This window comes from Onychostruthus taczanowskii, unplaced genomic scaffold (assembly GCF_017590055.1).
Source record: "Onychostruthus taczanowskii isolate IOZ18803 unplaced genomic scaffold, ASM1759005v1 scaffold46, whole genome shotgun sequence".
Lineage (NCBI taxonomy): Eukaryota > Metazoa > Chordata > Aves > Passeriformes > Passeridae > Onychostruthus > Onychostruthus taczanowskii.
The window spans coordinates 4,455,782-4,711,313 of record NW_024502125.1 but is presented as its reverse complement, the minus strand read 5'-3'; the positions used below and the strand labels follow the sequence as shown (position 1 = coordinate 4,711,313).

Sequence of the window (255,532 nt, the reverse complement as noted above, 5' to 3'; positions counted from 1 at the left end):
GTAGGATGCTGATTTTCCTCCTCAGCTTTTTCAAGCCATTTCCTAAGCACTTCACACATTGGTGCTGTGGCTGTCTTCCTGCCTGTCTTGGGCTGAAGGCACAAATGCCAGTGGTGCTGAACTCCAGTGAGTGCTGGGGGAAATTAATCTTAAAGCAGGCAGGCAATGTTTTCATGCTGTTCCTGCTCTGGAGATTTTTGCCTCAGGAGACTCTGTGGCCAGACTCATTTTTGAGCTCAGCTGAAGAGCAGTACTCTCTGAATTAAGATTGGTTTTAGGAGTGTAATAGAGTTTGCAGCTGAAAAGAGGAGTTAAATGAATTACCATGAAGCTTCTGCTTCTTATGCTCAGAGAAGGTGCCTGCTGTTGGTTTATTTATGATTTAACACCACCAAGGCATGTGTTTTCTGCTCCAGCCTGCTATATGCTTGTTGTCCCAGAAGAGCCACAATCAAGCCTGAGCTTGGTTAAGGCAACACACAGAGGATTCTGTGACCACTCATCTTGAGCTGGAGCTCTTTTTGGCATTTCAATAAAACGGTGGCAGTTCTGAGTCCCTGTCGGGGAGAGAGTGGAATAAAATAGTGGGATTGTGCCATGTTGGCTCAAGTGAGAGTTTTGTAGAGGTGTGGAGGATGGTGAGAAAAGGTCCAGGATTAACTGGGAAAGAAAGAGAGGGTATTGGGGGTAGCATTACTCTGAAGGCTGAAGCGGAGGAGGCGACAGAAGGTAGGCTGGAAACTCACACAAAGCAGATGGTGATAAACTAAGACGCAGGTCAGTAGTGTCAGCAGGGTGTGTTCCTCAGGCTCCTGCAGCCTGTGAGCTCACCAAAGGTTTGACTACCTCCAGATCTTAATCTGGTTCTTAGAAGTAAGCCTAAAATGTCCCAGTATTGGGCTGTTCTTACCTATGCCCTCCTCATCCTGATCACTGCCATTCCAAAAGTGGGATTGCTTCATGGACACCAATATGATATGTTGACAAGGAGAGAGACAGTGATAAAAGGAGAACAAAATGACAGGAAATTATCTGGAGGTTTTTTCCAATGAAGACAAGAAGCAATTGCCTTGTCAAAGGCAACTATGTATTAGTAGTGATTAGTGATTTTAAAATGAAAAATTAAAGCTTTGTCTATTGCCAGACATTATTACTCCGGTACTACCACACCACCTGAGCTTGGCAAAATGTTTTTATTGGAGGCATCTCATTTGTAGAAAGATTTGGTTAATTTAAAAAAATGGCCTATGTTCTTAATGAATTTTATATAAGGTCCACCTTTTATACTGAGCACTGTCCAAAAAATGTATTTACTGTTTATGTGAAAGCTGGGTAAGTTATTTTAAAAAGAAAGTGTCACTCAAAGAGCTTAAACAGTACTCATTTGAATGTCTAAATCTGGTCTGCTTTAAGCTATGCCAGATGAAGAAGTCCTGTTCAGAAAAATGGAACTAAGTATGCACTAAACAGGAAACTATATACAAGTTAAGATGCAGTATAAAGAAAACACTCATATTAGTGAAGAAAGCAGACCCTGAAAGCCACACCTAAACTGCTAGGACTTGCAGTATAGGGTGCAAACTGCTGCCCTTGGAAAGCTTAGAGGTACATCTGCTGTGATATTTTACTTTCCTGATGGGCATTAAGTTCAGAAACTTACTTTCCAGAAGGTGACTGTCCTTAAACACTTCAATGTGCAGTGCAGTGAGACTTTGACATTTGTTGCTCTCTTTTTCCTGACCATTGTAACTTGTATACTAGAAGAAAAATGCAGAAAACTTCCAGTCACTATATTTTTGTTGTGCTTGATGAATTTAGCATTTATAAATACCTCAAACCCAGCAAATAATGTCACTTAACTTGGCTGATAATCACTAAGACTTCATGAAAATATTGGGAGGGTTGTGTCATGTCTGTACACAGTCTAGTCATCATTCCATGCTTAGAACACTTTAAGAGTTACACAAACATCTTTAAAATAGTTCACCAGTAATTTGGGGTTTATTTTCATTCTGAAGTACAAAAGCTGATGCCTAACAACATAAGCATTGTTAATAAATAATTGGACTGACCTGAAACACATTTCATTAACAGGAACAATTTCCTCTCACTTCAGCACATTTTATATTAAGCTTGTAAATGCCTGTGCACTGAGATGAGAATATAGGCTTGACTGTAAAGACAGAATAATTTATTTCTACTGTCAAAATAAGGCTGAACAGAAATACTGCTACTATCAGTGGTATTGATCCACAAACCTCACTTAGGTCAGTCTGCCCCAGAGAGAATTTCATGCTTCCATGCAACGCCAGGCAGACGTTGGCAGTGCGTCTGCAAATCGCGGCACTTGTGCTGTTTCTCTGCTTGCAGAACACCTCTGCTCTTGAGCTAGCTGTTCTTTCACTATGACTGGTACTGAAAATGGTCAAGTAATGCCTTGTTTTACAAACAGGTGCATTAACCCCCTCCAGACCACTGTTGTTGAAAACTGTGTGCATATTTTCACTAAATCTGTTGTATGACAAATACTCCATAAGTTGTTGCTACGTCCACAATCCTGGATATACATGTGACATTTCTATTAGCATTTAATAGGTATGTAAAAACAGATTTAAGAGTAATGTGAAATTAGGATTTTTCAAACCATTCTCACTTCAGACTAACAAGTAGAACATGTAGCATGTTGAAGTTTAAGTTTGATTTGAAAAATCACATTCTGTGGTGTAATCACAATTGCATTACTATCATTTTGCATATGGATTTAACTAGCTATCGAGAATCCCAGTATGCTCTGACAGTCACAGAACCACCAAGGAAGAGAGAGCAACTTGTGCTGTGGAAGAGATAGTAAAGTCATTTTTCATGGCAAGTTTGTCCAGTCCTTATGGCACAATGAAAAGTAGTATTTGTTGACCAGAGATTACTCTGCAGAACAGTTCCTGCAGGATACAGGCTGGAAGGAAATGGAACACATTTCTACCCTGGACATTGAAGATCGTCTAGTTCCAACTGCCCTGCCATGGGCAGGGACACCTTTCACTAGACCACGCTGCTGAGAGCTCCAACGAGCTTGGTCTGGAGCACTTGCAGGGACACAGTATCCACTACTTCTCTACGTAACCTATTCCAGTGCTTTGCCCTCACATAAAGAATTTCTTCCTAATACCTAATCTAAACCTGCCTTTCTTCAGTTTAAAGCCCCTCCCCCTTGTCCTGTCACTGCCTGCCCTGTTTGAAAGTCCCTCTGCCAACTCTCTGGTAGGCTCCCTTCAGGTACTGGAAGGTGCTATAAGGTCTCCCCAGAGCCTTCTCTTCTCTAGGCTAAACAATCCCAACTCTCTCATCCTGTCCTCACAGCAGAGGTGCTCCATTCCTCTGATCAGCTCTGTGTCCCTCCTCTGAACTTGCTCCAGCTGTTCATTAGAATGGGCCCCAGAGATGATCACAGCACTCCAAGTAGAGTGGTCACAGCCTCATGAGAGTGGTGGAGCAGAATCACCTCCCAGGTGTGCTGCTGGCCATGCTGCTTTTGATGCAGCTCAGGATGTAGCAGTTTTTTCAGCTGCAAGTGCATGTTGTCAGGCCATGCTGAGCTTCTTGTCCATAAATGTCCTCAAGTCCTTCTTGTCAGGGCTGTTCCCTATCCATCCTCCATCCAGCCTCTACTTGCATTTGAGATTGCTCTGACCCAGGTGCAGGGCCTTGCACTTGGCTTTGTTGAATTTCATGAGTTTCATACAGCTGTCAAGCCTGTCCAGATTCCTCTGGATGGCATCCCCTCCCTCCCCAGAGAGGATGCTCCTCAACATCAAGCTATAGCTTGATGTTAGCAGCTTAATGTTAGCAAATTTTCAAGTGAATTTCCACTCTGGAATCCCCTCTGGAATCACCTTTGCAGAAACAATACTGTCCTTTTCAGGACTTGTTTTACAAGCACAGTCTATTTCTAACACGTAGTCTTCTGAACCCTGAGGAAGCAGTGGTGCAAGCAGGGGAGTCACTTAGAGCACTGTCAGTGCAGTGGTTAGCTGAACTTTGTCCTGCCAGGCTGTGACCACACCGCTGGGGAGTGAAGGATGGAGAGCTGGACCTGGTCACGACAGGCTCAGGAGAGAACTGGCTTCTGCTGAGCAGGCAACAAGCCAGAGTAGCTTTGAATATGGGACTGGCAAAAGGAGGCCTTTGAGCATGACTTCACACAGCCCAGCCTTCTGAGGATGCAAAAGTCTACCTGATGTCCTTTCATAAGCCCTGCTCAGAAGGCACAGTGCATATGTAGACCCATAATTCTTATTTTCATTTTCACTGTGGAGAGGAAAACTACATTTTGAAGTAAAATCAACAGAGATTATTTTACCTAATTATGTACTATGTTTTAGATTGAATACTTTATGATAAGAGAAGGGTGCTTTGCATCTATTCCAACAGCATCCACTCATCCCACACTGGCTACCAGTATCATTCTCATTTCCTGTGAAGGGTTTTATTCTGAAGCAAGTATTAATAAAGTTATTTTGAACAAGATGTGCAACTAGCAGTGTAAATGACTAATAAATGACTGCTAGTGCTTAGCAAATAATCTGTGTCACTATTTCCTGTATCAAGTGAGGGCTTCCTTTCAAACCAAAGAATGTGTGTTGAGATAAGTAAAGAGCTTTCTGTGCTTTGACCACAGCATAGCTACACAGAAACACATACTTACAGCCTGCCCAGGTACAGAAAGAGCATTACTTTCTAGATTATAAAAGCAGATTTTGGAAATTAAACTGGGGCATTTCACAAACAAACAAACAAATACATAAATAAGTAAATAGTGTCCCTAAGCCCCATGTGAAAATTTACATTTTTAACTCAGGGCCATATACATCTATAATATGCTTCTCTGGCATAAATTGGTGCTGTGTTCTGTGATTTCAATGCAGAAGACTCAGCCTTGATACCTGCACTGCAGTTATTTTTGCACACATTCAGAAACTTCAGCAGAACCTGAGTAGACTGGGCATGCTGATCATGTGGGGCTTGTTTGGGCAAGTAAAGAGCAATAAACCAAACAATTCCTCAAAGTGTAGACTTCTAAGACACCTGCATGGTGTAAAAATGCCATCAGCTTTACTTCTTCCACAGTTGTTCTTCCACAGTTGCTGTACCCTGGAAAACTGTTCAGAAGGAGCATAGCAGTTAGTATCCATTCATAGCAGGAGCAATATTCCTGCTGCATTCAGAAGACATTCAAGCTGGAGAAGCTCACTTTGCACTTTAAATCATGCCCAAAGTTAACAGTTCAGTTAAAAAGACAAAGGTGAGTAAGTCACACTGAATTTAACAGGCAAAAACCCTAAACCACTAAAAAGGTTGTCTTCCCCACCTACTCTAACAAGTACTTCATGGTTGTGGCCCACTGTAAGGAACCATTTGGTGTTCTGTTACTGAATACTGTCTTTCCAACCACTTTGTAGTGTATTTCTCATATTTAAAAAAGCAGGATCTCTGCTAAAAGCAAAATGAGTTACAAGAAATCCCAAGAATTTATACAGAGCTCTGTCTTTGGCATAATTTTTACACTGTTGTTGTTCAAGCAAAACTAGAAATAATTTAAGATCTTCACATTAGTGAAACTCTTCCTTCAACTAGTATAATTTTGATCTTGAATTAAGCACGCTAGCTTTAGCTTTCAAAGCTTAAAATAGTTGTCTGCCTTTTACAGTTTAGTTTCTGTGTTTTAAGGTGATACACGTGCTCTGTTCATATAGTAGCTACAAGGCAGCTCTATTATCGGCAGTGCAGTGGTTATGGAGGACATTAAAGTTTATGAAGTAATGGGTTAAAGGCTGCAACAATCAAGAAGAAAAAAAAAAAAAAAAAAAAAAGAAGAAAAATAAATCCATGACTGGCACCACATATGTGTAAATGTTTCAATATTCCATAGGGAAGCAAATGTTTGGAGATATTACTGAGAATTACAGATGTTACCCAAGGAAGATGTGAATTCTGACTTTTATTGCACAAAGAAAGGAGTGAATAGGAAAGAGAGATGGGCTTGATGTTTGGACCACGTCTTATTTTTGTCAACTTGTAAGACATGTAAGAGCACATTAATGACTGGATGTGGCATTCAGTGCCATGGTCGAGTTGACAAGGTGGTGATCAGTCAAAGGCTGGACTTGATAATATTAGAGGTCTTTTGCACCCTAAATAATTCTGTGATTCTGTGAACTCTTCTTTTCAGTGTACAGTTAATTATATTTGTTAATTGGAAACCAGCGGATCATATATGTGTGCATTGGAAAAGCAAACATTTTGTCAGACTTTTGGCACTGAAGTTAATCCAGAGCAACAGTTCCCACACTATGGCTTTACATAGTCTTGTTCCTTGGATACCCCACTCCAGCTGAGAACTATAGGACAGCCATTCTTGATTCACTGCCTGCTTCAGCTGAGATTTCCAGTCTGGTTTGTGGCCAAACTGCAGAAATGAAGCTAACACCAAGAAGAAAGACAAATGCTGCCAGCAAGGCCAGCTTCCTTGGGACTGCCACCAAAGGAACCACTGAAAAGGACAGTGATGCTGGAGTGCAGTTCCACCTCCTTAACCCTACAGACGTGCAGCAGGATAAGCTGTTAAATAACCCCTCTCATCCCTTGTATCCTATACTTATGGTAAACGAAAACTGGGAATGGCAGAATGGCAAGTTCCAAATCAGGTAGCAGAAAGACTACAGAATGTGCTGGCACATGGAACAGCTAGTCGCCGCCAAGCAACAGCTCCTAAACACAGCTGAAAATGGTAACTACATGTGATGTGTACTTGACTTACAGCAATTTCACAGCAACGTGTATGAGAGTGCAATTATTGCTTTTGATGTCTTACTGAAATTTGCACAGTCCAGCTGTGACAAGCAGGCTTTTTTTTTAATGAAAAAAAAAAAAAAGACTTTTAAGGACATTCTTGACTTGTGGTGTGCAACTAGCCTTCTATAATCCTTTCTATGAGCTTCCCTGTTCTCCCCCAGGTGGGGAGGGTGCTTGTACCACAAATCCAGGACAGCTCTGGTATGGTACCAGAGTATATGGTACAATATCCCCACTGCTTGTGACTATCAAAGACTGGTTGGTTGGTTTGCTGGTGTGGTAAATCAACCAGTAACTTGTTCAATCCCTTCTACCTTTCAAGGATTAACGTGTACATGCCTGCTTTTTGCTTTTAAATGTTTATACTCTGTTTACAATGTCCTTGTTCCCGCTAATATTAATATCTTGGAAGACTCCAAGGCAAACTGCTCTGGAGGTAAGGATTTGGCCAAAGGAGCAAGAGGAGCTTTCTTAAACTGGCAAGAGCTCCAAACAGAGCAGAGAGACGCATGCCAGCCCCCTCTGCCCTGAGCAATGGAAGAAGCAGTGGAGCCCTGAGTCACAGGCAGCTCTGACTCAGAGTGGGTGGCAGTAAGAGTGACAGTGGCCCCCACATGTACAAAAGCCACCCCCAGGGAGTGCAAGCAACCAGAGCATGGTGCGGCAGCTCACAAGGAAGGGTGCACAGGGTGCGTGCTGAGGACTGCCAGCTCAAACACTTAGCTCAGCTGGTGGTCATCATTCTCACTGAAGAAGCTTGGTTTCCACTCAGCCAAAAGACCTCTTCGTGCACCAAAAAGGACAGGGTGGTCCAGATGGAGCTCCCACAGAAACATGGAGCTGTCCAGGTCTCAAGCTGGAGGAAGTGCCAGAGCCTGACACTGCTGTTAGCGGGCAGCAGAGAAAACAGTTGTATGAGATGTGATCATGTAGACAATCTGTTCAGCCTGGTGGCAGAGCTGGAAAAATAAGAGGAAAGGCTGCCCCTCAGGCTGGGGGCTCTGAGAAGGAGATTGTCTGTTTGTCTTGGACAAACACATCTGCCATTCACATCACAAGAAGCAATGGATCCTCTATCCTCTCACTACCAGGCAGAAGGAGTGGACATCAGAGATGGAGGGGAATTGAAATGAGGTTCTGCTTGCAATGGCAGGCAAATCCTCTCCTGGCCTTCCTCACCTCGCCAGGTGCCCTTATACAATAGGTGTGGGACTCTGGAATGCCAGGACCAGGGAAAACAGAATGTGTGTATGAATGTCCATCCAGGTTGGAGGAGTTTCCTAGGGCAGGGCAACTAACCCCCTCCATCATGATCACATTAATTAAGGGGGGGGGTGAAAAAAAAAAAAAAAAGGGTAGTCACTGGTGCCTCCCTTTTGAGAGGAACAGAGGGCCTGTAGTGCTAACTGGACCCAAGCCATAGGGAAGTGTGCTGCCTCCCTGGGGCCACATCACCAAAAAACTCCCCAGTTTGGTACAGTCCACTGATTATTACCTTCTACTGGTTTTTCCAGGTGGGCAGCTGCAAAGTCACAACAAGAAGTTGGCAGACAATAGAACCATAGAAAGGTTTGAAAGGGACCTTAAAGATCATCTATTTCCAACAACCCTGCAATGGAATGCCATTCATTAGATCAGTCCCCCATCAAACCTGGCCTTGAACACTTTCAGAGGTGCGGCATCCACAGGTTTTCTGGGCAACTGAGAAATGCATCAGCAACAAAAGCAAACCCAAGGAAAATCTCCATCCTTAGTTGTTTGTGGGGGAAACAGTGAGAAAGGATAAGGAGAAGGATAAGGATGAGGTACTTAATGCCTTCTTTGCCTCAGTCTTTAATCACAAGACCAGTTGTCCTTAAGGTACCCAGATCCCTGAATCTGGAAGACAGAGACAGGAAGCAGAATAAATCCACATAATCCAGGAGGGAACTGTCAGTGACCTGTTATGCCACTAAAAGCTGCATAAATCCATGGGGCCAGATGGGATCCACCTGAGAAAGTTAGTGAAAGCTTAACCAAGCTAGTTTCTATCATTTACCAGGAATTCTAGTTAGCCAGGGAGGTCTCAGGTGACCAGAAGTTTGCAAATGTGACACCCATTTCCAAGGAGGTTTGGAAGAACACCAGACCAGAACCAGACCTCATTACCGGGGAAAGTCACAGAGCAGCTCATCCTGAGTGCCATGACAAGGTGTGTGCAGAACAGCCAGGGCTTGGCCCCAGCCAGCAGGGGTTTGTGAAAGGCTGGTCCTGACTGACCACCCTGATCTCCTTCTGTGACAGGGTGACCTGCTTTGTAGATTGGGGAGAGCCTGTGCATGTAGTCTGCGTGGACATTAGCAAAGCCATTTCCCACATCATTATCCTTGAGAAACTCGCAGCTGATGGCGTGGGCAGTTACACTGTTCACTGGGTAAAAAACTGCCTGGATGGCTGGGCCCAGAGAGTGGTGTGAGCAGAGTTACATCCAGCTGGTGGCCAGTGACCAGAGCTGCTCCCCAGAGCTCAGCACTGGGGCCAGTCCTGTTTAATATCTTCACTAATGATCTCATGGAGTGCACCCTCAGTCAGTCTGCAGGTGACACCAAGCTGGGTGGGAATGCTGATCTGCTGGAGGGAAGGAAGGCTCTGCAGAGGGATCTGGACAGGCTGGATCATGGCTGAGGCCAGTGGAGTGAGTCTGATGAGGAGCAGTTGAGGGAGCCGGAGGTGTTTAGCATGGGGAAAAGGAGGCTCAGGGGGAAACTCATTGCTCTCTATGACACTGTGAAAGGAGGCTATAGACAGGTGGGGGTTGGTCTCTTCTCCTAAGTAAACAGTGGTAGGACAAGAGAAAATGGCCCTAAGTTGTGCCAGGAGAAGTTTAGATAAGGTATTAGGGGAAAAAAAAATGGAAAGCATGGTAAAACATTGGAACAGGCTGCCAAGGAAAATAGAGAAGTTGCCATCCCTGGAAATGTTTAAAAAATATGTGGATGTGCCACATGGGGAAATGGTTTAGTGGTGAACATGATGGTGGTTCTGGGTTGATGTTTGAACTCGATCTTAGAGATCCTTTTCAACCTTAATGATTCTAATAATTCTATGACTCTATCTACAGCCAGCAGATACTACTACAAGTAAGGAAACTAGTAACCATAGCAAGTCTTAGATTTTTCTCTCATATTTCTCTCCTTCAGCTGTAGTGACAGCACTGATTTCTGTTTCTGCAAGTGTCTAACTCAGTGACTGCAGCAATGTGAGAAGCACTCTCACTTTCTTCTTTTTTAATCTACAGTCAAAGCTTGCATGTGTGGGAGTGTATCATGCAAGTATGGCTTCACAAGGACTGACAAATGCTTAAAACACTTTTCCTCTGATTGCATTCCTGGAACGACCCGGGTGCAAATGATGAATATTTGGACAATTTTATGCCAGCTCATTAGTTCTTGTAACTGAGGCTGAGGAAAGGGGAAGACCATTTAATTTTAAAAAAAGGCTTTGTGGAACTTTCAGGGAGACCAGGAGAAGACAGGGTAATGTTACTAAGCCATATAATTCTGAGTTGCTCAGTAACTTAAAAAAGATGGGTTGATATCTTTCATTCTGTATTCTGCTTTGGAATAGAGGGCCATATCCTATTGAATCCCAAAGACCTACCAATATAAAAGGTCCATCACCTGTATCATAGAATCACAGAATGGTTATTGAGGTTGTAAGGAACCTTTGTAGGGCCTCTTGTCCAACCTGCCTGACAATCAGGGACCCTGTTACTGGCTGCCCAGGATGATGTCCAGGTGGCTGTTGAAGATCTCCAAGGATGGTGACCCCACCAGCTCTCTGAGCAACATGTACCATTATTCTGTCACTCTCAAAGTAACAAAAATTTTCCTGATGTTTACTGCCTCCTAGCCCTGTGGAGCCCTCATGCAATGTTTGGAGCTGCAATAGCCAGGCTTCTGTTCTAGAGAAGTGTCTGGAAAAGGCTTGGAGGGATGTGGCTGGAGGATGACAGGAGCTATTTGTTTGCAAAGGTAACAGCAAAAGGGTCCAGCAAGGACAGGGCTGTCAGCATGGACTCTGTTCAGGGGACCCTGCTTCACCGGTCTTCAGGACAGGTGGCCCAGCAGATGCTTGAGATACTTTAGACAGCTCTGGCCTGCTGGCTGGGAGAGAGAGGGGAGGGAACTGGAAAGCATTCCCTGCAGTAGCTTGTGCTTTGGTTTTGAAACAAATGCTATTCAAAAGCTTCTGCATCTTTATTCAAATTCCTCTCACCACTGCAGATCGTAGCAGCTGTCAGGTTCATCTGCTGGGCTGGCTGCACTCTACCCTGTGGTCTGCTGGACAGACACACTGGGAGACTGTGGAGCTGCTTGGCACCTCCCTGAATGCCCCTTCTCCCAGTGGTGGGTTCACTGCAGGGCCAGGGCCTTTGGCACAGGGTGTAGTGCTGCTACAGGGTTCTGCTGCCCACCTGCTCCCTGGCCACAGCCTTTTTCCAGCAGGAGGCCAGGTTGACCACGGGCTCCATGAAGCTGCTGACTACCCTGACAGTGTCCAGGATGTGGCTGAAAGGCTGCCTGCAGGGCGGTCACAGCTGTCACAGCAGATCACTGCGGGAAGCAGTGGAAGCAGAAGGTGCAGAAGCATCCATCAACAAGGGCTGCCCTTCTGATGTCACTCAGGCAGCTGGAGCTCTGCTCCAGTGAGCTCTGCCCACTGCAGCTGCCTGGTGGTGGCTGCTACAGCAGAGGTGCTCAGCTCCTGGTTCTCAGCACACAAAGCCATGTCCTGCTAAGAGGGATGTTTAGAGATTTCTTGGCACTACAAATGGAAAAGCAAAGAAAGACCCAGAAAAAGGTGGGAGAAGAGAGGCAAAAGCTTCAGAAATAGCTTCCTTGAAGGATGAAAAGTGGCAGCAGAAGCAGCCCTGTGGGACAGCCAGCCCCAAGGACTGCCCTCACCCCTCCCTATCTTTCTCAGCTCCTTTACAGTTCATGACCCCTACCCACTCTGTTCCTCCCCCAAAAGCACCACAACTTAAACAAGCAAAGGGTACTGAAGGAGGCATCCAGGGAAGGCAGAGGAAGGCTGGAAGTCCCCAGTGGCACTCACTCCAGTGGCTTGGCACAGAGGTGGTGTTCCCAGTGGAGGTCCGCAGTCCTGAGAGACCACCAGGACCCACAGGTCCCTTCCTGTGTAGCTGCTTTCCAGTCAGCCAGTTCCCTGAACACACTGGTGCTTGCTCCTTCCCGAGGGCAGGACTTTGCAATTCCCCTCACTGAAGCTGATGTTTCTTTCACCCCAGTTCTCCAGATTGTCAAGGTCCCTCTGGCCAGCAGCTTTACTTCTAGGATATCAACCACTCCCCCCAGCTGTGTGTTAGTGGCAAACTTGCTGAAAGTACACTGTACCTCATCATCCTGTTAATAAAAATTAATAAAAATTAATTAATAAATTAATAAAAATGTTGAACAATGCTGGGCCCAGTACTGAATTCCTGGGGTGCACCAAGTGTGCACCAAGTACTGGCTTCCAACTGGACCTTATGCCATTGATCACCATGCTGAATCCACCTGCCCATGCTTGTAACAAAAGTATCCTTTGTAACCCCTTCAGAAAATTATTTTAAGCTGATGCAGTAAAATTAGCACTATATAATGGAAGCTTTGCATGTAATCACATCTCAGTGGGATGTTTGAGCTTCACCATGACATTCTGGTGAGGCAGATCCCCAAGATTTTGTGGAGGTCTGATGCCCACATAGATACTGCTTAGCAACCAAGAGCTTCTTTAGGAGAAAGCAAATCCTTTGCAGCCTGGGAGCTGGTTGCTCTGACTTCCATCCAGGAAGGAGGAGGAGAGCTGAAACTGTAGAGTGGCTCATGGCTCATTCATCTCCAAGAAGATACCAATGGGTTTGTACCTCACCCCATTATCTATGTTGCTATGTGAACCAAGCACAGCTCAGAGCCAGCCACTGCCTTGCAGACTTCCCTGGTGCTCTGAGGACATAAGGAAGGCTCACTTCTTTCCTTACAAAAATCTTTGTTTACAGGTCTGCAACCAGACTCCTGCTGTCAGAACCTAGACTGTTCTGAAAGTCTGTCCAAAATTTATTAATTTCCTCAGCTCAGGTAGCATTAGCCTAGCCTTGAGGAACACTGGCTATGAACCTAGCAGGGAGCTGGGGCCACCTGAGGCTCAGTACTTGCTTGTCACCATAAGGATCTGTCCCTTCACCTACAAAATCACCACAGGAGACCTGTTCCAAAGGGTGCAGTGTTTGCTGATTTTTCAGAGGTCTACAAATGTCTTTGCAAATGGACAGATGAAGGAAAGGAGAAATTGCTGAGCTAGTCCAGGAGTAACAGTTATTTTCTAGTGAGTGATGGACACATCCAGAGATGTCTGTCACAGTCCTGTCTAACACAGTCCATTCAGATTATGCTGCAGCTGCAGACCACTGCCAAAGGGATGCTTGTCCTGGGTTATTAACACTGCCTAAAGCTGGACTCCTGTTGGTACCCTGAACCTTTTCTGGAGGTTAGAAAACCCGTCCTCTTTGCCTCTCCCTGCTATTGTAGGTTTCTCAGCCATGGGAACAACACAAGGAGTACAAGGAGGAGACAAAATGGAAAAAATATGCAGTGTTTCAGATGTTCCCTGTGCTAAAAGCTGATTCTAAATCTCTGATAGCACCTCTGCTAACTTATCTCATGGTTCTTGTTTTTTCTGTCATTTTCATTGTCCTTTAATAAGTCCATTCTGATGTAGATTTACATTGCTCTGCATCTTCTTATGGTCATTTCTGTAAATATTACGAGGTTGCTTTGGAATTTCTTCTATAAATACTAAGGCAGTCTTAGCCAGCATCTTATATGATCTGTGGCAATATTTTGGAGCAATTTTTAGAGGCACAGTCTTTAAGGATGATATGTGGACATTACAGTCATTTTGCTCAGGGAAGTTCTCTTGTCCAATAAAATTTTAAATTCTATAAGCTCTCTGAAAAGCAATCTGGTACTTGATGTTCCTTGCAGCTCCAGATTTTTTCCTTGTGCCAAATGTAAATGTTCCTTGCTATGCTATAAGCAAGTGACATGCAGAAAGATCTATTTCTTTCCATTTTGTAGATACTTGTTTACATCGTTGTGTCTCTGTACAATATCATCTTTGCATAAATCTGATTTGTAATCTATTTTCTCACAAGTTATCTTTCCACACCTCTGAACAGCAACTTTTCATTTTCTGTCTGCTCCCCAGCTGCTGTACTCTTTTTGTAGTTTGGTTTTTTCCTGACATCTACTGACTAATACAAGAAATAGAGACCAACTAGTACTGAGTCAAGAAGAGTATTTGCCCAGAATTCTTACTAATGTTTATGTACTCCCATAAAATGAATTCCCTTTTGTATAACACAGCTTATGATACAGTGAAGCCAACAGACCCATTCCTGAACTACTGCTGCCATCTATTACTGTTCCCATCCTATGCATGTGCAGCTATATGTTCTTACCTAAGGGGTTTTTCTCTCTTTCTTCAGGCAGGGTAGGGTTATTCTGCGCTCTGTGTCTGTCTTCCAGCACTCTTACACCACCGTGACAGTCCCCGGGGTCAGCTGTAGGTTCCTGGAACAGCATACAAATCGCTGAAGTTATTCTGAAATAGCAGTGGAGTCACAATTCCTTCTTTCATCTGGGTACTTTGGAGATGAGAAACGTGTATTTTTGAATTAAAACATTTATAATTATAGATTTTTTTTCAAGAATAAACTTAGTTTCTGGTCACCTATTTTCTATAACAGGGCAATATGTGGCAAGAAGAAATGAACTGCACAGAGAGTTTTTGTCAGGACCCAAGAGTGGGTGCATTTTGGCCACCCAGTTTCTTCTGCTTTTCTTCATCAGGGAAGGAATTTGAAGGATCTCAACCTATGGTGTTATTGATGTCTCACAACTCTTGAGAAGCTAATTTTATTTCACACACTTATGGCCTTCAGTTGGGCAGTTGTGCTGCATTTGTCTTTAGAGAGAGAAAAAGTTATTTGTAAGAGAAAATGGCAACTTTTGTTTTTCTTTTTGATATGTTGTATGACGAACAGGATAGTAGTACAAATACATCGTTCAGCTGAAGCTATACAGTTTTGGAAAAATAGTTTTGCCAGAAGTGGATGAGATTACAAGAGGAATATCCTGTCAGTGGTATTGAAAGGGAAATCTGTGTCAGTTCACTGGCAGCTCATCCACCTTTATGCTTTCATAGCAGTGCTCCATATAGAAGGGGAAGAGGGAAAGATCATTTTCCAGCTCATATATGAGCTCATATAATAGCTTTGCTATTCCTAAACCAGCCTGATCCTTCACATCAAATTAAAAAAGCCTTATGGATGGAAGCCACTTATGCCTAACAGTTGGGATTAGCCAAAAAATGATGTTCCAGACATATCCTATTTCCTTTATCTGTGCCACAGATGGCACTGCCAATGAGGCCACTCTTTTGTATGTGGCACCCAGGGTGTCTGCCTGTGCTAGTCATGGCTGAATATTTTTGGTGGAGCAAAAGTGGTAGTGAGGTCCTCTGTGTGTCACAGTGATGGGCTCCTGCAGTTTACATCATTCTTTGACAGATAACAACAGTGATCATTACCTGTCCTGAAAAACATGTAGAAGAGGATATGTAAGAAAAGACAGTGTGGAATAGTTCCAGAAGGAAAAATATGCACAGGCAACCTTGGTAGTCTCATCTGCTTTTCTGTTAGTCATAGACTGAAAGATGTGAGGGGTAAATCTGTAACCAGATCCACTGAGCTGAGGACAGTAGTTATGAACTGAGGGCCAGGACTTGCACCTGTTAAGCAAGTCTCTAATAGGTTTTGGTTGGTTCCAGCTGCTGTCATCTGAAAGATATTCTGAGTAAATTGCACTATTTAAGTATTTTGGTGTATGGTAATATTTCTGAATGTGTTCCAGGAACAGTGGCAAAAGATATCTTTACTCTGCTAATGAGTAAAGTTGTTAGCTGCTACAGAGGCCAGCTTCCCAATATCACTGAAATGCCAGACAGTCTGAGTCAGTCTTGATCATCAATTTGGGGAAAAAAAATTCACTCCTTTTCTGAAAAATAGCATGAGAGAGGCATGACCTCCCAATTACTCTGCCATTCCTTGGAACTGGAGAACTTGGTGTGAAGCACAGCACAACTTCCTAAGGCTCAGGATGGGCCATGTGACAGACAGCTCTGTTATGACCCAAAGCTTCAGGTACAGAAAAAGACATTTTAGACTCCATGGTGCTAAATGTCCTTTCCCCTCTGCACAGCTAAAGACTTTTTTTGTTTTCTCTCCCTCTACCATTCCCAGGCATGGTAATCACCACCAGTGGAGCTCTGATTTACTTCTCCATTTGAGTCTTCTCTTATGCCACTTTTCATTAAATGCTTCAGAAAATCCAGGCCAGGCTCTGTGCTGACAGAAGTTGAGCCCTTATTAAGAGAAGGTGGATTCACATTTGTGCAGCCTAGTCTGGAACTTTAGCCCCAGTAACATGTAATGCAAAGTAGTTGCTTCTTCTTATTTGGCTTGTCCTATGGCTACACCCAAGTCCCTGCCTCCCACCAGGGTCTGGGACAGTGGGCCTCAGGAGACCTCTGTGTGAGATTTTGCAAAGCTTCCCCTCACACTGCCCCTGCTGTGGCTGCAGAGAACCAAAGCCAAACAACCACCGAAGGATTCGGGTCCAAAGGTGTATCCTTAAACTCTAAGTAGATCCAGTCTCCCTAACTGGCCACACAACTCCTTACTTCAACATACTCTCTGTCTTAATACCAAATATATCTCTAAAATTAGAACTAACAAGAATACTAAGGAAACAGAAGAGGGAGATAAAGTGATTTAAAATTCTAAGACTGAAAACATTTTTCTCTTATGAATTTGATATGAAGAACAGATGGTCCTCTTAAAAAACCCTTCAAAAACCCCAAACAAACACAAAAAAACCCCAAACCCAAAAACCAAACAAACAAAACCCCCAAATGAAACAAAAACAAAAACCAAACAAACAAACAAACAAACAAAACCCAAAACCAGTTCAGGCAGAAGAAAGGAGCCTAGAATGAGTCTCCCACTCCACTGGGACTATGACCAACCAAAAGGCTTATGCAATTGATTGTTCTGTAGAATGGAAATGCCCATCCTGTCTGCAGAAAGAAACAGCTCTGGGGCTTTTTAATTCGTAGTTGCTTCTTTTAATTTTGTTTCTCAGTAACCAGTGTATAACAGAATCAGATTATGTGATGCTGAAATATACTGTCAGTGGGAAGCCTTACCTGGTCCTCTTAGGATGCATTTCATTACTAATCTATATGTGCAAGAGCTAGACAATCTTGCTATAATGATGTTTGAAAAGGGGTTGTTGTTGTCATGAAGATGAAGAAGCAAATAGTAAGATCTCTCATTTTCTTCGTTCTAAAATACACTCTGTTTCCAGACATCAAGACATTTTCTTAGTAGGTCAGTGTGTGTCTAAGAAGTTGAATTTTTCTTCTCCAGAGATTGCTCTGAAAAGCTCAGTTGTTATTAACGGAAACCATTGCCCCCAAAATGTAAACCCTACTGAAACATGTTTTGCCTGTAAGAAATTATTTTTTTTGCTTCAAAAATCCTAGTATTTCTCTTTAATGACATCTAATGATGAAAAACTGGTAGCTGAAGCACCAGCTAAACTTTTCTTAAGTCAGTGCATTACTTGCCTTGGTGGCCACCACAAAATCTGTCACAAATCCAGACCATCTTGTCTTCTTTTCCTTCTGTAGTCACAGCTCTCTTAAGCTGCTTTCTATTCACATGGAAATCATTTTGAAAGTGGAAGTCAAGCAAGGGGTTCTCCTGTGGTACATTTTTATTTAAAATAGTTGTGTTATTAGCCATTTATGCTGACTTAGTCTCCCACCATTCTTCTGTGGCAGGCCTGTGACACATTTAAAAAGAGGTTTGCTTTGAAAACTAACAGAAAAGGTCAATTTCAAACTGGACCAGTTAAAAACTTATTGTTTGCCAGGTGCCAAAGGGAGAGTATTTTGAGGTAAACAAGCATTTGGAGTGTTCACCTTGCAAATCAAAGGATGCTTCCTCAAATCAAATGCTTTCTATTCCAGCTTTGTTATAATGTTTTGTATTCTTCCTTCAATTTGTTTAATTTGGCAGGACTGTAATTACAGGCCAGACATGGACAAGTGTTCATCTGAGGAAAAGAACAGTGAGTGAAGCAGAAGAGTCTAGTTGAATTTTCAAGAAGCATTTTTCAAGGATGAACATCCTGTTCTTTAAGCCTAAATACTCAGGGAAATGACAAGGCTCTTCTTTTTCTAATTGCTTCTGTTCTCCTTTAAAATTACTGCAATCAGTAATTTTAAAGGGGAACAAAACAGAACAAATTTATTCCAATCACATCACAAAAAAGGGTAAGACCTCACTAGAGGGGCATCAGGCAAATTCAGACTGCAGCTGTTACAGAGATAAACATTGAGAACCTTCTCCTCGTTTCTCCTCCGCAGAATCAATGTTCTTGTATCACCTTTATGCCATTGTAAGACTTTACTAGACTAACTTCATTCCCCTTGTCAACAGTGGAGGGTATATTCTCTCATGTTCATGCATCCAGTGTTGTGGGAACAGCAACCTGGCTGTACAATAAACTTAATCAACGGAAAAAAATTAAGAAGCATTCGACTAACAAGAGTGTTTCCCAGAGGCAGAAGAAACTGACTTTGCTGAAGAACAGCTTCTGCATATTCTGCAGTTTTCCTCCTTTGGCTGCTCCAAGTATGTGTCTGTAAAGGGTCTTTGTGCTTGAAATGAAGTACTATCACAAAAAGTTTCTGTAAGCTATAAAAGTTCCCACCCTGTATATGTACTTGTTGCTCTTACTGCTTTCTGATACTTCAGCATGAGGAAAGACCATTTTTGTAATTGGAGTTGAGTAAAAATAACACTTGAATCTGAAAGATATTTGCTGTGTTTTAGAACATTTTGATTTCTGGAAACAGACCACCTGCTGCGTAGGACCCATAAGTCTCCTAGCTAATAATCTTCTCTCCACTTGGACTAATTTTAGCTATTGCCACTTGAAACTTTTAATGGTTTCAGCCACCTACTGCCTTAACGTAACTTTTACAGCCCCTCTCTAGAGCTCTGCCTGTTCATATATCTGAAGATTATAAATAGTTTTATTTGGAAAATGGTCATTGGAGATGGAGGTGGAGAGACAGGAATCATCTGAGAGTAAATAGATTGTTAATTCCCTTCTGAGCACTGAGCTGCTGATTCATTCCCAATCAATTCCCACACAGCCTGGGCTGAGTCAGCCCAGAGGGTGTTGAATAGTCAAGAGCAAAGACAATTCAGAGGATAATGGTTCTGAAAAGTCCAAAACAGAAAAGTGATTCAGAAGGGGTAACTAAAAGAAGAAAAATACATAGTGGAGACAGGGAAAAAAAGAAAAAAAGGGGAAAAAGAAAGACAAGCAACCCCTATGCTGCCACCTCTGTGTGGGAAATGAAGGTGATCAGGGAGCTTAGAGAAGAAATAGGGAAAGGAATGGATGGAAGCGGTGAAAATACATTGAAAACAAAAAATAGTATTGGAATGAAATCATCAGAAAGAGCCAAAAAAGAAGATGGGTGAGGCGGGTGTAGGCAGAAAATGGACTTGAAGTAGGAACACACTTGCAGGTATGTTTCAGCCTAGGCACTGATTTCCCATCCATGTAAGTAGCCACATAAGAGCTTGCATCTATAAATGTCATACCATACACATCCATGGGGAGGAAATAGAAGAAGATTGACCCTACAGTCAAGGACTTTCTATTCTTTATAGATCAAAGAGCATGAGATGGAAAATTAATAAGATTCATATGAGAAATGGACACTTGAGAGATATATAAACATATTGGGAAGCACATTGATCCTGATTAAAGTCAGGCTTCTCCCTCGGAGTCTGCTGTCAATTAAGTCAAGAGGATGAAGCTGAACTGGATGCTCTGAGTCAACCTGTGAGACATTTCCACAGCCTTTGATTGCTCTAACATTTCAAAAAGTTTTCTAAGCCTTCTCAGTCCTCATACTGCAATTCTCTTAAATCTGAAGATCAGTACTGCAGCCTGCTTGGTCTCAGGAGAGAGACTTGGCACACTGCAGAGTGCCTTGTGCAGGAGCCTTCTCCCCCTGCACTTTGCTGACATGAAAGGCAAGCTGCTGCCATGGTGCTGTGCCTCCCACAGCAATAAGCTCCCTGCTTACATTCAGCACTGCTGAATATACGTTATGCCACAGTAATACAGGCTCTGATTTCCTTCCTCTTAAAGCTTCTTATTTTAAAATAGTGTGTATATATTTAACCTGAGCAAGTTTAAGGAGGCCAAAGGGAAGGCTTATCAACAAGACAGAAGATTGTTAGAAAGACAGAGTATTTCCTTGCATCTGCCAAATTAAAGCACAGTAATGGTTAAGATTTAGGCACAAATTACTGGTATTAATCCCAAAGCTTGAGGACAAACACTTTAAGTCATGTCCCTGGGTGCATCAGCACTGCTCTGTACAAAGCTATAGGGATGATGCAAGGCACACTTGAGTGAGATGCCTAAGTTAGGAGTGTGTTTGCCCAGTAAAAGGTGTGGTGTGAGTCAAGAGAGATGGCACCTGAGATGATGATTCAGCCAACTCGGCCCCTACAGGTTCAAAGAGCACTTGTATGGCCAGCATTATCAGTTCAGACAGTTAATTAAAGATAGAAAGGGATAAGACCAAGTCTACATCCCCAATTCAGGCACTAAGTTAGGTGTTCAAGTGAGGCTCTGCAAGTTCCTACAAGAGCATATTGATTATTTATATGCAGAAACAAGCCCCATGAACTGTGATGGGAATGTTTGTATGACAATTAATCCATCTCATTACTCTAGGGTGCTGAGATAGTCTTAGCATTGCATCTAAGCCTGCTGTGCACTGCTCTGACACCCAAAAAGTTACCAGAACAGATGAAAAATAAAATTAACAGTTCTGGTATATTGTTCATAAAGCCACACTCTTCTGCCACAGAGAGAGACTTGTATAATTGTGGTTTATGATCTGGTAAGCTCTTGGAGTTGTTGAGAGACATTTGTTTTGCTTTAGTTTGTTGTGTATTCACACAGAGAAGGAAAACTCTAGAAAGCACTCTTCACACCGAGCAAACACCACTGAGTTTTGAGATGCTTTCAGGCTCCTGGCATGGCTGAAGAGCAACTTCCACAGTCTCAGACCAGCTCCAAAGAAATTCATATCTCCATGAAATGGAGGTAGTTATTATATCTCTGAGGCACTGATAGGCTCCAAAGAGAGGCCTATCCGTGTCTGACTGCTACCTGACTATTCTGACTTCTGACTGGGAAAAATTACCATGTGATGGCTACAGAAGGCTGTGCTAGTGTGACAGACAGAAAACCTGTGAACAGTCATACTGCCTGTGTCAGGACTAACCAGGCTACAGACCCTGGGCTCCACTGGGCCAGCTGGAGAGCAGCTGGCTCAGCCTGGCATTGACCTGAGTCATGGCATCTCCACAGGCACTACTCAGCCATGCTTGTCTTCCTCGTGGGCTGGAGGCCGGAGACCTCAGTGAAAAACATCTGCTCACCTCCAATTCAGACACAGCTCTTTGTCAAGTGCTGTCTTCATGCATTACTGTGCTGCAGGCTCAAGGCATTCCTTGCTCAGCTCACCCTGACACGTGGATGGCTCAGAGCCACACAGTGGGGCACGGAGCTCCGAGCAGATGCGAGTCCTGGGCACTTCTCCCCCACCACTGCAAGGTGTACTTTTCTTTGCTTCCTAACTCCATGCTTTAGAGTTGCCACAGTTTTCTTTGCTGCTCTTCCCACAAGGTTGTTCTGGCTTGATCTACTATTACCTAACCACACAGCTGAGGGGACAGGAAAGGAAATGGAAGTATCTTCATGTTCTGAAAAGTTCCAACAGTAGGAAACATGTCAGCTTGAATTGTTCCTTGCTTCAGAGAGTCTTTGGTATTATAGCTGTTACACTGTAAACATAACATGCATTTTATAATTTACACGCTTGAACTTCAGAGGACTGTTTCCATAATTAAAGTTAAGTCTGTATATAAGTGTGTTGCTTAATCAGTGACCAAAGGCTAATGCAGAAACATTGATTCATTATATAAGAATAAGAATATAATAAGAATTAATAACACCTTAACACACTAATAAACTCCTAATTGGTTTCTGCCTATTTGCACTGATAGGATTTAAGAAAAAACAGTATACTTGCAAAACAATTTCGGATCCTTATTAAGCAGAAATGAATGGACTTGACTTACCTCATTATGTTTGACTGGAAAAATTATATTTGTTTTTACTGATGGTGTAATCAAGTGTGTCCAGGTTAGGTGAAAAGCTTTTTATATCAGCTAATACCTCAATGTACTAAGAAAATTTTGATAGCAAGTTTTTCAACAGCTCTCTGTTCAGTGGCATGATTCTGTGTGTATATACTTCACAGATGTGGATCTGGAATCTTATGAGGGTTTTCTTTTGGGGGAAAAAAAAAGTCTGAAATGATGATATTTAGATTTTTTTACATTCTGCCCAGAAAGAAAAAAAAATATTTATTTGCTGAAAGCTTTAATTTTTTATTCAAAATGGAACATCTCCATTTTGATGTTGGTGACTGGAGAGTTGGGAAAGCACAGCTAACAGAGAAAGAAGCACATCAAGAAAAAAGCAAGTAGAGACCTCAAAAAGACTGAGGCAAAAAAACCACTATTCAAGGAAAAAAATGCTTAAAATTACATAGGAAACTAAGGCACAATCAAGTAAACAAAGTAAGGTATTGAGATAATATCTTGTCTATTACCAGCCTTCATCTGAAAGAAACCAAGTCCAAACCTTTTGTCCACAAATATCTGGCTTGGGATATGTTTTAACTGTGTTCTGTGTTCAGCACCTTAGCAGGGAGTGTGTCTGATCACCTAACTTAATGTTTCATATTCTCTGGAAAACAGAGGGTTGGCTTCTAAGAATTTGAATCTACTATGTGCAGGATGTTTGATCATCTGGAAACTCAGCTGGAGAAAAAAGAAAGATCATAGGATCGTAGCATATGCTGAGTTGGAAAGGACTGAACAGGATCATCAAGTCCAACTCCTGGCCCCATGCAGGACACTGCAAGAATCACACCCTGTGCCTGAGAATATTGTCAAATGCTTCTTGAACTCAGATACTCCTACCGCAGAGTGCATCAGTATGCTGGATGGCTTAGGCTGGGTACTAGGTACTTTAGCCATCCAGTACCACACTGGAGTTTAGAAGTCAGCTAGAGTTTCATGAGAATACTTGAAAGAAAAATATTTTCCTTCCATTTATTCACTCAGCTCAAGTCTTAGGATATCAGGCAGTTCAGAAGAGCAAATAAACAAAAACACAGAGCTGAGCTATGCCTTCAAGTGATAAGAGTGGGTGCTCTGGGGATCAGATCCAGGCTTGAGCACCATGGCATTTGAAAAAGCTCAGCACAGCTTCACTGCCTTGGTTGCCTCCTAACAAAAACCTCAGACAGGGATTGCAATTGGAACTGGAGTGCATTATCTTTTGAATAACCTTACTTTTCCTAATGCTGAGTTTTCTCCAAACTGTTCTACTTAATGAATCATCTCATATAAATTACTGACAATTTCAACATGACACTGACTGAAATGGTAGTACAATGAAGGAGAAAACTGTTCCTCCCTTTGAGCTGGTGCAATATACAGCAGGCCCTTTATTAATAAGTCTCTTTCACAACACTCCTGTAAGGGAGAAACAGTTTGTGGGCTTCTTTTGTTGGTTGGTTGGGGTTTTGTTTGGGGTTGTTTGGTTTTTTGTTTTGGTGGCTTTTTTATTGCTGGTGGTGGTTTTGGTTTTTGGGGTTTTTTTGGGGGGAGCTGTTTCTTGAAAAAAATTAGTTAACTTTCTGGTGTACTATTTCTTTACTTGTTTTTCTCCATCATAAGTCACACCAACATCACATCTTTTTTACTTCAGTGTTGCACAGACTGGGCACTTTTTAATAGCCTGTTTTCCTCACTGAATTGGGAAAATTGAAATTTCTAACTGAAATATTTCCCAAAGGCAGATGCTTGAAATTGGTGCTATTTCTAGAAAAGGATATTGCTTAATGGGGCAGTGCTCAATGGGAACACCAGCAGCTGATGGCGTTGGTTACACTTGCATTCCTGATGGTGCTGCAGGTTCCTGGAGGCTCTGATCCCTTACATGCCAACTTTCCAGCTTTCCTCTAGCCCAAGACAGGCAGAAAAACTCCTCTCTTGTGCATTAAGCACTGGCTATGAGTGCAGAGCTACTAAAATCTGGATATCTTATACCTGTTACATATGATTATGGGAGAAAGTCCTCATCCTGTATCAGCCAAGACACACTCACAGTTTCATTTTTATGCCAGGCAGTGGTTACAGAAGCTGCTCCTCTGAGAAGATCCTGCTCCAGTTACAGTGGTTTTGAGCACCACCGTCTTTCTGTGCTGTTTTCCTTTCCAGTGGGAAGGAGGATGTTTGGAGCAGAAAGTGCTGTGAGGAATCTGCATGGGTTTAAAACAGTTTCTTCTTGCAGAGATTTAACACTGAGTTCCAGCTCTCCTGCCAAGATAAGCCAGCTACCCCATAGCAGCCTGGATCAGAGTCTAATCCTGCCACATCATCAGTTTAAACAGGGAGCAAACAGACTTTATTGAATTGGCTAAGCTTTCAATTAAAATAATTGGAATGCTAGAACATAACAAATGCTTAAGCAGTGAAGTGAGGACTATATAAAAATGGTTTTAGAAACCACCACTGAGAGAGAAAACAAAAAGAGCTCTTAAAGAAACCCAAGAGCATAATGCGTCATATCTACCAGGGAGGAAAATAAGCACTAGGAAAGAAAAACATATTATTACGATAATAAAAGGAACTATGTTGGAGTGATTGTCTGCAGACTCCAACATCAAAATTAGAAGAATTTCTTTTCCCAGAACTGCAAAAGAGCTGATTCTCCACATGAATAATATGTTTACCATGTATTTTCTTGTGCTCTTCATTACTGAGACATTGCAGAAAAGAACTCTTTATTTTTTTCTTGGAAGCCAGTAATTTCAACAGGAACAGCTGAGGATCCTATGACCCATCGTCTAGAGGTCTGTATATTAGTGGAGAAATCTGATGTTCATAATCTGATCATAATCCAGGGCTTGCAGAAAATGACAAAGTGTTTTTTTGTCCTACGTCATTGTTAAATGACCTTCATAATACATAGTACAGGTCACTAGGAAATCATGCTGGGAAGTGAAGGTCGAACCTTTGTAGCATCATGGGGATGTATCAGCCTGAAACGTCTGCCTCTTTATAGTTGCCAGGTTTGTAGCATTCATATGAAAAGCATTCATATGAAAACGTTTGAATAACTAGTTTGAGGGACCATGGAATATCTCCTTCCCAGCAGAGCAGTCTTCAAAGACTAAAGACGATGGTTAAATTGTACTGGATGATCTAAATAAACTACATGACTGGATAATTATTTGCATGCGCATGGCAGCACATTGTGTGGCTAGCTCTTGCTTTTGGAAACTAATGTGCATGTGTCAATGTCTCTGTTTCACCTGCCAAGCAGTGAATAGCTGAGCAAGGATGGAGGAACAAAGGTTCCTCTAAGTGTGGTCATCAGAGAAGACTCTGCAGGGAACAAAGGAGAAACTGCCTCATAAAGGATTAGTGAGAAAGCAGGAGTGTCACAGAAAACATGCTTAGCCCAAAATGGTTAGTCTGATCAGCTTGTGAGTACTCTGCTTTATCTAATTCTCATATTGCTGTTGTATTGGATTAGACCCTCCCACAATCCCTGCTAAGACCTGTAACTGCTCATCGTCTTGCCCCTGTCATCTGACAAACCATGACCCACAGGTCTCCTGTGGCTATGAGCCTCTCCTTGCACTTAGGAAGTGGAGGGTGCTTCCACAAGTGTTTTTTCCTACTTACGCAAAAAACCATCCCCTTCATGATCTTTTCTTTCTTGGCCAAGAAAGATGAGCTCCTGCTGCAAACCCCCTTCTACCTTGGATCCTGCAGTATGGCCTTACTCTGTCACATTCACTGAAACCAGGGAAAAGCAGGAAGAGAGAAATGGGATCATGTGGACTTTCTCTGCTAAGTAATTTTCTAGCTATTATCCATTTATTTTGTGATTTTAAACTCTGTTTCACCATACATGATAAGAAGATACTCTGGCCATAATTTGCAGTGAATAGGAAAGGAGAATTTTGGGTTCCCTTTCCAAAAGCAGAAATAAGCCTCGATCCAGGATTGCCTTGGCTACTGACACCAGTATATGTACAATATATGATATGTACAATAATGACCACCTCCTCACTTCATCACCTCTTATATCTCTGTGTCTTCTGGAAAGCTGTTTCCTGAGCACAGTCAGGGAAAACTTGGGCCTAAACACCAGAAGTTCCTCCTAACCTCTGTACCACAGAAAAGACACCAGACAAGACTAACTGTATCTAGTTGTGAATAGCACAGATCTAGTATTTGTATTAGAGTTGAGCATATTCTAGTAGTAGTATTCTAGAATTTTGTGTTTCTTTTGCATTTAGAATGGACATAGATATGTTTGGTGCCGTTTTTAGTCCACTTTGAGAACATTTTGACCAAGCCTTTCTCTTTAGGAATGCAACAACAAACTCAAGCCCTGTACCATCTCTTAGTTTGGTCCTTGTGTGAGTATTCCCTTCCCTGAACCACCAAACAGTTGCTGATTGGATTTCCTGCCTTTGCCCCTCACTTCTTACCATATTGGATCCCACCTGGTCATACACCTTAAAAATGTAATGTGGTGGTGTGCTAGATGTCTTTATACCACACAGAAGGTGTAAATATGGGAGAAATCAACTACCCTTATAAGCCATCAGAAAGAGAAGGTGAGAAAATATTAGAAAAAATATATGTTGGGGCAAATAGAGTAGGATGGACTTACTTTAGGCCTAAAAGACAAATGGAATTTGTCTTCAATAGCAAATTTTTCTTTGAGATAATTTGAACTTATTGTTAAAGATAAATGTAAGGACAGGTCATTTCTGCAATTGATATTTGTTAGACCTCCAGAGGTTCTTCCTGCATGGTTGAGGGGAGAACAGTGGATAGTGTCTACCTCAACTTCACCAAAGTTTTGATACTGTGTCTCACAACATCCTCATAAGCAAACTCAGGAAGGGTGGACAGAATGAGCAGAAAATGAGGTGAGTTGAGAAGTAGTTGAATGGCAGATTCCGGAGGGTCATGAATAGTGGCACAGTGTCTATTTGGAGGCCTGTCAGCGGTGGTGTCCCCAAAGGTTCAATGCTGTACTGTTTAACTTCTTCATCCATGACTTGGATGAAGGGGCAGATGCCTGCTCAGAAAATTCACTGAGAACATAAAGCTGGGAGGAATGGCCAAAACTCCATTTGTTGTGCTGTGCAGCCCTTCAGAAGGACCTCAGCAGATTGCAGAGATGGACAAAGAAGAACCATCTGAAATTCAGCAAGGGCAAATGAAGGATCCTGCACCTGGGGAGGAACAACCCCAGGCACCAGCACAGCCTGGGGAGCAGCCCTGTGGAGAAGGACCTGGGGGTCCTGGTGGACAACAAGCTGTCCATGAGCCAGCAGCGTGTCCTGGTAGCCAAGAATGCCAATGGCATCCTGGGTGCATTGGGAAGAGCACTGCCAGGAGGTGGAGGGAGGTGATCCTGCCCCTCTGCTCAGCCCTGGTGAGGCCTCACCTGGAGTGCTGTGTGCAGTTCTGGCTGGGCTCCTCAGGACAACACAGACATGGAGCTGCTGGGGTGGGTCCAGTGGAGGCTACAGAGACAATGAGGGGTCTGGAGCATCTCTCTTGTGAGGAAAGGCTGGGGGAGCTGGGGCTGTTCAGCTTTGAGAAGAGACAACTGAGAGGAGACCTCATCAATGTGTACAAGTACTTGAAGGAAAAATACCAAGAGGATGGATCCAGCCTGTTCTCAGTGGTTCTGAGCAACAGGAAAAGAGGCAATGGGCATATATTGATGCATAGGTAATTCCACCTGAGCATGAGGAAGAACTTCTTTACTGTGCATGTGACTGTTCACTGGAACTGGTGATCCAGAGATGTTGTGGAGTGTCCCTCACTGTAAGGGAGAACTGTCTGGACACAATCCTATGAAACAAGATTGCTCTGGGATGACCCTGCTGGAGCAGGGAAGTTGGACCACAGGACCCACTCTAGACCTTCCAACATTACCCATTCTGTGATATTGTCAGAAAAATAAGTGAGAAGGAACTTTTTTGTATTTATTGCATTCTATAAACAGGTTTTGTACTAGACAATGGTCTAGAATCTAGAGATTCCATAATAAAAAAGATTCAGAAATTCATCAGGAGATCAGGTTCTGCCATCCTCACATTTATATAGCTGAAAGTTCACTCTGGCAATATTGCAGCAAATAAAACACATACCACACAAGGCTCTGCAAGAAAGATCACCAGTGGGAATTCCAGATACTAGAAGATGCTAGACAAACATGTATCACCTTTCAGGCTTAAACCAATAGAATTTAAAATTTCATATCTGAATATCCTCTCAGATCCCTAGGCTTTTTTGATTGGCAAATAGTGGAACAACTCAGAGGTTACAAAGACTGTGCTTTGGAATTTCCTGAGGAGTTTAGCCATAGTATGTCCTGTTTTTTTGACAACGATTCCAGATGTCTGATATCCACAATGAGATTTTACTGCAATCCGTGGGTGCAGTTAATTCTGCTTTGATTTTTTCCAGTTGTCATGAGTCTTCACTTTGGGGATGTTAGAATATCTGTTACCTTTAAAAACCACCACTAGAAATCCAGTTCCTGTCATAGCACATAAATATTTTTGTCTTAAAACAATTTTAACCTGACGTCACAAAGATAAGAACTGACTCACTACAACCCAAAAAAAGATAATGATGATTTTGGACATGTAGTATTGGTACCTTATCTCTTAAGCAACATAGTTCCTGGACAGGTTACCTGAACACCATTTTGCAAGTTCCCTTGAGTCAGCATTCAGCTCTCAACAGACACCCCATTCAGCAGAACATGAACCTTGATAGAGGCTGTAGAAATGGACACAGCCTGTGGCCTTGTAAACAACAGAGAAAAAACCTTAATGGTTCTGCTGCAGAGAAAGGGTCTTGGTTAGATGAGGCATTGGTATCTGTGGGTTGCAGAACACTGCTGCAGGGTGAGGGTACAGAGACTGGAGACTGGCATCTGTGTCCACCTGTACAACATGTGCCCCAAACAGAGCCCTGCTCCGTGGGCAGTGCCCTCTGCCTTGCCTTCTTCACCCAGTCACTTGCTGAGACTTGTGAAGACAGTGTACAGTCCTTAATAGGAATGCTAGTTTAAAATACTGTTATGGCGCCCACAAGTCACCAACTTCACCCGTCGCTGAGATTTAATTATGTGGCACACAGAAGGATTTTCATCACTTTTTTTTTATCTATGAAATTCTGGGGGTGTCTCATTATTGTTTCTGAAAGCCTTCTCAGAATCTTCCCTGCACTAAGGTCATAATGCTGTTAATGAGTTATATTCAATTGTGTTTAGAACCATGCGAAGATTCACTCTGTTCCTATTAGACCCTTTACTTCTTGAAAGATACCAGAAATTTTAATCCTACAGAATTTTCTACATATTTCAGTGACAATGCTCTTCCATACAGGGGTGAGACTAAGATCTTCTGGCACGAAAATTTGATTGTCTTATCCACCCACAAATGACTGAGTCCAGGCATGTCTCTAAAATTCCAGTTCCTGGAACTCTGATACTTGATTATTGATGGAAGTCTGAACACCATTAAGAAAAGATAATTAGTAGGTTCCGAGAAGAGAACTGTTAGTGTTCTCAGAGCTCTCAGCAGGGCAAGGTGATGGACCAGATGAGCTCCAGACATTCTTTCCTGTTTGTACTTACTACTCAATGATGCTGCTGTTGCTAAGAACAGGCAGCTGAATTACCATCTTGAAATTCCTATGTAAAAGCTCAGACCATAAGGGCTACTCTGGGTTTTTACATAGGAATTTCAAGATGATAATTGAAGGGGGCAGGTTTTAGAGAAAGTATTTTTTCAGAAAATTCCTCCTCATCTCTCACATTGCATTCTCAGTATTTCACCTTGGCATGTCCCTTAGAGTCTGCTCTTAGTCTCTGTTGGCTGTACTTTATGATGATCCAGTTTTTCATCAGAATTTGTTTAAGTCTGGGTAGATCATACTCTGCTATCTGATAGTTAAAAGTTATCTTGACTAAATCTTTTTAGACGAGTGTCTTTCAGCCCACATGTTTTAAAGAGAGCTACCAATGGCAGGATGAGACTTACCCCTAAGACTGTGCAGTACATCAGCCTGATACTTTCAACATGTAGGTATTAACCTGGCCCTGTAATGCTGTCTGGTATAGAGGAATTGTTCTGGTAAACAAGATGGGGTTTCTGAATTGTTGGTTTCTTCTTTTAATATCGGCATGCTTTGCTCTCTCTGACAGCTCATTTGCTTGTAGATCAGAGGAAAACACTATGAGAGAAGCATAGCTCCTCTCTGTTCAGGCTGCAAGGTGCTTGTGACACATTGAGCCAATGAAGATGTTGATTGTTTGTTAAATGTTATTTGCCTAAGCTTTGGTGTCTGATAACCAGTTGAGCAATTCACTGCATGTTTCCACTCACGTCTGCATAACTTGCATTGCATTCACCGACACCAAAACTGCTGATGTCTGCAGCAGTGTCAGTGGGCTTGGAAATTATATCAAATACAGCTTGCAGTACATGGTCATGTTTTTAGGTCTTCCTTTAAGGAGCTGTGTGAGATCAAATTAGACCAAAAAGATCAAATAATATTCCTCCATAAGTGTATTGCATTGGGGAATGCACCTGTCCTTATACACTTTTAGCTAAGATATTTCTGGTTTGACCCTTTTTGGATGTGCCCTTTCCTTCATATATCAGTCATAGGTGCTAAGAATAGTAGCTGACTTTTCTGGATTACGTGCATTTTTCACGTAATTATTAGCTGCGTGTTAAGCTGTACTAGAATTATCATAGGTGTGATTTTTTTCCCTTACCTGAACATCATATGTACAGCAGTCCAGTACCTTCTTGGTGTTAGAGAATCACACTCTTTTGCAGAGTTTCTGAAGCCCCGTGACACTTTGATATTGTACACAAATAAGATTCCTGACAAAGGGGTGATACAGTACCTTTGTTCTGTTTCATTCATCCTTGTTAAATTTGTACAGACATCATACAAAACTAGCATGTGTCTTTGGCTTTGCAGCTTGTCAATAGTTTTGAATCATCTTAGGTGAAATATGTGCCCCTCCAGATACTGAGGAGAATGACTGAGCCATTCCAGTCATGGGCTGATATTCATCTTTGGGAAAGTTTCTGGTATAATACAGTGGACAGACTGTATTATACAGTGGACAGACAAACCCTCTTTGTTTTTTACAAGAAAAGGTATTGCTTACACCAGGCTATAGATGCTGCCTCTCCTGAGAAGTTCTGCAATACAGTAATGATTTCAGAAATAACATACTGATCAGCTTTGCTTGGGACCTATTTCCTCTGCTTTGATCTATTCTGTCTTCCAGTGGGGTTACTCCTGTTTTTTTGATTATCTGATAGACCTCATCTTTTGTAGCCTCTTATCACAGCTGCGTCTCTTCTGCTCCCACATTCCCACTTGCTCTCCATTTATTTCAGGGCTGGGAGAGTCAGATCCCAGGGGGAGCTCCCTACCACCCTTACTGCTGTTTTCTTACTTCAAACTACCTGCCTCATATAAGTAAAGACATTTCTGTTTATTTTTCTGAAGCATGGGCACTGTTGCCATTTCTTTATAAAAGTTTCCTCTGTGGGTTTTTTTGTTTTTTTGGTTTTTTTTTTTTTGGTTTTTTTTTTTTTTTTTTAACCTTCTGGCTCAGAATAAGGCATATAAAGCAGAAATTTTTATTTCTGGCATTTTATTTATTCTCACTTCATTCAGAAGCCATTTCCATTAACCACTGGAACAGAACTCTGTCGTGTTGAATTTTTGTTTGCTATTGCAGCAACCTATCACATTCTCTCTATGTTCTCTCTCCCACCCCTCCATGCTGGGGTGTTGACTTTTCCCCCTGGCCATTTGTGTTGGAACCTTTGGCAATAGCATTTCAGCCTCAGCCTTCTTTCCAGGTGGGGGACAGCAGGGAGTTTTCCTTCTGACTGCTTCTGATAATTTCCTACAAGGTGAAAAAAGAAGGAGTGTGTGCTCTGAGCTCCCAAATGGGCATTGGTTTACATGTTTGAAGTTACAGGTCTAGACAGCCATTTGACTAATGACATTTTGAAAGTGCAAATGTGCTTTTTTTTTTTTTTTAACCCACCTTCTGTCATCCTTCTCTAGAAACAGACAATCAAAATGTCTTGAGGTGAAGCTAGCTCCTATGGCCTCTGGGTATTATTGGTTGTCAGTTATTTCTTTTTGAGATCTAATGTTGACAAAGGCAAGTACCTCTCAATAAAGCTTCAGGAGTGGGCTCCTTTAGGTGAAGTTCCCAGTTGTAAATTAAAGTGTTATTTACTGTCTGTGTAGGAAATTAGTGTAGGAAGACTAAGCAAAAGACTGTGTGAAAGGAGAGTGGGATTTTATTTTGCAAATCTCTGTGTAAGTTGTTTCTACCCACTGACATTCTCACAAGCACATATTCCAAAGCAGGAAGACATATAGTCAAGTTTCCCCAACTGTTTTCTTTCCCAGTTTTGGGCATTTGTGCCACTATGGTGTGTTGTCCTGTTGGGAGAGCTGGAAGAAGCAGAGCCACATGCACCAGGCTGTACTTCTGTTACCACCCTCCTTGCGCCACAGCGTGGCTTCATCACAGGCTGTCTGACCTTTTTGTAAACATAATCTTCCTCTGTGTTGATCATTTTTATTGCTTCCACTCAGGTCATATAAGCGCAAGCCATTCTTACAAACCTTGCTTTTTTTTCCTTCCTCCCCTGCTTCCACATGCATATTTCCACTTTATATTAGAATTGTCATACTTCTGTTACAAATCTCTGCACCTGCCAGCAGATATTAAGATAGCTTGGGGGTGGAGATTTTCAAAGGATACCATATGGCAGGTTTTCTCACTAAATCTAGTCCCATGTCACACACTAATGCCAATACAACCGCACTCTGTGCATCTCACCGATATTTGTTTTTACAAAATACTGAGTAGCATTTTATATTCTTTAAGAAGCCATACATTCCTGATACTTGTGGAGGTATTAGGCCTGGAAGAGGATGGTCTCTTCAAAGAAAATCAACCTGAAATTAATTTGGAAGTGTACTAGTAGGAAGCCACAACTTCAGGTTGATTTATTTGCTGTGTACACACAAAGCTGGCTTCTCTGCTGAAGCTTCAGCCTTTAGAGTATGAAACCTCTGACTGCCTTTGAAGTAAGACCTGCCTGGGATGAGAGCATCGACACACATTCCGCATACATGGCCCAGCAGCCCCTTGAGGGAAGGCGCACTGTGCCATCTGCTGTCTCCAACACAGCAGAGGCATGCCGGTCATTTTCAGCAAGCAGAAATGTTGGCATGGAACACGGAGTGGTAATACTTTCAGTCTGTTAGCAGAGCTTTCTTCATTCTTTAAGAAAATCCATCATTTTGGTATCTTGCCTTAATCTTTTGGGAATCATAACTGGGCCTGTCTTTATTTAAAAACTCCTGTTTCTGCTGAAGAAGCATATTTCTTAAACACAGGGCTCAAAGGCTCTCATTGATAAGATGCTGAGCTTCCAAAAATTGTCATGGTGAAGTCCTTGTGAGACATACATTCCAAAGACCTTACATGAAAGATACCCATTTTCTTTTGCTATGAATAAAGGTTACAGAAAATGGCTCTAACACTGAGTAGAGCGCAAAAAATAAATTACATGCAAAAAATTCCTAGCAATATAGTTATTCTGTAGTTTTGTATAATAAATATTATCTTTATTAGCTGTAAAAGCAAAATTAGAATCATCTGCAGGATTTTTTAGTAATTCATTTAATTTCCTGTTTTCTGAGTTAGTTGACTTCAGAGCATGATTGTTAAGACAGGGGCTGAAAGCATCAATTGCTTTTCTTTGAAGATGATACAGGAAACTCAGGAAACTTAAGTTTCAAAAGATTAGCCAGTTCATAAGAGGAATATATTTTACCAAGTCTGTTTATATTCCAAATAGTGAACTGACTCTCAATTGAGCTGTGGTGACCATCAGCCTTCATCTGTTTTTAGAAAAGGAGAAATAATGTTTTTCCCATATGTCAAGGACCTGGGAAAAAAAGATATATGTAAGATGGTTGTGTAACAGTGACAGAGAATATGTGCCTGCCACCTTTAACGCATAAAAATAATTGAGGTTCTCTCTCCTCACTGCCTCCCAGTCCCACCTGCAGCCCAGTGTAAAGATCACACCTTCACTGATCTTCCCCATCAAAGCATTGCAAATGTTTTCCTTTCCACATCTCAAATCCAGATCCAGAAACTTCCCCTTCAGTTGTTGTTGGGGAGTAGTGAAGCTATCATTCCAGGTTTGCCCAAGAACCTGGTTAGGTTAGGGTTAGGGCTTTGTATCTCAGTATACAGATCTTTGGCAGCTCTGCCCTGTGGGATCCCGGGGCCTGTACAGCCTGTGGTCTCACTCCCATTAGTGATTCCCAGCTAATATGCCTTACTCTGGCCTCCAGAGATCCTCAAAAAACATATAATGAAAAAATGAATCCTGATGAAAGATGTGGAAACATTCATACGAATACCTCTTAAAGGTTAGATGCAGAAGAGATGAATGGTAGTGATCGTAATGCACATGCCTTTATTCTCATGCCACCTGCTCCCAGGGCCCCATGACACCACCCTGTGATCCCCCCAAGTGTCCAGGTTAGGATCAAGGGCATGAGTGCCATCTTACAGAGGCAATTCAAGCTCCCCTCTAGACACACAACAGGTTCAGCAGCCAACATCTCTAAGCAAAATGTTTCAGAGGCTATAATTCAGAAATTATCACTTGTTACCACCCCTGGATGTCAAGGGAATATGCTGGCTGCCCTATTCAAGAAATGCCAAACTCCTGCAAAGCCTGCTTCTTTGCTCCTAGAGAAGAAAAGCAGCCAAATAAGGGAAGGGAAAGGCTCCTCAGAGAAAATCTTTTATCTAACTTCAAAGGCAAGATCTTCAGAGAGCTGTAGAATAATGAGCTTATTAGCAAACGAGTTCCATGTTTCTACAGATAATAGCCATATCTGATTTCTGGCACTAAAACCTTTTGATTCTTCCCATATTTGCAGTCCAGATACTTTGAGCTCTCTACTTCCAGGACCAAGCCCCAGTCATATGGCTGAAATGTAGGCCTGATGCATGCAGATGAAGTGCAGCTCCATGAGAAATAGGCCAGGGAGGAAGCAAGTGTCTCAGAGCTCAAAACTCAGAAGAGATGCTGTGACCATCCAGTCTAAGCTTTTCTAAAACTTAGGCGAGAAATGCATCCTGAACTCATTTCAGCTTATGTTGGAGCAGACCAGTTGGAAAAGTAGCCCTCTCCATTTTAAAGTTTCCATGGAGGCGTAATTCCTGCAGTTCTTTACAAGAAGGCATTTTCTGATCTGTTAATCATTCCTAGTTCTGCCTGCCTCTAGTTCACCAGCACCCTTTTTCAACTGCAGGCACCAGAAACCATCTGAGCACTTGGAATTTGCACTGATGTCAGAGACAGACGTGGCAACTCCTTTGCAACAGGATGCAGGCCCATTTTCATGACATCCTTTAGCTGTTGTGGCCCCCATGTCCCATGGAGAGCTTACAGCTTGCTAACTATCTGCCATGAACCCTTATCCTCCTTCAAACTGCTGAGACAGTTTCCTTATTCTGCAAACATTCATGATGCTTTGTCGTCTTCGATGGATGATTTGCCATTTAGCTGTATTCAAATGTACTCTGTTTGCTTACCCCACACAGTCAGCTTGTCTAGGTTCCACATGGTTATATCTTTATTTTGCACTCCTTAGCATTCAGGGGTATTTTTTACCATCTGTGCTGCTAACAGGCAGTGTGATAGAAATAAAAAGAATATTAGTTATTCAGTCCAGGAACAGCAGGAAGGGTGACTACTCTTCAGCATCCTCCTTCCCTTTTCTCTCTCTTGTAGCTGCTGCCATTTTGGCTGAGCATAAGCACTGTTACAAAAGAGGACAGTGCATAGTAACGCAGACAGAGAAGGGGTGCTTTGGTTTACAGGGAATGTGGAATCTGCTGGAGAGCCTCGCTGCAGTGCTCACCCCCACACAGGCCATGGAAGGCAGGGCACGGATGCAGAGATGACCGCCTTACACAGCTGATACGCTCACACTGCTGGCAGCACGGGGGAACAAGCGCTGAGCTGGATATCTGGTTATCCCAGCAGCCAGCCCTGGGCCTGACACAGCCAGCTGACCCAGCCTCCTCCTTGGGCCCCAGTGTCATGACTGCTGTGCCAGTGGCAGCCAAGGCCACCTCTGCAACTGGCATGGCCTCTGCGGTGTGCTCTGTACTCAAAGGCCACTCTGGATTCAGTAATGCTTAACTTTTTTTAAGGCACTTTTTAAGATCACCTTCCAGAATTAGAGTTTGTAAAGTGTACCTCAATGTCTTTTCTCATTTGCCTTTTGATACCAAAGGGAATTAATTAGTATCAGCATGAGTGTAAGAACTGCAGGAAGCAGAAAAAGCTGTATGAACTTTCTTGAGTCTATTCAGCTCCCAGAGAGTTTTCATCAGACTTCATCCAAATGTCATCCTTGGTTTGCTTCTTTCAGAAACCTACTGTTCCTGTATGTTTAAAATGATCCTGTGGTTGTACTGTTCATCTGAGCTAATTAAAGCCTGTAGACTAACAGGCATATTTTGCTCCTTTTTCTATCTACAAATGCTGGAGATGCTGTATGTGCAAAAATGTATGGTATATTTTGCGGTTAAACTACGACAGCTTTATATACAATAAAAGGAGTGTATCTGAGCTGATACGGTTTACTGCAGAACTGATTTAAAATGTTCTTTTTTAATTTGATGTTTCAATAATAACCTTATAATTTTAATCCCAGGAAGGAGGAATATATAATATTCTCTTTTAAACATTATAACATTATCTTTTTAAATAGCTTCACTCTTATAGGAAAGTTAATATTAAATAAGTTAATGTTATCATTTGGTTTATTAACGCTTTCAAATATTTTTTGGCCAGCTCCTGATAAAACTTTTTAAATTAAAATCTTTTGTCATAATATTTGAAGAATGATGGTTAGGAATTTATTATATATCTCCTTTTTGAATGTATAGTGATTTGCTGACTAAATCTATGGCTTTGAAAATTTGCTTTTTAGTCTGTATAATGGGCTAGTAAGCAAACAAAACAATGGAGAAATCTAATCTGGAACATGTCACTGTACGATCTATTTCTCATTTTTTATTGTTGTTACTACAGTCGTAACATATTAAAAATTGCAATAATTTGGAAGGAAATACATGCAAAGCTATTTTAACAGGCAAACCTACAATGATGCACAGCCACATTTGTGTTGAGATCTTAAAACAGTGTTTTTTAATTTTTCTTGTGTTTTGGTATTAGTTCATCTGCGATCTTTTATTGTTGTCTATAATATGTTCTGTTAACTGGAACCCCTTTCAAAATCACAAGTGCTTTTCTCTGCTTGAATCAGCAAAGGCTGTTCCCATAGTGCAGGGTGCATTAGGACCCTGCTGGAATGAAATGTCTGCGTGGCAAACGAGATTTATAGACAGACGGATAAGACAGGCAAATAGATGAATTAGATAGAGATCCAGTCCCAGCTGACATTTGTTGAATCAATATTAAAATAGCTGTGTTAAACCACAAGGCTTTTACACTGGGTATATTGACAGCAGTTAATGAGTGGCGAACAAGAACAAGCTTCTTCCAAGGCAAGATAATGACACAACTGTTTCATTTATGATCTCAGTAAGCCAAGGGCACAATGCAAAGAAAAGCCCATTGCTCCTAACGTTAAGAGGAGCTCCTGTAACTAGCACATGCCATGCCCATCCCCTGGCTGGAAGGCAAGGGAGAAGTTGAAAGACTTATCTTGAGACCGGTTGAGCTGTTTAGCACTAGTTGTTGGAGGGGTACTCTTTGCCATGTAACGACCCTGACACTACTACTACCCCTCACATATTTTGGGCTGCGTGTCGCTTAATCAGAAACTGATGCCCCTACTGCAATGTTATTCATTGCATTAATGCCTTGAGTATCTGCATGGCTGTGGTCCTTCATAGCATTACAAAAAGCTGTAGCAAATTCTAATCCCTGGGGCTGATGGCTCAGTCTTGAGCCATTGCATTCAAGGGAAACTTGATTTCTGGTGCAAGTAGGAGCTGCAACATACCTTCAACCCTTGCATGTCCTTTGTAATATGCAACTCAGGTAGGAAAGCATTGCCTGAGATGTATCTCACTAAGGTAGGCAAAACCTGCCCAGAGAAATAATGGGATCAGGGGTCATGCTAAGATAAAACAACCAGCTAAAGGGACAGAGAAGAAGCCGTAGGCATCTGAACATGATTTTAAACCATGACCAGTACTTCTGCATTGACCATAAGCCTGTGAGGAGGTGTTCCATTAGCGAAGATTCAAACCTCACATATCACATTTTTCTAGGGTTAAAACAGGCAAACAAACAAAACAAAATTGTCACAGTTTCAGAGACAGACCAGTGACATGACACACTGAGCCCGTGCAGCAGCAGTTCACTTCATTCACATCTCGCTCCCTTAAAGGCCTTATGAGCCCAGGAGGTCAATCCTCATTGGCTGAGCCAGTTACTTCCTGCTCAGCCAGCCAATAGAAGCCTGAGTCTCCAGCGGCCTGGGCCTGCTCTTACTGGGCAAGTTATATAAGTAAGAGAATTATGTAACTGATCACATATTTCCCTTATAATTTTATAATGGAGCATATCCCATTATAATTTTATAATTACTTATACTTTGAGGCCTACAGGCCAGCTGTAAGCCACCACACAAAGCGAAACAAAACCCAAACTACTAAGAAGACATGGGTCTTAAGGACCAGTTTTCTGGATAGGAGGATTTACAAACAAAATTTGTCATCAATCATTTCTATCACACAAATCCAACAAAGGTCAAATGATTCCCTGCTTTCCTGTTCCTCATGAATGCAAACCAGATTTTAAGAAAGCAGAGGCACACTGCTATTTAGATACTTTGAAAACACCTGGTGGGGACCAGAAGCCTCTGTGTCAGTTAACCCGGCTTACAGCTGGATTAATCCTAAGAAAAAATATTATCTTCCATAGCTGTTGTTGAACCCCTGAGGAGCTGGGTAGAAGTGAGGAATATTATAATTAAATTGCCTCCTGTGTTGTCATCTGGCTGTGCCTTCCAAAAGGGACAGGCGTCCTGAGTCACCAGTTCTGGCTGAGCGATGAGGCTGAAAGTTTCTTGGTCTGGGCTTAAGCCTTCAGTGGTCTGGAAATCAGTCCTGCCATGTATTGTAGCATCAGTGTAGTCTTGAAATATCCACCCTTATGCAGAGCCAGGACATAGGTCTGGATCTGGAAAAGCAAAAGGCAGATCAGCTCACCCTGTGTACAACTATCACGCAGAAGAAGTGGGTCTCTGGGGCCAGACTGTTTTGAATAGTCAAGCCTGGAGTGGATGAGTATTAAGACCAAGCTATGAGCACTAACTATCAAGAGCTGCCAGGTTTGAGACTCCTCTGCATCACACACTTGGAGGTGGTTGGGTTGGGAGAGGCTGGGGTCTCCACATTCAGCTGTTCTCAATACTAACTGCTATTTCAGTGGTGTATGGATAGTGCTACAACAGGGGTTCATCACCAGCTTCTCATGCTTTGTGAAATGCTGGGATCCTACCAGACTGCTCAGATCTGGTTTCATTCTACCAGGGTAGAACTGATATAGGGAGACTCTTGAAAATCTTCACTTAGTTTATGAAGTCAGGCTTAGCCCTTGTATCGCCTCCAAGAAGAAGTTCAAGCTACTGCAAGTTGTGTAAACTCTGCATCTGACAGCAGATTAAATAGAAAGGTATTTTGACAAGATGGGAAAAAAACGTTGAAATGCTGTTGACTTTGTCCAAGTGGGACTTCACTTAGTCAAGAAAAATGCCAAGTGGAAATTCCAGAAGAAAGGGCATGAACTTCCTTTTTTGAGGCATCTTGAGTATGCAACAACTCTCTCATGCTTTTTTTGGCCTATCTAATTCTGAGGAATTCTAGAGACACAGTGCTGTCAAATGAAGTAGAGCACATAGAGCCTGTAAGAAATCCTAGTTCAACAGGGTAGCACACTGCCCAGTGTAGGCAACATTTTACAGGTGTGTGTACAGTTGTGTGTCTTTTTGCAGTCACAATTTATTAACTGTGGGGTCATGGAGCAGCCAGCTACCTCAGGAGGTGATAATGCTTAAATGCTGAGGTAGGTAGGAAATCTTGTCATGTAGTCGTGGTGACTGGGGAGCCTCTAAATCTAAAATCTCAGGTTTGTCACCATCTCTTCTAATTCGTCTTTCAATGGAGGGTTTTAACAACGTGAGAAGTAATTAGAAGTAAATACGGAGGTTTTCTCCATCTGCTTATATTTTGAATCCACAGTTGGTCAAGCCTAGCACCGTGAATTTGCAATTGGTTTTAGTCTCTGCTATGTACAGTACAAGACATTTAGACCCCTGGGGAGGTTTACAGGTGGAGGCAGTCAAATTGCCGTAGCACTGATCCCCAGATCCCACTGTGCCCCTGCAGGGCACCAACAGCAGGACAAATCCCAGAGCTTCCAGAGTGTTGTCTGGCAATGAAGACAGGGCATCTCTGCTGTAGGAGCAGATGGGAAGCCCTGGGTTGGGGAAGATGTCCAGGAAAGGGCTGCTGTGGGGCATAGCAATCCTAGCCGGGCAGGGCAGGAGATCTGCCACCCCATCTTTCTTTGCTGCTGAAGCACTCATTATCATCACCATTTATAAATTCTCTGCAGTTATACCCAAAGTAATCCTGACCTGGAAAAGAAGAATATTTTTCTTTCCTTAGTTGAATGTCCCATTAAATTAACCAGACTGGAAAGACAATCAGAATACTGGCCCATAGTTGTGTCAGAGAAACGATAAGGGTTTATGCAAAGGCGTATACTTAAGATCATCTCATGAAAACACTTAGATTGCGTTTTCAGCTAGTGTTAACCTTCCAAAATATAAAAAAACTGCTGATGTTTGAGAAATTTGGTGTTTTTCTGGCAGGGACACAGCTGAATGATTTTATTCAGAAGGAAGCAAAGTTTGTCAGAACACACTACATGTTTGTACAACAGTCAGGCCTGTTCAGATGACATCTGTTTTTTCAGACATCGGCAGAAATGCCATCATAGGAGCAGTATTTTGTTCCCAGAATCACTAGAATTAAAAGGAAAAAAAAACAAACAAAGCAAACCAAAAACCCAACTAAGCTAGTCACTGTCTCCACCTGGAGGCAAAAGGCTGTCTGAAATAACCAGTTTGTCCCATGAAGAAGAGACCACGTAGACAACATGTAATTCAAAATATTTGCCAAAAGCTTCTGAAAAGCCAGGTATTGTCAGCTTCAGGTGCAGTCTAGGGTTGTTTTTTTTTCTTGCCTGAAACATAAATGTAAGAAAAGCACTACTGCTATTTAAATAACAAGTGTTAACTTCTAATTGCTCTGAAATATCTCTGGTTTTCAAAGACTGTAGTAGGAATATAGTATCTGTATTCCTCAAGAAGTTGTTTTCCTTGTTGTTAACAACATCTTCCTCTATTTCTTTCCTCAACAGTTTCTTTTTCCTCTCTTTTTTAGTCCATGGGATCATGCAAGAGATGCTTATCACTTCACATCAGAGCACAGTTAGCCTGAAGTGAGTTTCAGGCTGGGCTGCCAGGAGCATCTGCCAAGTGACTGCTTACTGATTCTCTGGACCAAAAGTCCCCACCAAAAAAAAGAGCATCACTAAGCTCACAGATTAATGTTAAATGCTCATTTGAAACCAGATCATGTTTCTCTGTGGAAAAGGGTGACTGGGGTCCTGTTTGGTCTCTCAGAAGAGGTCCAATATGGGAAGAGAGATATGCCTGTTCAGTCATTCAGAATAGCAATTGCTGAAGAGAATCAGGTGAAATAAAATGTGCCTAAATTCCCAACCTGACAACCATGAAATACATCCTCCTGCAAGTCAAAGTGTGACCCAAGCCTCTCTAATACCGCTGGGCAGTCCAGATGGTGAGGCAGAGCCCTTCTATGAGCCATGAACATTCTGGGCACAGCCCGTAAATTCAGTAGAGAGTTAGATGAGTACTTGGGTGAACTGGAGCTTTTCTGGAAACAGCACAGAAAAAGATTAATCTGGTTCTCATCCAGGAAGACACACTGTCCCTGAGGAGATGTCACATGCTGCAGTGCTTTCTGTGCCCTCTCAGAGGCCTGGGGACCTAAGCAGCAGCAACAGGGAGGACAGTATTCTCAAATGTAATATGAAACTTGCCTTGGTTTATTTTTTATCCTTGTGCTATCTAGGAGGTGGTTTCTCTTTTCCATTTGCCTTGGCTGAACATTACAGGGAGGAAGCTGGGAAGACAATGGAGCACAATGGAGAAAGGAGTTACAATTTTTTATCTCTCAGGAGGAATTCTACTCTGCCAAAATGTCTGAAACTAGTGAATTTTAGCCAGCAGTTTCAGAGAGAAAAAAACCAGAATGACAGAGCTTGTCATACTGGTTTTGAAATGCTAAGAGTCAGGGAGGTCTGGTCATATCTCTGGAGGAACAGTTGTGCAAACAAGAGGCTTGGTCTCTTGGAGGTGCACTGGTGTGCATTGGCTGGGTAGCCTGGAACTGTAGCAGGAAGGACTCCAGTGTGTCACAGCCTGGGATGTAGCTCTGTGCACAGCCCCAGTCTATGGTCAAAAAAGTGAGCCTTGGTCATCCTCTACCTGCCAGTCACTTAACCATAGCTCAGATTCCCACTCTACATGCATGCATCTCATACATCTCGTCTCATGGCTTTCAGCCCTACTGAGAGGTTGGGATGGGGCTTCCAGAGCTGTCAGCAGTTGTTGTGCAAGCTTCCGTGGACGTCATCTGGATGTCTTCACTGTCAATTGGAGATGAAAATTAGAACAGAGGAGAGATGAAGCTGAGATAGTATCTCAAAAAATCCCTGCAACAGGAAGTAACTTGTCTGTATACTCAGCAACATCTCAGAGGGTTAGCAGGCTGGACATGGACATGCTGACACAGAAGTTTCACCATGTGGGTATTCCACTACTGTCACAAAGATAGTATCTGAGCCTACATTCAGCATTTCAGTGTGAGGAAAGCCCAGGTTCATTTTGGTCTTTGTGGTTCCCAGGGAGTAACGTGATGAGTGTTATGCCAAAGGATGCCCAATGTGATGAGTATTTGTATGAGAGTTACATAGTTGAAATGGTTCTGTGATGGGTTCACTCCCACCTGCAAGAATTGCTCCAGAAGAAGGAAAAGTTCAGTGTGTAGTAAATGTCAGAGCACAGCTGCCTAAGGAGCTCTGTGCTGCCTTTTGGACATCATGTTACATGTGTGTCCAGCTGTGGCTTCCACACACAGACACCCCCAACAGTGCTGCCCCAAGGTAGTGCCTATGCCTAGCCTCTGTCCACACCAGGAGCTACTGGAGCTTCAAACTGTTGCAAGTGGTCTATATCTGTGCAAGGTAGTAAAACTTATATTAGTGGCAAACACCCCATCACTTGTCATGTTTTGCAAATGAAGCAGGACAATATTTGGATGACAGTCCTTCAAGGGTGGACAGGTACATGCTGCAACTTGTGATGGCACTGACTGACTAAGCAAAGCTCGCTTTGAAAGAACATAGCTGGAGTGGGCTACAAGCAGTGCTGTTTTTGACATGAGGCATTAAAGAGAAGTCCTCACTGCTTACTGCTGTTCCCATTTCAGGAGTGCCTTTGTGTAGGAATGAGTGTCTAGTAAGTCTTTTGCATCAGGATGCTAGCTTGGATTTGCTGGATGGATTCCAATTCAGACAGTTACCATCCATCTCTGCAAATTTTCCATGCTCTCTCAGTTGGCTACAGAATGATTTTTCATTTCATGTTCAAATCTGACTTTAATAATTACTTCATATACTTGAACAATTCCTTTATTTCACACTCAGTCGTGGGTGGAAGGATGTTAAGTAGCATATACTTGGACCTACTTCAGTGGAAGCTATTACCATCACTACTAGGGTTGCAACGATGAGTAAATCCATGCGGAAGGGAGCAAACCAGCAAAACGGGAGAATATTTCATTGTAAAACCTATTGTGGGGCTCAGAGTACCCTACTCAATATACCAGCAGCTCATGACAAAAATCTGTAGTAACTCCAACAGCTTACTAAGTGTTTGGCTCTTGAAAAAGTTATTTGTGCTCATGTTAACTCTAGGAAATGATATCTCTCTTCACTGAAAACAAGCTCAGTCTCTGCAACAGTGGCCAAACTCCATCCTAGATGCCTGCAGTTTTACTGACACCCCAAGAGGATTGACTCCTTCTTGGCTACTCAAGTTCCCTCACTTCCCAAGTAAACTTTCTTCTTCTCCTATATTCCAGTTGTTAAAACCCTCTGCTCAAAACTGCATTTATTCTTTTCCTCCCACTTTTCACAACTCTCGGGATTATCAGCTCAGAAATGTGCAATGTAGATTCTTGGGATCTGATGTCATCTTGCATGGCATATGTTACACACTCAAATAAGCTGTTGTGATGAATAATGTACCATATGTATACCTCCCAGGTTCTCCCAGCATTGTGGAGACTTAGCAGTGCTCTAATTGTGTATCACTTAAAACCAGGATTTTGTTATGTAGGATTTCCAAGTCTGGTGTTACCAACGGAAATAAAATCCTCATCTCACCATCTCTTCTCTGCTCTGCATATCAGCCCCAAAAAAAGTTCTGGGAAAAGCCTCCTCTTTTGAAGACCTGATCTTTGGAAGATACTGTGGGGATGCTGTATGCCAGAGTCTGAGATGCTGCAGACCATGTCCTCAAGCCTGGGATAAAGAGAGTGATCCAGAATGTCCAGACCAGGCAGAGTGGTACCACAATGTTATTGCTGTAGCTGCAGGCCATGCCCAGGCCTTGGGTACTCTTTGAAAAGTAAAGTTCCCCAGCAGGGAACAAGGGAAACGTCATGGCACTGCTCATGCCAAGCCACACACACCCTGGAGCAGTGGACTCCTCTTCTGCCTTCTGAAAGAGCTGTATTACAGGCAGACCCAGGATGCTTTCAGGGGCAAGGGGCTGCAAGTGGTGCCACAATACACCAGGTTCATGCTCAGATTGTGCCTTCCATTTAACTGATGAGATCTCAAAAATATTCAATTTTCTGAGAAACTTCTATAATGTCCTTTCATGGAGGAACACAATAATTAGTCCACATAAAGCACAGCTGTGCAACTGGTGCACATGAACAGAAGCGTCAGCTCTAATGAACCATGTTATTTTTTCAGCTTTATTACTTTCTGCATGCATGTTACTGGCATCATGTTTTAAGTGATTCAAATTTAAAGACTTTCAAGCTATTAGAGGGAACTGGAGTCTGACCACCATTGTGATATCTGACTTAAAGTTAGCAATACATTCTGTATTCCTGGGTCCCATTTGCACCCTGGGAAAACACCAGGAACAGATGGTTTATTATCCAAATTTTACAAGCAGTTCAAAGAGGACTAGGCACCCTGCATGCTGCCAACATTTATAGCATAATCAGCTCCTGCTAGCCACAGCCAACTGTGTCAATTAAGTTTGCAGTAAGTATGGGGAGAAAAGCCTGAGGCAACACAGTTTTATGAACATACTACATTGTCTTGCACAGTATTTATATTACAGCTAAAGAGCTGACACAGATGGGAGTTCCATGTCTAGAGCAGAGACTTTAACATTCATGTTAGGTTATTCATCAGTACCAGTGGCTAGCAAAATAAATTTTTAGTTTGATTTTTCCTTGCAGGTGGGAAAAGCTCTTAAATTTTGGGTTTTTTTGGTGAGAAGTACTCTACCTGGAGCGCATTTTTTTTGTTGATGCTGATCCCTTAACATAGAGGCAAAAGCAATGGGAAGGTTGTACTTGATTAATGGTCTTTAGGCAATTGAAAAGGTATTCTTTTGAATAGGTGGTCTTGCTTTTGTCCAACAAGAGTTAAAAGTCATATATCTGCTTTTTCTTTCTTTGAGCAAGACAGTGTGAGAGAGATTCTGGTCAGGATTTACAAAGCTCAAATTGATACAGAAAATTAAAACCCCATCTTCTGGAACTAGATCTGAAGTGCAAATCAACACAAAGGTCTGTCTTTGTTTTATAATTTCTTTGTATGTTTGATTTCTAGCTGTATTTTTTAAATTCATCAAGAGCTGTATTTCAGCAGACATCAGCAATCAATAGAATATGCAGACTAATAGTTTTCTTCCTTGCTTATTTAAAGTAAAAAGTCTAATGAGTGCAGCACACTCTTCTTGCAGGTGAAATATTTCCATAACTTCCTCTTGATATCTGAAAAAATGAAAAGCTGTTACAATCAGCATAATGACTCATTTAATAGCTCAAACAGATCTGTTCAGAAAGCACTACAACTCATGAAGTATAAGGAATAAGTTCTGTCCCATTAGTCTGTAGGAACAGTGGCTTGGAGGAAAAGATTTCATGTCAAATAAATGCTATTAGCAAAGAGCATCCATGCTACAAATAAAGTTTTAAAATTGGAATTTGGAGACAAGTAATGTAATGTGCTCTACATTGCAAACAGGCTTTGTTACACAACCTTTACACTGCATTTTTAAACTAAGCCACAGGTATTAGTAGCTATAAAATGTCCTCAGGTTATCTATAGGGTTAGTGATTCAAGAGTAAAAGAGTCTTTTTTCAGAGTCAGTACTGAAACAGAGTGACACTCTGTTTTACTTTTAGGACACAAACCCCAAGACTTGATCAGTTGGCTGCATTTACATGTAGTACATCTTAGTTTAATATGTATTGAATTTTAATATGACAGAGAACTTGACTTCTGGAATCTGAAGAGAACTGAAATGCATTTGCTGCTTGTACTGTGACAGCCAGCATTTCATTTCCTGGAAGAATCTGCAATCACTCTGTTCAAGGGCTGCTGAGAATTGAGACTAGTTGTGGTGACAAGGCATTATCAAGTTTGGCACTTCCACAGCAACTAAAGTTCTGTTCTTTTACCCCGAGACCTAAAGACTTTAAAATACCTTTTGGAAAAGCCCACAGCTCTGTCTCATATATTTGACTCCTCAGGAAGATCATTTTCAGTGAAGAAAAAAGTTTGGGAAGGAAGGAAAACAAAATTCACTCATACCTTAACACAGCTAATGTTGTACAAAGAAATTCAAAGGGTGAGTATGAAATCATTAGGATGGAACAAGATAAAAAGCTTCTATCAAGAAATAATCAAGAAATAATTTGTTTTGTTTTTTTTTTTTTTTTTTATTGTATCATTTTGTCAAAGGCCCCAGGATAATCTCACTCTTAAATGTTCTGGGGCAAAAAAATTACTAGTTCTCAACAGAAAGAGAACACATAACTTAGAATATCAACCTGCTTGCTCTTTTGTATAATCAACCAAAATTTCACTCTCTTTTCTGGTACTCTTGAATACCTTTGTCTAGTATTGCAGTACGTGTAAAAGAATGGACTTTTAGCATGAGGTGCTATAGAACACCTTGGCAAAATCAGGCAGTGGCATGACAGACTGCTCTAAGTGAACATACTAACAGGTATGTTCACTTAGGATCCTTTCTTTATATTCCTGGATATGTTGCTTGCTGCTCTAAGTCTTTCTTTGGCTCCCAGCTCCTACAGTACCCTTCTTCAGCTCTTGTCTTGTGACTTCTGAGGAGTAATACCATGAGCTGTAAAAACTCCTTTGATTTCACTTTTGATAGATGGATAAGGTGACCCCATCAGCAGCTGGGGTCTCCAAGGGCACCTTGGGGGTCGGTCTCAATAGGTGATACAGCTGCACATCAGGCTGGGATATATCTGGGCACTAAAGACTCTTTGTCTTGCTTCAGTGTACAAGTGCATAAGTGAGAAAATATTAAAACACAGTAACAATTTAGGTAAGTCCTAAATGCATACTGTTTTTTTAAGAACAGTACTTCAAGCTTCAGGTCCCAAAGAATAATATTGTCCTTTTAAAAAAGCTTTCCTAAAGATTTGCCCCTGATCAGTAATTTTTTTTTTCTGTGAATTAAACAAGAGAAATGCATACATGTCTTTTCCAAAATACTTAGTTTATTATATCCTTATTCATATGGCGCAGGAGATCCTAGGATCCTTTGTCCCTGTTTTCCTTCCAAAAAGCAACATCCTTCCAACATCCACACCAAGCACTATGGATGTAACTGAAGTTACCAGAAATTTCTTGCAGAATTCAGCTAGCAAATAATTGGGAAGGTCCTGGAAAAAGATGAAGAGCAGAGGAGCACAAGCAATACAAGTGCTTGTGTCACATCAAGCCATCTCATCTGTTCAGTGTTGGTGTTTGACCTGTAAAAGCATTGAAAGCTTCTGCAAAAATGCATGAGAATAAACTGATTTTGAAAAAACATAGGAGAGGGAAAAGTGGGAGTACGTTAATAAATCTGCCATCAAATGTAGTCAGAAAAAATAAGTAGGCAATCTAAATTCACCCATATCAACTTAAAATTACTCGGTATTGGTCCTCTCCAGAGTGTGTGAGCTTCATATGAAGTATTTCCTAACTTTTTTGTAGTGATCATCTCAAATCAAGTTTCAGGAAGATATCCAGTAAAATCTACAACTAAAGGAAGTGTTACTAAAGCTGAAAACACACAGAACAGTTATTAAAACCTCAGGCCACACTAAACTGACTGAAAAATAATGAAAAGGATATCATTATTATTCAGAACTAGCAGCTAATTGCTTAATGAAAATTAGATGGTTTACATATTATAGCAGTTTCTGAGAGCATAGCCTATTTTATTTTGTTCAAATGGCCTTGGAAGAAGAGTGGTCTGGTTTTGTCCTGTACTGGCCCATTTATGGCAATATGCTATTTCAATAATAGCTCTAACAGATCAGCAGATGCAGTGAAGCAGTGCAGGCTCTAAGGCTGTTGAAAACCCTTCAAATAGCCTGTCAATTCAGGGAGCAGATGTCATTCTGGCACTTACTGTTTCTTACTCCAAGAATACAATTTGTGGTTCAAGAACTAAGATATTCCCTGTATGACAGTGGACAATTTTCATTAATGGTGAACAAAGAACCTCTCAAAACTGATTTTTCTTTATGTCAGACTTTGCCAGGCACAAAAAAAGAACAGAATACAAGAATTCTGTGCACCAGAAATGGGAATTTGAAACTCGAGAGTGTAAAATGCAGTGTTATGCAGATGAGGGCAGGACTCTTCTACCAACTTGTGCTCTTACTATGAAGGAGGTAAGGAAGTCTTCCTTTACTCTGCCAGAAAAAACAGCAACCTCATGCTCTGCAAAGATTTTCCAGACTACAAATCACTTTAGGAACTTGGTGACTACTTTAACCAGCTCTGAAAACCAGCCCCTTGTATTTGTCAGGAACACCCACCTCTCCTGCAACGAGATGAGTCAGACAGCATCCAGGAGCTTCATTCCAGGAATCTGGCCCACTCAGAAACCCAGAAAAGAAGCACAGAGAACTGACATTTTCTTGATAAAAGGGAAAGCAGTGAGCAAACACTCTGGACAAAGTCCACCCTGAACATTGAATAAAAGGCCCTAAAATTGCCATGGGCTCCTCTTCAACTGTTTTCCTTGACAAACTATATAGGTTAGTAAAAGAGACATCTGCCCCCACTTTTCTATCACTAATATCACAGCTTCCCTCATTTAAACTGTGCATCAGGCTTGTTTCAGAGTCAATCCTTGTCACAGCTATGGTTTAATTTCTGATATCCCAAGACAGGGCATCCATATTTATTTGTCTTGTCTCTTACTACCAACCAGTTATTAAATCCCAGGACAAAAGCTGTAAAAACATGAATGGTAACATCTGAACATGTGTTGGAACTTCCCAAACTAAACACAGTGAGCAATTATATGGACAGCTGGAAGCTTCAGGTTCAGTTTTCCTTCATCTGGTGGGACTGGAGGAGAGCAAACTGGAACAACGTCAGTGTCAAGATACACCAGCATAAGTCAGGAGCCTTCTACACCAAACCAACATAAGTGTACCTAAGTGTGACCTGAGACTGACCCAAGAGAAAGCTAAGCTGGCAGTTTGAGGACAAATATGGGTAGTGACCACTGTCTTTCACTGGGGGACTGTCATTTCAACTGTCCTAGTTCTCTTTGGAGTCTCTGGTGGAAATTGATGTCCACTGATCAGGGCGGCAAGCAGCACAGAGCCCTTGGGGATTTGCGTCATGACTGCCCATTGCTGGAGAAAGTATCTAGCAGAGAGTGTGCCTCCCACAAAACATTCTTCAGGGGAGAAAAAACCAACCAAACAAGTATTCTGCCTCCTTCAGTCCTTTTGAGCATGTCACTCTGTTGCTATGTTCTCTGCACTGGGTGCCACCGATTGCCAACACCATTTCAACACTTCGTCTTCCCTCTGTGAAGACAGCTACCTTGCTCAGCTAAAATAGGGACACCAGATAAACAGAATAATCCTTGTGTGCAAGCTAAGAAAGCAAACATAACAGGTGGGAAACTACTTTCTTACCCCATGGAAGCCAAGGGGATTTCTGAGTTTTTCATATCCTGCACCAAGGAAACAAAACCTTTCAGGGATTTTTGTGAGAAATAAGGTACTTCTGCCCACTGCAGAGAAGCTACTAATCCACTAGCTCAGACACTTGCCAAGAGCTGTGGAGCAGCCAAAATGAGTTATCACTTTCCTTAATTGAGAGCAGAGAGCTGAAATCCCTTTCCCACGTAATCACAGAGTATCAGCTATTCCAGGAGAATTTGTGCCTGTTCTGTGTCCATCAGTTCCCTTCCCTCCTCTCCAAATTTCTATCTGGGTATGAGCAATCCTTCCTGTCTAAATCACTGCATTTTTTTTGCAGAACATGTAGGTGTAAACAATTAGCTTTTTCCAACAGCAGTTTCAGCAGGACATGTCTCACTGGCCATGGAGGTGCTGTAGCTCTTCCTCTTACCGTGGCTGCTGCTGAGCAGTTGTGTGTTGGTTTTACATCTTTTGGTTTTTGGTGGAAAGTGATTTTCTGTCAAAAGCTTCTGGAAGCTTCCTCCATGGCTGGCAGAGCCAATCCTTGGCCTCCTCTGAGAACAGACATGCTGCTAAGCCAATTAGAGAAGTTGGTAACGCCTCTGTAAGGACATATCTAAGAAGGAAATCAAAACCATGTGCGGTTCTTCTGAGGGGTGGGGATGCGCAGCGGCTGGGGCCATCCTAGCACTGCAAGTGTCCCTGTGGCCGGTGTCACCATGTGGTGTGCCAGCGAGCCTTGCCTGTCTGGCCACCCTTAGCCAGATGCACTGCGGGTAGAAGGGCAGTGGCAGCAGCTTCTCTCTTTTCTGTGCCCTGCCTGGGGAGAGATGTAGAATGGTGCCTGCACTCTGACTGCTGGGGCCACATGGCCTGTGGCGGGAACATGGCAAGTTGTGAGATACAAAGTTGTGTTTCGTGTCAGGTACATACAGGTAGTGTGTGTACTTGTGATTGTGATTTGTATGGAAACTGATCACGGGACAATTAAAAGATGAATTCTAAAAAATAACTGAGGGAGTAAAGCATGGAAAAAGGCCTTGGAAATTATCCTGTGTTTGCAAATAGCATCTGAATTAAAGTTTTAAGAATGTTGCTGCTGGACAGGAACTTTCTGCACGTAGCTAAGCATTTAAACAGCTTTGCAATAATAACTTTTTTTTTAGAATATTGCTTGTAATAAGGAGCTTTAAAAATATAGGTTTAGAATGTATGTAAAGGAAATGTGCTTATCTCAACACCTTAGCAAAACAGTAAAAAGCAGCTTGAGAAAGGAAGTTGAACATCAGCTCAAGGATTGATAGCTTCAACCAAGGGAAGCTTGGACATCACATAGTCTTTGCAAGTAAAAGGTGGAGCCACATCTGGAGTCTGGACCTCACCAGCTGAAAGACTTCTTACTTCTTTGGGAAGTCGAACCCCACCATCTGGGGATACTCTTTCCTGGGATACATCCTGAGAAAAACTAACTCACAATAGTGTATAGAATTGTGACGTAAAAATTGGGAATAGAAACTGCCGGGAATCGAAACTGCTGAGAAAGCTGTGTGTACCCCATAAATACCTGTAAGCCTCAACCATCGGTGTGCAGTTGGAGGGAAAACTTCCCCCACTGTACCCAGGGCTGTTTTGCTCATACTTTACCATATTAATAAATTGATTGTTGCTTGAATATTGGCCTAGTCAAGCTTCTTATTTATAACAAAGTGACTCCTCAGCATGGACCCAGATGAGATCAACCTTTCAGCACTGTGAAACCCTACAAGGACTTTTCAATTGATAGAACTTGAGAATAGTACCTATGGACAACAATTTTCTTCCAAGTCAGAGAATAGGAAGAGGTGAAGACACATGAGGAGAACCAACATGGTGGCACTGAGGTCCATAAAGAAAGAGGGAGAAGTGCTCCAAGCGCCAAAGCTGACATTTTCTTTTGCAAATGGTGGTAAAAGACTATAGTTAAGTAAGCTGTCCCCCCACGCAGCTCATTGGGTCCACAAGAGACATGCAGAAGTCCACTTGAACAACAGAGTGAGTGGAAAAAAATGTGAGTGGAAATGCCAAAAGGAGTTATAAAAGCCTGCATTCACGTGGATGAGTGACTCAGGCAACAGTTTTGGGAAGCCTGTTTTGCCCGTGAAAAGGACTCATGTTTGCAGAAGATTGGGTGGGGCTGCTGCTCACGAGAAGAGAACCAAGTTGGAGACTTTCACAGAGAACTGTCTCCCATGGGGGGACCTCACAGTACAATAGAAGACCTCTTTTCCCTGAATGAACAGAAGAAAATTCAAAGTGATGAACTGACTAAAAACCCCATGTTTTGTCTCCCTGTGCTGTCAATGGGAAGGAGGGAGGTGCTGGGAAGAAAAAGTGTTCTAAAGGTTTATTTTAGTTCTCATTACCCTCTTAAATCTGTTAATAGTGAATTTTTCTTTATACCTTTTAAATATGAGCCTGTTTTGCCCTTAGTGGTTTTTTCCTGATCCTTATCTCAACCCATGAGCCCTTTAGGTTTTTTTCCCCTCCTCTGCTCAACTACAGCAGAGGAGAATGAATGAACAGTTTTTGTAGATGCCTTGTCTTTCAACCAGTGTCAAACCATGACAAATTGTAACATACTACTGAAGGGATTTTCAGAGTGGTCACTAGTGGTCAACTCAGAGCAAAACTCACTGTGAAATCCTGGCCTGAACATGCATAGCCCAGTATATGTTCAGTGTAAGTTTCTTTTCACCACAGCAAATGACAATAAAAGCAAAATGAACTCTACCTCCACCACTTGGAGGTTGCTTTGAGCAAGCCAGAGCTTTGCAGAGACTTACACTTTCTTGTTTGTGCTCTCTGTCTCTCACCTCTCTGTTCCTGAAAACAAAAACTGAGATGTCTGTGTGAGTTGGCGGGCTGCCTAGCTGCCCTTGTCAAAATGGCTTGGGAAATTTGACCAGAGTACTGAATGTTTACACAAGGATTGCTTCTACTTAATGAGCTGCTTGATACTCAAGGCATATCATTTCTGTGCACTGAGGGCTTAAATGAAGGACCACATTCTGAATTTTGATAACAGTAAATCACCAACAGAACCCACACGCAACATTTGAACATATATAAATTTGGAACATTGACATCCATGATGAATAAAACCCATGTGATTTTAAAGATAAATGAGGAAAAGGGAGGTGAACGGCACTGAGGAACATCTTTGTGCCATGGGCTGATTTACTGTAAGATCTTGCTTGCTGTGGAAGTACAGTGATCCCTGTTCTTAGCTTAGCTTTTAATGAAATACAGTAAACCTTGCTCACTTGGTCCTGCACCGACGCAGACTGGCCCAGCACATTACGAATATTTTTTTTTTATGAAACTTGCAGCAAGTCATTGGATTCCCCCATGTTTTGCCCACAAGAGCAGTATATTGTAACTCATGAAGCAGTCTTTCAGTCCCAAATGCCACGACATTCATAAAACTCTGACAAGAAGTCATTGAGGGTGAAAACAGATACCCCTGATGCCTCTCCCTTGATCACCTTTTCTTTCCTTCTGCTTCTTAGGTTCTCAATCCAACCTGATCTGGTATCTTTAGGGAGTTGGGATCCATTCCTGGGACCTTTGCTCCAGGCACAAACAGCAAACCAGCATGGCACAGGGAACCCTGGACTTAGTTTTTCCCTTCTTTGCTTTAACACATCCCTCAGACCGTGCAAAAAAACTCACTTGCCATTCTGGCAGCTACCTCTGATACAGAACTCAGTTCCAGAACAGGCTGCTCCTGGTGCTTACCTCTGCTGGGCAGGTCTCCATTGGGTGAGAAGGAGACCATAGAGTGGGGCTTGGCCCCTGCCCTGCTGCCCAGACCAGGACACAAGGCACTACAGGAGCATTAAACCCCACATCACCATTACCCTGGCACGGCTGGGTCTCACAGAGATGCAGGACAGCGGAGCTGCTGAAGGCCTCCAGGCCAGACATCACATACCATAAGCCTGGCAAGTGGGGAATAGCTTCTCATTAATAAACATGCCTATGGTCAACTGCTTAGGACGCCTTGTTGCCAACTGCACAGACCATCCAGATTTTTGAGCTACAGTATAGTTTGTCAAGCTAACATATAAAGCTACTCCGCCTTTCTGCATGGGGCGTGGCCAGGGGAGCGCACTATGAATGGTTCCTGCTGCAATGCCAATAATTATTCCAAGGAAAAGAAACATGCTCAAGGGAGTCTGCAAACCATTTCAACCAGGAATCAAATAGAGTGTTTTTTTCTTAATGGAGTGTTATGCTACATTAACGAAAGTGATGTGACATCATGAATGTGTAAGTGATGTAAGTGAAAAGCCCAATATAACAGTATTTTCAGAATGGGGGCGGGGAGGGGAGAGGAAAAGGGGAAGGAGCAGCAGACATTTTTGAAGCAGTCTTGGAAATATTAAAGAGAACATATTTGTAGCTATTAATTTGTAACCTTTTAATCTCATTTCTTCTGGAATATATATATTTCTACAACGAGGTGACACAGAAAAACACAAAATAGCCCTAAGGATATCTACATACAGCTTTCACCAGAAAATTGCCTGGGAGCAGGGGCATTAAATTTGCAACCTGCCAAAGTGGTCCACTCCACTTATGACTCGCAGCTAGACAAGTTCCTTTCAAGGTAGTATCTGTTCCTACCCACCACCTTTCTAGGATGAGGGCAAGGAGGATGAGGCTCATCAGCTGCCACGGTAGCAGCAAGACCCTGGAAAGCCAGTGCTATATCCCATGCTTGCACACTGTAGGTGTGTGCACCAGAAGCCAGAAGTGAACATGTGAACCTTCAGTACTTAAGAGACTGCAGAGCCACAGAAGCTACAGCAGCCAGTGCTCTGCACAGGAAGCAGGCTGCAAACAGTGGTTCCAAGGCCACACCACTGCTGCCAGGCAGAAGGCTGCCTGACTCCTTGCGTTTCAGACCACCCACCAGCTCAGGCAGTGGAGGAAAAGCCAATCACCACGGCAGGTTTTCCTCTTATGCTAGAGTTAGGCAGCCAGGGCTTCCTTTGCACACACCAGACACAGCACATGTCCAGGACTCAATTGTTAGGTATCTGCTCTAAGGAGACAAATCACACCTCGATGCTGTATTTCTCCCCCAGCCAGAGGAACAGCTTTGACTATTTCAGATGAAGCGAGTTACTCAATTTGACCCCACCCTGGAAAGCATTCACCTCCCAGCTTCAGAACTCAGGCACACAAAATATGCCAGTAAACTAATGGGCAAGCCTGAGTTACCAGGCCAGGGATGACATTGCCCACATAAAGGAGTCTGGGTTTGAATTCACCTTGGACAGAAAGTGAAATAAGGAAGTGTATGGCTCTGCAACATCACTGGTTGCCTGGGATGGTGTTTGCAGGCAATGTTTGCTGTGATCTCCAGCCCCGTTGTCCTCAAGTGAATGAAGTTCCTTAAGCAAACTTACCAAAATTTCAGGTCAGCCCAATCACACGGTCCAAAGCTCACATTTATAACATCAGCAAATGTGTGCCTCCTCACTGCCTTTCCCAAAAGCAGTTGTGTTTAAAGAAAGGAATGGTACTGAAGAGGTATGATAAAAATTTAAAATCTGATCTCATGAATATGCTAAGATGCTTCAATTTCTTGTCCTAGCAGTCAGCAGGTTTTTTTGAGGTTTTTTTAATGGACAAGATAAAACTTTTCTACAAGGAAATAACAAAAATATTCAAAAAAATCAATATATATACCACAAAAAACTCTACCAAAATTCCACTAAAAATCAGAATTTTAATCTTGGAATACCAACCCTTTTTACAAAGAGATTTTATAGGCTGAGTGTATGCATTCACAAAAGCGACAAACTAAGGCATATTGTCCATAGCCATGTTTGTAAAAGAAAAGCTCTGGAAAGCTATGTGACTTGATCTCATGTAAATCTTGTCAAGGTACAGGAAGTACGAGTTTTAAACATTTAAATTACTTTTGCATGTAATGGACTGTCAGTTTATACCATTATGAATATGAGCTAAATTAATTTCAAATCACTGCAACAAATACTCTAGTAAGAGCATGAAGCTTAAACAGTACTTTAAAGTGCTCATTAGAAACCCAACATTTCAATTAAGAAATGTTAAAGATATTACATTCCTTACATATCAAGTCCAAAGGTACAATAGGTACACAATCTACCATCTTGTCTTTACAAATAGGAAGTAATTTATCTGCATATCTCAAACGTGACTAGTAGCCAAAGTGAAGCTGAAAGACTATTTCAATTTGGTCAGAAAAACAACAAAACATTCCCCCCCAGAACAGTTATCCCACCCATACTGCTATGAGAATTCTGTATCTGAAGCACTGCCACTTTGGCCAATCTCCTTGTCTAATTCTCTTTACATCTACTCATGAAGCATCTGCCAGTACTTCACCAGTAAAAAATTACAGCATCTCTCTTGTAACAGAATTGCTTGGATCTCTAGAACTGGCAGGGCTTCTGTTAAAGACAAAATGTAACTGAACAGAAGAAATATGCCCTGCAATATACCACAGTTTGCACAGAGAAAAGAGCTCTTAACTAAACAGCCCATCATATAACAAAAATTTTGACAATTTTTAGTTAGTTTTTGAATGAACTCTAGTGCTTATTAAAAAATAAGATGAAACTGATTAAGAGGCATTTGTGACACATTTAAAACCCTACATCAAGCCTTCTTATAAAGCCCTAACCTGTCCCTTTCAATCCATAGATGCAGTACATTTGCTAGTCAAGTCTTGTCCTGACAGCAACTAATCAAACGCCTCCACTCACCACAAGTTTTCTGTGATTTTGACTTAACAGTTTTGCAGCATGTGGTATTACTCTGTGCACAGGTTAAGCCTGTTTCACAAAGGACTAATACGAGGTACTGTGAAATGTTAGCACTGTGCATCATTTTCATCCCCATAGCGCACATGCTTTTCAATAATCCCCTTCGAAGTACAACATGACAAATTTTCAAAGGTACAAACAACCATAAAACACAAATCCCAAGTTCACTAAAGCACAATAAAAATATTTACGTTCCTGTCATTGATTTCATGTCTCAGCTGCCATGAATGGCAACATTTTGTCTTTTCAGACTTTGCAACTGGACTTTGTCATTTTCAGACAAAGAGTATACCCACTCACATACAGTAACATGATTACAGTAAAATCAAAACCTACAAAATAAAATAACAGTGAACATTCCATAAGCAGATTTTTAACTTTAGGGAAACATTTCTGCTAGGCTAAAGGCAAAAATATGCTGTACAAAATCATGTTAACATCTGCAGTAATAAGCTTTGTTTAGCTTAGCTTAGCTTCAGCGTAGTGTGTGGCCAGCCTGATCTATGCAATTTCTTAAAAGAACAGGTAGATAGAAGATTGTAAAGCTCTACTGTTCTCTACTTGTACTCATTAGCAGATTCTTCCCTTGCAAAACATTCATGTGAAAAAATCTACTGTGGCACTCAGTTGAGTTACAAAACACACATTTATGGGCAACAGGAGATGTCAAGGTGATAACCGACTCATTGGACTGCTTTCTTCTCCTCCTGCAGCAAGCTTGAGCGTTGTGAGCTTACGAGGGGGATGGTGAGGGCTCTTACGAAGGTTGTCGTCCATCTGCAGAGAAACAATGAGAGCCGGATCTGGCAACAGCAGAATATAGATTATATGATTAGTCTTATTTGTCAGGGATGCCATCATTAATACTGGGTTGGTTCGTGCAGGTTTACTGCCAGGGCCAGCAACAACTGGTGCTTTGGTTTCTTTCCAGTCCCAAATATATGTTTGCGTTAGAGCTGCTAATCATTCCCTTACATATGATGCAAACCCAGGGCACCTGGACGTGCTTCTGCTCAAGTTATCTGGTCAAGATTACTGAAGGAAGCAACACCAATTCCAAGAGGTCAAATATTGTAAAATAACCAAATGTTGTGAGAAGGCAGATCAAGAGTCAAACTGCTAACAACAATGGATGCTTCTGTATATTCAGCAGCATGCAAGAATAAATCTTTTGAAATCAGAAATGTTTCAGAGATGCTGAATGAATTTGTATTAGTTACAAATTTCAAAAAGTATGTAATAAAGCGCTTGTGATTAAGACCTTTTCAAAGACAGATTAAAATTAATCTCTGTATATAAACAATTTACATTTTCATAGGAAATCACTCTAATGCCCTATGTGTAATGTGGTCTGAAAAGGTTTAGTTGGTAGAGAATAAAAGCACAGGGGAGATCTGCAGAGGCGGTCTAGTCTATTCCATTTCTTCAAGTCAGGATCAGATTATCCTCAGTCATACCTGACAAATGTCTCTGTAACCCATTATTTAAAACTTCCACAGCCACACCTCAATGCCAGAAAGAACATCAATAGCTAATGCTACAAAAGCTGATCATAGTTAATGATCTATTTCACACACTGATCTCTTTCAGGAAGAAATGCCTTCTACCCTTTCAGTTAGAGTGTTGTATCTGCATGAAAAGGCTAATCCTTCACAAGTATTTTTCAGTTAAGTTGTATAGCTTTTGATAGGTGCTGAGTGACAGCCTTAGAAACAGAGAACATAAGAAAAAACAGTAGAACAAGCAGGAGAAGAGTGACTGCCAGGTAGTTACTACAGCATGCAGATGGGAGCAAGGAAAGCTGGTGATCAGTCTTAATTTGCAGGACCATTTCTGAGTTTTGACCAATACATTTTCCACCTCCTTAGCTGAATGTACACTTGCAGAAAGATACCACTCCTCTGTTGGTGTGCACACCTGCAAGACAATGTTCTTTTGGTTGTATTAAAAATACTTTTTTAGTGCAAGGCTTCATTAATTCCTCCTTCCAAATGATGTAATATTCTTCCCACCTCTCTACACACTCACTAGAAAAGAAGTAATTAAATAAAGTCCACTGTACAGTTGCACTTGCCATGCAAAGATATCTGTGAACAAGTAACCACAACAAAGCAGTAAAATTAAAGATACTGAAGCAAAAGTAACCTTTTCAATCAAGTTGGATTCCTTATTTACAAGTTGTGTGAGTTTCTGCAGATTAGCATCTGCTGTATCCTGTCCAGCTGGAGAATGGCCTAGAGAGCGAAGGCAGAAAGATGAAGAGTGAAAAAGTATTTACAGAAGGTTTTAAATTCTTAAAAAATAAAGTCACATTGAAGAGAATTCATGCAATATTTTAACGCAAAGAAGAATTTAAGTGAAAAAGCCATTCCATGTGAGAAAATAAGGAGTACTAAGCATGAGCCGTAAGATTTTGCCAATGCTTGACAGAATCTAAAACTGAGTATTAACGCTTGCTTTTAATTTTGAATCCTTTCTGCCCAACTTTATAAGTTTCTTCATTTCCCCACAGAAAGTCTAGCATAAACTACACAAAATCTAATCTGCCTTGGTTCACAAATGGAATCCTGGGGTACTAATCCCAACATGGGTACAGATGACAAAAAGGAGAAAAGAAACACTACTTACCTGAGACAGTTAACCTGAAGTAGCATGTTAAAATATCATCACAAAATCGGCACAGGTTAGGAAGCTGTTTCAAATGCTCTTGCAAATGTACCCTCGGGAAGCACACTTTATAAATTGGTGCAAGGAAACCAAACACGAAGGCATCCAAGGTGGTAGGCCTAAAAAGAGTGACACAGGGAAACATTGAAGTGACTCAAGATAAGACTTTTACGACTTTTAAAACCTAGTTTTCCATGTATGTCAAATAGCACACAGGACAGAATATAGTCATCCCACCTTTGCCTATCAACCTGGTAAATGCTTTGTACCAACTATCTACTCCTTTCAGCATCTCTTAACTGGAGACAAGCTGAAACAGTAATGTCAGCATCACGACACAGTCATGCTGTCCCATCCATTGATAAGCAAGCCCCTCTAAAACACCTTTCTGGCACCATAAAAATTGTGCTGGGCATCAGGGGACCAGGATCCTCCCTCATGGAGTGGTCCAACTTCAACTGCTAAAGAAGAGGTCATGCTTTTCAGGACCTGTTGGCTCTATGTTGCTGGCCCTATCTGCTTTCTGCTCTGCATACATACCTGTATGCATATGCAACTCTGCCACATTCCTGTATGCATGCATACAAGAATAGTGTTCCTGGACCTACATCCTCCTCCCATGAGGGCAGTAGTAGCACCTCAGCCTAAAGCATTTTTTCTTACATACAAAGCCAGGAGGTGACATTCAGTGGCTAAGAAAGTTGTCTCCAGTGCACCTGACATTTTCTTAGCAACTGTGGGAAGCATTTTCCTCTCTGTGGAACACAGCAGGATAAGAGAGCCACCACACTGACTCAGGCTGACAATCTCATTTGTACCCTGTCTGCTCATTCAGATTTATCTGAAAGGCAGAGTGTGAAATATAAAACTACTGGAAAGCACTTTTAACATTCTGGCAGGGTGAAAAGAAGAGAGAAAGTTCAAGTGTTCATAGAGTGGTGTGGGACCGTTTCATTAGTCATTTACCAAAATAATTTTTAAAAAAATCACACTTACGTATCTCCAAAGAAAAACTGAGATGTTCCCAATCTCTTCGACAGGAGATTCAGGCACTCCTTGGCATCCCGATATATCTGATGAGACACAAGAGCCCTGGTGTAGCCAGGCTGGTATGCACTGCACCATTCATCGTTTGACAGTGTGCTAAACTGTTTAAGTTCTTGTCTTTGACAGAACCAACTTACGAATTCCTTACTGCACAACCCATACCTGTGCTTCCACTTCAGTGAGACTGTAGAGTGGAGGGCCTCCCTTGGTCAACAAGATCCTGTTCAGTGCTTCCCTAGACATCTTTCCAGGCAGATACAAATTCAGCGGGAAGGCAATCCTTGAGGCAAACCACGGCTTTGTCACACTGCAGTAATTTTCAGCCTCAATCCAGAAAGTGTGCAGCTGTATCAGCATGAGGAAAAATGTAACTGAAATTTGAATGACATGAGTAGACATCTCAAGACACTTGATATGAAAGACCTCTCTCAGGAAAGCTGAACTAGGAATTATTGTAATTTAAGGCTATCAAGCTCTGTAGAGGAATATACTAATCCTCTGAGTACAGGAGTACATGAGTAAGGAAATAGCTACATTCCAAATAAAGAAAAACACCAAAGATATTAAAGAGATCTATATGCATCTGCACAAAATTACATATACACTATGTATGTACAGATACGTACACACACATAGAGTATATTGAAAATACATTGCAAAAGAGTTGCAGACATACAGCAACAGGTTTGAACTTCCTGGAATTTTGTTTTGGAATTTTATATAAATCTTAAAATACAAGATAGTATGAAATTATGAATTTGAAAACAAGGTCAGCTGAAAAGGCTAGCTCATTACACCATCTGGTGAGAGTATTTTTCGCTGTACAAACTACGACGAAGTCATTCAAAAGACTCAGTATCTGTGGGTCTTATAGCTCTAATGTAATTACACTGAAATAGTGAGGGCAAACGGCCATGTCTTTAGACATTATATTTAGAACTGAAAAAATAAACTAGTTATGGGCATTTTGATTTATTAAAAGTTTTAACTCAACAGTTCAAAAGGCTTTAAGTTGTGTGTCTCACATCAGCATATCTTAATCAAAAGTTTTTCAGGAAATCAAATTAATCAAAAAATGGCCACAATAAAGTGTTTTCAGGATAGTGTTTCCCAAAGAAAAACAGAAAAAAAACCCTAAGTAAGTGTCCTTTTAAAATGTCTTTCATAAATCTACTGTTATTACTTGACACTCCACAAACACAGATTTATTTCCTTTCCAAAAGTTGCTAGGTAGTAATTCCAAAAAACAGACTAAAAAACAACTATGTTCCAGTCAGTGCTGGGGCTGAAAGACTTCAATGTCTCTCACATTGGGCACCTCTCACAGTATTCAATTCCAAGCATTTGGACCATTACAAAGTATTTATTAATATTTACCAGAGCAGGAAGCAATTTCTCTTCAAGTAATGCAATATATGCCAGTGTATCAGCTCCTTGTTTTGCAGACAAATCATAATCAGCATTGTATTTCTAAGAATTAAAAAAAAACAACAGACTTAGGATGAACTTTCAAAAAACATTATCAATGGAAAGCTACTTCAAACTTAACACCTATCAAGGCAGTAAATATATAAACAATTTTTGGAACAGAAAGCATGCACTCACTAGAATTTTCCTTCTTCAAGCCAACTCTGCCAAACCTTGTTGCACCTTGCTTTTCCATCTTTCCATTCCTAGAGCTTTGGGCCCTCCTATTTCCAAAATAATTCTTGTGTCTCCTTTCTATTGGTTTCCAAGCAAATGTCCAGTGATACAGAGGCAATTTTTCAATACTCAGGGATATAAGAAACCTCTGGTAAATCTCCACTGTTATTTTTCAAAGAGCATCTGACACTTCAGAAGGTGTAAGCATAAAAAAAAAAAGTGTGCATTCCCATATTTTTCTTTTAATGAACATTCTAGAAGAAATTGGATGGTAACAATGTAAGGGAGCAAATATACAGCAAAATTAATGCAGTTACTGACTGAACTTTTAATTCTAACAGTGGATTCTCCTACAATACATTATAAGGATTGAAAAATTGGGGGGAGGAGTGAGTAGATTTGTTTCATTAATTTATAAACAAAGGGCCAGTGCTGACACCTGAACATCTGAAAAGCAAGCATACAATTGTTATACTTTAACACAAACAAGGGTTTTTCCCCCCAACATTATGGAGCCTTTGGTATTCACATGAATACCAAATTCAATTCAAATTAATCTGAAACTTCAGAATTTCAAAACAACTGTCTAAAATTCCATCTCAGCTGCAGTTTTCTGTTTTTCTCCCCACGAAGACGTGAAGTTTCACTAACATGGCATTCATCAGATCATATGACTAGACAGGAACTGCATTTCTAATGTAAAAGCAGAATAGTGGGGTAGAGGACCATCTTAGGATTAAAAAGATGATGCCATGGTTTATTAGGTATTTTTATACTTTGTGAAAAGAAGAAATTGTGCAGCTTTATTTATTCTTTGTGTACAAAACATTAAGAGTCCTACAAAAGGCAAGCAAGAGGCCATAACCTGGTGTGCACCAAGAAATGCCTGCAGACCTTTCTATGTTGCAAGCTATAGACTAAAAACAATGCTGTAGGTATTATCTTTCAAAAAAAGAGCACTAGGAAATTACCCATTTAAACTGTTAACCTAAACTATGATATCCTAGGTCTGCAAAGGCATAATGACATTAAAAGTCTTATAATTACAAGCAGGGTGATCAGCAAGAAACTACTCAATTAGGGATAGTTTGTTGTCCTTTTCAATTATTTTTTATTCTTATTTTTAAATCTTTCACACAACTAATGATCAAACTTTTCAACAGCAATTTCTTGTCTACCATTTTGCAATTCTCATGCCTGTATGAGAAAAAGAAAAGCACTGGGTCTGAACTAAACTCCAGGTTTTTGGAAGCCTATATCAGTGTACAAAGGAGACATGCAAGAGTCACTGCAAGTCAAGGAAAATAAATCTTTTTGAAAGAGACCTACCTGCTTTCTTAAAAAGTTTAGTATTTTTGCTGGCTGAGAAATAACAATGTCTTCTGATGACAGGACTGGTAGATCTCCTAGAAGGCATAAATAATACAGTCAATTTGTATGGATGACTTCTAACTAGAAAGCAATCAATCAGGGTATGTACTTTTCCTTTTCTCAATAGCATGCTATCATTTTCCTAACATGTAAACTTAAAATTTTACAGCAGGAGAGTTCCACCAAGGTTACAAATACTTTACTAATAAAAAGTATTTAAAAGGGCAACATCAAATCAGACTGAAAACAATGTTTTTTGCTAGGCATCCAAAACTTTGAAAACCAGGCTACCTGTCTGGATTTCAGATGTTCATCTTAAAACAAAAATTCCTGCTCAGCCCAACTGCCCTCTCAGTTCATCTACCTCTGAGCCTCTTCAATTTTTCCTCTGTCCTTCCTCTCCAAATCCATTGTAACCATCTTTTTTGCTCTAGCCTTGCTACAAACAATGTCCAACCTACCACTGCATAACCATGAATTACTAAAAGAACCATGTACTTCCCTTCTGCCAGAAGTTGACTGGACAGCCTTTAGTCACAAGACTGCAGGATCAAAGCCTATAGAGTGCAAAGTCTCTGTAACAGGGGCTACCTTACAGCACATTCACAATAGGGCTGTCAGAATGAGCCCAACAGGACAGTCCTAAATTCTATTAAATTATCAATTATCACCAACAGTTACTATTTAAACTACTTTCTTAGCTGATTTTATGTATTTTTCTTATGAGGATAGCCCCCAAATTTCTACAAGTCCACCCAGCTACTTCTTGGTATTTTCCCCTAACAAGAAACAACACATTGAAAAGCAAGAACCAAAGGCTCAACTTCTGCATGAATACAGTACTGCCTGAACTGATAACGTGGTAAGTATAAGCGACAGAGGACTTTAACTCTGCAGTGATTTTACTTCTCTTAAACACACAAGACAATAACTGCTGAGCAAACAAATAAGTAATGAATAGAAACATCCAAAACAAAGAAGTCCTCTCTGACAGCTTACCTTCACCTTTTCTCAGCCAAACCCTCTAATTCAACACAATACCAAACATCCCAGCTAATGTACTTGCTGAGGCTCACATTCCACTTCCACCTCTACCAACTAATTAAGCTACAGGTAATTAAAGAGCTCTTCCATACACATGTCTAGTTACTACCTTCATAAATATGCAAAGTGTAAAAAGCTGACAAATTTGCTTTCACAACACCACCAACTCAGACTGAATTAACCAGTTATATACTTGGCATTACTGCTTTGTTAACTGTCTGTTGCCGCACCCATACACATTTTAATAAACTGTCCTCTGGAGCAGTTTATTTATGACTTCCATTATTTCATTCTCTCAAATTCATCACATTTGATCCTGTGAAGTCATTTAACTGGGGCAGACTGCACTCATGAACACAAACCCAATGCAAACACAGAAACTGGAACATACATTTATAACACAGCTGTGATTAGAGTAATAAAGGCTGCAAAGATGGTACCTTTCAGAGCTCTCCAGGACTTATTTATAGTAGTCACTGTCAGGGGAGCACCAGAAAATTTGGCGTAAGCCTGCAATAAAGATTGGAGGGCACGGAAGAAAAGCCTAAAACAGAGCTTCAGAAGTTGTGTTAAACACCTTCGTGCACTGGGGACCAAGCACCAGCAGGTGCGCGACGGGTTTCGGTTGGGCTTCATTGCCCTAAGGAGGCTCCAGGGAATGCTGGGCAGGGGCCCCGCAGCCCACGGGAAGGGCGGCAGCGCCGCCGGGAAGGGCTCGGCGCCGCCGGGAAGGGCGGCAGCGTTGCTCGCGTCTCCCGCGGGGAACGAGCCGGGCGCGCACCGCGGGCCCAACATCCCGCCTCCCACCCCCGGCCTCCCCCGAGGCAAGGAGCCCCGCGGACGTTCGTGCGAGCGGCAGGCAAGCCCCGGGGCCCTCCCTCCTGCGCCGGACGGTGGCCGCCGCCCGTTACCATGACGGTGAGAGACTGCGGGTGCAGGGACGGCAGCCCCCAGTCTCCTCCCCAGCAGCGCAGCTCCATGGGAGCCGCCATCTTGTCCGCCGCACCGCCCGGGCAGCCCGGCGCCGCTCCCCCGCCTGGCGGCGCCCGAGCGTTCGCGGCCGCGCGCGGGCCCGGGAGGGAGGAGGGCGGGGAGCGCCGCCCGCAGGGATCCGCCTGCTCCCGGGAACCGCCGGCCGCGCTCCGGGCGGCGAGTCACCGAGTCGGTCGGGTTGGATACGGCCTGTGAGATCACCGCGACCAACTTGTGGCTAAACACCGTATCAACCAGACCATGGCAGCAGGTGGCACATCCGGATTTTCCTTGAGCACCTTTAGGGATGATGACTCCACCACCTCCCTGGGCAGCCCATTCCAGTGTCTAATCACCCTTTCTGTGAGGAAATTCTTCGTAATGTCCAGCCCAAAGCTCCTCTGGCACAGCTTAAGACTATGTCCTCATACTACCCGCGTCCCTTTCCAAAAGGACACCCCTGCCCGGCTACAGCCTCCTTTCGGGGGAAAGGAGGTAATGAAAAAAGCGGTAAATATCTTCCCGAGGCGCCTCCTTTTAACCAGGCTGAACAAACTCGGCTCTCTCATCCCCTCCCCACAGGACTTGTGCTCCAGCTCTGTTGCCCTTCTGTGGACTTGCTCCAGCACCTCCATGTCCTTCTTGAATTGAGAACTACGTCCTCTTGTCCTATCACTAGCCTGGGAGACGAGACCAGGGAATAAGGTCATTTCAGGTTGTGTCCAGGTGGGGGTCAGCCTCTTGGGAAGGGACATGGGTGGCCAGTACTTGTGATCCTCTGGGGAAATGCTGCAGCCATAGTCCTCTTCAAATGCTTTTGGTACTATGTGGCTGAACCCTCACCCTCCAACCCTGACACTGCACACAGAGTTGTGACTTTTCATAGGAGCAAAAAAAAAGATTGTGGTTCTCAATCAACCATTATGAGCAGCCATCAGCAGTCTGAAACTAAAAACAAGGAGTTCTGATTGTATGTTACCAATTTTGACCAGGTTATAATGATAACCATTCAGTGTGGTTTTAACTACAGACCTTTAGAGGCATCAAGTTGTCAGCTGTTTATTCCAGAGCTTGTGCAGACGTGCCACAGCACATCTAAATGCTAAGTCAAGTTTCCATCCTTCCCACAAAATGAAAAAATACCACACACAATGACTAAAAAAAATCCCTGCACTGACCACCCTTATTTAGGACTTCTATGCATAAGGAGGAGATGAGAATAAAGCTTCATTTTTCCTTTCACCTTCCTCGATCCACAATTTCAGATTCACATGAAATTTGTGGAAGAAAGTGTCACAATAAAAATTTATGCCGCAGATCTGAGATCATTCTGCTCCGTTTATGAGGAACATGGGAGAAGAAATACATACCCACTTTTTTCCTCATAAAACCATACCACTGGCAATATTAACAGAAGCAATTTTTTTAATTGCTATATTACATTTTCCTTCTAAAGACTTATTTAAGATATGTATTCTAAGGATATTTTTATGTCTTTTCCTCCCTACAAGCACCAGCTAACTTCCCAGTCTGTCCAAGTACTTTGCTTTGGTCTTTTCACCATGTGAACTGAGATGCAAAGCTCTGAAAGGGAATTGTGGATGCTAGCAGCTGTGATCCCAAATATGTGTTTCTAGAAGGAGTATTTTATGAAGGGCTCAATACTTATATCAGCCCTGTTTAGTATCTTTCTTGATTTTGATGACCTAGACAAGGGGATCAAGTGCACTCACAGGCACTTCACAGATGTGATACCAAGCTGGGTAGGAGTGCTGATCTGCTGGAGGGCAGGAAGGCTCTGCAGAGGGATCTGGGCAGGCTGGATCACGGCTGAGGCCAATGGTGTGAGATCCAACAAGGCCCAGTGCTGGCTCCTGCCCTTGGGTCACAACAGCGCCAGGCAGTGCCACAGGCTGGGGCAGAGTGGCTGGAAAGGACCTGGAGGGGCTGCTGACAGTGGCTGAACATGAGCCAGGGAGTGCCCAGGTGGCCAAGAAGGCCAATGGCATCCTGGCCGGGAGCAGCAATGGTGGGGCAGCAGGGACAGGGCAGGGATTGTCCCCTGTACTGGGCCCTGGTGAGGCCACAGCTCCAGTGCTCTGTAGTGAAGAGTCTTGGGCTCTTCACTACAGGAAGGTCATTCTGGTGTTGGAGTGAGTCCAGAGAAGGGCAGAGGAGTTGTGAAGTGGCTGGAGGACAAGTCCTGTGAGGAGTGACCGAGGGAGCTGGGGGTGTTTAGCCTGGAGAAAAGGAGCCTTAGGGAGTACCTTATCAGCATACAAGTACTTGAATGGACACTATAGATGGGTGGGGTTCCGTTTTTTTCTCCCAAGTAAGAAATGTTAGAACAAGAGAAAATGGCCTCATGTTGCATGACACTAAGGAAGGTTTGTATTAGACATTATGAAAAATTTCTTCACTGAAAGGGTTGTCAAGCATTGAAAAAAGCTGCCCTGGAAAGTGCTTGAGGTCACCATTCCTGGAGATGTTGAGGACACATTTTAGTGGTGGATATGGTGGTGGTGCTGGGTTGATGAACTTACAGGTCTTATTTTAAGAAAAACCTAACCATTCTATGAGCTTTTCTGTCATATGGCTTTTCTTGAGGCAGGCTGCAAGAAGGCTTAGGAGGTAAATAGGCAAATAAGCTTTGCATTGCCTTCAGGCACAGTTTATCTCTGTGTTGTTGCATAGTCTGGAGCAAAGATTAAAAAGAAAAAGAGGCAATCTGTACCTTCCCTCCCCCATGTCAGGAACTTTTTCCTCTTGGTTGCCTAAGTGGAATTCCTATCAGTGTAAATGAAAAGTAAATAAGTGCATTGAAGATGGATATATGACTTGACTTGAAAAAGTGGAGCTTCAATTTGTGTTTTAGAAAAGCAAAAATTCTTTTGAAACCTGTCTTTGAAATTTGAAACCCTTGAAACCAACTTCTTTTTTTTTTTTAAATGAAGCAGGATCAAAACCAGGAGTGTTGACATAAATATGAAAGGATGTGTTTTAGAGCTGATACTTCACTTGCCTTAATATTTCTATATCTTAATTGCCCATGAATCCTGATTTTTAATAATCCATATAATTCCATGAAAACAGTGAGTCTCCTGATACATATTAGGAACAAAACATGTAAGGTGAATTAAGCAGCAGGGTTCTTTTCTATTTCCCTTACCCCGTTATTTGGAATTTGAACTAGTTACAGGCACTTCTGTAAAGCAAAATCTGTAATGTTTGCAGCTTCTCTGTATTCTGTATGCTTTAAATCTTATCAAATTACATAATCAGGTCAAACATTATAGTGATTGAGGTTTTCTTGCAGACTTTATATAAAAATTAGAGTCACGTACTTATGACTTCCTTACAAAATGTGACTGACATTACAAAAGTTTCTTGGAAACACAATTGATTAATCATGTTTTTATTCTTGCTTCTTATTTAACCTCCAGTAATTTAAGATGGAGTTTGTACTTCAGAGAATACAAAAGAGTGAAAAGGCAATTACTAGTATTCCATCATTTTTATTGAGAATGTTGATTAAAAGGTCAAATAGTCCCTTCCAGGCAGCAGAAAAACTTTCTACTTTGTGAAATCCCTTAAAGAAGGTTGTGCTTGAGCATAAGATCCCCTTTAATCTGTAACATATTCCAACATAAAACTCAGAATAGAAATGAAAACTGAAAAAATTACAGTGACCTTTAAATGTGCTAAGTTCATCTAAACATGGACCTAACCTTCTGTTTATATACATTGTGAACCAGTTCCCTTCTGTCATACTGGATTGTGCCTCATGGGCTGTTTGCCAAGCATTGCTTCTATGTACATTCTTTGTGAGCAAGCACAAAGAATAAGCAGATACAGTGCAAGAACAGAACATGGTCCTCACAAATCTAAGATTAATGAAGATATAATACTACAAACAAAATCTTCCTCCTGGAGGGCTGGTTAGCACCAGTATGAGAGACTCCTCTGTATTTAAATCAGAAGTAAAAAATGGTAAGTTATAATTACTTAAAATTTCTATCATGAAAACTTTTCATATTTCATATTTCAAGAAAACATTTCATATGCTTTAATAATCTCAAACTCAATAAACTCAAAGTACATGATAAATGGCTGCAAATTATTGATGGTGTTCCCCTTAGGTGAAAGCAAAATCTTACTATCCTTTTCTCCTTTTTTTTTTTTTTTTTTTGTCCAGAGCTATAAGGATTTTGCAGACCTTCATAGTCTTCTTCTGTCATGCACTTAAGTATGTGTTTGAAAAAAATGCTCTTTGTTGAGTCAAAGCTTTTCCTTAATAAAACAGTTGAACATCATCAATACTGCTCTAGATCCACGTATTATCCTTGCGGCACCTGTACTGTCTCACCATGCTTTAGGTTGGGGACAAATTCTGAACTAACACTTCTTTTTAAGAAGCTTATGACATTCAAAGTTCCTCCTTTTCTTTTTCCGTCTTCTTGCCTCTTTCTTACCCCATTTAGCCTCCGTTTCTTCCCTGCTCCACAGCACTCTGCACCTGATGATCTGTTTTTCTCACTTCCCTGTGCAGGTCTTGGCCAGCTCATGGACACTATCATGTCATCCTGTCACTTGCACTGCAGGAGCAAGGACGTGGGAGTGAAGCTGAGGTGTTTCTTCTTGTGTGGAGATGTATACAGAAGAGCAGTAGGGTGAGGAGGAGGAATAGCAGCATGCTGTCACACAGGGGCTAATGGCAGAGCACCTTCTGCCTGACAATGGGCAGAGGAAGAAATGGGCAACTTCAGGAGTGGGTCAACACTGCTAACAAGAACAAGCTAAGAAGTAAGGATGTGTTGTGGAATATATACCGTGTGGGGAGGGCAATTAGAGGACATGTGAATATAGGCCAGCTGAAGGTAATCTCACTGGGGTTGTGTTGGAGAGCAGCCCACAGCTCTCTGCGGTGTAGAGCTGCTTGGGCAGCCCCTTTGCAGCGCTCACAGCCCCTGCCCTGCAGCGTGCTGTGTTTTGCCTCCCACACAATGAGCCCCTCAAGGGCTGTTCCCTGTAGTGCTCCTTAGATGTATAAACCAAGCCTGATGAGACTGAACATTAATCAACACTACTTTGCTTACTTTAACATAAACTTTCCCTTCTATTGTTGCCCTACTTTTTATGATGTAAATAATATCAGACAGCTCCAACTTTTCCAGCTGAGTGTGGATAGCAAGCTGCGATGGGACCAAGCAGGGCTTCCTGGATTTCTGACAGGACAGAGATTCTTCAGCAGAGTTGATACATACAGAGAGGTACAGGACAAAGAGAGCTGTGCAGCAGGATAGGAAGCTCACGATGTGTTTGGGTTTCTCACTTGCTCCCTTTCTCCTGTACTTTCTTAACATCAGTAGTGCAGAGGCTAGAATTTTCTGAAGTAGACGACAAACAATGGGATAATGATATCCTAAGGGAACACACAGTGCTGAAAATTGCTGTATTTGAAAGAAGAAGGGGTTTTTTTTTAATTTACTTTGGCTAAGTTGTTGAGTTTGGGAGTTTGCTAAGACAAACAGCCTTCTTCCATAGTCTCCATCTAGTCAGTTTGAGCACTCCCAATGCTTCTGAGCTCTTTTAATGAAACAAAGGAACAGATGATACATTCCTCAGTTTGCCAGTCAGAGCCTTCTAGAAACCCAGTTTGCCCCAGTCTGCAATCTGCATGGCCCCTTTTAGTGATACTCTTCAGTTAGGAAAAGTGGAGTATTTAAATTCCTGCCAAGACCAAGTCTGCATATCAGAGCATCCCCATTTGTTTTGACTTCAGATATGCATGAGACAGAATCTGTTTTAATAGACGTTAAACCTTAAGAGTTGACACTAAGCACCTGACTGCAGAGCAGGCAGAGAAACTTGTGAGGGGGCTTTGCAAAGACGACAGCTGTATTGCTGTCAGAAGACACAAAGAAATACATGGTCACCACCTGCTGAACATAGACAGGGAGGCAAGAGAGGTTTTAAAGTAAAATAGTGCCAACCTCAAAGTTAAGCATCCTGCAGTCAGCAGGACTGGGTGAACAAGGCTCTATCATCTTCATGCCTCTGACTCTCTTCTACGTCCCTCACCAGGCTGGTGGTCCTCTGAACGGCTTCTTGAAACAGCACTGGACTTGCTGTCCTTCCTGAACTTACCGAACACTTACTCGGCTCTTAAAGCACACCCAATTCACTTTTGGGGCCATCTTCGTGTGACTGGTAGTAAGCATAGTGGCTTTATTAACCACTGAACTCCATGATCTTATAAGTATCTGTGACACTATGAATTTAAAGCCATTAAACACATTTCAATTTCCAGGGCTCCTCAAAGAGTAGACTCCAGACAGGGTCCCCAGAGTTGTTGATTTTGGGGGGCGTCGTCAGTTCTGTGCCGCAGGTGCCAATTCCTGGCTCGGGTTCCGACGGCACGCTCCCCCCTGGCCCACCCCAGGGCTCGGCCGTCCCCCTCCGCGGCCCCCGCCCGCCTGCCGGGGGGAGCCCCGGCCAATGGCCCGCCGTCTGCCGCCGGCCGTGCCCGGCCCCGGGGCCGCCCCCGTTAAACGGCGGGGCTCGGTGTGGAGCGGCGGCCGTCCCTCGCCGCGCGGCCCGGCCCGCGGCCGCCATGGGGTGCGAGCGCGGCGCCGCGCTGCTGCTGCTGCCGCTCGCCCTGCAGCTGTGCCCGGGCCGCGCCGCCGCGCCCGCCCCCCGAGGTAAGAGCCCCGCGCCCCCGACGGAGCGCGCTCTCCTTCTCCCTCTTCCATTGAGAAGGCTCTGGGCTTGCAGTGTCCCGACCTCTGCCCTCCGCCGGGAGCCCTGCCCGGCAGCGAAAGGGAGCACGTCTGCAGGTGCTAGGGCAGCCGGAGCCGTGGCGGGCAGCAGGAGCCGCCGCTGCCCGTCGGGGCGCAGAGCCCGCCCGCGGAGCCGCCCGCACTGGCGGTGGGGACCGGGGGAGGCGGCGGTGTCAGCCGCTCCTATGCAGCAAAGAGTGTTTTTGTAGGTGTGCTGGTGGGTGCGTGAGGCATCTGAATAGCCCTTTTCCAGCTGGAAGTTCTTCTAAATGAAAAGTGAATTTCTAAGCCGTGTAAACTCTTTGGGAAAATTCTACTACATAGTAGAGTCCATAGGAAAATTCATACTTTTAAACCCAGCATTGCCGTGGCAATATTATGCACGTAGTACGTCAGGAGCTGCTGTATTTTAGAGCCTGAGTGAAGTGGGTGGTATTGCTCTGCGGTAGCAGCTTGTGACTGGAGCCAGCTAGGCTGCCGAGTGCAGCAGTTAGTGCAACTTCGTGCTGCTCCAGGAGCCTTAAGCTGCTTGTGGTTTTCGCTACATTTTTAACCCCCTCCACTGCCTTACAGAATGATTTTTGACACGTCAGTTGGTTATTACTTAAGTAGATCTAAAAGACAGTCAATCACAACAACATAGCTGCATTTTCAGAAGCCTTTGGTGAAGACCTTTGCGATGTGAAGATATTTCAGAGTGTTTTTGTAATGACAAGTTGCGTATTACTGGATTTAAAAAAAAACACCAGCTTTCTAACTTGTCGGGGCAGTGGCCAATGAAAAACTCCACTCTCAACAAGGGATGCTTTCAGCTTATTGGGGTCAGTGGGAAATTGTTGTGGTAGGGGTTAGGATTTCACTCCAAGTGTCAAAGCCATTAATAATTACCTTGAAAAGTGCTGAACAGTAGTGGAACAGTATTTACATCTACAGCTATGATTAGGTGTGACCAGAAAACAGCCTTGGAAGGTCTTAAAAAGCTGGTGTGATATGGCAACAGAGTTAGAGGAAAGAAAGGGTATTTTAAGCTCCATGCTCTCCAGTGTCACTATTTTCACTCCTCCATGCCTCCTCATCCTAGCACTTTCTGTCATGTCTTCTAACTCTCATCTGAAAAGCTAGCCTTGATGGGTTTGGGCAGATTTCCAAAGTGTGGTTTGCCACTGTCTCACCATGTAGCTAATCCCTTGTTAGCATTTGGCTAGGAGGGTAAGCAGCTCTATTTTAAAAAACAGGGAAGGAAGGTACAGGAGAGAATTTCTGGTCTGTCTCACGAGCAGGCTTAGTTTAGCCCAGTGGGTATGCACACTTGTTCTTGAAGGCACAAAGGCATGTAGGAGTTTTCAATCCATTGCATGAATTAGAACCAGCTGCTAGTGCTTTTCAGCTTTGGCGGTAGTATTCTATACATTTGCTTTCAAGCCTGCCTTTCCACAGAGAGGAGCAAAGAGACAAGGTTCTTCAAAAAATGAGACATGAAATCTTTGTGATCTTTTTTTCTCTGTTTCTCCCAAACAAATAATTGTCTCTATAATGGCCAAGAGGTATCTCTCTCTGCCAACTCTGCTAAGGATGTAAAATGAATTTTCATACCCCCTTATTCTTCTGCTAGCTGCATTTGCTAGCACATGTGTAAGTTGTGCTTAAGGATGGATCTGATCATGTAGTGCATCCACATGCTAGTCAGTGAAGATATCCCAGGGAAGAGTTTGATAACATGGTGCTGAAGGATCTGGCTGAGGCACTATGCTTTGTGGAACACAACTGCCAAACCAATTCAAGTATTAATTTAAATATGCAAATAACAAAAATTTCAATAAATGTTTTCTATAACGTTAGACAGATGTTTCACAGTGTTTAGTCATTGCTTTTGTAATATTTTTAAGTGACTTAGCATAGATTATTGAGTATCACAGAGATTGATAGAAATTCAGCCAATAGACCTAGAACTGAACAAAATGTATAGCTATATTTCATGCTCTCAAAGTCTTTGGTATTGTATTGCATTGCTCTAGCTGAGGAAACACAGCTGTATTTTATGAATGTCTATTCCTTGTAAAATGCCGTTGTACAGAGTAGTGAGTTGCATTTCAATCTCTTACGTGGGCAGTTGCTCTGCTCTCTCTGCACCAAGTGTGATGAGGTACCCAGCTTTTTGCTTCTGCTTTCCATGTCACTGGTTTCAGTGGGAGCAGTGGTTGTCCTGGGATGCTGTAAATCTGAACTGAATGAAAGAGAAGTCTTTGACCAGGTCCACCTTACATGTATGCTTCTTAGTTGTTTGACAGCAGTATTACTAGTGCATGCAAATCAAGGGCCTGATATTTTTTGTAGTGTGTCCTGAAAATTCTCTGTAGAGTTGTGAGATCCTTAGACCCAATGCAAGTGTAGACTTCAGATGTTATTTCAATGACTTCATGAAATGAAGGGAGAAAGGTCTTCATTTTTTCTCTTTTTTGGCAATAACATTAGTGTCTAAATGAATGGATGCTTCAAAATGAGTGATGGGAGCAGCATGAACCCACACGCTAGTATAAGGGAACAGGGTTTTCTACATATCTGTGAGAAGGTCTGTGTGCCCATGTGGTTGTTTTTTGAGTGCTCTTCAATCTTTTTCTGTGTGTAGCGTATGGAAACACTGGAGTGGTAGGATGACTTCATCACCTTATATACAAAAACACCTTTGGGGTTGTGCTGTGTAGACAAGGCTCATCTGCAAAGGTCCACTGGTGATTTTTCAGCCTGGGAAATGAAACTTATTAGTACAAGCATGGGCTTGAATTAAGCTAAGGCACAATGTGCTGTCATGTGCTTTTGCCATCTGCCTGGTGTTACAGCTCTTCTCTAGTGAGAGCTCTACAGTATTGTTCCAGTGTGGGAGAAAAATATGGCCCAGCTATGGTAGGTCTATGGCGTGTCAGTGATGTACAGTGGATCAGTGTGCTCTTATTTTTAAACAACACTTGTGCAAAATCATTTATCAAACTTTACTGCCAGGGTATAATATATATACTGCTTTAATTGCAGCAGATTGGAGTAGGAGATAATCAAGAAACCTAACAGAAGCGTTCATTGAGTTCGGAGATGTCGTGGATTTAGGAGCATTGAGGAAAATTCCACTTTGTTGTTTCAGTGCCATAAAGGACATAGCTGACTTATATATGTGTAAAATCATAGACTCTTTGCTGATGCATTGTGGAAAAACTAAAATAAAAATTTGAAAGAGCTTTCACTATGCCTTCAGGGTTTGTGGGTTTTGTTTTGTTTTGTTTTGTCAGGCCTGTATTTCTTTGTTTTCTGGGCCAGAAGAGAAAGATGAGTCTTATTTGTATAATATATATTGTGAAAAGTCAATGAAGTGAGAAGGTTGTGAACATCATATTGCTTACCTGGCTTTTTTAATTTTAATTGGTGCCCTGCAAATGGTATCAAAGGATGAGCACTCTGGAAATCTGTCTCAAAATTTTTATGCTGAATCCTTATCTAATTGAAATGTGAACACAAACATCTGAATTTATGAAAGCAGAAGTCGGTTAAAAAGCTTTTTGTTGAGGTGAACCTCAGAAGAGAAGCACTGAGATCTACCTAAAAATATTGGAGTACCTCAGTTGAAGACTAGGTATTTATATGTTAGTAACTTATCAATAATCCCTTTGGAAAATAAAAGTTGTTAAAATAGTGTCAGTTGCAACAAATTGTAGATATTTTGATAGAGTAGTTGTAGCTGGCAGGCACCATCTAGTCCAAACTCCCTGCATCTATGGGGACATGTTTCACTAGACCAGATTGCTTAAGATATTCCTTCCAGTGCCAGGGATTTGAACTTCATGATATTTACAGATTCTCATCATAGTGATATTATTTTATTATTATTTTGGGTAGGAAGAGTGTACAGTCTCCAAAATGTGGCTTCAAATCTCATTCTTCTTTGGTCATTATTATATTTAATTTTTGTGTTGAAATTTGCTTTTTTTTCCCCCCCAGTTTTTGATCTTCTTCCTTATTCAAACAAGCGAGTGTTACTGAACTTCTTGCAACAAGCATTTGGGGATCCTATGCTGAATGAAGTGTACTTGCTCTCAACATTCAAATTACAGCCAAAGAGCACAGCCACTGTTTTCGGCCTATATTCATCAGCTGACAACAGCAAATATTTTGAATTTACAGTAATGGGACGGATGAGTAAAGGTGAGTTGCTTGGAATGTGTATGGTAGAACTGGTGTTGGATCCATAGTCTCTGGTGTGTGACAGATGAATGCTGACAACTGTGTGATTAACCTTTGTGCTGGAGTCATTCCTGTTGCATACTGTCACTTTTCACATCTCCTCTCACCCCTTCATCTCCTTGATGCTGCTCTCTCCTGGCCAGGGGAAACTGACCTGACAATCAGCTGGTATCTCCACTTGCCTGGCATGCTCACTCTGGGCAATGCTGAGAAAGGAGGAAAAAAACATGGAGTATGGAGCAAGAAGTCCATTTGGTTTCGTCTTTTTTTTTTTTCCCCTTTTTCCCCGAGGGACAATCGCTGGTTCTTATTACTCAGGAATTTGAGGGACACACGCACATGCTGCCTCATGCATATGAAAGGCAGGTTCTTGTTCCGATGACCCTGGAGGTTAGATGTGACTATGCAAGACAAATATTCCTGGCACTTAAAGAATCAGTTGGGTGAAATAAAGTGTTTGTTCTTTATTTACTGGAATTAGTTAGTCAGGAGTCAGAGTAGGAGCTGCAGCAGTTTTAGAAATAGTAATAATAGTTTTATTGATCTGTAAACCAGATCTAGGATATACTACAGTTTTAATGTTTAGTGAAAGATTGTTGATTTACTGATTTATTTATTGATTATTGTTGATTTATTTATTGATTTATCATCGATTGTTAATTTATGTACATTATTGTTGCTGCATTGACTTCACTGCTATAGTGATTTGCTACTGAGTAATTAGCTGAATTGAATATACTGTGAAATTCTACTGAGAAATTTCAGTTTCTACATAGGGAAGTTATGCAATATGCTGCAAAAGAAGAAAAGCATATCTTTTCATTAAATATTGTTGGGGAATGAGTTAGATAAAACATTGGTAGTTTTGTCAGGTCTCCCAAAATCCTTCCGAGGTAAGGGAATAAGAGCTATGTGTGTGTAGGGAGTAGGTAATACATGGTAACACAGCTTTATCAAAAGTGCTATACAATTCCTAACGATGACTTACTTAATTGCTAAATATATTATAAGTTACACATACTCACTCTCCCTCTCACACCTGCACAATTATGTGTGCAAATGTTGTACATATATATATAGGAACACATATCTATACACACAAATGTGTCTATATACATACAAGTTTGAACATATTGAACTGATTTTCAAAAATGTCTGCGTGTCTGATGGTTACTGCTGGTCTCTTAAGCCTGTTAGAGTGTTTCTGGTGGAAGGTTACATGGTTTCTTTTGGTTTTGTCCTCAGTAGGCTGGTGTTTGAGGAACATCTGTGTGACAGGACAAATGCAGTAGTGGTGTATGCATAGGCAGCATGAGGCAGCTTGTCTTGTCACTGACCAGCGTTGAGTAGATGGGGGACATCTGTAACCTATTTGATGTAAAGTATTGGCCAAAGAGGGAGGCTTTTTGCAGCAAGACTGTTCATTGGATCTCTTTGCCTCCTCATTACTTTAGAGCACCTTGTTTAAGGCACATGGCAGTGAGCAAGTGGTAGGCAGTGTTTTCACACGTGATTTCTCTGGAAGTGTTAGGGATCCCATGTGGCTACTTCATACAGTAAGTTAAACTGCATCCACAAGATTGTCATGTCAGCTGCAAGTATGGAGTGTGTGAGTTGTGTATGATCCTCTCAAGACTGAACAGCGTCACTTAAGTGGTGAACCAATGTTGGCATCTCAGCAAAATGCAGGGTCTTCATATCTGTGGTATTTCTCTGCATGTTACTTCTAGTTATGCGCCCAAATCTGCCTCAAGGCAGGCCTTAGTTATGCTTTAAAATGCCACATTTAAGAGCTTGGTTCCCAATGGTTGCCTCATATTCTTGTTTTATTGTGGTATAACTGATAGTAATGTGTTTATAACACCTAAATGTTTATAAAAGCACAGGTCTGAATTACTGACTTGGCAGCTAAACTTATAGTAGACAATTGTGCCTTTCAAAGACAGATAGCGTCCATGGATTTCTTGTCCTTCTTTAATTATTCTTTTATGGAACAAATAGCAGTTAGTGCACAGATGTGTTGCAGTTAAACAATTCTGTGAAGCAGCTCCTATTTTAATTGAAAATTTGTTTCTTAAGCAGTTTACATGACACTCTTATGAGTATGTGTAAAATATTCAAGCAGCAAACATACTGCAGGGGTTTGGATGAGTTAAATCTTGGAGGTGGAGGCTGTGATCCAAGAAAATATCTCTTCAAAAGCCTGCTCTAGTTTACCAGATGAATATTTGGCTTTGGCTGAGGAAAGAATACTTGATCTTCCTTCCAAGTCTGATTGCTCCTTGTCCTGAAACTATTCTGTTCTGGGCCCTGCCTCCATCTCCTCTTTCTTTCTCTGGCCTACTGTTGTGTTTGGTCACTCTGAATGCAGGGCCCAGATCCAATTTTATATGGCCAGGCGTGCATAATATTCACGTAAATAAAATGCCTGCAATGTACTCTGTCTTGCTGTATCTTTGAGCTTGCCAAGAAGTGCTACCTTTTAGCGAGTTACTGGTGACCTCATGCACCTCTGCAGAAATCTCTTCTCTGGCAGTGTTTTGACATAGACAGTAGTGAAAACATTCCTGATATTGATCACAGCTGCTGAGACTCTAGCACTAGTGTAGACTTCAAAGGTGGCAACATACCCTGCCCCATTCATGTTGGTATGAATCTGGGGATTTTTTCATCACTAGACTGAGGAATTAAATTTTAGGGAGCATGTGTGCAGTAAGTTGGGTGGTCACCAACTAACAGGTATCATAGCATCAAAGCGATTATATTAGTAGTGGAAAATGGGAAGCTAGTTTGTTAAATGAATAGAAATTTGATAGTTTCATTAGGTCCAAAAGCTCATACCAAAGCTGGTATGAGCTTTTACCTCCACTATATCCACAATTTGTGGTTGACTGATCTTGGTGTCAGATCATTTGTGAGCTCTCACTTGATACAACTGTAGCAGCCATCTGTGAATTTCAGATGTTAGCAAGAGCCAGCATGTAAATATTTAGATGCCTGATGTCCCTGCAGCTTGATTCCTCATGCACATAACTGTTACGATCAGGAAATAGGAGACTGTCAGCTGGTGATCAGTGTGATCTCTGAAGGGCTGTCTGATATTGCAGGGTAGTTATACACTGTCCAGATGCATTCACCTCATTGCTTCTGCAGATATGCAGTTGGAGAGCCAGGGAGAGATTTTGTGGAGAGAACTAGCTAGCCGATCTTAGAGATCTGGCTCCCAGATTCTAGCTTACTAATCCAATTTCCTTAGGAAAGAGACTTTCTTTTCAATATTACTCAGCAGGCATTTATTGTAAGAGTATTTGTTTGCTGTTGTGGCATTTTTTTGATGGTGCATTTTACTTAATGAAATGAGAATTTTTATCAGGTAGGTCAGTCACTAATGCTTTTAAAAAGAGCTGAGAAAAGGTTTAGTCATCCCTAGGAGTGGACTATGCCTTTTCTGCATTACACTTTGGTTTTACTGAATATTTGTTACAGAGGAGTGCTGGTAATTGGTTTGGAAACATGCTTCCTTTGCTTTTTAATTATGCATTTGGATACACTCTGAGACGGCTCCACTGTATGTGGTATGCATCATTGAAATTGATTTTCTAGTTGTACACTTCTGCTACAAAGTATCTCTGGGTCTGCCAGATATGTACATACCAAAGTGCTGACTGGAGGCTGCTGGCTATGCCCTGTAACTTTACCACTTGCCTTTTAGCTCATTATGACCTGTAAATTGACTTTGGTCAAGCCATTTAGAGAGGCCTGGACAAAGCAGAGGAAAACTCAGCACAGCAGCAGAGCTTCACAAATCTCATGCAAGCATCCTGCTAGTGCTGCTTTGAGAGTCGATGTCCCATTTATTATTACCATTGTGTCTGCATATGGGATGCATTTACAGAAGTAGACATGTGGAAAAATACCAGAGCAATTGCAGATTTCCAGAGGACGTTCCTTGATCAGCCTTGGGCTGTCTGCTACCCTCTGATAGTCCTTCTGCATGTTTTGTCCTAGCGGTGCTGCGCTATCTGAAGGGTGATGGAAGGGTGAATTCCGTGATCTTTAGCAACATCCAGCTGGCTGATGGGAAACCCCATGCTGTCATCTTGTGGCTGAGTGGCCTGCAGCAGGGATCGAGCACGATAGAGCTGTATCTGGACTGCCTGCAAGTAGGTGCCATTGAGGACTTGCCAAAACCATTTTCAGCACTGTCTCAGAAGGTGGTGGCAGCTGAGTTGCGCACTCTCCAGGAGAAGCCACAGGTGAGCATGGAAACTGGGAACAGGCTGAGGATTTAGAGGGATCACCACTGAACCTCTGGATCACTGAATTCAAACCTCAGTCCTCAGCAAGCCAAGCTCTGTACAGTTTAATAACTCTGTACAAGTTAATATTTTAATATTAACTTGTGAAATAAATGTAAACAGGGGCTCCCTATGGAGCAGGTGAAATCTTAGCTCACATGAACCCTATAATAATTACGCTATTTGTTTTAGACATAATTTTTAGCTTTTAAAATAAAATTTTAAAAACCTACTGCCTCCTTCACTTCAATCTAGTTGTTTTTTGGGGAGTGGACTTTTTGTAAGGACTTAGCTAATGCAGTAAGGGCAGCTTTTCACTGGCTTCTTACAGCTGTTCTGTATGAGCAGTGCTTGTCTGTGTATGTGGCTTTCCTCTTCATGATATGCCAAGAGACTAAAAAAGACAAAAGAATGGGAGAACTCTTGTGGTGCCAGAGCGAAGCCCTCATCTGTTTGACTGCAATAGCTTTTCTTCCTCTGTCTGCCAACCAGGAGTTGATAAAGCTTCCTGTCATCTCCCTATCAGCAGTCTGAGATAAACAGTGTCTTCCACAGCATCTTCCATCATCATTAATCAAAAATACTTATTAGAAGGTACAAAGGCATTCTGCCCCAAGGTTTCCCACTTACTTTGTTTCATTACAGGCTTGAAAGTGAGCCTATTTTTATGGAGAATGACTGATGTGCCCGTATTCCTGACATTAATATATGTACCTGTTTGAGAGGAGAGGAAAAAACCACACCTTTGGATGCACTTAAAAAAAATCATATGCCACAGAAATATGGGAACTTCCTACTATGTGAGATTATATGAATTGGAACTGTAAAAAAAAAGTTTCAAATAAAACCACAGCTATGCAAAAATCTGCAAGGCAAATTAATATTAGAGATTTTATGTAGTTCAAATGGTGATGGGTCATCCTGAAGGGAATGGTGTAGGACCCCTGCATGCATAGGAAATGGACTCCCTCTCTTTAAAAAATTAATTTACTTTGTCTGATATTTCATATTCTTCCCATTGTTGTACCAGAATTGTGAGCTCTGGTTTTTTTTGTGAGCCCAGGATACACTAGATGAGTTAAAACTGGTAACTGGAGGAACCCTTGCTGAAGTGGGAAACCTGCAGGATTGTTTTCTTCAAAAAATCGAGCCTGTACCTCAGTACACAGGTAAGACCTGCAGCTGGGAGTTAAAATTATTCTTAACAATATCAGGGCAAGGAAACTAATGTGATGAATATTGAAAATGTGAAGAAGCCCATAGCCAAGTAATAACAATTATTTGACTAAATTATGGGTATGACAGTTTCCTGTAAATGTTTTAGAAATAGCTCCATTTGGAGATAAAACTGTTGCTGGTAATAAAGCAATGAATTGTTGTTTTAGTGAAAGACAAGACTCTAATGATTGAAAGAGGTTTTTTAGCCTAATTTGGAAGGCAGAAGGCAAATTTTTGTGATGATGATCTGCTTGTGTCAGCTTAATAATATTTTCAGTATTCAAATTGCAAACAATTGCAGATGTAAAGTAGTGCTAAATGGGGTACATTGCTACAGGTTGTGTGAAAGGAAGATCAATGGAGTAGCAAGACCTACCCACGTACTTATCCACACTGACTGTATCCATGTCTTGTTGAGCACTGGACTGGAGAAGCAAGGTGTGAAGAAGCTTGCAGGAGACTGAAGAAAATGTTTGTGCCATGGCTACAGAGCCTGTATGTCTGTGTGGGAAAAGCCATTGTGGAGTAGCCACTAGTCCTGCCACAATTTAGCCAAGGTTTTTATCACCTGCTGAAGGGCCTCAGGGTCTTCATGCAATCCCCTGTGTTAGGTGAGGGTGCTTCCCAACCTCTGGACACAGAAAAACTGTGCTAGACTGTCCCACCTGTAGTTGTTGTAGTCCCTGTCCATCTGCCTTTCTGCTGTGGGTGTGAGGGAGAAGAATGGCTTCACACTGTACATGGAATATGTTAGTATATGACAGCCATAGGGAGGAAACTCAGTTCAAGGTTTGAAATGGGATTAATGATATGTTCTCTCTCGTACCCTTTCCTGTCCCCCTGCCAAACCCAACCTGCAGCATTGCTAGTTTTGATAAGAACAGACACGAGATGCAGAAATTTTATGAGAGCATCCTGGGTATGTCACATGAATGTAGGCACCAGTGGTGTGCATTGGTAACAAAATCTGGTCTACCTTTTATCTATGTAAATCCTTAGTTTCAGATACTTCTATTTCCTTGGTTCTTAACATATATACACTCAGATAAAAAATGAATTTTATCCTCTGGACTCTCTCTTTTTCACTAAAAGAACAGGCATTTGAACATGAAATAGAAGGGTAGTTCAGTGTTTTCTTCTGCAAAAACTGGCAGCTCTCCCACGGCGAGTTTCCAAATGACAAACTTGCAGCTTTCTAATTTGTAACTTTTTGCTCACTAATCAATAATGCAAATGGTAATATACAGACAGACCATCTTTCTGTCGCTGCCTCCACCTGGCTTAGATTCTCATAGACAAGTTGCTTTTAACTTTTAACTAAGTGGAATTAGTGTCAACAACAACAACAACAATAATAATAATAATAATAATAATAATAATAATAATAATAATAATAATAATAATAAACAACTACTCACATAAATACATCCAAAGTCTACATACTCTAATCCACCAAAAGAAAAAGTGGGTGTTCCAACAGCAATTTTAAGTTGTCTGGCTTGAACTTTGTGTATGCATCATGATGCCCTTCTATGTCAATGATATATCACATAATGTCAATTTTGCCTACTTCCAGGAAAAGCTGTAATTCAAATACTCAGCTGTACAGGGGGATAAGACCTAGTATCTTGATAAAAATTTGTGCTTTCATATTAATTGGAAAATCCTTGGGAGTGCTTTGGACCTGAATAACTGTACATGACTTTGACTGTGTGCCTGGTTGTTGCTCATTGTTTTCACAGCAGCATTACCTCCATGTTCAGTCTGTGAGGCTGAGACACCTAAGCAGTGGGATGAGATTATGATGATCAGACACAGGCTGAAGATGTTTATTTGGATTTTTGTGTTTGGGTAGGAAAATAGAATGCAAGGTGCACTGGGTTTGGTAGATGAGATTAGTACACTGCATGTGATTATCATCACAAGATCATTCTGGTCCAAGGGTCTTAGGAGGTTGTATAGCTCATGTAGGGTACCTGAGCCTGACAAAGTATAAAAAAAAGTTATGTTGCACAGGACCAAAGGTTCTTTAAACAAGTTGCTGTTAGAGACAGTATATCAATATAGACCCACGGGCAAGAGAAAAATGGAATGGAGTCTTAGTTTGGCTTTCTCTGAATGCCTCACTGTTCTCCAGTTCATGGTATTCAGAGCTCTCAACCCAGTGGTGATGTCTTTGTGGCTTGTATTCAATATATGTTTTTGTCCCTGAATCTGTCCAGTGGGTTTTAAATGCATGGTCAAGAACTTTATTACATATCTGAGGAATATTTCCTTCTGTTTACTTGGAACCTGCCTCTTCCTATTTCCACATAAAACTTGTATGTACAGCTTCTTTGGTGAAAGATTATAGGCTGTTCAGAAATGTTTTTTAATGTCAGCCATCATCTATACTGTAATCCTGGTTTGCTCTCTGGACAAGAAACCACAATCTTCCAGAGTTCAAGAAGTTGGACAATGTTCTCACGCACATGGTGTGATTCTTCGGGGTGTCCCATGTGGGGCCAGGATTTGACCTGATAACCCTGGTGAGTCCCTCCCAACTCAGGGTATTCCATGATTCTGTGGGTGTCATTCTCTTACAATGACAATTCAGGATTTGAATGACACAGACAGGAGCAAATGTGTTGCTTGAGCCAGAGAGCTGTTGTTCCTAAGAGAGGTAGAAGCAATGAAGCTATGAGGTGTTCCACTGTGTTTGTGCATGCCTGGGCCAATTGGCTGTAGAATGAAGCTGGTTCTATACTGCAACATCCTGGCAAGAAAAAGATGGGGACTTCAGTTCCCATTTGGTCAGTAGTACTTCAAAGCAGTCTCTGAACTTAGTTATTTCTGTGAAAGCCATTCTGTTAATAATATTTTTAATGATTCAAGAACATAGAGCTGCAGAGTAGCTAACTGGGGAATTGCCTTATAAGATATGGATGAGAGAGGCTACATGGAAGTGCTAGATATCTGTATAGCTTCATGCTGGTACCTTTTGCTTGCCTGCTTTCTCCTGGATCCACTATATTGTGGACTGACAGCTTCCTTAAAAGACTCTCTGAGTACTTATCCCAAACACTTGTTATTCAGCTGCAAGTGGGGCCTGCTGTTGGAATTACTTTTAATGGAAGAGAAAAAAAAACAAAACCAGGTGTATTTAGCTGTTTCTGCTCTTCTAAATTTGCACACAGGGCATGTAGTTTGTGGCAGTTTAACCAGTTCAGTCCACCTTAATGTTCAGCAGTCTGCAAAACTTAACCACAGAATAGGTCTGGTTTTGATTTAGATGCTAGCCAAAAAACACCATCTGAAGTCTTGAGAATAGGTTTCAATCAATAATGCCTAAATGAGCCTTTGTTTTAAAAATAAAACAAGAACAGACCCCAGTGTCTGGCCTGACAGCTTTGTGCCAGGTTCCACTATGGGATTCTAAAATACCCATGATATTATGTCCTGCTGTTGTCACACAAATAAAAATGTGGCAAGGTTAGGCCTAAAACAGAGACAGGCTCTGGAACAGGCGATTCCTGACTTCAAACTTGTTCAGTGTTTGGATGAAAAAATACAAAGTGAAGAAAACTTACTTAGTATGTGAGTATTTGGCCAGTTCCCATTAGAATGTTTGGAAACGGTTAGACATGCTTTGAAGTACAAAACAATGAGGTAAACATTAAGAGATGCATTTTTCATATAAGCTTTCAGTACTCACAAAAATAACATGTGAATAAACCTCCCTGAAGCTATCAGGCATAATATCAAAATATCCTGCCTGCCTAGTCTCTGGAAGAGCATGTATTTGTGAAGTTTGTTTTTAGATACAGCCTTAGAGAATTAAACAAATATCTTCTTCTTGAGAGGTACAAATTCATAAGTAAGCTGCAAAGAGAAGCAACTACAAGCTACTGTGCTAAACATGCTTTCTGCTTCTTTTCTGTCACTGGCTCAAAACCAGTGTTTATTTAAGAGATTAAAATCCCCTGTGAAGATCTTGGGATTAATCTGGTCCTTTCCTATGGCTCATTACAGATGTAACTTTTGGTCTTGTTCTAGAGGTCTTTAATTGGTTATTTGGTATTGAAGACTGACTTCTGGTGTGAGTTCATAGTGTGCTGAGTAGATGTTTTGTGAGTCCATACAAAGTCTGCACCTGTCAGAAGCAAATGCAGTCATGAAACTTGTGCAGTGTGATGAGCTGTCTTTGAGAAGAAAAGTCAAGTGACTGTTGCAGTTACTAAAAATACTGTTTTGTCAGAACAGGTACTGTTGATGTGTTCTCAGAGCTTCACAGTGAGCTGGCTCAGAAAGCTGGGTAACTTCACTCTGAAAAAATATGTATCAATAGTGGTTACAACTGTGCTATGCCAGCAGGACCAGGGGAGTAATCAACCCCTTGTACTCAGGATTGGTGAGGCTGTGCCTCAAATCCTGTGTTCAGTTTTGGGCCTCTCACTTTAAATATGAGATTGAGGTGCTGAAGTGTGTCCAGTGAAGGGCAACAAGGCTGGTGAATGGACTAGTAGAAAATGTGTCCTATGAGGAACAGCCGACACAGCTGGGTTTGTTCAGCCTCAAGAAGAGGAGGCTCAGGGGGACTTCATTGCTTTCTACAAAAAAGGGGTACAGCCTGGAGGGAGGGTACGGCCAGGTGGGCACCGGTCTGCCTGCAGTAGGAGGACATCAGGAAATGGCCTTAAACTGAGGCAGGGGAGATTCAGCTTAGAAATATTTTTTCATTATTAGGGTGGTGAGGGAGGTGATGGAATTACCTGGACATGTTCAGATGGTGGCTGTATCTGGTGCTAAGGTGATGGTTTAGTGATTTAGGGGTCACAGTGGTAGTGTTGGGTGGATGGTTAGACTGCATGATTTTGAAGGTCTCTTCCAACACTGATGATTCTATGACTCTGATTCTATGACATGGAATGCACTTACCCAGGGTGTCTTCCCATTGCATGCACATATGCTTCATGGCCTCACCTTGTCCTTCTGCCCCAAATAGATTATCACAAATACCCAGTTCTGAAATCCTGAGGTTTTCACTCAGGGTTGCTGGTCTCAGACCGTGGGAGGAACCAGTAGCACTGGTGGCCTTAGTTGCCTAGGAGAGTCTTGACACTGAAGTAATGGTAGAAGAATTGTGATCTTATTTTTCTCTCTATGGAAAGCTTTCTGCTTTGCCCATTTCTGTGGTATATGAGGAGTTCAGTTCAGAAAAGCCTTGAGTTCATGAAAATCACACTATAAAATTTGAGGTAAATACTGTGTTTGCTCTGATGATTTCTACAGGGCTTGCATAACAGTAGTGTCTGCCCTCCATGGCTCTTCTTGGGGTTTCTATCTTATATCTCAGAAATTACCATGACAAATGATGAAGAGTTATGTTGTGTGCTCTTGTTCATTGCTATTTCCCTGCAGGTGATTTTAATAGGCAGCTGATGGGTCAAATGATGCAGATGAACCAACTACTGGGAGATGTGAAAGACCTTCTTAGGCAACAGGTAACGTATAGGGGCTTTGGTGTGAAATACCCCAATTTTGCTCCTTTGATAGAGTTAGCACAGACTTCAAGTAAGTAGTAAACTACTGTGTAGAGTTATTGCCTTGAAGGCGTGACACAATCAAGAACAAATAACCATATACGTTCTGGTACCCTGTGCTTGCAAGAGAGGATCATTGAATGCAGTAGTGTATGGGGCTTGCTTATTCAGATCCAGAAAATTTAGTGTCTGGAGAGGGAGTAGCCATCCTAGCCCACTGTTAGATAGTTATGAGTCTGTTGCATGGAACTGAAATTGCATTTCAGTTTCATTTGCTGGTGTGCAACAGAACTGAAATTGCTGGTGGCACACCAAAGGCAGTCAAACAAGGACCTTTGGACCTTTGATGGAGGCTGGACCTAAGTACATCCATTATCCATATCCTTAATTTTATGGTGTACAAAGAGCATCTCATTTAAGACCAATTATCTGTGTTGCATGGTTCGAGCGGCATCTTGGGGACTAGTGGTTCTTCTCTCAGCCAGGTGCAAACTGGAACTATCTGTACCTAAATTACATTTATTTTCTATATTCTCAAGGTCAAAGAAACAACTTTTCTGAGAAATACCATAGCCGAGTGCCAAGCATGTGGTGAGTATTCCTGTTATTCTACAAGAGACTAGAGTTGTTTTAAAACTAGTATTGATCACATTAGCTTTATGTGGTTTCTAAAAAGTACTTTTTAAAAAATATTGTGTCTAAAGTTCTAGGTGTATTTGTATTTGGACACAAATTTAAAATAGATTTTCATTAGAGAGAAAGCTTTCACAGACCCAACAATCACTATTGGGGGAAAAAATCCCACTAAACCAAACAGTACCACTCAGGCTGTACTGTCAGTTCTCACTCTGCCACAAAGCTGTGCCACATATTCCGGTTAAGCGAGACACTGTCTCCCAGCTACCTCATGCACAATCTTAGTCGAAGGACAAGGGAGAAATCATGTTCTGCTCTGGCTGGTATTACCAGTCTGAGGAAGATCCTATGCAGTGCACCTGAAGTTTGTCTGATTCTGAGCAGGCAGTCACTAGTTAACAGCAGTAAGACCCAAAAGGTGGTCTTCATCTTTTCTCTAAATGAAAAAAGTGCATACTTTTTTAAATGTTACTGCATTTAGAAAATGCTACTGTGGCCCTCCTGTATCACACACAACTGACAGCACACAAGTGCAGTCAGTATAGAAACCAATATGCTTTCTTACTGTGTGAGATGAAAGGTCCTAAACTCATCAGGCCTTTTAGCTGGTTTATTCTCCCGGTCTGTCAGCCTCATCAAAACTCAAGTTGAGCTCTAGACAGGGTAACCGTTATATGTAAGTGCCAAAGGAAAAGTCGGATTCCTGCATGCACTTGTACCAATGTTCTGTACCTGCCAATCTCAGAAGGACCTGTCTTTGGCTAGTCTCTGTGCACCTAAGCCTGTGTACTTGCATAGTCCTGCTGTGTTTGTGGACTGTCTGCTGTTCCTTCTTTATTCTTCTTATTTGTGGACTGTCAGAGATGCTATTGTGAATCCAGAACATTGTTTTTCTTATGAAGTGGTGGTGTTACCAATTTAGCCAGAGAAAAGCCCTGTATTTGTACCCTTATACTTGAGTTGCTGTGACCTTGATTTGAGGTCACAGGCTTTCAGAGTTTCCTGCCCTGGCCAGCAGCAGATCTGTTTTAGAACAGACCTAGAAGGAAGGCAGAAGAAGATATGTAGCCAGAAGAAGCACATTAACCTAAAACAATACCCTCAATTTCCCCTTGCTGGGGACACAGTAAATTCCGGAGCCGTACCTAGGAAGGAGCCTTTCAGCCACAGCACGGCTGGAAGCAGGAGCACAGTGCAGGGGCATGAAGTGTCTTGGGAATTTCTTCAGAATGCTTGCCAGCTGAGAGCCATGATGAACATTTCTTTCAACCATTGAAACTGTTGTTCTTTCTGCATTAAAGGTTTAGGCACTGTGAGTTTTCCAACTCAGCTTCCTAGGCGCACTAAACCGAAATGTGAAGTTAATTCCTGCTTCAGGGGAGTGAGGTGCATGGAGACAGCAGAGGGATTTCAGTGTGGGCCCTGCCCTGAAGGACTCACAGGAAATGGAGTTACATGCTCAGATATTGATGAGGTAAAATAGTTACTTTCACTGAATTAAAAAAAAAAACAAGCTAAAAAGCAACTGTTTTGTACATATCAATGGGTTGTTAATACTTTCTGTCTTCAGCATTTACTGACTGCTTGCACAGTGAATATTAATTCATTCCGATTTGATTTTATATCCCTGTTTTGCTGTTTCTTCAACTTTATGGAGGTTATGTGTGTGAAAACTTGAACGACTCTGGTGAGTTGTGAAGTCACTTAAAAGAGCTTAATGTTTGGAAAAAAATGCAGAACGTAAACCCAACCAAAACACACTTTTGACATTGTCATTTCTATTCCACAAGAAGATGCTGTAGCTTCTGTTATAGGCTGAAGCACTTTTTTTTTTTTTTTTTTTTTTTTTTTTTTTTTTTTAATATGAGCTTTGTTTCTTTAAATTTTTGTGCTTCCAAACCAGCCTTGGAGACTGAAGTCTTCTCTTCAACCCAAACTGGAGTCATGTTTGCATCCTTACCTTAGAAGTCTATGAAAGAAAATAAACAATCATTGTCATTGTTCCATTTGCTTCTTTGTGTTTGTGTTGAAATCTGATAATGTTAACTTAAATCTACTTCTTTTTTTGTGCTATATGTTAGAAATTCAGAGCTTGCTTGTATTGAGGACTGAATTAATAAATCTACAGTATCTTAAGTAATTAAAGACAACCTGTGTTAATCGGAATGTGACACTTACTCAGAACAGAAACAACAAAACCACTTATAGGTTCACTGCATTTTTTCTGTGGGATGATTTTCACCATTACTCTTTTCGTCTTTTTTGTGAAAAAGTACCTGGATGTAGTAGACCAAGGAACCAGCAGAATTAAGTCATAAACTGCACTGGTGGATAACACAGTTCTACCAGTGTACCTGTTTAATAATGTAAAACAGCAAAAACAATTCCCTATTTCTCCTTCCTAGCCAACAGGAAATGTGCTTTGACTGCTCTTTTGATTTACTCCCTCCTGTAGACCATCAGGAGAGGATTTGATATGCCTTACACCTGTCTGCAAAGAGCACTGGAGGGAGAAAGTGAGTTGAGGGTGGCAGTTCCTGAGGCATTGGCAATGTCTCTTGTTTTGCCTTATGTGGCATGAACTGTGTCTGCTGCAACAGAAGGTGCAAAAATTGGAGGTGAAACTCTGAAATGTGAATGCAAGTGATGGATCCAAGACAGCTGTGGTACATGTTTCATGCTACAGACAGCCATGGTGTGAGGTTCAAGCCAACCTAGGTGGAGTCTGCCAGTACGGATGGTTTTCACCTCCTGAGCTATTTTCAGACTGAGGGAAAGAATGGCAATAATCTCCTCCCTGCCATTTTCAGGGTTGGAGCAACTCTACCCATTACAGCAGTGGTGGAAAAAGAAACAGAGACTGGTTTATGATGGCTTGATATTAAAGTGGTTGTCTGTTAGCAGTCAGGCTCTAATCACTGGAGATTCATGTACCTTCATATTCCTGCCACCCTTCCACATGCCAGGTGACCTGCTTTCACATTAGAAACAACAAGGAATTTTTGCCAAAATTGTGTCATAAACTCTTGCTTATTATGAGGTCTTTATGTGGACGCTGCCATTAAAATGCCACCTTGTCAAGAGCAGTTTTGTTCACCAGAAAATACCTACTTAATCCGCTGAATTTTTACCTAGAGTTGCGCAGGGAGAAATAAAGAAGCAATAAATGGCAATCATTTTGAATTGTCTGATGAGAAGAATGTGTCATGTTACTTGTTTTCCTGAGTTAGCTGATATGCAGGAAAGTTTTTTGGTTGGTTGGTTGGTTTTGTTTTGGGTTTTTAAATTTTTTTACAGCCTTTCATGAATAAACTATTTCTGTACTTCCTGATAACAGGCATTTAAAAAGAAAGTATTGTACAAATTCTGATAAAGACAAATCTGGAAGATCCCTAACGTGAGGGTGCCAACATCTCTGCAGTACCCTTCCTAATTCATTACCAGTTTGAAGACATTACTTTGGTATTCTGGTGCCCATTATCTTGGTAGCTGCAGCTCTGCTCTCTGTGTGCTGTGTCATTTGGGTGCCCTCTGCTGCCTACAAGAAAGAATCCACAGCAAAATAAGGAGACACAAAATGTCTGTCCTCGGTTTGCCGTTTTCCTCATATTACTGACTGATGTACTATTAACAAATCTTTCTGTCAAACACACTTTGATATTAAACATGTATTTTCTTGCTTCTGTCTGTGTGTGTGTGTGTTTGGTTACAAGTTGTAGGTCCCTTGTACGTGGATATTGTCTGGTTTGTTCTCCCTCCATCTTGCATAAGTTTTTCTGTTAGTGATGGAAGGAAGAAAAAAAGGCATTTTTTTAAAGCTCTTTAGTATTCCTTTATCATGTTACTCATTCATTGTTGTCTTTGAGCTCTGAGCAGCAGGATGGCATGTTGATGTTTTTGGTACTCTTGTGAACGTTACCTAGCAGCTAGTGTTAATGTTGGAAAGGCAGCAATGTGGGATGTGTTTCCCAAATTGGCACCCACAAGACCAGCGAAATCAGTCACAGCTGTTTTGTAAAACTGCATAAAGCAATGAAGTGAATGGTGTCTTCAAGCCAAGGGTGATTTTGTGGACGTGTGATATTTTGGGAGAAGTTCCAAGGATTGTCTGTGGGCCTCTGATCTAGAAATGTGTGGATGCCACTGCTTATCTGGCTTATGTTTGGATTTCTTCCTTGGCTATGAGATTTGCCCAAATATAAATGAAGGAAAATGCTGCTGGCACTTCTGTGTGTAAAAAACACATCAGAAGGGGTGTTTGGAGGCTTGGAGTTATGTGGTTTTCCTGATATTGTGCTCTGGATCCTTCAGCCTCCAAGGGATCTGAATCTTCCCAGCTAAAGGAGAGATTCAGGAGGAGAGTTGAGGACATCAATTACAGGCTGTAATGGAAGGTTGCAAATGTTATTTGAATTACAGAGATAGCTGAAGACTTACTGAGGTCAGAAATACCTGCAGAGACAGTTTCCTCTCTAAGGCCTCTCTGAACAGAGGACACACAGGTGTTGCATGTAGCATTGCTGTTGGTGAGAGGTCTGTACTCAAGTCAGAGTCTGGTTGTTACTGAAGTACGAACATGTGCTTGGTTCCTTTTTCTTTGCAGTGTCGTTACAACCCTTGCTTCCCTGGTGTGCGATGTGTGAACACTGCTCCAGGTTTCCGATGTGAGGCCTGTCCTCCAGGATATACGGGACAAACTGTGCAAGGGATAGGACTCAGCTATGCCAAGAGCAATAAGCAGGTGAGTGGTAGCACCTCCATGACAACTTCCATTGCAAGGTGCTGGTTTTATATCAGCAGTGCATCTGTATTGAATGGTCTTTATTTTTCAGTTGTTCCATAATTGGCTTATGCTGTTAGGCAGGGCTCAGAGTGTTTCAGTTAGAGATCTGAATTGTGTTTGCATAGCTTTAATGGGAGTATTAACAATCTAATACTCTTGACTGGCATAGAGACAAGAAAAAATGTCGTCATCTTTGTAAATATCTCTGTTCAACTTCAGGGGGTTCTGTAAACTGGGTTCGAACTAGAAAGAAAATTATTAAAAAGGCCTATTTTAGTGTAATATTTTTGCATATTTCTGTAAGCACCCAAGAATGGGAACTCAATTCTTGTGTAAACTCTTCTGCGTGGACCAGAGCACATCCTAAAGTTGAAATTTTCTGTTTCTTTAGGATTTGGAAAGTTGGCCTATGGATAATGTCTGTGACATTCTGAGAGCAGTTTCAGCAGAGGCTACATCTCTTTTCTAATCTTAAACTTTGGTGCTGTTTCTTCAGTCTTTGATCTCAATAAATTTAATTTTATTATTTCTGGATTTGGTTTATTGCTAGGTCTGCTTAGATATTGACGAGTGTCAGAATGGAGGACATGGACTCTGTGTTCCGAATTCCCATTGCATAAACACTTTGGTAAGCGTCTTTTCATTCATGCCTTTAAAAAAATCAGTTGTTTTAAAATTCCATGAGGCTAGGATTGGATTTATGAGTCTGATGAAAGACCAATTAATAATACAATTTTTTTTTCTTCTTATAAATCAAAGAAGCCTTTTCTCTTTTCCTAGCTAATAATTAAAAAAATCAATACTTGATTTGTCATGAACACATTCATCTGAATTGTATCCTTATCACTTTCTCTGAAGAGCAGGAGCTCTTCTCTCCATACCATCCAGTGAGTGTGTTTATGGGTATGTTGTTGCAAGAACCCGCTTCTGAAAGATTAAACCTTTGCTTCCCTTATCTCCTGTCTCCTGAGAACTGTGGTTACAAGCTGTTCCCCTGGATGCTCTCTTTATAGGAATTACGCATAGAGTAACAAGATATTGTTCTAAATAAATGGAAACAAAGAGAGCTGCTATTGGTACCAGACTGCTAATGCCCATATATATTAAACCCAGAAGAGCAAGTATAGGAGAAGTAAAAATGGTTTGAAAGATGTTAGGATCCAATAAGAAGGGCATCCGGCCACTTTAATGCTATGAAGCAACCTGGACATAGAATCACATGAACATAGAATCATTTATGATAGAAAAGACCCTTAAGGTCAAGTCCAGCTCTTAACACAGCACTGACAATCCCGCCACTACACTATTTTCCCAAGTGCCACATCCTCACCTATTTTGAATACTTTCAAGAATAGTGAGTCCAGCACTTCCCTGGACAGCCTGTTTCAATGCTTGATAATTCTTTGTGCAAACAAATTCTTTCTAATATTCAATCTTAATCATCCCTGACCTGAGAGGGCCTGAGGATCTAAGGCCATTTGTTCTTTTTCTATCACTTCTTACTTGGGAGAAAAAACCTTAACACTACCCACCCATCTAAAGTGTCCTTTCTGGTACTTGTAGAGTGATAAGGTCCCCCCTGAGGCTCCTTTTCTCCAGGCTAAACAACCCCAGGTCCCTTGGCCTCTCCTCATTGGACTTGTCCTCCAGACCCTTCACCAGTTTTGTTGCCCTTCTCTGGACTCATTCCAGCACCTCAGTGTCTTTCTTGTCGTGAAGTGCCCAAAACTAAACAGAGCACTGGAGGTGTGGCCTCACCAGTGCCCAGTACAGGGGACAATCCCTGCCCTGGCCCTGCTGCCACACCATTGCTGCTCCAGGCCAGGATGCCATTGGCCTTCTTGGCCACCTGGGCACTGCTGGCTCATGTTCAGCCACTGTCAGCAGCATCCCCAGGTCCTTTCCAGCCACTCTGTCCCAGCCTGTGGAGCTGCCTTGGGGAACAGCACTGGTGACTGAATACCTGGATGAACACTGAACTGGACTGAACACTGGACTGAACAGCTGGATGTAACTTTGCTCACCACCACTCTCCGGGCCTGGCCATCCAGTTTTTCACCCAGTGAACAGTGCACCTGCCAAAGCCATCAGCTGCCAGTTTCCCTGGGGGATTGCTGTGGGAAATGGTGTCAGAGGATCATTCACTAGGCAAGTCATCCTGTTACAGAACAAGTAGGACCTGCCTTTCATAAATCTGTGCTGGCTGGGCCTGATTCCCTGGTTGTCCTGGACGTGCCACAGGGCTTCTTCATAGCAGAAGAAAGGTTAAAAGTATCCTTCAGGTGTAAAGGTGGTCCTTTCTGCAGAAAGGTATTTTTGAGGCTGCCATTTGTGTTCAATGTTAGCTTTTCTTGAGAACAAGCTTGTTTTCTTAGGGCTGCTTTCACTGTTCAGTATGTTTGTATCTTTTTTTTTTATATCTCGAACATTTACTGTCACATTTTGTATCTTGCTGCATGACTAGACATGCAGCTTCTTTGGGAAGCCATCGGGCTCTGTCTGCAGAGGGCAGACACCAAGTGTCCTGCCATCTGTCCAAACAGAGCAGAGTGGGGTTTCTAATCCTCTATCCCTTCAGAAACAGTCTGGTCTGGAAATGTGGCCTAAGAGGCTATTTTAATGCATACCAGAGCTTATATAGAACAGAATATACCAAGCAAATTCAGCAGACTCCAGAACATACTACCCTGGCGTCCACTAGGATAAAGTGCTCAGGCTGGTGTGTTTTAAATAAGCCATACCATTTGTATCACCCAAGGATTATTTTACTCATCAGTCATCTATTTATTTTCATCTTCTTCCTGAAAGTATGCAGACAGAACAAAGTTAAAATTTGTAACAAAATTAGGAATAGGGATAAATATAATGCCTGTCTGAGCAGTAAGTAAATTTCTCTGTAATGATGGACTACGACAGTCCTGACAGTTTTTCCAACAGACTTTGTACACAAAGAGTGAAGTTGTATGAAGCATCATCTCCGTTTCACCAATGGCTGGATGCACATCTTTGTCTGAGATCCACCCATTTCTGTCCCTTGACATGTCAAAAATAATTATTCTCCATAAAATAAAAAGATTGTTCTTAATTAACTTTTATATCTGAAGTTAGAGGTTTACAGGAATGTGAGACAGAAACAAAAGCCACATTCGATGCCTAAAGAAGATCTCACCTTATCTGCATTTATCTGTTTATATCTCATAAGGTGATTAGCCCAGCACATAATGAGATTCCTTGGCTTAGCTGCTTTGTGTTTGTTAACACAAGAGAGTAATACATATGAAATACACATGCATGTGTCATGGTAAACCATAGCAAAAATTTACATTGGTGTTCTTATTGCTGTGTAGATGAGGATGGCTATGTCTTCAGATACAGGATTCTTTTCTGAAGAAGAAGATTTGGATCAAATTGGCTTAAAAACACTTCGACTTAAAAACACTTCATCTTAAAAATAAAATGGGACAAAGACATGATGAACTTTCTTATCTTTCTTTGATTAAAATTTGTGCCCAGTTGATAGACTGATAGGTGTGCTTTATAGTGGAATAAGATCATCCAGGCTTGATGATTAATTAATCAAAGCTGCTGCTTTGCATTTTGCACAAAGTTTCAGCCACCTGGAAGCAGTGCAGGGTGATGCTGGCAAGGACAAGGCGTCATGAAGAAGCTTTTGCTGCTACATGACTTTTCTCTGGCTTAAAAAAACCACTGGTCTAAACAGGCAAGGGTTGAGTATGTTTTCCACCATGCACACTGGGAGCCAAATATCATTTTCCGGTAGAAATAAAGTTTGTTCACAGTACAAGAAGCCTCAGTGGATGAACAAGTACACTTGCACAGCATAAACAGTATGACTTGAATCTTGCTTTTGTACTTGTTTTAAAAAGGAAAGAAGTACCATTAAAAGGCTGGCTGGTGACTTCTTGTTCTTACAGGGGTCTTACCACTGTGGCCAGTGCAAACCAGGATATACAGGAGACCAAACCAGGGGATGCCAGGCTGAACGGAGCTGTAGGAATCGAGCCCTCAATCCATGCAGCATCCATGCCCGTTGTATTGAGGAGAGGAGAGGAGAGGTGACATGTATTGTGAGTTCATTAATTCATGTATTTTTACTATGAGATCCAGGCATTTTTAGGCTGGAAATGAGAAAGGCTTTGTGGTCGTTTTATACAGTTGGATGTTTTACCAATGGTGGCACACTGGCCAAGACCAGCTGTGAAAACTGGCTTACAATTGTTTTGTTCTTTCCACATGTCTGTAAAGCAGCCATATCAATGTATCATATTCACTGTGCCTGTGTAATTAGATCTTTAGGAATCACTTTTGTAGACTTTCTGTAGTCTCCTCAGAAAAGACTGTCAAGTGTCACTCTACAGAAGACATCACAAGGACGAATTCCTCTCTTGGTGCTCAGTACATAGCTGTGAGTAAGGATCCTCTCTGCATAGCCAACATGCCTGTATTTGCTGGCTGATAGAGATGAGGTTTTTTAAAGTGAGATGACAGATTCCAGGCACAGGGAGGCTGTACGAGGCTGACCAGCTATGGGAGCAGAGGAGCACAAGTGGCATATGAACTTCCACTGTAAGAGTATACTGAAGTATATTACTTAGTTTTTCCATCTTGCAACATAAAGCAAGATACTAATCCTGTGTCCTAAATTTAGATACAGTGCATGCTTTTGCTGGCACTTGCTTTTGCCTCATTTTTAAGTACATCTGTTTCAAAGATAAATAATAGGATATTTTAAGTCCATGCTGTAATGGGAAGATGCCTAGATACTTTTAGTCGGCAAATCCTAGTTTTAAGGGAAGGCCAGATTTTGACATGCAGCTCTTTGCATACGTCTTCGACACAAATGATGTGTTGGTTTGAAACAGTAATAATTTAACTGGCTAGGAGAAACTTGTGTGGAGATGCATTTGTTTTGCAGCTGCAAACTTAGTAATCGCCAATACAGTTTTCTCTTAAAACTTCCTGTAGTTGCAGATGTGTTCTTCAGATGGTGAACAAAACAGTCATCCCATGTAACATCATGTCCCATGCTGAGATGCTAGGTGCATACTTTACCTTGCTGCTCTTTTCTTTTACTCAACCTGCCAGCAAGGAGCCAAAATTAGTTCCTGGCCAATGTCTATAAGAAATCTATGGCTCCCACTGAAATCATTAGGTGTGGCAGGCACACATTCCAGTTATTATTCCATTCAAGTTGTAGCTCTTTCTAGCTATGTTTGGATACATTTGCAGCATCTCTCAACGTGGAAAGAAAACCTGTTTCAAGCTCTCTGTATCTTTGTACTTCAGTATCTGGCCATGACTTCCATATACTGCTGTTTTCAAGACTGGTGTGAGTTTTCCTTCTTGAATATTTCTACAGTGACTCATTAACCTTTTGATAGTACTACCATGATGTTTTATTGATAGTGTGGCATTGGCTGGGCTGGTGATGGTTATATTTGTGGAAAAGATGTTGACATTGATGGCTACCCTAATGAAGAACTCTCATGCTCTGCTGAAAACTGCAGGAAGGTAAGAAAGCTTTCTTAATTCTGTAATAATTCAGAACATGAAAGGATAAAGATGAAGACTGTAAGAAATATGACTCAATGTATTAATCTTTTATTCAGGTGATTAAATTCTATTTAATTTGATGATTAATTTTCAATTAATTAATAACTGAAAAAAGTAATTCAAATTATGGAGGCATCCAGTTTACCTGTAGAACATCAGACTTGTCTCCTTTTCTGTCTAGGACAATTGCAGATTTGTCCCAAACTCTGGACAAGAAGATGCTGATGGTGATGGGATTGGAGATGCCTGTGATGACGATGCAGATGGAGATGGCATTTCCAATGAGCAGGTGCTGTGTATAGATCAGGATGCAGGGGTCTGTGCCAACAGAAGGATTACCCACTGCTGCAATGGGAAGTGATTCTGAAATCTGACTCACTATTGTTTGCCAGAGATTGTTACATACCCGCCATTGTCCATGGCCCTGTAAATTCTTTTTATTTTATATAATGCTCATTCTTACAAGACTTAAACCACACATCTTAAATCCCACCTTTGTATCCTCCGTTACTGCCTTTTATCATTTAATTCTAGAGCTTTTGTATAGAGCTTGTGTCCTTCTGTCACACTCTCCCACAGCATGGCTTTGGGAACATTACTTGCATTAACATCTTTCTATTTAAAGAGCAGGCTGACCTGACAACACATTTCATCAGGGATCCAAAACCCACATAAATTAATGTATGTCTTGTCAATAACTTGAAAACGCTTTGGATCGTGTCTGCAAAGCAGAAGAGGTTTCCATGTATTGGAGGATACATTCAGATTGGAAAAGCTGGTTTTTTTCACCCTGTATTCTTACAAGCTGGCTGTTGTTCTGTATTAAGATCATTGACTGAAACTGCTTAATGTGCTTCCAAGCCATAAGAATATGTTATCCAGAGTACAAATGTCCACCTGGAGCTAGGGCGGACTAGCAGTCACAGAGGGTCTTTTTCAGGCTGTTTTGCCACCGAGTTCCACACTAAATTCTGCTACCTTAAATCAATTGGTTTTATTAATGTTCTAAAATGAAAAAATTAAATCCTCCTACAACTGTGAATCTATTTGCAGGTTCAGCACTTTCATAATCAAGTAACTTTTCCATTGTTTCTATTGTTCTCTATGGGCAATAGGATGAGGTCATGGGTGTGCTGGATAGATGTAGAAATTTTATACCACTTTGAAATAAAGTTTTGTCCATATACCTTCTGGTGGACTTTAAGAGTCAGTAGCAGCTCGCTTGAAACAAACAAACCTACCAAAACCAAAAAAAACCTGGTGCCTTTTTGCATCAAGAAATTCTTTCCCCATTTTCGAGCTAGTCTGTACCAGAAGGGGGCAATGGCCTTTCACTGAGAGCATCTGCAAACCTTGTCAGTCTCTGAACTGCAGCTTTTGAGAAGGACCACGGGAGAAAACTCGGGTACCAAAACAGGTTTGTCACCATGCACCCATGCAAAATGAGAATCAGAAATCAAGGTTATAAGTAAAGCACTATGGTGCTGGGTGTTTGTGATTTGGGTTCCCACCGTGTGGTTCAAAGCAGAGCTTTGAGGGAGCAAGTGAAATCTGATCCAGAGCTAATATTGACATAAACATCAAAACTGCTCACACTTTTTTTTTTTTTTTAGGTGTACAAATAAACGCAGGAGTTTTATAAATCAGCTAAAGTAAAAATTAAAGATTCATGGCCTGACTGATGTCTGATTCTGTGTCTCTTGCAGGACAACTGTGTCTTGGTTCCTAACGTTAACCAGAGAAACAGTGACCAAGACATCTTTGGAGATGCTTGTGACAACTGCCGTAGTGTCCTGAATAATGACCAGAGGGACACAGATGGCGATGGGAAAGGAGATGCTTGTGATGATGACATGGATGGAGATGGTTGGTGATTTTTCACTTTCAGCTTCTCTGATGTCATTCAGATTTTCCCAGAGTGTGCTGCACATTAGGAGATTTCATGTTACCGGCTGTAACACATAGTCTTTCTTCATGAAACTTGTGGCTTTAATCCTTTTAATTTAGTTAATAATAATATCTTAGCCTGCACTGGAAGCACTGTACACTGTAACAGAGAAGCCAAGCCGTGTTTCATGTAGAAGTTAAGGTTGTTGATCATTCAGCATTTCATTAAAGGTACAAATATTTCAGGGCATCCAGCTGCTGCCAGTCACTGGTACCCCAGAGCTACATAACATATTATTTTCACTGCTGTAGGAGGCTTGAAAGAAGTGAAAAAAATCACACCTCTTCAAATATAATTTTAAAAGTGGAATGTCCCATCCTGTAAGTTGTGATACAGGAACAGGATAAGAATAAATTGTGTGTAATTAAAGGGTGTGATGGGGTGCTTTCCTGAGATGTTCCTAAGTAGTAATAAATGAGTAATGCACTCATGAGAAAAATTTACTGTGCAGGCTTATAATTTCATTGCAGGAATTATATATATTTTAAAAATTGCATTTTATTTAGTTGCTGAAAAGGAATAGTGTCTTTACTGTTTTAATGTTTATATTGTCCAGTGTGGACAAATGTGGGTATTGTCTTTAACATACAATCCACTTTACTCTAGGTGTTAAGAATCTTTTGGATAATTGTCAGAGGATCCCCAATGAAGACCAGGAGGACACAGATAATGATGGTGTTGGTGATGCCTGTGACAGCTGCCCTACAATCAGCAACCCGAACCAGGTTAGCAGGGAGAAGGAAAAACTATTCTTGTTTAGGGACTGAGACTGCTGAGGCCTAAAAAGGTGCAAGAGAATGAAGCAACCCATGCAGCCATGGTGTTTTTATTTTAATAATAAAGTGTTATTTCCTGGATAATATAATATAGTATATATCTAGATATTCAGGAGAGTTTAACAAACCTGCTGACTCTCCTGATGTGAGAAGGAGGAGCCACCAGTTGTACTCTCACCGTTTGGGATGTTGTTAGGACCTCTGCCCAGCATGTATCTTCTACTGTTGTGCTCTGAAATGGGCTCCAGTCCCACAGAGTTTGGTGCCAGTCCCCACGGAGGGGTGTGATTTAGTTACACTTGATATTTCTTTAATCAGGACAAAAATCCTGGTGTCCTTATTTATCAAAACTTTCAGTGCTCCCTGTACTCATTTCACCCCCTGTAACTAATGAAAAATGTTGGAAACTGTAGAGAAACATAGTCAATTTTTAAAGATGCTTAAGAAATAAACCTTGGCTGGAAATGAGAAATCCTTCTTGCAGAGGAATCTTGCTTGAACTCTTCAATTAAGTTTAACTGTGTTTATTCACTGTCTTTTTTCTTTAATAGAACTGAATTTTTGGTTAGATGGATGATTCAAGAGAGAAAATATATTCTGTAAAACAAATGTTTTTTCATGCATTTATTTTAGTTGTATTTGATTTGGTTGTGTTTTGATTTAATCCTGCAAATAGATGCTCTTGACAGCTGATACTGGAACTTTCTCTGTTCCCTTTTGCAGTCAGATGTGGACAATGACCTGGTTGGAGATTCCTGTGATACCAATCAGGACAGGTACGCTGTGAGAGAGGCTAGTCCTGAGCTGAAGCATGCTGCTGATTCCTGGAGAGAAGTAATCCCTCCGGCTAGCCTGGATTTAATTCCTGAGAGATGTTATTTCAAGAACAGTGTTAGGATTTATTAGCCTTGTTTTTTCACTCCCCTGTGGTAGTACACTTATGGAGCCTTCACCCCTACAGCCATTCACACAGGCTTCCTCTGAGTTCCTGTGGAAGTGATGTTCAAGCTGTTCTCTGGCTGTAAAACCCAGAGCACTGCTTAGAGCTTCTTAGTGAGAAAATATCTTTCCTTTTATGCTTTATTTTCCATTCCTCTTTTATTTCTCTTCTTCCTTAGCAGAAATTTCACAGTTAAGGGCTCTATGAATTTCCTTAAGAACCTAGTGTTGCAGAAACAAAATTCTATTATCAAGCATAAAACACTCGCAGAGCAACCCCTTTGCTTTAGCACAGCAAGACTGGCAAGGATCCTCTGTCTATGGCTTTCATATGCCTTGGGCATTCACAGGAGCACATCCCATGGCAAATTGCATCACTTCTCTGGAAGCAGCTTCTGCATAACCAGCTTAAGGGATGGCAGGTTCTCCTATGTGCACCTTACTTACAGCAAGAGGCAAGGAAAATTATAAATCCCGTGCTGTCACAGCATTTCATCAGCCACAGACAGCTGCAGGGTTTCACCCCAGGGCCATTGGTGCGTGCTGCTCTCAGTGAAGGGACCTGCAGGGAGCCCACTTACATGTCTCTGCAGGGATCATTCCCAGTCTTGGGCCACTAGCTGCCAAGGCCATCAGCATTTTACTCTTAAGTTGATATGTCTTTGTTCTTTTTCCTGTTTTAAAAAAGGACTTTCCCCCCCCCCCCCCCACCCCTGCCATAAACTTCACTAATGTGTGTGAAGCATTTCCTGTGTGAAGCATGCTTAACCTTGCAGTAGATACACATGGACGGTGCTTATTGCATTTTATCTCAATTACTGTGCAAACATTGATTACTCTGACCTAAAATTAAAGCACATTTCTTAAGCAGGGAGAGGTATTTGGGAATATTTCCGCCTATAAGCCATAGCATGATTTAAATTTGGCTGCAGATCATTTCTGCTCCACCTGTGCTAATAAGAAGCTACTGAGGGAAAACATGCCTGGTAATTACTAGAAAGAAATTTGGTTTTGGTGTGACTACAAAACACATCATACTTCCAGCAGTTTTTTTTTTTCAGGGATGCATTTAAGAGTTGGGATGGAGAAGTTATGTAGCCACCCCATAATTTCTTGAACCCTCTTCAAGAGGTGTGTGTGTCCCTCTGCCTGGTGGCTCTTCCCTGTAACCAGCCATGACCTGGAAGGAGCTACAGACTTTCTCCTCTATTTCTTACTGTATGTTCCCCCTGCAGGATGCAATCATTCAGTGTGGAAAACACCTTCAAGATCATTGAGTCCAAGCACTAAAGCAGCAGTGCCAAGTCCACCACAAAAAACTTGCTATGCAGGAGGGTGAGAACAGTGCTTGTTTTTAACTAAGTCTGATTTCAGGTGCTCATGTAGAGTCTCTCATAAAGCTTCATTCACATTTACACCTGTATGTTCATGAGCACCAAGGCACATGCCCACATAAGACAAGGGACACAAGGTGTCCAGCTCTTGCTGTCTCCTGAGTCCCTCTTGATTGCTGACACTGCACTTGTTGGATGTGCCTTACACACCCTTTAGGAGTGGATCTTGACTGGGATCTTGGGCCCCAGTATGTTTCCCACACCGTGTAAGGCTTATTTTTCTTTTCCCTGAGTATTTTCTTAGCTCCTGGCTTGGAACCTTTTTTAGTTCCTGGTTCCTTTGCTTTCCTGCCACCGTATCTTATCTGAGTCTCTTTGTTCCTGCTCTTCTTGCAGTTCAGCCACCTGAGCAACAACAGGTTGTGTTTCCCACTGGTCTGCTTCCAGCTCCAGAGCTGCCACTGGTGTGTTTCCTCCTCAGGTGTCCGTGCTGTTCCCTGTGCAAAGGCAGGAGCTGATGCTGGCATACCATTTCTTTTTTGTTTTTGTGCTTGCAGCGATGGTGATGGGCACCAGGATAGCACAGACAACTGCCCCACTGTCATTAACAGCTCCCAGCTGGACACAGATAAGGATGGGCTGGGTGATGAGTGTGATGAGGATGATGATAATGATGGCATTCCTGACCTCTTGCCCCCGGGCCCTGACAACTGCAGGCTGGTCCCCAACCCGGGGCAGGAAGATGATAATGGTAAGATGGGGCTTAAGGAGCCTCTTTGATTCTCAGGCACCGCATTCATCTCCAGACTGTGTGCACCAGGATGCAACACTGTCATTACCAATGCATACACTCATCCCAGAACAACAGCAGCACTCAGGAACCCTTTAGGCAAAACAGAGGCACTTTCTCATGCACTACAGCCATAGGGCTGATGCCCTGCCTGCTTCTTGGACACCCCAATCCCATGGCTGGGGCAGATGTGACTACTTGCTGCACCATAAATCTGCTTTTGCTTCTCTGATGCATTCAGGTGATGGAGTTGGCGATGTCTGTGAGTCTGATTTTGACCAGGATACAGTGATTGATCGGATTGATGTGTGCCCTGAGAATGCAGAGATCACCTTGACAGACTTCAGGGCCTATCAGACAGTGGTGTTGGACCCAGAGGGGGATGCGCAGATTGATCCCAACTGGGTGGTTCTCAACCAGGTAAAAATACACTTGGTCTTTGTTACCTGTCTGAGAAAGATCATTTGAACACCACAATAAAATTAGCTCAGTAATTCCTGGACCTCTGGCAGACATGAAAAGTGGAAGGTGTTGGTTAGAATATTTTCAGAAGCAATAATGAAGGATTTTTCCTTTAGATAGCCTTCAAGCTATCAAAATTGATGCTCCTAATAATCTAGACCAGCTACATGCTGGCCATCTTATTCTGGGTGGTTTCACTGCTGCCAGAAGGCAGACATGTGTTACCCTGTTGAAATATTTCTGTAGCAAACAAGTTTCATTAATCCTTCCCATAATTTAAAAGTCTGATGTGCTAAATAACAGAGCATTTCATAGAATCATGGAATGATTTGGGTTGAAAGAGACCTCAAAGCTCATCTCATTCCAATCCCAACCTGCCATGAGCAGGGACACACATCACTAGACCAGATTTCTGGGAGCTCCAGCCCGCCTTGGAACACTTAAGAGGTTTGGAGCATCTCTGGGCAACTTGTTCCAGTGCCTCACAACCCTCACAGTAAATTTTTTTTCCCTCATACTCAATCTAAACCTGCTTGCTCTTTGAATCCATTGCCCCTTGTCCTGTCACTGCATGCTCTTGGTAAAATAAGATCTTTCTCCATCTTTCTCGTAGGCTCCCTTCTAGTACTGGAAGGCCACAATTAGGTCACCCTAAAGCCTTCTCTTTTCCACACTGAAAACTCCCAATTCTCTCAGCCCATCTTCATAGGAGAGATGCTCCATCCCTCTGATTGTCTTTGTGGCTTCCTCTGGACTGGCTCCAACAGGTCCATGTCCCTCTGCTGGGACCCCAGAACTGGATGCAGCACTCCAGCACTCCTAGATGGAGTCCAGTAACTTATTTAAACTAACGAATTTTAGCCTTCATGAGGCTAATGTGCTAAGAGTCACAGGGAACAAGCAGTTTTTTCCCATTGCAAAAGTCTCTGCCAAGCCAGCTGGGATGTACACATCTTCCTTAACACAGTCCTGGCAGTCAGTTTAATCCTGAACTCTGTGATCCAACTGTATGAGCTAAGCCTAGGAAAAGCGCTCTTCCTCCCACAACCCTCTTCCCTCTTCCCCTGCACTCCAGTTTTGGCCAGATTCAGATTTCCAGAAGATTGTGGTATGGAAAGAAAGTATCAAAATACCAGTATGACTAATTCTGCACTAGGAAAGTTAACAAATCATTCCTGACTCAGGCTGTGCAAGCAGCTGAAACATTACTGTTTGATTATAGTTCACACTGATTTTAGTTCAGAGCTACAAGCATCAGAGATACGTTGTGAGCAAACAAAAGAGAGGAATGAAGAAGGTGATAGAGGGAGCCCAGAAAACCAATGCAGCTTACCACACATGCTAACCACCCTGAATTTACTGTTACAGGGGATGGAAATTGTGCAGACTATGAACAGTGATCCTGGTCTTGCTGTTGGTATGTAGCCTCTTCTGAGATTCCAGTTTAACAGCAGAAAATGCTGAGAATATGAAGATATGTTCTGCAGAATTGTTTTTAACTTGTGTGTACTCTTAGGTTACACAGCTTTTAACGGCGTTGACTTTGAGGGCACTTTTCATGTGAACACAGTGACAGATGACGACTATGCTGGCTTTATTTTTGGTTATCAAGACAGCTCTAGCTTTTATGTAGTAATGTGGAAACAGACGGAGCAGACGTACTGGCAAGCGACTCCCTTCCGAGCTGTTGCAGAGCCCGGCATTCAGCTAAAGGTACTGGTGGTGGCTCCTAGCTAAGGACACAGTGCTCCCTGCAGCCTGGCTGTGCCATCTTGCCATGTGCTGGCCATGGGCTAGGTCATCATGCCATGCATAAGCCACTGCACTGCATGTCAGCTCTGCTGCCCGACTGCTGTTCTCTACTGGCAACTGCTGTCAAAATGGTCAAGTCAGGCAGCTGCCACACAGCCCTTTTAATAGCACTGTTTTTTAAGGAACATAATCTTGCCTTTCTGATCAGCTGGAGCATTTAGTCTCTGCAGCGACTGTGCTCTGACCCTGACTGGTCAGGTTGCCTTGTTTTCCTTTGTCCAGGTACCCAGCTGGTTGCTTTGTCCATGTAGGCAGTGGCTGCGGCTGTAGAAGAGACATTAGGGGCCTGTTAGTAGCAGACAGGATGCTTCTGCAGACCTGCTCCTCACTAAAAAAATCTTGGTTCCTGAAAGTGACTTTTCTCTGTGGTCAGTGTTGGAAAATTGTATTTTTGCAGGCTGTGAAATCCAAGACAGGTCCTGGTGAGCACCTCCGCAACTCTCTCTGGCACACAGGGGACACCAATGATCAGGTCAGGCTGCTGTGGAAGGACCCCCGAAATGTAGGGTGGAAAGACAAAGTCTCCTATCGCTGGTTCTTGCAGCACAGACCTCAGATTGGTTATATCAGGTAAGAGAGGAAAGGACAGATAAGGTGAGTGCAGCTACTGTAATTCCTCAACACCTGACTCAGATGATACACTAAGAATCTGTATTATGTCTGGGCTTTGTACTGATGAAGGCTTATAACAAATTAGACTTTGGGAATTCAGCCTGCAGCTCTTTTCTTAGACAATTCCAAGTTAAACCTCTTTGTATGGACCATCTGTTTCTTTTAACTTTTCTGGCTTTCATACCTTGTTTTCCAAGATACTGCTGGCCACTGATCTGAAAAGCAATATATTTCAAATTTTCTTAATTTTAATATTTTAGAATATTTTTATTGGAAAATGGATAGTTCATATATGTATTCTAGGATAGTAGAATAAAAGTTGTCCACTTAGAAGTTGTGATTCTAACAAACAGGTAATTATTCTCATGAGATAGATGTGATATTACTCAACATATAGTCAGAAAGTTTGCCAAAGCTTTGTAATGCATGTTATATATTCTTATTTTGGGCTTTTTTTGGGAAAAAAAATAGTTAATATTTTAAAAATCACCATTCAGGATGAAACATTTTACCCTGTAACATCCAGCAGAGAAATCAGCAGTAATTATACTTGTAGATCAAGGCTGATGATAATATGCAAAATACTAACTGCCATGGCATGATGGGCTCAGGTCTTTCAACCTTATAATAGAACAGAAATATGGGTAAGTCAGCTTTTGTTCAAGAAAATCACCACTCTGCAGTTGAGGTGCAGTAACTTGATGGTGTAATTATTCCACTTTTCTAGTGCGGAGCATCATCTTCTGTGGTAATTGGAGTGAGCATGATTGACTTTTATGCTAAAATGGATTAGGAACATTTATACTGTCAATTATTGTGCCCCAGCCACGGGGCAGTAGCGAATTGATCTTGGGTGGCAACGTACATTTAGACCAAGAAGTTAGTGAAGCTGCTGCATGAGCAAACATCTCCTATGGCTGCAGTCTCTCCAACTAGCCTAAGTAATGCTCCCTGTAAGTGGGAAAGGTAGCACAGTCTGTGTCACAGAATCCTTTAAAACTAAAGGCAGCAGGCCTAAAGTGAGCCTCTGTCAGCTCTCTGTCTACTCCTGCTGTGGTCTGGTTAGGCCAGATGCCACAGACCACTGTGTGTCTAGCAAAGGTCTTCTGAGGCTTCAAGAAAGTCACTTGAGCCAGCCTCTCCCATGGAAATTTGCAAGAACTACTAACTGCAGTTCTGCAAATTCATTGTACAGATACTTTTGAACTGCCTCAGCAAAGCAGTAAATAAAATCAGAAACATACCAGGATTTGGGCTTTTTCCCTTATTTTATGAAATGAACTTTTATTCCTTTCACCATTTGCTCTTTTCTTGTATGCAGAAATGTACCAGCAGTATCCTCATCCAGGGCAGGCCCTCCAGGCTCATCTAGGGATTACAGGGTCCTCTACGTCATTTACCCTGTATCCCATAGGCTGAGGACTTGATGTGGGCAGTGCTGCAACAAACAGCCCAGCTGGCTCCAGCGTGGTCCTGCTCAAGCCCTCAATACAGAGCACACACTGGGAAGGTGGTGGGGGCAGCTTTCACAGGGCTATTTGGGAATTTGCTGATGTGTTTTCTAACAAGAAGGTACTAGATCAGCAAAACAGTTCCTGGAGTTAATAATATACACATTTTTAAAGAAATGTCACAGACAAGTTTAAGATCCCAATAGTTTGTTTGAAACTTTTCCTATTACCCAAAAAAAAAAAAAAAAAAAAAAAAAAAAAAAAAAAAAAAAAAAAAAAAAATCAGCTTCAAACTGAGCACGACAATATCCATCTAGCCTTTTTCAACTGATCTAGTCTGGTTCTCCTATCACTATTAACTGTGGAAAATTTCAAGAGCTAAAGCGCTCAGCTGGACTGACTATAGGGAAAAAAAACATTCCAAAGCTTTTTTAGGATAGATAGAAACCCCTCAAAAAACCTTCCCTTGTCTGGCTCTTGCCAGCATGCAGCATTGCTCCAGTTCCCAGTCAACACAAGAGCTACCTTAACTGCTTTTTCTCCCTTGGGCTGGATGGGAGGGATAGCATGTCCAAGAACAGAGTCTCCATGGATAACAACATTACTTTCAGGAATGTTGCAGCCTTAGAAAAGACCTAATAGAGCTTCTGTTTGCTTTCATTAAGGGCAAGATTTTATGAAGGCTCTGACCTAGTGGCAGACTCTGGTGTAACTATAGACACCACGATGCGTGGAGGACGGCTTGGAGTTTTCTGCTTCTCTCAGGAAAACATTATTTGGTCCAACCTGAAATACCGCTGCAATGGTAATGTTGCTCTGAGGCCACTTTAGCTAACAACTAGCAAGTGACAATGAAGGACCAGTAGTAAGGCTGTTGCATTAAGCCATTTAGCATTCTTTCCTTTGCCCTTCTTTTACAAGTTACTCAGAGCTGTAAAATGCCTGCCCCGACACCAGCAGTACACTGCAGCCCAGCCAGACAGGAATTAAACACCTCACAGCTGCTCCTCCCAGAGCAGTCACTCTGCTGCAGAGAATGTGCCACCTGAGGGGCATAGCTGTCATCAGAGAATTAGGAATGTTACATAAAACCAAGTGGCTGAGAGCTGTACACACACACTAAATACACTGATGCCATAATGTATGTAGATGCATTGAGCTTTGAATACAAGGTGAAATACACCTGGAGAGCCATTGAGCTCAGGCATGAGGTACCACTGTCACTTGTTGGCTGGTCCTGTGTGTGGGGGGACAAGATCATAAGATGCCTTTCCTCCCATGCAGGAATGCTCTTGATTTTGTGGGAGCGTGCTGGCTCAATTCTCTCAGGGCAAGAGCCTTGTAGCTTAGCCCTGATCATCCACGATACAAAATAACTCAAACTTTCATCACTCACACAGAATCTGATCATTTCAGGGTATTTCTATCCCAGCAGCAGTTCAGGCAACTTGAACTGGGCCTGAAGGGGCTGCACCTCTTCCTCTCAGCATCCATACCCAGTCTTTGGAAAATAATCTACCAGCCAAGTTGGAATAGTTTCCTTGTCTGCCTTCTGGGGATCCCAGAAGCCCAGTCCAGGACTGCAGGGGACATGGCCACTCTGTGGCATGTTATGCTGATGGACTCTGGTAGCTGGACACTTAGTGCACTTAGGCTGGCTCTTGGAGGTCACAGTTAAACAGGGAACTTCTAGACAGTAGTGCTTAGAAATAAAAATTACTTAGTAAGTATTTTCAACTGCACTGTAGTTTCCCAGAAAGTGCGTATCAAAGCTGCCACTGAGTCACACGTATATGGCAGTGAGCAGGCAAGTGGCTGCAGGAGCTACGTGAAGTCAACGAAACCCACTCAAAATAATTCTGAAGTCCCACAGTATCTCTGTTTTCATATCAGAGAAGTTCCTACATTATGCAGAAAAGGCTTGAAATTCCTTTCAAGCCTTTTTAAAGGTGCTCAACAAAAAGCAAAGGACTTAGTATGTAGGACCCTTTCCTACATACTGTGTGTATGTAGGACAACTGTGTGTATGTAGGACAACTTTTTTTGAGTTTAGAGCTACCTCTCCTGTATCAGTGTGGAAATAATCAGAGTGAAGTTGAGGTCATGCAGTTGAGCTTTGTTGCTGTGGCTCCATTGCTGGCTGCAGCTTTAACTCTGTCACAATGCTGTGGTTGCTCTGTCACTCTCCAGATAAAATGTTTTGGCATCTGGCAAAGGCAGACTGCAAATAACACTTCAAACAGAACTGTAGCTGCTCTTATGACATTGATCCATCTCCAGCTCCCTTGTCCAAGTCTCAAGTCTTTATGTCAGTTGCTGTTGGTCCTAGGGTTAATGCTCTTTGTCCCTTCTTGTGGCCTGTGAAACCATCACAGGGAAGTTGAATTAGAATACATGAGAAATAGAGATGCTGACGCTACAAATGTGTCTGGCATGCAGAGCAAGACAAGCATGTCTCTTGCCTTTCTGGTCAGTGTTTATTGATAAAAATTTAAGAGCACTAGCCACAAAGTCTTCAGAGATATGTAATTTGAAGATTGACAGTACTCCTTTGTGGACTGGCACTGTCTTGTTAGCCTCTTCGTGTTTCTCAGTGGTATACTGAGATAAAACTGAAAACATTCCCTGTTCATTCTTAATGTGGAAACAAAAGAGATGCATGTTACCTAAAAAGAGAATAGGTGGGTAATTTAAGTGCTCCTTAACTTTGTCAGAAGAGACTAAACTTTTGCGTATTTTCCTGTTTTCAGACACCATCCCAGAGGACTTCCAAGAATTTCAAGCGCAGCAATTTGGTGTTGGGGATATTTAAAAAGTAAAAGCAAACTAACATTGCTATTGCAAACAGTAAAACAATATATTTTAAATTCTTATATGACTTTTGTTGTCAGAATGCACACCGCAGCTTTGTTCTCATTGATGTGACTATGTCAGACTTTTTTTTTTTTAAAAAAGTGAAAATAAAAAGAAGACAAAATATACTTGGGCCTCACGTCTTTTCAAATTTGCCCTAAAATCTAGAGAGCAGCATGTAAATGGAGGGACAACTTGCTTAAAACACACTCAAGGAAAGTTTGAATCTATTGCTTTTTTGGATTCAGTTTGGATTAAGCAGGGTAGGGAAAAAAGTGGAATTTTCTCCACCTTGAAAGTGTTATAAACAACAGGTTGCATCTGGTAATGAAGTGGTTAGGAGCTGTTCGGCTGAGCCACATAGTACCTGTCCAGTCCTCCTAGGAATAGGTTGTATCTCCTTTAGGACATTTTAAGGCCTTTGGAGACTCTTAACTTTGGCAGACCTCTTAAACAATGCATTAGACCTTCCACTCCAAAATCTGCGAGTCACACTATCACATCATGGAAAAGCAAAAAAAGCTGACAGCAGAGCATTGGAGTCACATCTTATGACTTGCATGAGATTAAAACAAACAAACAAAAAGACTACAGAGATAATAAATGGAGATTCACCTAGATAAAACAATCCTAACTTTCACATACACAAAGCCAGGCTTTGACCTGTCACCAGAGCCAAGCTCTCTAGGCAGGTAGTGCAGTATTATGCAAAGAAATCACCAAACTTAACCCCCAAAACATCACATTAAGCACTAGTAACCATTAGGAAAGGACTGAAAACAGCCAAAAGAAACTGTATCACAATGCACTCTCTAATTTGAAGTGGAGAAAGGTGTTAATACAGTGTGCATTTTTACTACATTGTCTTTCAAAATGGGGGGAGGAAGGGAGAGAGGACAAGCTCCAATGACTGTTGAATAGATAGGATAATTACTTAAAAAAAAACTGTATACTTTTAAAATAACTGTAGGATAATGACTTTAAAAAGGACAGTTGGAAATGGCACTTCAGTCTGGAGGGAGGGGGAAGGAATATAGTGAAGTGTTTTAAAATCAGAAGTAACCCTGGGAAAATGAACAGTCCTAGCTCTTTCCCAGCACAAGGATACAGGGGGAATGCTGAGTTAAATTATCAGTGAGAGCACCAAACAACAAAAACGCGTTTCTTGTTCTCAGTACAATAAAAATACCCTTAAGGATATTACAAGCTATCAGAGGTTTTGACTACTGACAGAATTTTTCCATGGGCTCCACCATCATTGCAAAAGTTTCTGGAAGTAGGGTGGCCCTAGGAGCTGTCCCATGAGGAGCCCAGAGTCCCACTACAAAAATCACAATGCCAAAGCATTCCTTTGGTTCAGAGCTTCATGATGAAAGGTCCTCCAGTTTCAGTCCTCCTTTCCCCTTGGCATCACTAAACCCAACCATTCACCAGATGTCTGAGGACTGAAAGGCTATTTACTCTGGAGCAACACAGAGGGCATTGTCAAATTATTCTTAATAGATACAAAAAATGTGTTTTTCTATCTGAGCATGGGCTGTAACTGCAGTATTGTTCATTTATGAAGGAGAACACACACTGTAAAACAAATTTACATCTTTCTTATCAAACATTTGCATTTCACCAGACACAGCCCCTTCTCCAGGCAGAAGTCCTCTCTGAATGGCGTGGGCACAGCCTGGGCAGAAGGTAGTCACTACGCTCACCCATGCCACCACTGCAGAACATGTGGGGCCTGCCATGCTCACATTTTGCACAAGTGGAGGCAACAGGCCTGGCCCACCCTGACCTGTCTGCAGCACGGGCCGCACACACCTGCTCCATCAGAAAACATGACGGCACTCGGCCTTCAAATCCTTGCCAGGCTCCAAAGCTCTGCTCAGCCCCGTGTCCTCCTGCTACAGTGGCTGGGAGGGAGCAGCCTGGTCCTTTGCCTTATCAGCTGGCTTACCACCATGGGGCTTGACTGTTTCCAGGCTCTCTTCCATGACCATGACCACTGGAAGCTGGAATGTGAGGTACAGGCTGTGGCCCTCATGCTATTGCCATAGGTAACTGTGTGAAGCTGTGAGCTTCTAACCACCCTGACAGAAAACCTACGGGCTTGCAGTGCTGACAGCCACAGATAGAAGGCACAAGTCAGACAGCCAGAACTATCATTTCAGAAGGTGCTGTTGGGACCTTACGATGGGATGCTGGAGTTTACTGTGTCTGTTACATTGATACACCAAATGCTGGGCAGCCTGTAAGCCCAAGAGTGAAGACAGCTGTAGCAAACATTTGTCCCAAGAAGATCACAGTTTGGGCTTGGGGAACCTTCTGCCTCTACATTCTCAACAGAGATTGTGCAGTCCCTGTTTCCAAGTGTTTAAACAAGCTTCTCTAGCACCACAACCCCTTCTGGACTATTGTGCAACTCAGACATTGTTCCATCTGTGGCCTCTGGCAATTGAAGATACTGCAATCCCACATCTTTAAAACTGAACATGTAGCTCACTCTTGACCCCAGCGCCTGCACAGCAGGGCTGCACTCAGCTGGAGCAGCAGCTGTAACTACTTTGGAGTTCAGAGTCCTGCACTTTCAGCACCAGGATCCACCCTCTCAACAAAGGTTAACTCTTTCCTGTGTGCTGCAAACACATGGCAAATACGCTTCAAGTGCTTCTGTTTCCTGAAGACCACCTGGTTGGAATCCAAGGAGGAAACAACCCGCGAGGATGCTGCAGCGCTGGGTGAGGGCAGCAGTGGACAGGATGGCGGGAGCCTATGGAGCACAGGCACCTGACTGTGTCAGTCCTTGAAACCTGTCTCTGCCTTGCTCCTAGGCCCAAACACACACCCCGCCAGCTCCATGCACCAGAGCTCTCTCACACACCAGGAGCTGCACAGGGAATAACAGCCACCGTTGGAAGCTTGGTCAGCAGTTTCTCAAAACCACAGGGAACTGTGTCCTGCTGTGGGTCACCATCTCTCCGGCACGGGTGCCACCCGGAGGCAGCCTGCAGCTGAAACAGGACATGGATGGTGAGAGGGAAGGAACTACCACCCATGAAGACAAAGCACTTTCCCTGGTGTGGATCTCAGCATGTCAACAGCTGCCCACCCCACCATCTGGGTAAGTGCGGGGAAACAAAAAAAGAAAAAAAAATCAGAGATCTGCATCTCCAGTAGGTGCACAGTGCTTCAGTGCTACATCAGCCTTGAAAGTATTTTGTTTGCAGTGCAAAGGTATCTTACACATCTCAGGGAGCTGGATTGTACGGAACGGATGGCACAGACAAATCTGTGCAATCTGCCATCATCCAGTATCACACATCAGAGAAACACAGAAACAACGTGGACATTGAAAGACTCTAATATTCCACATAGCAGCATTTTTTTTGTTAAACAACATTGAAATTTAGTGAAAATAAAAGATCAACCAATTTACTTTTACTGGCTCAGTAACTGCATAGCTCATATATTTAGATTATTTTACAAGTTTCTTCTAGAATGAACTGACTTTGAAAATTTAATATATCACAAGAATTCATTTCAAATGTAAGAAAAATTTTATTGGTCCATTAAACATTAAATCTAAAACAATACATTCACTCAGTATACAAAAAGAAGTGTCCATAAAAAGCATTAACATGCTAAAAAGGCAAAGCTGTCGACTATTTTACAAGTAAGATCTTACAATTCTGGAATCTTTACCAATCCTTAAAAGTCAAACTGTTATTACTAAAGACTACAACACTTGCAAAAAAGTTAAATAAACTAGCAAAATTCCACTTCACTGGGCTACAGCTTAATAAAATAAAACCACACATACACACCATAAAGTTCCCTTGAGATATTAAGAACCTTGAAAAAGACTAATTAAAATCCCCTCACCATTAAGAAAATGCGTTTATATTTTGACTATTTTGCATCCAGTTTTTGAACATGGCATATATGAGACTGAACACCACGCATCAATGGTCAACAAAAAGCAGACACTGAACCCATATGTTCCTAGTAAATCTTTTCTCAGCTTGTATATTACAAGTAGAATGATTTTATCTGGAAGTGAATTCTCCGCACTTTTAAGTTCGCATGGATGTCCAAAGGACACCTAAGCACCTGGACGTGTATCGGTAAGAGGAAAACTAAAGCTATGGTATGTCCAATGATCCATTACTTCCCCTTAGTTTGGCAAAATTCTTGGCTTTGCACTTTCTTCTTGGCTTCACGCTGAGGCTTCTTTGGCAAAAGCATGGCTGCAGTGCTGCACTCTGCAGCTCTGGTGAGCAAAAGCCCTGCAAGCTTTAGGCTGCTGGAGTGGTTTCAAAGCTGATGAATGTGGCTCTGAGCAAGTCTATGAAAATGTCTGTATGCTACACACTGGGAACTATCAGGGACTGGCTGGCAGCGGGAAAGCCAATGTGGCTTAAATCTGAAATAAATTCTACCTTTTTAAAAACGTTATTGAACAGGTGTGGAAAGAATCAAATCCAGATTCGATAAAAACCCCTGAACAAATGGATTTGAGGCCTATTTGAAACCTACAGAATTTCCTTGGGCATTAGAAAGCAGTCATCATGCCAGTCTCTCAAAGCTGCTGCTTCACACTCTGTACAGTGTGTCTACATCCCCATCCTGGGGCACCTGGGCACTCTGCCATGAGGATGCAGAAAATGCAGAGACACACCAGTTCCCAAGCTACGTATCCTCTTCCGAGTAAAAAAAAGCTAAAGCTTTCTAAGCACTTGACCCCTGGCATTCACTTGTACAGTCATGTGAAACACTGAATTTTAACTACTGTTTACAAAACGGAAAACACAAGTAAAATGTCACGGTGTTCATTGTGTGTTTCCCTCCCACAAGAACTCGTAGGCCACTTTGGAAAACAAAGAATCAGTTGTCACAGAGAAAAACTGATCCATGTAATAAACTATGATCCTTGACTCTGCTTCAATGCTGCAGCCTGTCCTGCTATGAAAAGGAAAGGATCACTAAGACCTGGCAAAGAGCTCTTTGCTAGTTTCTAGCACCAAAGACATCCCATTTGACAGGCAGTAGGTTGTCTGGGAAGGAAGGCGGTTTACAGTGCCTTTAAAAACAAATCCAAAGAGAAAAAGGCAAGTAAAACGAGGAGATACAGCCTCCAAGCAAAAGACATTGCTTCTAAAGCCCAGAAGGAAAATGAGAGCAAAATTTTAGCTAGGGATAATCTCAACTCATCTAGCCACAAGGGTATGGTCTTGTGGTATTTTGCTTCATCAACTTAGGAGAAAAGCCTAGCAGTTCATAAGATCTTTACAGCACAGTTTAAAAACAGTCAGTGGATTACTCTGATAATGCTGATCTGCTGATCTGTTCAGAGATGCCCATGATGCTGTGGGCTGCTAGCCAAAGTTCAAGCAGCACTATCTTAAGTACCAAAATTTTCCTCACGCTATCATTCAAAGCCAAAGAACTGTTAAAAACCAGCTTTTTCACAAGTGCAATGCTTGCTTCATTAGTAGCAATGTTCTAACCCAGAAATGGCTGCAGCAGTAGCTGACAAAGCTATTACACATGCGTAATTTATAATCTCAAAGCACTTATAGACTTCTAAAAAGGTGCTAAAACACAAAATAAATAAATAAATAGACATGCAGTGTTTATGAGTCTGCGAGGGGACAAACCCTCTCTCTGGACTATACATACACTGAATTCTGCATTTCAGAGGAAAGCAGCCCAACCCAGGCAGGATTTACCACATTAGCTGGGCATGTACAGGCTGTTTGAACCTCATGGAAATGCTCAAAGGAGAAAGCTGAGAGTATCACAAACATGCAATACCTTTGATGTGCGATTGCAGTGGAGCTCAGCTGCAAGGGCTGCCTGCACACTTTGAGGTACTATGTGGCCGACAGCAAATGAGCATGTCCATCTGCTTTCCGCAGATCCCTAGTAATGTTTTATCATCTCACTTGTTAGTCCAGTTACTTGGATTCAGACACTTGCTCTCCGAGTCTGTCCCACTTATTTTACCCCAAACAAGAACCAGACATGACTGCGGCTCTTGGTTGCCTTCACAAAGAAAAGTAAAATTGTTCCAGTCTCAGATGATAGCGCAGCAGTGAAGTCCCATATAAACTTTATGATAGCAAATTTGACAAAGTAGAAAAAAGCCAATAAAATTGTTTTACCTTAGCAGCACGACTGGTTAACAGTCTGTTCCTCCAAAAGTCTATTAAAGATAGCATTAGTTCAAATTTAAATAGAGGAAATTTAGTACAGGACATGTTCTCTGGTCTTGCTGTCTTTGTAAGCTTTCTCACTTCACACAGCCCAAAACCACTAGGAGCCAGAAGTGCTGCACTGCTTACATCTGGGAACAAATTCAGTGAACAAACATGGTGCAAGGCAGGACTTGCCTCAGCAGACAGTCACCTGCACTTTCAGGTATGGGGAGAGAAAGTTAACTGTTTACAGCTTAAATGTAAAAAAATTATTTATTTACAAAAGCATCAGGCTACTTGTGAGTTTTCCCACTTAATTTTCCACTGCACAGTAATACCTGAAGCAGTCTTATCCCCAAAGATTTGTCAAGCACAGATTGTTTGGTCTTCCATGTGCACTCCGGGTCTGACTGTGCCTTGTACACATGGGTGTAATCTACAAGGCAGCATCAGCCAGTCACAGGCTCAGTCCAGGTTTTCCAGTTCTAGTGCCACCTGAATTAATAGTTATCACAGCAGTAGGTATGAAGGCACTTCTTAACAAGTTTTTTGTTAAAGCCCATTTGCATGAACTGTTTGAAATTTATGGGCTGGGAATTTGATTCCTTGACCCGAGCCGAGGATTTTATTATGTAGTTGCACATGGAAGTTCACAGTACAGATTTTACAGCAAACACTAAGGCTGTAATATTTGCCTGGCCAGCAGGAAGCCTTGTCTTGGTGAGGAACTGGAGTCTTTGCACACCCAAGTGCTACTAGTTACTGATTCCTGAAGTCCACAACTGGATCTGGGGCACCATGGACACACAGGCCCTCAACATTATTTATTTTTGGGGGTTTCCCCCCAAACATTTGCTCAAAGTAGACAAAACTGTGTAAACAGGCACTGCCCTATTCCCCCTCTGTGTATACCTGCAGATCTACATGCTTAAGGTCAATAGTTAGTAGTAGGGAAGGATGAAGGAGCAGCTCAGTGAGGCGAGTGCTGTGTAAGAAGAATGGACTCATGCCTCACTGTGGACTTTCTTTTACAGCCTTGTTTCCTCTGTGCAAAACCTATTTCCCTAAACACAAACTGTAAAAAAAAAACAGCACAAGGAGGTGCAGAAAGCCCTGATGCAAATACTAGATAAAATAAGTGTTTCTGTAAACAGGAACATCCAAGGACCAAGATCAGTATTAAGATCATCCACATTTATGACTGGGATGCCTGCTATGAGAGCCAGACAGCAGAAATCTTTCCCTGCCCTATAACTTGACATAGTGTGTGCCTCCATAAAGCTCATTTCCCTGATTTTCTGTTACAAAAACCATGGCTAATTAAAAAAAAAAAAAAAAAGCCCAAAACAAACAAACAGAAAAAACCCAACCAAGCTTGATTTCTCATAGTACGACATATATGGCACGAGAAGGCAAATCTTGCATGCCTCTTAGGATCAGGCAAGGCATGAGCCTCAACTATTTCAGTTGTAGCACGCAACTACATCACTGGATCAAAACTGTCAGAACTGCGGCTGTGAGTTAGGCGGGACAAATGTCAGTCATCATTGCACAGCCCACAAGCTCTCATCTTAGAGACTGGACAGATAAATGCTTCTGGATTGAAACAGTGTTAATAAAGGCCTTCTTCAGCTGAGAAGTATCTGCATAGCAAGACTCCAAAGGCAGACAGAAATGTTCTGACAGGTCCCCATGCTAGCAGAGCTCTTGGCAGGATCAGAACCTCCCAGCAGAAGCAAAGAGAAAGAGAAAAACCTGCCTCCCTGTCTAGAGCTATTTGTTGCTCTTCTAACTCAGTGTCAAAGCCCAGCTTCAACTGCTATTTTTAACTCTTGGTGCAAACAAGAAGAACACCAAGGCAGTCCCCGCTGGACAGACTCCTCCTTCCCTTAGATCTCAGAACATGTATTTTGAGGCTCTAATTACTGGGATAGGTGGCACAAGTAGACAGGACTGCAGACCTGAAGATTTTGTTTCAGGTGCACAGGGTAGGGAAGATCACATCCCTAGAAAGCTCCAAACAGGACAGAAGCCCTGGGATACCATAACAACAAGGCAGCTAAAAATGGCAATGAAAACAAGATGAGAATCAAGATCCAATATGTTAAGATTACTCACCAGGTGGGCATTAGCCATTAACTATTATAACAGAACAACTAAGGCATGTAAATCTCTTGGCCAACCCAGTGGCATCCATGTTGTGCTTTTCTTTGACTTGCAGAAAGCAGTGGATGAAGATTTAAGGCTCAATCATATTTTTTAAAAAAGAGAGCTGCTAATTGGTTGACATTTTACACTGTACATGTGTGTGAATATACATGTTGAGTGAAAGAGACAAAAACCACCAGGACTAACTCAAGTCATAAATTCATCCCACTGGAATGCAGATAGATATGGGGGTTCAACCTTTTTCAGCATTCGGGCATTTGAGCTGTTGTTTTGCCACTAAATCATCTGCTTAAATTAATTTTTAAAAAAGGTAACAAGGTATTGTTTAATATTGTCAAGTCATTAGTACTAAGGCAGCTGCTTGTTGTATTTGTGTCTTCTGGTTTTGCTTTTCTGACTGCATACTCCAGTGTTTGGAATAGGAGATCTACAAGAGAATTTCTGTCTTCCTTAATACATTGGCTGGCTAACTCCCATCCCAACAGCAAAACTAATATCAACATTGGAGTATAAAAATATAGCAGTTAGAAAAAATACTTTCCAACCAACACACAAGCAGAAAAGATGATGACACACTATAGTCCTTTTCTGACCATCAATGCATCTAAAATATTATAAAACTAGTAATGGAAACAGACCTGAACACCTGGGAGACCATTAGAGACAAGCTGAAACAGCAGGGTAGAGAAGTAAATGAGCACCCCACTTTTAAATTTAACAGCAACGGGCAGTGCTCCCTGTCATTTTCTCAACAGCAAACGACGTAAATAAAGAATGTACCTTATCTTACATCCCCATGCAGTACACTCAACTTTTGAGTGACCTGGCAAAGTTGGACAAAATTCAGTTTCAGATTTTGTGTGCAGAACTCCCCTTCAATTATTAACTGGGCTAAATCTGAATGGCATAAAATATCCAAGTGCCTTTAAAGTAATAACAGAATAAATACTTTACTATCATTGGTACATTCCTTTCTCAATCTAGGTATAAAATAACTTAATATATTTAATACTTAGATAAACAATTTTTAGTAGATGCTTTGGCAGTCAAATTTTATATATTCTCTTATTTCTACAGAAGTATTTAGACATGGTTTTGGAAAAAAAATTATCTGGATACTACTTACAATAATTATATGCTGTACAAAACAGCAGTCCAAATCATCACTGCAAACTGTAAAAGAAACAGTTAATGAAAGAGTATAAAAAGGAATTAATACATATTTGCTGGAAGATACCAAATATTCATAGGAAGAAGATACCATCTGCACCATAAGTTTTTTTTCTTGTCAATGAAGCCAGAAAAAGATTGTCAGTTATTTGAACAGTATTCCACTTATTCCAGTTTATGCAACAACTGTGTTTTCTACACACCACATATAAGCATTGTAAAGTTTCAAAATAGATTTTTCCCTTAGGCAATGCTTGTTCATGATAATAAAAAATGGTAAAAAAAGTCTTCAATCATTTGTTTAGTCTAACTAAAAAGGTAATAACTGGTACATTATGATAAGTGGGTAATTTGTGTTTCCTCATTCCTAAAAAAAAAGAAAAGAAACAAAAAGAGAAAAACTTTAAATGACCTTTAGACTGTTCACACTGAGAACTCCCTGGTTGTGCAACAGAGTGGAGCAATAAGAGTCCATAAGTACAGACAGACACAAACCCAACAGGAGACCATCTTAATCCAGAAGATAGACCAGGTTCCAGTGAAGAATTTTTCAATCTGAGCACTTTCATAACTGTAAAGGGGAAAAAAAAATAGAATTACACAAAAGACTAACTAGGTTAAGCCATGGAGGAAGCAAGGGAGAGCAGCCCTTTATAGAGCAATATCTTGCTCAAGAATGCCCAAGAAAGACTTGCAACATCTCTTCAAACTTCTACCACAAAGATTGGAAGCACCCACACAGCAGAACTTCCTGTTCACATCTTCCCTCCCAACACAGAGAGACGTTAATTTGTCGGCATTAAAGAAACACATTAAAGAAATACACTTACTGGAACCAATGAGTTACTGTCATCATCACATAGAGAGAAGCCAGGAAGAAAACAAAGTGGAAGTAGGCATAACTGTACACTGTGCCCTTCTTCTCATCGTAAACCACAGTCTGGCCTCCCCTTTTTTCAACATGCTCTTCAGCATCAGCTGTAAGAGACAGGAAACAAGAAAGCTTTGCAAATGTAGTGAGAACTGAAAAGAGCAGCTGGCTTCACAGAGAACACAGAGAAACATCTACGGTGTGATTTGGGAAAGCGTGACTGACACAGAGTAACACTTGAAACATTTGCTCATCCTCAGGGCATGGGCCTAACCCCTGATGAAAAACTGGACTGAAACTGAAATCATGCCTTGTAACAGCTTCCTGGTTTACTGAGTAGATTCTGAGCATTGAGAGCATTTAAACTGCTCTACCTGTGCAATATTTTTCTGGCAAGTCCAAGCTGATAATCCTGATTGTACCAGGTCTGTAAATAGGACACTCCCTATCTCACCCTCAACTGCAGTCCCTGCAGAGCTGCTGAGCCAAAAGTCCAGCAGCCAGGTACACTCACACAGGCATGCCAAAAACAGAGATTACTCTTTGTATGTTGCAGGAATGAAATGTACTTTAAAGAATTATTAACTAGCCTAGTATTGCTAGTATTTTTGAAATGGTGTTGTGACATCTCTTGCTTCTCTCTGAGCCTAACTCGGAGCACTTCATCTACTTCAGTTTGCATTCAATACTCTATTGAATGAGGGTATGAGCAGCTCTCCATCCACAGCTGTGTCCTTACTCTCTCGGTTTTGGTCCAAAACCCACAAATATGGTAAACTGTGCAGAGAAAACATAATTACCGTCTCCATCAGGTACACAGCAAAAGCAGCAACGAGCTACCTGTGAAACAGACAACAGGAAGGGAGTAAGAACCTGTGCTACAGCAAAGCAGAACTGCTGGGAAGGAAGGTCTGTTATGTCTAAACTACAGACACTAATTTAGAAAAGTCTGGTTTGTATTTCCAACCAGCACAAAACTTAAATTAGGATTTGCTCAGTAGCTCAGACCAGCAGTTTCCAAGCTTTGGAAAAACCTGCTCAGTAAATTTGAAGAAATGAACCAGTCTTTAAAAATTACTCTTACCCATTTTACATAACTCTAGGTCCAACACAGATTCATATAATTATGATAAAATGGTGGAAAAGCTACAATAAATCACATTCATATTTAGGGGACTTATCTATTTAGATGTGCATATAAGTGTTTTTTAGGACATTTCTGTACTAAGATGAAAGTATAAGGGACTTTTAAAGTTCTGATGCATAGGTTGGAAATTACAACTGTACCAGCATATGTACTTCTCTTTGCAAGATTTTGCTGAAATAGAGCCAGAAAGAGCACAAGAAGAATGAATAAAAGCAGAAAACTGGTTGTACTATTTTATTTAAATTAAAATTTCCTCTTTTTTTAACCTGATGGAGAAAGAAAAGCTGAAATTTACACTTTCTGTGCATTGAATGGTAATGTAAATGGAGAAAAGGCGCTGATCATCTAATAAACAAATATAAGAGTATTTCCTGCACCAGACTAAAGTCAGCACTTTCTGTAGTGCATCACAAGTATTATTTGTACTCATAGTATCCTTCTCTGGGATTTCTTTTGCTTGTGGTCTGATTAAGACAACGAATGTTAGGAAAATTCACTTTCCTGCTATATTAGTCTTTATACCATGAAAGTGTGTTAACTTTGTTTACTTGTTCACAACATACTGTACAATGTAATGAGGCACTGGAATTTTACTGGAGACTTTGGTATAGTGTACACTTAAGTAAAACAAACTAAAGGACTGCCCAGTCCTGAAAATAAGGACATCGCTGCTTGGAAACTTAGAGCTGTCCATGAAACATGGTGCTGGACAGCCAAGGTAAGGCCAGCATCCTAGGGCCTCTAAAACACCTTTGAAACCATAGCAGCATCATAGATAAGTAGCTGTTTCAAGACTGACTTAAAAGGATGTCTGGACCAACAGACAAGCAGCAAGACTGCTGCAAAAATATAGTTGTTTTGAAAAGTTTTATTGTGATTAGTAATGATGGTGTCGGTGTCAGTGATTAGTCAAATCACGCTGCACCTGAATGCCTGAAGGGTAGAAGACCCTTGTGTAAAACCACATTTGGGGTGCTCCAGTTTGGTTGGGACACCACATACACATGAATAAATATTTATGCTTTGCACTTCTAAACTTCATGTTATAGCTTATCCCCTGTTGCAGGGACTGGTTGCATGCTTTCCCAGACAATAGGTCTTGAAAATAAAATGTCCAGCAGAAACAGCAAGTGAGAGGTTCACCCCACGTATCCCGATTACCTGTACTCAGTGGGTTCATAAACTCAGGAAAAGACAAAAAGCTCATTCTTTCTCAAAAGACTGTCCGAGATTTTACGTAAACTCCTTATTCTCTACCTCTTTCTACTGTTGTTGTGCCAAGTCTCACCTGCAGTGCCTGCCTGCCTTATGCTGGGGCTCTACTCACATTCTGAAGCAAGCGCTGGGGCTCCCTTCAACATTTTAACCAGCTGTAATTTAGTCCTGGCACAGACTGAAATTAGCAATGCTGGCACACCCGCCCTAACCCCTAACAGTCAGCTGCCTCCAGCAGAGCTGACAAACCCTCTCTGGGCTGGAGGCAATCGGAGTGCAGTTAGCTGCTCTTCTTCAGCACTCCTTTCTTTATATTTACATTTAGTGGCTCTTGTACACTCTTTAAAACCCAACAAACCAGAACTATTCCAGTGGGCAAGTACTCTGGCTGACGAGATGGACCTTCCCGGTGAGTGGCGACATCCCAAATCCATGCCGTGCCATAGGTCCCAGCCTTCCCGCTGTTCCTCCACAGGCACAGAGCCACACCTCTGGCAGAGGCCTCCTACAGTGCCCGGCTTGGCAGAGGAGGTGCAGGGGCACAAAGGGCAGCTGTTTTCTCTGCAGTGCTCGCCGTCCTGTCCCTCAGCACGGGGTGGGAAGGCACAGGACCTGCCTGGCACCCATGCCAGCCTGGGTGCCCAGTGCCCAGCTGGCAGCGAGGGCTGGGCTGGCACGGGCGCCCTGTCCAGCCACAGCATCCTGCCACAGGGAAGGACCCCGGCACCCTGGCACTCCCACACTGGAATGTCTTATGATTCCCCACGCCCAGCTACTGCAAACACCAAAAGCCTCAGCAGATACCTCTGTGTTTTTGAACTCTCACACTCTGATTAAAAACTTGTGAAATGGAAGCTAAAACTGCAGATGCAAGCAACACCTATGCAGAGAGAGCTAGGGATGAAGACTTATCTTCCAAACACTCACATATATTTGAAGAGCATCTCTAGCAAGCTAAGCAAGGGGAAACTCCTACTTAGCAAAACCCCACTGATTTCCCAGAGTTTTCTGGGTGTTCCCAGGACAAGGAAGCCAAAGTAACATGTAGGTGGAACAAAGAAACTTGTACAGCTGAAACGGGGACAAGAAATACAATCAGAGATTCAATTACTGGCAACAAGAAAGGAACTACTTATGTACGGAAATAAAAATAAGAGATAAGAACTTGGGATCTTAGTTGCTATGAGAACAAAGGCAACCAAAACTGAAAATGTTCAAGAACTCCTCCACTTTTTCTTCTGGTAGCTTTCCAGCACACTTTTCCCTTAAATGAGAGGACATGAGCTCATGTTGAACACAAGATTTACAGGAAGTCTGCAGGATGCTGAATAAAGTTCAAGAGCATCAAATAGTTTCAGTACATAAAGGCATCTCCATGGGACCAGCAAGACCTACAGAAGGGCCAATGTGGATAAATGTTCTGATGAGCCCATACGCAGGGGCACATAGCATACATGCTACCAAGAATAGCTTCTTTTCAGATTACTGGCCACAAAAACAACAGCAATAAAAGCATGGGGAAAAGTCTACACAAAAATCCTGCGTGAAGAAGCAAGAACTCACTTCAGTTTCAGCTGTTGCATATATTCCTCTCAGTGCCTCTGAGCTTGCACGTGTTGTTGAGGTCAAACTAGAAGGAAAAGAAGACAGTGTCAAAGCCCTGGGCATAACTATAGCCCCAACAGGGTAACTCTTCAACATCACAGCAAACATAAATAGTCTACACCCATGTCTCAGCCAAGCATCTGCCTGGATGCTATCATCAAGCACTAAGTATGTGAAAAGTTTGTCCTGCACTAGGTAGAAACCATGCCTGGCAGATGGCCACTGGCCAGCTCAGACTGAATCATGAGCTTAAAAGTAGGTCACTCCAAAAAGGTGATGAATTCGCCACCATCTGACAGCAGCAAAATCTAAGTGCTCCAATTTGCAAGCCAGAAGAGATCTCCCCTGCTGTGCACAACCAGTGCATTTATATTCAGTTCACAGCCATCACTTTGGCTCAGCATTTCTGTAAAGGTTTTGCCAGCAAACTCACAGGTCTCTGGCAGACAGTTTTCAAAAGTAAATTACCAGCACCTGTTGTCAGTGTACCAGTTCCTAGAAATTACTTTCTTGCATGACTGTAGTTATCTGTGGGGGAATCCTTTCTACTTTCTTCTGACAGGAAACAGTTCTTGCTCTGCCCTGCCCTTTTAGGATGGGAAATGCAAATTTCCCATTACCCACAAGAAGGCTTTAGTGTACACAGTGAGCCTTGGCAAGAAATGCTTCAAAACACTCCCCTTGAATGTATTCTTACCTCCCCAGCTACACGGTACAGTTCAGTGGCAGGCTACATGAATATTGTCTGCGTGCTGAAACACCTCCCTGATGCACTGTAAGTGCCCTTCTAATGTGAACTAGATCCATTATATCCATATTTATATATTTTGTATCAGAACAAAATGGAACATGTGTATTTGATAAACAGAATAATAAGTCTCTTGTTTTTACTTCACAAAAATACGAAGGGGTTTCTTTGTGTGAATTTTGAAATGGACTGAGTCAGTAGCAGAACCTGCTCCAAAACCAGCAGCAGACAGGCAGTGCTGCCTGTCTCCTGGCAAGCTGCACAGCCAAAATAAATGACACACCACCTCTCAATCACCGGCAACTCCCTGTCCCCGAGCATAACTTAATTTATTGAAGTGAGCTACAATAATACAAGATGAGCATCAAAGGTGAGCAGCACAGGCACAAGAGGGGTTTTTTTTTTAGAACAGATCAATGGCAAATCCTGATGACAATACTGTGTTCATCATTTGTTCAAAGGAAGGCATAAACCCTCCCAACAGTTAGTTTGTTTTCAAGATCTTCAAGGACAGCCATAGCCTCTGCCAGGAGGCTACAAAAATTTCAGACAGATTTTTCAGGTGAATGTAACTGTATAGAGTTTTGGAGTTTAACACTGAGATTACCTGGGATCACGGACAGGTGGAATTTCTTTCCCTCTGCCTCTAGAAAAATTGCCCTACTTGATTTTAATGAGATATATTTGTTTCGAAAGTTGCATTATCTTGTTGAACATTTTTAGCTAAAACGTCTAAAATTCTGAAGCTGAGGAAAATACAAACCTTCTAGCTCAGCTTTATTCCACAGCTCTCTGTGACTTTGCATGAGGCCTGCTATAAACCTTCACTCTTTGGACCACAACATTGCATTTTCAGAAAGGTAACTGAAAACTCCCAGACTTACCAAGAATATAAAATGCAGCCAAACAGAATTGTAGTGCCTAAGCCAGTAACCAGGTTTTCATCTCTGTGCAGGCCTTGACTGAATTCAGGTACACAGATTGTAATATTCCGGTTGTTTTCATCCAGGACTTCACAAACAAACAAAAAGAACAGTTTGCAGAGCTCATTTCATTGCATTTTAAAGTAGTCTTCAGACTGAAGGCTTTAACTGAATTTTTATTATCTGACAGGAGGTAGGTAAATTTCAGTTGTTTCTGTCTATCTCTTAGAAAGATCACAGAGAAAAAACAGGTAAATCTGACCTGGCAGACTCTGTGTTTCAGACAAAACAAAAATGCAACTTAGTAGTATACTAAAATTTCCTGTCTGACCACAAGAGACAAACAAGGAAAAAAACCAACTGTTTTGTGAACTAAGAAATAGGAAGCTGGAAGTCTGTCAACACTTCACCCAACGCTACAAAACCATGTAAGACTAAGACAGTATAGACCTCAGACCAGAAATCCCTTTGACAGAAAGAGTGCCTTGAGGACAACTATGAAATCCATACACAGTAAAAAAAGGTGGTCAGTAGTTGCCTTGTTCTCAGTTAAATCAGTCTTAGGTAAGTTCATGGCGAACCTGAGTAACAGGGCCTGGGACCCCACAGTAAGCACCAGCACCTCACACATTCTCTAGCACATGCCACTGTGAAAGCTGAGAAGTAAATGTGGAGTCCTTATCACACAGGCGAAGAAGGAGCACCTCTGGGAGCAGATGAGAACTGTGAAAATTCTCAGGCATGGAAAGACAAGAAAGTCTGAGAGTGTGCTTGATGCATACTCTAACAAATGCAATAACCACAACTTGCAATATATACAAGAAGAATTAGAACATTCACTTAACTGCTGAAGACTTTGTCTGTGACAAGCATGAAGCAGCACAAGGCATATAATTTGATTCCATATATTACTTTCTTCCCCTTCTTTTTACACTGTGGAGAGACTTTTGAGTAACTCAGATGCCTTCTAAATTCCTATTTATATTAATTCAAAACATGGCTAAAGTTCCGTAAGTAAATTTAACACCTAAATACTGTTTGGTTTACTTCCTAACTCTAGAATACTCTTGTGTGTATATCTGTATCCACACAAGTATGACAGACTTTTTCCCTCACCCCCCCCCCTTACTTCTTGAGAGGTGTCTGTATAAACTTTTCCTTCCTGTCACTGGACTTCTTTTCCTCCAGCTGTTGTTGTTTCAGCTATTGAACACTAAAAGCTGCACAATAATAAAGAAAGGGTGTACTAACTCAAACCAGAAAAAGCTTCTCTAGGTGAAAAGAATGCTTCCAATGCAAACATATGAATCTGACATTTATTTGGGTAGAGGAAAGTTTTAACTATGCTGTAAAGTCTTGCTCTGGTTTTGCTGTGTCAAGAACTTAAAACTCTAGCGAGTTCCATACTCCTGAACTGCAATACTAGTGGCTGAAAGGCAAGTGGAGTTCAAGAACTCTGCTGAAGAACAGCATCATCTCAGCTGCAGCATAACTATGAGACATAACTCCAAGTCCTTTCTTCTAAAATTTCCTCTCAAAATGAAATACAAGTGGTACTCAAGTTTTTGCTTCATTAGCAGACTAATTCTAGGAGAAAAAAGTGTCATATTAGTATCCACTTTGATGGCCAGCACTTACTAACTGGACCTCGTAGACTTCTGGATGGAGCTGATCACCCAGCTTCTTCCAGAGGAATCCAAGAGCCATTTGTTCCAACCCTTTCCTATCACGTGATCTAACACATTATGTATTTTGTCATATTCAGCATTATGAGAATGTGTACTTCTGATAGGAGGAGTAGATTACAAGACTTTGGGAAATTTGTTTACAGGAAATGGTGCAACAGATGCAACTCACCCAAGGTAAGTTAAGTGCCCCCATACCAAAGCATCTCACCCAGGGAGAGTGCCAATTGCAGTCTCTTGGCTGCACAGATTTATTTGCAATTTTTTCTGTGAAGACCAAACCCAGCACTTCTATATCCCTAAGCCTGTTAATCCAGGTTTGCTAAATTCTTACTTTTAATGCACAATATGTTTTAAAGCATTTACATAAAGCATTAGATAACTTACTTGTTTCTGGTGGTTTGCTGGATAGTGCCGAGAAAGTGAGGTACATGACATAGCAGCTGATGACTCCCGACTGCAGCAAGCCAGAATGGGGCTGGCCTTTACAAGAATAAGGAAAATTACTTATCTCCTTTAAATAACAGCACACCAGTATCTTTTTTTTTTTTTTTTTTTTTCACTTAAGGCAGTCAGTGAGTGTTTGAGGCAGTTTAGATAGAGTTCCACTGTCCAATAAAGAAAAAAAGGTCTATCCTTTAGTTCTGTGCACTGTTTTAGGAAAGTATTAGTGATTCCGTGTAAATAAAGAATCACCTCTGTGCTTTTGCCAAATACAGCCACTTTCAAAAGCTGCCACAAAAATTTTATTTGCCTGTAATCTCTCGGTTGGAGTCACTCCACTATTTTCAGGCCCAATGCTTGCAAGATACTAACAGCACATGAAGGATAAAATATTGCTGGTAACTCCACCAGGCCCAAACTTTACAAATTATAAATCCCAAGAAGTCAAAAGTAAATAGTAAAACAGTAGTGAGTTTGAGAGCTGCCAGACTTAAGTAAATTTCACAACACAGCACCAGCCATCAGCAGGTGGGTGTTCTCTACACTGTGCTTGATGGCATACCCAGAACGCCTCACACCTCTGTGGTTTCAGCAGTCAAGCTGACAATGAGCGACAGCACTTCAGATAGATATGTAGAGTCAAGAGCAGCACCAACTCTGAACTATTAGACTTTCTGCGCAGACATGGCTTTTGCCTCCAGGCACACAACTGCGGCAGCAGCAAAAGCCCAGGAGCAGAGCAGGTCAGGGGACTCACGGTTCTGGACGCAGGGCGATATGGCCACCAGGGACACGAAGAGGCACAGGCCGCCGTTCACTCCGATCAGCACCTTGTTGTACATGCAGCCCTCTGGGCGCGTGTAGAAGAGAGCCATGAGCACCAGAGCTGCCACGGCAATGGAGTACAGGATGAGAGTGACCAAGGCAAGCAGACCATTCCACACCTGCTTGTGGTTTGCACCTGCAGTCCTGGAGAGAGAGAGACAAGCATCTTGTATTTCTCTTCACTTGCCGAGAACATAAAATTCTAACAGCTGAAGAGTTCATATCCTCAAACACAAAAGACAGCGTTTACTTTCCCCAAGAATGCATGCGTCACTACACCAGCACAGATTCTTGCAAGGTTCCTACCCATGAAACAGAGGGAAACATTCCTTAGCATCAGTGTTTATCTTCTGTACTATCACAATCAGCTCCTTTTGTAATTATAGCCCAGTGTTGACTCCTAAAACTCCCAGGAGTTCTCTGGGATCAGCCCATCAACATATCTCAGCTCAATACTTCAGGAGTTTCCTCAGCAGCAAGTCCAAGTACCCCAGGCTGGGCTAGCAAGTGGTGCTCTCCACACAATGAAACCAGAGGTTTATTGCTCATGGCATGGCCTCTCTTCTGTTCCTTGTACCACCCTGAAAGTTTTACTACTCTTTCGCTCAGCCTCCTCTCAGTTTGAGTCTAACCACCAGTCTCTCTCAGCTAAAGAGTGGTTCATCTTGTTTTCCTTTCTTCATCTTCCAAACATCTCTTGCAAAGCCCATCAGGGTTTAAAAGAAGCAACTAAAACACTTGTTTTGAAAGAACGGGCTGTTTTGCAGATGGAAAGTCTTTTCAGTGGGGCTTTTTTCCTGTGGTTTTGTGGAAACAGGACTTATTTTAAAAGAATATCTAATGTAAAGACAGCTAAAGTTAAATGCTGGTGCTAGAAGTCTTTCATCCACAAAAAATCAGCTACAGTAATTACCACTAAAAATATCTGTGGTATAAGGAGTTCTCACCTCTTCCTCCCTGTAACAGGAATTTATCAAAGCCGAAGGTTTGCTAAAACTCTTTCTTAGCAGGTATTTTAATTAGAACAAGAAATTGCTGCAAGAGTTTGTAGAGGAAGAAATGTGAGACAGAAAGGGTGGAGGTGGAGGCAGGAAAATACATGCGGGAGGAAAACTTAAATATTTTAATTTGATGAGAGGTGAAGAGCTAGGACAGTAATAGAAAATATACTTGAACCAAAAATGAAGTCAATGCCCAAATATTGTATATCTAGGTTGATAATGGAATCTTGCCTATTTAGATGACAAGAAAGAAGCTGAACACAAATTAGCAGTCTCCATCTGAGAAAGAAAATTGACATCCATTAAGCTGACATAGAAAAAGTGGATTTATCAGTTCACAACATTGCACACAGTTTCACTAATACATTTTTCAACTCCAGTTTTATTCTCTTGCACCACTCAATTTAGCAGATGTATTTTCATATAAAATATATAATAACTTATAGTTAGAAATTTTTGCATTCCAAGACACTACTACTAAATGGAAGCCAAGCAGTTCAGGTTAAAAATAAATCAGCAGAGTAGAAATGAGCAGTAAGGAAACATTTCTGCTGGGGAAGGAGAAAGCAAATGAAGCAAATATGAACAGCTCTGATTCAACTATCTTCTTTCAAAAATTACATCCCAGACACTACGTTCTTTGTTACAAGAAAAGTATTGGTCAGGAGTCCACCAGAATTTTAAGCAAATAACTACTTGCCCAACACATACCAATTTTTATTCCATTTGTGTGCAAACTCAACCAGCAGGATGAGCTGAATGGCAATGAAAAGGAACCCTCCTGTTGCTCCTACATAGCGCCAGGCTGCAAGGCAGAGAGGCAGAAAATACGTCAAACGCCTTTCCGTTGAGATAAAATGGATTTATTGTCTATGCAGTGAAGCTGTTAATGTGGTTGAATATCTCAAGCTCACAAAGGTAGCAGGAGATGAGAGATTTCAGATGAAAGGCCAGCTCAGTTAACTCAAGATTAGCTCCCTTATGAATTCATTTTGCAGCCTGCTACATTTTCAATATAATCATGTCAGGACAGCTACTGGGTTTCCCTAACCTAGAAAATTTTTGTGGAGCCTATGAGTTACTATGTTCAGACAGAAAATACTGAAACCTTTATTTGTGACTGACAGAAAGGAGGTGGTGTGAAGGCATTCCACAGGAATCCAAACCCTGCAATTGCAAGGTACTGGAACCCAGTCATTACTAAAATGGGCAATTTCTTCTCCAGATTCCAGTACCACAGAAAAACAAAGGTGGGGTTTATCTATTCACAAATGCTGTTCCAAGCCACTCCCAAGGAACACTTAGTATTCACTGACTGGTTTTAGGACAGGTTATTTGGGTACTTAACTGCTGACCTACATATACTGCATTTGGGTAGCTGCTTAGATGTTTTAGACAACAGATTTCTTACATGCAACATCAGAAGTGTCTGAGGAAATACAGATACCTATTTTAATTTTTAGCCGTATATGCAGCTTGTGCTGCTCTGCAGTACACAGCCTAGAAATTACTCCAGATGAGCAACTGATTTCAGGGAAGAAAAGACCAAGGAAATGCATCAGCAAAATTCAGCTATATCCTTTCATTGTGCTTTTGTTTTGAAAAAAAAAAAAGCCTGTGTAAGTTAAGTGGAAGAACGGAACAGTCAGGGCTCATTCCCATTAGCAGCTGATGTAGAGATTTTTTTTTTTCCCTTACTCTCTCATAAGCTCATTATTTAAAAACAAGCAAAAATGTCATTGTCTGGTTTGCTAAACATATTGTATACACCTGACAATCTTCTTCAAACATACAAAATAAAAAAACAGATTAAGTTATTCTGTAAAACAGTACATAAAAAATAGGCAGGGCACAAAGTGGCTTGTGTATTTGCGAAAGGGAGAGTAGGAAAGGTGAGACCACCAATGGAGTGAATAATTAAATAGACTCTCCTGATCTCCCTCGGCCAGGGTATACTGCAGACGTTTATGGATCAATCACAGGTAAGATCAGCCTAGCCAGCGTGGATTTAACACTACAACTCACAGAAACCTACTGCTTGCACATAATCTTCCCCCTCCATGATTAACAAACTGCTTGGGAAACATGGCACGAGATTTTATTTTTTCAAGGGAAAAAAAAACAGTTGGGAGAATGACCCCCCTCAATAAAAAAAAAAAAATAAAACAACAAAACAAGCAACCAAAAGACCATGTAAGTTTCTTAAAAGGAGGGGAGAAAACCCCACAAACATACTATACCCAAACCATCTGTAAATTTCAAATTCTGGGGCAGACTAGAGGTAATGGAAATTTGTGATTACATGTAGTTTAGCAAAAGTTGGAGTACTTTGGAGTGAAAAGTTATGAGCTAGCTTGGGGAAGAAAGCTTGTTATGCTGTATCTCCAGACTACATTAGACTGCTGTTGAAAATCAGCATAAAAAATTCTGTTTCTCCTTTTCTGCAACCACATCAGTTCCTGAAGACGTTTCACCATGAAAAGGGTCACTTGCCAAGATGACAGGCAGTCTCACCTGCTCACGAGTACAAGGCACTGTACTGCTACATCTAATCCAAACAGAATAGATCCTAAGGACAAACACATACAGCCATCCCACAACTTCAGAGAGGACATGGAAGAGGGCCTCAACTGAGCCAGGACCAAACAAACACCAAAAGCAAGAAGCTGAATTATACCTGCCAGTGGTTTACTTGTAGTGGTTTTTACTTTAGTTTCCCAGAGTATTGTGCTCACAGTCTGTCTGCCCACTCCATTCTCTGCCCCATGTTACCCTCCCTCCTGCCCTTTTAAACATCCTGGCTAGAGCAGAAGAGTGTTGCGAACAAGGTAACCAAGCAAATCTTAGTGGAAGCAGGCAGCATGCACAACTGCTCCTTTGCTCTCCCGATCCCATCCCACCCCCCATCACCTGTTCAAACCCACAGCTTAAGGGCTCACAAGTAGCTGTAAGATGTACTTACTGCAAATGTAAGAGAACAAGCTCATCTTGGTATCACCATGATTTTTGCTTCTAGCCCACAAGACTTCTGTGCTAAACTCCCCTCCCAGCTGGCACTTCAGCAGGCCTGTGCTATTGCCAGCATTCCTTCCAAAACTGGAAATGCTTCTGACATGGCATCCTCAGCAGAGCACATGTACCAGGGCCCAAGAACTCTAATTTTACTTTACTGCATGTATGCCCCCAACCTGAAAATTAGCATCCTAAATTCTTTTGGGGCACTGCAAGTTTCCAGGCAGCAAACACCAGTATTTGTGAAATATACAGGTTACTGTGCCTCCTGGAGCACTGGCACCTTTCCACTGTGCAGCCTGACTGCTGCACTATGCCAGAGCTACCTGCACAAGCCAAACTAATATGCAGCTCTGTAGTGTTCTTGAGTGAACACCTCTGCACCATTATAGTTCCATATTTCTTAAAGAATTGGCAAGAATTCTTAAAGAATTGCTGCAGTGGTATTGTTACCTACCACTTTGCCCTGCTCTTGGTCAGAAAAAAAACATACACATTGACATGAAGACATTGTAGTTTGCACACACAGTGTTCCCCCCAAACACTATTTTTGCATCTGGCCTGTAAAGGCTTTACTTGAAGAAACAAGGCAATATTCATGTTGATTATACCTCTCAGATTTTTAACCACTCACAAGACAGCAGAGAATGAAGCAGCATAACAAAACAAGAAGACATACCATTGAGGAAAGTGTCCTGATCAGGAATGAAGAAAGCCCCTGAGCACATTGCTGCCAAAACTATAAGTTTAATAAGCCAGAATCTGTATGAGAGAAAAAAAAAAAAAACAAAAAAAAAAACAAAGCAACAAACAATCTGGTTGTAATAGGAATTAGAGATTTTCAACTTTAGTACCACAAGAAATCTTTATTTAAAGCGTAACGAGGAAAAAACCTGTCCTCTGATGACTGATTACCGCTTTCCTTAGTTTTCACTTGACCACATTATTTCTAACAGTAAGAGCAAAGTGAAGTTTTTTGAGTTTTGGGGTTTTTTTCTGCCTAGTATTACACCCAAGTAGGAAGTTTGTGGCACAAATTTGTAAAGAGATGTTCAAATTAGGCAATCAAATAAAAAACTCACCCATTATGAATGTATGCTCGGCAGCTTTTGCTGTTGTTAATTTTGATGGTGAACAGGAAGAATAGAAAGAAGAAACAGGCCATTCCAAAACAGACTTTGTACACTGCAGAGTATCCCACCAACTTCTCACACATCTCACCCGCCTGAATACCCTTGCACATCTGCTTGTAGAAGGGAATCTGAAAAGCAGAACACATTACATATAAACTGTTAGAAAGGACACAAAGTACACATAAGCACGTGTACATCTGTGCACCGCTGACTTTTCACTGGCTTTGTTTAATACCTTTGACTTTTGACACCCCTTCAGCCTGGATTTCAGGGTTCAGGGGATATAACAAAATCTAAAACACAAGGGACTGAACTCTTACAGAGCCTTCTCTCAATTCTTTACAGATCCCTTGGGGTACAAGCGCACTTTCCTTCATCACTCCTGTTTCATGCCATTCCTGCCCATTACTGCTTATTCCCTCACCCTAGGGACCTTATCCCTTCTTCCCACACTGTACAGCAAAAGACTGATTGCTTCAGTAATACAGCTTAAATGAGACCCACCAGCGGCTTGTGCTGCCCTGGCTGGAAAGGCAGACTGAAACACACCCAAGTGTCACAGGGGCAGCAACCACCCTCCTTCTCCATCACAGCTTCTGAAAGGGAGTTGTGCCAGTTGACCTGATTTTGTTTTAAATTAACAGAAAGATGGAATATTCCTGCCTCTCTTGACTCATTAAATATTTGCCTTTGAGGCCTTTCCCCACGAAGGGGAAAACAAACAGCTGCACATTCTGGCTTCAGTTTCACCACATGAATATGATGCTGGGTGCTCAAAAAACCAGGTCTGTGTGGCCAGGACCCGCTGCTGTGAGGCACCTCTGTGTAGACATCAGCTCCTCACAGCCAGAAAACCATTTAGCTGCACAGAAACACAGGAATTTAATTAGAAAACCACTATCCATTTCAAAGAAAAAAAGGGCCTCTCTGTATGCTTACAGCCTTCAGCTGAGGCTGGTAAGACCAGTTGAACAACATTACTAAACCCTCTGGAGCTGACTGCTGCTATCCATGCAGGTGACTGGAGGAAGGAGAAGGCAACATGTAGCAGGAAGCAGCATGCACAAACCAACAGCTATGGCAAAGGAAACCCCTTTATTCAGCAAGCAGGTCAGTACACAAAGCCGTAACAATGAAAGAATAACAGGTCTGTGTGCTAGCCTTCAGGCAGCATTCCCAGCCAGGTAGAAAGCCCTCTGAGAGGCAGCGAACAAGTGATAAACAAGTAAACTGCCAGCTTCCAGCCACCAGGCTCTGAAAGCCCACCTCTCTCAGCAGGATATGCAACTTCAATCCATGTTCCAGGAATCCAAACCAGTCAGGGGCTCAACAACCCTCCTAGCTGTTTCTCAAAAAGAGGAGCTCACAGCAACACCTGAGTGGCTGAGCTAAGGGTTGCAAACCTAATTACAATGGGGAGCTGATCTCTGGTGGGCCAGAACCAGCCGAGGAGATGAAAACTGCTGTTCCATCACCAACAGCACAGCTGTGTGCTGTTACAGGAATGGATTCAAGCTGGGCCACTCCACGCTGCTCTTTCAGCAGTAACTCAGAGATTAGTAGCCACTGCATAAAGCTGGACATTAAACAAGTAGCTGTGGCTAACTTGCATGCAAGAATTTTTGGAAAGCTCTTGAGGCATTGTCTGCAGCATCAGCAACACTTTTCCCAGGTCTTGGAAAGTAATGAAATGTCAGACTGGGCAAACACACCAGCATTCAAAATGAGCAAATGGATTGACTGGAATAATTATGAGAACTATCAATGCTACAGCGATGCCAGGTCAAGCCAAGGGGCCGCAACAATGCCAGGGAAAGCAACTGGGCTATCAATTAATGCTTTCCTTTGCTTATAATAACCATCAATCAGGAGAGGTTAGAAAATGGCATAATATTGAACTAAAAATATTTCTGAGAAAATTACTTATTTGTTAGACGTCAATGATGGTACTCACCAAAGAGACAGATTTTACAAGATCTGTTTACTTACAAGACTTTTAGAATAAAACACAGTGAAACAAAAATATCACAAAACTTGATTAACTGACTAGCTAATTAGAAACAGATCTTTGGGTAGCCATAAATAGGTACCTTTTTTAATTGCACAGATTTCTACAGAAATCTTGATGGGATTTTTGAACCCATACATTGTTTCCTCCTGTAAATATTAACTTCATTACAGGTCTGGCTGAGAGAAAATAGATGGATTCACAAGAACAATAGCTCAATTTGCCCTACATAAGCAACAAAGAGTTTAGCCACCATGTAGTATTCACCACACTATGCAGTAAAAAGTGATGGCCACAGAAACAGTCCCATGAGACTGAATGCTCTTTTAGGAGACCATGGTCCTGAAGAAACAAACAAGAATAAAATCAAATTCTTGGAGGCCCTAACAGATACAACACACAAGCACAATGCTGAGGACAATAGGACTGGTGTAATAAAAAGGGTATGTTTTTGTGAAAGCACGGTCTACTGCCGGGAACAATTTATCAAGGCTTATGTGACTTCACCGACAGACAAAAAAGACTAATGTTTCTTTTCAATCTGTGTCTCTGAAACACGTTCAGCTGTTGAGAAGGCTGCCCACTCTATGTGCTTTACCATGCTAACCATTTGCTGGATATTTTTGACAGCTGTTAAATCACATATTCATTTTTTGCCAAGATATAGTGAAATAGCACTTTTGTACCTTTAAAAGCAGCAGAAGCTAAATTCTTTGGCCTGCCAAAAGCAGAGGACAAAGCATTCTTGTTGCAGAAACTCAGTATCTGCTCCAATAACACAAACGCCTCAGCTGCTGTGCAAGCAATGATGTTATCACAGCAAAGCTGGCAATCTTCCAGCACACACTGCAGCCCTCAGAGATGATCAACACTGGAGCAGCATCTACAGAAAGCGGATGTCCTGAGCTTGCTCTCCTCTCAGTGCAAGCTGCAAGCACGCAGAGCCGTCTTGTGCAAGAGCCAACACTGGGGCCAGGCCACCCCGAGTGGGGTCTGCCAGCACCCAAAGGTGTGAGCTCAGGAGCACGGCAAAGCGCATCCCAGGGGAACAGGCAGGAAGAAGTGTGTAGGAAGAGCCCTGGAGGACCCTGCTTTCACCTGGATGTCCTCATCCAAGGAGGGAGAATATGGCAGGCAAACTTCGTTAAGGACGCATGAATGAAAATCTAAGTAGGTGGGAGAGCAAGGGAAAAAACCGCACACAAAATCACCTGTCCTGGGCAGCTGACAAATTAAATAAAAAACCCAAGAAACAATCAGACCAGAACACATCATCACGAATCTAAGGCTAAAGTTTTATCATAAATATGCAACGGGCATGTGCACTGAGAGCTCTTTTGGTAGCATATTTGAGGTTTAACGTGCAATAATGCAGCTAAGGGCCAAGATATAAACTACCATGGGAAATAAGCCTGAAAGAACGTTTTGCTGGAACATGTGACCACCTTGTACTGAAATGCTTCCACACAACTGAATTGAATTTTACTGGTGTTTATTTTCCTGAAAATATCTTTCTTATTTTTCTTTTCATTAATTAAGTAGGACATGGATACTTTCAGATTGAAGCCATTAGTTTTGAAAGAGCTTTAATATTAAAAATTTAAGTTAAAAAAAAAATCTAAACATTGTTTTAAGAGACTAAAACCATTCTTTCCCTTTTCTTCTCTAAATTTTCCTTTCAAAGCCTGTGAAATACAATTTTTTCTTCAACAGAACACATGCAAGTTAAGCTGTATCTGTTTTTTTAAAAAACAGCAAAACAGGGAAAAAGAAAAAATATATGGATCAAGGTATAGAAGCACAATATGGAGTGTAACTCCATACTGGTCTTCTCTGTATTTCTGTCCTGTCAGCGGGCTCACATGTCTTGATTGATGAATGCCCAATCTTTTGCCTTGACACGCAACCTTGCTCTTGCAAAATCTATTTTATATTTTACTACCCAAAATTTTTCTGCAAATAACCATCAACTTCTTCCCTGTTCCTTCCCTGACTCTTGCTTCTTTCCCCAGAGATCTACTACTGTATACTTGGGAACTTGCAGCAAAACAACCAAAGAGAAAAAAACACCTCTCACTGAGAAAAGAGAGATTCCTTCCATGTAAGATCAGCATGAGTATTTGGTCTCTACACTGGTAAAGGAGATACACGGTTCCTTGCCAAGATTACAGCTCTAAAAAGGACTGCACTATAATTTGAAATTTGATATTCCTTACCTAAAGACAAAATTTAAAAAAAATCTGATTAAAATTAATCAAAATCTGTTTTCTCTCTCAAAAAAAGAGAGGGTGAGATCCCAAAAAATATCATGCAAAGTATTTGCTTACAGTCTGGCTTCAGGAGCTGGGAGTGTTCCATGACCCGGCCAAAAGCAAAGGAATCAGTAAGTGCACAGCACTTTCAAAACACCGCTCATCACTGAGAAGCTGAGACTGGTTAGTCTAAATAAGTATTTTCAAGGTGCACTCTATTAATAATAAACTGTGCTGAATTAGCTTCAGAGGTCTTTGAACTTTTAACAGCCCTGAACGTAATTATTAAATTAGAAAGCAGATAAAGAAAGCCTACTTTCAGATGGTCCATTTCCCATTCAAAGACATCAAATGCTTTAAACTAAGACAGTGATTATCCTTCCACTTCAAACTAACAGCTACGCTTTGTGCCATTTCTTCCCACACTGAGCTTTCAAGACTATGAACTGGAAAAGAAATTTGGCAATACTGAAAAGCATGTTGTTGAAGGCTTCTTGAATCACTTCTCTGTTGGATAAAGAATATTTTTTGTTAGGGATACAAGCTGCATTAAAACACTACTGATGGAAAAGAACTTTATGAAATTTGGATACGAGCACATAATTTGTCTCCCACACACTTAAGTTCCTTGGGTTATTCACTTTATTGCCAAGCTAAGCATCTAGTAAGTCAAAGCAATTCCTGGCAAGCTATTTCAGCACGCACATGTTGAACAGTATTTAAGTCACAGCTTACAGGCAAGCATCATGTCTGTACTGGGTGCTCCTACAGGGTGGTCATCAGCTTCTGGTGGCCTGGGGTAAAATGTGGCACTAGGATAACTCATACAAAGTGCTATTAAATGAAAGAAAATTAGGATAGAACGTACAAAGAAGGTACAATCACAAGAAAGAAAGGTCACAGGCAGCAGAGCACAGCAGTCCCCAAATTAGACTTCTATAAACCCACTGGTTCACCTCTGCTGCAGGAAGGGGGTGCTGCCACCAGCTTCTTCATCTGGGATGTTCTGGAGGGAAGTGTTTCATAGACAACCAAAAGTCAAGTGCAGAATGCAACCAGGGCATCAGCTTGTTCAGCAACTGGTTCAATGAGGAAAGAGGCCTCACTGTGCAACCACACTCTCTTGGGAGAGCAGCACAAAACAACAAGATGCTCACACTGATGGAAGCCTTCTGAGCCTCCCAGACAAGCACATACACAACTCCCGAAGCAGCCCCAGTCATGCATTTGATACATCTTCATTTTTAAGAATTAAGCAACGCAGCCTCTAGTTAAAAGCAGAGTTTTATTATTGTAATTCGTAGTGGGTGAGAGAGAGGATTTCTGCTACTTGGGTGGCTTATGAAGCCAAACCAAATATGTGGTACAACAGGACCAGTGTGTGAGCACAAGCAGGCTGGTTAGCATTTAGCTTACGAAAGTTACATTAAAACTCTGAAAGAAACTTGAGTTTTAAAGTCCAGCTTCAGCCACGGCTCCTTTCATGCTTTTGAAGCTCTCTAATTAAAAAGACAATTAGAGATGAACAACATTTGCTGTGGTTGGAGACCATGTGAACAAAGTGACTCAACACACACTGCAGAAAACCCCTTGCAGAGGCTCTGTAGCATTGTGTTTTGCAGCAGACTGGCAGAATTAAAAATGCAACACTTGAAAAGTTATTTCGAATTTGCTGCTTCTGCTGCTAAACAAATTGCCAGAGACAAAAATCAAGGTTAGACTGATTTGTTCTACTAAAACAAGTTCCCCAATGCTTCTCCCTCCTGTGACACTGCCTGCACAGCAAACCGGGGAAGGGTGGGTTCACTGCAGCAGATTTCTGCACCAGAGAGGAAGGATGCTAGGTCTTGGCTCTTCCTGTTGAGAAACAAGCTCAATGGGTGACAGGAAGATGCTGAGCACGGAAAAATCAAGAGACTGAGCATGGAAAATCATCCCATCTGGGTTTAGAAGTGGATGGGTGGAGGAAATTGACCACCTCTTCTGAGGAAGCACGCCTGTACACAAAGAGCTGTGGAAGGAGCCCCATTTTCTTCCGGGGCAGCAGTGACCACATCCCTGTTACTTACGTGGGTTTTCATTTCGTTAGCTACTGTTGTGGACATCATGACACAGCAGATGATGGTCACCAGGATGAAGTAAAGCGCATACATGAAGCGGGTGCTGGTTGACTGCTTTATCTTGGGGCAGCATTTGCAGCACAAGGAACAAGCAGCAGTACCGCAGCAGCAGGCCAACTGAAAAGTAATACAAAAAAACCACAAGTGAGAAACCCACCAAAACCATCCATCTTAAGGTTTCTATTGCAAAAGTTAGACAGGGAAGCTGGGAGACTTCCTGAAAAACTCCAGGATTTCTCAAGACCTCTCCTCCCAGCTGAGCAGCATTTAAGTGGAAGCAGACTGTCTTGCTTATCAAAACTCACTAGTTTTAAGCACATCAGTGTCTAGCTTTCCCAGATTTGCTAGGGATGAGAGACAGATTTCCCTGTGTATTTTAGTGTTCTACCAGCAACTGAGGGTCCATCAAGACAAAATCCACAAAACACAGCAAAACCCACGTAATTATATTATTCAATAAGGAAAAAGGTACTGAATAAATCCTGAAAGGCATCTAGGTTGAGGTTCATTATTTTCTTGCTGTCAACAGTATCACTGACTTTCAAAGAACCTGGATTCACCTTCCCTGCCTTCTACTTTAGAAAAGTCATGCATAAAATACGAAGGTAAGTCTTACTTATGTATATAAGGCAGCACTGTCCTTGGCTAGGCCCTTACTTGCAATAGGCAGCAGCTCCATATGATTCCTGTCTGTGCTTAACCCACCAACCATGACCACAGGAGGGATTTTTGGACATCAGCAGGCAGCCAGGAGCAGGGAGCCGCCCTCCCAGGTCTTATTGCTGCCAACCCAGAGTAACCTCACCCCGCTACACTCCCATTTTCCAGGCACTCCCTGAGGCTAGGTATGGTGTGCTGCCAGAGCATGGCACTCCAGCACACCAAGGCTGCTTCCTACTGGTGTTTCCTCAGCTTTTGGAGGGGCCACAGGAACATTCAGAGGACCTTCTGCTTTCAATAGGCAGTTGTACAAGGTGGATGCTTGCCAAAAGATTGAAAATCACAAGTGCCACATTTGAGTAGTCCAGGCAAACTTCACTGGTTGTATGTGTCTTCAGGCACCCAAGCATCATGCACTGTTTTCCTCCCAGGACACTTCCTCCTCCAGCATCAAGGACTTGTCTGGTAAAGGGGAGGGGGTTTCATGTGTGTCCACAGACACCTATGTCTAACTCCACAGAATATCACAACCAGACTGGTTGTTCAAAGAGCCTCAAATCATTCTAAAGAACTCTCCTGAAAAGACTCCCAGCTTATCACTTCCTTGCTATGACTATCCCTGCAACATTCAAGGTCACACTTCCTGCCTTCAGCCCCCAGGAGCGGGTGGCAGACAGGCCCTTCCCTTTCTCCACAGCAGCTCTTCAGCTGCAGAAGACATAACACGGGGACAGTCCAACCCAGCCCCCAAGCTGCTCTTCTCTCACTTCATCACTGGGTCTCATGCCAGAGGAGATGGGGCCTCAAAGCATGCAGCTGCTAAAACTGCTGCTACTGCAGAACAGAAACCCTGCCCAAAATACAGAGCTCCAGATATGGGGAATAAACAGAATGGGCTCGTGTTAGCACCAAAGCTGGAAATTAAAAATACTATGTGCAAAAGCACATCATGCAAGTATACTTTCAAAATAGAAGGCTCTAGTGGCTGAATAGCAATTCTGTTTTTTATAGGTAGTGAAATTACATTACCTTTTAGAGCACCAACACAGCTCCAGGATATAAGGAAACTACAGCAAGTTACTGACTCAGCAAACAAACGCAGTAACATTTAAAAATAAATGCATACCAGAAATGTGTAATTTACCCACTTCAGAAGTTTAACAACAAGAACAAAAAAGTAAGAGTGAAGGTCCTTTTAACATGAAAGGATTTGGTATCAACCCAATCCAAAGTATCCACAATGAACCTGAACTGCCTGCCTTAGCATAACAACTACAGTATGGAAGAAAAAAGGTATGCAGCTTTGGCATCTGTAAGGAGAAAAACATTTTCCTACACCAGGTGCTAGAGAGCTCTGCCAGTAAAATCTCATCTACATCCAGCAACGTCTGCTATTCTACTCCTGGGTCATTAGAGCTGCTACTTAAAGCAACAAATGCTTAAACAGAATATGCAAGTCATTTATGTATTTTTCCACATTACTTACACCTTAATGATAGTTTCTAATACTGAGCATGTACCCTAAAAATAGGAAATATTTGTGAAAAATACCACTATTTCCATCTTTTTCCAGATGCACCTCTTCAAGCACTCTGAAAAGCCATGGAAACCATAGAAAGTTGGTTAGACTATTCAGCCACAGCCTCAAATTTGATGGTTTGGGGTTTTTTTTTGTGAGGATTTTTATTTTTTTTTCTTTTTTACACTATACCTCTAATGTTCAGAGTAGGCCACAATGAAATAGGTGTTATCCAAAAATAAAATGAGAACAGTCTCTGTCCCAAAGACTAAGATGCTGGCCACAACCTACTGACCCAAGAGGTTTCAAAGATATTATCTTTGGGTGGCAAGACATCAAAGCCCACACATACAAAGAGTTCTTTCTCTGTCAAGTTTTGGTCAATGTGCAGCTAAGCTACACAGATACTCTGATGCCACATCCTTTACCGCAGGCATGGCCCATCTCACTTCTCCTTTGCCTTTCGACTGCAGCAATGGTCAGCACAGGGGCTCCCAACTCACTGCAAGCCAGCAATAAATTGTCACGTTATAAAAAAGAGACTGAGAAAAAAAGAAATTAATGTCAAATCTTTTACAGATTAAGCTTATCATTAAAATCTCCTCCAAAGAATGGGGTTCTGCAGGAGGAAGATGCTGCGCAGTTTTTATGACAGACACAACCCAACCAACAATGAAGGCCAGTGAGCACTACCAGCAGGCAGGCCTTGTATGCACAGGTCTGTATGTACAGAGCTCCTTCAGAGTCTCATGAGCACCCCAAGCCCAGGCACCCCAAGAGCCCAGCACAGAGGCAGCTGAAAGCCAGGCTGCTCTACCAGGAGTTCATCATTCTGCAGCAGGTTCTGGTTCCAAGTCCCTCTCAACCCAAAGGCTCCCACAAGTCAGACAGCAAGCACAGCCAGCTTGGCTCTCTCTCTAGCTTTACATCTCCTCACCAGGGTGAACACCACTGTCTGACAATAATTACATACAGTGGGCAAATATTTATGCTTTCCACAAACACTTACCATCAGCCAGTTCCCTCACACTAACCCACCAGGACGCCACAGCATAGACCAGCCGCCTCTTTGCTCAAGACTATTCTTTCAGAGCTCACAGAGTACAGCGCCAACTTGCCTGAGACCCCCGAATCTGAATGCCGAACATACTTGAAAACAGATTTGAGCTGCCTGCATTAGATTACTGCTATTAAACTTTTAAAATTTCAAAAACAAGTGATTGGCGTTTTTCACATGCATGATGGCTGACCTGACTGGTTTCACAACAGCAGCTGTGGAAAGCTGTGTGGGAAATATTTCTGTTAAAATATATTCAAAGTGCAGTTTCACAGACATTTCTTCTGGCACCCAGGCTGGCTTAACAAGCCCAGGCTCGACCCAGCCTTTCTCCCAATGACACCAGAGTTGTGAGTATGATCCCCATATAGGCCATTCATGTAAGAGCTGGACTCAATGAATCTTGTGGGTCCCTTCCAACTAAGACTAACCTGTGAATCCTCTGCCAGCCACTCCTCTTGCCCATTCTTACCCCTGCTCCAGCACCTCATGAGCCCTGACAGTTCTTTCTTCTGCTGCGGGTGACCGAATAAAGCAACCTAGTGGCAAGGTGTGAAAATCACATATGACCCCTTCTCAGCTGCCAATTTGTTATTACACAACAGCAGCAACTGTTCTACTACTTCACGTGAGGGCACAGTGCACGGGCAGGAGGGGAAAGCAGAGGTGAATGTTTTGCAGCTGTCCTACACACCTCCTCGCTTCTCCGAACAGATGTTTCCAGTGGCACTTTCCTACCGCCTCATTCAATCTGAGTGCTGTAGGTGCCTGCCAATGCAACAACAGCAATTTTGACATTCACCCAGGAAAGAGCAGAAGTAAGCAGACACATAACAGCCCTAGTTCATGCAAACCACTTTTCCAAGTACCGGCAGGCACGGACATAGTGAACAGTCCCATCTTAAAACAGCCTGCAAGAGTTAGGTTAACAAAACAGGGTAAAAGCAGGCTTACCAACTTGCGAGCAAACTATCAGTTCCCTACAATAAGTACACTGCCAATACACACTTAACATCTGCCACACACTCAATTCTTGATTTTTGCAAGCTGTGATGAGATCTGATAAATCAGTGGAATGGGGTACGAGAGTAATGTTAAGCACATGTAACTGTTTACATATAAGACTAAAAGTAAGAGAACCTATCTTGCCTGCTGCTTTTATAGAGACAGTGAGATTTTAAAAACGTATTTTCCACATGTTTCCAAAAATATTTTGAAGGATTTAGGAAATACTTTGTGTGGTCATTAAAGAGAAGTGTCTCAGGATCACAGCCCAAAATAGCCTATGGTATTTTTAAATTATACAAACCATAGGCAAGTATCAAGCTTATCACAACAAAGAATTTCCTTTTGGGAGACTTCAGCAGAAATGGTAAAAATCAAAGGGGATAAGAGCACAATGGAGAAAAAACCCTGCATTCTTTAGTGAAATGAAGACTTAGCAGCTTTTCATTTCTTCCTTCCTAGCTGACAGCCTGGTGAGAGCGTCGGGGGAGAATTCGTGCCTTCCAGCCTGTTCACGGAGCACAGGAATGTGCCTTGCTGAAGCTTCTTTTCATGGGGGCCTACAGCAGCTTAATTTTTCATGCACTGCTTGATTACTTGACTACCAGCATTATCTGGGCCATAAGATTTGCAGATAATGCAGTCACCGAGCTGTTAACAGCAGTGTCTACCAGAAACATCCAAACATCTACTCTCACAGCTACAGGCAGCATCCAAGCAGGGTGGACAGGCAAAGCAGCTAGCCCTGCATGAAAAAGATCCCGAAGAGGCCACACACCTGCCCTTGCTTGGACTTTTGGTTTCAGGAAAGAGCATCTCTTGAAGCATATATTTCATTAGTGCACTGGTTCATGAAAATAAGAGACGTCTGATGCCAGGTGTCCCGAGTGTTAGGAGCTGGTCTCAGACGATTACTGAAAACTGACTGCTGTTATGCACATGTATTTTCCAAAAGCTTCATCAACGGTCACATGACAACACAGCTGTTTGTCCTTCTGAAGTAACTAAACTCACCAAAAAGGAGGCTTTATTTTGTCCTTTGTCTGACTTAACTGGCTTTCCACTGCTTGTTATTTAATATTCAGACTCACCATGTGACTTAAGCCAAGAGGCTTTGTGAACCAACATACCAGTTAATCAACAGATGACCTATTTTGAGAGGCACATCTCACACTGCAAACTGTGCAAAATTGAAACAGATTTCAGAGGAAAGCCACGCCAGCCCAGACGCTGCCTGAGTCCTGCTTTCTGGTGAGGCTTTCCTGCCCTCAGCCGCCACGGGGCAGAGCTGCCATGCAGCACCAAGCAGCTCGAAACCTAGGCAAGAAAGCCATGCTGAGTTAAAGCATGGGCGAGCCGCTGCCGGGCACCAGCAGAGCTGAAGTGAAGCTGGGCTGAGGGCGATTCGCTTCTGTCTCTCGGCACAAGCGTTACTAAAAGTGGTCACTCAGCTCAGCATCAAAAAATAGCATCACTGCCAAATGTCTAAATTCAAGTCTGCTCAACTGCTTTTCCCCTGATGATTTTGGAAAAATCAAGTCAATTGTTTAGTCTGATCTGAGCCTCACAGTGTATCATATCACCCATCTCCTCTATGGAGCTATTTTCCATTAGCATAGACCATCTGGATTTGACAGCAGTATGAGGAAAACTGTCCATCCCTGTGGTTACTTAAATGTGACACTGAGAAGTGAAAAAAAACTCCCACTTTCTAATTTGTCTGCTACAGTTTCCCAGGCACTGGTTCCTGGTGAGGCTTTCTTTACTAACTTAAACAACCTTTAAATTTCCTGCTCTTTTCTCCCTGCTCATCAGAGAAGGAAACCAAAACATTTATCCTCAGTCTCATTTGAAGGCTTTAAGACTTCTCTTTCCAGCACCTAAGCTGTTCAGGGTCTTTTTTCCCAAAAAAAATTTAATTTATCCAGTCCCTTCGACAAAAGCATGGCAGTCTGACTGCAAAGAGTCCAGCAAGTCACCTTCCTCCTCTCTCCAGCATACAGCCACAGAGGGGGTGGGACTCAGCCTTGCAGCACTCCACACACAAGGTGGGCAGCCAGCTACATGGCTGTACTTAAAAAGCTGTAATTTTTGCCATCCAGGTTACATCTGCTTCAATAGTAGTCTCTGCTTCACTAGTCCTTTCATCTGCCTGTGTGCTTCTGGGAGTAATTTTAAATATCCTCTCAAGTCAGACCTGATCCTCAATCTTCTTTGCATTGATCCCTGGACATTCTTCACTGAGAGCAACCTCTGCTGAGCGACAGGTTCAGCTGTCCTTTCTATAATTTCACATTTCACAGTTTTCTCATCTGCAGGTAGTTTAAGCTCATGCTGCAGCCACTTCTCAGACTTTCACAGCAGAGGAGAGAATAACCGAGCAGCTGAAAGATTAAAGCGAAGTGAGCAGTGGCAAAGTCTCACAACTGGGGCTATCACTTCTTACAGAGAGCAGATTTTCTCCAGTTTAGCTCTGATGTTCAAGACCTGGACTCCAGATGTAGGATGGCACATGGTATAACATGGTAAATCACCAGGTACAGAGAACAAAATGCAGGACAGTAACTGCCTAAGTCCATGTACCACTGGAGTGAAGAAGCAGTTAAAATGAAATATTCATTTGCATTGACTTAAAAGCAAGTAAAAGCTGGAACAGCTGCTTTGCTTTTGAATGAATAGACAGGTTTGAATTGTTTCACAGATATGCTGTGTCTTTAAAAGATGGTTTTAGTTCAAGAGGACTTTAGGGTGGGGAGTAAAAAAAGAAAAAAAAAAAACATTAACACTTTGCACAAAGAGACAAACTGGTACAAAGCCTTAACTCTTGCTCCTCCCTTCATATTAATAAAAACCTACTTGCTCAAAGCATTGCTAAAGATGCTTCAGTTTACATCGATGTCACAACACTCACACACTTTTCCTGACTGGCAGGTTCAAAGTAGAGCTTGCTCACATCCTGACATTGCTTCTTGATGAGCATTTTTAAATATAATGCCTACATCTTCCTGATATAGGAAGTATTCCTGAACCACTGTTTTGCCAGTGACTGTAATAAGCCAAGAGAAAAACCCTTGAGACAGGTCTTTTCAAAAATATGAAGAACAGTTCCTGTTAAAACTCAGTACCAGAGATTACAGGTTGATGTATTTTGCATCAGTGCTGCTGGGCAGAAAGAAGAGCAACATTTCATGCACTCAGACTGTTAACATTTATACGCTTAAGTACTTGAACACGCACTATCTTTAATTGCTGGAATATCCAATTATTAAACTGCAAACACTAGTTCCTATGTAGCTACCACAAATTAAAACGATGATGAGATTGCTGGTGTGTAGGTCTCCCTTCAAAATGGGCACAGAGCCACCTCCCCAGATGCCATCACGGGCACACCCTACGGTCCCCCCAGCTCTGGGTGCCTCAGTGCCTCACTCCCCCATGCTGTAACATGCTGATGCTGAAGCTTATTTCCTGGATAACTTGAACAAGGCAGCAGGTCAGATCCCATCAACAGAATGGTCAACTGCAGACTACATATCTTGGAGGGCAGGCATTTAAAATGCTAAGACCTAATAGGGCCTGCACCCTAATGGTGGGGAAAGAAATGGAAGCTCCACTAACTGGTGTCCTTTGGAAGGACATATGAAGCAACCTAAGGTCCAAGCATCTTCTCATGGCTAACCTGAGAACACCACGCAACCTCAGTGTGTGTTTGGGATGAGAGCAGTCACTAGCTCCAACGAGACCTACAGCTTCCACCATAGTCACAGCTCAGGCTTTCATCCCTGAATTAAGTATGTCTGTACCTACAACTGAGAGTCCTTCCATTGCAATGAAAGCTCCAGTAAATGGAAAAACATATGCCAGAACAACCACTCTTGCAAAAACTAAAATAAAATCAGCAGTAGTTTTTAGATCCTTCGGCAGAAAAATACCCCCTTGCCCTTACAAGTGAAGGCCCTGCTCTTATACTGCCTTAACTCCACAGCTCTAGAGCTATGGGTATTTAAGGCATTTCTTTAAGCCCGCAATAAAACCAACTCATGGGATGCAAGAGAAAAAGTCTAAGAAAATAGGAAGCAATTGGAAATCAGGCAGAAATGAGAAAGACCATCTTCTCCCTCTTATGCAGTGACAGGGAAAGGATTCTAACCTAGAAATGTAATGTCAAATGATACAACACTTACAGGATCTCCCCATTTTTTGGTCACTTTTTCTTCCCATTTTGATCACTTTTGAGTCCAGTAGTAAATTTTATCCTGCTATGGCAGGCAGATGAAACCTCCAAGATAAGTTTTTAACGTTTCCTTGAAAACAGGCAAAAGTTTTAGTGGAGGAAAAAATTATCTCAACCCTAAGCAAAGAAGAGGTTGCAATGCAACTTCGTATTTCTTTGAAAGGGAATCAGCATTCGAGACCAACCTCAATGGACAAAGCTGCAGGAAATCAGGCTTTGCTAATTCAATTATTCAGGAAACCATTTATTTAAAGCAACAACTCCATGTTTCTGCAAACAGGGAAAATAGTTCTTCACCAGGCCTTTTATCCTAACATACTGGAGTACACTACAATAGCCGACATCTCACCTCAGACAGCTAGTTTTACCTTCTATCACAATTAATAACAGCAGTGGCAGAGGTATGGAAATACCTGCAGCTAAATATTCAGGTCAAACACACTAAACAAACCCCTGTCACCTAGGAAGGTCACCTGCAGAACAAGAGATGGTATTTTTGGGAGCACCGTGTGGAGTGAAGCCAGGAACACCAACGGCACCATCCCTCAGCACTGCGGTGCATCGCACTACACATACGCAGTGCTCCTGTGACCTCAGAGGACACAAATCTGGATAAGAGTGACGGAAACACCCTTTTCACCCTGCAATGAAAAGAGGAGACCATGGGGAACAGGACTGCAAGCCCCCTTCTCAATCTGCAGGTGCAAACAGGCAGCACCAGAGAAGCAGGCAGTCCCGGAGTGCACAGGCATCTCCCTCCTTTCCTCAGAAGTTATGAGTCACAGAAGTCAAAAGATGAGCCAAAGCCAACCTTAAAAATATAGCAGGACTGTTCCCCCCCCCCCCTTTTTTTTTTTCTTTTAAAAAAACTCCATCAGATTTAGAATTATGGGTAGAAAATGAAAAGTTGGTATTCTAACTCGTGGCACATATTTTATTTACTATCTGATATTATTTCCAAGGGCAGAACACTATTAAGGACATCTCCCAAGATTTAATGGACCTACAAAAAGAGCTTCATAAGCTTGAATAGCTACCAGTTCTAACTGGAAAATTCATCTACTTGAACAACCCAGCTACAAGATACCATCCACTCAAAATGAATGTTAACGATCTAAATTACATTTATTTAACTCTGGAAAAAACATATTCATTGTAATAAAGATTTTCCACAACAGCTGCTTTCTTTAACCATTATCTCAACTTTATTCTCTTGAGAATCACTAGTGAAGAAAACCCAAATATAAAATCCTGTTTCCTGTCAATTTAAGCAGAGTTTTTATGTAATCAAAAGCATTGTGAAAGCCCAAGCCAAACTGTATTCTCACTGCATTCTAAAAATAGGTCTATCAGTGAGATACAAGCAAAAGAAGAAACATTTAGCAAGTTTATTACAGCTCAGAAATCTAAATATCATAATTGTCTTCAAATAATGGTTGTACACTGCCCAATAAAAAACAACTGCAGAAATTAAAGTTTATAAATGGCCAAATTCCTTCAAAGAAAGGAATTTCCAGGGTCTACTTGGCAAGGATGCAAGTCACACAGTAATGTCCATTAAGATAATTTTAAATAATTTTGCAAATGCAAAATCATCATAACCGAAGTACACTTCAGTCTGGCAGCTTGCCACTATATCCTGAAACAACAGGAATCTGGGCTGCAAAACCCGGATGCATTCATTCTGACAGGCACCATCAACTAGGCGTTTAGCAAGGTTTGACTCAAAAAAGTACCAATCACTCATCATCTACTTCACACCAGGGAAATTTTTTTGAGTGAAAATTAATTGTCATGTTAACTCACAATAAAATTTTTATATCCACTACAGACAAATGGCAATTACACACAAACGACAACTGCGCTTAAATAGCTCAGAAATGCAATACCAAAGTTCTCAGTCAGCTCTAGAAAAGCAGATCCACAGACAGAGGCATGCGAAAGACATCAACAAGGCAAAAATACTCACAACAAAAAAAAATCCTCATGCTACAGGACAACAAGCACATTAAACTACTATAATTTAGGAAAAAATCAGGGACCTAACATCGGAGTTGTTTTGTATGACTCTTGTAAAAGTTTCAGCTTTCCTCAAGCACTTAATCTCTCCTTCTAGACATAGGGTTAACTTCATCTTCAGGAAAACATTGAAGGAGAGGCCAAATTCCTTCTTGATTTTCCAGCTTGATTAACAATACCCACAAAATGCCTGAGGAGGCTTGGATGAGACAGAATGAAGAATTTCTATCCCATTTGTTTTTCTTGTGTATTAATCACGTTATACAAACATGCCCTCATCAAGGCTGGAATAAATCAAGTAAAAAAAGCAAAGACTATTTTTCATTATAAAAATGTGACACTGCATGATAATGAAACGTGGTTTATGCTGCTTATTATCATAGCCTTTGAAAAGGTTATCCACGCTGTGTTTGCTGGTGTAACTCCAGCAATATGTCCTATTTAGCAAAGGTAAGTCTTGTATCAGAAGTAGTACTTGAGCCAGCAGAATATATCTCCCCTGAGACTTCTGGCTCTATGACTACATCCACCTTAGGGCTTTCGCTTCACCTTCAACAACACTAAGGATTCAGTTTATTTACAGACTCCAAAGTGACGTACTGGTGTCAATGAAACACATTACTATCAGGGATTACCAGATAGTGAAACACATTACTATCAGGGATTACTACACAGGGTAGGGACGGAGGCTTTAAGAATGTCTCAAAGGTTGGTCACGCTAAAGCCATGCCATTCACTAAGCATCACAACAGTTTCATCCTCTTGGTAATTTAAGTTTCTTCCCCAGGAGCCACACCAAAAAAAAAAAAAAAAAAAAAAAAAAAAAAAAAAAAAACCAAAAAAAACCAAACACAATGAAAATGCAAAAAGCCACGAGCCACTGTAGTAGCAACACCTACTAAATGTACTTTGTTGAGCTACTCCACAACTTGTTTCGCACACTGCCAAAATGGTTACGAAGCAGCAGGCAGGGAGGCCCCTGCATTAAGAAGAGTATTAGCAAACACAGTTACTGCTGTCCCGCAGGTCCACAGCACTGTGTGGAGAAGCTGAGGGCAAGCAAGTGGATGCATGCTCAGCAATCCTCCTGTCCCGCTGAAGATTGAAAGAGCCTCAGACAAAAGACCAAATCTCCTCCAGGATTTCCAGCTACAGGAAAGATGCAACACTTTTCCCAGGTGGTTCATAAAAGAGCAAGAGAATAATCAGAGTCTAAGGGTGGGCAAAGTGAGCAGAGGAAAAGAAATATCAATAGAATTAGGACCATAAAGTACTTAAATATGTAAAATAATAGGAATAAGCTCACTGGCTAGTCTGCTAGTCTGCAGATGGAAGTAGTAATGTGTTTCTATTGCAGAAACAGAGATTTATGAAAATAAAACACAAAATAAAGTGCCTGGGGAAGATGTCTAACATCACGCCAGAGAGACAACTATCAGGAAGAAAAGTCCTTCAGTGCAACCAAGGAGGATATCTGGAAAGGGCCTCACTACTGCCTATCTCCTTGTCATGATCCTTCAACTGTGGACTTGATTTAAGTAGGAAAACAGGTGCACCATGGTAAGATGAAGAGTTCTGAATCCCCACCCCACGGATAGTGAACAGCGTAGGTCCTGCACGGCCCTCCATCACCACTTGCTCTCATCTCTCACTTCCTCTGCCAGCACCTGAACATGCCGAAACCTTCCACAAGCCGAATTTAAAGGAGTTTGTGAAAGGGTCTAAGGACTGATGGGCAGCCAGGGGCTATGAGATTAGTGAAGTGCATTCCAATTCTTATACCATGCGGTGTAAGAACTCCCCACCACCTGCAGCCAGTGGCTGCTACCCTCCCGCAGCAGCTCAAAGGATCTGTTGCCCCTTTGGGAATTGCTCCTTGCCGCGCAGGGCTTTGGGAAGGCCTCTCCCCAAGTCCGCGCCCCCAGCCCATGCCGCTGCCCTGCTGCGGGCGCCGGTGCGCGGAGCGGCTCCCGCCTGTCCGCACGCAGCTCGGGACAGCCTGCGCCCAGCCTCCCTCCCGAAACACCAGGGGAATCCACCCAGGAAACCTGCTGAAACACCACTGCGGGCACTCGAGAGCCTGGGCAGCCACCCCGGCTCGCTGCGAGGGCTGCTGTTCCTCTACCGCGCCGACGGCCCGGGGAGCCCGACGCGGAGCCCGCCGAACCGCGGGGCAGCGGCGCAGGGGCGGCGCGCCGGCCCCTGCCCACCCCGGCCTCCGCTGCCGCGGAGAGCGCCCACCGCCGCGGCCCCGCCGGCCCCTCCCCGGCACCTCGTTCCGCGGGACCTCGCTCCCCGCCGCGGCCGCGGAGCCCCCGGGCGGGTCCCCTGCGGGAATCCCGGGAATGTCCGCCTGCACACCTGCCGCGCTCCCCGCGCCCCCGACCCTACCTGGCCGGCGCAGCAGCGGGCGGACATGCTGGCGGAGCGGGGCAACGCGGCTCCCCCGCCGCTCCCGCATGCAGGAGCGCGCAGCGCTGGGAGGTCCTGGGATGGGCAGGGCTGGGATGTCCTGAGATGGGCAGGGCAGCCCGGGGCGCCGCGGGCGGAGCGGCACCGCCTCTGCCCCGCTGCCGGCCCTGCCCCGCCGACCGGCTTCCGCTGTCGTCAGCCCGCGTGTGCGCTCCGCTGCCGCGCTCCCCGGGCTGCGGCTGGTGCGCGGCGGAGGGAGGGTCCGAGCGGGGCCGGCCGCCGCAGGCTGTCCTGCTGGCAGGGACACTGCTGAGACCACTTGCCTGCTAATATACTTACTAAAACACCTGGTTTTGAGTAGCTGGGATCTAATAAATTTAGTGATTACGGCATTTAAACATGCGGATCTTACGAGGGCGGGCATCAAATTGAAGTTGAAAGCTGTAGTGCATCAAGCCCGCTGCAAGCTGCTTTGGCGCTTCGCACGGCCGGCACACACGCCCGTTCCTGCGTGGAAAAAACATGTCCCAGGACAGCTGTAAGGTCGTGCTTCCCTAACAGGAGCTGAGACCTCTCCTCGATGTTCCCGAAATACTTTCTCCAGCCTCATTCGCTAAGAATCATGGGCAGTACTAGGCAGTAGTCAAGGATTTCTCAGCTTCCCATGTGACGACAGGAACTTGCAAAGCCAAATTCATATTCATATCAGATGAATATGTCTTTACAGGCACACTGCTTGTAGATAAAGCCAGAGGTTGGTAGATAAGGAAATAACGAGAGATCCCATTAATTTTAGAAAGCTTTACTATTTGACACAGGTGGCTAATCAGCCAAGGTCGTGCTAAACTCCTGAACTTCGTGAAGAAGAACAAAGACTTGATAGAAGCATGAATATTTCCTTCTCTGCCCAGCACAGACTGAAAACTTAATTTTAGTGATCATATATGTTCTAAAGGAGGTCTTCATATTAAGGAGATGTGTTGTAGATGGATGGAGAAGTCTGTACTTTCACAGGACTCCTCTGTCTGCTTTGTGGACACTAACCTGTAGCAACAGGAATTTTCTGCACAGATAGGAATTACTACTGTGGAAAGCAGAAATTAAGGACTCTCTGGAAAGACCCTGACTTGACTGCTTTGTGTCTTTCTGCATGTGTGTGTGTGTGAATGCTGTTATATCTAATATAACTATTTTAAACTCTATTTCTAGTCCTAACTGCTCTTACTTTAGGAATTCAGTGCAACTAAAAGCTATTATTCTGAATAGGGGTACATACATGTAGATAATGTAGCAACACTTACCAAGGAAACTGGGATGGATTGCAGGATGTAAAACCCCTTCCTCTTTCCTCATGTATGCAAACAAACTGAGTTGATGCTTCAGGAAGTGGATCATAGGATGACTCAGCATTACATAATTTGGTGTTGTACTAGGGACTGAAGAGATCAGTTACCATAGTGGTACAGTTAATAAAAACCAGATATGTACTTTTTTTTTTTTTACTGGGGCTGGAGACTCAGCACACCTTCTTTGATTTGTAGCTCCTTTCCCCAGAAGCTGCAGAGATAGACTCAATAATTGAACAAGGATCAGGAAAGCAGAATGACCAGCCAACAGGCAGTGGAAAAACCACTGGTATGTTTAACTTTGAAATACAATCAGCTTCCCAAAGAATGTGGTTAAGACATGGGAACACAAGGATCACAGAATAGTGAAAACTCAGCAAAACTGCAATCATCTATTTGTGTTCCAGACTTCTTATACAATTGCAAGAAGCTGTCTGGTCAGGCTTTGCTTAATTTCCACATCTGCAAAATCAACTCAAAACATGAAGGACCGTCTAAAAATGAAGCTGTCTTACAAAGAGAGACTGGTGAAGGTGATGTATGGGCGTGGTGGAAGACTTTGAGGGGCTGTACCACACATCAGCATGTCTGTGATAGCAACAAGCATTCACTGCATGGGGAGCACCATTAATTCACTGCTCTGTGCAGATCTGTTAATGTCAGCCAGTGCTGTTATGAACAAACCCAGCCTCTGCACTGAAGAAAACAGCAGAGCTCTGTAATGGCTTTCCAGTCAGTTAGAGCACCCTAGAGCTCTGGGATATGTGCCTTGGCTTTTTCAGTAAAAATTCATCACCAGAAAGGCTTGAACTTCCCTGCTGTGTTGCTGGCAAACATTAGGCAGACTAATAGCAAAGCAGGGAGCAGATGTTATTACATGGAAAGAACTGTCATTCTCAAACTATCAGTGCATTTAGAATAAGTTTTATCCATCAAATATACATTCTAAAATTAGAGAAGGCTGATGTGATTTACTGGGCAGAAATCTTCAACCAGTAGTAATTCCTGCCTCAAAATCTTCCTTTTGGCAGGGGGCTTCTTTGAAGAGATGCTAATTCTGATTTAGGGCTTTCAAGTGACAAAAAAATTCACTGCATCACTAGGGAAAGGCAAGATGCCTTGCTCTAGCTTTGTACAGGGAATTTTATGCACACAGACTTACAGAGTTCTAGTAAGTCAGGAAGAAGGGAGGCATGGAGTGTCCCCACAGGAAAAAAGACAGCCAAGGAGTACCCATGAACTGACTTAAAACTCTGATCTCCATTTAGGTGAAAGAAGGAAGGAAAGCACTGAGTTAGAAGTTGTAACCATGGGGCAATTCTCAGGAAAACCCCTGGTTAGGAGCCAGTTGTGCCCTGGGAGCAAACCACTCTGCTCACCAGAATGTGCACAGGTGGAGCTGCAGAACCTGAAGCCCCTGAAGCATGTCACTTTTAGGCAGCCCACAAGATAGCCAACCAATTTTTAGACATACTGGTGACATCAGGTTTGCTCAGGTCACTGGGTCAGGCATTATTACCCTCAGATGCCAACCACAGTTTCGCTTGCAGGTGTTGCGCCTTTACACATATCTGCTTTACTCCTGCCCCACTCATTGCTACATGCACTGGTGTTACAGGAGCAGAGGTTCTTATCTCTCCTCCTTCACTGTGAGAAGAATGCACTGCTTCTACAGAGAACTCAAAAGATATTTGTGGTGAAGCAGAAAGCTTTTTGGCATAGCACAGGGAAATCATAATTTACCAGGAATGCTCAAACTCTCTGCTTCCTCAGTATGAACCACCTCAGTGTATTTTAGGATAAGATTATTAGGAGTTGCATTGTTCTCATCTTCTGAAATCAAACCACAACTCAGAATGATGCTTTCAATGTTATATCATTTCAATTTTTCTCAGTAATTAAACATTTTTGGTTTTGTCAACTGGCAAAATGAAGAGCACAAAATGTCTGCATCCAATGAAAAGGAGAAATACACCACTTGGTTGTTTTTGGTGAAATGAAATATGGCAATTTTTTTCCCAAATGTGTATGCAAGCAGAAAGAAAACAAAACCACATTGTTATACGTTGTGGTGGTCACTTCTGTAAATTTAGCATTTGTATGCCTGTTAAAACAAAAAAGGCTTGAAATTGCTTTTTAAGAAAATGTGACTTTTGCTTGAGCCTAGTAGTTAAGAAACCAGACAAAAACATGGTTATGGGAAGGAGATGTCTATGCATGTGCACACACATGTTCTGGGAACCACAACAGATTCCCAGTGGGAGTTCTGACACAGCCTTACTGTTTCCTACAGTTGTTTCCTGTGGAAAAGATAATCCAGTATAGGGAAGCACTGTTCACAGGTGTGATCAGGCAGCAGAAGTAACTTACTTATCACCTGTAGTTTTATTTGTGTGTCATTGCAAGACCATCTGTGTCATGCAGTCTAGGTGGCTAAATACCATAATAAAGTCGGAGCTTTCTCCATTTGTTCCTAAGTTGCACCAGCATCTGGATTATAGACCGCATCTCCTCACATTCTTGTAAGTAGCCAAGGGTTTCCAGAAGCCCTGTCCTTTGGACATCTTCCAAAATCCAGCATACCCTAGTGTGAAAAATCCATATTATATGATTAGCTCTTCGCAAATATTAAAATTAATACGATATGTGTTATGTTGGAAAGTTATGCTGTATTAATTTCTTTTAAGTAGTGTGGTAAATATAGTTTTTAGGATATAGCATAATATTACAATAGAAACTGTGTGACATTAGATACTTTTTGTAACTAGCTCAAGGAAGGGAAAAGACAATCAAGAAATTCTTCTGGATAGAGATAACAGCAGACACCAAGATCCTAAGAAAAAAATTATTGCTTCCTTATCGGGAAAGCTCAGACTTCGAGGAACCAAGAAGGTTGATTTACAAGATGCAGTGGGGGAGGCTAAAATTAAGTAGAAACACCCTAGTTTGAAAGGAATGTTTGAATCATGTATGAGATATATGATTATGCAATAGGCTATTGCTTTAAAGGGGTAATTTTTTGTTAGCAAGGGGTGTTTTTTGGTAGAGTGCCAGGCACCCAGACATCCGTAATTCTTTGCTTTTTATTGTCTCTTATTGTCCTAATTTTTATTACTATTTTCATTACTATATTCATTACTATTAAACTTCTAAAATTTTAACAAAAGTGAATGGTGTTTTTCACACCAGGAATCATGCCAGGAGCAGCTGGAACAGCACTGTATGTCCAAGCTGTGGACCTGAGAAAAAGAAAGCTGGATTATCCCAGTACAGCCCAGTGCTGTGGCTGGATGATCACCCTCATGACTGTGTGTGGAGGCTGGGGAGGCACAGCAAGCAACCACCACAGCAACCCAAGGATCTGCCAGTGCAAGGCAAGAGCAGCCTGCAACTATAAATCTCTGAGGGGGAGAGATCACAGAGACTATCAGTGCAATAATGTAACTGCTCCTTTTAGAACAATGGGTTGGTCATAATGCTAAATAGTGGTATCTTCCTCTGTGTCTTTATTAGTGTTTTGTAATTCACACAAAAAATATTTTGTGGCTGGTAGCAGTTATTGATTTCTAAAAAATTATCCATGCATTTAAGTGTCAGATTTGGTTAGATTCTGGTCACATGAAACTTGCTGGACTTGAAAGAAAGTATTGCATAGCGTTTGAAGAGATTAGTTTTAAAAAACAAACAAGGCTGGTATTTCCAGGCAAAACTGCTTTAAAAACTTTGGGTTTTGAGAATGATAGTTTAATGAACTGGTTGCTTAATTGGTTTTCCACTCCAGTGTTAATTTAGAATGGATTAAGTTCTGCATTGTCTATTAAGGAAATGCAGCAATTACACCTTTCAGACGAAGTTAATTTTTGTAAGGGAAGCACAGAAGTGTGGCATTGCACTGAATTCCCCAGTGTTGCATTTGCATACTCTTCATTGCCCCTTTTTAGCACAATGCCATGAAATGCCACTTACAAATGTTATTCTTTCTAAGCCCCCTGCCACTGGATGCAGTACAACATTTCCTTCCTACTCAGAATTTCATTACATGATGTCTGAGATTTTCAATCACAACTTTTACCTTAGAAACAAGTGACATGGACATTTAACTTAGGTGATGCTGAGGAAGCAGTGTGCTGGCAGAAAAGGAGACTGCAGTGTACCCCAGCATATTTCACATTTCAGACACTCAGGTAACCAGCAGGGAGTCTGGTGCTGACTGGGAGGCACTGAGTCCTACTGGACTTCATGAGTGACAGATGGAAGAAAGGAAGAATGATATCCCCAATTTACCACATGAGGTCAGTATTAAGGGTCTTATTAAAGCAGCAGGAAAAAGTAAGCTGGTTGTAAATCAGAAATTCAGCTCCTGCAATTAAGTCTAATAGACTAAAATCAGTTTCTACCATCATATATAAAGATGAAAAACATGGTGGCACTTTCTGTACTGTTGACTTCTTTGGGATGCTGATGTGGGAACACCAGAGGAACTTGCTGAATCTACAAGTAAATTTACAGTAGCAAGAAAAGGACATTTTTACATTTGTCAACTCAGTAACAGACTTCTTCAGGACTGGCAGATTGCAATAGATGTTAATTATCTGTTAATTTTGACAGTGAATGTTTTCTTAAAAAAAAATAAAAATCACAGATGACAAGTCCGTGCAGGACAGCATAAATATTCTTTAAGGGTACCTGCCTACCACCTTGGCCCAAAGTGGAGATTTCCCCAAATTAAAGCACACAGCTTTGATACATACCTGTTGTATAAATGAGCTTAGCATAACTATCAGTGCCAAAGGAACAAATCTTATGTGGTAGGCAATAAATGACACAGCAGTAATACATTCTAATTAAGAGTAAAGTGCCTTATCTCCTTCTTCCATCTCTGCAGATCATTCTGCTCATATCACAGTAATGAATACTGTTACTATGAAGCTTTCTGGGCACAATTTGGGCTGGCAGAACAAGAAGAAATGGTTACAATGCTAATGATCTCAGTGCTGTCCACACAGCAAGACCCTCAAAAACTCCTTGTGCATTGCCTGTAGCTCATGAATTTGATACTTTGGAGGGAAAAACAGAACCCTCCCCCTCACCCTGTCCTTCTATTTGAAATGAGTTTTTAGAAAGAAATAAATAGAAATTTTCTGAATAAGTTGCCAACAAAGAAGAAAAAAAATACTGGAAACACTAGAATGGAAGACAGAGATTATATGAGTCTAGTTCATGTAGCATCAAAGCTCTGCTTAGGAAAACCTGAAATGAGAAATTCTCATTATGTGATGAAAAAAGTTTGGCCAAATAGATTTCTCTCAAATGAGAGTTCTCTCATACTAGCAAGACCAGAGCTGCTTCAGAAATCTTCCTGATAGTGCTGGGCTACAGGAGGAGTCAGTCTAATTCCCAGAAGGTCTTCTGGAAGATTAGGATCAACAAAGGTTTTCCTAGGCAGTGCTGTTTTGTAGCCAAAAGAGATTGCAGCCGTGCATGTCTTTTCCAGAACCACTCACACTACTGGATACCAGCAAGGTGTGTGTCAAAATATAGCCTGCCAAAAGTGTTCAAAGCACTCAGATTAGTTTTCTGAGAAGTTTTTCTGTCTCAACTTGATAAACCATATGGAGACCTATCTGTGGTTTATCCTGTAATTTTATTACAGGCTTGTGGAGAGAATAGCTTAACTCAGAGACAAAGCTGACATTTCTGAGTATAAAATGTGAGGGGGAGGAGAGAGATTAAAAGAAAAACAGACGCAATGATAGCCTCTTTTGTAATGACCCCTTCCTTCTCTTGCAGTATTAAAAGGCCACAGGTGAAACATTTTCCATAAAAGAATCATTACACTGGAGCACATGGAGCATAAACATTTGAGCAGCAGAAGAAATGGCTAAGTGAGCAGTGCACATGCAATAATTCAAGAGAACAAGAACAGTAACAAAAGCCAAGAATGACTGGTAAAAACAAAGAATTGGCAGTGCTGCCTGGAGCACATCAAGGCCACACCATGTACAGAAAAATACCAAAAATGCAAAAGAGTAACTGTATGTAACAACTCAACTCTGAACCTTCTTTGCTGAAACAAAAAGGCTTCCGGGATCAGCATTGTCATTTATCAAGAACCAGGGAGACAGAGGAGGATGAGATAGCTAGCAGTCCTTGTTCTCCATGCCACCACAAGAAATCCTGGCATCTACAAGAAAAGGAAATCAGTTTTGTTTAAAACAGAGAGCACCTTTCTGTGTGCTCAAGGTGTGCTCATACAGTGCTCATTTATTGTAGCAACAAAGTGGAAGAAGAAAACAACATTGTAGTTCAATTATAGTGACAACATTCTTGTTCAATTACAAACAATAGCAGTACAATGCATAAAAGTCACTCAAATTCCATCAAGTCTCTAGGTAAAAGCCATAACGTTTGCAAAGAGGAGATTTAACCTTTCAGGAAGAAACAGCAGTAACTCATGATAAAAAGATGGTAAAAGCAGAAGAAACGTTGCAAGGCATTTACATTATGTTCCTGTTTGCTCAGGTGTACAACTGAGGGTTTTGCATAAGCGTGCACATTGCGTGTTCCAGACAAACTGTGGTTGATTGTTATGGTTCTGAACAGAAGCTAAATAGATTGCAGCAGCTGCATATTCAGTAAGATGCTGTGATTAGAGACAGACTGTCAATACTGAAGCATGATTAACATGATATAAAGCTTACAAACTAATCAAGTCACAAATTAAACAGTATTTTGATGACTAGTTGTGTGACTGCATATTATATTCACCACAAATCCCAAATATTTCTTCCAGAGTTCTGACCTGTTACAAAAGTTAAATCAAACCATCCAAAAGCCTGAGATGAAGGAAAAAAATGTTGTGCTGATCCTTTCTCTAATCTTATCTTATTCTGTGATGCACATACATTTTATCTGTGCACACCATCACTAAGAGCAAGGCAGTTTTAGTTCCTGACACAGGTAGCTTCACTCAGCTCCATTCAACTGAAACAATTCAGCTGAACTCAACTGAAAACACAACTTACTGCACACACCCATGGTATAGAACAGGGCCCAACTGTACATACAGAGCACAGTCCAAACTGCTGCGTGGGATCTGGAGAGAAACAGCTCCTGAACTTGTATTATATAAAAAATAGCATTTTGTGGGCATCTGCTGTGGCATACATGCATACAAGTCTTAGTCACAAAATATCCTCTCACTTTGTTTTGCCAGTTGATGGGGGCAATTTAAATGACACAGACACCAATGGAAAGAATGATCTTATTTTACTATGAGTACTAAGGCAACACAACAGTAAAATGATACATTAAATAAAGCAACTACGTGGTCAGCTTAAGCAACATGCAAAAATAAGCAAGGTAATGCACCTCATCATTACTACACAAGAGAAAGGATTTAGAATGATATATCACCAATTGCCTAAATACTTTACCATCATCCAGAATAAGAAATTGCTGGGGAGCCCCATTTTGCAGTGACGACCTGGAGAACCCTTCCTGGCAATTGGGAGAATCCTACTTGGTGTATCCACTTGTAGATGAGGTCTCCAAATGCACCCTGAAAGGGGATCCAGCTTTTATAGGCCCAGATCAGCAAGTCAAAGTTGCTTGATTATATTTTTAGTACAGAAGCACCTGCATCTGATGGCATACTTCCCTCCCAGCTGGAGGCAGAGCATGGCCTGAGGCCAGGTCTTAGCAGGGAGGGTTTTCCCTAAAACACCCTGCAAACAAGCCTCTATTAATGCCTGGTGGGAAAGTTCCCTAAAATGATACATTTCTTGCAGACAGTTGCACAAGATGTGAAAGTTTCTTAAGCAGCCCGTTTGGCGACAAACAGCTAGCATAAGCATCTCAATAATTTGTTTTTAGCTAAACAACACTGTTAGTCACATAATGCCCAGGATTCATCTTGTAAGTCAGCTCTGGCTGAGGCCTGCTGCTCAGGCCTTAGCACCTCACGCTTCAAGCCTGCTCTTACAGAGTATAGTAACCACGCTGTGTACAGTAATATACAGACTACCTATCTAATTCGGTACCTACTCTACAACTTTTGCCAGTAGGAGCTTAGAAGCTTGCTACTTGTTCTAGTGGAAAAGGTTTCCTTCAGGGAGGGGTATTGTCTAGACAGATACAGCTTTTTTACAAGCAGGAAACGTTGTTTCTTTCCCAAAGCCGAACTGACAGAATACTTAAGATAGTCACTGAAAAATGCAGTGACAGTGCATGACAGTGACAGTTTTAGGGGTTGAAGGTTTCCAGGCTTTTAGGACCAGTTAGAAAGATACACTAGATAAGTAAATGGAAAGAAGTCTACAGTACTCCTAAATCCCTCTTCCCTATTCTGATAAACGTATTTCTGAACCTGTGCCAGTGAGAAGTAGGACTATAGTTATCTTAATCCTCTAGCCTGCAATGAAAGGATGTTTGATTAAACAGACAATAAAAACTTACACGACTAATGTTAATGGATAAACTTTTTTCTACACCCTCAATTAGATCCTAGGAAATCTGTTTACTTTTCAACTGCGAACAACCAATAGAGAACACAGTACTGGGAAAATACCAACTCTTCTCCCGTACAAGGCCTAATGCTTTACATTAGCTCAAGTAGCAGCAAAAGGAAGGAACACACGAGCAAGATGATGACTGCTGTTCCTCTACAAGCCTCAAAGTCTTGCACTACTATACTTGCCACAAAACTAGCAAAGAGAATGGTGAATGTGGTTCAAAGGCAGAATGATGACAGTGGCTCAGCAGGTATCCCTGAGATACACTGTACAACAGCAGGCAGGCACACAGTTAAGATGCAGCAACAGCATATGCAAGTTTGGTTCTCTCCATTGCAGAAGTTCAGTTACCCAGCAGAAACTCTGCTACCTCTCCATGCTGGAATTCAGGCAAAGCTGAGTCCAGTGTCTGCCCTATGAGCTGTTCTACAGATACAGGCTGACAGGATGACTAGTGTAGTGTAGTTTCCCCAGCTGGATCTTCCTCCTCTGTCTCTCACTGCAATCTTCAAGGCTTTGCAGGAAACAGTATTTGTATTTTCTCAGGTAACTTCTCCTGCAAGATGGGAATAGGAAAAAAAAACCCTCCAAACATTTCACATTAAATCTGCACTTCACACTGTTTTCAAGGCAGTGGATGTGTCTTTGCAGAAGTCTTAATACATGACTGCTGAGAGAACATATTCAAACTTGTTTGTTAATACTTGATCCTACTAACTGGAACAAAAACATATCCTACCCTTTCCTTACATTTTTATTATAGGTCTAGAAGACAGTCATATGTTTATCTAAGCTGCATGTGAGACAAGTATGTTACTTCTAGTAACATTTCCCCCTTAGGATATATATCTGAACAGAATAGCATGTGATTCAGCACAGAGATTCTGCAAAATTAGTCTGTGTACACTTGTAGCCTGCAAGCAGTTTTGACAGTTATTGTCTCAGAGCATGACTCAAAGGACAAGACAGCAAACCAGATAATCGTTTTTCTCAATAATAATTTTATTGTAAAAAGAAGGATTAATTAAACTTCTCTGTCCATAAGGAAATAATAAAATTCATATTTTACATATGAAAATATGAAAAAAACATCCAGCGACGATTACAGTGTTTTATCAATGCCTGGGACACAAGGCATTTTCACTCATCACAGCAATCAAAAAATCAGTTTTTTTGGTAATCCTGAAAAATGTAAATCACGTTGTTAGCAAAGTATACAGGTCTAGCCCCCTCCTCAAGGCCCCCTCCTACTCTTAATTGCAGAATGCTGTTTATGACATTGGCAGTACATGATGACATTTTCTAACAAATCTATGACAGAGTGCTAGAATCAAAGGTCACCTGAATCAGAATGTATATTCCAAAAGTCATAAATTCTGTAATTAAGTTTTAATTGCATTTAGGATACATGCAAATATTTCTCTTTGTTCATACAAAAACCTAACTGTTGATATGAAAAGCTAATCAACTAACTCTACTTTGAAACCGAAGAAAAGCAAGCTGTTCTAAGGCTTAAACCTGTCCCACCACACACACTCTAAAGGATTTTTCTTTTGTGCTGTCAAGTCTAGGACAAATTCTTAAACTTAAATATGATTAGAATGTTTTTGGGGTTTTTTTCCAAATCAATAGTTTTGATATCAGAATCCTTATGCTTAATTAACATAGGAAAAACTTTAGTGCACCATTCTTTATAGTCCCTGTTTTGTGTAGCTACAGCTCTGTAGGAATGCATATTAATAGGACAGAAACAGGCATTCTGGGGAAGCATTACTGCTTTTGGTTAAGTGACAGAGAAGATGGGCAGTTATGTCATCATAGAATCAGTGTTTCCAAAACCTTAATGATCAGAAGTAAGTGGTAGCAGTAGATACAAAGTATGTATGTTTCATACTTATTACAGGCAGTCATCCATCTAGTGGTAGTCTTCCCCTGAGAATAGAGGCTGTTTTCTAAGAATTACTTAGATTTGGTGAACACACCTCACAGGCTTCAGGGATTTGTTCTTGCGGAAAAGCAGCACATACGGCAATGTCATGAATCTTTATCCCAGCAGTCAGCTCCTGGTGCCAGTATTTTTGAAGAGGAAGCAAGCACTCAGTTTATTCTGCCAAGTTCTGGAGTGCTACCTCAACAGGGCTAGGGGAAAGAAATGTGCTCTGCAGGATGCAGGGCCTTTCTAAGAATTTTAGGGAATACAACTTATTTTTCTTGGAAATTACACTCACACATTTCCACCCCCTACAGCAATGTTGTCCTTCAAGTTTTTATTTAAACCAATACTAGAGGATTATTCTTCCAAATCACTATTCAGATTTTAAATTTAAATGGTAATGCCATGTAAGAAGAGCAAATGAAATCCAGGACAGCAGATTTGCTAGCTCTATCATTGGCTCTCTCCTTTAACATTTGCTGGCACTAGAGGAACTACCTTTGGATAGAAGCCTTCTAGATCTGTCAGCCCAGCTAAGGCAGTAACAGAACCTTATGGAAAATCCACATTAGAAAATACATCATGTCTCCATTTCCAGCTGGTAGAAATTATATTGCTTTTTATACCAATACTCAAAGGTCCCAAAAAGTAATGCTGACTACCTTACTGCCTCATTTCTAGCCAATCTCAAAACTCCAAGCATTTACACAGAAGCATGGAAAGATGTCAAAGCAACTGTTGTTCTAACTTGATACAACTCTGGAAACTCTGCTCTTTGTCAAATGCACAAATTCAAATCATTAAGTCACAGAACTCAAGAAGGCATTTCTCTCTTTTTCACATCCTTTAGTTAACAGGTGTATTTTAGGGCATATACCCCCAAACACTTATCACAAACCCTCACATGATCTTTGGAAGAGGAGCTAAAATGCTTAAATTAATTGTCTATGCTATTGTAACTTGACAAATTCCCACAAGCCAGGAGACCCATGGTACTGGGGTCAGGAAACAGTGTGCAACTGATCACTCTTGTTTTTGAGACTGAAAACTTACAGTAGTGAACCAAATGTATTTTACTTCTAATTTGATGAAGACTTAGAAACAACAATTCAAAATGCCTAAAAAGCAAGGTGAACCGTGGGGAGATTTCTCTCTGAACTCAAGAGAAAATAGTTTTATTGAAGTAGCTCCATTCAAAAAAATATCAGTCATATTAAAACTGAGTCTCATACCGGCAATAACAAAGAGCTGATGCTAACCTGACAGATGCTATCTAGCATATTGCAGATGTTAAGAAGACCAACTCCTAGTTTAGAAATAGTATTTGCCTCCCTAATAGAAGGCCTGAGTAATTTAGTGTCAGATACAGTTCTTGAGTACTAAGCACTTGTGTTGCCACAAAGGTATGAAATACCTGCTGTCTGGAGAAGACTGGAGGTGGGTCACAGAAATGTGCTTAATGTTCTTGACCCAGAGTGGTCTTAAAAGTTAACTTCCATACCTTAAGACAGAGTAAGCAAAAATCTCTCCTCTGAATCTGATCTATCCTCTCCAGCCTGTCATTTCACAGAATATCATGTTACGTCTCAGACTCCCTCTCTCCCTTTTCTTAAGTGGTGTAAAGTTAAATTACTTCCACCTAAGATGTCTCAGAAAAAAAAAAAAAAAAGTTCATCATAATATGTGGTGTTGCGTGTTTTAAGTTGAAGTTGTTGTGAAAATTAATTCTTCTTTATTAGTTTAAGAAATGGTTTGTTCCTTTTCCCCCCCATGTAAACCCCTCACGATGGTTTGTTCCAAAGTTGTTTTTCCCCTGTTTTTCCCGCCACTGGCCTGCTCATCAAAGTGAGTGATGCCTTGTTCCTCCCTTCATGCCCTCATATGGTTGTGTCAATCCCCATGGTGCTGCCTCCTGCCCCTGTCTGTCATTGTGACCCCCCTCCTTTTTTTGAGAGACTTCCATGTCACTCATCCCCAGTATAGCTCCTGATTTGTCCTCAAGGCTTCCTCCCTCCCCCATGTGTTTCTCATTGGGCCTTTTGTGTTACATAAGCCTTCTTTTGCCTTCACCTATTGGTTCCCTCATGTCTCTTCCCCCCACGCCCACTCTCTTTATAAGAGTTAGCCAGACCCTTCTCCCCTGACCCTCCTTGGAATAAAGTTTCCTTGGAACCTACACAAGTGTTCCTTCTTTCGTTCCTTTATCTCGGGACCTCGTACCTCACACCAGCCTGCGACACCCACGCCGCAACTGTCACCGCTACCTGGGCAGTCTCAGTGAGAGCCTGGGAGTGGCCAGTCTTGTAGCACCCTCTGCGGCCATCCAGGGAGTAGCTAGCCGGCGTCCCTTCGCCCCAAGTGACCGCAGCGTGCGAGAGCTACAATAATAGCCTATAATTTACTGGAGAGTACCACTCTCCATTACAGAATTAATGGAATACGGTTATTTCTTCTAATAGACTCTTAAGCATCAGTCTTTTCTGTGCTAATTCTGTTAGAACACAGGTATTAGTAATTCTGACTCCAAACCATATATCATTAAAGGGCTTCAGCCAGTGCTCAGGGAATTAGTTCATTTTGAGAGTTTTGTTTCTAAAACACTGGAAGCATCCCATTCTCCCTGAGCACATAACTCCTATTTAAAAGTGGTGACATAATACGAAGTTACCTTGATCTATTCCTTCTGTTCTTTTCCTTTTTAAATTTAAAAGTGCATTTTGTTGCTCCTTTGCAGCTTCAGCAGGACAGTTGGGTCTTGGCAGCTGATTTCCTGGAGTGGGTCCTGGTCGGTTACTGAAATACTTCTGTTTCAATGCCTAAATGATAATCAAAGAAAAAGAAACAAGTAATTAGTATGAAGTGTAATTTAGAAAGAAGTTATAGTGAAACCAAGCACTTTTACCTGGGACTTAAAAACTACTTTAACACCTTTATACTACAGAGCGGCCTCAGGGCAAATAAAGAGTGTGTTCAAAACTACTATCCCCCCTACATGGATCTGTAAAGCAAGGGATAATTATATACTCCTATTTTTAACCAGTGCTCAGATATCCTGACAAAACTAGATTATTTTGTAAGAAGTCTTGTATAAACGGCTTCTAACTCTGAAGCTTACATTCTGAGTAGACAGATCAGATAAGATGAGGATAAAAAAAAGTAGGAATAAAGAAAAATTAACAGAATATTTCTGAAGTCTTGATCAGATTCATGATCTAGACACCAGCTGTTTTGTTAGTTTTTAAGATGGGTCTTTCCCTCATTTTTCTTTAACTGTCCTGTTTCTACCCTGTAAACTGTGAGAAAGACATCGCTCCTATCAGAGCAGAAGACAAACATTAGTCAGCAAGATTGGTTTCATGTGGTGGAATTTATATACCTTACTTTAAATTTTTGGAACTATGAAGCGTGGTTAACAAAAAGTGACTGTCTCTTAGGTAATAATTTCTTGTGCCAATTACATTATACTCAATGTCAGCAATAAATCAAACCAATACAATAAGCGCAAGTTGTTTTCTGTCTTAAACTGTGGCATTGTCAATAAAAGGTTTAGACTAGAAAAGTAATATATATTCAAGTCACTATCCCATAATATGACCTGAAAAATTACTTCATACGTATCAAATACCACAGAGATGTCTCAAGCATAGCAGAAGTAATTATCTGGAAATTTACAGTGAATGTTCTTAAAGATGGTGGCCAAAACAGCCTGAATGTGCTCTGAAAAGTCTTCTAGTAAAAAGATACATAACACATGAACTGATCTCCTGAATTCAAATGTAACCAGCAATGAGGGAGTCCTGGCCCAATGGGGACAGAGGTTTCTTGCATGTTCCCTAACAGTGTAAAGTGACAGAAATACACTTTTAACTGCCAACTGCTGTATCCTCCTCATCACAGAAATCAGAATTGCAAACTAGAACATTCTGCAAGATTTTTCTTCCAAGTCCTCCATTTCCACCCATCATGGAAATTGAAAGTATCACGGAAAAGGAGAATTAGATAAGAATGACTGTTTAATCACCACGGAACTTTATGTTTAAGAAGTACCATAAAAGTTTAAAAGACATTGAAGAAGAGACAGGATGAAGCAAGGAGAAAAACCTTCCAAACCCAGGGAATAAGAAAAGCTGTGTTAAGACTTGACCTTCAAGTTTTAGGTGACTGAATTCACCATGTCAAATATGACTATCAGAAGGTCATGGCTCTTACACATTTTAGCTCTCTACCTTGACTCTACACTGGGAATGGAGATGATCACTTAGTACTATCCACGCCTTTCACCGTTCTCTCTATAAAACACTGGGATTATGTTTCTAGTAATCCATGTGATGTTTCATTTCAAACATAGCTAACTGGCTTCAAAACACATTTATCTGATATTAACAGTGGTTTAATGAACATTAGGAGATAACGCAAGTGTACTATACCTGAGTAGCTGTTACTCTAGTGGAAGGATTAAACGTGAAAAAGCCTTGAAGAAGACTGAGCAGATCATCACCAGCTGCACTGAAGATATGCTGAAGTGGCATTCCAGGGAATGGCTTAAATGTGACATAATCTGGAAGACTTGTCATCCCCTACAAAGATCAAAAACAGAATATATGTTTTTCCCCTAGAAAGAGTTCAGCTTTTCACAGAAAGTGAACTGAATATGGTTCTTTCACCAGAAGCATCTCATCTTTCAAAACATGTTGCTACTACTTGGTCACTGGAATTAAATAACTATAGGAATAGAAGGTCATAAAAGCTTTTTTTAAAATAACTGTTACAGTGTGAAACAACTTTCCAAATGATCTGTCCTTCCCTTGCTTTAGTTGTGACCAGTCCAAAAGGAAAAACTGCTAAAGGAAGCATGAAAGAATTTTAGATTGGGTCAGAAAAATGAAATAAAACCTCCTTTAATGAGCTGACATGGCAAGAGGAAAAGCATTTTCAAAACAGTCAGTCTTCACTTTCTCTATATTAATAGATGTTATCTGAACCATGTCCATTTTGATTTTAAATGCACAACTGCAACTTTATATGGGCAACGGGAGGAGGGAACGAAAATATGCACCAAGCAGTTAAACAAAAAATTAGCTGCATACTTTTTTGTCCTCTAGGTATGAAATCAACCCCATTGTGTTCACATTCCAGTATAAAAATTACACAGATGATTACACAAACATAATGATTTTGTAGTGTTTTAAGTATTTAAAGCCTTAGTTGTCACACTTCAAGTTTGTATTAATATTTTACTTGGACAAAGTCAAAAAAGTGTTCAATCAGTTATGATCTTGATAATAAAGGTTGCAATTATTAAAATGTACATGTTTGGACATGAACTTGGGGATGTGTCGTCTTCGTTGTGTTAACTAATCTCTTATTCTCTCTTTTCCCGACTTTATCTTAAATTTTCCTCTCCAAAGGAAGCAGAAATGTCATTGCAAAAACCTTCATGCATTCCATTCAGAACACTCAAGAAATATCAGAATTGTGGAGGCCTAGCAGGGCCTCACACAGCAGTTCTCCATTTGGCTACAGCTCCATTTCATGATCACATACCATAGCATTCCAGCACCATTTACAGTAAGGAAAAGCTGCATGGAGAGGGAGCAGAGGTGAACAAGTCCAGTGAGTGCTTCCACAACTCAATGACAAAATCCTGATCAGGGAATTCTGGACTCCCTGTGCATGGTAGCTGGCACAAATAGCTCATCAGACATTATATCCCACTTCCTCTCACTCTGTTTAATAACCATGGTTAGGTAGGTCATTGTGTGACCTGACAGTAAGTTTGGCCTGGTGTTAATTTGCTGTCATCTCAGAGAAAATTGTACTACTAATTTTATTTGTTTCGGGGTCATTGTTGAGGCAAATTGTTTATCCTTAAAGGTGTTGGTCTTTGTTTTTTACTATCATCAAACTATAATTTACCAGGGCCAACTTAGGCCCCTACAAATGGTTCCTGCTTCTGAAAGTGATTAAAGCATTCCAGGTTAAAGCATGCTAATTAAATAAGTACCTCAAAAACATTAAACAGCAGCAAGAATCTCACACCAGTAACCATGTGAAACTGTGCACACAGAAAGGAAATCAAGAAGTGTTGATACTGTTACTGTTGACCAGAGGTTTGCCAAGAGAAACAACAAATCTCAGCTGCTTCATGAGATGAAGCAATTTGTCTTCTGAAAAATCTACTCAAGTATTCTGGAATAATCATTTAATTTCAAGAGCTAAAATAGAGAGTATCAAGTAAAACCAGTATCAGTTTGTTAAACAAAATTACTCACAGGCCATTGTTCTTCTGTTGGAGTGCCCAGTGTTTCAAATATCCTTGTCAGCTGGTCAAGATCAGAGTCTCCAGGCAAAAAAGGAACCTGGAAGAAGGACATGGCATTTGATTGAATTAACTTCTGAACTTCAATTTTAGAAAAAAAAAATTTGACTGATACTGCGTAAGTGCAAGGCAAAAGCCCTCTGTATACCACCTCCCCACAAAGAGGTACACTGGATATTTGAGGCATTCTATTTATGCTCAAATAGATTCTGAATGTTTCCTAAAGCCAGGCTTGGTATCATTGGCTTGACAGCAGACAGCTTAAACATAAGATTATGTTTAATCACAACCACATTAATGTAAAATGTACTAAACACAGCAAAGATTTTATATCTCAGTTGTCAGCCTAAAGTCAGTTGGTTGTGGTGATCTTTTCACCACCTGTTCTCTGGAGGTAGCTTTTCTAGATATTTAAAGTGAATCATAACTGGATTACACAAGTTAGCCTTATGAAACTAAATGAAAACATGAGGGAGAGTAGAGGCCCACTGGGATAGAAAGCTGTCTAATCAGTGTCACATGTCATTTAAATAAAGCAAAAGCCTGAAAAGGGGATATCTGCCCAGTCCAACTTCTAGCTCACATATCAAGCACACAATGTAAGGAAAAAGAAAGTTGGTGACCAAAGCAAATCTATGAAGAATTAGAGGCAGTGTTTATTTAATTAGGACAGAAAAACCATAATGGATATCCCTAGCAGACAGCATACCAACTTGTGGCATGATGAAAGCCACTCGAATATAAACTGCTTTCATAAAAAGCTCCCAGAAGCTGCATTTTCCTGAAAAGTGACACATACATTTCAAAATATCAGTGATAAAAACTGATCCATAACACACTTTTTATTTTGTGACAAACCAAAGAATCAACTGAATTCAAGCATTATTGGCTTACTAACTTTGCTTAAATGTATTCAGCTTTAGCAGGTCTAATGCATAGTTATGTATCCATCACCAGTGCTGCTTAAAGAGCCACTGTACATTTCCATATCTGATCTGCCAATCAAATTGAATCAGCACACCTATTTGGTGTGACCAATCAAAGCAAAAGGTTTCTTTCAAAGTGTTTTCATACAGAAGTCTGGTTATGATATGGCCACAAAAGCATTCAAAGGTGCAGAAACCAAGCAGAAGCCACTTAGTCATGGAAGATAAACTGTACTACTGCAGGCTACTTCATGTCTTCAGCAGTGTTTGTATCCCAGCCCTCCACTGCTCCCCTCACACTTTAATGTATTCTCCAAAGAGTTGTATAATAAACATTCCACTTCAGTGAAAAATACTCCAGGACCATTACATTTGTGTACCATACTGAGGAATGCCATAGGATTAGCTTGATGTTAACCTTCAGCTTCATTCCAGTATTGTCAACTAACCACAGCTTAGAAAAACATTAGTCTTCCATTCATTTTCAATAAAACCACAGTTAAGGTACTGGTGATTATAACTGAGGAACAGCGTAAAAGGGACAGCCCATGCACCTATATGTGATGTTACATTTCTAGAACAGTAGTGAACCAAAATAGGTGTCTGAGGACTGCAAGAGTTACCTACTTGACCTCTCCCAAGGCAAGACTGTGACAGTTTATTGCAACGTTTTAACCCAGATGTTTAAAGACTTCCGCTGCTTTTGATGTTTATGAAGCCTCAGTCTATTACAAAAAAACACTTTCATTACAGTTAACAAGATTTTCTATAGTTTCTTCAGGCCTGTGTTCACCTGCTTTTAGCAGGAAAGAAGAACCCACAAAAAGGTGTAGTGAACAGAAGGGTAAATACAAAATGCTTACATTTGAATACTTACTCTGAGGAGCAATTCGGCTAAAATACAACCAACAGCCCACATATCAACACCAACACCATACATTCTAGCCCCAAACAATAGTTCTGGAGCTCGGTACCACCTGAAAAGAAAACACATTTTGGAAGAACAACCTGGCTTTGCTCATGTCAAATGCTACATACTGTAGCAATGCAAAACCTAAAAGAAGGATATTATTTCTACCAGTATACTTCTAATATACTTTTCAGACATTGAAGAGCTGTATTCTGCAAAGTGTTTTGTTTAAGAAAAAATGAACAAATTTGTGTACAGCTCACCATAGGGTCATGTACAACCGAAGATTAACTGCAGTCAACTGACCTGATTACAAGTATTGAACAGTACACATGCAAGGAAGTAAGCTCTTAACATGCAGGTAAATTGAAATTTTCTTAAAATTTTATGTTGAATGAATCACAGCAAGACAGAATTCCTCCCATCTCCCAAGAATTTCCATATCAACAGACCTAAGTATAGAGACTACTTTTATGTAAAATGAGCCTTGTTGTTTTGAAAAAACTACTCACACTGTCTAAGAACAATCAAGTTAATGAAATGACACTGCATTTGACACTGTAGAATTTCTGTCTTTTGAATAAAGGTATTAAACCAGCTTTGCCTGAATAGTTTTAGCATCCCAGCAGTCAGAAAGCAAAACTTCATATATTTTGCGGCCCCGCTTTTTATAGCATACCTTAAATAAGCTTGCCATAAAAACCATTTGTAAATATTTAAATTGATTCAAGTGTGTCTCAAAATAGGTACTGCAAATAGCTCCAAAAATGGTTCTAGGTTCTTGTGATTAGCAGAAAGTAGCAGCTGTCTTGCTCCAAAATCCAGGCTTCTAAGCAGATACGTACTATTTCCAGACATTTCAAAAGAGTATAATTTTGACAGATATGAGAACCACCCCCACGGATGCATACTGAAGCGGTTCTTATGGAGACTTTGTTAAACAATGCTTCCTTGTGGTTTTTTAGGCAGCTCTTGTCACATCACATGAGTAGATGCCACTCTGAATATGTTGATTTGACATGACACATTCCAAGAAATACCTATAAAGCAACTAAACAATCTATGTGTAAGAAACAATATACAGCATCTTACCTTGTTACTACCTGGTGTGTATAAACTCTGTTTGGGCTTCCAAAAGATTTTGCCAAGCCAAAGTCAGCCAATTTTAGAACTCCATTTTCATCTAGCAACAAGTTATTTGGTTTAAGATCCTGTCAGTATAGAAAACAAATAATAAGATTTGCCAGTATTGATAAAAACAGACATATAATGAATGTCCTGGCAGACATGTCAATAACAGTGTTGTAAAATGAAAGATTTGATTCTATCCTAAAACCTATATTATGAGTGAAAAAATTTAAACTCCCCAGGAAATAATTATCTCATCATGAAAACCATAGTGTGACAGATCCATTTGAATATTAACACATTTAACTTGCAGAATTTAAAGAAGCCTCTTGGTAAATTTTACATTTTCTGCAGATCCAGCAGTTATGTTATCTGCATAGCTGCCACGTGAATAATAAAAAGACCTGGCCAGTGCTTCCAATACCAGCAGAAATCACAGAAGTCACACAGTTCAATACAGTGGCAGTATATTTTGGGTTGACCTCAGGCCAACAGAGGTCAACCCACAAGTACCCAACAGTAACCAAGCCAAAAATATCCACACAGCCATTTGCCCTTACTATTCTCATCCTACCCACCACCTTCAGCAGCATAGGGGAGAGAAGATCAAAAGCAGGAAAACTCTAGGAGCAGTATAAAGGCAGTTTAACAAGAAAGAACTAAATATCAAAGCAAACAAGCAAGGCCATGGAAATCCTTCATCACCCCCCCAAAACAAGAGCGATACACAGTCTCCAAACAGCAGTGAGCTTGGAAACCAAAATTCCCCCTTTTTCCTCTACCCCAGTTTTTACCACTGACATGCCATGCAGTATCCCTATGGACAACTTGGGTCAGCTGCCCCAGCTGTCTCTCCTCCTTACTTCTTAACCCAAGCCTACTTATCAGGGCAAAGGCAGAGTGAGAAACAGAGAAAGCCTTGACACTGCCTTATAGAAAGGGGAAAGCTTCAAGAGTTCAACTGCTGTGAAAAAAATCCCAGGCAGAACCAGTTCACAGTGATAACTGAAGTCACATCTAAGTGGAGAACCTTTTATATAAGAATCAAAGTCATAACCACATCAGTAAATCTTAACATTTCTGGTACAGCTATTATCTCTCCAAAACAGCAAATATGAATGCTTATGGAATGAGACTGTCTGTCTTGATTCCAAAACTACCCTCATTAGGCTTTAGACTCTAAACTACCCAATGTGATTTTTGTTGTAGGATGAAGGCTGTCAATTTAGCACATGCTTACCCTGTGTAGAATCCAATGCTGATGTAAATATTCTAATCCTTGAAGTGTCATCAGCATATATGCCTTGATGTGAGACTGTGTCAGCACAATACTTGTATCCTTTATAATAACCTGCAAAGTGTTGAAGTCAAGGTAAAGCTCAGCACACAAGACAACCTTATCTCCATTCTTTCAGCTCAAAAGTTATTTCTGCCTTTGAGACAGGCTTCAGATTGGCAGTCATATAATCTCTACCATTTTACCCTTTTCCCAGAAAAATGGGCCAATTCTGGAGATCAGAAATGAAATGATAGCTTAATTGAACTTTGCATAACCCAACAATAAAAAAAAATATGTGGGAAACAAAAGTTTAGCATTTAATCTCAGTTCCATGTTGATACCCAAACTTCCAGGACAAAATGTACACATACAAATGATAAATGTGACAGTAAACTAGAAATTATGTTTCCACTTACTCCTTCTTTCTCATTGCAACCTAAGTAACTAATCTTTGTAAATACAATGGTTTCCTCTTCTATTTCCAAAAAGACCAGAGATTATGCCACTTGACTGCATTTTAAGAAATCTGCTTCAGTTTTCTACATTTCCTTGATTTTTTAAATTAAAATTCTATGCGAAGACCCCAAAGCTTGTTTGTTAATACTACTGTCCTGCTCAGTAATAGCCTTCCATAAGCTGAGTTACAGAGGAGTTAAGACTGCACAAATTTCATGTATGCAGCATCTGCTTAATCACAACAGGCAGCAGTCTCAGCGGCAGCCTGAGTGATACCACAATACAATTTAAAGACTGCACACCACAGCATCACACAGTTCAAGAATATTTACTTCATCCTTGTACACCAATCTTCCTAATCACTAAACTTGGAGTAACTACTATGTAAATACAATGAATCCTCTAAAATTCTACTTGATTACTAACCTCTATTAGCAAAAATCTAATCTAACCTTTTTAAGTCTTGCATTCACATAAATTTCAGCAAGCCGGTCTCTGGAACGTACTAATTTGCAATTACCTAGCATTGCTATATTTGAAAACATGTTTAAAATTCATGTGATTTTACTACCACCTTGTCTCTTACTATATTTTAGTGTCACACTTATATGAACATGTTTGGTATTATGCTTATCAATTACACTCCAGAAGCAATGATCTATGCCAGAGGTTCTACCCTCTGACTGGAGTCTGAAAACTAACATAGTAAACACAATCATGCTGGCAGGTATTTAGAAGTAAAGGAATTAATCAAATGAGAATTCATAAAAACTGAAATTACTCAAGCTACTTTTAAGACATGATTTTCATCAACTGACATCATAACAGTCCCCCTTCTAATATGGGCAAATATAAGTCTGTTAAAGCAGCACTTTCATAAACCATCTTAAGATACTGAGATAAAAAAAGTCTTTAAAAATCTTACCTCTAAATCTGTTTCCATAAAATCAAACACCAGACTAATATTAGACTTGTGTCCAAATGCATCAATAAGCTGCAAAACAAAATACATTATGATTAAGCATGCTCTGATTCTTCCAGTTTTCTGAAATTCAACACCACTGTAGTCTGCACATGGATTTTCAGCTTATTGAGAATTCATTTAAGTTTTTTGACTTGTAACACAAAAATTCTTACTCAGTTTAGCTTCTTAACTCAAGTTTCCAAACCAGAAAAAAAAAAAATCCATTAAATATGGAAATAACATTTCACATGATTGCCCTTTCTTCCTGGAGCCAGGAAAAAAGAGCAAGAATTAACTTTATCTCGTTAACTACAACAGATAATGTAATGCACACCTTGTCTTCCAAACTTTCCTGTTCTAACTACCCTTTATTGAGACAAGACTGAGTTTGCCCATGGATTCAGCTCTGTGTATCTGCTTCCTATAAGCATACAGTATTTAGAAATTTTAAGTGTTAGGCTTATTAGCTTCAGACATTTTTAGATGTGTATTCATTTTTGTAGCTAGCTTTCCAAGGTAAATAAAACTCTTTTGAGGACATCCAAACAGCCCTTTCTGAGGATGAAGCTGTGTAATAACACAATCAATTTCTAATTTGAGACAGCACAAGCATGATGTTGAACTACAGCAAGAGATCATCTAGCCTGGTGTTCTTCCTTCAAAATGAGTAAGGTATGTGTGCAGCTGGTGCTGCTCATTCCTCAGTCTCAGTGCGATGACCACACGAATTGGCACATTGCAAGGTATTTATTTGTTTAGTTCATAGTTCATAACAGCAGTGACTGTGGCCCTTAAACTCCCAAAACCCACAAAAGTTTTGTAAGGACTACTAAAAGGGGCACAATACTGTCCCTTATTTTTAGAGCCTGCTTATGAAGCTCCTGATCATAAATTTGTCTAACTCTTCTTTGAACTGTTGATGCAATTTGCTTCTACACGCCCATGGCAACACATCCTATGAATTCATTACACACTGAGTGAAGCAGTACAGTCTCCACTTCTGCTGCCGATAGGTTTTGAATATATCTCTTATTTCTAGGACAATGGTGTTTGGAAACATCATTCCTGCATAGACACCACCTATCACCTTTGTTTTGTAGACCACCCCATTACCAGCTTTTCCCTCTCCAAAGTGACGAATTCCCCATTTTTTCATAAAGAATATGCTCCATCCCTTTGCCATTTTAGTTGTCACCCCCTGCATATTCTCTAACCTTGATAGGTAAAGCAACCGCTTTGGAAGTAGGGTCACAATCAGAAGAGAACCATATTTCCACTTTGAAAAGTATGTGGAAAATTCATATTTCATGTAGTTAATCATATTGACACTTTCTGTTATCACTATGATCTACCTTTAAAATGTCTTTAGCTCCAGCTGGGTATCTGTAAGTCTACCAAAATGCAACTGAAACTAAAAAAATACCAGTCTTACTCCTTCCAAAAGAGATTTTAAACATCATATCTGTGTGCTAAAATAAGCCTGCTATTTTATACATGACTAATAAGCCACATGACTTCCCCTTTACCACTGCTTTAAAAAGCCTGTTTTTTGACTGTCACCAGTTCCATATGAAGCAATCAATCAGGTAAATTCAGCTCTGTCTTCATTAGCAATTCTATCAGAGATGCAAAACCAAGTGATCTATATTTTCACAACTCTTCCAACATTAACATATATATAGGCACAGACAAAAAAACTAAAAGGATTGAAAAAAAAACCCTTTGCCTTTGTTATTAAAATAGGCACACTGCCACAATAATTGTTGAATTACTGAAAGTATTTGAAGATTGACTCTAGAATTAGCATTTATTTTACTTACACCAATAATATTTGGATGGCTTAGCTCCTGTAACAGTTTTATCTCCCTGAGGGCAGTCCTGTTGATTCCTACAGTGATGGAAAGAAGAAAAGAAGATGAAAGAACAAAATAAAAACTTTGGATTAAGCTCCAAATAAACCCATTGTTCTGCTACTCACAGACTATTTACTACTTCAAATCACATTCTTAACACTCGTCAATTTGCTAAATAATGAGGACATTGCCACAACTAACCAAATTGCCACAAAATAAGTGGACATACACTTTCTTCCACAGCAAGTCCATTTCACACCATAGTGATCAGGCTTAGATTATGACGCAACATGTCTACATTTTGGCAAAAAGGGAAAGTCGTAGGGAAAAAAATCACCTTTTTTCAAGGTATTGGAAAGCTTGCTTTAATTTTAAAGAAAAGCTTCATTTTGCAATCAGTCCCTCAACATGTCTCACTTCCACAGGGAGGCACACTCTAAAACCTCATTAATAAATCTCTTTTCTTTTTGACATACTGTTATCTAATAATGCAAGGCACATGTTTTTCTACATTCCAGCTGTAGCACATATGAGGCATAAAAGTGACCAAAACCTGTTTACTCTTGCTTGAATCTTCTCATAAGCAGATTTTATAGAGGAAAAGTCAGGGACCAGCAGGGAGCATGGTGCCCCTTCAGCAGTCACACTGATGGCACTGTATCAAACCATGGTTCCTGCAGGGTACCAACTCCTCCTTCAAAAATGCTAGTATGTGTGGCTTGTATGAAAACGAGCAAGCAAATGCTCCTATGGTGTATCATACAGGAAGCTGCAGATGCACACGAGCTGAAAAACAGTGTTCTCCTAAAATCGGGCTTATGATTCAATGCTAAGACTAGCAAAGTTTTGGGCCAAGCTACATGGATTACTTTACATTCCTGCTTTGCCTGTTTTAATTACCTATTTTGGAATCAAATTAACAAAGACTGCTTTTGGGTAGGCACAGTCTTAGATTTAAAAAAAAGCATGCCATGTTGTCAGATAACACAGGAAAAGTAGATATGATCATTATTTTTATTAACATCTTTCATCCACAGCTAGACACTGCAAAGGCCAAAAGTAATGACTGTCCCTAAGGGTTATTAGGCCACTGAGGGCCAAGAGGATCACAACTCTCAGGCAGCCGGCTCAGTTGTGAGGCTCTGGGATGAGTGATCAGTTTCTAGTTTCTCTTTAAAAGAAAAGAACTGGAGAGTTGTTAACGAAGACTCTTCACTGGAAAACTGGTAACCTGATGAAGGAGTCTTGAAGGACAGCAGCCTGCACACAAATAAAATTCTGCTGCACCACACAGGTGGTCAGACCAAGATTACTTGGTTTCAATTTGCCATATCCACACTTAAGAGGCACAGGGCTGTCAGAGAACATGCTCCATAGTGCTGAACATGAAAAAAAAAGGACACAGAGGCAAGAGTTTTGATCTTGGTTTTATCCACTTTTGCCTCTGCACACATCACAAAAATAGAACGGAGGAAACATCTGAAAAGACACAAATACTCTCACTCATCTTGAATACTTAAGGTATAGAGACGAATTGATACAAAACGGTATTCTAAACTCAGTGCTGTTGTTATTATTATTACTATTATTCTATAGTTATATTATATTATAGTTATAGTAATGTTTGAATTCCATTAAAATTAAGAAGTTATATACTCATATTTAAACATATACCGTGCATGCAGGTATCTGTGCTGCTTTTGGTCGTCCCTGCAGTTTGTGAAGCAAACCTCTACTAAGCCTTACAGCAGGCATCGAGCTCAATTTTTCTTAGCCAATGGTATGGGAAATTAATGTATCAATTCATATAAACAAAGCAAATAAAGCACAGCTTCTACAGTATGAATTTGTTTGAAAACTCACCATCTTTAGCTTCTGATCTATGACCCAGTTTAATCTGAAAATAAATATTTCATGTTAAGTAAGATTAAGATGGTGGGGAATACATTTTTTAGTATTGCTCCTCTAAGACAGAATTCGTTTTAGAGTAATGAAGCACTTTACCAGCTGGGTTGGTTTCAACTGGGGTTTATTTCCCCATTAAAAAATAACTGTCTCTACAGCATTAGTTTTTACAAAAAATAGCCATGAGGGCACTAAAAACAGACATAATGCAAACTGACAGTATAAACTGCTTTGTAGCCACAAAGCTTTATTACATCACTAATGAGCCTCTCCTCAGGGGGAAATGAAAGCTAAGTAATTGGCAGTTATCTCAGAATGATTCTAGTAAAATTAGCATAGGCTGTAAACTTGGGCAGACTCTAGGTCCTTTTGTCTCAATTATCTAATGACCTGACATTTCAATCCTACCACTGACATTTCCAGATGATAAAAGTTAAGAAAATATTCTGCTAAAACAAAGAATGCTCTTCACCACAGCCTCTACCACCAGCAACCATATAAGACAACTATTGAAATGCTAAAGGGATCAGTGCATTAAACAAGATGACTTACTATTGGCACCATTCAACTTGTTGAGTCTTCAGCCAGAAAAACCACTCTAAAATGCATTTTTCATCCCTTACAAAGAACAGCTGAAGATCCATTTTTAATACAAAAACTTCCTGCAATCCCTTCAGATAGTAACACTTTATGACAATGTAAATATTTTCATCATTTGTATGCAAACAAGCACGCTGGAGATCCAAGATCACTTTTGTCATATTTTATCAAAAAATGATCATACTGGATAAGGAAAGTTACTGGAAAACTCTCAAGTCTAGTAAGACCTTCTGACTACTATTCATTATTGTTTGTTCAAGCTGGCATCAACACAGTAACAAACAAAAGACTGAGGGCACTCAAAGAGACTTGAGCACCCCAGGACAACTGATAGAAGGATATGGAGCACAGATAGTGATTTCCTCAATCCTTCTGGTATCAAGAAATAATGAACAGGCAGATCCACCAGGCTGACATGTGGCTCTGAGGTTGGTGTCACAAGAAAAACTTCGTGTTCTTTGACAGTGGAATAACTGAACACCTGTTCTACCAACACCTGATGGGTTGCACCTTTCTCAGAGTGGAAAAAGAGATCTGGCACAGGAGCCAGCACAGCTCATTGACAGAGCTTTAAACTGGCTTGGAAGGGAGAAAAGGAAAATACCTGGCTCCACAGTGATAATCAGTGGGACAAGGTGTCAAAACTTGAGGAAATGAACTCTAATGGGCTACCTCGATCTGCTTCATGAGGTGTTGGCTACAAAGTACAACACCTGAAATGTTTCTCTACCAATACATACAGTATGAGGAACAAACAAGAGGAGCTCAAAGCTTTGATTCAGTCCCAGAGGTTTGATATCATTGACTTTAAATGAAACCTGGTGGGATCACGCCTGAGACTGGAGTGCCCTGTTGGGCAGATTCAGGCTCTTCAGGAGACGCACACAGGACAAAAGAGGCAGGGGGGTGGCATCATATGTAATGGAAGGGCTGGAATGTACAAAGCTTGCAGCTGGCAATGGTGCAGTTGAGAGCCTCTGGGTAGGAAACAAGGGACAAATAATGTGGATGCAATTGTGGGAGTTTGCTACAGACCTCCCATTGGACAATGATGCCAATGAATTCTTCTTTAAAGAACTAAGTGTTCCTTCCAAATCAACTACTCTTGTTCTTGTGGAGGACTTCAACTTGCCAGAAAGAACTGGAAGCATCACACAACAGGTACAGCCTGGGACAGAAGATTCCTGAAAATGTGGACAACTTTGTGGAAAAGATCCTAAGTGAGCCAACTCAAAAAGATGCCTTCTTGGATCTGCTGCTTGTCAACATAGAGTTTTCATGAGTGAAGTAGAAACTGAGTCCATCTTGGCCCAGCAATCATGAAGACACTGAGTTTAAAATCCCTCTTGACAGCAGGAAAGTGCCAGCAAAACTTCAGCCCTGGACATGAGGGGAGCAGACTTCAGGCTGCTCAGGGCACATCAGTGCTGGCTACTTTTTAAGCATCACCTCCTAATGGCACAAGAGCAGGCAATTCCCAAATGTCACAAGTCAAGCAGATAAGGCAGAAGGACAACTTGGCTGAACAGGGATGTCCTCTTGAATATAAGGTAAAGAAGGAAGGTGTATGCCCAATGGAAGCAGGGTCAGTTGACATGGCAAAAATACTGAGATGCTGCTTCCCACTTTTTATTAGAATGGGAATCAACATGAGATGATGGCCAATCTTAATGGACAAAGCTGCAGGAAACAAGGCTTTGCTAATTCAATTATTCAGGAAACATTTGTCTAGAAATGACAGGACTTAAAATAAGAGCGCAAAGCTGATTCAGGGGACGTTTAGGTTGGATATTAGGAAAGGATTTCTCATCCAGTGGGGCTGGCACTGGAACAGGCTTCCCAGGTAAGTGGCCATGGCACCAAGTGGTGTTTAGACAACTGCCTCAGGCACATGGTGTGATTCTTCCATTGTCCTGCATAGGGATGAGAGCTGGACTTGATTATGTTGATGAGTCCCTTCCAACTTAGCATATTCTATGATTCTATAAATTTTAAGGAACTTGATAAAGGATAACATTCTGGAACGAAGGAAATTGGGCACCACAGCAGGAACGATTTAATAAAAAAAGAAAAAAAAATCAACTATCAAAGTACAGTAAAGTTTGCAGTTTAGAAATGTGTGTGTATTGGTCTGTTTGTTGACTAAGCCTAACAAATAACCAGAAATTCAAGTCACAGACCATGCAACAGCAAAGCCACTCCCTCCTCTGGGGTGGGTGGGCATTACGGACAGGTTAACCAGATAATTTAAAAAAATTTCTCTAGAAATAAAAATGCATATTATGCCATTTCCCATCAAGTTGATTAAAAAAAAAAAAAAAAGGGAAGTCGTTAGGTAGGTCAAGAGTAACCAGACACTTTGTTACACGCTAAGAAGACATTCTGACACTTACCTTCTTAATAGCCACGATTCGGTTGTTCGTTTTGTCCTTGGCTTTAAAAACGGTGGCGAACTAGGGACAGAGAGAGATGCCGCCGTGAGCAGGGCCCCCCGCGTCCCCCTCCCGCCGCGGGAGACACGGGCCGGGCCCCGCTGGGCTGCCGCAGCCCCAGGGCCGCGGCCGGTCCCCGCCGCCGCTCACCTGCCCCTCCCCAAGGAAGTCGAGCTTCTCGTAGCGCTTGGCGCGGGCCCGCGCATCCATAGCAGGCGTGATGCGCGGTGGGAGCGGCGGGGATGCCCGGGAGCGGCCGCGGCGCTGCTCGGCGCTTTAACCCCGCCGCTTCCGGCCCGGCCCCGGCCCGGCCCCTGCGCGCGCAGCGGCCCCCGGCGAGGCGCAGGCGCCATTCCCTCACGGATAGGCCCCAGTTCAGGCGCATCGCGGGATTCCCACTGCGGCTGTCTGCTGCTGCGGTCAGCAGCTCGTCCCAGAAGCTGCTTCTGTTTTGACCCGGATCTCACGTCTGACATTCAGGGAAATTTCTGTAATTTCTGTGCGTAGAGAGATAGTTTTTTAATTAAAAAAAATTATTATTCTCTAGAAAGAGTGCTCTCAGGCACTTTGTTAGGTTCTACCTGTTAGAAATACGGGTAGTAATTCATGGGAATAAATGGTGTATCAAATAATATAAATGAAATAACCCGGGGAAGGGAAGAAGGGAAGGGGGTTTCTCCTCTCATTCCATTCAGGTTAAGAAATCCAGCCTGGAGACACACGGCAAAACCGCGGCAGATGGACATTTGCATGAGAAGGAGGGTGTAGCTGCCAAGACGGGAAGTGGCCAACGACCCTACGCCCAAAGGATGGCGCCAGATAAGATGCCTATCAAGGGACCATTAACACCCGAACCCTGAATGCCCGGGTCCGGGAAATCTGGGCGATGCCTATCTGGAGGGCCATTGGCACCTTGGACATGAATGCCTGGGTTACGGGAACACGGGAAGACAGCGATTCCGCTCTCGGCCGAGGTTTTTGTGCAGCTTGGACAGAGAAAAGAAACCAACTTGAATATGTGAAACTTAGAAAGAGACAAAAGGACTACTAGCCGCGGGCAAATTAAACAGTATAAAAACTGTGTCTTCGAAGCAGTGTGTGTGGACGGGGAGAATCTGGTCTTAGCGAAGACAGGTTCCACGTTCACCCGCATCACTGTCCGGGGGTGATAGGCTGCCCGTTTTTGGTGGTGGCTATCGGACTGTTACTACGGTCGCGAAATAAATTTTATTTTTCATATTTTTATTAAAATTGGCTGACTCGCAATTTTCATTTATAACATACCGGAAATTCTTAATTGTACTTTTACAGTTTCTTCATTATGAACATTATGAACCTACAATATAGTACTTATAACTACCATTCAATAGCCATCAGAGAAATTTCTCATACGGCAGAAATTCTCACTTGAAAATTGATTTCCCTACATGCCCATGCTTTGCTGTTATTTAATAGATTAGTCTGTAAGACCAACAAAGCTGTGCAACTATGAAGAATAGTTGCCGTCTCTTAGAGCACTTCAGTGTCTTTTTCCTGCCTGTAAAATCATTCTCAATGACACATCCAGGTGAGTCAGTCTTAACCTCAATTCCTGGAAAAGTGGTGGCATGCCTCATACTGGAGGCCATCTCTACCTATGTGGGTGACAAGAAGATGATCAGGAATACTAGCATGGCTTCACTAAAGGTAAATCTTGATTGACCAATCTGATTGCCTTCTACAAGGAAACAACTACCTGGATGGGTAAGGGGAGAGCAGTAGATAGTCTACTTGATGTCAGTAGGATTTCAAACTGTGGATCAGGCTCTTCCTAGTGGCACCAAGCAGTAGAACAAGAGGCAATGGGCAGATATTGATGCGCAGGAAGTTCTGCCTGGACATGAGGAAGAACTTCTCTACTCTGTGGATGACCGTGCACTGGAACAGATTACCCAGAGAAGTTGTGGAGTCTCCCTCACAGGAAATATTCAACACCATCTGGACACAATCCTGTGCCACGTGCTCTGGGATGACCCTGCTTGAGCAAGGTGGTCACAAAAAATGACCCACTGTGGTTCCTTCCAACCTGATCCATTCTGTGACTTTGTGATCTCAACCAGTAGAAAAGTAAATGACTCAGTTAGATTGTTGACTTTTCAAATGGCTAATTAGAAAAATATTTTAATAGTGCAAACATCATATATATTCAATTGCTATTAGCCATCAACATAAAATCCTTCTCAGTCACAAACAAATCAGTTGTGTGTTGTGTCAATGTTTTCACCCATCATATGAGATTTTATTAAAGCTATTAGTATACAATAATTTTTAATATTAAGGCATTTTAATTTAATGCCTTTATTGTGAATATAATACCTCATTCTTCAACAGTGGCCAAGAAACTATCTTCTACATTTATTCTGGACCTCCACGCTGTAAAAGAAAAGCATACAGTTAAATATATTCCACGAACAGAACTTAAAACTGAGATCAAATTCTCTTTTACACTGTTATAGACTAAGAGACACAGTTCTAGTTTTAATTTCTGATTTAAATATTGACTTTTCTACCTATATAAGAACAGATAGCATGCCAAATATCAGTATACATCAGTCATGGCTACATTTTTTTCAAGGGAAAGTACAAAAAAATCAACACATGCTACCTACAGTTACAGCTGCTTCCACATCTCTTTCTCTGAAGGAACCTGACTCTTAACCTTCAAAATGTCTGACAAACACAATGCTAACAGACACAAGTTTTAAAATAACTTTCACTGCCCACATTCTGAAGTGCAAAGCAGAGTCATTACAATCTTCATGAGAAATCAGAACGGTATTTCGTTCATTATTTTGCTAACAAAACTCTTTTATAACTTACCTCACTGTTAAACAAACTTATGCAAAAAGTCAAGAGGTGTATTACTATGGGAAATAACTGATTTTATTTCTACTATATAGATGCAGCCTACTTGCATATATGAAGATTTCTAGATTTCCTCTACTAACATAGTTATGCTATATATGTCCTTACCATTTAACAAAGCTGCAAAGCTGCAAGCATCTTTTAATTTCAAACTCACAAATTCCTTGCATTTTGTGCATTCTCCCTTTTCAACCATCAGTTTTTACAACTTAGAATTGTTACAGAAGAGAAGCAGGTTTTTCTTGCCTTTCATGTACAATGTCATATTTACAAGTATTGCAGAAAATATTTATATCAAGTTTAATAAAGTGTTTCCACTACTAGAAATACAAGAGTTAATTTACTAATAAATAACTTACAAAACTAATTTGAGAAATATTTGTACTTTGATCACCTGGTAATAGCCTTTTCTGGTCTAAGAACAGACTTCTGTGATCCTGCCCAGCACAGTCAAATTATACATTAAACAGCTGTTATAAAACAGGTAGTGGTGGCAATTAATGCAGACTGTGACTATCACCAGCTTACTGCACATCTGTTCTAAGTCCAAATCTACTCAGTGGTACCACGAGCTATGATACAGTGAGATTTAGGTACCTTCCATATTAAGAATTGGTACAATTGGGTATTGCATATGAAAATCATGAAAGGCCAGGGCACAGTTTTATAAAGAATTACTATGTAATACCATACCAGAACCTGTAGAAATTAGCTAAAGGAAAAAAAAAAAAAACTTACTTGAATATATTCAATCTCTTCATCTGACATTTGTTTCCTTCTGTATTTCTGAGGTAAAGTTCTTGTTAATTCAGAAGTGTCTGGTGTGCCTTGTACTCTACTAACAGGTGAAATATTTTGAAAGGCCGGTGATATGCCTCCTACAGATTCCTGTGCTTTTGAAGCAAGGAGAGATGGCATACTTGCTTGTAGAGATTCCTGTACTGAAACCCAGATTTCAAAACCATTTACAGAAATATTACTAGACTGTAAAATTAATAAGCAGCCAATAAAATCTACCATTACTTGAAAATCTTATTCATTATAACAAATACCTAAAATAATTAAATCACTCCACTTCTCAAAACCTGCTTTTATTGTTGTTAAATGTATCAAGTGCAGAATCTAAAAATTCTGACAGTAGTTTGAATGACAGAAACACTGATGTGGAAACAAAAGATGTATCAGCATACACCCTAACAATGGCTTTTTCACTGGGAAGCTTGGAGAAAAAGCATAAAGCTATGTAAATGTTTGTATGTGGGCAATTATGTAGAAAGATAACTGAGATGATGCTTTTCGTTTACTGCAACTGAAAAGACAGACAAGTGAAAACGGTCTAGAGGCCTACAGAAAGATAAAGCTCACAACCACAACAGGCCGCAACATGCATTGCAGTGCTGTACCCATTTTTAATATTACAAAATGGCATCCTATCACATTTTGTTAATGACGTGCAGAATGACCACCAAGTATCAGACATCAGCAATTAATGTTAATGAAATGTAAAGACCGAGGAGTGGATGAAGTTCTTCACAGGTTAGGATCAGGAGCTAAGCTTCAGGAATTCACATCAGAGAAGTTGCCTTGATTGTGCAGATAGAAGAGATGACAAAAGGGCAATGTCACAGTCAGCATTCCAAAACCTAGGTCTCTCCCATCATAGCTGATTTTACAATAGAAATATGCAATTGCCCCACTAGACAGGACAGAAATCACAGCAATATGTTCATTTCAGGACTCAGTCCTGTATATGGGATGGGATCCATCCCAGGGGTAGCTTGCAAAGCTGCTCTCCATCATTTACCAAAAGTCCTGGCTCACTGGTGAGGTTCCAGAGGACTGGAAGCTGGCCAATGTGACACCCATTCATAAACAGAATATGAAGGAGGGTCCTGGTAATTATAGGCCTACAGGTTAACCTACAGGCCTCTCAAACCCAGACAGCATGGGTTTAGGAGGGGTAGGTCATGTTTGACCAACCTGGTCTCCTTTTATGGCCAGGTAACCTGCCTGCTGGATGAGGGAAAGGCTGTGGATGTTGTCTATTTGGACTTCAGCAAGGCCTTTGACACTGTCTCCCACAGCACACTCCTGGAAAAGCTGGCAGCCCACAGCTTGGACAGGAGCACTCTGTGCTGGGTTAGGAACTGGCTGGATGGCCGGCCCAGAGGGTGGTGGTGAATGGCGCTGCATCCAGCTGGTGGCTGCTCATCAGTGGTGTCCCTTCAGGGGTCCGTGCTGGGGCCAGTTCTGTTTAATATCTTTATTGATGACATGGATGAGTGTATTGAGTCTTCCACTAGTGAATTTGCAGACAATACTAAGCTGGGAGCATGTGTCGATCCATCAGAATGTAGGAGGGCTCTGCAGAGAGACTGATTGAATGGATGGGCAGAGTCCAATGTTTGGGAAGGACCTTGAGACGCTGGAGCACGTCCAGAGGAGGCAAGGAGGCTGGTGAGGGGCTTGGAACACAAACCCTGTGAGGAATGACTGAGGGAGCTGAGGGTGTTTATCCTGGAGAAAAGGAGACTCAGAGGTGACCCTATCACTCTCTACAACTTCCTGAAAGGTGGTTGTGGTCAGGTGGGGGTCGGTCTCTTTGTCCAGGCAAAATCTGACATTACCAGAGGACAGCCTTAAGCTGCACCAAGGGAAATATCGGTTGGATAGTAGAAAAATGTTTTTTACGTAAGGAGTGATAAAGTACTGGAATGGTCTGCCTGGGGAGGTGGTGGACTCACCATTCCTGGATGTGTTTATAACAAGACTGGGTGTGGCACTTGGTGCCATGATCTAGTGTTAGGGCATGGGCTGGGCTCGATAATCTTGAAGGTCTCTTCCAACCTAGTGATTCTGTGATATGTAAGGGTATAACACCCGACAAAGCTGAATGCTTCCACAGAAGTCCTTCCCAGTGCTCCAGAAAAATGACCAAGACAAGTGCAACATCTAACAGCTGGACAGAAGCTCTATATAACTATAAAATAAGCAGCATGAAAACTGCATGTACGAAAGCATGTGAGCAGCTACACCACCACAGTTTTGCCTGCCTTTGCCCTTCCTGGCTCCAGCAAGACCAATGACCAGAAAGGAGAGGGAGCCAGTTTTAGCTTTAATGAGTCTGATGCAGTTGCAGGATTGGGACAATCAGCACTGTGACGAAGCTACCATTGAGAGACATATTAAGAAGCTGTCAGTCATAAGACTGGGTCTGAAAGCTCCAAGGCGGTTCAGAAATAATGGAAGATCCGAAATAGAGCAAGACAGAAGTGAGCCCATCAGAAGCAGCATGTTTATTGTGAACAGGGGGCAAAGTATCTTTGTTTCAAGAAATAATGCACCTTACATACAAGAAAAGAAAAAAAAAGAGAAAAAGAAGAAAGAAAGTAAAAAAAAAAAACCAAGAAAAAAAGAAGAAAAAAACCCTGAAACTGAAACAAAATTTCTCTAAGTTTGTTTCACCTACCACAAAAGTCTAGAGACTTGTCAAGGATTTTCCTCTACTGTATTTTTCAGTCTGAAGTGTAGTTGGAGTAGACTCATTAGCCGAATTAAAAACAGCAGAAGTGCAGTAATCAGAATTTTTACTGTTGCTGTTTTAGTTCTATTACAGTCTCTACTACATCTCTCCCTTCCCTGTTTGAGACCATAATGTTGCAGTAGTATGAGGCCCACTAGAATTTGGCTGGCCTTTCACATCCCTAGTTGCTCTGAGGAGCCATTTAGTGATGTAGGAGCAACAATCTGGTACAATTAAATGCAGATTTTGATACAGCATTCAAGCAAGACAAAGTAGGTTGCAGTTTACTAACAAGATGACAGATCCTGATGAAGGTAGAAATCTAACATACTTAAAAGATACAGTCACAAGAATCTTTGACACAGAGATAAACAAGAGGTCAGAAACACATTTTCAAGCTTTCACTGGCATGAGAGGCTGAACTGTGCAAAATATACAGAATTTTTACAGAAAGTTATTGCAGAAAATAGTTCCTTTAAAGTTCACAGGCAAGTCAGAAGAGGCATTTATATGCACTGTGGAGGTTTTCAAATGTTAAACTAAACTTAAAGCTAAACTGTGGGCTTGATAATGCTGTGACAAATAACTAGGCACAGTATAATATCAAAAGAAGTGAGAATAACATAACAGAGCTTTTAAGGACAACTCCTACTTTTCTTTCAGATGCTTTTTCACCCAAAAGAACTTCTAAATCAACGTATTGCTAATATAAGTCTGTTTTTAAATATAATAGTATTGGGAATACCATAAATATCAACATAGGTATAAAAGTTAATGTCAAGTATTGCAATGAGATATTTTTTCCCTCAGCATTAGTTAGGACACAAGAAAATACTTCTTAAAATGTACAAAGGGCTGGATCTCCCAGTTATAATAATGTTTTGAAAATACAGCAGAAAATACATCACACACTTCACCTAAGAAAAAATGAGGAAAATGCAACATCATTTATGCAAATATCATTGAAAAACTAAAGCTGCTTCAAACTGACTTGGGCACAGTAATTTCAGTAAATATTAATATTTGGGAAAGTGTGACTTTGTATAAAGTAGTAAACAAACACTGGAAATCCTTGTGAAACTTTCTTGAGAAAAAAAAAAAAATCTGCAGGCACTATGTGTCTACACACAGCTGCACAGAAAAGAAGTTGTGGAGGAAGTTCAAAAGTTGTCTTCAGACTAAACCAAGCATGTTTCAAAAACCTCACTCCAACTCAGTTCAGCTGTGTAGCTGAAAGAGAGAAATTTGGTCCTGGTTCTTAAATAAAACAGTACATGTAACGAAATATGGCGCAATCTGAATCCATACCCAAAATACTTACTTTTAGGTCTGGGACCACTTTTTCTGTCTGGGAACTTTATTAATGGAGTATGCGGCTTGACTACCTAGAAGACCAGGTAGCGGGAGAAATAGACACAGGTTACTGTGAATAATAAAACAGAATGCACAATATATCAAACAACCACTCTACACGGCTTCTGTCTGCACCACTACTCTGATACACTTACTGCTTCTTGAACTCCTAAGTTTATCCCAGGAAGTAGTCCTGCACCTGAGGTCCAGAGCAGGTACAGACTTCGTCTTCCTTTTCTCCTCAGTGTGTGTGTGCAGAAACAGCCACTGCCATTGCATGAATTCAATCACAATGCACTCTGCTCTGGTGAGAACCCACCCAGAGTGCTGTGTTCAGCTCTGGGGTCCCCAAAGCAAAAAAAAAAACCCAAAAAAACATGGACATGCTGGAGTGAGTCCATAGGAGGGCCATTAAGTTGTTCAGAGGCTGAAGCACCTCTCCTGTAAGGACAGGCTGAGGGAGCTAGAGTTGTTCAGCCTGAAGAATGCTCTGGGGAGACCTTACAACCCAAAGGGCAGGTTTGGACTGGAAAGATTAGGAATTCTTTATTTTGAGGCTGGTGAAGCACTGGCACAAGTTGCCCAGAGCATCTGTGGCTGTCTCATCCCTGGAAGTGCCTAAGACCAGGTTGGACGGGGCTTTGAACAACCTGATCTAATGAAGGTGTCCCTGCCTACGGCGGGGAGTGCTGCAATTAGGTGACCTTTAAGGTCCCTTCCGATCCAAACCATGCCGTGGTTCCACAGCGCTTTGCACACGGAATCGCGAGCTGTGCTCTGCCTGTACAAAGCACTTTCACCTTGGAGAGGCCCATCTTAGGAAGCAGCTCCCAGCCAGCTCCGCACCCGCTGCTATCACAGCACCCGGCACCTGCGACAGCGTGTGCGCGCGACTGCACAGCTCTCCCCAAGGACATCGGCGCCCCGGCGGCATGTCCTCAAGCCGCGGCCGCCTCAGACCTGCTGCTCACCGGCGGCAGCAGAAGCGAGGCCTGCCGCCCGTGTCAGGGCTCTGGCTGTCTTAGACACCGCCGTCCCGGGGCCGCTCTTACCTGCACCGCCCTGGTAGCGGCCGCCATCTTGCTGCCCATGGTGAGGAGCCTGAGGGCAGCTCCGGGCCCCGCCCACAGCCACGAACGGCGGCCGTGGGCGGGGCCTCTGTCTGTGGGCGGGCCCGGAGCAGTGGCGCGGCCTGCTAGGCAAGCCGCTTTACCGTGAGTTAAAAAAATTGCGAACCAAGTACAACATTTTCAGGAAAATCAGCGTTTTATTTTTATTATTAGATCAAGGCATCCACCTTCAAAAAATAGCTAGTGATCACTCACCAACTTAAAAGCGAAGTTACAACATCAAGATAACAAGGACACTACACCCTCCTAAAGTGTGCTACACCCCAAGAGTCGATTTCCTTCAAACATCAAACAAACAACACCAACTGTAAAAAGCACAAATGCTAGTGAAGACACGCAATTAAAATACTGCTTAGCTGCACAGTCGATAGCATGAAGTCATATCTGCAGACAAGAGTCACTGCTAACAAGAGCATAAAATGATACATAGTGCCTTAAAAACAAAAATAATCCCTGCTCCAGACTTGCTAATAAATTCTCCTGATTGAGCTTTTGACTGGGACTGAGCAGGGTCCTGCTTGAGCTCTATGGCCTGCTGGTCCCCAGGAAAGGGTCACAGCAAACCCTCCGTTTAAATCCACTTCTACATGAAACCTTGAAACTTTTCCTGCGTTCTTGCTGCCCTTCAGAGGAAAATAAGTGCTTGAGATAGGACAGCATGAGAAGGGAGTCTTCAGGTAATTTCATTTCATCAGCTCTACTGCCTGCTTTGACACATTCTAATTCTCTGGAGAGAACATAATCTTCCAGAAAGGTCAAATTTTAAAATTCTTGAAGTGTGTTTTTGAGATAAATAAAATCTATCAAGTTTAGTTAAAATGCACTGTATAAAATAAACACTGTAGAAAATAAGCACCATGTCTCCTGACTCACTGAAGTTGCACATTTTTTTCAAGCTGTAGAACAATTGCCTTTAAAGATGGATCTTCTGCCCAGTTAACTCTGCTTCCAATAATGATGTTCTATAAATGAGAAAGATTTACAGGTTAAAACCTTGTAAAGGACAATTCCTAGTAAAATATCTAAAACAAGAATATCTAAAATAATTTTAATTTGAAAGCCCTTGAAATTCACAAGTGTTTGAAGTAGGCAGGATGGAGGGAAAAAGGAGAAAGGAAGTATTGGTTTAGATCCTATTGTTGATACATAGGCAAAAAAAACCCCAAATACATGCTTTTTTATTTCCTAGAGAGCCTTGCATACCACCTCTATGTTAAACACAGGAACCTAGAGAACGTTTTTAACAATGTGAAATAAAGTTTGCCTCGAACAAAAAATAACACAGTTAAGATTCTCACCCTGTCATTCTGGATTGAAAAGGGGAATTTAAATTTAACCAAAGAGGACTTCCTTTACTTAAGGCTCAGAAAATGTCAGGAATGCCAAACCAGGAGATAGTTTTAGACTCTAATCTAAATCCCAGTACAATGTTAAATTTCTCATTTTCAATTTGAGATGTAACATTATCAATGCAAAACAGTAGCAGCCATAGCATGCAGAGCAAAAAGTCAACACATTCTTTTTGTGCTTGACATTCCTATCCAGGCTGAGACCCTTCCACCCTAACCCAAACCATGATGTTTTTCCCCTAACTTTGCATGACCCCACATGCAGGTGACCTGCTGCTGTATGCAGACTAGTTAGCAGCTCCTGACACGTGGACAACCAAAAGGGCAAAGTCTACACTGCTGAAAGAATTTGGAGACTGGCCGTGGCCAGGCCAAGGCTTTCACAGGTAGGAGGTGACACAAACAGAAGGCCAGAAGGGGCAGATGAAGGAGCAGATGCTCCCTGGTAACAGGGGATTAATATTTATTTATTTTTTCTAACCATGAGACGAGGAAATTGATTTGGTAGGGTGTAGAGGAGACTCAGAGTAGAAGGAAATACAGCCATTACTGTGACAGACATTCTTTGAGAAAGATGCACTATTTTTGTCCCTTTAAGGAAACAAAGATGGATTGATAGACTGTCTCTAAACTCTCCAAACAAATAATGCAAAGATGCTTGTGACAATTTCATTCTCTTAGCCATTAAAGCAGTAGAAGTCTTCCTTCAATACACAGTTCTTCCACTGTTAAACTTAAAAGTTTTAGAAAACAATTTTGTGTTGTTATATACTGTATATTTGCCATACAGTATATTATCTTGAGTGTAATCAAAATTTGTAAACTTGGTTCTAAAAGCCACACAACATTACCTGGAACACATTTTGAATTATTGTAGTCATCTGTCTTTCTTTTTCTAATTTAGCAAGCATCTTCTTTTTTTCAGTTACAACCACTCTTGCTTGTTCCTCCTTTTGCTTTTTCATCATGGTATGAATTTGCTGTAGTTTCTGTCCTCCATATTTTTTTAGCGCTGTTACATTATTAGGAAAATTAAGCATTAAGTAGTTAGGTGTAGAGTAGAACTGAAGATACCCTTTTCCTTACAGCCACCTAAAGCACTTCCAGTGCATAATCCTTATTTCACACTCCACTCATTCCCTCCAATATTCCCCAATATATTTCTTTCATGAAAGAAGCAACACATGCTGTGGCTACTTGGTATCAAACGACATCAATTGGTTCCCTGGCTAACATCAAAACAAAGTACATTGTATGTTGCCTCCATTTTCCTCACACAGGGACTAATTTGCATCTCTGTCCTATACCCTGTTTTTGAGTGCCACAACTTTTATAGGTCTTTTTTATACTTTTTAAAGACCCTTGCTCCTTTTTCAGATTTCACTGAAACCAAATTCCAAAGTCATACAAGGAGCATATGGACATGACCAGTGAATATTACTATTTTTATAGAGAACCAGGTTAAAAACTAGACTGATTAGAAGTGTTTAGGGACAGGTCGTATGTTGAAAGAATGCTGGCAGAGCATTCCTTCCTTTATTTGCAAAGATATCAGTATGTTCATTTTTCCAATGTGAACAGTTATTTCACTGTGTTTGTTCATTACTGTCAACATATGCACAACTCCCTATGTGAGAAACAAACAATAGCTGTTAAAATTGGTGGCAAGCCTGGTCATGAAAGAAAGAGCATTTAAAGAACACATTTACCATATGAAGTTCTGAATATTGATGTCACATCTAAATTTGACCCACTCTAACAAAACTACTGAAACCCAATATATTTACCCTTCTTTCTAAGTAAATTCCCTCTCTATTCTGCAAATACCTCATAAATGTGCAGTATGACAAAAACGTATCTTTTAGGTGCTGTAGGGCTGATTAAAATAACTAAACAATGTGTAACTTTCTGAGGAGCTTACATGAAATAATAAAATACTTCCACATTGTTTTTGAGTGTTGTTTTGCATCTTTCATTCTAATGTGTCAGTCTCACAAGTAGGGAACACACCAGCTCATCTCTACAGTAGAGAGATGTTAAATTTCTCTTTTAACAAGTTTTATAACTGTGTTGAGTTTTGTTACTTCCCATGTAAATTAATATTGCTACAAGAATAACTTTAAAATATGAACTCGACATTAAAATACAAACCAAAGTCAATACAGATAACACACTTACAGAGTCTTTCCCTTTTAATGTCAATCAGCTGCTGTTCCTTCTGACATACTTGCTGAAAGAAAAAAAAAAAGTATTTTCCAGACTCTTGTCTTCAAAAATACTGAAAGATGCTAATTCAATCCACAAAAACAGCTAAGGGCAACTCTAAACCAGACTTACTTACATGATCACTTTAAGTAATCCTTAATTTTGACAGCAGTAGTACCTGCACCCATGTCACCACATATTTAGCTTTGAATGACTTTTGCAGTCATTGTGCTTTCAAAGCGCACTCCTGCCCATGCTGAGGTTGGTTGACCTGCACAACAGTAACAGAAGCTACAACTGCCACTTACCTGCTGATAGTCAATTATTGTCCGGCTGAGCAATACTATGCGTTTCATTGTTTCCAGGATCACACTAAGGAAGGAAACAATTTCATAGCTTAAGACCACTAATATGAGTCAATATCATAAATGTTTTAATCAACTTTATTTAGTTTAAATAAAGAGTTTGATTTCTCCTAACAGCAAATTAGTAATATGTGTCACTTCTTTTTGCACTTACAATATCACTTCTTTTTACAGTTAATATACTCAGTGTCACTGTAGAAGCCAAAGAGTTCCGTTACTTTCCTCTCGATTTCCCTAACATTACATTTAAGTCTGTCCAACATTTTACATTACAGAGTCTGGACAGCATCAAGAAAGCCTAGCCATCTGGAAATTACTATGAATTAAAGCTCCTAAATCAAGGAGATATAATCTCTTAGCTGTATTTCTGACAGAAATTAAATTTCTCATATTACACTTCATATGCATCCACCTGTTAATAATGTGCAGGCAACAAAAAGCTACTTTTAAAAATGTTTAAGCTTTCAGTTCTATTTCAAAGACATTTTGCTCCCACATAGTTAATTAATAAAAGCAGCAAAGCAGAGACAAGACCCTGTTACAAGCCTGTAATGTGCTTAGCTATTATAAATGCAGGTAATTCAGGCACTAAAGACAAAAAGCTCTCTTGGCTACAAGCAGTTCTCACTAGTGAATCAGGAGTTATGATCTCTGTAATCAAAGGTAGGTAAATTTAGAACCCAATTGCAAATCTACCATGGGTGTATTAAGTCTGATCATGCTGACTCTAGCCAGGAGATAGTTTATCATTCTGTCAAATCCAGAAAAAGGCAGCTTGCTTTTACAAGAGGTAAAATGAAATTACCTAGAAATGTGTCACAGTAAACTGCAAAGTCCATTGCTTTCTAACTGTCTGACTCCCAAGAACACCTTACCGTGAGTCCTCATCGTCCTGTTTCAATTTGTTTCTCAGGGCATCCGTAATTTGGATCCTGCATATCACAAGAAATAGCATATGACTGATGAGAACTTAGAAGAAACTAAGAGAAGCAGGAAACAGAGAGAAGCAGATTTAAATAGGTAATACAAGAACATAATTTCCAGGATTCCACTTTCGTCCACTTTCACATTGGAATTATATAAACAAAATACTCAGTACCTTTTAAATACCACACTTCCTCAATAATGGGGCTTAACTCTCAGGACAGGAAAGACGTATCAATGATTATTTGTGAGAATGACAACTCCTTTTTCTCTTGACCAACATATTTGGACACCATTAATCCCAGAGTCTGCAGAAAGGAAGCTGGGCAAAGGTGTGAATTCAAATAAACAGCTATGAAACACATGGGGTGTCTAACATTATCGACTTCCCTCTTTTCATAGGCATTTAGAAACTGCTGCCAAGAAATATGCTTACTGATCTGTACAGTCACTCTTTACCAACTGTAAAGGAACTTATGGGTGTGCATTGTAAAGGAACTTATGGGTGTAACATTTCAGCCTGTAAGTTTTTTGTTTTGGTGGGCTTTTTTTTTTGTTTTCTACAGCATATCCATCGGCATTCCTATTGTTCAATGGTACTTAAAATTCTCCCCAATCTCCCATATCATTTTAAACTCCTCTTTTAATCAGACCTATGTATATATGCATCTATGTATGCACACACACAGAGAAAAGCTCCAAATAAAGGGTGAAGAAAATTCTACCTTTGCAAGGCCAATGTTTTGTTCTGGAAAGACACTTTTGCTTCCTCTATATCTCTTTCCAAATCCTGTGTGGCACTGAAAGACAAAAAGCAATAAGGCAGAAAAACTGAGTGTGAAGACAACAGAGTTTAAAAGCAGAGTCACATTTTAACTTGCTTTCTACATACCTAATGTAAGAATTTTTCATGTGAGCCACAAATCATTAGGGCCAGGAGTAATTTAGCATGTGGAACTATATTAGTGAATTCTAGACATCATGTAAAGGACTGCAAATTTAAAAGCCACATCAGATACAGAAGTATGTTGGGAGAATGAATAAAGCATTTATTCCCCACGTTTCTTCTTAGTTTCCATTATTTTCACCAATCTTCTCTGAAGTACTGATTGTAAATCCAGCAATTCACTAAGAATGAATAACAGAAGAGAATTTTGAAGTTATCTAGTGACATACCTCTGGATAAAGTCTTCTTCAATTCCTTGATCAAGCAAATTTTCCTGACCTGCAAAAGAGAACATTGTTAAAACAAGTACAACAGAGACTTTTAAATACAATCTATAGAGCATAAAGGATTAGCATTTTTTTGTGTGAACAAGTTATTTCTTACTTCTACTTCAAAGCTTTATTATCTTTTACTGTTAATGAGGCTACGCTATCAATCAGCTGTATCAGAGAAATAATTAATTTAGCATTTTTTAGATGAGCTAGAGCTGGTTCATGACATTGCTCTATTTATGGCACTGGATAGTTCACTGGAAGAGCATGTACCCAGGTGCACCTTGGGCTGTATCAGAAATGTGGCCAGCTGGTTAAGAGAGGTGATTTTGCCCTCTACTCAGCTCTTGGAAGACCTCCACCTGGTGTGCTGCATCCAAGCCTGGGATTCCCAGATCTGTTACAGAAGGTCCAGAAGAGGGCACTGAAGATGATCAGAGGGCTGGAGCACCTTTCCTATGAGGAAATGGCTGAGGGAGTGGCTGTTCAGCTTGGAAGGTTGCATGATGACCTTGCTGAGTCCTTCCAGTCCCTGAATGGTGATCATAAGAGAGCTGGAGAAAAACTTTTTACCAGGGTATGTAGTGACAGGATAAGGGGTGACAGTTTGTGTTTGAAAGAGGGTAGGTTTACATTAGATATACTGTGGGGTGATGAGGCACTGGTAGAGGGATTGCCCAGAGAAGCTGTGAATGCCTCATCCCTGGGGGTGTTCAAGATCAGGTTGTCAGGTTGAATAGGGCTCTGACAGTCTAGTGGAAGCGGCTGTGCATGGTCGGGGGTTTGGAACCAGAGTTGTTTAATGTCCTTTCCAACCCAAATCATCTTGTGACTCTACAGGTAATGGAAACACCTTAAATCAGTATTGCTGGCAAACATTTTGGCAAACTTTTGGCAAGACTTCAGCCCCAGTGACCAGATTTCTGAAAACCATCACTACATGTCAGAGGAGCCTAAAGGTCAAACCCAGAAAAGGAAGGAAAGGGCAGTGGGCAGGCAGCTATATGGCATCTTTGCAAACATTCAAATAGATCTCGAAAGCTGCCTAGAAAATGTGTTTAAAATGTTCAGCCAGGGCAAAAAAAACCATCACTATCATAAAGAGCACTTTTGATAAATAATTAAAGAAAATATTAAAAAAAACCCAATGTAAATATATATTTATATATAAAAATATTAAAATATAAATGTAAACGCCACATGCCATTCTTTGTTAGTGCAACATCCCACTGCGAGGAGGGATATACTTACTAGCAAGAACAGCCGTGTTGTACTCTATAAGCTGCTCCTTCATTCGGTCCCTCAGGCTGCGGCGGGAGTAAAGCGACAACGGTCAGAGGCTGCGTATCCCTTCATCCCACCCCTGGGCTGCTCCCCGTCCCGTCTCGCCGGCACTAACCGGAGCAGAGTGGGGATATCCACGTCGCGGTAGCCTCCGTCGCTGCCCTGGGACCACGCCGGGGCCGGAGCTGGGGCTGGAGCCGAATCCCGGGTCACCGCCGCCATGGCTGCACCTTCAAACCGCGCGGCTCCCGGCGGCCCGCGCGCCCTGCGCCTGCGCACAGCAGTGCCGGGAGGGGCGGCCCAGCCCTCGGTGGCCCTGGTCCCGTACGTGCAAGGGGAAAAAAGAAAATTACACTGGCAGCGCCCTAGGTAATGCGCGATACTCCTTCCCTCTTGTTGCGATATTGTAGTATTAAAATGCAATACTACACCCTCTGACCTAGTGTTCGCGTGGAGGTAGAAGCAATAGGTGCAAGCTACTAACGGAAGTAAAAAATTGACTGCAAAAAAGAAACACGAAGTGAAGAGAGCCGCTGCATAGAACTAGGCTTACTTACATTACAACTGAATATCTGCACCTTGAGTAGTACTATGTCCAGTTCTGAGCCCCTCAATTTAGTAAGGATTTTGGGACACTTGAACGCATCCAGGCAAGGGCAACAAGGCTGCTGAAGGACTTGGAACACAAGCCCTCTGAAGAACAGCTGAGGGAGCTGGGGTTGTTTACCCTGGGAAAAGGAAGCTTAGGAGAGACCTTATCACTCTCTACAACTACCTGGCTGTAGTCAGATGGGAGTCAGTCTCTTCTCCAGGCAAGCACTGACAGAACTAGAGGACAAAGTCTTAAGGTGTGCCAAGGAAAGTTTAGATTAGCTGTCAGAAAAAAAAAAAAATTCAGTGGAAGAGTGATTGGGCACTGGAACTGCTGCCCAAGGAGGTGGTGGAGTCACTGTCCCTGGACATGTTATAAAAAGACTGAATGTGGCATTCAGTGCCATGGTTTAGTTGATGAGGAGGTGTTAGGTTAGGTCACAGGTTAGGCTAGTTGATTCAAAGGTATTTTCCAACCTAGTTCATTCATAATAGATCAATTAACTCAGTGGGTTGAAGCATTTCCAGCTGCTCGGGCTACAGCTCAAACAGTAGCTAAAATATTATTAGAACATGTAATTCCAAGATTTAGACTAGTGAGAGTCATTGATTAAGACCAGGGGACACATTTTACTTCTAAGATAATTAAAGATCTGAGTCAAGCTTTGGGAATTACTTGAGAATATCACACTCCATGGCATCCTCAGAGTTCAGGACGGTTGAAAGGATGAATCAAACTATTAAGCAACAATTGCCTAAGTTGATGATAGAAACAAAATTACCATGGACTAAGTGTCTCCCTTTAGCTTTATTAAATATAAGGACCAAACCTCATTCTGAGACTGGGATTTCACTCTATGAGATGTTATATGGAATACCCTATCCTCAGGGTATGATAACGGACCCATCGTTAGCTGGGGATAGAACCATCCAGGGATATATAATAACTATTGCCAAGAATTTAAAGGAGTTAAGGAGAATCGCAGCAGTTTCATGGATGTCTGTGTTAAGAAGGGAAAGATGTATTGGGTAAGGAGAAATTTGGAATATAATAGACGAGCACCCTTATCCACATAGTGATCAAATCTGCTCCCAGTATGAGAGATTTGTTTGTTTTGAAAAGGATGGTAATGGGAAAGATCCAAGTGTAAGTATCAGAAGTCAAACACAGAGGGAAAAATTAAAGGGGAGAATGAAAGCAGAAAAAGAAATAAAAAGAAATAAAAGGCAGAACAGGAAAAAGGAATTAAAAGAATTGAATAAGTTGTATAAACAGCTAAAGCAGCATTATAATAATTGGGGTTTGCCAGCCTCAAATAAGAATCTGTTTGTGAGATTGATGAAGGAAATTGCCACAGAACTAGGGCTGTCCAAATGTTGGATTTGTAGAGGCCTCAAAATGGCTTGGAAAGGTGAGAGTTTAGCTCCAGAACAGTTTTTAAAATGGAACCACACCCAAATTTCTGGAACATTGAAGAGACCTGAAGAGTGGGTTTTAAGCCATCGAGTAATTGGAACTATCTGTATAACCCGGGAAGGAAAGGAATTTAATAAAGCAGTAGGCTACACTCCTTGTAATTCCACATTAATAGTAAATGTGGACAATCATTCAGAAATTTAGCGACCTAAAATTCCTACCGGATATTGGGGACCAATAAAAGAATTAAATTGTGAATGAGATAATCAGCTTGATTTGTGCTGGTACAGAAGTCCTGAAGCTAACCCATACCAATCCATAAACAGCCTGAAAAATTTTTGGGGGCGTTTAGTGGAAAAAGTTAAGGTTTATGTTGTTATGTTCGGCCTTAGGACTTTGTTTTTGCCTTGCATGATCCCGTGTTTTATTAGGCTAATTCACTCAGTGTTTCAAAGCATGCAAATCACAACAATACCTGTAGATCCAGAATCAGCAGAAAAAGGAAAACGAAAATCTATAATGATATTGAAAGCAAAATCAACCCATGATAAAGAGGAAAGAGATGAGAAACCGGGGGCAGAATCAAAAGAGATTGCGAGAGCCCAAGAAATACTAAAAAAAATTTGAGGAGGAGTGTGAAAAACTTGAAGCAGCAAGAGAAATGTTAGAAATGTTTGAAGCTAAAATGAAACAACGAAAAAACTTAGAATATGGGAATTACAAGAGGTATCAAAGCACAACCTTTTAACAAAGCACAAATCAATGAACAAAAAGAGAAATGGGGGATTGTGATAAATAGGTTAAAAAAAAAAAAAAAGGCAAAAATAGGCTAGGGCTAGGGCAAGAAGCAGACCTCAGCAGGCTGGAGCCAAAGCACAAATATAAGATTCAAAAACCCCTCTAATCACCAAGCCTCAAATGCAAAAGCAGACTCTCAAAAAAGCCCCAAGCCAAAAACCCTCACGTAAAAAGCAAGTTTCAAAAAGTCCCGGGCCATTGTGACACAATTACCTTTCATGCCTTGGCTCCTCCCAAAGCCTGTCTGCTGGCAGGAGACCGCTGGCCCAGTCCAACCTTTCACCATCTGACTGGACAAGTACCTCTGGGGAGTTCAGTGTCTCCTACTACCTGTTCCATGTGAGGTGTTGCCTGGCGAAATCCTCCCAGAGACAAGGCTTCTTCTGGTTGCCTCCTACACGTGGCTGGCTCATGTCACAGGAACAGATAAATAAAACTCATTTCTACATGGAAGACAGGTCTCAGCCAGGCACAACTGCAGTACTCAAAAATTTTGAGCCATTTCAACAATTGCCACAGTTAAGTATTGCCCTTTCCAGATTCAATTCACAGTAACACCTGTTCTCAACACTTCTGCAATCAAAACACTTTGAATCTCTTCTTAGGCAGTGCTGAGAGGGCAACCCAGAGACAAGTCCAGGGTGTTCAAGATCTTCATCTCCATGTGGTGGATATGGACCTTTGAGCAAGCGTGGTCAGCTGCATTGCTGAAGTCTCCAATATATGGGTGAAGAATCTCCATATATTTGTGACAATGTACATAGCTATGACACCAACCAGCTGCAAAATTTCACCTTGGAAACAGCATTGTCCTGTAGAAAGAAGTTGTAGAGATTTATCTAAATGACTTGGTTCAGACCACACATTTTCATGGTAGTCAATGTAAGGTTTGTTATATAGCAGGATGTTCATACCCACTTGCACAGAATAACTACACATCCTCTGTTAGCACCTGCAGGGGTGTTAGAAAGCCTTGAGTTCAAATCAGGGAGAGGAATAAGGAGTTTTGATACATCAACTCACTGTTCATAACCAAGAGATTTTTGTGGTATGTACAATTGAGAATCAAATGTCCTTTGTTGCTCATCTGTAGTGTTAAGGGTATGTCCAGCCACTAGGGTGTTACTGACCAGCATTCATGTTTTAGCCCAGGGTAAAAGCCCTTTGTCAACTGACACTTCCAGTCACTTCTTGAACACTTCTGGAGAGTGACTTTCTCACTTCCCTGGGCAGCCCATTCCAGTATCTGACCACCCTTTCAGTAAAGAAATTCATGTCCAACCTGAACCTCCCCTGGCACAGCATGTGGCCATTTCCTCTTCTCCTGTCCTTATCCAGAAGTTTGGTACACGCATAACCTGTGGGTGTAGACCACAGGGCGCAGAGCTTCCTTGCACACTAGATATGGGCTAGAAAGAGCACGGTACTAGTATTAGTAATTGATTGGTCTAACAACCAGCATCTCTTCATAATATCAGCTGAGTTCAATCCTATACTTTAAAGCTGAAGGAGGCTTACTAATGCCTCTGGAGAAGTCATCAGTGAAAGCAAATCCTTGCTCCAAGGCAAGCCACACCTACAAGGACAGTTTATTGCAAATGTCGTTAGATGCCTACCAACCTCCAGGTGTCTCAGATAATTGTAGATGTCCTTCACATAGTGCTACACAGGTTTGGGTCATTACTATCATCCATGTCTGGGTCTTCAGACTCAAGCAAGATATTGGAAAAAGCCTGACATAGCATGTGTCTTCTGCTGGATGACATTCCGTATTTCCATGGGGTTTGGAGACTGATGCTCTGACTACAAGGAAATTCAGAAAATCAGTGCTGACAGCACCTCCTTCCATAGCCAGTGTGGGCCAAGCTGCAATCCTGCAACATGGAGCACTGCAGGTGCTCATGACCCCTATTTCAGGGTACCAGAGGAAGGCACAGCTCTATCCCAGCAGCAGCCAAGCACTGGGCTGGGGAAGGGGCACACAGTACAAAGAGGCCGGGACTGGCTGGGAGTCCGGGGTTGGCTGCGGCACGTTTTCCGTGGCAAAAGCCTCCTGGTAACCATCCTCCCCGGGGCGGCGGCCTGCTTGACCCTCGGCTGCCCGTGGTCTCCCTTCAACTTACGACTTCTTGGCGGCTGGGCGCACTTTCGGCTCAGCCGTGCAGTGCCGATGTCCCATTCTTGGGGACGGGTGGCGCGCTCTTCTCTTTCGAGGGATCGACTGCGGAGCGGGATTGCAGGGGAGGGCAAGAGAAGGGTAGTCAGCGGGACGACGAGTGCGGGTGTGCGCTGCACCGCTGCTGGAACGGGGGAATCGGGGCAGCGCTGCAGGCAGCGCCGGCGTGATGGAGGAACGGAGCAGCGACAAGAGCTCTGCACGGCTTCGGAGCCGAAGGGCCGTAGATGCGAAGCTTCAGGGCAGCTCTCCTTCGCACTAGCGGGCTGAAGGGGAGCAGAGTGAGGGAACCAACGGGCTGTCCCAGAGAAAGAGAAACGGGCACGCACACACCCACCGCCCTCCTCGCCAAGCTCCCAGGCTGTACCCTGAAGGGAGGGGAAGGGAAGGAGCGAGCAGGACTCGAAGGGCCGCGCAGGTGCCTCCCCGCGAGCCACAACACCCCGCTCCGCTCCCATCCGAGGTGAGCCCGCCGGGCAGGAGAGCAGCGGCACGGGCAGCGCTGCACGCACCGCTCCTTTCAAACGCCCAGGCGCCGCCTCTGCTTGGCCGCCCATTGGCCGCCGCGCCCCCGCAACTCGTGCCCCGCTTACGACCCCATGGCTTCTGCATCAGGAAATAAAACACGAACATTTTCCTCTTTATATACACACGTACTGCTCGCTCGGAGTTCCTTTTAAACCTGTTTAATCTTCCGAAGTGTTTTGTTGCAACTCTCTGCATATAGATCAGGTGACTCGACTGAACCTCCCCATGCCCTCCCAGTACTAAGATATTAGTCAACTGGCCTCCACCTGTGGTTTGAAAACCTGCCCACACAGCACAATCCCAATAGATCTTGTGGGGAATCCTGAACCCTTCTTCGGTGTATTACTGCCAGACTAAACAAATTTAAGATGTTGTAAGATAGACAATGTAAGATAGACAATAGCCATCATCTTCTGGCCAGGAGAGCCAGGAAGAACATTGTGCATGTGTGCTGGGTAACACGCAAAAACCTGCCAAATGCAAGCTAAGATGCAGGTTTGCACTTGCCTGTGAAATATACAGGTATGGGCTCATCGTCACTACCATGATCACAGTGCCAACCACCTTGATTCATTTTGGGTTCTGCCGCTACAGCTGAAGTAGGAAATGGCCATTTGCTCAGGAAGCAGAGGCAAGCACAAAAGCTTTACAATTGGGCTAAGATAATGATTTAAAAGACATAATCACCCTCCTTTTCATCATCTTCATGTCACAATGGGGTCTGCTGAAATATTATCAAGTCTAGTACAACCACCTCAAAACAGGAGTTGCATATGTAAACATTAAGTGAAAATTTTAGTTTGAGATTGGTTTCAAAATCAAAATATCATCCTAGTTCTAGACTGCGCATAACTGTAGCTCATCAAGTGACGAGCCTTCTGGAGGTGGCAAGGTAAGAAAAACACTGTGTAAATGGGCAGAGAACAGGATCCAGCTTTGAGGAGGTGGCTGACTCTTCATCACTGTCCCAAGACACAAGGGACTGCAATTTATGCACTTTATCTTCATCACGCTACACAAATGCAATGCAACTTCTAGAAGTTTTCTGACCACAGTTTTCCAAGTCAGTCTTGTATTGCAGACAGTGTTTGGAGGAATTACGTCAAGAGTAACAAAACAAACAACAGAAGTGCTATAAACAATCTGGTACCAAGACAAACAGAATGGCTTAAGGACATACCTAACTGCATTCCTGGTAAATCTCCAATTATATCATTCCTTTATCACTCTGCTCTGTCCTTCAATTTCACTAACATCACGCCTATTCTTATTATTATGGTATTCAAGAACCACTGAATACCAGAAGCAAGAAAACAGTGCAACAAAACAATACTGCCATGATACATGGGATGGTGAAAGAGGTATTTGTTCTTGTTAACCACTGAATTATTTTCTTAAATTTATAGGAAAATATTAATGTGCTACAGACAAGAAGGGGGTAAAAGAAACCTGTGAACAGATGTAAGCACAACTACCTCTGAAGATGTATTTTATTATCCCATTGACAGGTTTTCCCTAAACACATGGATTTGTTTTCTTTGCAGTATTAAGTCCTCAGCATCCATAACTCTTTCTTAAAGACACTCTTTCACTTTCTCGTCAAGAAGTCTCAATTTTCTGTTCATTTCTGCAACTTGTTAAGTCCAAGACTACTTTCACAGTTTAGCATTCTAAATCTGAACTTCTTCCCTAGGTAATACATGGAGATACAGTTGGCAACAGTACACCTGCAGCTGTCATGGTATTACTAAAAAAAGTGAGTAAAGTACAGGATAACACATCTTGAAGAGATGAAGTTTAGCTGAGTGAGCTAGGATGCTCACTGATTTATTACTTCTAGATTTCAAATATTGCAATATGCAGTTATTCATATAAAAAGTACAAAAAGTTTTAAGTGGTTTGAGTTATGATTTGAGTCTTCCCCAGGAAAAAGTGTTTTAATTTTTCTTCCCTTCCCTATTTCTCACTGTTAAATCTGTGGATTTTGCGTCTAAAAATAGTTTGATACAAATATAAAGTGGTAACATATATTTGCTCTGGTGCATTAGAAGTGTAGAAATCAGATCTGTATGCTGAGACATAATATAAAAACGGTATATTTCTATTATCTAACAAAGTATGCAAAACACAGGACTTGATGTTTTTTAATCCCCATAATAAAGTGTTTGTTTCAATCCAAGAGTCTTCAAGCTATCACTGAAAGACAGAAAAGTAGTGCCTAGGTGATTGTTTGCATTCCAATATAAACTACTTCTATTTCCCACTGCTAACAAGAAATTAAAATACTGATGTTCCACACTTCAGAGAAAGTATGGAATATATCTGTGCTCATCTGCAAGTTTCAAGACTTCTGTTTAATAAACACCAAGTACAGTATGTAAGATTTCAATTATTTTCACATTTACAGCAAGTATTCAAGTCCTTATTTGCTTTATAAAAGCATCTCAATCCAATTAACAAAGATAGTACACTTACAAAAATTGAAATATATAGTACATTTGTTTCTGTACATATATGTGCAAGATCTTCCAGCAAAAGTACAAATATGGAATCCATTAGCTTGACCATTTACATCCCCTTTGGCAAATACAAATTTCTATCACATGATATAAGTACCATCTTTGTAGTATTTCATGGATTCTAGCTGCTGAGTCATTGCAAGGACATCCTGAAATCCTGTACTGAGTCCAGACATGTGTTGAAAATAAGCTTCTTTCTCCACTTGGACAGTTAAGTTGTTTACACCAGCATCTTTCAGAATTGCTGTGACCTGAACAGAATGGTTAACATTAGTATCACACTTCACATGTATTTCACAGTAACTTGCAGTATGCTGGCTCTACAATGTAGACTTTTTAACTGCATATGTAATTGTGAAGAATTCAATTCTCTGGAAAGCAAAGACTAGGTTCAGACGGTATGGATTTGCAACTTCTGCACACTGAGTCACTCTAAGTGTCTTGCATAAGGAAACATATATCCTTTTAAGGAAAAGAAAAAGGCAGATAGGTAGTGGTAATCCGGTTTTAGACACGTTAGCATCCAGATATCCCTACTGTTTATTCCCTGTTTTGCAGGCCTGTTTTAACACCTCCCCTTCTTTTCTCAGAGTAGATGTAGTGCCACTGTCAGTCAGTGTTTTGGCAGATGTTCTAGCAAATAACTCTTTACACGACTCATTTCGAGCTAGCAGACAAGTGGCAGTAGAGACCAGTTCTGAGACAATAATGGAGAGCTACAAAAAAAATCATACATGTCAGCTTGAAACTTCAGTCTGTGACCAAAACGGAGACACTGAGTAGGAAATTAAGGAATTAAGAATCTAAAGACCTTGCACTGTACCTGCTGTACAATTCTCTGTTCCATCACATCTGTTACCACTTGCACATGTATTGTGCCTGCCACAACAGTTGCAGAGTGACACCAAAAATGAGGATCTCTGTAGGATATAACTCCCTCTATTTTTTGAATCTGTGAAGAAATTTCATTAGTAAAAATTAAGTAATTGTAAACTTGTACATGTACATGGCTATTGGTGGATAACATTTCACAAGGAAACAAAACCGTAGCACAGCAGCTTTCCAACTAAGCTATATTCAGAAATATCTTGTATTGAAAGGTTACCTTGCTACTACTGTAAAATTCTAGAAGGTAAAAGTCAAACCAAATGAAAACCCCCAGAAGAGCAATGCTAAATAGGATGAGGAAAAAAATCCCTTGATTTAATGAACAGATCACAGGAACACAAATGGATAGACTAATCAGAATACTGGTCCAGCATCTACCAGGGCATTGGTTACCACACTGTTTAGCAATATTTAGTTATCACAGCTGAACTTTATTCAGAGACATAACTTCCTTTCCATAATACATAATTTTTTTCAAATTGATCATTGTTCTGAGTTGGCTGTGATGGTTTTTAAGAGCAGCTGATAAGGTGTTGTATTTTGGATTTCTGCTTAAAACTGTTTTGATAACACACCAATGATTTGGCTATTGTTGAATGTTCAGGCTATTTCTTTTCTATCAGGCGGTTTCAAGGCTTTCTTTTTTTCCCCATTTTGCCCTTGCCCTAGTGGGTAGGCTGGGGATGGGCAACAAGCAGGGAGGGGACACAGCCAGGGCAGCTGACCCAAGCTGTCCATGGTGTGTGCGCACCATGTAACACCTTGCCCAGCAGTAAAAACTGGGGTAGAGGATGAAGGTGGAACTTTGGTTTCCAAGGTGGCTGTTGTTTGGGGACTGCTTTTTTTTTTCCTTTTTTCCACTGCTCTTCCTTCACCTGTTATATTGTTTCCAGGGTTTTTTTGCTTATGCTCCCATCCCACTGGTGGCGGTAGTGGGAAAGGAGGGCAGTGAGCAAGTGGCTGTATGGATGCCTGGCTGCTGGACAGGGTCAACTTACAGCAAACACATTGTTTTATTGTGATGTAATTTTTAAAATGCTTTTCCTATTATCTTTTAATCGTTGGTCTTTGATTGTTCTCAAAAAGTACTTTATTTTTCCCCAGTCTCTCAAAATTACTGTCTTCTCTCATCAAAAAGTGAAATCACACTTTGCATGTCACTTTCACTACATGCATCTCTCCCAGACAATTCCCATTTGTTCTTTTCTTTTTCTCATGCAGACAAGAACTCATTTTCCCATCTAGTAACTGACAGGACACCATAAGGATAGTTTTCCTTGAAGCCTCTAATTGTTGGCATCCTCAAGGAACTTTTAACTCATTCTTTCACAGAGAGGAATTCTGCACACTGAGGTCCACATTACTGTTCTGGACAGGAACTTAAAATGAGGCAACAGCAAAGACTAGGTACAGCCTCAAGGCAGATGTCATACTGCACCAGACAGGAAGAGAACAGTCTAGAATGAAAATAAGTAGAAAAAACAGCTTAAGTTTTGCCATCCCACCTACTGTGAACCCTTCATGATATAGATAAATCAGAAAACTTGAAATTACAAGCTCGTGATATAATCCTGTACCCTGAATGTTCAGAACAAGTTTAAGCCGGTTGGGGAACTGTGTATTACTTTCTCAGTACTACAGTGTGGTACATTTACCAAAGTGTTACTATACTTGTCCGAAATTATGGGCTATCCATAAAACCAAAAAACAGAAGTCTTTTTAGCTGCAAACCAACTTTTATAGTTAGAACTAGTAATCCTGTCACTTCTCTGCAAAATAGATTTTAAAAAACTTGAGACATGAAGTTGTCTAAGACAACAGAAGCTGTCTGACTGATCTGTCTGAGTTTAATAATCATTAAAAACAGTTACAACTTTGGATGCTTGTATATAAAATAATTTATAATTGTACCTTTTCTAAAGCAGCATGCAGATCTTTCTCCTGTTCTGGAGGTATCCTCAACAAAAGCACTTGACAGGCATCTTTCAACAGTGGGATAACACTAAGAAAAATCAATGTAGCAATAAAGAGAGAGCAGAGCGGATCAGCTATGAGCCATCCAAATTGCTGAATAAATATTGTGGATACGATAACACCAACACTGCCAAGAGTGTCTGCTAACACATGCAGAAACACACCTAAAACCAAAACAAACAGAGTGATTAACAATTCTGTCTAAAATGTATGTATATATTCAATAGCAGAAACTTAGTAAGGCTTACTAATATCCTCAAGCTAAACAGAGACAACTCTCTGCCTAACCTAGGACAAAATACACTAAATACTTAGCTCTTCTAATGTTTAACTGCAAATTAATGTAAAAACCAATTTTTAATCTATGGGCCAATGATCTAGGTAGGCATCCACAGACTAAAGTATATGTGAATAGACTTTCAATCGTTAGTGGGATTTGTACAATATAGCATAATCATTTACCTCTCTATGTAAGGACTCATTGATCCCTAACAGAGAGTTAGAAGATCAGTGTACACTGCTTGCTAGAGTGGACACACATGAATGTACTGGTTGTTTTTTGTACGCCAGCTCTACTCCAATCTTCTCCAATTTTACAAAGAGAATTGTCTTTGTGCTACTGTGATGAATCTTCTAATTTCTACTGCTTGTCAGTTCATTCTCAATGTACACTCAATGGGCATAGAAAAATACTCTTCAATCCTTGGTAAGATTGGTGCCAGTTAGGTGTCAGGATTTTAAAGAATATTGAAACATGACCATATGCAGACTTAAAAGAATTACAGACATGATGAATATGAGTAACCAGGATAACCAACTGAGTTAAGACATAAAATAACATACAAAACATGAGACTGTTTACTATATTCTGACAAGCTTACACAGAAAACACCACTTTTAAAGGTTTTTTTTTAATAAGGCAGACAGTTGGTAAATAAATATTTTTTAACTACTAGGGAAAAATTCTATGCTGAACTTTCACATACAGTGCCCTTCTCAGTTAGCTTCATGATTTCATATTTGAAAATTTTTCTTTACCACTTTATCTTCTGAATCACAAATAAAAGCATATTCTACGCTGGTCTGTATTTGTTCTCCTGCTTCTTATCCCCTTCCCAGTGTTTTTACAACCAACTGTCACATGATTCCTAGAAGCATGGTAGTACCTATAGATAGAGACCTTGTACCTTCATTTCCAGTTTGAACTCAGAAACAAGGACTTAAAGCTTTTTAAATATCGTTCACAGTGACCTTTTTTAATGTTAGTGACTACTATAGATTCCCGCTTATTATTGTTCCTTATGTATTACATACATATGCACAGAAGTATCTCATGTTTTGTCAAGTTAAATTCACAAATGGTTTGAGCAATTCCTGTATAGTGCATTTAATGCCTGTCAGATCACTCATCTGAGCGTTTTTAGATTAAGGCATAATACAGCATAGGTCTGATCCGGAAAGTCTTCAGTCTCCTAGAAATCATGTACATCATTTATGATTCAACAATCTGTACTTGCCTCTCATGTTGGTGTTCATGCCTCCTCCAGAAGATCCATGGGAATGTCCATGGCTGTGGCCATGGTCACTGTGGGAATGGCCGTGCCCGTGGCTATGGCTGTGGCCATGGTGAGAATGGCTGTGATCATGTGTGGGACAGCCTCCCCGAGAAGCCCCGTGGGAGTGCGCGTGGCTGAAGGCACAGATGCCAACAAGATTTACGATCAGCCCTCCAACAGAGACCGGCTGTGAGAGGGAGAAAAGTCTTCAACTTCACTGCATCCTCACAGGTATTCAAACTTATTTTCTAGAACACAGTAACCAAAACCACTATGCACTTAATTAAGGAGAACTGTGGAAGCCTACAACTTCTCCGGGCCACCTGTTCCAGTGCCTTACCACCTTCACAATAAGGAATTCCCTCCCAATATCTAATTCACTCCTAATATCTACTCTGTACATGCCCTGCTTCAGTTTGAAGCCATCTCCCCTTGTCCATTAAATGCCCTGGCAAAAAATTCCTCTCAGCTCTTCTGAAGGCTCCCTTCAGGTACTGGAAGGACTATCACCCTGGAGATAAACATAAATTAACCATTAACTGCAAAACTACACTGAAACAGAAGGACAAAACTTACAGTTAGCATGTTTGTATCTATATCTGGAGGATCTACCAGTCTTGCCACTGATTCCATGAAGACAAAGAAAGCAATCACCATCAGAAAGAGGCCATTAATAAATCCAGAGAGAATTTCTACACGTCCGTACCTGAAAGTAAACACATAAACATTTGAGAGTGAAAAATGGGTACTCTGAACCAATGTCAAAGTTATAATAAAGTTATAATTCTTTCAACACAGCATTAAGATTGCTGTGGCTTTTTTCCTCAATGCCACATCATCATGCCTCAATTTCTGAGTTATTTTTTTCTGATCAAGAGGTGGCCAGTTTCCAACTGTCCAAACTCCATTATAATAAAACAATGTAGAAGTATTCTCTTATATATACTGCCCATTCAGGACTTCAAACTGCTAAACTGCCATGCAAATTTATAAAGTTAGATTATATCAGCTGAATCTAAATCTTCATACGAACACTGATTTTTAACATAGATTTCTGTTTGACATAAATGCCTAGCATGAGGCAATTTCTAAAGAATATTCACAGTGATATAAGTTCTACTTGTAGAGATAAATGAAAGTTACATTTCAGACATATTTTTTGCACAGGTAAGAAGAGAACAGCATGAGAACAAATGCAAGAGACAAAGTAAAAAACACACAGAAACATGCATTACTAAAATATCCATACATACCAGGACATTTTGAAAATGAGCAAGGAGAGTTAAGTTTCAAATAGTCCTTAAAGAACGCAAGACACATACCCATATGAAAATATGCGAGTTGCTTTCCACCTTGTCATCAGAGCTGCAAAAAGCCCCATCACTAATGCAGAACAATCAAAAAGCATGTGAAATCCATCAGAAATAAGACCAAGGCTATTGGTCCATACTCCATAAAAAAGCTCCACAAAAGTGAAAGCCTAAAACAAAACAGAGTTTAAATTTTTCCTTAAAAATTAACTGGTGTATTAACGTTTTGGTAGATAGAAGGATATTCTTTTCTTATAACACTCAATATTTTTCAAAGGTATTGTTCTGAATATTTCTAGACCATTTTTACTCTCCTCCAATGAAATACATGATACACTTCAAGTCTATAAAGAGACATTTTTGAACTCACTCTCCTTACAGACTCACACATAAAAACCGACTCTTTACAGGAATAAATTTTTTGTTTCAAATTTTAAACTGACATTCTGCAGACAAATTCTAAGCATTTTATAATTAAAAATGCAAGAACTCTACATTATTAGTGTAAAAGTAATGCTGTCTATAAATCTGTTAATGCCAAGATTTTCTTCTTTAGTAAGTTGACAGTTTAAATCTGAGGAGTTGGCTCTGAGAAACGTAAACAAGGAAACATTTTTTAATATATACATTTACCCTGTACATTTTACTATTATTAATCCATCTGCTTAATGGAATATGAAAGATTTTTTTATTATGGAATATGAAAGATTTTTTCAAATCTTTCATTTCCATAATAAATTCCTTATTCTTAACACAGATACTTCAAGTTTCACCCCTTATTTTCCTGAAGATCTTTACAAATGAGGTTCTATCAGTTTTGTTTACTGCATCATCTTTTCCTATTCAAGAGAGAAGCTAAAAATAAAACTAGCCTGCTCCAGTATGACACTAATCAATCCCACACCTTCTATTTTGTTGTCCCCATCCTTATCAGTTTCACCAAGGCCTTGTCAGTTTCACCTTATTTGCTGGCAACATTGAGGTATCTCAACCTCAAACATACTATCATACAAGTATTCAGTTACTGGTGTAACCCTTACATATAGAACCAGTGCTGCACTGTGACCACAAATCAGTGACCACTACTTAAATTGCCCTGTCAAAGGTCACTTTCAAACAAATCAATTATGGGAATCTTCTAAATAATAACTCTTCTTTCTTTATTATATATGCACTATTGTGATTGGATTTGAAGAAAAAAAAAACCATGCACTTACCAGATTTAGGCACAAGAAATAGAAGATCTGTCGAGAATCATACTCCTCAAGGATTTGTTTCAGTGATTCCTTAATAAACCGGGGCAATGACTGGGAGCTTTGCTGTAATGCATCACCCATGAAGTTATAGAGAGGAGTGCCTTCAGGGGAATAGCCAATAAGGGTACCCTTCTGCCCTTTCCTGGAGGGGGAGGACAGGATATTGGCAGCTGCAAGGAAAGTATTGAAGTTTTTGTTGCTGTTTCTAAGCTTCACAGCTATTCTATAATGTGTTTAATCAGCAATCAAAGTTTACATGAAATTTTCTGGCAGCAAATTGATTGTTAACTTCATCTGGAGGTTTATTATTGCATTTCACTGCTAGGTAAAATTAGATCATCACTTCCACAACAGATCACATTCTTTTTTTTTTTCTGTAGACAGACAATAGAAGAGCGAAAAGCTACAGGCTGCCTTATTCCAAAGAATCCATAAAAGCTCGTGCAAAAGAATTCCGCACACCTCCATTTTCTGATTGGCTTCCTAGTCACACAGACCACAGATTTACTACAGTTTAGACAAGAATACGTACACAAAACAAAGAAGACAGCACTCACTACCACCCCTCCAGAAAGAACATGCTCTGTGCTTTCATGGTGTGGTGGCTTGTTCATAGCTCGAAGCTGGTCTGTTATTGGATGCGTCCAAAAGTTTCCAAAAAGCAGTGCACTAATGAAAATAAGAAAGGATCCATATCGAGCGCATGTGGAAGCTTCCATCTTCACAGAGCATATGGACTCCACATAGAAATCCAGGATCACAACAAAGAAGATGACTGTTATGAAAGGCATGATGAGAGAAGACCAAGACTCTACTTTACTCTGCAACAAAAAAAAATTTCAAACATGACTGCTCACCAGAAGAGTGACTTGTATTTATAGCACTAAATGTAGTTCACTTGAATGACAAGTGTTTTCACTAATCCATAAAACATAAACACTTTTATATTTTCAATTTATCACATAAATGTATCATTCCAGATATGAAAAGAGACATATATCTAAAATGCACTGAAGCCCTTTATTTTAAATACTTTCATTCGTTCGTAAAACGAATTCCAACAATGCCATGGTTCCAATGGCCTAATCTCCCTATGCATGCAAGCATAAAGAGCATTTTTAAAAATAACAATAAATTATTTACTTCTTAGGGATAAAAGAGCACTGTATAAAGTCATTAATGCTTGTGCAATGTTAGCAGATGAACCCAAGATATACTATCTGAGCTAGAAGGATGAAACACAGCTATTATACAAAACAGGAAATTAAAGTATCACACAGATAAAAACCAAATATAGAAGAAAAGCATAATGGAAAAATTTCAAACAAAGCTTACTACAAAAAGTAAAGACAGCAACATTGATAATTTTAAAGATATTTTAAAGGAAAGATTTAAATTGCAATTCAGAATCATTACAAAAAATGATTTATTTCTGTACTTATTATCTTACCTCTGTTGTCAGAGAGAGAACAACAACCCATGGGCACAACAGAAGGACAGAAACAAGATGAGACAAAGCTTGAAGACGTTTGGCTCCACCCACATCTATAGATAGTTTTCGGGATGCCATGTGAAAACCAACCTTGCAGCACAATGCCAGTACCAGAAGCAGTACTCCACCCTGGAAACATAACAGGATTCCATTAGCATTTCTTAAGTACTAAAAGCCTCACTCCAAACACAGTGACACTAAAAAGAAGGAAATATTACTGTGTTTTCCTTAACCTGGAAACAAAAGCCAAAGTAGGATATTTCCTGTAATTTTTACTCTAGCTACAAACAGTAACATAGCATACACAGTTGTGCCTTAGCACTCACAACAGCCTGAGCTGAATTTTAAAACTCTCAATAGTGTTAACTGGCATACACCAGCAGCAAAATGGTAGCAATCAGCATCTGAGGAAGAATAGTCACCCAGTTTTCCCATCTTCCATTATTAAAAGCATGTTGAAAGCATACATAAACCCCTAAATATTCACATCATCTTGTCCTCTAGACCTTTCATAGCCTTTTCATCCACTTACCTTTGAACACATCTTATTTCTTCACAATATACTTTCAAAATTTTTCTTTAAATGAATTACAAGATACACAGCATCTCATCTCCTTTAGATCACACTTGCTTTTTTGCACCATTAACTAGTCTAATATTTGATTTATTTTTATATTAATACATTTTCAACTGCTCAATTTTTTTTCCTGCTTTAGTCCTCAATTAAGCCTTAGCCTTTAGCAAGACTAAGCTAACATGACTCAATCAGCCAGTTCAACCCTGTACAGTCAGATTATGATATTCAGCTATTCATACCACCAATTACAATGGGAGTATCATACTGAGAAGTATCAGAATCTGTGTCTTCAAATACAAGTAGCAAAGGAAAGACTGGGGAAATCTAAAGATGCAGAAACAGAACACAGACCCTGAAAGTGAATAAGAAGTGATTTGTAGACAAAGCATTATAAACACCAGGAACACTGATGACAAAATATTTCATGGTAATTTTAATGAGACTTGTTAGGCTATGTATGACAGCAAAGTCCTTATCAGCTATAGAGGCTGAATATTGTATGGTTTGGCTTGCTGTATTGAAGCTCTTCATACTCCAATCAGTGTGCAAAATTACTTGTACTAGTTCAGTTCCAATATGGGGTAGGGATGTTCAACCTTTTGGTTTTGATTCAGGCTTGGATTAGCTCTGAGTTAGTGAAATTGTTACTTTCAAAACTTAGATACTAAGATTCTAAAATACATGTTATTTACCTTGTGATCTGCAACACCCAGGAAAGCAATGATTGTATACAGAACATGAGTAAGAGCACTGTCATGATGCCCCTCAGCTAAATAAAAAATTAAGGAAGAGTTTCATTAGATATTTTCTTTTTCTTTTTTTTTTTTTTTAACCAAGAACAAGAACAGGCAAACGTAGCAGAACACAGAAAGCAGATGTAAGCAAACTGAGCTTTATGGTGTGTTGGCATGTGCAGGACAACCAGAGATCAGGCCCCACTGTCAGTATGGGTTTGTGAAATGCAGGTCCTGACTGACCATCCTGATCTGCTATGAAGAAGTGACCTGCCTAGTGAATGATAGAAAAGCTGTGGATGCATGGACTTCAGGGCTGCATGGATGCCTTGGACACCATTTCCCACATGATCTTCCCAGAGAAACCAGCAGCACCTGGCTTGGGCAGTTACACTGTTCACTGGGTAAAAAACTGGTGTGAGGTTCAACAAGGCCCAGTGCTGGGTCCTGCCCTTAGGTCACAACAGCCCCAGGCAGCTCCACAGTCCGGGACAGAGCGGTTGGAAAGCTGCCCAGTGGAAAAGGACCTGGGAGTGGCAGAACATGAGCCAGTGTATGCCCAGTGTGGCCAGCAGGAGCAGGGCAGTTATTGTCTCCCTGTACTGGACACTGGTGAGGCCACACCTCAAATCCTGTGTTTAGTTTTGGGCCCCGAGGTACAAGAAGACATGGTAGTGCTGAGGTGTGTTTACAGAAGGGCAGCAGAGCTGGGGAGCACTTACAAGGAGCAGCTGATGGAGGTGGGGGTGTTTAGTCTGGAGAAAAGGAGGCTCAGGGCAGATCTTACCACACTCTACAACTATCTGACAGCATGACGAACCCAGGTGGGGGTCAGTTTTTTCTGACAGGACAAGAAGAAATAGTTTTAAGTTGCTTCAGGTATTAGTATTAGGATTGAGCAGATGGAGTATTAGGAAGAATTTCTTTGGACAGAATTATCAAGCATTGAAACAGGCTGCCCATGGAAATGGCTGAATGAACATCCCTGGTGGCTTTTAAAAGACATACGGATGTAGCACTTAGAGACATATTTAGTGACAAGCTTGGCAGTGCTGGGTAAGCAGCTGGACTTGATCATCTCAAGGTGCCTTCCAACCCAGGCCACTCCATGACTCTATTTTATGATTCTACTCACTGAAAACTAAGTAAATTCATCAATAAGGTTCCAGAACACACCATTTGCGTAATTCCATGTTTTTTATTCCTCCTTTGAAAAGTTTACTTTCAACTTGTTTGTTTTTACTGCCCATCTGTAGATGTGCTACCTTTTGTCAGTACACTATGATGAGATGATCAATTGAAAACTAACTTCAAAATCACTTCTAATTATAATTTAATTCAGTACACTCAATTTCACATTTTTTTCTGCTCCAGTACTAAGAGTCACTTGCTCTTTCACATAACAAGAAAGGATACGATGTTCTGCTATTTTAGCCATGAGGTCGTCATTATCAAAAAGCAGTAAGCAGATGATAGCTATGATGAAAAATGCAGCACCTCTTGTCTGTAAAATAAACCCAAACAAACAATAATCAACCAAACAACAAAAACCCCCAAGTATTTCTAAACTGGCACAACAGATTACTGTAAAAAAATCTAGGAAATTGGTCCTCTACTTCCCTGCTTCCTGATCAATGTAAGCATACTCCAGTAAGAAAACATTTAAAGAAACCCCTATTATTTTTAAGAAAGTGACCCTGACAATACAATTTCACATTTTTTTCTGTTTTTCAGACTTACCAGATAATTCAGAACATATCACTACTGCAGAAAGCTAGATGCTGGTATCTTATGAACTTTAAGTGTGATTACTTTCTCCATGGTGTCTTTCTGCCCGCCAGAATGCACTGCTACTACAACCTGATGATTTAATATTTCATAGCACGAATGAGCTACAAACAAGATCTGTACAAACTGCTGGATTTTGTCTTATGGGACCTGAAGGCTAAAGAACTATGCAAAGACTAGGAGAAAGAACAGCTCTGAAGTTCTTTTGTCGGGAAAGGACAGAGGTAGCTATGGAATCCCAGCTCCCAGAGCTTTCACCATCCAGACTTAAACCACTGCAAGTAGTACGTCTTACCATTTCACCACTAATTAAACTAAAAAATGTGGATCCAAAACACAGTTTGTTCCAGGTAAAGAAGTACTTGAATTTATAGGATTTAGTATGTTTTACATTTGATAAAAGCGATTTTTAAATACCTTTGCTGGTCCTCCACCTGAGCTTGTGAACAAGACACTAAGGAGTGACAGCACAACCACATCACTGTGCTCAAACAGTAATAATGTCCTATAAAAAAAAGGAAATAAATACTCCATTTACAGTGTGTTTGCCTCAAAACCTTGATATACACTATTTCAGCTAAAATTAGTGACACAACAAAGATTTATCCTATGATTACAAGAGCAGGTTTAAAAATTCAAAAGAAAAAAAACACAAATCAATTTGCCTTCACCAGCAATAGATCTAGCTGCAGACAACTATATATGTTACAAAACAGGAACTTCCTAATTCAAGTAACAGATTAAAATTATTCATTTATGGACAATTTTAAATTGCATTTTCTTCTAGCAACACAACAAGGTACCAACTTGCTCAAAATGGAGCTATTATTCCCACTATAATACCTCCTCTAAATCAGCTTCTGCCCCCAGAGAAAAAAAAGATGTCCTATTCTGTACTAATGTGTACTGTTCATTGAGGTGCTGCTGACCTAGTAGCTTATGCCACCTCAAAACCTCTGAATTGCTGAAAATAAAAAATTCTAGCTTCCATACTACCTCCTTCAGACAGCAAAGGCTAAATACCAAGCTGTACTCACAGCTTTCCTGAGCAGAACATGAAAGTAATTAATTGCTCTCAAATTTACCAAACGCTTTTGCAACCCTCTGCACAGCAAGAGACCATGACTGGACCCATGTAACTGGTTTGGTTTGAGAAGACTGCCAGCATCCAGAAAGACATAAGAGTACTAAGTACATTAACATAATTTATCATAGTATTATTACTCTTAGTTATGCCTTCCCCTGTGTAGATGATAAAAATTCACCTTCATAAAATATATCATTTAAGGCTTTACTTTCCTCTCTAGAGTGAAACGTGCTTTCCAATATATTAACCTTCACTTTTGAAAGTCTAGCTGCTCTTTCATACTCAGTCAGTCAGTAGTACTGACACACAGCACAAATAGTTTTACCTGTATATGCACTAATGTTACCCAGTTTCAACACACAGCACACAGCCAACCAGATAAAGAAGTACTCTGCAATAAGTGCAGAAATTGATTCTAGCCACCTGTCAAAGGAATACCATTAGCCATCAAGGCACAGACTCCAAACAGGTAAATAAACAGTTGGCATTACATTAATGAGAGCAGGGAAGCAACAAAAACTGCACAAAGTCACCTAGATGTATCACTCACATCAAGTGTTTAAGCACTATCAAGAATTTCACTGGCATCTCATAAAAGAAGTAGTTCTTCTGGTAGAAGAAATTTACCAGTTCTACAGAAATTATACGTACTTCTTCCCAAGCACTAAAGATTTCACATGAAAATTCATAAGGATTCAATAAGCTTTTGCATATAAATCAAATGGCTAGCAGCACTGTCTGACAGACAGAAAAAAATAACAAAGGAGCAAGACAGGGAAGGATCACAAAAGAAAATTTGTATTTAAAGTAGATATGTATTTACCTCAATGGTCCACATAGAGTAAGGCCAAAAAACCACAACAGAGAAATGATACATCCAACAACAGCATGCTTAAAAATTTTGATCCACTACAAAAGAAAGGTATTTCATTATAATTTTCTCCAGAGTTTCAAAATAAACATTCTATTACTAGCATTGTTTTAGCACAATAGCTTTAAAAACTGAGGGGAAAACATGTACTTTGCAAGTTCTATAATTATAATTTACAGTATGATTATCTTCTTAGATACTTTGCCAGGCAACTAAGATTTGGACATACTATGAACCAGAATTTTTTTATATCACAGTTCTAAATTCTGTAACATTGTCTGAGTTCTCTTCAACAAAAAGCCTGAAAAACTAGTTCAAAAAAATCAAGTCCATTTACCTATTTGTAATCTACTATATATATCAGAAAGAGATAAACTGAATAAGAACTAGATAAAATGTACAAATTGAGGCTAAGACCTTATGCCTACAAATATTTATGCGTGTGTTGTAGTCTTTCTTCAGGGAGCAGGCTATAATTCAGATATTCAATACTTTATTAACTTCAGATGCAAGTTTTAGAAGAAATTAATTCTGGAAATATGCTAAACAAGGTGAAGTACCTACAACAAACATAACATCTTCAAAATCCAGAATCTGAAATGTTTTAGCAGAAGTAAAACCACATATAGACAGATTGTTCTGAACTCAAATCAAAGATGCCATTTATTCCTGTTTACATTTTTAAAATTCTTTTAAAAAAGTCATGAAAGCAGTTGACACAAGGAACACTTCCAGGCTATCCTTCAGATTCTGTCTACTTACTGCTCACACTGGATCCAGGTTTTGTGCACACAATTACATAAATCCAAGATGAATGTGAAGCAGGTGAAAAAAATTTATTTTTCACAATCAGCACAAATCCAATCTGGCTCTACTCTAAACTCCTTGGGGTACTGTGAACTCACAAAGGTCTGATGAGCAGTTAGATTAGGCCTTCATCACACGCAGATTTGTGCTCTTCTGTTCTGAGTGACAAGACTGGAGCATTTTGACATTCTGGCAGTCCAGAAATTGCCTGTCTAACTGTCCAGACGAGCTAAGTAGACTGAGCTCTTTTTGAAAATCCACACCTTACAGCAGATGATCACTTGGTGATAAGGACCAGCCCTTTCACTGTACTCTCAAAAGAAGCTGACAAAAGCTAAGAACAATGAATGTAACAGCCCACAAGACACTGAGTTAATAGTATACCGCTAGAACTTGTAACCACATCTTCTAAGTAGAGTAATCTTTGTTCACCTTTCAGTTTTGGCAAGAGCCATATTGCCAAGAATATTTACAATGATGCGAGTGACTCCTACATATGTCAACTCACCTGACGCTTGGTTACCACTTTTCCAGAAGAAAATGGTTTTTGAAACAAAACCATAAAAAAAGCAGACCTGTCAAAAGGAATAAGTTTTGTCTATTAGTTAATTAGCAATCATCTTTTTATTCAAACCAGATCTAAACACCTAGGTTTCTCATATCTGGTTCAGTTTACAAAATTACTTCCTCTACGTTTGATCCATTAACAGTAACAACTGTAACTGGTTTTTGGTGTTAGCCACACTAACAACAGTCACAGGTTTTACTTTCCCTGCTGCACTACCCGCATCAGTTACCACTACTACAGTAATGATAAGAGAACTTCAGTTCTGGTCAACTTCAAATGCCGGTTCTTGAGAGAATGGCTAATGATAAGTTGACTTATGATTTACAAAAATCAAAATAACTGATCTCAGAAGTTTTGAAGAGAAATAATACTCTGATTTTTATTAGCAATATAGGTATACAAAAAGGCTTACTCAGATATAGAATGCTGAATACACAGACCTGTAGGAATGAAAGACACAGCACACAACTTCTTCAAGTGGGATCAAAAGTGATGGGCAAAAAAAACTATGGTGCTTGGGAACATGCAAGAAAGAAGTCCATAATTATAGTTGAATAAGAAATAAAAGAAAAAAAATGAATTCCAAATGTTCCAACTCTGCCAAGTTTATTACATAAATGCTCTTCCATATCTCATCTGGTAAACATGAAGCAGGATTTTGTCTGCAAAGATTGTTTCTGTGTATTTGCTATGAGTTTTCACACCTCACCCCTCAATATGGGAAAAACAGCCGCTGAATCCCAAAAGAACTTCAGGAATACAAATTATAAAGAAGAAAGCTGATCTTCTACACCCTTGTTAACAAAACCTGGACATGCCTGAGTGTCCTGGTTTCAGCTTGGACTGAGAAAAATTTTTCGCTGTAGCTACTACTCCAGTGCTACTGCTAGTGCAGTGCTATTTTGGATTCAGTGTGAGAACAATGTTGATAACACAGTTTTGGCTGTTCCTTAGTGCCGCTTATCCAAAGTCAAGGACTTTTTGGTTTCCCATGCTCTGGCAGCAAGCAGGTGCACAACAAGCTGGGAGGCAGCATGGCCAGGAGACCTGTCCTGAACAGGCCAAAGGGATGTTCCATGCCATAAATACCATATACTCAGTACATAAACTGGGGGAACTACCCACAAGGGGTCTGTGGGTTGGATATGGGCCGGGTATCGTCGTTGTGTGTTGAGCAGTAGCACCGCGCATCACTTCCTTTTATTACTGTATTAACTTATTAATAATTTATTAGCTTATTAATTTCAATTATTAAACCCTTCTTATCACAACTCTTGAGTTTTGTTTTTTGTTTTCCTCCTGATTCTCCTTTGCAGCCCCCTGAGGTGAGGGAAGGTGAAAGCACATTTGTGTGATGATAGTGGATTGCCAGCTGGAGCAACAGGCACACCGTGACCAACTGCACTGTCAGAACAGGCCCAGCTTTGAAGTTGGAAAAACACTGAGGTTTCTCGAGGGCAGAGAGGCCTTACAGAGACACGTGAAAAGACTAGAAAACTGGACAACTGCCAATGATATGAAAAGAATGAGTGCTGATTCGCCATCTGTGGTGGGGTAACCCTGCTTGTATGCACAAAGAAGGGCACAAAAAGCTGGACAGCAGCCCCACAAAGAAATCTGGAGGCACTGATGGAAAGCTGAATATGGGTCAACAAAAAGGATCAGCTGTATTCTGGGGTGCATCTGCATTCAAGTACAGCATCACAAGCTGCTCAAGAAAGGTGATTGTTCTGCTCTGCAATGCACTGATGAGGCCTCAGTCAGGTCCAGTATGCAGTTTTGGGTGCCTCTGTATCAGAAGGACATCAAACTGTTAGTGTGCATCTGGGGAAGGCAGCCAAGATGGTGTAAGGTCTCAAGAGCAAGAGGAACATCTGAAGTTGCTTGGCTTGCTCAGCTTAGAGAAGGCTGAGGGGTGACCTCACAGCACCTTCTTCAGTGGAGGGACAGGGGTGGGGGAGATGTTGATCTCCAGTGACCAGTGACAGGGCATGAGAGGGAATGACACCGCATCAGGGTAAATTCACACTGTGCATTACGGGAAGGCTCTTCACTAAGAGGGTGGCCAGCCACCGTAACCGGCTCCCCAGGAGTGTCACAACTCGAAACCTGTTAAGAGCTCAAGGAGTATCTGGAGAACACTCTTGATGATATGTTTTAGTTTCAGGTAGTTGTGTGAGGAGCAGAGAGTTGGACTCAGTGGACCTTATGGGTCATTTCCAACTTGAGACATTGCAAGACACTGAAATTACAGAAATGTGAAGCAAAAACACTGCTATGAACAGAGCACTTCTTGGATTCGTTATTATGCCTTCTCCTCTTCGAGTAAACGATAACAACATAATGCAGGGTAACAAGACTGACGCTGTCAAAGAACACCCAAAGTATCACGCGTGGGGGATAAGGCTCCACCCCCTGCACACTCACCCCAGCTTCACTACGAAGATAAACTGCACCAGGTGGACCGCTTTCAGAAGATCATAGGATTCAAACAGCCCCACGGCTTTCAAAACCTTGGCGAAGCACAGCAGCACGATGTACCGAGTCAGCCTGTAGAAGGAGAGAGGCCGGTTCGCACCTGCCACGCCGCCGCCCGGGCCGGCCCCGACGCCTCAGAGAAGGCCGCCGGCCCCCCGCCCCCGGGAGAACGGAGGGCGATGCCCGCTGCCCCCCTGAAGAAGGGACGGCGAGGAGCCGCCCGCCAGAGCCAGCAGAGCGGCCGCTCCCCCCCGCCGCCGTTACCGGGCGCTGGGCACATCCACAGGCCCCAGCGCGCCGCCGCCGGCTAGGGCCTGCCCGCCGTACGGCTGCTCCATGGCGGGACGGAGGGAGGCAGCTCCTGCAGGGAACGGCTGCGAGCGCTCAGGAGAAGCTGAGGCGCGGCCCGCCTGCCTTGCGCCGGGACCACCGCATCGCCCGCGGGCAGTGCGGCGAGGCGGGAACGAGGGGAACGGGACGGGAACCGGGGGAGCGGCACGGGAGCCGGGAACGGGGAACGGGAAATACGTGAGGCAGAGCTCCCACCAGCGCGCGTGCGCGGGAGCAGTGCGCAGGCGCCGCGGGGCGGGGCCAGAGCTCTGAGGGGAGCGGCTCCCTCCCCTCGGGGCGGAGCGTGGCGGAGGCGGTGATAGAGATTTTCTTTTCCTTTTTTAAAAATGCAAATCGGTTTATTTTGTGTTTTTATGGCGCAGAGCTGTGCGCCATAATAACACAAAATAAAGCCATCAAGCTTCAGGCGACGGTTTCCCTGTCGAACGCTTCAAATGTCCACTTGAAACAGATGGGAAAATTGAGGCGGGAGATAGGAAATGTCCATATTATGAGCTGGCTGCTCTCTTCCAGCCATGTAGCAAGCTCTCTTGGTTTTGGTTCCCAACAACGTGATTTTGGTACATAGTTCAGCACTGAGGCAGGAAAAAGAAATCAAGAATGTACTGGTGAATTGAATTGCCTCAGCAATGATCAGCTGCACATTGGATTTCTTTGAAACAGACCCGGATAGACTTTAACGAAGAAGAGATGGAGAGATAGGAGGACAGAGGGGTATGACTCCTGGGAAATGAAATTTTCAGAATTCCCTGATCAAAAATCAAAGGTTTAAAAAATTTATTTACAGATTTTCAAATTATTCCCAGTCCAGGTGAAGCCCTCAGCACGGCAAGCACAAACCTATTAAGTGAAATGCCGCCTATCTGTTCCTGCTGTCTTGTGCAGACCCCTTCAAAATTTAATCCTCAGGTCTTGTCTCATGTCAAAAAACCCCTCATTTAACACCTTGGAGTCTCTGAAGCTCATGGACCACCACCAGATGTGTGGTGGTTTGTAAGCAGGGGAGGGGTGAAAAGACGCGCAGCTAGGTGCAGGGCGCGCTGTGTCCGGGAGATGGAGCTGTTGGCAAGCAGCGCCGGGGAGGCCGCGAGCGGGAGGCGGGCGTGCTGCACGGCCCGGAGCCGCTGAGGGAGGCCGAGGGCTGTGGAACACGGCGCAGGGTGAGAATCGCTGTCTGGGTCAGAAACATGGTGAGAAGGCAGGAGAAAAAGGCTAGTATGGCACAGGGGAGCGCTTTCAGGGGCCAAAACAGGGGGAAACACAAAAAGCAAAGGTATGAGTTAAATGACAGCATTGCAAAGCCCAGAGCATGCAGACACATCCTCAATGCTTTTGCAGGGTGGGTGTATGTGGCATACTGAGGCAGGCTGCTGCCCATCAGTGGCTCTCCTGCTCACACAGGTGGTGTTACAGTCGCTGGCCTGCCAGTTCACTTAGCTCGTCCCCATTGAGTGCCTCCCCAACATATGTCTCAAGAACCTGTACCAGGCAGCATCCTCTTGGCTGCTGGGGGTCCCAGGCTGGAGTGGTTGCACAGCATCCCTGCCTAGGGTCTGCACCCCAGCAGGACCCCTGGCTCAAAGGAAACTCCTGGAAGGACTTGTGTCCTACCACATGAGTGGTCCTGTCTCACCTGTATCTACATAAACATACCTAGGACATGAACTTAGACTTGGGTGTAATCTTGACATATCAGAAATCCACTGCTGGCTTGTCAGCCTGGTGCAATTGTACTTGATTTGCCCAAGAGGTGTCTTGGTGTCAGCATGTGAACTCTATTATGTGTGAAAACACATAATAACTCCACTAGTTTTGAAAATACACATTACTAGGTCCTGCCAGGGCTTATCAGATGTGCATATTCATACGTTCTAGTGGAGCACCACTGCACACACAGATGGTAACTATCCTGCTGCAAAGATGGGGGTCAGGTACCTAAAAAAGAAAATTGCAGCATCAAAAACCACACGGTAAAAGTGGTTAGGGCTGTTCAAAGGAATAGTGAAAATAGTGACTACTAGTGAGAGCAAAGCTGGTGTCTACAAGAACAGCTGAAGGAGAGAGAAGCTGAAGTCCCAGGACAAATAGACCTAAACCCACAGACTTCACAACTGAAAAGGAAGATGTGCAGGGTATGGGGTTCTTGGATGGGATTTGAAAGGACTCTTATTTAAACCCTGCAAAACATGCAGAAAAGGTGAGAAAAACAAGACATAATGTATAAAGATCTGTTGTTTCATTTAGTTCTAAAAGTGTGTTAAGCTATGGTTTCTGTTTGCTTGAATGTTGCATACTCCTGAAGACTTAAATTATGAAATCAGAGTATTGAAAAGGTTAGAAATCTGTGGAAAAGAGTAGTTGAAGTGGTCCTAAGATGTCTGTGTTTCTCCTCAGTGAAAATGTGATGTGGTAAGAAGGAGAACACAGGCGTAACAAATGTCCCTGTGAAATGATAAACTTGATTGTTACTGCAACCTAGTGAGACCAGGGGAAACTTGGAAGGAAAAGGCTGAGAGAAATTTGGGAGGATAAATTTTTGCATTTTCTTCCCTAAATGAGATCTTGGAACAAACATCCAAGGAAGCAAAAAAGGTCCACTTTTTAAGTGATGTACTTCTTTTTGTTATTTCAGGATTACAATTAACGATAATAGATTAGGGGAAAAAAATTCCCCTCCCTATGAAAGCAAAAGTACTCAAACTTATGCTCAGTGAAGAACTGCAATAATTTCAAGTTTGGACTTTTGTTCTGTAAAGAAACATCAAGCATTTTTCCTCTGCACTGAAAGAAACGATTTCTTCATTTGCCACCAAATGCAGGAGCAGTTATCTGGAGGTTGCTCTGGACTTAGGTCTGTGGAGAGGCACACTCAGGATAGTGCCAAATGTCCTGGTGAGGGAGCTCTGGTACAGCAGTGCATCCAATGGGCATTTATTTCAAATTGCACTTTTATGAAGAGATTTGTTTGGGAAATATTTTAATAGCCTTGTGTTTATTGAGTAATGGTGACACAGATATCTGTTCCAGGAAAAACTCATTGGGATTAACTGAGTAATTGGAATGGCAGAAAAGGTCTATTTGACTCGGCTTGGGAGGACAGTGACTTTGCTAAGACTTCACTTCTGCACTTCTTCCTTTTGATTCTAATGCAAGCTGTGGTCCTTCATTTTTCAGCTAGCAGAGAACAACTAAGTAGAGAGCAGCATTACTGGGAAGTGCACAAATATCTGTGGTTCCTGTCATCATGCTAAAGTGACACACATAATTTTGCAAAAAATTTCACACAGTTGGTGTCGCAGGAAGCAAGGAAAGAAGAGCAACTGTCTCTGAAATAACATTGTAACTCGGATTGCTGTGAATATCCATTTCTTCTTGAGCTGCTGCTATTGTATATATGTATGACTATGCAAATTAGTGAAATTACAGTGATAGAAGAGAAAGTAAAAAAAAAATCCTTTGGTGTAGCAATTCAGAGAAAATGACGTAGCAAGGAAGCCTAATTGTGACTTTAAAGTGTCATTTTTCTGTAATAAAGCTCCAATATTAACTATGTAGCAGGCTTGAAAAGGGAAAAATTGTCTGAAAGAAAATCAGAAATGCCTGAAAATCAGGGTCACTTCAGAGACTTTTGTGATTTCCTGTAATGTGACATAAACCACCTATTGTATTTTTGCTGGGAAATTTGTAGCTGAGGTCAATATAGCAGAAAATAAAACTTGAGGAAACAGAAAAAGGGTTTCTGTGCTAGAATGAGAGTTGTGTTCTTTATCAAACCATTCACAGAGGATGGTGCCTGTTCAAATTTACATAAAGCATGCTAAAATGTATGTTAGGCTATATTCTATCATGTTTGCTGCTCCCTGTCAGCAGGAAGAAGCAAAATGTTTAATTTTGCATCATCAGAATGCTTGCATTTAGATACAAGCAGCCTTTTTTACTTGGACTTGTTAACACAGCTTACTACTCTGGTAGTAGTTTTCCCTCTTCTCCCTGTGCTTGCTGCAGCCTGACACCATCTTCCTGGTGTGGTTTAGGCTTTGCCATGCTTGGCACAGATAGAACCACTGGTGGGGATCTGGCTGGTTCCAGCACTGCTGTTTTAGAGGACAGTCAGCCTCCTCCTTCTAGCTCTGTGCTCAGGTCTGTAGCCCTGCTGAAACCTAGTCTTCAGTCTGACCTGGATTTTCCCCACAAAAAGCAAGAGCCCCCATCAGTCCTGCCTTCTGTGTTCTCGCTGTCAGGGTTTGTCCCTTTGATAGTGGTGATGCATGCAGAGAGCTGAGCATCCAACTAGGTCATATGTGTGGTTTGATAAATGTTTGGTAAAAGGAACCCATACAGCAAGGGCCAGCAAAGTGATGTAGTTTCATAGGGCACTCATAGGGAGCTTGATGACTGGACCGCAGTTGTAGGGCAGTGATTTAGCAGGGTCAATTCCTCATTCATATAAGTTTATTTAATAAGCTGAAATAAATACTTGAAATTGTCTTAGATAATTTTTTGCAACTTTCCAGTCGGAATTAATTAGGTGCTATGAGTTGAGCAGCTGAATCATTAGAAATTATTCACTGCTTTCGTTTCTAAAGATGTGAATTAGCCCATGTTCTGTTTTGCTGATGGAGTGCATTCTACTTTAGGAAACCCATGGAGTGTGGCTAGTATGAGTACAGACAGCTACATGGTGCTAACTTTCTGTCTAAACCTAGAAGCTTCAGTTAGCTTTGATCTTATATTGTTTTCCCAATGCCAGACCTGAGTGATAAGAAACTTGTGTTGCTGAAAAGGTGAACAACATAAATGTCCTTTAATGGCATTTTGCCTCAAATTTCCCTTTTTCCCACCATGACTGAAAGTATCAATTATGGGTTTACAATCGTGAACATTAGCAATTGTCTTCCTGAATCTCCATGATGATGCAAAGATATTTATGGTTATTTTATGCCAGCTCACCTATGTTTTCTAAAAATTGTATAAAATTGAAGAGAGCTGGCGGTGGGGGAAGGAAAGATGGTGGAGATGTGGTGAGTTCATGGCAGTAGATAATCCTAAACCTGTGACTTGCTTCACCACCCTCTTGGCTTCCCTCAGAAACTACCATGGGCTTAAAAAAGAAGGCCTTGGGCAAGTGTTTTAAAAAAAAAAAAAAGGAAAAAAAAAAAAAAAAAAAAAAAAGCTTTAAAGCTCTGTATTTGGACTATGTACTGGTTGACTGTGCCTCACTGTATCTGGCTTTGTACTGGTGTTAGCCACGTATGACCCACAAGTAACTGCTTGGACCTCCAGTTCCTGGATATGGAGGACTACAGATGTATGGGCTAGACACGATATGGATGGTATGCAAACCTTGCCTCATGAACAAGCCTGGTCAGAAAGCTATCCATGCTGACACAGATAAATGGAAGCTGTAGAAAAGTGATAGAAAGCAGAGTTCAGACTATTCTCTGTGGGTGATATTCCTCTTCATGTTTTATTTCCAGTTATTTTAAAATTAAGCCATAAATCAAAGGCAGAATTCACATTATGTATTCATCTCCTCTTCTGCAGGCCCCAGGGGAACAGCTGGACTACTTTATCAGGATGGAGAGTGGAAGGTATCTGACCATTGCTGAGATCTTGTGTGAATGTATGTGTACTGGTTGTACAGGCAGGTGTTTTACATTGTCCTGGGATATATCATGCTTTTTTTCCATACTGTTAACATCCTTACTGGTATTCATCAGGCCTTGTTTTGACAAGTTGTATGATAGGATTTGGCCTCTGGAGAACTAGGACTTGGTTCTCTGAGGATGCATTTTTGCTCATATTGGAACATAGGGTTTTTTATTTTATTTTAAATTCAAAACCTCATTATGATGGCAGGTAATGTGAGGAGAGGAGGGAAGGGGGATTAAAAAAAGGCACTGTGAACAAAGAAACATTTTTATCACAAAAACCATAGCAAATAATAACAAGCAAGTTATCTGGAACGACATTCTAACCACTGAATCATCAATTAACCCTGAATGAAACTTTATCTATTACTGAAACATTTAGGATGGTCTTACCATGTGTGGATTCTCATAGTGAAGACTTTCCGCAGTGGGACGCAAGTCTACATCTCTGTCCTCCACCTGGGTGCATATTTTCACAAAACTCTGGGAACTCAATGTCTCTAGGACTTCTGTTACTCTACCAGTGGCAAAGGCTGGCCAACAAGTGAAAATATCTTAGGAAAGCAAGCCACGGAAATTACCTGTAGACAATACTTGGGAGAGCAGTCTGGAAGGAAAACACGCAGAGGATCATAGATTGGTTTGGATTGGGAGAGACCTTACCGGTCGTCTTGTTCCAACCCACTGCCAGGGTTTCACTAGACCAGGTCACCTCATCCAGCCTGGCTGTGAACACTTTCAGGGATCCAGCAACAGTGAACCTAGTTAGGAAATTAAGCTGTGAAATGGTTTGTCTGGCTTCTGGCACAGGTGGCCAGGCTGTCTTGAAGTATGGGTTTGGCTCTAACCCCAAGGGAACTCATCAACATGCCTGCTTACAGCTAATTCACTTTGTGAGATTGGTATGATGGAGGGTGGCTGGCTGGCTTGCTTAAGGGAGGAGGGTTTGTGGAGTTGCTGGGTACCAAATGAGGTGTCTTCTCATAGGGTTGAGGAAGGAAGGAAGCCTGAGGGGTAACTTCTCATTGAATAAACAGTAGAAATGGAAATGAATAGTAGAAATGCTGCGGGTGGGGTGGGATCTTGGCAAAATCAGCAGTTGAATTAAAATGGAGGTGCTCTGATGAACTACTTCTTGCTTCCTTTTCTTTCCTAATCTGATCCTGCCTACAGCTCTGAAATAATGTTTTTGTACATCTTGGCTTGCTTCATCTGCTCCCACTTGCTGTTTGGCTAGGCTAAGTGTTTTCATGACTAGGCTACAGAGTACTAGGCTCTTTGGCACGGTTGATACGGGATCAAGGATTGCTTTGCATTCTGGTTTGGCAGGCCATGCTTCCTTTCACTGCAAATCCTTTTGCCTTTTGCCACCCTGACGTGTTCTTACCTGGCTGAGTGTATCTCCCTCCACCCTGCTAATGGTGCAGCATTACCTTTCCAGCAGTGAAAATTAGCCCTTACAAGAAAAATTGCTCAGCGCTGCTTCTCTCCCAAATGGACCAAGTAGAACCTGTGGGGTGGAGGCTACAAACACATCCTTTCTTACTTGACAGGTGACAATCCTTCTCTAACAGAGCTTCCTTGACTTTTGGAAGAGTCTAAAGCACTGTAGCTACATATCACACAACCCTCTGTGGTACTCTCTTTGTTTCAGGCAGTAAAAACTATTAAGAAAGGGGCATGGTTAGCCAGACAATTCCCCAGATAATTGTGGAAACATGTTTAATCTTATGTTACTGTGAGCCCACTGTCTGTTTCTTCATGCCAGTAGTCAGAACATTTATCATAACTGTTCTGAATTATCTCAGCATGCCATCATGTCAGGCAGAGCAAGAGTCTCCCTTTGAAGTGACCTTTCTTTCAGTAAGTAGATTTAGCAAAGAAAAGGAGAAAGGATTTTAGTAAAGATTATTGAAACAACCTGCAATCAGTGAGCTCACTCACAGTGAATGCTCCTGCTTGAACAGTTGCTTTCTGTGCACTCAGAGAGCAGCAAATGATGGGTGGCCCTCTAGGATCATGCATGATGAAAAGTGGGATCTGACACTGGCATCCACAAGTATGGGTCCTCTGATACCAACAGAGCCTGTTTTGTCAAATCTGGATTTGGTAGTGAATACAAAGACATATGGGGATGTGGAAGAAGGAGATTACCAGAAGTCAGGAAATAGCACTGGGCTAAGTGGTTAGTCCACACTGGAGATGATCAGGCTGCTCTCTGTCTCCTGATAAACAGTAACTGGGGTTGTGAGCTAAGGGAGATGACATGTCTCAGTCCTTCTAGTGCAGCATATTAAGAAGGCTCATTTTTCTCATGGCTGAACCAGCTGGAAGTATTTAAAATGTGCCATGACATGGAGAGCTTGAGTATCAAGCTATAAAAAACACAGCAATGGGCAGGCTGGAGGGACGCTGCTAGGTTTGGCTGTGCTCAGAGCTGGCTGGGCATCCAGCAGCTCAGCCTGAGCATTCTGTGGTCAAAGGCCCAGCCAGAGCAAATGCATCCTACATGGTTGTAGAAGGGTTGTTGCTCAACTCAGCATCAGGCTACTGAGAGCACACCCTCCCCAACGTGGTGTAGTGGGGAAGGTAAAGCAGGCCTGTTCCTCCCTTGGATCTACCCTGTAGACCTATCTGGGATGTTGCTGGTACGAAACTGGCTTCAGCCTTGCCAGCTGCTTCAGATTCCACTGATGAAGGTGGGGGCATCAGAGGAGTGATGGAATCTCACCTGGGAGATATGTTGGCCCTGTAGACTCTGGAGATGCAGCTGCTGGAGAAACATGAAGCTGCAGGGGGGATACAGTGATGAGGGTGGCAGAGGAGCGCAGATATCTGAGCTGCTGAGAGAGAGATTTCAGCTCTGATGGTAGCCACCTTGCACAAGAGAATCTGAGGAAAAGTTGGGAATGTAACTGGGATAACTTATATGTGTTGTAGCTTTGTATCCTCTGCAGCACTGAGACAGCAACGTTCCTCCCACTGTATGTGTTCCTGTCAGGAACTTTGGCAGTGTTACCAATAATAGCCAAGACCAATGCTTTTTGCTCCTTTTCCCCGCAAAAATTGGCCTGTTGTAGCCAATAGAATGCATCAGAGTGCATCAATGTTTGTATGTTGGCACCTCTCATTGGGACCTATGGACCAATTTCAGCTGGAGATGTAGAAGCACTTATTTAAAAAAAATTTATTAGAAATTACAGCCAGCGTAGAGAGAAGAGATGCCATGGAGGGCACCTTTGAGGTGCCTCTCTTCTTTCACCCTTTATTGAACTTCACAGAAAACATTCATGTGAAAGGTATATATTTTTTTATTTCTTATGAAAGAAATCTTCACCTGGAGCTTGTGCTCGATTGGAAAACCCCAGCCTGGGAGGCAAAATGTCAGGAAATCAGATTCCAGTAGCTCAGTGACTTCCAGTGCTACTTCTCCCTCCCTCTCTTGGTGTCTTTAATGGACATGCAGAACTGAGAGTGAGTTTGCCACAGTTCTTGGGCATCCTGACACCGCAGGAGCTGAACTAGGCAGAGAAACTCACCTCACCTGCAGTGCTGCCACACCAGTGATGTGCTGTGAGCAGGACTTGGAAGCAGCCAGGAGGGAGAGAAGGACTAGGAGTGAACCTGAGAGATGGAGCAGGTTTTGTTTCTGAAGGCGTGGAATATCCAACCCTGTTCTACATTCTTTAGGAGTGCACCTATTAAGTGTAGCTCACGGAAGGGCATTGTTCCATTTGCCTGCATGTTTTGACAATGTGAGTTGTTACCAGATTTTATTGGTGCTCTTTGGGGTTTCATTGGTTCACAGAGACCAAGCCCTCAAGGCACATGACAAGGGATATGAACTAGAAAGACAAGCAGCCTCATACTGCAAGAAGTCACGTTTCTTTATTGTAAACATGTTGAAATTCTTTGCTAAAAACACAGTATTGGAAAAACAAACTTTGATGCAAACTATATAAAGGAGTGACTGAGCCAATACAGTTCATATGAAAATAAAAAATACTAAACCCAAGAAAGACAGGAGCTTTCTTTGTTGTCATGCACTGATTTGAAACATTGTAATTGTCAATACAATTAGTTTGTGTTTTCCCTGAGGTTTACAAAATTATAGCTAGTCTTTTTTTCTCCTTTTTTTATGTCTCCATGTGCTTCTTGGTTTTGGACATTGCTGCTGAAGAGGCCATGAATTTTGAGAAATATTGCTGTTATTATATTTCTGGCAAGGCTGAAACGAGGTATTTTCAGAATCTTTCCTGGAAGAAATGGCATGGAGTGATGTCATTTTTCTAAATCAAGTAGTTTTGGATACTTGAAAATTAAGCTTCAGGTCCTGATTGCTCTGCAAATAAAATCACTGGACTCTGTCTGTTGGAATACTGTACTATCTGCTTTGCTGAGCCGTACATTGCATACGCAACTATTTAACACAGACTAAATTCCCATATACATGATATCTTCTTTGCCACCTGGGCAGTGCAGAGCAATACTTAACACTGGCGTATGTACAGACAGAGAGCTGCACCCACAGCCACACACAAAGGCATGCATTTATCCCTAAAATATATGCATGATACATATATATCTAGATATATATTTTACAAAGAAATTCAGACAGCAAGTCTAAAAAGTTTTTTGTTACACCTGCTCATTTTGGTGTTCTCCTTTTGACACCAGTGAGAGAACGGTCAAGTGAAGAATCGAGGGTCAGCCCTTTTTTGTGGTGTATGTACTGTTAACACAAACATCCCACTCTAAATGCTGATCATATGGAAATCAGTGCCAGTTCTGTCATTGATTCCAGCGCAGTGAGGATTTGACCCAAAATCTCAATTTACACCACCTTCTTAATGATTTTGTCAATTAAATTTAAATTGCTAGAGACTATAACATAAACATGGGGGGTAAAAATGTAATAAAATGGTTTAATTTATTTCTGGGTCCATCAAACATTTGTGCTGATAGCAATTTGATGTTCTCAGTTTTCATTTTAAAATAAACAAAAACACTGTGATGGGTGATTTCCTAATTTCCTGTTAATAGAGTTTAAATTGAAAAGCATTTTTCAATGGGAGAGCTGCTCATTAAATTTGTAGATAGCAATTTTGTTCCATTTTTAAGCTCTTCTCTTCTGGCTGGAGATCCTTGAGTCATAAGACATTTATAGTTTCTTTAACAATACATAAAAACAACAGAATTCACATTTACACATACATCTGTAGTGTTAAAAGTGTATTTTGTTGTAATTAAGAAGGGCAAAATCAACAGGTTACAGGAGATGATCCCAAACACCTGCAGTCCCTCTCCAGCCTTGAAACCCATGTCTCTTTCTTCCCTCTGGTAGTGATTCACCTGTGTTAGTCCATAACCAGACAAGCAGGGGACATATAAAATGAGGGCCCCAGCTGAGCCATGACCCCTGGTGAAGGGAGGAGAGGATCATACCCATGACCCTGAGCACATGTCAGACCTACAGGTTCTGCAGTCCAAGTTCCACCTAATTTAGAGCAGGGGGAACAGAAAACTTGGGGATCAGGAGACGGCACCGGTCTAGTGTACTGGTGCTCCAGTGTAACCTAGGCTGTGCAGCTGGATTGCTGGGCAGGATAACTGTGTGAGCTCATAGGGCAGTGGGATCTATACATATTTGAAATCTTTAGTTTATCTGTATACACTTCATCTTTCTCTCCTTGGAATCATAGATATACATACATGGATATTTTTCATATGTATCTGTATGCATGTCATTCATGTATATGTAAGTACATGTGTTCAGGAAGGGGGAGGAATTTTCTTGCTGATGATGAAGCTGTGGAGATATCTGGTGGAATATCTCAGATATCTGGTGGGATATCTCAATAGAGGGTTGGAATGGGCAGGTAATGGGCCTAGGTGCAGAGCCCCTGCAGGGTTATGCCAAGCCATAGGCCCAGTAAAATCCTAGTGTGAGGTCCTGGTCCTCCTGAAGTGAATGGAGGCTCTAAAGCCAATACTTCACATGGTATGAGCAAGATATTAGAGGCAAATTGATTAGAAAGTAGAAATTCTGGTAAACAGTGACAATGGAAAGAGAAACGGGAAGAGTAGATGACATTTTAATGGGGCTTTAGTTTAGCAACATATTTTGTTCTCTTAGGGAGTGATGCAGTGTAAAAGTGATTCCTTGATTCTAAATTTATCTGCTTTATTGGTTTTGTGTCACTGCCATAATTTTATCAATTTTTTCTTTTAACAGTGATTCCATAAGAGGCCTCTTAAGCTAAAACATATAGTGAGTAAAATCTTCTACATTCATTTCACTTTGCAAGTCAGCTTCCTGTGTTTAAATTTGGTGTTCCGACATGCACTTTGAGGCTTACTGTAGCTGTATAAATGACCATTATGTGGGAATAGGGGAGGGAGAATTCTGTCCTTGAGGCTCATTTTTGATGTCTCTAATTTGAGATTATTACCACAGTGGGTTTCATCAGTCATGTTGGATATGCAGTAAATGACCTCAACTGTTTGGAAGCCATTAATCAGCAAATCATGAACTAGATAAAAGTGTCTCTTTTTCTGTCTTTGAATGTGAGGGACAGTGCCTGATTGTTCCTGAGACAATATAATCAGAAGAAAATTGCTGCTGATTTCTTTAGTGTGGTTTTATTTTCCTGGTACCAAGCTTTCCTAGTGAGCTTGTGAAATGTTGTGGGCTGATGTCAAGGGATGTTTTGTTGGCTGCTCACTCACTGCAAGGAAGTTCAGAGATTGGAATGTCTTGATTTTATGGATGTGAGCAAGTTGTTTAGGAGATTTTACCTGTGGCCTTGAACTGAAGCAAGTGCACAAGTGGTGTTGTTTGGAACTCTGATTTTTAAGCATGAAGAAACACAAAATCCCCAACAGAGTGTACTTCTGCAAAAGCATTTGAATGTTATCATAGCTCCCATTCTGAAGAGGTGCAGGGAGCTAAGGAATTATGTTTTATCATGGGGGACAGGACCTGAAGGAATGGCATGAAGCTGTGTCAAGATAGATTTATGTTCAATATTTTAGGAAAAGCTTTTTTGTCCAGAAGGTGGTTGGACACTGGAACAGGCTTCCCAAGGAAATGGTCATGACAGGAGGCTGCCCAGAGTTTAAGAAGCATGTGGAAAACACTGTCAGGAATGTGGTTTGAGTCTTGGAGATGTCCAGGGCAAGGTCTGGAGTTCCCTTCCTCGTCAGGATTCCATGATCCTGAAATATGATTTGTAGTCCACTGGTTTTTGGTGTTGCTGGTCCAAAGCACTGACTGCTTCAGGGATTCCTTTTATTAGGCCTTCCAAGCTCAGTTCAATTTTCCTGGTGTATGTATTTATATTTTACCTTTAGCATAGTTAAATGCTAATATCTTTTCAATCTTAAAATAGTAATTTGCAATGGGCTTTTGTAATGTGTCTGCTGCTTATGAAAATGTTTTAGTTAACACAGCAATTCTGTCTGATAGAAGAGGGATATAGTATCAGGAAAACTTGATTTGAGCCATCTTGAAATGTGTTGTGCAAGCCTGTAACATGACTCAGTGACATGCACCCACTCTGATGCATTTTTAAAACACTTGCAAGTCAAACTCTCAGCCAGTGCAACATTGTGTGGCTCTTTCTTGCATTTCCAGTATCTGTTCCATAAATATCTACTAATATGTGCCAAACTTCAAAGAAGTCTCATCCTTTCCTCCTGAAATCTCTGGATTTCATTCAGAATTAGAAGTGGGCCTCAAAGCCTGGCATGACTGTGTTCACCGCACAACTTTTAGAAGAGTCAGATTTGCTGGGTAACCAATAACCTCTACAACAGAGGGAATGCGGACAATTTGTCCTTGTTTCCAACAGGATTGTACTAAGAAACACAAGAAAGTCAAAATGATGGAAGTTTGTAATCAATTTTTTCTTTCTAAGTACCTTTATCTCACTTTCTTTATGGAGTTAAATGATCTGCAGTGAATGATATATATAAACCACTTTATCTGCTATTGGGTGATGCATTGCAAATGAATTAGCAAGTTTTAGGGAAGGGGCTGTTGAACATCTGGGTGTGTGCATGCACTTTATAACAGAATGAGCATGGTTTCTAAGGGTTACCACGGTGGTTATTCATTTTCCATGCCTGCTGAAGCTGGGTCTCAAATAATAATAATATAGAGATATAGCACCACATCCATACTTCTCTGTTGGAGACTTCTGAAACAAAGACACAGCTCTGGTAGAGCAAGTGCACTAATAAGTAAAGTGGTTTTGCATTATACATGTTAAAACCATGACATACAGTACACCGACCCACCCATGAAGATTGGTGATGAAGAGGGAGAGGGACAACTAAGATTTCTGGTGGTAATTTTAGAAATCAGCTGGTAATTCAGCTAAGTTGCAGTTTTGCTAATGCATTCTGTGGCTGATGAAATTCTGCTGTAAATTACTGAATTACATGTACCTGTGAGTTCATGCATTTAAACCATAAATAGTATAATTGGATTGTCCTACAGACCAGTGAATGTGCTTCCTTCACTGACTGGCACAGGAGCTCAAGATCAGTAGAAGGTAATAAAAAAAATCTTGGTCTTCAAAACACTTCTACATCTGAACAGCTTTAAGGCTGTCTCTGTGTCTGTTTCTGTTAATGGCAGTCCTCAAGTGCAGAGAGGTGAATTGTTTGTAAAAGCTTGCAGGAGTGTAGGCTAATAGCATCCCAGTACTGGATCATAAGAGAAGAAGAAAAAAAAGTGTATCCCAAAATGTACCATATTAATTCAACAAATGTATTTAAGTTTTAATTATTTATAATATTTCAGAGTATATTATTATTTATATTATTTATAATATTTCAGTATATATAACTGTTCTGTAACATATTGACAATAGTAATGAGGTCTGAGTAATTCAAGGTCTGATTACATCATTTTGCTATTAGGCTGTGCTTAGAAGTAGAAGAGAAAGCACCAATATAAGTTCAGATCACAAAATATGATTCAGCAAAAATGTGTCAGTTGCACTAGATTTCTAAAACTTTTAGGAATATTGAGTAGCAAGTATCTCTGCTTGTCTTAATAGATGGGGCTATTTAAGTTGAATGGATAGCTTGGAGTCCTGATTTACTTGCAGTATTTATGGTAAGAAAAGCCGAGTGTCTTTCAATTTTTATTGCTTGTGTTCAGAACCCACAGAAACTTCCATTATTTGGTCCCCATCACTTTCTTCATGGAAGAGGCTTTGTTGCCCTGTGTTGACCAGGTTGGAGCAGCATAAACTAGACCTGACGCACACACGGTGTTGTGGCATTGATCATCACTGCTGTGAAAGCTAGTGCTAGCACCAGCTGGGGTTAGGCAAGGCACACTGATGGCGGGTCCAAGTATTTATCTTGACTGGCCTGGATGATGAGCACCATGAAGAAAGATTTCTGTCACAGCAAACAAAGGCCGGATCCTCAGGAAGGTATCTCTCTTCTTACCAAAGTACCAGGGTGGTGAAAAATGGCTGATGGGCAGCTGCCCTTGCTTGTTTTGTGTTGCCTACTTTGTAGTGCTGTCCTTTACCTCCTCCCTAGTGCTGTCATGAAGAGGTCAGTCTTGGGTTTTGTGTTGCTGAAATGGCTCCCGAGATATTAAAGAGTCTTTTTCCCAGCCCTGTGACCGAAGAGGAAGCCGAGATGCGTCGGTTCTGCTTTTCAAAGTTGTTTATTTTTCCTTATCTGTAACATTCTTTCTCTGACTTGCGGAGGTCTGTCCAGCAGGTTGGTTTGTGGCACACTGACCCCCCTTGGGGTGGTGTTAACATTTTATACTAAAAACTATGTGTACTTTATTTACAGTAATTTTTCAATATCTATCACCTATGTTAGACGGTCTGTCTCTACTCTAAACCAATCCAAAAGTGTCACCATCTCAGCAGAAGATGGAGGACAAGAAGAAGGAGAAGGAAGGGCAGAACATGCCCAAAATCCTCCATCTTGCTTCTTGAACCCCCATTCTAAAACCCTAAAATTCTACTTTTTCACCCTGTGACAAATTAACTATCATTCTACTTAAACTCTCGTGGCTTTGACATCTTCATGTAAAGCTGGTAATTTTTTCCATGGGTTAAAATCAAAGGCACAGGTGTCTTTGACTCGGTGCCAAGGTCCCTGAGCCCCTTGTGAGGGTCTCGAGCCATCCAGGGCAGTCAGAGGAATGTCCTGGATTCTGACAGTCACCAGTATGTATCCTTTACAAATGAATTAATAGACCAAAAAGAAGGAAGATAAGACCTCCCTAGCACATTGCCAATTGTTTTAGATGTTTCTGATTAATGATTCTATTTTGGCTATTTCAGTGCTCAGCAGTCTTCATTTGTTAGTGTTGATAGTGGAAGTCCATTCCTTGCCTGAATCTAAGTTATTTTGACCAACAAACATGGGTCAATTCCAATCAATAGAAATGTCATTAACATCCCAGTACTGTGAAAGATAATATGAACATTTCTCATGCATTCAGTTTATTAAAATTTGCTAAAGTGTGAAATATGTATGACAAGTAATGATGTTTTAATCTTTCACCAAGGTAACAATTGAAAGCTGATTGATTCCATTCAGTAATTATAAAATCAAAATGATGGAAGATTGTAATCAAGTAGGATTCTGTCTCATACTTTGTCATGCCTCCATGCAAGATAAAATTCTTATTTGCAACATCTTTTTTATCTGAAAAGAAATCAAACTCCTATTTGCCAAGTTTAATGCTTGTGGCTAGCTGGACAACAACCTTGTTTTTAAAACTCAGATGAGAAGAAAAAAGTAGCCTGCATTTACTAAAGCTGCCAGTTTTCCAAGAGAATGCCAGTTTTCCAGGAGAATAATACTGGGAAACAGTATCAAAGGCTTTACTAAAGTGCAGATAGACAACATCTACAGTCCTTCCCTCATCCACCAGTCAGGTCACCTGGTCATAAGATGGAGATCAGGTTGGTCAGGCAGGGCCTGCCTTTCACAGCCCCCTGCTGGCTAGGCCTCATCCCTTGGCTGTCCTGTATGATCACCTACAAGAGGGTCTTTATTCCACAACCTACTCTAGTACTGGGGTCAGGCTGACAGGTTGTAGTTCCCCAGATCCTTCTTCTGGACCTTCTTATGGATAGGCATCACACTGTCCAGCTTTCAGTCATCTGTGACCTCCCTGGTTAGCCAGGACTGATAAATGATGGAGAGCAGCTTGGCAAGATCTTCTGCCACCTCCCTCCTTAGATGAATCTTATCTAGTGCCATACCCTTATGATGGTCTGAATTGCTTAGCAGGTCACTAACTACTTATTCCTGGATTTCAGGGCGTCTTTTCTGCTCCCTATCCCTCTTTACCAGCTTACAGGACTGGTTGCCCTGAGGATATTTCTTTAAAAGACTGAGGAAAAGAAGGTGCTTGTGGAACCTCAGTCAGCCTCTCATGGAATATCTCATCTGCCTCTTCATTCAGGCTGTGTAGTCTGTAACAGACTCCCACCAGTGTATCTGCCTTGGTAGCCTTCCTCCTGATTCTTACACATAGCCACTCAACCTTGTCATCACTGTCCTTGGGCACTGTGCAGTGAAATGCTCCCTAATGTACAAAGCCACTACAAGGCCTCTGCTTCCCCACCTGACCCTTCTGAAGAACCATTATAACCATCCTTGGCAGCACTCCACCCATGTGAGTCATCCCACCAACTTTCGGTGATGGTGGCTATCACATCTTTCCTGCTGCCAGTGACTTCCTCCTGTTTGTTCCTCCTTTGTTACCCACACTGTGTGCCCTGGTGTGGATGCTCTTCAGCTGGGCTACTGATTTCACCCCCAGTGCTGGCATGCCCACTCTGGCTCCTGTCTGCTAGGCCTGGTTTTATCATATTCCCCCTTCAACCCTGGTTTAAAACCCTCTCAAACAGACATGCCAACTCACAGGCTAGAATCCTTTTCCCTCTTTTACACAGTCAAGCCTGATCTCTTTCCAGCAGGCCTGGCACCATATACAACACCCTGTGAGCAAAAAAGCCAAAATTCCACTGGTGACACCAGACTTTAAGCCACATGTTGATCAGGTGGCTGTTCCTTTTGGCATTCTTCCCTGCTACTGAAGGAATGGAGGAAAACAACATCTATGCTCCCGTCCTTACAACCAGTTATCCCAGTGCCCTGAAGTTCCTTTTGATTGCCCTAGGGCTTTTGCCAACCTGGGCAACAACAGTGAAAAATAACAAGTGTGCTGACTTAGTTCATGGAATTCAGCCTCACACAGGCTCCAGGGAGGCAGCAGATTTCCCTGTGGAATGGATCCTTTTGGCACATGGGAGCCTCAGTTCCCCTCAGAACGAAGTCACCTAGAAAACACCAGGGATTTGCCTTTTATTTGACCAAGGGGGAGACACCATTTAAAATGTCAAGAAATTAAAAAATTTTTTTTTTAAATCAAGTTTTCTTTGGTTTTCTAGTGACTCAGCAAAAGCAAAATCTGGCCCTGTATTTTTAGGAATAAGGACATTTAAAATTCTTTTCAACTGCAGCTTCTTACTGCAACATTTTGCTTGATGCAGGTTAATGGCTGGCTGCTAAAAAAGAGGAATTCTGTTTCAGTTGTCTAATGGGATTTTTAGCAAGTTGCTTGTTAGAAGGATTATTTTCTTTAACAATATTGCTGTAGGAATGCATCTTCTAAATAGTCTGCTACATTATTTTGACATGACCTTCATGTCTTTTGAACTTACAGTTTCTGTAGTTCTTTTTCTCCCATTAGGAAGCTGTGTTGTTGGGTGTGCTTTTTCTAATGAATCTTGATGGATGATCAGGAAAAAAAAGCTGGTGTGTCCAATGGCTTGATAATTTCCGAGTCAAAACAGATTTTATGTGTTGATCTTCTTTCACTTGCTGATGCATCTGTTTAACCAGGCAGCTGGTGCATATGATCTAGTCGGCAGCACACAGAACATACTAGGAGAACAAAGGGAATGTGAGATTAAACCAAAAAGAGGCAAGAGCACCATTTCCTCACTGTTCTGCATGAAGGCAGGAGCTGCTCCAAGAGGATGCAAACTCAATTTTCGTATTGGACTTATGGCCTCTTCCCCCGTCAGATTATTCAAAGGTAAATTTGCTTTTCACTCTCTCAGAAAGACCATTTTCCCCTCACTGGTATATTTATTTATTTGTAACATTATTTGTAAAATGGTAACTTCATTGGCTGCGCTGTTATGATGTTATCTCTATGTGCTTCTGTGAGAATGTAACAATGTCATGAAGAAAAATGATGTAAAAATGATGTGGGTACATAAAATGGGATTGACAAAATGTAATAAATCACTGCTGGGCTGAGGAACAGACCTGCATGTGTAATGAAATACTTCAGCATTACATCATCGTTTATGTAACATCTGGCAGAGCCTTGTATTTCAGTGCTGCTTTGAATCAGGATCATTTTTTTCTCTCTGATAAAAGAGAAAAACAAGCCTCTAGGTTTTGCGCATAAAAAACTGTAAAGAAAAAAAAAACCAAAACAACCCTTAAAATATCCATGTTAGTTTTCCCCTATGAAGTTCTGCCATCTCCAACTGGATGCAAATAATATAATGACTGAGATGCATACAAAATAGTTAGGCATCCTGGAGAATGTTTTCAGTTTTATAAGAGAAATGTATTTTTAATATGAAGGAGATTTTTTGAGATTATTTCATCCAAGAAGAGTTTTTCTAATTTACATCATTATACATGCCTTGGAACCAGACTTTAAGCAAAAAAAAACCCAAAACCCCAGGTGTGAATTCCATGTACTTCTGTGTTATCCACTTCGTAGGTTGGGGTTTTCTTTTTTTAATTTTTTTTTTTTTAAAGGAGAATTGAATTATCTTTATTGTGGATTTCTGATCTTGTCTCATGCAGACATCAGTGTGGATTCCTCCATCTCAGGCTGCCAGCAGAGTCTTCCTCTTCCCCAGGGTGGATCATTCTGCCCTGTTCATCTGTGGTGCCAGTCAGGACAACGTGAGGTGCTTGTGTGGTGAGGATTAGTTGAAATGTATTTAATTGGCTGTTGAAACAGATTTAATCAGAAACATGAGTGTCTGCTACAGAGGTATCTGGATGACACACTCACCTGTCTAAAATCAGTAGAAATCTTGCCATTAATTTCTAGGACTCTTGGCTGTTGCCTTGTGCCTCTTGCCTCTGAAGCCTTTGGGAGGTGCTGGTGTGGTGGTGGTAGTGCTGTGAGGGTGCTGCAGGGATCCAAGCTGCCAGTCCTCTCACCAGCTGACTCTCCTTCCCCAAACTTTTGGTGAGTGACAGCTGCCCAGAACGCAGCGCTGGGGCATTGACAGGAACTTGATGTACCTAAAAATAGGCTAGCTTTCTTTTTTTCAGTACTAGAAGGAAGTAGGACAGATTGTCAAAAATAAATCACTGTTTATTTAGTTCCTTTTTGTTTATCAAATATGATACAGATAAGGCACGGTTACTGCATTCACTCATCTCCCAGGGATTTTCATATGGTATATTTATCCAGCAGTGTAGGACTGGCTACCAGACACATAGAGCTAGTTGTTACAGCTAATTTACTTCCCCTCCATATTTTTCAAAAAATGGTAGATCTTGATACATGTCAAGTAAAATGTTATATCTGAGTTTGTTTTCTGATGGCAGAAAAGGCAAAAGGAAGATGAACAGTCCCAAAACTGCAGTTACTAAAAGTCTGATGAGGTGCAGGTGTCTGGAATGCTTTTTTTTTTTTCTTTCTGAGCAATTGTTAGGGTTATTGTTATATTGTTTCCTTCATTTTTTAAACTAGCAGTGACTTCTATTGATTACATTTGGAGGAGAGAGGTGCTGAAGAGCATGAATGTAATTGAAAGTAGTACTGCATAAAACTGACAAAGGCACAAGAGGGAAAAAATGATCATATCATTGAAGCTTAAGATTCAGAGTCAGGATGTCTAATTCCTATTTCTGATTTTCCAGCAGGCGACTTAGAGAAAAAAAAAATCACTATCAGGAGTGAAAACTGGCCATGTGCAGGGCCACAATGACTCTTTTTGGCAGCTGTGGCAACAATGGGATGGTCTAGGATGGAAATCACTCTTTCCAGCACCTGAGGATTTTGGATAAACGTGTTTTTCCCTTACAGAAGTGTCACGGTAATGCACCAATGACCTATGGATTTTCAATGGCAAGGAGAAACATTTTTACATCTCAGAGGCATTAGCTTTGATCCTGGGCATTGCAAGAGCAGAAGCTGAATGTCAGGTTACTGAGCAGGGATAGTGCAAGTTAGAGAACAAGTGCTGGTGGAAGCTAAGACCATCTTGAGGTGAAAATTGAGTTGTGCTAATGCCATGTCAACCAACTCCGTCTCCTGTAATGAAAAATAAATGACAGACCTTTGCAACGAGGTGATATCTTTCCACAGGACTTTCCATGAGACACCAAGTGAGACCTCCAGTGAGTTTAGTGGCTCCTTCACATTTGAAGTTTGTACCCTCATGTACGTGGCTGCGTAATGGCCACAGCTTGAACATGTTAATAGAAGGCGAAATTATCTAATGCTAGCTAGAAAGGTTGTCTTAGTCCCCTGGGAAGGATAAGCTAAAAATGCAAGAATATCTCTAGGCATCATTGAGAAGAGGCTTTCATGGAGAAAGTCCTTTGCTAAATATTGTCTGAATGGAAGGTGATTTTTTAAAGTCTTCAATTAAAGTCTTGCTTCAATTTCGGCAACCTTGTCTGTGAAGAAACCTTGGACGTCTCCTAGCCTGAGAAGTCCAAGGAAAGTCAGGTTAGGCAGGTTGCTTTCTCATCTGTGTATTCCTCCCGTAGTTTGATCAAAAGGAACTTTGGTCTTTAGCTTCATCCCTGTTCCCGGCAGATCAGAGCCCCTGTATTAAGGTGTGACTCCATGTCTAAGACGGAGCAGTATGTTACTAAAAGAGAATGAAGAGACTCTCTTTTGCTGGTCTTTTCTTTGCCCATCACGAGGGCAGGAGCTGGTGAGGAACTGTTGCTATAAGAATAATTGCTTTCCTTGAAAGTCAGGTTTGGGTCTGCTTCTTGCACAGGGATTGCCCTACCCACCTAAACAGTATGTGGGCACTAGCCTACATGGTCAAAGACCATGTCTAATTCAGTGTATGGCAAGTCCTTTACTGTGTCAGGCAGGACAGAGGATTTTACTCTTTCATGGACCAGTAATGTGTTCAGGATTTAGTCAAGCACTACAGCAGTACTAATACACACCATTGAGACAAGAAAATGAGAATGCCCAGTCTGTCGAGAAGATGAGAGAAATTCTGGAGAACTGAAAGCAGTCACTCAGTGGGGAAAAGGGCTGAAATGGTGCCTAGGTGGTCCGAGGCACCAGAATTGGTTCACTACTGCTGCTGGCCAAGACACCCCATTTCTCATAATCCCTAATGTCCTGTAACTTCACAGCAAGGGCTAGATGCCCTTGTGATTTCACTCAGTATATGAGGAGATAAAGAACGGGTTTTTCCATTTCTATCATCTTCTGTCTGTAATGACTTGCAGCCATGACACCTGTTGGGATGTATGACTACTGTACTCACATTTGCTTGTATGATGTCTGGTTGAAATTAAGTGTGAGTTGATGCTAAGATCCAGGAACTTCCAGGCTGGCCACTCTTAAAATGGATCCCACTCTCTGAAGTCCAGGGAATGGCTTGAGGTTCCCCTCACCTCTGCCTGCTCCTTCACTGAGCTTAGGCAGCTGTCCACTATCACAGCCACTGCTGTCTGCCTGGACAAAGGGTTGTAAGTAATCACTGTGGCCACACCAGCCTGTGGATCGGGGAGAATAACCAACCAGCCTTTGACCATTGCTCAGCAATCAAAGCTTTGAATAGTCTTCCTGAGTTAATCCACCACCTAGCAAATCTTTTCCTGCTGGTGTAACAAATGAAGGATCAGTAATGGTTACAGGGAATGAATTATGTGTGAGGATGTATAGCAGTGGCGTTTCAGATCTGTTTATTTTCACTTCTTGACAGCTGTTTAGCATTTCACAGATGCACACATTGATAATTTTTCCTCTCTCTTCTACATCACGAAGCCTCACTTATTTCTCAGATCTTCTATTTAATTCAGCCAAACACTACTCAGTTACCTATTTAAAAATCAGAGTGTGGACAAACAAGGCTTAGAAGGCTTCTTCTTGGAAGACAAATTGATTAGTTAAATCACAGCTGACTATGGAAAGGTGCCTCCGTCTGGCTCTGCTCCCTGCTTTCCTTCCTCATGATTTTGTGGAGCTGTAGGGACAGGGGAATGCAGACAGGAGGCGAATCCTCCGTCTCCTACCCTGGTCTGTGCCTATGCTCCCTATTCCCACTAGGTTGACAAGATTCTTCTGGCAGGAGAAGTATTAAAGTGAATGGCTATCTTGATCAGTTGTTAGACTAAAGATTACCACCAGCACACCATATCAGGTCCATGCAAAATATTCAGAGAATTTCTGCTGCCTAAGTTTGTTTGTGCCTTGTTTCTTCCCTGTGCTGACCACTCAGGGCAACCTTTATGGAAACTACTGGCCTGTTCCTGATTTATCTTATGTTGTGTTTTGTTTCCTTTGAGCTGGCGGTGTCCACATGCCAAATTATTCCAAATTTATTGCAGATGAGGTCAGAATCATAGAATTATTTGAAAACAATAAGTTTTGGTTATATAGTTTGGTTATTTTTTTCACTTTGTTCTCTGCTATTTGATGGTTTGCTTCCAGTGTTCCTTCCTGATGACTTCCAATAGAGGTTTCTTGCTTTATAAACAACTGGACTGATTTCCAGTATAGACGTTTACTTCCTTGAAAATAGATCTTCTCAGGGGAAATTGGCAGTTCTCTCTGTACGTATTTTCGTATTTGTATTTACTTGGAGGAGTTTGAAGCCCAAAGACAAGATTTATGTCAACAAATCCCTTTTCCTCTTATCCAATTTAGTTGTTTTAACATAATGCAATCATTTTCTAAATCAAACTGATGGAGCGCTTCCTAAAGGCATTACACCAACTGTATATCTGGAATCATATTTGCCTTCTTTTATTGCATTAGCACTAGGCTTGAACTTTTCAAATTTGCATTGTGCTTTGCAGAAGTTTTCAGGATATTTGAAGCAGTTTGTAGCTGGAATCTGACGTTTTTTAAAAAGAGACTGGAGAGTGAATTGTAGCGCAAAGGATGTGTAGAAATGAGATTTTAGTTTCATGGAACAAGTAGCAACTGGAATGAGTAAGCAAGAGGAATATTGCATTTTCTGGGTGCATCTGGAGGCACTGCAAAGGCGGGGTGCTGTGTTACAACACTGGTCTGGGTGTCTCACAAGGCTTTCTAAAATGTTTCATTTCTGCTTTTTGAAGAAGGTGCTGAGTAAGGATCTGACATACAGCAAAAGTATATGGGCAGAGGGTGCCCAGGACAACGCACTTAACACCTGGGATATAATGTGATGATGTCTCTGCACTGGCTTTTGGCAAATCTGTCTCTTGTTATTTGAACGCTGTTTTTCTTTTCATCATATGGTCTGACACTATCAGGCATCCTTCTCAAGATATGCTTCTAATATTACTGAGGGGAATTTTCGAAAACACCACCAAGATTCTTATCCTCATCTGTACTTTTGAATATCTCCTCCCTTGTTCTTATGTGGTTATTTCAGTGGTAATTCTTGGTCACACAGAGCAGTGGGTAGTTTGGAACAAGCTAGCTAAAATAAGATCAAGAACATACAGTGAAAGGGAAAAACAAAGCTCAGGTGAAATTTGTTCAGGTGCAGAAGTGAGTTCTCCAAGCTGTGCGTGGGAGAGATATGTCCGTGCAACAACCCCCTGTTGCTAGACATACTAGACCACAGTATGTCTAGTTCTCAGGGAGCTTGTGTGAAACCCTTCCAGTTTCTCAGCGCTTGGACCGTTGTTAAACCACAGCTCTGCTAACTCCTCACCTGTCACTGTGATGTCACTGAGATGATGAAATTCCCATCAGAGCTGGATGATTTAGGGTACTGCTGAAAGTTTGTGGAAGTAACCTGTTCCAGTCTGGTGTCTTTTTGTAACTCTTCTTATATTCCAGAGCAGAGGCCAAGTAATCCTTTCATAAGTTCTGTCCCTTTCACAAGCACTGGTAGACAAATGCGTGCAAGGGAGGTTCTTTTGGTAAGACTGGGCCCAATAAATCACATTAAAAAGAGGAGTAAGCCAGCAGGGGAGCAGTGAGGCTCCTTGCAATTGCATTTCCTGTGCTGTGAGTCTAAGTCTGTCTCAAAAGAATTTTTTCCATTCCCCATTCCCAAAATATCACAACCAGCTGTTGGACAATAGCTTAACATCTAAAAAAATTAATATCAGGTTATGACTAATAAACTGGCAGAAGACAGGTGACAGCTTGAGAACATTCTCTATTTTAAGTGCAAACTTTAAATTTTAATAAGAAAATAAAATTACAGCCATAAAACCCATTTTTGAGGTCTGCATTGCAATTCTAGGAATAAGATTACTTAAAAAAAGGTAGTCCACTGCCTGCAAATGGCACTTATACAGGCCAACTGGGCTCCCAGTGTAGGCAATTAAAAGGAGGCTTATGGTATTTTCCTGCAACACAGATCCTATCAGGTAGGCAGGCATTCCTGGAAGACATGAAAACAGCCTTGTGCCAATTTGAAGGATCAAAGAAACTTGTGTGCTGGCGTGTGGCTGGTATTTTTGGTGTTCAAGGGGTAATTTCTCATGGTTTGGTGATCTCTTCATAAATCCACTGAAGGGGAAGTTGTGGTTAATGGAGGATGATCAGGAAAGGTACCTAGTCTGAGTCCACTTGGTAATGAATATTCATGACATGAGTGGTGTGATGTCCACTGATATTTTTGCCCCTTTTGCCCTATCTTCTCTATGGTTTGTGTGGCTTGGCTCCTCTCTCTGGAATAAGCACTGAACAAAAGGAAGTTAACCACTGCTGAATTCATACCTACTGCACTACATTTCTGAAAAACCAAGGAGTTTGTGGTGTTGCAGAGGTGTCTGGCCTAACTGACATGGTTCTTGCTGACACTGCATTAAACCAGCCCCATTGATGGCTCCAACACCTCTCTGAGATGGTGTTACTTAGTTGTTACTAAGATATTTAAAACATCCTCTCAGTCTATTGACTACCCACATAAGCAATTTACTTACAGTCTGTTACTATTGATTATATTAGAAAAGATGAAAAATAGGAAACCACCATTGCAGAGAATAGGTCAATTTATAAAGGCTCCCTCTCCAAATTAGCTGTTTTGAAATTCAGTATATATATATGAACATAAAAATCTGGTCTTAGTGAGAAAAAAAGACTTCACACAATTTGTTCTCCTCACTTTTTATTGTTGAGTTTTGCAAAGGAACCATGAAGATGTAGAGTGCTTGACCTCTTGCCAAATGATTAATAACATATTTTTACCTTAGATAATCACATTTTGTCACAGTTTCAAGCCACAACAAATGATAGTATGTCCCACATGTATTTCCCCTTGCCATATATCAACAGTGCAGTGTTTCTCGGTTTGGTTATTTTTAATCTGAGTGGTCTTTTTAGAGAAAGATAATAGAAATACCTGAAGTGCAGTATCCTTCACCATTTTTCATGCTTTTCCCTTTCTGTGTCATATGTAATGGATATCTGAATGATCATATTGATGGTAAAATCCCAGAGAGGGTTAAAAATCCCGCAGCAAAGCTGTGTTGGGAAGGCAGGACTGTCTTCCTGCCCTAGAGTATGATCCTCCTTCCTCACAGAGGAACACCACACTGATTACCTTGCAGCCACACACCACTGCCAAACTACGTCTAATTGTCTGTCTGTAGTCGCTAGAGTTTATTTTAATCCTGAATTTTGAAACATGCTATTATGTTCTTAATGGAATGTGCACATTGCTATGTGTACTGAAATAGGACTGAAATGCAGAGACTGGGGAAAGCAGTGTTCATACCTTAGGTGACATTTTGTGGCACAAATGGCAGCTCAGATTCATGTCTTGTACATGAATTTGCTATTCATCACATACGAAATGCACCTGGAGAATCAGTGTGTGAGCAGAGAATGGGAAAATTGTCCTCTCCTCTGCTCCCAAGCTTCTTGCAGCACCTTCATTACTTACACTGTAATGTCACCTCTGATGTCAGTGGGTTTTAACTCAACAGTTAAATCTGCCACAGGAAATCGGTAGCAAACAGTCCTAACTTGATTTTCCTAACCTGGGGACCTCCTTCACTACTGTCTTCCCAGCATATAGATTTTCAAGTATCATTTTTCCCCTAATATGGTTATGAAAGGGTGCTCTTTTGTATGACCTTACAGATCTGCTGACAGGGTAAAGAAAGGTTAGAAAATGTATCAAGATGTGCATGACCCCAGAGTTTAGGGCAGATGTGGGCTCGAAGCGGATTTTGGCTCTCTGAGTGTGTATGTGGATCTTGCTTCTCTGTATTGGGAAGCCCAGGGAGGCAG

At 41.4% G+C, this 255,532-nt stretch overlaps 7 protein-coding genes across 19 annotated transcripts; 1 reads left to right on the top strand and 6 right to left on the bottom strand.

Moving 5' to 3' along the window:
• Window positions 1-56,521: 56,521 nt before the first annotated feature.
• Window positions 56,522-66,408, bottom strand: MTX3 (metaxin 3). Of its 4 annotated transcripts, none has more exons than XM_041414704.1 (9): window positions 66,307-66,408; window positions 65,836-65,905; window positions 64,310-64,386; window positions 62,714-62,806; window positions 61,499-61,681; window positions 61,286-61,362; window positions 60,251-60,408; window positions 59,768-59,856; window positions 56,522-58,425 (listed from the first exon to the last, which is right to left on the bottom strand). In XM_041414704.1, the coding sequence occupies exons 1-9, from the start codon at window positions 66,385-66,387 to the stop codon at window positions 58,306-58,308; spliced, it is 948 nt and encodes a 315-aa protein (XP_041270638.1). In that variant the 5' UTR covers window positions 66,388-66,408; the 3' UTR covers window positions 56,522-58,305. The 4 variants fall into 4 exon arrangements, with proteins under 4 accessions (XP_041270638.1, XP_041270639.1, XP_041270640.1 ...); XM_041414705.1 differs by having other exon boundaries at window positions 56,522-58,399; XM_041414706.1 differs by lacking the exon at window positions 59,768-59,856.
• Window positions 66,409-72,980: 6,572 nt separating this feature from the next.
• THBS4 (thrombospondin 4) lies at window positions 72,981-112,505 on the top strand. Its single transcript, XM_041414612.1, has 22 exons — window positions 72,981-73,068; window positions 77,131-77,334; window positions 81,382-81,629; window positions 82,735-82,840; window positions 88,290-88,372; window positions 88,951-89,002; window positions 90,349-90,521; window positions 93,651-93,788; window positions 94,381-94,458; window positions 97,766-97,918; window positions 99,258-99,362; window positions 99,586-99,693; window positions 101,111-101,270; window positions 101,959-102,077; window positions 102,852-102,904; window positions 104,959-105,152; window positions 105,433-105,611; window positions 107,022-107,070; window positions 107,170-107,366; window positions 107,863-108,035; window positions 110,194-110,333; window positions 112,279-112,505. The coding sequence occupies exons 1-22, from the start codon at window positions 72,981-72,983 to the stop codon at window positions 112,338-112,340; spliced, it is 2,862 nt and encodes a 953-aa protein (XP_041270546.1). The 3' UTR covers window positions 112,341-112,505.
• A 3,386-nt stretch (window positions 112,506-115,891) lies between these two features.
• Window positions 115,892-155,964, bottom strand: SERINC5 (serine incorporator 5). 2 transcript variants are annotated; one of them, XM_041414699.1, is made up of 12 exons: window positions 155,786-155,964; window positions 142,850-143,017; window positions 136,470-136,648; window positions 136,067-136,149; window positions 133,087-133,180; window positions 131,307-131,518; window positions 130,493-130,588; window positions 128,382-128,508; window positions 126,708-126,774; window positions 123,583-123,622; window positions 122,742-122,889; window positions 115,892-122,482 (listed from the first exon to the last, which is right to left on the bottom strand). In XM_041414699.1, exons 1-12 carry the CDS (start codon window positions 155,810-155,812, stop codon window positions 122,335-122,337), a joined length of 1,389 nt encoding a protein of 462 aa, XP_041270633.1. In that variant the 5' UTR covers window positions 155,813-155,964; the 3' UTR covers window positions 115,892-122,334. The 2 variants fall into 2 exon arrangements, with proteins under 2 accessions (XP_041270633.1, XP_041270634.1); XM_041414700.1 differs by lacking the exon at window positions 142,850-143,017.
• Window positions 155,965-159,518: 3,554 nt separating this feature from the next.
• CDK7 (cyclin dependent kinase 7) lies at window positions 159,519-186,688 on the bottom strand. 7 transcript variants are annotated; one of them, XR_005953409.1, is made up of 13 exons: window positions 186,521-186,687; window positions 186,332-186,391; window positions 183,297-183,330; window positions 181,401-181,468; window positions 179,542-179,610; window positions 178,122-178,232; window positions 176,846-176,964; window positions 175,721-175,820; window positions 173,871-173,957; window positions 172,026-172,175; window positions 170,267-170,414; window positions 167,648-167,728; window positions 166,647-166,847 (listed from the first exon to the last, which is right to left on the bottom strand). XR_005953409.1 is itself a non-coding variant. In XM_041414692.1 (12 exons), the coding sequence occupies exons 1-12, from the start codon at window positions 186,578-186,580 to the stop codon at window positions 159,648-159,650; spliced, it is 1,095 nt and encodes a 364-aa protein (XP_041270626.1). In that variant the 5' UTR covers window positions 186,581-186,688; the 3' UTR covers window positions 159,519-159,647. The 7 variants fall into 7 exon arrangements, 6 of the variants coding, with proteins under 6 accessions (XP_041270626.1, XP_041270631.1, XP_041270629.1 ...); XM_041414692.1 differs by lacking the exons at window positions 166,647-166,847; window positions 167,648-167,728 and adding an exon at window positions 159,519-159,736 and having other exon boundaries at window positions 186,521-186,688; XM_041414695.1 differs by having other exon boundaries at window positions 166,647-167,728.
• Window positions 186,689-188,510: 1,822 nt separating this feature from the next.
• Window positions 188,511-195,333, bottom strand: MRPS36 (mitochondrial ribosomal protein S36). The gene is made up of 4 exons (XM_041414720.1): window positions 195,203-195,333; window positions 194,119-194,182; window positions 190,013-190,215; window positions 188,511-188,782 (listed from the first exon to the last, which is right to left on the bottom strand). The coding sequence occupies exons 1-4, from the start codon at window positions 195,239-195,241 to the stop codon at window positions 188,765-188,767; spliced, it is 324 nt and encodes a 107-aa protein (XP_041270654.1). The 5' UTR covers window positions 195,242-195,333; the 3' UTR covers window positions 188,511-188,764.
• Window positions 195,334-195,434: 101 nt separating this feature from the next.
• Window positions 195,435-202,865, bottom strand: CENPH (centromere protein H). The gene is made up of 9 exons (XM_041414719.1): window positions 202,741-202,865; window positions 202,593-202,648; window positions 201,300-201,348; window positions 200,849-200,923; window positions 200,075-200,131; window positions 199,143-199,206; window positions 198,808-198,859; window positions 197,481-197,641; window positions 195,435-196,242 (listed from the first exon to the last, which is right to left on the bottom strand). Exons 1-9 carry the CDS (start codon window positions 202,845-202,847, stop codon window positions 196,150-196,152), a joined length of 714 nt encoding a protein of 237 aa, XP_041270653.1. The 5' UTR covers window positions 202,848-202,865; the 3' UTR covers window positions 195,435-196,149.
• A 7,598-nt stretch (window positions 202,866-210,463) lies between these two features.
• On the bottom strand, window positions 210,464-228,604 carry SLC30A5 (solute carrier family 30 member 5). Of its 3 annotated transcripts, XM_041414626.1 has the most exons (16): window positions 228,305-228,604; window positions 227,990-228,112; window positions 225,503-225,569; window positions 224,140-224,225; window positions 222,647-222,734; window positions 221,858-221,945; window positions 220,400-220,476; window positions 219,089-219,259; window positions 218,171-218,459; window positions 217,600-217,808; window positions 216,395-216,552; window positions 215,649-215,778; window positions 215,034-215,259; window positions 213,454-213,680; window positions 211,478-211,606; window positions 210,464-210,905 (listed from the first exon to the last, which is right to left on the bottom strand). In XM_041414626.1, the coding sequence occupies exons 1-16, from the start codon at window positions 228,376-228,378 to the stop codon at window positions 210,735-210,737; spliced, it is 2,313 nt and encodes a 770-aa protein (XP_041270560.1). In that variant the 5' UTR covers window positions 228,379-228,604; the 3' UTR covers window positions 210,464-210,734. The 3 variants fall into 3 exon arrangements, with proteins under 3 accessions (XP_041270560.1, XP_041270561.1, XP_041270562.1); XM_041414628.1 differs by lacking the exon at window positions 210,464-210,905 and having other exon boundaries at window positions 211,478-212,999; XM_041414627.1 differs by lacking the exons at window positions 220,400-220,476; window positions 221,858-221,945.
• Window positions 228,605-255,532: the final 26,928 nt, after the last annotated feature.

What these genes read in the sequence shown, in the direction of transcription:
- MTX3 (XM_041414704.1), bottom strand. Translation starts at nt 66,387, where the DNA reads ATGGCGGCTCCCATGGAGCTGCGCTGCTGGGGAGGAGACTGGGGGCTG. An exon ending in GTCCTGGAGAGCTCTGAAAG is followed by an intron (nt 64,387 to 65,835) that starts GTACCATCTTTG and finishes TATGCCTTCTAG; the next exon opens with GAGATCTACCAGTCCTGTCA. An exon ending in TAAACTTTTTAAGAAAGCAG is followed by an intron (nt 62,807 to 64,309) that starts GTAGGTCTCTTT and finishes TTTAATTCTTAG; the next exon opens with AAATACAATGCTGATTATGA.
- THBS4 (XM_041414612.1), top strand. Translation starts at nt 72,981, where the DNA reads ATGGGGTGCGAGCGCGGCGCCGCGCTGCTGCTGCTGCCGCTCGCCCTG. An exon ending in GCCTGTACCTCAGTACACAG is followed by an intron (nt 82,841 to 88,289) that starts GTAAGACCTGCA and finishes ATTTCCCTGCAG; the next exon opens with GTGATTTTAATAGGCAGCTG. An exon ending in ATGGCATTTCCAATGAGCAG is followed by an intron (nt 99,694 to 101,110) that starts GTGCTGTGTATA and finishes TGTCTCTTGCAG; the next exon opens with GACAACTGTGTCTTGGTTCC.
- SERINC5 (XM_041414699.1), bottom strand. Translation starts at nt 155,812, where the DNA reads ATGTCCGCCCGCTGCTGCGCCGGCCAG. An exon ending in CTAACGAAATGAAAACCCAC is followed by an intron (nt 136,649 to 142,849) that starts GTAAGTAACAGG and finishes TCTGCTTTTCAG; the next exon opens with ATTCCCTTCTACAAGCAGAT. An exon ending in CAGCAAACCACCAGAAACAA is followed by an intron (nt 128,509 to 130,492) that starts GTAAGTTATCTA and finishes TTGTTTGTGAAG; the next exon opens with TCCTGGATGAAAACAACCGG.
- CDK7 (XM_041414692.1), bottom strand. Translation starts at nt 186,580, where the DNA reads ATGGATGCGCGGGCCCGCGCCAAGCGCTACGAGAAGCTCGACTTCCTT. An exon ending in GAATCGTGGCTATTAAGAAG is followed by an intron (nt 183,331 to 186,331) that starts GTAAGTGTCAGA and finishes ATTTATTTTCAG; the next exon opens with ATTAAACTGGGTCATAGATC. An exon ending in AACAGAAGGAATAGATCAAG is followed by an intron (nt 159,737 to 170,266) that starts GTAACTTCGTAT and finishes TTTTCACACTAG; the next exon opens with GGTATGCTGGATTTTGGAAG.
- MRPS36 (XM_041414720.1), bottom strand. Translation starts at nt 195,241, where the DNA reads ATGGGCAGCAAGATGGCGGCCGCTACCAGGGCGGTGCAG. An exon ending in CCGCTACCAGGGCGGTGCAG is followed by an intron (nt 194,183 to 195,202) that starts GTAAGAGCGGCC and finishes CTGGTCTTCTAG; the next exon opens with GTAGTCAAGCCGCATACTCC. An exon ending in AAGTGGTCCCAGACCTAAAA is followed by an intron (nt 190,216 to 194,118) that starts GTAAGTATTTTG and finishes TCTGGGTTTCAG; the next exon opens with TACAGGAATCTCTACAAGCA.
- CENPH (XM_041414719.1), bottom strand. Translation starts at nt 202,847, where the DNA reads ATGGCGGCGGTGACCCGGGATTCGGCTCCAGCCCCAGCTCCGGCCCCG. An exon ending in CAACACGGCTGTTCTTGCTA is followed by an intron (nt 201,349 to 202,592) that starts GTAAGTATATCC and finishes TCTCTTTTGCAG; the next exon opens with GTCAGGAAAATTTGCTTGAT. An exon ending in CAGGACGATGAGGACTCACG is followed by an intron (nt 199,207 to 200,074) that starts GTAAGGTGTTCT and finishes TTCCTTCCTTAG; the next exon opens with TGTGATCCTGGAAACAATGA.
- SLC30A5 (XM_041414626.1), bottom strand. Translation starts at nt 228,378, where the DNA reads ATGGAGCAGCCGTACGGCGGGCAGGCCCTAGCCGGCGGCGGCGCGCTG. An exon ending in ACTCTATGTGGACCATTGAG is followed by an intron (nt 222,735 to 224,139) that starts GTAAATACATAT and finishes TTTTTTTTATAG; the next exon opens with GACATTATTACTGTTTGAGC. An exon ending in TGGGTGTTGCAGATCACAAG is followed by an intron (nt 219,260 to 220,399) that starts GTAAATAACATG and finishes TTATGTTTCCAG; the next exon opens with GGTGGAGTACTGCTTCTGGT.